This window comes from Phyllostomus hastatus, unplaced genomic scaffold, assembly GCF_019186645.2.
Source record: "Phyllostomus hastatus isolate PE091 unplaced genomic scaffold, TTU_PhHast_1.1 phas_contig_210, whole genome shotgun sequence".
Taxonomy (NCBI): domain Eukaryota; kingdom Metazoa; phylum Chordata; class Mammalia; order Chiroptera; family Phyllostomidae; genus Phyllostomus; species Phyllostomus hastatus.
Genome location: NW_025333737.1, coordinates 16708026 through 16996383, shown reverse-complemented (window position 1 = coordinate 16996383; position 288358 = coordinate 16708026). Strand labels below are relative to the sequence as shown.

Sequence of the window (288358 nt, the reverse complement as noted above, 5' to 3'; positions counted from 1 at the left end):
GGAACAAATAATAGCATAACAGACATGACATAGATTGACACATTTACCATAAGGGTCTCAAGCTCTTTACTTGAGAGCAGTAATCTGAATGTGAGGGAGGGGGTTCGGGGATGGGTGGGAGTGGGGAGAGGGGTCAATTGTATGGTGATAGATAGTAACTAAATTTTGGCAGCGACCACTTTGTAATGTATACAGATGTTGAATTGTGATGTACACCTGAAACCTTCATAATAACAAAAACAATGTGGAAGGACTTCATTCATGGGAAACTTTCTCACTCACGAGATGGGAAGTGAGAGGGTGCCTGTCTGACTCAAGGACTCTGACTAGGGAGGAGGACACAGGGCAAGGTTGGTTTTGAACACGGCACAGGGCTGTGCTCGGTGCTCGAATGACGACCAGGGTGAGGCCTGGTGAAACTGCCATTCCTTGCAGAGGGATATTACAGCCTCAGATAGAGGTAAATCAGTCATAGTTTCCATGAAGTTTGCTTCCCAGGGCTGGCTGGGAGAAAGTGCAAGAGCAAGAGGATTCTCCGGGCCAGTCCTTGGTCTGGGGTTAAGTGCCATGGGGTTCAACATAGCACAGGCCCTTCTGCCAGACTCAGGGTCACTGTGTTGACCTTAGGCGATTCTCAATGAGGATCACAGAGGCATCATGGCCCAGCTACAGCACATGACCTTGAGTTTTCCTGCCGCATCCCACAGTGAAAGACAGTCCTCTACAATGTTGACTCTGGGCTGGGAATGAGGCTGGCATGGTCAGTTGGCTGTGGGTGTTGTGTTGTGTTCCTGGTGTGGCTGGAAGGGAGGTAAGGCCCCAGGGATGTTGAACAGTAACAGCATTCTCTAGGAGGCAGATTGACGAAAGGGCTGGTAGTTCCTGGAGTTTGTGTATTTTGGTTTTTGGAACAGGATGTTGGCACATTTGTTCGGTTGTCTGAAGATAGGCTTTATTTTGAAATAAAAACACACCGAGAACTATGTTTTCTCTGAGGCCATCTGGTAGTGTGTCCGAAACCTGACTTGGACAGAAGGGTCTGGTGTCGGTCCAGAGTTCCTGGGGGTTATGATGATGTGTGCAGGCCCCAGTCGAGGTCCTAGGACGCGGAAGCGGAGTCCGGGAACTGTGGCTCTGCCTGGAGCGGAGCACTGACCGACAAATTGGACGTGCTGGCATTCCCTGGGAAAGCCCGCCGGCTGGGGAGGGCCAGGCACGGAAAGGATCTGGAAGACTCCCCGCTTCGCACTGCCCTTTAGAGGCCATCTGGTTCAGCGTTCTCATGTTACTGCTGTACATACTAAGGCCCAGAAAAGCCGAGTGACCTTGTCTACTTCAATTAGTGGTTAAAGCAAGAATGGGACTCCCTTTCAAGCAAGGTCTGGCCTGGAATGATCACGGTCAGGGCTAAAAACAGGCAGTGAAGTGTCTCTCATGTGAGCACCACATTTACATGCATGCCGAGAGTGTGGTGTTCAATGTTATCTTGGCATGCAGTGATGGTGCTGGTAAAACTGTCCTGCATCCTCTGCCCCAGCTGTTGAGTCATAGCATTTACTCATCAGGTAGGGCAAGCCCAAAACCTCAGTGGCCCCTGATTCCCCAAGCTGCGTCTAGTCCATCACCAAGTCCTGTTAACACCACCTTCTGTCCACTTCTCCTTTTCCTCCTTAACCACTCTGGTCTGAGCTACCCTCTGCTCTTGCCTGGACTTCTGAGACAGGTCTCTCATGGTGTGCCCATATTTTTCTGACTCCAATCGACTTTGCTCACAGCAGCTAGTGATCTTACCCCTCCCTACTTGTGTATTAAGCAGGGGACTATTTTTTAGAGCAGTTTTAGGTTTACGAAAAAATGAGCACATAGTACTGAGTTCCCTTATACCCCCTCTCTACTTTATTCCTGGCGTCCCCTATTTCGAACATGTTGCATCCTGTGGTACATTTGTTACAACTGTTGAACCGATGTTGATACATTACTACTACTGAAGCACGTGCTCATACCGGTGTTCTCTGCTGGCGCTGTCGTCCAGTTCTATGGGTTTCCACAAATGCACACTGCCGTGTGTCCACCATTGCGGCGTCATGCAGAACGGCTCCACCGCCCCGGAAAAGCCCCTGGGCTCCACCTATTCGTCCCTTGCCGACGGTCTTTCCCAAATGCAGATCTCACCCTGTCACCCCCCTCACTCAGCCTCACCTTGCTCCACTCTCTTTCTAGTTCTGTCTTCAACCATATAGCTCTTTTTGTTTCATTTCCTCAAACCACACTCCAATCTGCCTCAGTGTTTTGCTCATGCTGTTTCTTCTGCCTGAAATGCTCCTTCCTACCTCCCAGCCCCACCTGCAGGTCTTATCATGGTTTGTGATTACGTTATGTGTGTGATTACTGAATTTACCTCCTCCTTGACTGTGAGCTCCCTGCTGGCGAAGCTGTGCTGATGAATCCACAGTACCTGGTGCACCGTAGGTGTGTGGTAAGTATTTGTTGAATAATAATAATGAATAACTTAGTAGCTGAACAGAAAGTTTCCCCTGACAGTGTGGAGCTTGGGACGAGCAGCGAAGGTCGGCAATGACTTCAAGGGATGCAAGGGAAAGCTGACAGGAAACAAGCGTGAAGGTTTACCCAATGGGCCGAGAACACCCCTGAAAATGCGTATAGGCCTCAGACCATCAGGTTGTGTCCAAAGAGAGACCTGGATGGGTAGTTAGAGTGGTAGAGACTTTGTATTTTCTAGGGCAGAACTGTTCTGGTGATGACAATGGACAGGGTGTGGCCATAGGAGGACACCAAAGTGAACCAGAAGGGAAGATGATGAATCTGAAAGGTCACGAAACTGAGAAGCTGGGCCATCCAGTGGGTAGTCCACGGCGTCAGCGAAATCCCCACAGGATGAAGCATTTAATAAATGTGAGGGTATAAATAGGTTGGTGGAAGACAGGAGAAAAGGCGACTAGTTTAATGGCGTGGACCTCAGTGGGGCAGGAGTTTTTCATGCTAGAATAAAGGAGACACTGCTTAGAAGAGAGCAAAAGAATGTCGCTAGTGCCTCTCTGTATGTGGGGCAGGGAGGAATAAATAGCTTCTACTTAAAAGGACTGCAGGGGAAGTGGTAACCTCAGGGGAAAGCCAGGTTTCAGTTCAGTACACGGTGGTGGGAGATTAGCTCCGTCTCTGGTTGCATGTAACAGAAATCAGCTCTAGCTCTCTGTGGCCAGCAGGGAGTGGAGGGTTGGGGGAGTATTCAAGGGTAGCTCCGGCACACTAGACAAGATAGCAGCCGCAAGCCCATCCTTGTGGGAGAGGAGAGGTGCTATGACGGTCTTTGTGAGCTGCGAAGATACTCCAGAAGGTGTCTACTACAGACAGCTCTATAAAGAAGTTGAGGAAGTAGGGGAATTTGTTCACCAACAGATGGGTTCGTTCCATGGGACACAGAGAGAAATGTCTATGGGATAAAGCAAAACAGAAGCACAAAGGAGTATGGGAATTGGAGTGGTTTGTGGGTTCTAAATGGTGATGTCAGGAAGGTGGTGCCTAGAATGGTACCCATAGGAAGACCTAACAGCACACAGTGGCAGCTGTCCCATCTGTCCCGCACCTGATCTCCTGTTCAATTCCAGGTATCTTTCTGCTCCCACTGAATCTGAATTGCCACCTTCCCGCCTCATCCTCTCCCTTTGCCCCAGAACGTACCTTAGAGCCTCACTGTGTCAACAAACCTTCGGCCGCCTCCCATGGAAGCTGCATCCTGGGTTCTGAAACTAGCACCCAGTGTGTGGGGCTGATGCCAGCCCCGCCTGCATCCCGAGCCCCGTCAAACTTCTTTATCTTCTAACTGACCACGTTATATCGTAGGTATTTTCATATGTCCTCGCCTCTTCCGAGATTCTGCAGAGCAGGGATCAGTGTGTGTTGTTTGTTTTTATTCCTCCCCTCTAATGCTTAACACATTGCCTGTGCTCGGATTTGTTGGGTGAATGACCAAATGGATGACTGATGGAATAAATGGACTTCTCAGTTCCCTGTTCCTGCAGCCTAGAGATGTTGGACTCAGAGACATGGCCCCTCTGACAAGACTTTTTCATTCTTTCCTCCCTTTTCTATGATTATCAATTTCCTGGCCTTTATTCCATGCTTGCCAGACACGGACCATCTGCCAGGCTAGACATATGCAGCTCACAAAACACCCTGTCCTGATTTTCCCTGGATTGCCTTCCCACACCTTTCCAGAATGTGGGCCTGTCACAGACTGTCTTCTCCATTCCCTGAAATGACGTTCCTTCAGCACGGGTTGAGTCCCCACTTGGTTTCGGGCCAGGATCACCTGGCCCGTATTCCCCAGGCTGATCCTTCTCCCACCCTCTCCATCTCTCCCATGCTAGCAGAGGGGAAGCCTGGGCTAAGTGTACAGGATGGCAGAGCATTCCCACGGCCACAACAGCCACTGGATTTAGGGCATGTGATTACTTCTGGAAGAGCGGGGACGTGGGGGGGGACCATGGGCAGCTATGGGTGCTTCAAGTATAGGTGATACCTGGTTTCAGAAGATGAGTACCCCAACACTCATTATTCTTTAGACCTTCTCATGATTCTGAAGTGTTTCTGTTTAAAAATTTAGAATTAGAGGCATTCTGCTTGTACCTTAGTGCAATGCCTGCAGGTGGACCTGGGGACGGAGACAGCACTGATGGACTCTGCAGGCTGGGGACATTCCACCAACATGGTCAGCAGAGGGAGGACAGCAGGGCCTCGGAGGAGGAGGGGGGTTTCTGGGCTCAGGGCCATGTCTTAGACCACAGGGCTGGAGGTCCGTCTGACTGACCATGAAAGCCCATGAATCTATTGTGTTTACTGGTGAAAAGCCTCAACATAGGCAATTTCTAGCTTATAAATTTATTTCTTGGCCTGTTGTCTGGAACTGGGAACGTGTTTTCCATAGAAGCAATATTACAAGTGGTGACTCTGCCCAAAGGTCAGCCCTCAAAAGATTAGAGAACCCTAATGTATCTAAAATATTATACTACTAATACTAAAGACCCTGACCACTCTCTATAACAATATTTCTGTGGGAAAGTGCATTTAGAGTTTTAATGCCAGTAACACATATTCCTCAGCCCTGTGAGTCCCCTGGACTCTTGACCTTACTCCCACAGCAGCCGATTCTTATCAGTGACTCCGTCCATACGTGGGGGAGGGCAGAACAGCTGCTTTCTATTGCCACAGGACTCAAGGTGGAGTTCCAAGCAATTCATCTCCACTGAGATGACCCCAACCCCTACCTGTACCCTGGCCGTGATCTAAGTTGAGCCTCCCAAGCACAATACAGAGCCTCTTACTTGTAGGTGTTTTCCACGCCCTATCACAAATCAACACTTAAATTCTGTCACATTAGGGACCTCATTTGCATGTTTCTGGGACATCAGGGAAGACCTTGTTTTGTAAGAGAAATGGTGCAGGAGACTTTGGGACTAATACAATCCTGAGACACTGGGAAGGGAGCTAAGCCTGGGACAGTCTTTGAATAGGAGATAGCATGATCAAGAAGGGAATTCACCCTGATTTGGGTCAGAAAAAGATGAAAAATGTGCCTCAGGTTAGGACACTGGTGGCTGTAGCAGGGACATGCATTCCTGTGTGTGATACAGAGGAATGCGCTCAAGTATTCTCACTTGTAGAACTGAAAACCGAAAGAGTCACACGGCATTTTTCACTTAGGCCCCACAGGGCCTAAGCGTGAAACTATCATTTCTCCATAGGCAAAATGTCTTGCTCGTTGACTATAAACATTGTAATTGTAGGAAACCTTCTCATTATGCCCAGAGTCCCAGCCACAGTGATGGAGGGCAATGACATGTGGTGATCCTAATGACACGGAGAAGTGGTGAGGATTCACATTTTGACCTTAGGAGGGCTGCAGAAGCCACTGAAGGAGGGTGGGAATCTCCGAGACACCCAGCACTTGGGCAACTTTGGACCGTTGAGGCTCAGAGCCCTAGTACCACACAAAGCTTATTTGGGCAATAGCACTCTAATTGGGAAATTACCTTCCCCCACGGTGTGTAGACTCGATGGGAGCATAAACTAAACGGCCTCGTTCTCCCATTGTCAAGAATCTAGGCGAACAGATTTTCCTGGGATGTGAATCTTTCTTTTTTTAAAGATTTTATTTATTTATTTTTAGAGAGGGAAGAGAAGGAGAGAGAGAGAGAGAGAGAGAGAGAGAGAGAGAGAGAGAAACATCAATGTGTGGTTGCTGGGAGTTGTGGCCTGCAACCTAGGCATGAGCCCTGACTGGGAATTGAACCCGTGATGCCTGGTTCGCAGCCCGAGCTCAATCCACTGAGCTACGCCAGCCAGGGCAGGATGTAAACCTTAAACGATGTAACCTAAACCCCAAAAACCTGGTTGGCACCCACTGTCCCAGCAGCTGTGCCCTCAGACTGTCAAGGACTTCCTCCCACCTGAACCTCTACGGATGTCCCGGTTCCTGTCCTTCTCTAGGAAGATTCCCCACCTTTCCCATTAGTTCCATCAGCTACCTGTTATTCCTGTTATCCTTCTAAAACGTTTTTCTACTCAAACTTTCCAGAGTGTGCTTCTGTGGTGTACACTTGAGAACTCTAAAGTAACTCAAAGCATAAGTCAGCTGAGGGCATGGTGGTGGCACGTCACCCCCACATGCAGAAATGACAATTCATATCACTGAGATGCAGTGGGCTCTCCTCCACCTGAGAAAGCAATGGTGGGTGGGTGGAGGGAAGGTTAATATAAACATCACCCTGGGAGCAGGTTACCAGTTCCTAGCCCTGCACTGTTATTTACCATGATGACATAATAAATATGATGGTTGTATTCCATTGTTACCACAGTTTTGCCTCATTTATTTACAGGAATAAATATATTTATTTATATTAATAGAAAGGTTTTTAGTGCAATAGGCAAATTGCAATACCATTCCTCCTGTCATCATTTGAAAGGATGGAATTAAGATTCATTATTAGACTAAAAATAACGACTGAGACAAATGTGTCTGCTTAATTAAACAAAAACAGTTGGGCAAATAAAGTGAGGTATGTTTCAACTCAACCAGTTGACATTTTCTATCATGTCCACGATTGGCAGGCTGGGTGGCGGTGCTGTTCTGAGAAAGTGCTGGCTCTCTTACCCATCGGTGCCTGGTCCAACGAGGTCCCCGTCACCACCCCAGACGGCCTGCGGGCCCTCAGCCCTTGGAGCAGCCTGGTCTCTGGCTCACGAGTGGATGCTGCACACCCCAGTGGAGCACAGGCCTGTGTTTCAGGCAGCTTTCTCCGGTCTCGCTGGTCACTCTCCCACCTGACAGGAAGCCACTGCATTTAAATAAATTCACAACAAAAACACTGTGATCCAAATTTAGAAGAATAGCTAACAGACAATTCACAATAGATGAAATACAAATGGCTAAAAATATGAAAATATATGGTTTTATTAGTACTATAAAAATGTTAACATTAACTTAAGTGAATATTCTATACTGCTGAGACTGTAGAGAGAAATGTAGATCTGACCAAATTTTCTGGAAAATAATTTGACCTTATATATCAAGAGTCTTAAAACACTAAGGCTCTCTGAACCAATACCTTTATTTTCAGGAACAGCTTCTAAGGAGATAATCAGAAATGTGAACACAGTTTTATATACAAAAGATATTTGTCATAGTATAATTTATAATAAAAAACAACTTAAATACTCAAAAGTAGTGAAAGTGTTAACATGATTTATGGTACATCCATACAAAATTTATGGCTCTATATCCAGCCATTAAAAAGAATTTGTTTTGCCCTGGCTGGTGTGGCTCAGTGGATTGAGCACCGGCCTACAAACTGAAGGGTCGCCAGTTCGATTCCCAGTCAGGGCACATGCCTGGGTTGCGGGTTGGGTTCCCCGTTGGGGGAATATGAGAGGCAACTAACTGATGTCTCTCTTCCTCTCTTTCTCCCTCCCTTCCCCTCTCTCAGGAAATAAATAAAATCTTAAAACAATAAATGAATAAAAATAAAAATAATTTGTTTCATAGAGATACTTGAGACAGGATGGTAGGTGTAAAAGACAGAATACCAAAGAGATTACACTCAAAATCTATATATTTAAAATAAGATTAAAAAACCAATTAAAATTATGAGAATACAGCCCTGGCTTGCGTAGCTCAGTGGATTGAGCACGGGCTGTGAACCAGGCATAGCAGGTTCGACTCCCAGTCAGGGCACATGCCTAAGTTGCAGGCCATGACCCCCAGCAACTGCACATTGATGTTTCTCTCTCTCGCTCTCTCTTTCTCTCTCCCTTCCCTCTCTAAAAATAAATAAATAAAATCTTTTTAAAAATTATGAGAATACAAACCATTTTTTGTTTTATTCTTTATATATTTTTTTATTTTCCCTATTTTTGAAGCCCAACAAGTGTTTTTTTTAATTGACTCTGAACTTCTAGCCAGTAGTGCTTTTATTGTTTTCCTACAACTTTATGCCATAATGAATTTTATGGTGGCAAAGAATTGCAATGTGGATAATAACTGGCAAAAACATTTATCATATTAGACAATTACATATTAAATAACTTTGATGTTTAATATTTACTCTCAGTAGAGTTTACTTTAAAACTGAAATAATCATTTCACAGTTTATCTGAGCTGGTTTGATACTTTCAGCAGACCCCCTCCTCCACGGCAGCCCACATGCTCTGTCCAAGGCTCCTGCCCTCCGCTAATTTTGCCTCCAGTCATATCTCGAGGCTTCATCTTTGCCTCGCTCACTTGGCCTTGCCAAGCTTCTATACAGGTTCTTCAACTCAAGCCTGATTCTTGATCTCTCCTAACCTTCTTGTCTTGCTGTTTTAACAGTTCCCTGCTTCTCCAGCCAGATCTTTTTGAGACACGGTTGAGACTTCAAGCCAGACCAAGCACAGAGATCTCCCGAAGCTCTCTGAGTTTCCTTGTCCTAGGGTTCCAGGGTCCCCATACAAGCCAGTAAGGCATACATTACTTTATTGGCCCTCTTTCGTTTCCCTCCTTTAGCTAGCTCTCGCTGAAGTTTCCTCAACCAGTTAAATTGCTTGGGCCGATCCCCATCCTGTCCATCTGGCACCCTCTGGTGGCCATGAATGGATGTGTCTTGGCTAGCAGTGTGTTTCAGGCCCTACACCCCAGGCCTGTTACCGCCCTCCAGTGACGTTAATAGGAGCTGCTATCACAATGTACCGATACTATCACATCTTTTTTTGTTTGAAATTGATTTTTTTTTTTGAGAGAGAGAGACAAACATCGATCGATCTGTTGTTCCACTTATTCGAACCTGCAACCTTGGTGTACCGGTGCTCTAACCGGCAGAGCTTCCCCACCAGGGCTACTACCAGATGTTGGCAAACCCTACTTCTGCCTGGTTCTTTGCAATTCACCTCCTGTAATTTGCTGATGGAGAGATTCACCAAAGGCCCTGTCTCCGCCCCCCCTTTTTTTTTAAATAAATGTATTTGTATCAATATATGCTAAGATCTATATTCTCAAAGGAAAAGCCTTTTCTGGTTTTGCTTTTGGCAAGGAAGTAATAATAAGTACGAACTTAATGGAGTGCCAGATGCTGAGCTAAATGCTTTACATACATTATCACATACAATCTTCACAGCACTGGGAGGTAGGCACCTATTTTTAATCTCCATTTTACAGGGGAGAAAACAGACTTAAACTCAAGGTTAAGCTTAAAGGTCAAGATCTCTCTGCTAGTTGATAGCTAAATTTAGATTCAAAACCGGCCCACCTGCCTTGGGACCCACGCTTCCTAATCACTAAGTCATATAGTCTCTGTAGAAAACTGGGATTCCCAGAGGCCATGTTTTCTATTCCTTTTAGCAGAAGAAGGAATAAAAATATATAGAGAGAAGCAGAGCCGAAACATAGAACTAGAGTTCTAAGATGGCTTGAGTCCTTGGTTCCCGTTGTTCCTGAGGCGCAGAGCATCCTTGTTCTTTCCCAGATGGGGCTGTTTCATCAGATACTTAAATCCTTCCAGTACACTCCCCCTTTCAGGTCAGTGTGACGTGGCTTCCCGCCACTTGCAGTACAAGAGTCCTACTATGACAGGAAATGAGTAGGGCACATTTGAAGATATCTAGGTGTTAACACACAGAGCAGCATTAGACAGAATAGTCATGAATTCTGTGGTCCATACTAGGTTATTCTGGTTGAAAGAAACAGACTGAGTCCAGTTACTAAAGTTACTTATCACTCAGAGACAAATCAAAGGGAGGGTTTATAGAAAAAAAAAACAAAACGCGCACTAAAGCCTGAATAAGCTGACCTGCAAGGCCTCAGGAAGAGGTGGAAGTGCAGCAGTAGGACTAGGGAGCGGTCACTGCCTCGTCTCCCCCAGAGCTTTTTGACCTTCAGGGAGTCAGCACCTGTCCCAGGACCAGCCTTCCCAGCTCACTCATCTCACGCCTGGCTGCAGAAGCAGCCACTCTCACCCCTGCACCGCTATGGCCTTCCAGTTCCCACACATACCAAAACTGTAGCTTCCCTTTGTGTTTCTCATTGCGGGTTCCCAAGAGAGAAGATTTGACGACTTCTGCTTTTCTTTTTAAACCAAAATACACGAGACATAGGTCACTGGGTATAGTTTATGGTCACTCCTTTGGACCAGCTGTAAATTAGTTGTGGTCATGGTCATGTGACCTGCTGAAAACTCGGTAAGGTCAGTGGGTAGGGATTTTACTAGAAAGGGGGTAAGCAGGTCAGTAATAATCGGTATCTCTAATCGAGCCCACTTAAACGTAATTTGAACCCTTGCCAATAACAAAAATTAAACACATTGCAAACCTGAGCAACACATTCTCCAAAGACCCTCTCTAATTGTCTCAGGTTGGCAAGAGTTCACCTTCTGGTGCCTGTAGGCTTGTGTGCTATGCTCTGCCTCAAAGTGCTGCACCTTCGTCACGCTTCCAGTCCTGCCCGCACCTGCCCTGAACACTGTGCAGTGAGCCAGACCACTCCGCTCACTTGGGAGTCTATTAATTTCTTCTCTCCTTAACCACACTAAAGACTTTGCTTAGTAAAGCATTTTGAAGATTTAGAAAGTGACTGCTCAGTCTGCTTAGGATTTATATCCCAAACAGATGTGCCAAGAAGTCATAGGAATCAAACTGCTGTTCTGTGAGTAGAATAATATATTAACATGCCGTTTAGTAGTTTCGATTACACAGCTGTACAAATTGGAGTGGAGTCTTCATAGCTAAAGTTGCTTTTATCAAAAGCACATCACTTTGTCAGGGTAGAGGTTTTAACATAGCAAGTATCTTGAGGGGTATACATCTTTGTAAATATAATACTTCTCATTACTTGAGAGAAAATCATCCAGGTAACTGAGATATTGTAGTACTTAACTCACCTTGAGGAGTCCTCTGCCCTTGATCATAATAACTGAACCAGGTCATTTCATGTTGAAAATAAGGAGCTCCTAAATAACAGGACCATTAAACTTTTAGTCTCTGTGAGCCTCAGATTTTTCAACTGTTACATCGAATATTAATACCCATCTTATTAAGTGTTGTTGTAAGGAGCAGATGAGAGCTTTAGGAAAGGCTTAGCAATCTGCCAAACGTGGTAAGGGCTCAATAAGTGTTAGTTACTATAATTATCATCACATTATGTTTCTCACCTCACTATTTTTCAAGGTATGTTTCAGACAGTTTCTCGTTTTATCCTTCCAACTTGTGGGTAGGTATGGTGACATGTACATCCTGATTTTACAACACAACAAACAGAGGCAGAGCGGTTAGATAACTGATCTGGGAGAAGTGACTTTTCCAAGGCAACATACACAATCTTTCCCATCTCTGACTCCCAACTGAGTGTTCTTTCTGCACAGAACTCAAGTTCTGAGACAGGGGCTTTAGTGAAAGGAGAAACTTGACATTATACTAAAGGAAGAATCCTCCACATCTTTCATCCAAGAATTGTTATTCAGCTGGAAATGCTTGTGTGGACATCCATTTTTTGGCAGCATGGAAAGCTATGTAACCTAAAGAGGCAATTAGCTATGAGACAGTTAAATCCCGATTTGAATCAAAACTAATATGCATTTTAAAGTTTTGCTGTGGTTTCATGAGAGAGATCAAAAAGAAAAAAAGAAAGCTCAGATAAAAATAGGGAGCAATAAGCAAACATAAAAGCCAGAGCTGGCCAGGGCATATGTCAGTACCAGTCCAGGACAAGCTGGAGACACGCACCACAAGGTGTGGGAATTACACTTGAGATTCATGCTTTGAGCCTGGTTCTGAAAAAAAGAAGAAGAAAAAGAAGGAGGAGGAGAAGAAGAAGAGAAAAGGAAAGAAAGCTTCAGAGATCCTGGATAGGTTAGTTGCGTCCCATGCCTCCCCTCAGAACCAAATGCAAATACTCTCTGGAGGAAAGCAACTCCCAGTGTGGGTCCTTGGGATTTCCATAAATTAAATTCAATAAAATATCAGCTCACAGTTTTTAAAAAAGATTTTATTTAAAAAAGATTTTATTTATTTATTCCCAGACAGGGGAGAAGAGAAGGAGAAAGCAAGGGAGAGAAACATCAGTGTGTGGTTGCCTCTCCCACGCCCCCCACTAGGTACCAGGCCCATAACCCAGGCATGTGCCCTGACTGGGAACCGTACAGGTACCCATTTGGTTTTCAGGCCCGCGCTGAATCCACTGAACCACACCAGCCAGGGCTCAGCTCACAGTTTTAAAAAATCACCAACACATGAGCCACCACGAGTTAGGATCAACAGAAACAGCAAACAATAAATTTATAAGAACTAAAGAACTGGAATTTGAATTGTCATTTATAGATTATTAAATAACCTATTATGAACCTTATAAAGAAATCAAATATGGAATGAAGTAGGTTAAAAAAATTATTAAAATAACCAAAATGAGTAATAAAAGAACCAAAGAGAACTTCTTGACCCAATATATATAGATTTTGAAACTAACAACTCAATGAATGTGTTAAAAACAGAATAAAAACAGCCTAAAACAGGATTAGTGTTCTGGAAGTTATATGTGAGGAAATTACCCACAATATAGTACAGAGTGTGCAGGAAATGAAAAATATGAAAGAGGGGTTAAAAGACATGGAGGGTAGAACAATGTTTAAGGTTTAACATCTAATCAGAATAAGAGAATAGGAGATAGGCAATACTGAAAAAGATAATAGCCAAGAATTTTATTGAACTGATTAAAGATAAACCCACAGAGAGAGAGAGCACAGCGTGTGTCAACCACGATAAACAGACATATTGAGATGAAATGGCACAACACTGGAAGCGGAGGCCCTAAACACCCCAGAGAAAAGAGAAAGCACCTGTAAGAACCAACAGTAAGCGACCACAAGACTTTTAATAAAAGAAAGTATAACCATGGCCAGTTAGCTCAGCTGCTTAAAGCATCACCCCCAACTGAAGGTTGTGGGTTCAGTTCCTGGTCAGGACACACACAAGAATCAGCCGATGAATGCATGAATAAAGTGGAACAACGAATGGATGTTTCTCTCTCTCTCTCTCTCAGTCAAAAAGGAAGTACCATAATAATAATTTATTAATGCTCACAACAACCCTATGTAGTAGTTACTATGATTATTTCTGTTTTAAGGTAACTCTGGCTGAGCGGGAAAGCCCAAGGTCCTACAGATACACAGCAACGAGCATGGGAGCTCAAAAACATAAAATGAGTAGAAAAAGCAGGTCATGGAACACCGTGTCAGCCACATGCAAAACAACACAAGAATCCTAGAACACAACCTGAGGGTAAAGCTTGGAAACACAACATGGTAAAATAAGCAGGTAGCAGAAAACCATATACAGGAAGATCATTTGTACAAAGTTAACAAACAAAACACAGTAAAGCTTTGCTTAGAAATACATACCCTCATGATTAAATTGTTTTTGTTTATTTTAACTGTATTTTCGCATTATGATTAAATTATTTTTAAAAGCAAGAAAGTAATTACTACAGGCTGAATGTTTGTGTCCCCCTGAATTCACATGTGGAAACATAATGTGCAGCGTGATGGTGCTAGAAACTGGGGGCCGTGGGCCCTCACGAATGGGATTAGCACCTTCATAAAATAAGCCCAAGAGAGCTCCCTCGACCCTGTGGCCAGGTGAGGTTGCTGAGAATAGACAGCCACGTCTGGGGAGCGGGTTCTCGCCAGACACGGAGCTGACCATGCGGGCACCCGGAGTTTAGACCTCCAGACTCCATTACTCTGAGATAAACCATCCAGTCTGCGGTACTTTGTTACAGCAGCTGGAGCAGACTAAGACAGGAAAAAATAAAGTTCAGGGTACTCTTTTTACCTTTATATTTACACAGGTCTTTTCTGCTCTTTTGTACGCATTAAAAGTTACATAATTAAAAAAGAAAAGAAAAGAAATTGCCAAAGGGCTAATCTTTAACTGGATTTTTATAATGTGTATTTAAAAGCCACTGGTTAATCCTTCTGTCTGAAGGGTGAGGGATATAATCCGCCTCTAGAGTTTAACTGCCATTTTTTTTGTAGTGAATCTCGAAAAGGCTTCCTACATAATTAGTGAAAGACAATGATAGAAATCATTCTTGTCTTGGGATTTTAAATTCCGGGTCCTGTATGTTCTTCCAAATGAAACAGTCTATTCACACAGCTCTAATAAGAGGTGTGTTATTTACATCATTTGTATGGGTATTTTTAACCTTCTGTTCCAGATGGTAAAGAAAAATTTCTACATAGGAAAAATAGGTCTATAGGATAACCATATTAGAAAAACACTAATTTCACTTTGTGTTTGATGTCAGATAATGAAGTTGGTAACAAAGGAAAAACCAACTGGTGTCTTTGGGGTGGGTAGTAGGAATATAAAATAAATTCGACATTGAGCTTCAAGTGGCTTCAGGGGTCCGCTCAGGAGTCAGCAAAACGGCAGGAGACATCAAGACCAAAATCAAGAGCTTCAGGGCCACCCCTTTTTAACAGCGGCTTCCCCAGCCAGAACCAGACCAGGAACTGCAGGCAGAATGACCCGGACTTCCCCACTGTGAGAGGGCAATGACCGCCGAAGGGGGCGACGTCTCCGGGTGGGAATGGTACCGGCAGGTGTACAAGTCCCTCTGCCCCACATCCTGGGTGTCGGCCGGGGATGACCGCCAGGCGGAAGGCACATTTCCTGGGAAGATCTGAACTGGCTGCACCCCACCTGTCCTCTGCCCTGCATCTTTCCCCCAGGGAGGGGAAGGGTACCTGGGCACATCCCACCCCAGGGTCCTGAATCATGGCTTAACTAATAATAAAAGCTTGCTGGAAAGGTTGAAGACTGTGTATAGGAAAAAGAGAAAATGATAGGTCACAAAGCTGGGTTGGGAACAGTACCCAGACCAGTAAGTAAGAGGGGCTTTGGAGTATTTTTTGTTTTGCTTTTAACTTCTATTTTATCAAAATTTGACCACCTCCTCTGTGCTAAACAAGAGAGTGAATGATTATATAAAATAGCCTGAAGCCCCTGTATGTACTAAAATTTATCTGCATGATCCCTTAATTATCTGTATAATTTAAAAAACTTTTCTTAGGTAATGAAAATAATATAATAAAAACATGTATGTACCTCAAAAACAAATAAATACATCACTCTCTCATATCAAAAATTTTATAAACCAGTTAGCTCAATTTTAAAGTAAATAAATACACCTGAGTTTCTGTTACAGCAAGGGAGATTTACTCAATAAACTCTGTGCAGATATATTCGTACTGGACTAAATTTACGTATTAATCAAGTTCTAATTGCTTTTTTTTAGCCAATTTTATGCAAATATACTTACTGCTATTTAAACATTTTTCAGAAAGTTTGGAAAGTGTCCAATCCAAAATTAACAGTTAGAAAGCAAAATCAAAATTGTCTGATATTTTCATGCTATAGCTTATGAGCCAGAACACTTTGAAATGATATTGTCTTATGTTTCCATCCTCATAATAAACTCAAAATTACTAGAACAACTAGAATGAATAAACTTTAAATGACTTCTCCTGGTCTCTGTTTTTGCTGCATACCTTAATAGTTTGTAATCATCATTAAAACATCTTTGAGTTAGACAGTTACCTGACACCAACATTGAGTTTTACCTGTTTTGTGTGTGTGTGTGTATGTGTGTGTGTGTTTAACGTAATGACTGAGGTCTATACTAACTTCCCACAATCAAAGTCCATCAACTTGATGTTCCCTCAAGAATTTCACCAAAAAATCTCAACATCTCATACTCTTTTAGTATGGTAGAGTGTTTACTAGACATAACACATGCAACTTACCCTTCATGAAAGATAAAGATTAATTTGTTTTCATAAGGGTAAACCAGCTTAGTGGTTTATTAGGTGTAATGCATTATGAATTGGAAGACATGATTTAAAAGATTTCTATATAATTTTTCATTCTTTTTATTAGTTATATTATCTAAAATTAATACTATAATTTCCTGGAAAAGTAAAAAGGATTTTCCTGTAGATAATTAAGATTAGCTCTCAAAATGCATCCTCACTGAATCTGTATTTACTAATATGCTGGGTCTCACACTCTCCTAGTGTTTGTGTTTTGTTTTGTTTTTTAGTTTTTCAAAGTGATATTCATTAGTTTAAATACATTTGTGAAAGTAGAGTAGACTTTGGCATTTGTAAAGCATTTGTCCAGAAGCCTTTATTATTCCCCAAATTTAAAACAAACAAACACTAGTAACAACAACAAAAATAAAACTTTATAGCATAAAACTTGGTCCATGGAGAGAAAAATCAAGTCGTAAAGAGAGAAGAACACAAGAGAGCCAGAATCTGAACCATTCCCCTGTACTCAACACTATTCGCTCCTTGAAACCTGGCTGCCTCTCAGCCTGAGATAACCCTTTACCCACCTAATAAATTCTCTCTTTTGCTTCCAGCTACTTCAAGTTGGTTTGGTTACCTTTATCAAGGGCCCTAATGCACATATGTACACTGAACTATCTGGTTATATATAATTTATCCCACTGCATGGACCCAGTGACTTTCAGCTAATCTTTTTGATATCTAACTGATGTCATGGAGTTAAGAATCCTTTTGTTAAAGGAAGGTACCTGAACCAATTGGTTTCAATCTGACTTTTGCAAACAAGATTTCAGGGCTCAATGAGCATACCGAGTAGAAGCACCCTTTGTGGAAGGCTGCCCCTTCTTATTTGAGTAATCCACAGATTACACTGTGCAACTAGACATAAGTGATAATGAAAAGAGTAAAAGGATTTCAGTATACCAGTTCTCTGTGATATAGGTCATATCTCTTTCTTTGAAGCCTAATACTAAAATCAGATGCTTAGCTTTATGACTTCCTTCTCTCAAACAAGAAGAAAAACATACATAAGTCAGTTAGCATTACAAGGATTATTAGTTTTGCTGAAAACATAATGCCTTTGGAGCTTTGAATGAAAGTACTAATTTAAACCATTCCTAGAATGAATAAATATTCAAAAAGACTGCTATTATAAGCTTTGCTTGCTGTAGGCTAACAAGTATTTATGACACTATCATGTATGTTCTCTTTGGAATTTTTCTTTCAGATGAAAAGTGATTCTTTCACCTGGATACCTTTTAGAAATCAAATTTAGATACAAAGCAGTGACAATTTAGATCATGCCCTATGTATAATAAATAAATTCATATAACTCCTTTCCATTAAGAACAGCTCAGCCAAGTGGGCATGCTTTAAATTAGCCTGATATACAAGAGTCTAGTCAAGTTGTAAAGCTATGGATTATAGTCTCACCATCTAACTCTGTGTTTTGTAAGAGTCCCTTAAAGGGTGTACACTTTATAATGAACATTTTAGCAACATCAGGATTGTGTCTCAAAATACTCCGTAAGCTCCTCAGAGTTGTTTGGTCGAGTGTAGAGCTGGATTACTAACAGCAATGGGAGAATTGGGCCAGAAGAGGAGAGATGAAACAACGTGGAAAGAATGTGGTACCAGACTTGGTAAATGGACGGAGGCCAAGGGTAAGGAAAAACATGGAAAGGAAATGAGAGCAAGAATGAACCAAAATTTTGTTTTCATGAAAAATAATACAATAATTAATAAATAATAATGCAAGAAGAAACTGTGTTTCATGTACAGCTATAAACCTTTTGCCCCACCATGTATGTATGTATACATGTATGTGTGTATACATGATCATGTATGATTTAATGGACACTTAAGTTTCTTCCATATCTTGGCTATTGTGAATAATGTTTCAATGAAAGTGGGAGTGCAGATATCTATCTGAGAACTGATATATCCTTTGGATATAATACCCAGAAGTGTGACTGCTGGATCAGACAGGAACCTCTATACTGCTTTCTATGATGGCTGTACCAATTTACATCCCCACCAACAGTGTATAAGGGTATCCCTTCTCCATAGCCTCAGAAGCTTTTTAGTTTGATGTAGTCCCACTTGTTTATTTGCTTCTTTGCCTGTGCTTTTGGTGCCTTATCAAGAAAATCTTGTAAATAAGTCCACCAGATTTATTATAAAGGGACAACTGGGGCAATCATTCTCTCTGTCTCTGTGTCTCTGCCCCTCTCTCTTCACCTGTGCTCTCTAATTTACTCCACGCTCTCCAGCTGCATCGCAGCCACCATATCTAGGCTGACAGGTTACAGAGTAGAGTGTCCATTAGTGTCCTTATGATGACATCAGCAGATGGGGATGGCAAAATTAAGGCATGTCAGAGAAATCAGGAGTAGTATAAACTCTAGACTGAGGGAGAAAGCAGACGTTTTCCTGGTTCTGCCTTCAGAGGCTACTCCCTAGAGCAGATTCTACATCATGAGGTCCTGGGTGCCCAGCTGTGCTCTGTGGGACAATGAAATTTCGTCATCCTGCCAAACCTCTTAGCTCCACCTTCTTCATAGCTACCCTGTGTTTCTTAAGACTCACCTGCCTCCCTCACTGCCCAAACCTCTTATTCTTCTTATCCTCAGGGCCCCCATCCCTCTTGCTCAGCCTTCACAATCCAACTCAACGGACATGTTCTCAAACTTTCTACAGTCCTTTCTACCTTACTACCATCACCATTCTTGCAGCTGCACTCTCCTCCTCCTTGAATTTCTGGAACATACCATTTACCCCTCTTTCACAGCATCGATCACCATAAAACTTGTGACATGCTTTAAGCCCATGCTTTATCTCCTTTGATAGTTTGGTGACCATCGGCACTCTTTGGGCGGGGTTCATGTTGGTTTAAATTTGTGTCCCCTATGTCACCTAGCGCAGTGCCTTTGACATTGCAGTTACTGAATAACATTTATCAAATCAACCATTTGGCCTTGCTCCACTACAACTGCCATTCCCTGAAGGTTGGGACCCTGTATGTGCTCACTGCAACCCCCTTGCCTCTTGGAAATCTCCCTCTGGCCCTTTCCTCCCTTTCTCTGTTCTTTCCCTCCACAAGAATTCTCTCATGGTTGCTTCCTGCCCCGTCTCCTAGTTAAACCCAGACATTGCTCCTTTAGAGATGTGCCTTTTTGTCAGCTGCTGATCCTTTCCACCTCCTGCTCTTCCTGGTGTTTACATTCTTAGCTCTGCTGATACAGACAGCCCTGGAGGCTCACTCTGATCAGATTTCACCTGTTCAAAATGATAGGCAGGAAGGCCTCCAAGTACAACTTGCTCCCAGTTTTTCTTGGAACGGAGCCCAACATTATAACATAGTGAAAAGGGGAGACAACAGTAGCACCTACTTGATAATTGTGGTGTGTTAGCCTTTTCATGTAAGTAGTTTTTTCTTGTGGGAAACAAGACCTAACTTGTTCTAAGTATAAATCCATATAATAAGCCAGGTCCTAGTGTAACATTTACCCACTTGCTGACTTCAAAATACTAAACTTGAAAGAAGAAAATATACCTTTGAGGATTTAATACTATCAGTTTGAATTTTTCTAGCTAATTCCTAACACACACGCACACACACACACACACACACAGCTTTTTAGAGAAATTTTTCTACCATGACTTGTAATTAGAGGGGAGGCTGCTACAATTTACCAGTGAGACTCTTGGGCTTAGAGAAGTTTGCTTATTGGTTCCATGGCCTACAGCAAAAAATTGACTCAGGCTTGATCCCTTTGTATAGTAAATGAACTTTCTTTGAACTCTCATCTCCCACTTTCTTATACATGACACCTTTCTTTGAAATTTCATTGTTCAGTTCCTTATACATGACAACTATATTTCCATTTTTCCCCTTCCTAGGAAGAAAATATCATTAGACAATGTGATACATGGTAAGCAATTATAATGAAAGTCAACATAACTACAGCAGTCAGTACTAGTTGCTTCCCCCAAATATGTTCTCCTTGTTAGCAGAACTCTTACATCACTGGGAAGATCAGTGTAAGCTAAAAGACCAGCTCCCCTTAAAAACCCTATGGCCTCACGACTAAATTCTGGACAAGTAGATAAAAGCAGAAATGTTATGAGGGACTTGGGGATAGACTCCTTAGAAGTAAACACAATCAGCTGGGAGTTAAAATCCTTTTGCCCTTCCTTCTTTTTCGCTGTCCGGAATATGCAGGAGATGAATGGAATTCTAATAGCTCTCTTGGACGATCACTAGCTATACCCTAGTATGGCTGTTCTATAAAATAGAAGGAAATTGGGTATCTAATAACTGAAGCTGCCAAATCAGCCCTAAATATCTCTTTCTAAACTGATTTCACATGAAAGAGAAATAAACTGCCTTACTTAAGCCATTGTTATTTTGAATTTTCATTTATGTACAGCTGAATCTAATCATAACTAACAAAATAAAGAAAACTGGTAACACATTTTTTGAGTCCTAAATGGACAGCTTAGGATTGACTTAAATATCTTTCTTCTTCTCTGACACATGACTGCTGGCCAACCTATTTTAATTTACCAATAATATCCTTTACCTTTGAGGGTGTATGATCGTGAAAGTCATGAGGAAAGCTCTGGGATGCTGGTAAAGTTTGTTTCTTGATCAGGTGTGTTTAGTGTGTGAAAATGCATCGAGCTGGCCTTGATATATGCATACATCTCTGTATGTATTTTATATTGTACATCACTAAAAATGTTTAAAAATATATCCATTGTAAATGTGTCTTTCTTAGTGGAATTACTAGCTGGTTTAGTTAGGATTAGAGATTTTAAAAGGTTAAGTCCTCAAAGAAGTGTGAAGATGAAATGAAATAATAAACATAAAGTATTCATTTTTAACCTATTGAGTCATGCATCCAATGAATATTTTTTGAGAACCTATTATGCACCAGACACCCAGGGTCAGCTATTACTATTAGCCTATGTAATTGTTTGCCTATTTGTGATCCTCCTACCGATTATAAGCTCCATGGGGAAGGGGACTCTATCTATTTTGTTCATGTTGTAATCACAGTTGTTTAACACAGTGCCAGCCAAATAGTGGCTCTTCACGGAATAACTGAGTGAATATATTATAAGTTAAATAATATCTTGTGCACCACTAGGAGAATGCATTTCAGTTTCAAACAGCTGACTTAGAAGTGATTTTTTGGAATTCACTTGTAAATTAAGGGCAATCTAGGGCTTTTCAGCATCTATATTAAATCAAGAATTACAAATAAAATTTCAGACAATGCTTTTTTAATAAAAAACATATCTTGTTTTATTTTAAATAAATATATTTTATTGATTATATTATTATAGTTGTCCTACTTTTTGCCATTTGCCCCCCTCCACCCTATACCCCCATTCCCTCCAGCAATCCCCCCCTTAGTTCATATCCATGGGTCATACATATGAGTTCTTTGGCTTTTCCATTTCCTATACTATTCTTAACCTCCCCCTGTTTATTTTGTACCAACCAATTATGCTTCTTATTCCCTGTCCTGTCCCCCATTCTCCTCCTTCCCCCTCCCCACTGATAGCCCTCCGTGTGGTCTCCATTTCTATGTTTCCATTCCTATTCTAGTTGCCTGGTGAATACATGGCTCTGCCCCTGACAAAGTAACAGGTGCGTTGACATGGGGAGTCAAAGCAGCTCTACTTAACACGCAGAAACACAGGGAGGCTGCCAAATTGAGGAGACAAAGATATACGGCTCAAATGAAAGAACAGACCAAAACTCCAGAAACAGAACTAAAGTGACACAGAGACAGCCAACCTGTCAGATGCAGAGCTCAAAACACTGGTGATCAGGATGCTCAGAGAAATAATTGAGGACAGACTCAAAATAAAGAAAGAAGTGAAGGCTAATCAAAGTGAAACAAAGAAAACTATACAGGAAACCAACAGTGAAGGGAAGGAAGTCAGGCAATTCTCTTAACACTTCAGAAATTATGTAGTCCAAGACACAGAAGGGTGAAAATCATAATGCAATTATCACAAGAAACCATCAAAAGCCCTTAACTACACTAGTTAAAAAGAGTGGAACAAATTAACTTCTTGATATCATAATGAAAATGCAAACACTATGACTAACACATACCATATCAAAATAGAACATTTCATTGCAAGGCAAGGAAGAAAAGATGTCTGTGTTTTAAGCAATCAAGGAACAAATTGAAAATGCAAGCAAGTGGAAAACGACCGTCCATAGAAAGTCCCTGTTAAAACACAGAAAATGTATGACTATAAATTTTCTATGTAATTTAGAATGTACTCCTTGGTGGTTTTAAAAAAATTGTCTATATTTCAAAAGGAGAGAAACATCAGTTTGACATCTGTAGGAGACCTATTTTGGGGGTACATACCCAGTCCCCAATACTTTCTGTGAAAACTGCCTCCTTGACAAAAGAGCAAGCCTACACAGCCATTTTTGTCAAGTAACACTCCAGCCACAGCTTACTGGACAATTGCAGAACTCTTGACCTAAGCTGAACGATTCAGAATCTTTCTCCTGAAAACCTCAGTCAGTAGGCACTGAATCTATAGGTAGTGATGAGCTCCAGAACTGGAGGGTTGACTAAACTTGGCACCAAAGATTTCCAAAGTTTCACAAAAGCCAAAATTATGAGGGAGCAGAAGCTATAAGTAAGCAAAGAAGCCTGTTTGAAAAAAAAATGGGATATTTATGCAAAAAAAAAGTTCAGAAGAAAGATATCATGAGTAGAATGCAGGATAGGGGAACAAGCTCTGTTCCTGAGTTTTAAGTTCTCATGATGTCTGACTGACTTTGTTTCTTGCTTTTTTCCCCCTCATAGATATATGAGTTTTTTATTGGCCTCCTACCCTGCAAGGGGTTCCCTGTTTTCGTGCCTTAACACCTCAGGACTTTGGTGTCACTGACCTCAGACACCACATTGTTGTCCACAATCCTGTGGGTGGTGGTCTTTTGGATGGAGTTGCTGTTGTTCAGGTATCACCAAGATCAAAGTCCTCCCCTTCTTCCAGCAGATGGAGGTAGGCAGTGATCTCCACCTCCTGCTTAACCTCGATGTCCAGCAGGGCTTCATACTATCGGGCCTGGTACTGCCCCTCTGTCCATGTCTGGGCCAGCTCTGACTCCAGGTGCAACAGAATCCTGTTGAGCTGTTTCATCTGCATGGCATAGCGTGTCTCTACCTCCCTCAGGCTGTTCTTCAGATTTCAGACTGGCCTTCAGATTTCTCATCATGTCCAAGTTAATCTCCACGGACTGAACCATGCATCTCACCTCTGTCAATGTCATCTCAATAACTCCTATCTCAGTGGTCTGTGAGGTGACCGATGTGGTGTTCTCCTTAGTCTGATGGGACCAGTACTTGCCCAGATCCTTTTGGTTCTTCCAAGCCAGCTCATCATAATGAGAGTGGATGCCCTGAGGTCCTGAGATTTGGGGGCATCCAACTCCACAGTAAACCCAGAGCTGGCAATCTGACTTTGTAGACCCTTTACTTTCTCCTTGTGGTTCTTTTCATGAAGACCAGCTCCTCCTTGAGAGCCTCAATCTCTGTGTCCAGCTGCAGTCGAGTGACACTGGTATCATCAATGACCTTTTGGAGCCCATTGATGTCATTCTCCACAGACAGCAGCATGGCCAGCTCCCTCTCCTACTTAACTCTGAAGTCATCAGCAGCAATCTGGGGCATTGTCAATCTGCAGATTGATGGAGGCATTGTCCACAGAACTTGCAAGGATCTGAGCCCTCAGGTCCTCAGTGGTCTTAATGTAATGACCCCAGTCTCTGACCTAGGGTCCCTTCTCTAGGTGTTCCTGAATATTGCTCTCCAGTCTCCAATTATCAGCCTCCAGGGTCCTCACTCTCTCCAGGCAAGAGGCCAGGCTGTCACTCAGGCGTTGCCTAGTCTCCTTCTCATTCTGGATGCCCATTATGCCCACCAGACCTCCATCAATCCCCACAGCCAAGTCCCAGAACCCTAGTCATGCACACACTGGTGGAGTGGGACACAGAGATTGGGGCACCAAACCCCCAGGACCTGCATTGATGCTGCTGTGCTGCTGGCCAGCCAGCCCAGGGGCTGGTGACAGCACAGAGCCCAGGGGCTGGTAGCTGGTGGAGGAGCTGGTGAGGATGCTAAAGCTCACGTTGCTTGCGGAGGAAGGTGAGAGGCCAAGAGCCAGGTTCCAGATGCTCTTACCTTATTTTTTAGCGTTTATTATTTTAAATTATAATTATATTTTATCGATTATGTTATTACAATTGTCCTGATTTCCCCCCTTTGCCCTCACTCCACCCAGCATCCCCCACTCCTTCAGGCAATCCCCCCACTGTTGTTTGTGTCCGTGGGTCATACATACAAGTCCTTTGGCTACTCCATTTCCTGTATTGTACTTTACATCTCCATGGCTATGCCTTTACTTTTTTAATCATTAAAATAATTCACTAACACCCCTGTCCCTGTCCAGTGTTCCCAACCCTACTTTTTAAAAATATTTCTTCAGCAGTTACCATTTGTCAGACACTTTTTTTGGCACCAAAGATATAGTAGTAAGTAAAGAGAAAAAGGTCATTAAGTTATTGGTGTCAAGTGGGATAATTGTAATGAACATATGACAGATCATTATAACACAGGGTGGTAAATGCAATAGTAAATGCAATAACAAAGATAAATATAAGCTATTACATTAGAAGAATACCTTACTTGGCTTAGGGTGAGCCTCGCCCAACATTTTATTTGAAACAGTTTGAGTGCAGTTTTGTATATCTTGCAACCAAAAAAAAAAAAAGAAGAACCCCAGCTTGAACATGTTATTTAAATATATTTATATTGTTCCCCTTGTCTTCCACCCTCAAGGAGTTAAGAATGACAATACCCTACCAAGGTTAGAATTTACGCTCCGCCACTCACTAGCATATGACATAGCACATATTACAGAACCTCTACGTGCATCAGTTTTCTCTTCTACCCCATGGGGTTGCTGTGAAGACTCAGTGGGTAGTTCACATGTAAAACTTTATAAGTATGCCTGATATTTGATAAGAGCTGAACAGTTGTTAGTTGCCATTATTGTTGCAGTGGCTGTTACGTTAACCTTGTGTTTGTTGTAATCTGAGGAAGTGGCAGCTGGGAAAGACTAGGTGGCAGTACTTGCTTGTATGTGATTGATGGTGAAGGTCTAGTCCTTAGCTTTGCTAAACTAAATTGTCAGTGCACACAGAGACTGGCTCACGTTAGCTCGGTACATAGTCAGAAAGTTCTGCTGAAGGGACTGGCTCCACTGACTCAACTCTGTTATCAGAGAACCAAGCTGGCCACTCTCCATTACCAGTCTCTTTAGAAACAGAGTAAAAGACCTTTTCCTCAGTGATGACCTCAAATCAGCCCTGCTCCCTGAGGTATTTGTAGGCCACCTGCACTGGATTTGGGGTGCCCAACTCTTCTTCAGTCTCACTTTAACAGCAGATTTCTCAGATCTGCCTTTCCTGCTGATGGGTGATCTCATTCATCAAAAGAACTTTTGAGGCTTTCCTAATTCTATTTCTCAGAGGGAAACCTCATCTTCAGCTTTAGGGGTGCATTGCAGTCACCCCAATATGAAAGATCATGTCAACCATTTAAACATAACTTATTCTATTTAAAATTATCATGTGCTTTTGATCCTAATAAAATCAACCAGTATTCCTCAATATGAGCTGAGTCTAAAATTGTCTTTCTCCCATCTTCTTGGAACCCTTGCTATTTAGAAATCTCCAGGGGGGCAACTGCATAAAACTTTGACTTGTCTATATGAGAGACAGAACTTGGCACTTAAGTATGCTTTCACAGTTATAACTCGACAGAACAGATGTTTGTGTGTTTCATGGGCATCATAAATATTAAGAATGGTGTTATATGGTTTGGAAAGCACTTCCCATCAATTGTTAATGCTCACTATGTGGGTAAGAGAGGGTGATTCCTTGGGGGGAAATCAAGATATATTTTTATATTACTGTATTTCAGTTTCAGGGCTGGGACTGGGGAGAATTAGTCTCTGATTTCTTGACTATCATATGAAAACTCTAATTAATATAATGCTTGAGTGTCCCTTGTTCCTGATAGCTTCATAGTGAGATATGTAACGTGTAACTACAACAGGAGATATGATGGAAGGAAAAGGCAGAGGTACATTCAAAGGCCAGTTTCACCTCTGCTTGGCTCAGTGACCATGGACTTACTTAGCCTTTATGAATTTAGTTATTTACCCTATAAAATAGAGGCTAATAACACATATAACAAAGAGCTGTTATAATTTAATAAGAAATAGGTATAGCCCTGGCTGGGGTGGCTCAGTGGATTGAGTGCTGGCCTTTTAACCAAAGGGTCACCAGGTTGATTCTCAGTCAGTGCACATGCCTGGGTTGTGGACCATATTCCCCAGTAGGGGGCATGCGAGAGGCAACCACACATTGATATTTCTCTTCCTCTTCCTCCCTTCCCCTCTCTCTAAAAATAAATAAATAAAATCTTAAAAAAAAAGAAATAGGTGTAAAAATCCTAGGTCAGTACCTGTTATTTTTGCTTTGTATCAAATTAGAGATGGTGAGTGCTTGGTGTGAGCTACACACACACACACACACACACACACACACACACAGCCAATGCATGACTAAATTCTTTGAGTTTTTGGCAACTTAAGATTGCTTGGGGTTTCTGCCCATGATATACAAGACTTTGCCCAGTGAGATTGCAGATTCTTCATCAATGTCCCACATGCAGGCCTGGTGCTGGTTGATCTTTCCTAGCTGCCCATGGCATTCATTCATCCATATTGAAGGCACCCTAGGTGTCTTCACGAAGACAATATGGTCTCTGACCTGAGCAAGCTCATAGTTTAGTAGAGGACAAAGATGCAAAAACAATTACAGTATGGTCTCTAGCAGAGCCCTGTAGAAGACCAGAGGGAACACACAGTTCTGTTTATTTGAGGGACACAGCTGTATTAAGAAATAATAAATCCAGGTACCTGTCCCAGATACCAATACAAAACCAGAAATGTGCTAGTTCACTAAGATTTCTATACAAAACTCACTTCCTAGTGAAGATAATTTTGTTTTTCTTCTACCAAAGAGGACAATGCTTTCACATGGAAATTTAAAAAAACAAAGAATCAGAAACCTCCTCTCTAGAGCTGACCTATGTCTGTTGATCAGTTTTGCCATGAACAGCTGCAGATGAAGTCAACTGAAATTCTGAAATCAAATCATGCATAGAGCCAAGCTGTTTTTTTCTGGAATGAATTTCAAACTGTTGAACAAAGCCTAAATTTTATATTCTTTGGTATGTCTCCCAAGTAGTCTGATTCAGTAAATTGCAAAAGAAAATAGAAATGAGAACAAGAATTACAGAAAAATGAGATTTCTTTTTTCCAGAACACTGACTCTATTTCAGCCAATGGGAGTGGTTGAACCCCCTTTTCTAATATAATAAAAATATTGGTTTCTCCCTAACCCCACCTAAAATTTTGAATAAATATTTTAAGTATATTGTTTCGGGGAAGCACCAAATTATTATTCTGTCTGCAACACTTTCACATCTCAGTATTTCCCTGGGAGAGAAGTGGATGAAAAAGGCATCAGGGAAGAGGAGACTTCACCCTCAGGGATGAAGTTTGTCTGGGAGGAGAAAAAAGGAGAAAAAGTAATGCTTCCTCTTCCCCCAGATTCATCACAACAAAGTCTGTGATTCCTTGCATATGACTTTTTTCTCTCTGGAATGGTCTCTCCTACATCTGCCCATTTCACCACCATGCTGGTGAAACATAACCATTTAGTATGTAACCATTTCTTAGAAACTTTCTCAAATTGGCAAACCCACTGAGATAATTACCAAGATATTTCTTGACACACGTGATATAAGGTTATTAGTTAGGATTCCTATGAGGTATTGGATGTTTATTAGGCTCAGGCATGTGTGGCTTTAGAATATCTGCATAGAGTGGACCAATGCAAATGAAGAGGAGAATAGGACCACTGGCACAGGAGTTTACATATTCATGCTTTTAGGTGCTTGGAATCCAGGATCCTTCTCCCTTTAATCCTGAAGTGGGGAAAGTGCCTTCAGGTAGTAGTGGCTCTAAGTCCTTTGCTCCATGAAAAATAGCCAAGGACAGTTGAGCAGGGCTTATGGTCTGAGTGGGGTTCCCAAGCACCAGGCTCTGTCTCCCCCCAAGCTCAGCTAAAAAGTGATGATAAAAGCAAAGCCTAAAATTTGACTGGATTATCTGGCTCCAAGATTAGGGCTGGAAGGGCAGCTTTCTCCCAGATGGAAATGCTTGTAGAGACCATTGTTCCTTTGCTGAGCCCTCCCCTCTATCAGAGCCAGCAGGCAAGCTCCATATCTGAGACTCCATCAACCTGGCTCACACTGTTCACCCTGCCCTGGTGATTTCCTGAGATCCTGACCTACTCCACTTGTGGGCCCACCCAAGCCCTTTCAGTGGCTTTTCCATACAAGAAGCTTCTCTTGGTTCATGCTTTGCAGTTTTCTAAAACCTCTGAAACAAACAGCATCTGGCCTCTGTATACCCTGTAGCTCTTGCTAAGTGGCTCCAGGCCTAGCATTGGCATCAGCCATCCTCAATTCACAGATTGGCCTCTCCTGGCCATCTCCAAGCCCAGCACAAATAACAGCCATTGGCAGATTGCTCTGTAGCTTTGGGCAGGGAACAGGCAGTGGCTGACTTTGGCCTGTACCTTCTGGGAGGCCCTGAGAGCCAGTGCACCCAGTGGACAGCTTCAGACCATACTGGATTACACCCAGCCACCTCCACAAGTGATATATTCAAGCAGAAGACTTGACAGGCACCAAAGCCCCACTGAAATGAGTCCTGCTCCATGGGGTCAGCCCCAGCACAGCAGCTCCTCCACTGTAATCATAGCTGGTCCTCACAGCTGAATGGCCCAGGCAGTCAATCCCCCTGAGTGATAAGCCAACAGCAATAAAGTCTCAACTACAGCAGGAAGGTGCCCATTGCTCAAGTGACTGCAGAGGCTATGCCACTGGGACCTCTGGGACACCTGCTACATAACGACATCTACCAAGACTGGAAGATGTTGCAGCTACCTAATACATAAAAACACTAAGAGGCAGCCAGAATGAGCAGACAAGAAACAAGTCCCAAATGAAAAAATAGGACAAATCTCCAGAAACAGAACTAAATGAAATGAAGGCAAGCAAACTACCAGATACAGAGGTCAAAAGAGTTGTTATAAGGATGCTCAAGGAACTGAGTGAGAACTTCAAGAGCATAAAAAAGGACATGGAAAGCATAAAAAGGAACCAGTCAGAAATGAAGAATACACTAATTGAAATGAAGAATACATTACAGGAAATCAGCAGTGGAGTTGATGAAGCAGGTGATAAAAACAGTGATTTGGAAAATAAGGAATCTGAAAACACATAATCAGAAAAGCAAAAAGAAAAAAGAATTTAAAAAACTGAGGATAGTATAAGGAGTTTCTTGGATAACTTCACATGTACCAACATTTGTACCATGGAGATGCTGGAAAGAAAAAAAGAGAGCAAAGAATTGAAAACCTATTTGAAAAAATAATGACGGAAACTTTCTCTAACATGGTGAAGGAAATTGACATACAAGTCCAGGAAGTACAAAGGGTCCAAAACAAGATGAATCCAAAGAGGCCCACACCAAGACACATCATAGTTAAAATGCAAAAGTTAAAGACAAAGAGAAAATTTTAAAGGCAAAGAGAGGAGAGCAGTTAGTGTCCTGCAAGTGAACTCCCATAAGACTGTCAGCTGATTTCTGAACAGAAAATTTGCAGGCCAGAGGGACTGGCATGAAATATTCAAAGTGATGAAAAGCAAGGACCTACAACCATAATTACTCTACACAGCAAAGCTGTTATGTAGAATCAAAGGATAAATAAAGAGTTTCCCAGACAAGAAAAAGCTGAAGGAGCCCTGGCTGGCGTGGCTCAGTGGATTGGGCACAGGCTGCGAACCAGAGCATCACAGGTTCGATTCCCAGTTAAGGCACATGCCTGGGTTGCAGGCCATGGCCCTCAGCAACTGCACGTTGATGTTTCTCTCCCTCCCTTCCCTCTCTAAAAATAAATAAATAAAATCTTTAAAAAAAAGCTGAAGGAGTTCATCACCATCAAACCAGTATTACAAGAAATATTAAAGGGTCTTAAAGAAGAAGGAGAAGGAAAAGAAGAAGAAAAAGAGATAAAAATATGAGTAATAAAATGGCATGTTGGTGGGAATAGAAAACAGTATAGCTGTTATGGAAAATGGTATGGAGGTTTCTAAAAAAACTGAAAATAGAATTACCTTATGATCTAGTAATTCCACTCACTCCTGAGTATATAACCAAAAGAATTCAAAGCAGGGCCTCAAATACATATCTGTATAGCCATGTTTATAGCAGTATTATTCACAATAGCTATATGTAAAGCAATCCAAGTGTCCATCAATGGATGAATTAATAAGCAAAATGTGCCATATTCATACAATATATTATTCAGCCTTAAAAAGGAAGAAAATTCTGATATATGCTACAACATGGATGAACCTTGAGGACATTACACTAAGTAAATATGCCAGTCACAAAAAGACAAGTTTTGTATGATTCTGCTTATATGAGGTACTTAGAGTAGTGAAATCATAGAGAGAGAAAATAGTATAGTGGTTGTCAGCAGTTGAGGGGAGGAAGGAATGGGGAATTATTATTTAAGGGGTTTAGAGTTACAGTTTTGCATGAAAAAGCTCTGGGGATAGATGGTGGTGATGGCCGCACAACAATACCAATGTACTTCATGCCTCTGTACTATGTACCGGGTATGTATCTTACCATTATGGAAAAAATGAAAAAAATAGTAGAAATCAATGTTTTGTGTTCATGATATGTAACACAAATAATATCCATGTGGTCTAAAATTGCAGTTACTTTGGATTTATGTAATTGATGAGGATTAGTATCTTGTGTGTGAGGGTACTTAATGAATATTTGTTAACAAATGTTTCATTTCTCATGGGGATGTTCTCCAGGAGCAGTGATCAGAGAGATGTCATGATAATCTGCATGTAACATTTCTAAAATTAAGCAAAGATGTTTGGGAAAACATAAAATATCTATTTGGGTTTTTGAAAACAATATTTATAAATTGTACCTGTTCTCAATTTAATAGTTGCTTTCTTGTTTTGAGCATTTTGGATTGCAACTACATGATAGAAATTTAAAATTTAGTAAAATTGGTTTTCATATTTCATATAGCCATTTTTCCTTTTTCTTAAAATGAAGGCACACCTGTCCTTTGAAACAAACTATCCCCAAGAGGTAATATACTCCTTATTGATTCAACAATGTACTCTCCAGTTGGACTCTGTATTAAATAGATCAATGTAATAAATACCGGAATTTTTTTAAAGTAGCTTATATAATTTGTTTTTCATATATGCTGTATAGATTCTTTAATGAAGTTTTTTAGTTTAAAACTCTGCTTTTAAAAATACACAGACATGTATGGAATAAAAGCCAAAGTTTTAATTTATTCTATATTATGTGCCACAAGCAATACTAATAAATTGTGACACAGTTTCTTCTCAAAGCATTTAAAACTTCATACATATTTATGCATAAAAACATATGAAAGAGCACCTATTAATGTACTAGCAGCAACTTTCTCTGGGCAGTAGTGAAACTACAGGCAATTTTTTACTTTCTTTTTCCCTGTTCATACTTTCTGGTTTTTTCTCAAGTAAACATATTAAAATGTAGAAATAACTATTGGGAAAAAGTAAGCTGCTACGTGAAAAATGATCTTTGGGATATTAAACCTGACATTTGGGAGTCTGAGTTTCCACTTAGCACATTTTATCACCACTAACGGATTAGAACTACAGCTCGCCTTACCATCTCTTGAATGGAAATGAAAGAAACCTTCTTCCCACAGTCATTGTCAGAACAGTGGAGAGCATATATCTAAAGCACCTCTCATTGTGCCTGGCACACTGTGTGTGCTTAATAAACTACAGCTGATGTTATTATCAGTATATGCTAAGACCATAAAAATAAACTCCCCAGGCACCCTTTAATCCTTCTTTAACACTGTTCTCAAATCAACAGGAGACAAACACTTGGGTCCTTTAGAAAAGCAATCAGAGAATTAAGTTGCTTACTTTATTCTTAGTTTTCAAATTTTCAATTAATGAAATATTTCAAACATACAGAAAATAAGAGAAACCCATCCTCTATCTTACTCTTTTTAAAAGTGAAATATTATAGATAAAACTAAAGTCCTAGATTCTTGATTCTCCTTTCCTTTCTCCCCAGAGATAATTGATTCCTTAAAGCGGACTTCCAAAAGCACTTTTGTGCTTTTCTACTCATACCCATACTATCCATACGCATATCTATATTTTATGTTCATAAATAATATATACAATTGTTTATGTGTGGGGAAACATGAAGCCTAATCAGAAATTCCTTCCACTTGAGATGCTTTTCTTCCCCATTTCTCCATCTTAAATAATAAGTCTACATATATTTTTAAATACAACTTCGCTTTAACAGTATGAAATTACTCCAATTATAAGCCTTGCATTCCATATTACTGCATGTTTAGCTTTAAACCAGATACAATTGTAGAAAGATAAGCCAAACTTCCTAAAGGCTCCATGCAGAATAGTTTATAATCCGCATTCTAATTATTACTTTTAAAACAAGAACTTAGAAAAGTAATTATATCTTAGTAAGTCTGTTCATTTATTAAACTGGGTTTTACTCTAAAATATTTATGTTCTTATGTAAATGGAACAGATCTAATTAAGCAAGTCAACAAGGAAAAGCACAGACAGAAATAAAATATTTTTCTTTATTTAAATTTAAAGTGCTAAACCATTGTTGGAAAAGAATTACTAATTCTCTAAATTGTTAATGCCAACCCTATCCCCTCAAATGTTGTTTTTCAACCTGAAAATATAATTTATGGAGACATGGTGCTGCAAAGTACTAAATGTTATAAGCACATACACAGATAGAGGATTACAAACAAATTGATGTCAACTCGAATGGTGAACTCATGCCATTTCCTACTGCTCACCCTTCTCTTCCTAAATAACCACAAAACATCCACTTTAAGAGCCATTCTAGCCCTGCCTGATGTGGCTCAGTGGATTGAGCACTGGCCTGCAAACCAAAGGGCTGCTGGTTTGAGTCCTAGCCAGGGCATATGCCTGCATTATGGGCCAGGTCCCCAGTTGGGGGTGTGATAGGGAACCACATATTGATGTTTGTCTCCCTATTTCCCCCTCCCTTTTCCTCTCTCTAAAAATAAATAAATAAAGCTTTTTTAAAAAATACTTCTTCTTCTATCATTTCCTTTTAAAGAGCCATTCTAGGATTTTGACTGCACCAGCTACCAAGTTCTCTTCTAGGATGGGCAGAATTAAGCCCTTAATTCATTTTGAAAACTAGCAAGCCTTCAGTCTTCTAGCACTTCTGTTGTCTAACTAAAATGTCTAACTAACATTAAACTAAAATGATGGCAACAACTGAGTTATCTCATCTGTAAGATTTTTTCATTCTTAGCTATAATCCCTCTGGGCGAACAGCTTTAAACTCAGTGAGGTTTTATTACACTATTCTCTAAGTATCATCACCCCTATCAAGGTCTTTGCTTGCCTCTTAACCATCTTGTTTCCTTTTCTAGTCATAATATCTCTATCAATACTTCTTGATAGCAGCAAAATAGAATTTGAGTAGATCCCTTATCCTTTGCTTTTTTCCCCCTTAACATTATGCTACCCATGCCAGTGAGTCTAGTCACTGCCATTGGTATTAAAAAAGCAAGGGGAGACAAACAAAAGAGCTGAGGTTACCTCCTTCTAGCTCTTCTTTCTGGCGAGCAATTAACATTCAGCTTCCTTCTCTCCACACTTCTCTCCTCAATCATTCCCTTAGAGTTGTGTAAGGGTTAAATAAGGGAACAGATGTAAGAGCCTTGGAACAGTGCTTAGCACTTGCACAGTACTCAACAGATTTTAGATATTGTTAATATTTACTCTGAAAGATAAATAAGTTTTCCAATAAATGGTTCTGGGACAACTGAATATCAATATGCAAAAGAATGAAGTTGAAACCCTTTCCTCACACTACACACAAAAATCAAATCAGATGTATTGTAGACCTGAATGTAAGTGCTAAAACTATAAAACTCTTAAGAGAAAATATAGAAAGAAATCTTTGTGATTTGGGGGTAAGCAAATCCTTCAAAGATACAACACCAACAGCACAATTGACAACATTAAAAAATAGGTAAGTTGACCTTTGCAAAAATTAAAAACATTTGTGCTTCAAAGGACATCATCAAGAAAAAGAAAAGACACCCACAGAATAGGAGAAAATATTTGCAAATCATATATCTGATAATGGAGTGATATCTAAAATATGCATATATTTATAAACTCCTACAACTCAGTTAATAAAAAGACCAATAACCCAATTAGAAATGGACAAAGGATATGAATAGACATTTCTCCAAAGATATATAAATGACTGAGTGCAAATGAAACTATGCTCAACATTATGTAGGCATACTCGTAATGCAGAGATGCTCAACATTAGTCATTAGGGAACTGCAAATCAAAACCACAATGAGCTACCACTTCACAACCATGAGGATGTGTTAAGAAAACAGGTAATGACAAGTGTTGATAAGGATGTGAAGAAATCGAAACCCTTTTATGCTACTGGTGGAGATGTAAAATGCTGTATCCACTTTAAAACAGTCTGGCAATTTGTCAAAAGATTAAACATAGCATTACTATATGACCTAGCAAGTCTGCCCAAGAGAGATAAAAATATATACCACAAAAAATCTTGGATATGTATGTTTATAATAGCATTGTTTATAATACCCAAAAAGTAGAAACAACTGCAATGTCTATTAATGAATGAGTGAATAAAATGTGTATAGCCATACAATGTAATATTATTCAATAATTTAAAAAGAATAAAGACTTGATACATGTTACAATATGGATGAATCTTAAAAACATTGTGTTAAAGTAAAGAAATGACTCAAAAGACCTCCTGATTGCCTTTACATGAGATGTGCAGAGTAGGTAATCCTGCAGAGATGGCAAGTAGACGAGTGGCTGCCTAGAGCTGCTGGGGAGCTGGGCTAGAGGGAGAGCGCTTCCTGGGTTGAGGGATAAGAGGTTCTTCTGGGGGCGATAAAAATGTCCTAAAACTGATGGTGAGGATGGTTGCACACATCTATGAATATCCTTAAAAACCACTGAATTGTATCCTTTAAGTGGGTGAAATGTATTATATGTGAACTACATCTCAATGAAGCTGTAGATAGATGATAGATAGATAGATAGATAGATAGACAGATAGATAGATTGACCCAGCAATTTAGAAAATTCCCAATGTTTAGGAAAGTTAGATCTCAGCCCCCTGTTTACAACGTAAGAAATAAAGTGAGTAATAACGGTCTATGCATGTGAGTAGGAAAAACTCTTCCTCATGTGTGTTCCTTTACTACTCACACAGAACACTGCACTTCTGATACTTCTGGTCACCAAAGGTGTAGGTGTTTTCTCCCAAAAAGCAGTTCTCTATGATATCAGCTGGGTGTCCCATAATTCAAATCACTTCTGACACTGTCTGCCTGGAGTTAGCATCAGAGCTCACAAGTTAAGTGCTCAGTCCGACAAGACTGTACCACAGGCCCCCACTCCAGATGCCAGTCACAAGTCCCTGGTTGTCACCTGTACTTCTGACAGGATAGCTATAAAATCATTCAGGTTCCCATGGTCCTCTTCTGGGGTTCAGTAATTTGCTAGAATGGCTCACGGAACTCAGGGAAAATTTAACATTTATCAGCTTATTATATAATAAAAGACATAATAAAGGATACAGGTGAACAGCCAGATGAAGGGATACATAAGAAGAAGTCTAGGAGGGGCCTGAGCACAGAAGGTCTGTCCCTGTGGCATTGGGGTACATCACCCTCCTGGTACTGATGTGCATTCACCAACCTGTAAGCTCTCCAAATCCCACACTCTTGTCATTCTTACAGAGGCTTTATCACGTAGGCATGATCAGTTAATAACTTCATATCCAGCTCCTCTCCCCTCTCTGGAGAATGGGAGTTGGGACTAAAAATTCCAAGCATCTAACCATGGGTACTCCCTATGCAGGAGCCACCCCGGAGCCCGCCAGGAAATCCCAAGGAATTTCAGAGTGCTGTGTCAGAAACTCAGATCAAAGACCAAATATTAGAACAAATGATGCTCCTGGGGCTCTTGTCACTTAGGAAATCACAAGGGTTTAGGAGCTCTGAGGTCAAAGACTAGATACGAAACAAATTCTCCTAGTGCCTCTATTTAAAAGGGATTTAGGAGCTCTGCGTCAGGAACAGGGGGACAAAAACCAGTACAAGTATTTCTTATCATTTCACAGATGATACCCAACCCTCTCTCTTCCCTAAGAACTTCTCTCTGCTTTCTCATATAGAAGTCTTATCATGAGTTTGTCTTTTCTGGGAAATACAGGAGTAATTTCATTGTTTCATCTCCTGGTGTCTGTCTGTCTGTCTGTCATGCACAAGCACACCTTGTGTTATTGTGTTTTGCTTTATTGTGTGTCACACTGTGTTTTTACAGATTGAAGACAAGACCCAGCAAGAAGATTACTACTCGCTTGTTTGTGATACTCACTTTATTGCTGTGGTCTGGGAACGAACCTGCACTGTCTCTGTGGCATCCCTGAATATAGGGGCCCCTTCATCTTATGATTTATTTAGAAAACCAAGGCCCTAAGAGGATGGATCCAAACAATAAACTTGTTAAACCCATATCCTCAAAGCCATCATATTTAGTAGGCAGGATTTACTCTAATATAAGGTAAAGTCTTGACTTAAGGCTCAGACCACACTGCAGATAATTTAGATACGATAATATTGTGTTCAAAAGAAGTTCAAACTATAATGTATGATCTCAACTTTTTCAAAAATGTAAACTCTGAGCCACAGAGGGCAGAATTCATATTTTATTCATCTTTGCCCTACAGCCACCTCTGGCACACAGCAGATGTTCTCCGAACATCTAAATGAAGGAAGGAATGATTAAAGAAATAAAATTACTTTTAGTGGGCTTATGTTCTTGGCACTGATTCAGATATGTCCAATTTTTTTAGTCTGGTAAAATCTTTTTGAATGCTGCCCAATATCTTTATTTCCATCATATTATATCTAATTCTAATATGTATCTTTTACATGATGCATCTCTTATGGGTAATTTATTTGGATAATTCAGTTATTTTTCCTGAAAAAAAAAACACTGTGAAGTCAATGGTGCATCTTCAATCATTGACATCTCAGAGTTGAGGAAATCAACTTGCCAGTAATAACTTGCTATCCACATTCGGTGTCATCAGAAAATTTGAAAGCTGTACATGTAAGTCATTTTAAATTGTTAAACAAGTAATGGAAAGACAGAACAATCTAACAGGGATAAATATAAAATCCTACATTGGGGTCCAAAAATTCAGCTGCATAGGTTCAAGGTGAGGAATATGTGGCTCAAGAGCATTACAAGGGCAACAGATTTAGAAGTTTCAATTAACTGCAAACTTGATAAAAATCAATCATGTAACATAAGTAGGCAAAAAGCAATCCATGTGACTAGAGTTTCCAGCTCAAGTTAGCCCTTTCTCCATTTCTTTCTGTCCTCTAACAAAGCACTGGGCTACTTCTGCCCATAACACTTGAAAAATAAGCCATGCCCACAAGCCTGCAATCAGAATGAAGAGCATACTGAAACCTTTATCATACAAAAAACAGTCAAAGGAATTTGAGTTGCTTGTACCTCTAATGACTGAAAGGATAGCATGTCTCCCCATAGTTGAGTGTCTTGTGGAAAATCGTTTTGGAATTGAATTAGAATTGACGAGTAGATGTTATCAGAGATAAGTTAAACCACACTGCTCCTCAAGAATGGATTGAGCTACCTCTCAAACTAGCTACTCATCTCTGGAGGTGCTTACACAAAAATTAGATGGCATCCTGTAAGGCACTGTAGCCAGCCTCCTAGATGGCCCCCAAATCCATAGCTCCTGGTATCTGTGCCTTTGTGTCATCCTCTCCTTGATGGAGGGATGGACCTAATGACTAATAATGAATAGAATTAGGCAGTATGCTGGTGTATGACTTAGAACAAGGTCATAAAAAGGTGGGCAAGGTGGCACCATTCTCTTTTTCTTGTATCACTTGCTCTGAGAGAAGTCAGCTGTCAAGTATTGAGCATCTCTGTGGAGAAGCCCACATGATGAACTGAAGGTTTCTTGTCAATAGCCACATGACTGAACTTGAAGTGAGTTATCTAGACTCAGTCAAACCTTAAGTTGACTGCATCCCCAGCCAACAGTTTGACTGCAGCCTCATGAGAGATCCTGAATTGGGACCACCCAGTTGAGCCTCTCCAGGGTTCCTGAACCTCTGAAACTGTGTGAGATAATAATTGTTTTAAGTTGCTAAATTTTGGGGTAATTCGTTATGCAGCCACAGGCAATAAATACAGACATGTTATAGATGGTTCAGGTATCTTGTTGAACTCTTTGTCATTTATGGTCCCTTTGGCTTTGGGAATCTATGATCAGGTATGAGATGATGTATTTGCCCACAAGATTATTTCCCTATGGGAACTTTATTTTAAAAGATTCCTTCCAAGCCCTGGCTGGCATAGCTCAGTGGATTGAGCGCGGGCTGGGAACCAAATTTCCCAGGTTCGATTCCCAGCTACGGTACATTCCTGGGTTGCAGGCCATAACCCCCAGCAACCGCACATTGATGTTTCTCTCTCTCTCTCTCTCTATCCCTCCCTTCCCTCCCTAAAAATAAAATCTTTAAAAAAAAAGATTCCTTCCTTCCTTCCTTCCTTCCTTCCTTCCTTCCTTCCTTCCTTCCTTCCTTCCTTCCTCTCTCTCTCTCTTTTTAAAAAGATTTTATTTATTCATTTTTAGAGGGGAAGGGAGAGAGCCCCCCACTGGGATCCCACCTACAACCCAGGCACATGCCCAACCAGAATCAAACCAGTGCCCCCCACCCCTGGCAGGCTGATGACACTCAATCCACTGATCCAAGGAGTTAAAGAAATATTCATCCAGAACAGTAGGAGGGGTGGATACAGGCAGTAGGGGCGGAGAGGACACCCAGCAAAGCAGTGGCTAGAGGGCTGGGGTGGGTGGCAGCAGCTGGCAGACTGGGCAGTGCCACATTTGTGTGTGGATAAACTGGGAGGAACAACTGGGGAGCAAGACAGACCAGGCAACCCAGGGTTCCAAAGTGCAGAAATAAAGTCTCAAAACCTCGGACTAAAAACACCTGTGTGGCCTGTGGCAGCAGGAGAAACTCCCAGCCTCTCAGGAGCGTTCATTGGAGAGACTCACAGGGTCTTAGAACATATACAAAACCACCCACCAGGAATTAGCACCAGAAGGGCCCAACTTGCTTGTGGGTAGTGGAGGAAGTGACTGAAAGCCAGCCAAGAGCTGAGCAAGAGGGACTGTTCCCTCTTGGACCCTCCCCCACACACAGCACCACAAGCAGCTAAGTGGGTTGCCTCACTCTGGTGAATACCTAAGACTCTGCCCTTTACTACAGGTCTGCTGAGATTAAAAAAAAAAAAAAGGCCCAAATGAAAGAACAGATCAAAGCTCCAGAAAAAACACAACTAAGCAATGAGGAGATAGCCAGCCTATCAGATGCACAGTTCAAAACACTGGTGATCAGGATGCTCACAGAATTGGTTGAATTTGGTCACAAATTAGATCAAAAAATGAAGGCCACACTAAGTGAAATAAAGGAAAAATGTACAGGGACCCAACAGTGAGGGGGAGGAAACCAGGACTCAAACCAATGGTTTTAGAGCAGAAGGAAGTAATAAACATTCAATCAGAACAGAGTGAAGAAACAAGAATTCAAAAATATAAGGAGAGGCTTAAGAACTTCCAGGACAAATTTAAATGTTCCAACATTCAAAGCATAGGGGTGCCAGAAGGAGAAGAGGAAGAGCAAAAAATTGAAAACTTATTTTGAAAAAATAATGAAGGACAACTTCCCCAATCTGGCAAAGGAAATAGACTTCTAGGAAGTCCAGAGAGTTCAGATAGTCCCAAAGAAGTTGGAACCAAGGAGGAACACACCAAGGCACGTCATAATTACATTAGCCAAGATAAAAATGAAGGAGAGAATCCTAGAAGCAGCAAGAGATAAGGGGACAGTCACCTACAAAGGAGTTCCCATCAGACTGTCAGCTGATTTCTCAAAAGAGAACTTACAGGCAGGAAGGGGATGGAAAGAAGTATTCAAAGTCATGAAAGGCAAGGACCTACATCCAAGATTACTCTGTCCAGCAAAGCTTTCATTTAGAATGGAAGGGCAGATAAAATTCTACCCAGATAAGGTCAAGTTAAGGAGTTCATCATCACCAAGCCCTTTTTATATGGAATGTTAAAGGGACTTATCTAAGAAAAAGAAGAAAATAAAAAAATATGAACAGTAAGATGACAACAAACTCACCACTATCAACAACCAAACCTAAAAAACAAAAACTAACTAAGCAAACAACTAGAACAGGAACAGAATCACAGAAAGGGAGATCACATGGAGGGTTATCAGCTGGGAGGTGGAGGGAAAAAGGAGGAAAAGGTACATAGAATAAGAAGCACAAAGGGTGGGTACAAAAGAGACAAGGGGAGGTTAAGAATAGTGTAGGAAATGGAGAAGCCAAAGAACTTATATGCATGACCCATGAACATAAGTAAGGGGGGAGCAGAATGTAGGTTGGAGGGGGGTATAGGGCAGAAGGGAATAAAGGGGGGGAATGGGACAACTGTAATAGCATAATCAATAAAATATATTTTTAAAAAACAATCTATTGTGGTAGGTTTTACTATTATTACCCTTTAATGGAGGAGTAACTGACCCTGACTTTGTTTATCCATCCAATTCTCCTCCCATTTCTGCGAAGCAGGTCTCTGTTCTTAGAATCCTTCTTATAGGGACACTCATCAACCAAAGCAAGTCTACAGTTTCTTAACTCTTGTTTCCACCATTGCATCCCCACCAACCTGGGCCTGACTGGCTCACCTAGGTTTGCTTAGGTGTAGGCTTTGTCCCACCTAGCACCTGTGCTCTCACTTCTGATTTGCCAGATCTTAAGAGTCATTATCCACTCCTGACCATGTTCTAGGCCTAGGAAGCTTCCCACTCATCCAGTATTCCAGCCCATCCTTCCTCTCCCTCCTTGCTGCCCTGGTCAGTTAGTCCTAGCATATGGCCTCGGACAGGCACAAAGGTATCAGTAAATTTTGAAGCCTTTTTTGGCCGGTTCAGAGTCATGTCTTATTTTGAACTCTTTCAGGTGGGGTACCCATTAAAGCTCATTCTGTCCTGGAAACCTAGATTTTCATGATTTCTACTCTACACCTTGTTGTGTACATTAGACCTTTCTTTCATTTGTCATTTTAAGTGATTATCTAAGGTCTCCTCTCTGACAGTGTAACATTGAAATGATCTTTGGAGATTCATTTTAACCATTCATTTATAAAATTTTACATATGCTCTTTGTGACCTGGCACTAAGGATTGCCCCTAAGACTTTAAATACAACTTTAATAAAGTAGTGGGTTTTTCTTTTGTTTTGTTTTTTTTGTTGTTGTTGTTTTTAGAGTACAGAAATGGGGCAGAATAGAGTCTGAAGAAATAGTTACTGTTTTAAACATGTTCATCATGATCTACTTGAAAGTAACTAATTCATGAATCTACCTGGGCAACATCTGTAGCATTCATGATTTCATACCTGACATTCTTCTGCTGTACTCCAGTATGAGGAAGGCAACAGAATCTGAACAACCAGCAAGTAAACCAGATAAATGTCTACCTGTTTTCCTAAAGACCCGCGAACAAACTTCGGTACAAACCAGTGCCAACAGTTACATTAAAAGTAAATGAAAAAGAGTTATTTTGGATGAGTTTAGCACCTATAGAATACTCAAGCAAAATGTGACCAACACTTCCCTGGCTGGTGTGGCTGGGTTGGTTGGAGCACCATCCCATAACCGAAAGGCTATGGAATTCCTTGTTCTGATACCTGCTTCCTGGTAACACTTTAGGGAGCTCACTGATGCATCTCAGCATCCGCTTTAGCATTTAATTCTTGCTCACACCACTTTCCCAAATTCTGAGGAAGATAAAGAAAGAAAATATTGTACTTCATAAACACAATAACAATGTGGGAAATAAATGCTTACTTTTAAAATTAGTTTTTAATTAATTTAGTCAACATAAAAGAAATACAGCCTCGTTAAACAAGATTTTTTTACATTAAAAAAATCTTTTTTGATTCCTGGTCAGGGGCATATACCTGGGCTGCGGGTTCAGTTCCAAACTGGGCATGTCTGATCCCCAGTCTGGGTGCGTATGGGAGGCAACCAATCAATGCTTCTCTCTTGCATAGATGTTTCTCTCTCTTCCTTCCTCTCTCTCTAAAAGCAATGAAAAAATATCCTCTGGTGAGGATTTAAAAGAATTGTGACTAGTTCTGTCAGTCAAATAGATGATCAAAGACATCTTTTTTCCTTTTGATTCTGGTTGTTCAGATTCTGTTGCCTTCCTCATCAGTACAATTCACTGGGTCTATAGATAAAATCTGCAGAAACCTCAGCAACCAACGGGCAACTCCACAGCCTTTTAATTATATTGCTCTCTACCTTATTTTAGCACCTTATATTTCTCTACCACTTTACACCATGACATTCCTACACTGAATTCATTATGTAAAACAAACTGTGGTGAAGGAAAGTAGTTGTCAAACTTAGAAAGATCTGGGCATTTACACACCTGAATCTTCCCAGTGGGCAGTTCAAAGGCAAAACATCTTGTCACAGAGTGGGAGAGATAAACTGAAATTATGACTATTCAGTGTCTATATTACTTTGGAGACCAAAGTGTGTTTGATCCTCTCTGATAACTGCTTCCTGGTAACACTTTAGGGAGCTCATTGATGCATCTCAGGATCTACTTTAGCATTTAGTTCTTGCTCATACCACTTTCCCAGACAATCATGAGGAACATAAAGAAAGAAAATATTGTACTTAATAAACACAATGACAATGTGGGAAACTTACTTTTAAAAATAGTTTTGAATTCATTTGGTCAACATAAAAAAATACGCCCTCATTATATATGGTTTTGAAAATGTCACAAAAATTAAAAATCATTTTATAGCCCCAATCCAAAAGATAACCATTAATAATACTTCAGTGGATTTCCTTTGGGGCTTTTAGTCATGCACATTTAAAAAAAAAAAAAACAGCTTGTGCCCTGGCTGGTGTGGGTCAGTGGATTGAGCACTGGCCTGCAAACTGAAAGGTTGCAGGTTCCACTCCCAGTCAGGGCACGTGCCTGGGTTGCAGCCCAGTGCCCAGCTGGAGGCTGTGCGAGAGGCAATGGATTGATGTATCTCTCACACATCAGTGTTTCCCTCCTCTCTTTCTCCTCCCTTTCCCTCTCTCTAACTAAATAAATAAAACCCTTAAAATAAATTTAAAAAAAGATTACTGTGATCATCCTATATATATAGGATATATATACACTTTTGTGTCCTATTTTCACTTCCAATTATAACTCAAGCAAAAATGCATACTTTGAAAGTTGATGTGAATACAGGGTTTAGTAAAAATATGTGTTTCATTTAAATTGGAAGTCAAGATTATATTACTTTGAACATCATAAAACATATTTCTTTATCATTTTACCACTCCCTTTTGCATTATTTAAGTTGAACACTATATTTTTCCAGATTTTGGAGAGTTTTATCTTTTTGGACAGTAAATATGATTGCTAGCAGTTATTATATTTTATGGCAAATTAAAAATGTTGTTTTAAATCTGTTAGCTTGCACTAGGCCTGACATTTATATCATGGAATATTTTATTCAATTCATTAACATATTACCAAAGATCTGTATTACCTTTGAAATAAAATAATTCTATTCTTACTATGATGGCCTTCTGCAAATCAATGATTTAAAAACTCCAAAGCACAAATATTTATCAAACTCTTCAATGTTACAACAGTTTTCCTCCCATTCACCCATCCTGCAGTCCTGATATGACACCATAAGGAGTAGTAATCCCGAATTCAAGTTTTTCTTTTTAAAAACCAACAAAGGCTTGCTACACCAGAATCAGCGACAGGAGGAGAAATGTCTCCAGTCTACTACACTCCCCTCCAAGCCAGGCTTTAATTTGTTGAGAAGGGGGGTAGGGGGGAAGCCTATAAAAATCTTGGCAAAATACAGAGCTGCTAATTTAATCAATTTTAGTAGTTAAGGCAGTGATTTCAAGTGCTAACACAATCTGTTGAAAACTAATTTCCAAGGTAGGGGAGATTCAGTTATTTCTACTTTTTCTTCCCAGTTTTCCAGTCTAAGGGAATGAGCAGAGCCATCATGGAACCACTCACTGAGAGACCGCCCCACCACCACCACCACCACCACACACCAAAATTTAGGAAGCTTAGGCTCTAACTCAAACCCTAAAGTAGCAGAGAAATATACTCTCCTTTCACCTGGGGAGCGATTTTGAGATGGCAGTGAAGTAGACCTCAACTGATGTGGAAACGTACACCTGCCCGAAAGTGCCCAAAGAACTAAAATTGTGTGGAACCACAAGGAAGAGCTGAGCACCTTTTCCGCAGGAGGAGAGGAGCGGGGATGGGGAGGGGAGAAGGGATGCTCTCCCTCTCATCTGTGACTGAAATCTTCCAGTTCTCATTGCCTCTAGTCATTAAATTTATTTTATATGATAGTGGCACCATATTTTGATATATTAACAGGTATGTTTCTAATTCCTGGTAGTTCCTTTATGCCCTATTTAAAAAATAATACAATGAAGCATCGATTACCTTGGGGAAGAACTGTTACAGCAGAAAAGGCTTTTTGAGTAGAACAAGCGCAAAACCTGAAGCTTTCTGAGCATAGACAGTTGGGGAGATCTGTCGGTATCACCCCTGGGACAAAATATAGTTTACCTGGACTGGAAGATCAAGAGAGAAAATCAGAGGAGAGAGTTCAGGGTCCTCCTCTGATTCATACCACCTGGTATGAGGAATCCAGGGGTAGAGGAACCTGTGTGCAGCCCAATAGAGCCCAGGGAGGTTTCAAGATACCATAGGCCTCCTTACCCATCACGACAGGGTACAGAAGAAATATCTGTGTCTTGGAAGGTGGGACAGGGGCAGCCTCAAAGCATCGCCTGGGCCTCAGTGTGGTGCAGGTAGAAGCAAAATGCTTTCTACACACCTAAGAGTAACACAGACTTGGGGCAGGGCTTAGACACTCCAACTAGTTCTTTGTAGTCTAGGAATGGTGAGGGAGCATGAAAGTAGGGGAAGTGTGTTTAGAGAGCCTCTGCCATCAGGAGGAGAGACAACAGAACAGCCACCTGGGCCAAAGACAGACAGGATGTGGAATATTTCAGCAGATGCCAGCATGAGCGGATGAACAAGGACAAGACACTACCCATCCCCACCCTGATGCTGTGCCACTAAGTCCCCATGTCTCAAAGGAATAGAGCAGTGGGAACCCTAAACTGACTAAAATTTAGTATCTGTCACTTGGCGGAATGACAAAGCGGGGGGAAGTTGTAGAAAAATGAAGAAAGGCACATTTCTTACAAAACTGATTTGTATTTATTGAGATCTGTGCCAGTTACATGTATCCTATAGAATTTCCAATAAATGCATACCATAGACCGAATCCTTTTTAAAAATGTCCTATGTATTAGACTTTGAATTAGAGTTGGACGTCACGTAGACATATGAAGAAAAGAACAACTTTGTCAAGTTCTGAGCAATATCATTTTCAGATTGGAGTCGCAGTTTTACCATATTTCTTTGGGAGTGGGGGTAACAATTCTCCTTAGTTTGTTCAGAAATAGACGGACTGATCCATCAAGAGTGAAAATGGCTGAGGGCGGTGCTGCACTGCCTGCTTACACTGAGCGCTCAGTTGGTGCACTGTCATCATTTCTTCTCAGTTCCGGGGGCGAATTAACCCCAAAGGTCACTACCATGGCCCACCTTTCATCAACTCCTATGTCCCTTCTATGCCTTGGTGTCCTGGGAAGGGTTGTCAGAAGTCACAGATTAGACAAACTGTGGGGGAGCTCCCCCAGGGGAGCATTTACTTCAGTTCTTGCTCCCAAGCAGGTCTGCAGCTAAATCATTCAAGAAGAATGACTGTCTGTCTATTCCATGTTTAAAGATCCCCAAGGAAGGCCATCTCTAATAACCTGTTTCAATATATAATCTGTATTTTGAGAAGGCTCTTACGTTTAGAAAACCCTAACCTAAACCCATCTCCTTTTGTTCTCTTTTATAGCAAATTGTGATAAAAATACATCATATAGTTCTGTTGTAAAATAATGTTTGGGGCTTAAATGTTGGATTTTAGCTTAAAGATAGCATTTATTCTGCTACACATGTCTGACCCTTTTAGAAAGAGTTTCTGGCTTACACGAGGAGTTTATAAATTGCTTCTCAGAGGCGGGCTGCTGACTGCTGAGTGGTGACCCTATGCTGAATGAGAAATAGTGGGGGTAGCTGGACTCCTCTGCAAAGAGCTCTTTCTGTCACAAGCTGTCTGTATGGAGGTACTTTTACAGGACCAGAGAGATGTCTTCAGTTATGTCAGCTGAGAGGAAGGAAGGCACAAGAAGCTGAACCTGAGGCAGGACATCCCCTTGCTCAGCCCACCCCCCAGGCGGGGGCACCTGGTGGGTAGTGACTGGGATGGGACAAGCCAGAGGAGAGGTTTTGGTGGCAAAATATCTTCAAGTCGTGAAGTCCCTACATGAACCTTGGATAGGACATTACTCTAAGACAAAGATTTAAGATGAGCTACAAAGCAGTATTCCATTCAAGCCTAGAAAGAAAACCAGGACAAGATTGCTAAGTGATAAATAAAGGTTAAAGGTTAGTGGATAATGGAGCGAAGTGTACTGAGGTGCTTTTGGGTTTTGCTTTTCCCACTGTTACGAATTACATGAGTGATAGTGACATGCATTAGCTTTGTAAAAAATCAAGTGTTAGAATTATAGCTAAAGTTTTCTTTTTCCACTTCTCTCCCCATCCTATTAGTCTCCCTAAAGTAGGTTCATTCCTGTTTTGGGGAGAAGACTTTCTGCTTTTCTGGCCGGTGCAGCCCCTCCATCCTGGTGTAAGGCCAGATGATGAAGCAAATGGTGGGGCGAGTCAGCATTTCCTTTATTCTTAGACACTTATGGGTTCAAAAGAGAATCATCAAGTTTCTCAGGCCCACGAAATCATGACGCAATTAAAAGAAAGAACCTATGATTTTGGCATATAGACTTTCATTTTTTAATGGACACTATCATTGCCACAACTTTTTCTATATCTTTACAAAATATTTTTTTGTTTCTTTGGGCATTTTCAAGAGAAGTTGAGAAAAGGCATATCAAGACCAACTGATCTGCCACCATTAACCTGGAAGGTTTTCATTCCATTTCCTGTGCCATTAATCTTCTCTGGAATACTGCAGCAATTTCAAAGTGGTTTCCCTATTTCCCCATCTCCTCATCTTTTGTCTCTCAACTCCCTTCCCTCCAAGTCATCCAAATATAGTGGTAAAATACCATTGTTATTTCGTTAGTCTTCACTGTGTTCACATTGCCTACAGCATAAACTCCCAACTCCTTTGGTGGGCGTTCCACAGTCTGATCTCAGTGTGTGAATCCACACTTCACTACTCTCTACTCGAACTTCACAACTCTTGTGCTTGAACATCCTATGGACTCTGCTTATTTCAATATCATCCCCAGCCCTATCTGAATTTTCCCCTTCATTTACCTGAATTCTCTCTGTCCTTTAGAGCACTGTGCTAGCTCTGTGTTACACATAAATGAATTTGCTACACAAAAATTCTCTGCTCGTTTGGAGTTGTAATTTGACTATACATTTCAATAACCACAGAAATGTTCAAATTCTTGGGTTTAATAATCCCACTATTGAGGATTTATTCTCTAATAAACAAATAGAAGAAAGGTTAAGTCAATTGTGGTGCATACACTTAATCAAATAAAATATAGCTATTGAAAATTATAATTAAAAGCACTATATAACTTATGGAAATGCTGATGTATTTGTCATAAAAAGGAGAGAATAAAATTGTGATTAAATATGAAACCTTGGAAAGGAAACTAGCCAAAGAATCTGTGAGGGGTGGGATAGTGAGAAGGTAAGTGGTTCTTTTGCTTTTATTTTAATTCCATCGTTGCCATCTTAATGCCGTTATTACAATATACAGTTGTTCTGAAGAATAATCAGAAGTTCAGATTCAAAGTATCTGAGCCAACCTATGAGCTGAATCTTTCTTTTATTAAGATTCCTTAAAATGATAGCAAAGGAATTTTAAAAGGCATTAAAAACACAACAATAAGGACATTGAAGTGGGAAGAGCTCTATAAGGTAGGATTAAGTTCACTCTGAATAACAGGAAATCTAAAATAATAGTGTCTTAAACAAGATAGAATTTTTTGTTTTCCCTTATGTTTCAGGAGTCCAGAGGTGCCAGCAGCATCGGGGATCTCAGACCCCTCATTTTTTACTCAGCCTTGTTTCTATTCCCAAGAGCATGTTATGGTCCATGGTGGCCGCTGGAGTTATAAACTATTTGTTTTGTGGCCAGAAAAGGAACTGGGAACAGGTCCTGTGGAGGGCATGAATTATCCTGCATGGCAAAATCCCCCGTATCATCTTCAAGAAAGTGGAGAATATTAGCTTTGCAGGCTCAGAGGATTCAGAGGAAGTTTTAGCGCATAGACCCAGAGGATTTTCAATTCATTGGTCCAGAAGTCCTCATCACAAATCTCAGGGCCACACCTCCCCAGTCAGGGCCAGGCCTTGGTGCAGCAGACCTGACACAGGGAATCCAGTGTCCACCAGAACTCTGCTACTCTTGTAATTAAGTCCCACTCCTGCTCCTCGAATGTTCTGTCCTCCAGCTACAGGTAGTGAGTCTCCTCACGCGCTGCCAAGGAGGGCCTCTGGTTTCACACTGCACCTTACGCAGGTGAGGTAGCTCTCTCTGACCCTCAGCCTTTCATTGTCTTTCTCTAACGCATTAGTGGCCAGAAGAAACAGCCATCCAATCCCAAAGTCATTACATAATTATGTCCCTTGAAACTTTCAAAGTACTCTCCAGCGCTTCACCTTCCCCAGCCTTCTGGGGTCCTGGCCCTGACTGGTGGAGTTTTGACAATTACCCACAACCACTTGCCAAGGGTCAACACTCACGCAAGTGACCAGGTCTTTTCTGGAAGCCAGATGTTGGGTGAAACAGTTCCAAAGTCCCACTTTAGAGTCTTCTTCTCAGGATATCTCCCAGTCCCAACTGTCATAAATTGCGTTCCTTGGGAAAGACTCTCAGATTTTCTGTAGGCAGGTGGTTTGAGAGTGCCATGGGGATAGGGTGCCCAGATAGAATACCAAATGCCCAGTTGAGTTTGAAATTCAAATAAACAACAAATAATGCAATATTTGGGACACGCTTATATTAAAAATTAGTCTCATTTATCTGAAATTCAAATTTAACTGGGTGTTCTGTGTCTATATTTGCTAAGTCTGGCAATTCTATCTAGGGAACAGCACCTTTGAGAGGTGAGGAGAGCAGGCCTGTGAAGGGGAAGAAGTGAACTATGAAGCAGTTGCGAGAGAGGCTTCAGTGGACTCTGCAGGCAGGTCTGGAAATCGGAGATCCGCTTGAGGGCTCTCTGCCTTGTGGAAGTGGGGCCAGACTTGACTTCCCCACACCAACCAGCCACTGCATGCAGGCTGCTCCATGGCCGGGCATGATCTTGGGTGAGGCAGCTCTCTTTGGCTGAAGGTAATCACACCCCTAGCTGATTGGGGAATGAGCACCTTAGTCCCAAAGGTGGGGATCTGGTTTAACCATTGCATCACTGCACCTGCTGAATCAGAATAGGTGTTTTAACAAGATCTCCAGGTGACGTTTATGCACATTACAGTTTGAAAAGCATTGGTGTTAAGTTCTCAAACTTCTATGTGTATTAGAATTACACAGTGGGCTTGTTAAACCACAGCTTGCAGGGCCCACACCTGGAGTTTCTGATTCTGTATGTTTAGAGTGGAACCTAGGAATTTGCATTTTTAACAAGTTCCCAGTGATACTGGGCTGCGGCTGGCTTCTGGTTTAAAGATGACACTTGAAGAACCACTGGTTTAAAAAACAGAGACATCTAATATCTTATATACCTAGAGACAGGTGGATATTAAAGCTGGTTCAGCTCCTCTAAAATATCACCAAGGATAGAGGCTTTCTTTCTGTTTTGCCATCATTAGCATATTGGCCCTTTTTTCATGCCGATCACTTTCCGGCTTCAAGTTGGCTGCTGTGCCTCTTGACAACCACGGTCAAGACAGGATGAAAGGAAATGGGGGTATCCAGCTGTGACCTGTTTCTTTTATGAGGAAACAAAGTAGTGTTTTTTTAGAGTTTCTCACTCATGCAGACTTCTTTTTAAAATTTTCATAAATCTCTATTGTTTTAATTACTTCAATGATACTTGCAATATATCTGCGGAGGAGTGAATTGATATAGTGGGCAAGACTATTCCAAGTCTTCACTAGGAATATTACAAAAAAACAGCAAAGATAAAAATATCCTTCACAACTGTCATTCATTCCTAGGAAATGATATAAATCCAGTCCTAAGCAGATATTTGTCAATTTCAGTAAAGGTGTCAAAATCTGATTAATCTCATTAGTGCTATTTATTTGGAAAGAAACAAAAAACATATTTCTATGACTTTTTTTTTAAACTTTAAAAAAATAGAAACAGACTCACGGATACAGGGCACTAACTGATGGTTGCCACGGGGGAGGAGGGTTTGGGGGCTGGGTAAAAAGGTGAAGACAGAACTTCACATTGGTAATAAGAAAACTGTCATGGGAATGTAAAATATAGCATAGGGAATATAGTCAATAATATTTTAATAATTACATACGGTGCCAAGTGGGTGCTTGAAATATCAAAGGGACCACCTTATAAAGTATATGATTGTCTAACTACCATGCTGTACACCTGAAACTAATATAAAATAATACTGAATATAAACTGTAATTTAAAAATAAATTTTTAAAGTATAAATATGAAGAAAATATTAATTCTGAAATATTCAGTAACAAAAACAAAAAAGAGAGCAGTTTTAGGTTCACAGGAAAAATGGGAGACAGGTGCAGAGACTTCCCATATGCTCCCTGCCCCCACATGTGCACAGCCTTCCCCATTACCAACGTCACCCACCAGCCTGGCACACTTGCTACAACTGATGAACCTGCATTGATACATAATCACCCAAAGTCTACAGTTTACCTTAGGGTTCACTGCTGGGGTTGCACATTCAGTGGGTGTGGACAAGTGTATAGTAACATGTATCCATCATTGTAATATCCATAGAGTATTTTCACTGCCCTAAAAATCCTCTGGACTCTGCTTCAATGCCTTTTTAAAAAATGTATCTGTTCAGCATTCCCCCCCTCCCCAGTTCTTGTCTTTTCTTTTTTCTTTGAGAGAACCACCTTTGCAGACTTCTTTTTATATCCCATTTTCCAGGTGGTACATGACCAACCTACTTGAGAAGGAGGCTGGGAAGATGAGTCTAGTCTTCTAAACTTTGTCCTAGAAAGTGGTAAATGAGAGAATGGTTGCAAGAATGGTTCCAAGTTAACCATAAACATTTTATCTTGAGCAATGGAGGCAATCAAAACCAGAAACTTAAAAGGATGTGAGGAGTGAGAGTGGGAAACTGAATTTTCATAATAAGATCTTCTACACAATTTGATTTGTTACCATGTTTATTTTTTACTTTTAAGTTTAAAACCTGTAACTCCACTCCTTTTCTTATACCCCACTTCAGCAAAGCTTGTTGGGTTAATTCCAAAGGATTTCTATAATCCATCTCATCGCCTCCACCACCACCATCACAGCCACCTCCATCCTTGCCCTGCTGGGATTCATGCTCCACACAGCAGTTCATGCTCCTTTACAAACACCTCTCCTGTGTACAGCTTGATGACTTTAGCTAGCAACATGCTGTTTCATATATTTGAAAATTTCCAAGAGAGTAGATATTAAAAGTTCTCACCATAAGGAAAAAAACTGTAACTGTGAGTTGATGGATATTAACTGAACTTACTGTGGTAATCATTTTGCATTATATATGTATATAAAATCATTATGTTATTCATGTTAAACATATACAAATTTAAATGTCAATTATATCTCAATATAAATAAAAATAAAATAAAAATGCTAATCCAATAGAAAAATGGATTAAGAATATGTAAACAGCCAAGATATACATGAAAAGATGCTCAGCTGATCCCCTAATTAAAGAAATGTAATATCAAAAAGAAGAAATATGTATCTCTCTCCCTCCTGTGCTCAAAATGCTTCAACTGCTTCCCATATCACGTAAAGTAAAACTCAAAATCTTTGTAGTGGAGTACAAGCTCCTACATGATATTCTGACGTCATCTTGTCTCTCTTGTTCACTAAGCTACAGTCACACTGGACACTTTAATATTTCTTAAATGCATAATGCATGTTCTGACCTCAGAGTCTTGCAATTTGCTCTACCCTCTCCTCTGCCTAGAGCATCCTCCCTCCCTCCAGGTATCCACCTACATTGCTTGATCCGCTTGATCCCTCACTTCCTGCCTGTCTTTATTCAGATGACACCTTCTGAATGCATGTGGAGACAAGTGTCCAAGAAGAAATAAGCAGTTTAATCTTAGCTTGTCGACTGAGGCATAGTATACAAAGTTACTCATTCATACAACATATTATTGGGCTTATATTATGCAATTGATTGCCATTGTGCTGGATGTTACAAATATGAAAAAGGCACAATCTTTGCCAGTAGGAGCTTGTGATTATATTAATTATATATAGGGCAAGTTCTTTTATAGTCAAGCACTTTCTGTTTCAGGCAGCAGCAACTAACTCACACTGGCTTAAGCAATACAGGGGATTTATTAGCTCATGCAACTGGGAAGAATGAAGTAGACTGAGGGACTCACACAAAATTGTTGGCTACACCTACACACACACACACACACACACACACACACACACACACCAAGGCATCTCTTAATACCATGTTAGCTTTTGACCCAGATAAAAGAGAGAATGTCTTTTTTTTCGCTTCTATAAATGTTGATCCCTGGAAAAGAGTGGTCTGCTTTGATCACATGTCCTGATCCCCACAAATCTTTGAAGCCAAAGCAATAATAGACTGTTATAATGCTGGGTACATGTTACCCCATGCCCAGTATAGTGGGGTACTGCGATTGACATCTACACCAGGACTAAATCGCTGGAGTGGAAAGAGAAAGAGGTGGAGGTAGATCCCATTACTAGAGACAGTGGAAAGGGATGCTGTGCAGACAAAACAAATGTTCATTACAAGGGCCAGGGAATTGACTTAAAACACTTAGGAGTTTACAGCAGGAAGAGGGAGCTAGGAGTTTACAGCAGGAAGAGGAAGACAGGATTTTAGGAGGTACAGGTGGTAAGAAGGTTTAGGTGAAGGAAGGGTTAGGCAAAAGACATTGCAAGAAAGCAAGGCCTGGTTTGGAGTGTGTTTCCGTTTGGTGGGTTCCGGGGTTCATATGCGAACTGTAGGGAATTAGTATAGTGGAGTTGAACTCTGTCTAAATAGAGCTCGACTCGGGAGTCTCATGAGTTGGGACCTGCCAGGAATCTGTTTATATGAGAGACTGAACAGACTCCCAGGAAACAATTACACAAACTCTGCCTAATAACCATATAGTGGGGGGCCGTTAGAGGGAGAATTTGAGTTCTTAAATGTTTATTTTAACTAGATTCTGTCCATTGAAAAACAAAGATATGTAATCTAACAGTTCAAAAAGGTATTCAATGAAAAATGCTTCTCCCTCCCCTCCCAGTCCCCTAGTGAGGGAGGGAGGGATTCTAAGTTCATCCCGGTGGCCACTGTTCACACATTTCCCAGCCCAGCCAATGGGCCCATACTTAGATGCCATGTAGAGAGAGGGGGTTCAAAGTCAAAAGTGGAACTTCTATGTTCACTAAATCTCTTAAAATAATCTGAGGAGGCAAGAGGGCCATATGGACAGCTTGGGTACCATTGCATCAGAGTAAGCTCAAAGGGTAAGAATGTATTCTGCCTACCTGGGTAGGGACCACACAGGGCTGTGAAACTAGAAGGGCTCTGGAAACAGGTGAAGCTTTGAGATATCAAAGCTTCCAGCTCACCAGTGACTCAAATAGTGCAGGTGCAGATCCAGGCCCAAGGCTCTGGTGACAGCACCAACGACTTTTAAGCAGGGAAAGAAACACTATAAGGCAGAAACACAGAAGTCAGCTCGGGGGGCATAGCATCTGTGGAATTCCCCATCCTCAATGGTGCATGGTGACATCAGAAGGTGTCCCCACAGTGTGGTTGGTGGTTTCAAGGCAGACCTTTGGAGCTGGCCTTCCAGGGCTTTATCCTGGCATTGCCACTTACTAGTTCCTACTGTACTTACTGCACAAGAGATTGTGAGGATGTGCTCAGGTAACATAGGTGAACAGTGTGAACCAGTGTGTCTGGCTCCTAGTAATCTTGAGTGTTATTTTTTCCTTTAAAAAATTGAGGTATTATTGACATGTAATACTAGTTTCAAGTATAGAACATAATGGCTTGATATTTGTATACCTTGAGAAATGATCAACCTTTAGTGCCATTATTCTTCTTAAGGGACCTATCAGGATGTGGTCACCTTAGCAGACAACCCAAGTGAAAAACAACAGAGCCAAAGAAAAAGGACAGGAGCCCCAGAAATATTAGGGGTCTTTGCAGCAATGGAGATAGGAGAATGCGGTTTGTTTTGGTGAAGGTGAGTCTGTTGTTTTTATCCTAGGTCTCTGAGTCCTCGGGAGACGTGAGTTACTCAGGCCAGACAGGGAGTGAGGCTAGACTTCACAGTGGATTTTGAAGTCTTAGCTGAGAAGCTTGATTTCATTAAGAGGTTATAAAGAACAACTGAAAGAACAATATTAAAATTAATCCAGAGATTTATACGAAATAGTCAGAGAAGGGGAAGCTCTGAGAGAGAGACCAATTAAAAGATTATTTCCATGGACTGCTGGGGGAGAAGACACAAGGAGCTGAAGTAGGTTGGTAGCACTGAGAATGGAAATGAAGGGACAGATGTGAGAGAAACGCTTGGCGACAGAACTATCCCAGGATATATAAAGCATCTGCTTGCCCAAGTTTTCAGTGTGTTCCAGTCCAAATCCTCAAGTTTTAGAAGCTGTGAAAACCAGCACCTTGCCATATGCAATTCAACAATCTATTGGGTTTTTTTCTATTGTTAGCATGCATTGTTTTAAATAATTAAGTATTTTTACCAGAGTGAGTTTTTAATCATTTTATTGGACACCACCTTAAATAATGATTCTGTAGCACAGATATCTTAAATGATTTTCTCTTCCTAGGTCATTTTACATTTGTGAATTTTAAACTATTACATTTTACCATCTGCTGATCCACATTATATGTCATATAAATTATTAATGAAGTTTATAGTAACTTAACTATTTTGTGCTGTTGCTAACAGATAAGTGCCCATTTCTAACATCAATGGTTTATTTCTTTTCATATTGATTTAAAATATTTATTCTCCATTTTAAAAGAAGAAAAATAAATGAAAAAATCAAGAGAAAAATAAACATGTCAAATAAATTTATTAACAAATTATAACCAGATCACCAGGATTTAAGAAAATATATTGACATTAATGACTTTGTTTATTGTTATTACTTGCCACTATCTTCCCAGAAGTAGAATTTTGATATTAAATTCAGAACTAAGCATTAGAAACATTTAAAAATGATAGTAAGTCATAGATAAAGAGAACAGACTGATGAATCTGGGGGGACAAGATTCTGTCTGCCCCCCAGAAGGGAGGGGGTTTGGGGGACTGGGTGAAAAGGTAAAGGAATTAAGCAGTACAGATTGGTAGTTACAAAATAGTCACAGGGCTGTGAAGTATAGCATATACTTTATGTACAGCATAAAGTACAGGGAATATAGTCAATAATACTGTAATAACTATGCATGGTGCCAGGTGGGTGCTGGAAATGTTGAGCGGCACACTTGGTGAAGTATACGATTGTCTAACCACTACGTTGTCACCTGAAACCAAGACAAAATCAGACTGAATGGGGAGTATATCATATCACAGTAACTAGGTTATTCTTCATGCTCATTTCTACCCCCAGCCCTAAATACTGTGCCAGATACTGACACCACTTAGACACTAGTACAATGAAAGATTACTAGAAATCATGGAGATAAAAGTGGTTGATCATATTCTCTTCAATAGTTTAAATCAAGGTAAATCATCTGTATGAACTTGAATTACTACAACCTAGTATAGTCATAAACTACAGTCACTTTTTGTTTTCTCAAAAGCAAAAATACAGCATATTTCTAAAAAGCATCATATACAAATATCAACTAAAAGGGTAATGTAATAACATATCATTATACTCTAATAAGGGTAGAAAGAAAGTGCAGTTAATATATGCAAATAGCATTAGTGATTAATATGAAATTAAACAACATTTTCTTGTCAGCATGATATCAGGTAAAATAAACTGATGGAATAAAGATATCACTGCATAAGTTTCTACAGTGGAATGAATTTCAATATGTAATATAAAGTCAGTGGAATTAAACTGAAAGGCAAATATTTGAATTAGATGCCAAAAAGAAGCTTCCGCAGAGATGTAAAGTACAGCATTGGGAATATAGTCAATAATATTGTAATAACTATGCATGGTGTCAAATGAGTACTAGACTTACTGGGGTGATCACTCCATAAGGTATATAAATGTCTAATCACACTATATTGTACATTTGAAACTAATATTGTACATCAACTATGATTAGAAAATAAATTAATATTTTAAAAGATTCTTCTCTAAAAATAAGTAAAAATTTTAAAAATAAAAATAAAAAGCTTCTGATGGCCCTGGCTGGTGTGGCTTAGTGGGCTGAGCACCGACCTGAGGACCAAAAGGTTGCAGGTTCAATTCCCAGTCAGGGCATATGCCTAGGTTGTGGGCCAGGTCCTCAGTTGGGGGCATGTGAGGGGCAACCAATTGACGTTTCTCTCTCACATCTATGTTTCTCTCCCTCTCTTCCTCCCTCCCTTCCCCTCTCTCTAAAAATAAATAAGATCCTTTTTTAAAAAGAAGCTTCTGATGAAAAATCACTACAGGAATAGATTACTGAGCATGTTATAGACTCTCACTGGATGGACAATTACCTATCTAAGATAACTTAATTATGGTTCTGCCTCAAGGTATGAGGCTGACTTGATGACTTCTATAGTGGGATTTTATCTTTCTATTTTAAAAACCTGCATAATTTAAATTTATTATGAGGCATATAATGGAATGCATCCATGTAAAGATCAGATTGTTGATTTACAGATGTGAAATCTATAACCTGCTGGCTGGCGTAGCTCAGTGGATTGAGCTCGGGCTGTGAACCAAAGTGTCGCAGGTTTGATTCCCAGTCAGGGCACATGCCTGGGTTGCAGGCCATGACCCTCAGTAACCGCACATTGATGTTTCTCTCTCTCTCTGTCTCTATCTCCCTCCCTTCCCTCTCTAAAAATAAATAAATAAAATCTTTTAAAAAATCTATAACCTGGATTTTGTAGAATCCAGATTCTATACAGTTTTTATAGAACATTTCTCTATAAAGTGCCTGATATTAAAAGAATACATTTGAGAGTTCTTATCAGTCTAGTACTTCCTTCACTTACAGGTATACTACATTTTATTAACATAGTATACAAATTACTTAGCTTGGTCTTTTACACCCAAATATGAAATTATTCATCTACAAAACTATCCTCTCTGATAAGGCTATGGGGGCACATGGGGTAAAATCAGAATTCTCTGTTACTCATCCACTTACACGATTGCTGGATGCAGGCAAGTGCACAGTCATTTCCAAGTCAGTTTCAAACAAAAAACACTCATTAATTATCACATTAAAAATAGCAAGGAGTCAACCAGGTAAGTTAAAAAGTTGTCTTATGGCCATTAATTTATAGGCATTAAAATGCTAGCACAAATGGGTCTGTTGAAGAATCATAGAAATGATTTATACACAGGTCACAGAGAGAATGTACCAAAAATCATTCAAAATCATTCAACTAAGAAATAGCATTGTGGTATATTTCTTCCCAGTCATAATAAGTGGTTTTACATAATATGTATTTATATTGATAGCATATAAATATGTATTTTTATATTCATAATTTGTTCTTAACTGTCACACTGAACATTTTCTTCTCCTGTTTATTTTGATGTAATTTCAGAATTACAGGAAAGCTGCAAAAATAGTATAAAGAACTCCCGTCTACCCTTCACTCCAATTCCCTAAATGTGAACATTTGACTACACTTGCTTTATTCTTCCCTTTCCCTTTCTCTCTCATTCTCTCTCTCTGAACCTTCTGAGAGTAACCTAGAGATATGAAGCCCCTTTACACGTCAATAGTTCATTGTGTATTTCCTAAAAACAAGGAATTTTCTTGCAATGGCCACAGTACAATGATCAAATCAGGAAATTAATATTGATACAATACTATATCTAATCTTGCTCATATTTTTCCAATTTTCTGAACAATGTCTTTTATAACAAATGAAAATCCTGGGTCATGCTTTGCTTTTGGTTATGTCTTTTTAATTTTCAGTCTTTTTTAGTGTTCCATGACATTGACATTTTTGAATAATAAAGATCAGTTATTTTGTAGAATGTCCCTTGATTTAGAGTTGCCGATGTTTCCTTGTGATTAGATTCAAGTTATGCTTTCTTGGCAAAGATACCATATAAGCAATGCTATTATATTCTTAATGTGTCTTGTTAGAAGGCATATGATATTAATTTGTCTGATTATTGGTATTGACCATGAACAGTTTTGCATCCTATGTTTTCATTCACAATATAAAATTTTTCATGCCTTTCAAAATTCATGGAAACATCATTTCAGTGTGTATACAATGTTTTATTAATGGATGTCATACTTTGTTAACTGATCATATTTCTGTATCGTGTCACTGGACTGGTAAGAACTTCTAGAATTATATAGCAACAAAGTTGGTAGATGTCTCCTTTTAATGGAAATATTTTTAGTGTTTTGCCATTAGGTATTTTAAGAAACATCTGCTTGTCCAATTCATTATTCATTCATTCATGACCATATACCTGTAATTGCCTGCTCCTCACTCCAATACATACATAGTGCAATACGTGTGTCCAAGCTGTATTTCTTTATGATGCTTTGTTCTCTTGTCCTCTGGAAATTGTCTCTTGTTTGTTTAGAACTTGCCATTCAAAAACTGCCCCCTCAGCTGCACTTCAGAACAAATACATTTCATCAGCAATTGCGAGTTCTACCCTCTCCACTCTGAGCTCTGTCTAGCTGCTGACCTTGGCAGAGAAAGCAGTGAGAGAAGAGGGCTTGGTAGCTGTGGCAGGCAACAATGGTTAGAAGCTGATGGGAGGAACTCACAACCTGATGTTAAAAGTTCAGCAGTTTCAGGCTTGTGCAGGGCAAAAGGACAAAGCTCTTTTATCTTCTTTTGGAAAGCTCTAAGAGTTTCTGTCATACAAGATAGTTTTTGACACCCTTAGACTTACATAAATGATAGCTCCACAGGGGTGTCTCTGAGAGCAGGGTTTGCTGGAAGACATCAAGCTGCTGTTGCACTCTAATAACTGTTACTAACTACAAACTATGGAAGTGTATGAAAGATTGATTTATATATGCCCAGCCAGTTTACTGGACCAGTTTACTGAATAGTTTCAACTCAGGGGGTATAGACGTGAAACTTTTTTTCTTTCATGGGCTCAACTGTGCTATATTAATCTCTTCTTTCCCTTTAACATCTTGGGCAAATTCTGTAACTTCCTGATCCCTTTTGAATGTTAAAAGTCTAGCCCTAAAAAAATTACTGTTAATCCCTCAAACCTAAATGTTAAATTTAGAAACATGCAGTATTTGGGATATACTCACACTAAAAAATTATTTATTGTTTATCTGAAATTCCAATTTAATTGGGTATTCTGTATTTTTATTTGCTAAATCTGGTAACCCTGATTTTAACTTCATTTCTTCCTTATTCACCTCAATTCCCAGAGCAGGCCTGACCCAAAGCTGGAAGGATGTGAAGTAGGGAAGAAGTGTGGTCTACTTTATTACTCCTTCTTCCTCACCTTTCTCGTCCTGCTTCCCTGCTGTTGGTGGTGGCAATAAAGGGTGGAAAAGGAAGACATCTGTCTCCAGTTGGGTATGGAAGTAGGTTGTCATGATTTCTCTAGTAAATGCTAACTGGTCAAGGATGCTGTATCAGTACGAGTCCTCTAAAAAGTAGATACAACAGAGTTAGGAGCACCAGAGGTTTACCGAGGAGTAATACTTGTAAAAGATAAAGGATAGAGTAGGGGAAACAGAATCTGGCAGGGAGAACCTCGGCCTGTAATGCGGATCTGATGAAGTCTCAGCCAACCAAGAGAGCTTTGGCGCAAAGACTGCACATTCGAGGAGTCTGGCAGAAGTGACCAGGTCTTAAGTGTCCCTTCTGTGCTCTGTCAATTGCTAGGGGATACCCAGGAAAAACATAGGCCCCATCTAAGTTTATTTGTAAAAACAAATGCTGCGGCTGATCCTGAAGATGCTGCAGCTGAAAGATGTCATCTAACTGCACTCCCTGCAGCTGAAAAGCAGTTCTTACTTAAAGAAGATCTGGACAGCTCACCACCATGAACACCACAGGTATATTCTGCGTGGCAGGTATCCAACTGCCCACTCCCTCCTGAGGCTACCGTGTGGGTTCTTTGGAGAGCCTGGTTGGGGCTCATCACAACTCAGGTCCTGGTCTTGAGAGATCTGGTTCCAGCTTCACTACTGTCACCTCTGTTTCCATCTCCCTCAGCCTCTTGCTGTTGGGGTGCCTTCAGCTAGGGGTTAGCTTTCTTGGACAGGCAGCTGCTTTCTGCAGCTCCCCAAACCTCAAGAAATGCTTACATTCTTGTCCTGATACAGAGAAATGCAGGCTGCTCCATTGATCCCTGTTTCTGTCTCTCCATTTTTCTTCTATTTACTCTTTCCTTGCTCAGATAGGTACGGGTGATAGATCAGGTGTGCTGTATAAGCAGATGTATGGACATCTGGGATACCAAAATGCTAGGCACCCCATCTTGCAGGCACCCCCACTCAAAATACAATTTACAGGTGATTGTCTAAGAATGTCTGTTTTACTGGGCTTCCTGTGGGGAAGGGAGGGACTTACCCTTTTGCCTGAACACTCCCTATGTGGCCTATGGCTCTGTTGTCCTGTGGTGGTCAAGAGACCACAGATGTGCTTTCTTGAGTAACAAAGAGAAGAGTTTGAGAACACACTTCAGGACTGTATATAACCTACACATAAACTTACATGGAAATCATTCTTTGTGCATATTGTAGCAGGAAAAAAAAAGAATTGAAAACCACTGTTGCAGAGATAGGATATATAAATAGACCAGAGATACTGATAAGATTCAGGATCTTATATAAGTGCCCTCTTAAGCCTTTTGGGAACAAATAGATAAACAAGTGTAGTTAATCAGAATAGTAGACATTTGTGATTTGCCTCTCCAGCATTTATTATTCCTTTTCCAAGTCACAGCTAGGGTTACTCATACAGCTACATAGGTTATGCAAAACCTGAAGGGCGGGGACCAATCAGTCACACTGCAGATTGTGTGAATCGTGATCCTTGGAGTTGGGCAAGCTTCCACCTGCACAACACTCACAGTAGTCCTGGCCACAGTCCAAGTTTCCTTTTGTGATTCAGTGCTTATCCTGTCATAGTCAACATGACCTGATAGGACACTACCTGTGGCCTGGAGTTAGAGCAAAGGATGAGTCCTAACACATCCATTCCCCTGGCCCCTTGGTAAGTGCGGGGGCATGGGAGGTGGGCACAGGAGCTAAACTTAAACTAGTCCAATCAGAGTGGATCTCAGGACTCTTAATGAGAATGTATATCCCTATAACATAATTTTCCAAACAAAAACTCTGACTTTTTTTCACAATAACAGTACCTAATGAAGAGAGTAACTATCAATTACTGTCCAGATGAAGCACTTACGTTTCTTTCCCAAGCAATGATAATGGTATCTTCATTAACATAGTGACTTCCTTGTTTAGTCTCTGCTGTGCCTAGCTGACACTGAGATTGGGTTACAAAGAGTCTGGTAAATATGGTCTTAGGAAAAACGTTTTTTCTGACCAAAATGAAGACTGAACTGGCATTGCCACAATCTCTAAGCAACCAGTCAAGACTAGAACAAATAGGCCATAATGGATCAGAGATTCTAGATTCCCATCACTTCAGGTGACCAAACCCAGGTTTGATAACCCAGGTAAGTTGAGGGGACTCAAACATCCACTGGGAACATGGAACATGGGCCATTATGCTGCCAAGGTGATGTCTTCAATGCAGTCTTTTCTATAGTAAAGATAGTCAAACATATGCACACAAACAGAAGCATGATAATCTAAAAATTAAATAGATTGTGCTATCAGTCTCCTTCAAAATTGTTTGGAAGCACAAGAATATGAACTGCTTTCCTTTTCAGGTTATCATTCAACTGAATTGTGACGCCAGTATGACAAGATTATGAACCAGGTTCTTGGGTGGTTTTCTTCACAATTTTGTTGAGATAGCCTACTTCTTTGTGTATTGTTATTTTTATATGTTACTAATTTTACATTTTATGAAGGCTCCTCCCATATATTTTCCCCATGTAGCTATCTAAAAAGCACATACACAACAGAGTAACTAATTTTTCTTGTCATTTATGTGTTTTGCTTTACCAATTTATTTACAGATTTATGGTTCATTGATTTTCACAGTTTGAAAATTAATGGTAAATCAATACTTTGTATAAATTTATTATGATTTCACTGTAAGTTATTTTGCAATACATTGTTTGACTGATGTGATATAAAACTCTATTGTATATAAATGAAAACATTAAGCAAGTTGAGGTCATAAAATCAGCTAGCAACCTAATATAGCAGCTTACAAGTGAGAAACTATATAGCATTTTTATGTATCATGTGGGAAAACTATGCAGCATGGGAGTTTTGAGTATTAATTCTACAGTTGTACTAAATCTAACATGTCAGTCTTTATCTACAATCTGGCCAGATTTAAAGTGCTAAGTTGCTGCTGTACTGAATGCTGAATTATCTAAGACAGTAGTGTTCCAGAAAACCCATCTTTAGACCACTTATCATCTATACATGAAACATGTGTATTTCCCATGTACCAACAATATTTATTAAAACATCTATGTGTAAAATTAACTCAAAATAAATCATAGACCTAATTGTAAGAGTTAAAACTGTAAAGTTGAATGAAGAAAACTGATACAGACTTAGTATTTGTGTCTCTTCAAAATTCATGTGTTAAATTCCAACACCTACAACGATGGTGTTTGGAGGTGAAAACTCTGGGAAGTGATTAGGTCATGAAGATGGAACCCTCATCAATGGGATCAGTACCCTCATAAAAGAGCTCAGAGAGCTCCCTTGGCCCTTCTGCCATATGAGGACATGGTGAGAGAAAGCAGTCTATGAACCAGGAAACAGATCCTCACCAGATACTAAATCTGCCAACACCTTGATCTTGGACTTTCTAGTCTCCATCATAAATTTCTGTTGTTTATTAGCCACTCATAGATATCTATTGCTGTTTATGGTATTTTGTTATGGCAGTCCAAACAGATAAAATAAAAAATATAGGAGTAAATCTCTGTGCTCTTGCGTTAAGCAAAGTCTTCTTAGATATGGCACCAAAATACAAGTGACAAAAAAAAATAAACTGGGATTTATCAAAATTATAAACTTTTGTGCTTCAAAGAACATCATCAAGAAAGTGAACTAAAAAACTGGAGAAGATAATTGTAAATAATATATATATATACAATGAGCTTATACCTAACATATATATATGTATATATATATATTTAAAACCCTTAACACTCAATTTTAAAAAGAGAAATAACCCAATTAAAAAAATAGGTCAAAGATCTGAATAGACATTTGTCTAAAGAAGATATACAAATGGCCAATAAACACATGAAAATCTTCTCAACATTACTGACCATCAGGAAAATACAAATCAAAACTACAATTAAATCCATCTCACATTCACTAGGATGGCTATAATTAAATAGAACAATCCTCAACAAAATATTGGCAATCCAGCTCTGGCTGGTGTGGTTCGGTGGATAGAGCACTAGACTGTGAACCAGTGGGACGCAGATTTGATTCCCAGTCAGGGCATATGCCTGGGTTGCAGGCCCGTTCCCCAGCATGGTGTGTGCAAGAAGCAACCACAGGTTGATGTTTCTCTCCCTCTCTTTACCCTTCCCTTCTCCTCTTTGTAAAAATAAATAAATAAAATCTTTAAAAATATATATTGGAAATCAGATACAGCAATACACTGAAAAGATCATACACCATGATTAAGTGAGATTTATCCCAGGGATGCAAGGATGGTAAAATATTCACAAATTGATAAACATAACACACCCCATTAAAAAGTAAAGAACAAAAACCACATGATCATATCAATAGATGCTGGAAAAGCATGTGATAAAAATCCAGTGCCAATTTATGATAAAAACACTCAGCAAAGTGGGAATAGAAGGAGCATTCCTCAACATCATCAAGGCCATATACAAGAAACCTACTGCCAATATCATACTCACTGGGCAAAAACTAAAAGCTTTACCCTTGAGATCAGGAACAAGACAAGGTTCTCACCATTCTTATTCAATATAGCACTGGAAGTTCTAGTTACAATGATCAGACAAGAAAAATAAATAAAAGGTATCCAAATTGGGAAGCAGGAAGTAGAACTGTCATTATTTGCAGATGACATAATAGTGTACATAGAAAACCCTATAGTCTCCACCAAAAAAACTACTTGCTCTAATAAGTAAATTTGGCAAAGTAGTGGGATAGAAAGTCAATATTCAGAAATTGATGGCATTTTAGTACACCAACAGTGAATTATCAGAAAGAGAAACTAGGAAAAAATTTCATGTACTATAGCAACAAGAAAAATAAAGTACCTAGCAATAAACCTAACCAAGGAGGTAAAAGACCTATACTCAGAAAACTATAGAACACTGAGGAAAGAAATTGAGGAAGATACAAATAAATGGAAACACATACCCTGTTCATGGACTGGAAGAATTAACATCATTAAAATGTCCATACTACCCAGGCAATTTATAGAGTCAACACAACCCCTATTAAAATACCAATGGCATATTTCACTGATCTAGAACACAAACTCCAAAAATTGATATGGAACCAAAAAAAGACCCCAAATAGCCACAGAAATCTCGAGAAAGAAAAATAAAGTTGGAGGGATCCCAATACTCAATATAAAACTGTACTACAAGGCCACTGTAATCAAAATAGTCAGCTACTGGCATAAGAACAGACACATAGATCAATGGAACAGCATACAGAGCCCAGAAATAAACCCATGTTTCTAAGGTCAATTAATGTTTGACAAAGGGTGCATGAGAATACAGACAATGGAGTAAAAATAGTCTCTTCAATAAATGGTGTTGAGAGAATTGGACTGATACATGCAAAAAAAGGAAATTAGACCACAAATTTATACCACACACCAGAATAAACTCAAAATAGATAAAAGACTTAAATATGTCAAGATACCATAAAAGTCCTAGCAGAAAACATAGGCAGTAAAATTTCAGATACCCCATGTAGCAATATTTTTTGCCAATATATCTCCTAGGACAAGAAAAACAAAGGAAAAAAATAAACAAATGGGACTACATCAAATTAAAAAGCTCCCGTACAGCTAAAGAAACCATCAGAAAAATGAAAAGGGAACTGATTGTATGGGAGAAGATATTTGCCAATGATACATCAGATAAGGGTTTAATCTCCAAAATATATAAAGAACTCATATGACTCAACATCAGGAAGACAATCCAATTGAAAATGGGCAAAGGACCTGAACAGACACTTCTCCAAGGAGGACATACAGATGGCCAATAGAAGTGTGAAAAGATGCTAAACATCACTAGCCATTAGACAGATGCAAATTAAAATCACAACGAGGTATCACCTCATTTTTGTCTGAATGGCTATCATTAATAAATCAACAAACAAGTATTGGCGAGGATATCGAGAAAAGGGAACCCTAGTACACTGTTGGTGGGAATGCAGACTTGTGCAGCCACTGTAGAAAGCAGTGTGGAATCTCCTTAAAAAATTAAAAATGGAGCTGTCTTTTGACTCAATGATTCCACTGCTTGGAATATACCTGAAGAATCCTGAAATATCAGTTCAAAAGAACTTATGCACCCCTATGTTCACAGCAGCACTAGTTACAATAGCCAAGTGCTAGAAACAGCATAAGTGACCATTAGTAGATGACTGGATCAAAAAACTGTGGAATACACAATGGAATACTATGCAGGAGAAAGAAGGAAGGAACTCCTACCTTTTGTGGCAACAGCATGGATGGAGCTGGAGAATATTATGCTAAGTGAAATAAGCCAGTTGGTGAAAGACAAATATCATATGATCTCACTTATAAAAGGAATTTAATGAACAAAATAAACTAATGAGTAAAATAGAACCAGAGACATGGAAACATGGAACAGACTGACAGTGGCCATAGAAGGTGGGGGGAAGATATTGATGGAAAGAAGGGGAAGGGCCTAGACAAAGAACACGTATGAATAACCCATGGACATGGACAACAGTGTGGGGATTGACTGTGGAGTAGGAGTTTGGCTGGGCAGAGGAAGCAAAGGAAAAAAAATTGGGACAACTGTAATAGAATAACAATGAAAAAAATCCTAAAATAAAAAGAAATTCAACCATTAAGTATATTTGGTTATTCAATCACTAATAAACTGAAATGGAGTTCTTTTTTCACTAAATATTCTATGAGAAGCTAAAAAAAAGAAGAGATAATACTGAGTTGAAGATGATGTAGGGAAATTGGAACACTCATACATTGCTGGTGGGAATGTGAAATGGCACAACTGCTTTGGCAAACAGTCTGACAGTTCCTTAAAATGTAAAACATATAGTTACCATATGACCCAGAAATTTCACTTCTAGGTATATTTCTAAGAAAAATGAAAACATGTTCATAGAACACCATGTAAATAAATGTTCACGGCAGCATTATTCATAATAGCCAAAAAACAAAAAAGTCAAATGCCACTCAACCTATGACTAAATAAATAAAATGTGGTATATTCATAAAGGGAATATGAGCCCTGACTAGTGTGTCTCAGTGGATTGAGTACCAGCCTGTGAAACAAAAATCTGCTGATTAGAATCATGGTCAGGGCACATGCCTGGGTTGTGGGCCAGGTCCCCTGTCAGGGCCATGCAAGAAGCAACTGATTGATGCATCACTTGCATGACAATGTTTCTCTCCCTCTCTTTCTCCTTCCCTTCCCCTTTCTCTAAAAATTAAATAAAAAAAAGATTAAAAAATAAAGTAAGTTATTATAAAAAATAAAACAAATAAACAGAATATGAACAATAAAAAGGAATGGAGGAAGGAATACAACCTTGGGCAGCCACTGTGGAAAGCAGTATGAAGTTACCTCAAAAAAAAAAAAAATGGAACTGCCTTAAGACCCAGAGATTCCACTTCTGGGAATATATCCAAAGAAACTTATTTGAAAGAATATATGCACCCCTGTGTTCATTACAGCATTATTTATAATAGCCAAGATTTGAAAGCAGCCCAAATGCCCATCAGTAGATGAATGGATTTAAAAAAAGTTGTGATATGGACTACTATGAGACAAAAAAAAGAGAAGGAAATCTTACCTTTTGCAACAGCATGGATGGACCTAGATAGTATTATGCTCAGTGAAAAAAAGCCAGTCAGAGAAAGAAAAGTGCCATATGATTTCACTTACATGTGGAAACTAATGAACAAAATAAACTAATAAACAAAATAGACACAGACACAAATGTAGAGAATAGAGTGACAACTGTCACAAGGGAAGGGGATCTGGGGGCCTGGGTGAAAAAGGTAAAAGAATTAAGCAAAAAAAGAAAACCCTCATAGAGACATACAACAGTATGGTGATTACCAGAGGGAAAGGGGAGCTAGAAGAGAGTAAGGGGGTAGGGTATAAATAATAAAGGAAAAATACTTGACTTGGAGTGGTGAACACAAGATATAATATATAGATGATGTATTATAGAATCGTATACCTGAAACCTATATAATCTTATTAACCATTATCACCCCAATAAATTCAGTAATTAAAGAAAAGGAGTGAAGGAGGCTCTGGTCAAGACATTGGTATAGGTCAATTTGGAACCTCCCACAGTCACTTCAAAATTACAAGTACAGAATAACCATCATTCAGGACCACCAGAAATCTAATTGGAGTCCTATAATAAGGATAAATAGAAGAAGCCACAAAGAGATAGATGGGAATGACAGAACTGGCTGGTCCCACATCCACATGTGGCAGTTAAAAATTGAAAGGGACAGCTCAGTTGCAGAGGTCTTCCCTGAGGGGTGAGGGGTCCAGGCCCCACACGAGATCCCCCAAGCCTAGGGTTCCAGTGCCAGGGAAGATGCCCCCATAACCTCTGGCAGAGAGTCCCAAACAAGATGAAGCCAAGCTATATCATAATTAAAATGCCAAAGGTTAAAGACAAAGAGAGAATGTTAAAAGCAGCAAAAGAGAAGCAGTTAGTTACCTAAAAGGGAGCTCCCATAAGACTGTCAGCTGATTTCTCAACAGAAACTTTGCAGGCCATAAGGGACTGGCACAAAATATTCAAAGTGATGAAAAGCAAAGACCTACAAAAAGGATCACTCTACCCAGCAAGACTATCATTTAGAATTGAAGAACAGATAAAGAGTTTTCCAGACAAGAAAAAGCTAAAGGAGTTTACTATCACCAAAACCAACATTATAAGAAATGTTAAAGGATCTTCTAGAAAAAGAAGGAGAAGGAGGAGGGGAAGAAGAAGAAGATGATGATCATCAAGAGTATGAATAATAAAATAGCAATAAATACATATCAATCAACAATTACTTAAAATGCAAATGGATTGAAATCTCCAGTCAGAAGACATATGGGTGGCTGAATGGACAACAAAACAAGACCCTTATACATGTTGTCTACAAGACACTCCAGACAGAAAGGCACACACAGACTAAAAGTAAAGTGATGGAAAAGATATTGCATGAAAATGGAAAAAAATAAGGAAGCCAGGTAGCAATACTTATAACAGACAAAATAGACTTCAAAACAAAGGCTATAAAAAGAGACAAAGAAGGACCTAGCAATTTGACTTCTGGGTATTTACCTGAAGAAACCCAAAACACTAAATCAAAAAGACATATACATCCATATGTTCATTGCAGCATTACTTAAAATAGCCAAAATATGGAAGCAACCTAAGTGTCCATCAAGAGATAAATGCATAGCCCCAGCTGGTGTGGCTTAGTGGATTGAGTGCTGGACTGTAAACCAAAAGGCCACTGGTTTGATTCCCAGCCAGGGTACATGCCTTTGTTACAGGCCAGGTTCCCAGTTTAGGGGATAGGGTGAGAGGCAACCAATCTCACATCTCTCTAAAAATAAATAAAGTCTTTTAAAAAATAGATAAATGGATAGAGAAGAAGTGGTGCATATATACAATAGAATATGACTCAGTCAAAAAAAGAAAAAGATGAAATCTTGCCACCTGTAACAACACAGATGGACCCTGAAGGTACTGTGCTGAGTGAAATAAATCAGACAGAGAAAGACAAATAGCATATGATTTCACTTATATGCAGAAGCTAAAAAAACAAAGTAATGAACAAGCAGAGAAAGAGACTCAAAGATACAAAGAACATTTTGAGAGTTGCCAGATGGGAGGGAGGTTGGGGATGAAAAAGGTGAAGAAATTAAAAAGTATAAATTGGTAGTTATGGAATAGCCATGGGAATGTCAAGTACAGCATAGGGAATATAGTCAATAATATTATAATAAATATTTACAGTGTCAGATGAATACTATATTTATCAGAGTGATCACTTTGAAAGTTACATAAATATCTAATCACTAGGTTGTACACCTGGAACTAATATAATACTGTATGTCAACTACTTAAAAAATAAAAAAATAATTAAAAAAAGGAATAGCTGATACATGCTACAATACAGATGAACATTGAAAACATTGTAAAGGAAATAAGCCAGTTACAAAAGATCACATATTTTATGATGCCATTTACACAAAACGTCCAGAATAGGCAAGTCCATAGAGACAGAAAGATGAGTGACTGCCTAAGGCTGGGGAATGGGCAAAATTGGAGTCACTGTCAATAGGTATGAGGGTTTTTTCATGGGGGTGATAAAATGTTCTAAAATTGATTGTGATAATGGTTGTACAACTCTGTAAACATACTAAAACTCATTAAATTATACACTTTAAATGAGTGAATTATATGGTATGTGACTTACACTTTAATAATACTGTTACATTAAAAAACCTGTTATGTGCCTGGCAATGTTCTAGGTGCTGCAAATACAATAGTTGACATATGTCTTCCATTTAGCCTTCCACATTTCACCCTCCACTCTTCACACTGCACTCTGTCCCTAGCAGCTGACCTAACAGACTACATCAAAAGGGTTCTCATGCTTTGGTTGGGTTTGGCCAACAAGGAGCTCAAGGAGGAGATCGGAGTGTGTTAAGAGTGTTTGTTCTTTTGGTTTCCTCACTGAAAGGGTACATTGGGCCTGCTGTGTCTCTCCATTGAAGGTCCTTCCACTTACCTTCCAAGGCAGCCAACTTCACATACTGTCTCTTTTAGGTTCTACTAACTACTATAACTATTCCTCTAGTCATTTTGGGTCTAAAGATGGTAACATCACAGCTGCTACCAGGCCCAGGATACTTCAGTAGTCTTCGTGGTTTCCCTATACTTCCATCTTTGTAAATAATCTTTTAATAAATAAACAACCATTTTGTGAATAAATTTTCCTAGAATTATTTTTAGTGTACCATCTGTTTTCTATTGGGATCCATACTAAATCAGAAAAAAACTGTGCTACACTTTAGAGCTTTCATTCCAATGATCAAAGAAAAAAATAAATTCATAAATATATTCCAGGCAGAGAGAACAGAAAATGCAATGGTGCTGTTTTAGGCTGATATTTGGCATGTTTCTGTGCAGAACCAGCGTGACCAACATGGAATGACTCAGTGGGAAGTTGTAAGAAATGAAGCAGAGTGGTGGGCAGGGCCAGATCATATAGATTTGTATGCATACTATTAAATTTTTGCTTGTCTGATATTCTTAACTAAATATAGACAAAACACACATACACAACACAACTTTTAGTATTTGTAATGTAATATGTTATTTGCATCCTTGATTTAAAAACCTCATGCTTTGTATTATAGGACTGTCAAGTACTTTCAAGGACAGAAAAAAGGTTTAATTTTTTATTCATAAAAGACAAATTCAGATAGTCAAATGAACAGCCATGTCTTGAACTGAACATGTCATTATATATATGTCATTAACAAAGACAAATCAGAAAATGAGATTCATGACATATTCTTTCCCACAACCTAGCCCCTTAAAGGAGAGATCTTTTTCATTCAATGGCACAAAATTCACAAAATAAATATTCTGTTTTTCCTACATCTTATAAATAAATTATATCATGCCATGGGTAAAGATTTTAAATAAAAAATTGCTAAGATGAGAGCCGAAATTCTCTGGCATAAATTCACTGACAAGGGACTACAGTACAATCTTTTTAACAATCTTAATATCCAACTTATTTACTCTAAAGAAAAGGGCATGTAGAGTCAAAATAACTTCAGGCCTTATGTTTTCCATCTGTAAAGGTACAGTACTGATTTTGACTTCTTAAAAGTGTAACTCCTAGCAACAAATGTATATGCACTTGCAATTTCTGACTGATTAGAGCGCCCTCATGTGTGCCTTTGTGGTAATGTTTTAGATATCTGAAAGTATTCGTCTCAGCAGAACTACAATTAGTTTTGTCTTTCTTTTCCCATTTATAAGTTTCAAGTATCACTTAGTAAACTCTAAAGAGTATGACGTCTCACTAACCAACTTTTCATGTGCCAAAGTTCATTCTAAACCAATGAAGTTATGATTGTTCTGGTTTAAATTTTAATGAATTCAAGGGTTTTTCCCTTAAAGCAACAAAGACAAGTTTTTCATTGTATTATTTTATTATCATGCTTGAAAGAAAATGTATAGCCAATTAAGACATTAACTATATGTGATAGCATGTAAGTACCTTTTTAGGGGTGGATAACAACTCAAGGGGCCAATTCTAACTCAGTTTTTCCAAACAAAAGTTTTCTTGTCTACAAGCCAAAGATTTTCTCCTACTGAGAAAGACTATGCTGGAAGGAGTCAAAGATAATCTCATTTTTTTAAACTACATTTTTAATTTTTGTAATAAAAAACCTCAAATCCAATCATATCTGAAATTGCATTTATCCAATGAATATTTATTGAGGGCCCACACTCTGAGTCAAGAATGAGATGCCAAACTGAAGGAAATCAAAGACACTAAAGTAAAGCAAAAAAGTACTGTTTCCTTCCCCTTCTATAAAATTATTTAGTAATAACTGCCTCACCCAAGAGAGTTGCCATAAAGATCTAATAGCATGGCATACGTAACCACATTTTCTAAAGAGAGAAATGTTGTTAAAATGTATACGAGAGAAACCCTGGTGATTCCAAGGACATGTTTTAGGGGTTCCTTTGTATATGGAAAATCCTTGAATCTGAGGCTCTGCTTTAATTTTTTTTAACTAAAAATTTTCTTTAAATTTTCATGACAGAAGAGAAAGTAGGAAGAATTGCATCTCCTAAGAAAAGAAGTCTGAAGCTATTCTTCCTTGACTCTTACCCTCTTTTTCTTAGCAAAGCAGGACACTGATTGGTTGGTGATACCAGTTAAGCCAAGAGGTCAGACTGGATATACCAGACTAACCACAATGCAGCAATGAAGCCACCCTGACAGAAGCCAGAGTTTTCACTTTCCAAAAATCCCTGAAATCAAACACCATTCTAGGCCCTGTAGAAAACTGAATATACTGTTTTGGTGTCCTACCACCACAGGTCTTCTCTATGCCCCAGTTTAAGTTCCCATGCTTTTTTTCATGTAGCCAATTGTTCAATTGTTTCCAACCTTTTAAAGTTTGGTGATGTCCTTTCTCTAATTTTTAAACTTATTGTGTAAATTATTTAACATTTCAAAAGTAGAAAAAATGTTTAATAAATTCCCATCTACCCATCCATCCAGCTTTAACTATTATCAGCATAATGGGGAACTGCAAGCAGTTTGACTTGGTTAAAACATATCATTAGAGTGGGTAGTGATTAGAGAATCAAACAGGGTTTCTGAAATAAAAGATATAATATTTGAAAGTATAAAATCAGTGGAAAAAATAAACAGCTGAATAGCTCAGCTGAATAATTCTTGAACTAAAAGACAGTCCCAAAGATGTTACCTAGAATATAACATGGAGACAAAGAAATGGAAAAAATTAAAATAAGATTATGGGTCACAGATGATAAAATGCAAAGTCCAATGTGAATCTGGTGTTCCAAAAGGAGGAAATGGAGAAAACAGAGAAGTCATATTTGAAAAATTATGACTGAGAATTTTCCAGAATTGATGAAACTGAAATTCTTAGTTTGAAGAAATGAAATGAATCTCAATCTAAATAAATAAAAATAAACCCACATCAAGACACATCATAGTGAAACTACAGAAAACCAAAGACAAGAAAAAAATTCTAAAAAGAGCTAGAGAGAAATATAGCATACCTATAAAAAACAAATGAAAATGACAGGACATTCTTATTTTGACAAATGGAAAGATGCTCAACATCACTAATCATCAGAGAAACACAAATTAAAATCACAACAAGATACTATCTCACACCAGAAAGGCTATCACGAATAAATCAACAAACAACAAGTGCTGGCGAGGATGTGGAGAAGGGGGCCCTTTTGCACTGTTGGTGGGAACACAGCTGGTGCAGCCATTATGGAAAACAGTATGGATTCAGCTCAAAAACTAAAAATGGATCTGTCTTTTGACCCAGCAATACCACTTCTGGGAATATATCTGAAGGAACCCCAAACACTAATTTCAAAGAACATAAGCACCCCTATGTTCACTGCAGCATTATTTATAATCACTAAGACATGGAAGTACCCCAAGTGTCCATCAGCAGATGAGTGGATAAAACAACTATGGGACATTTACACAGTGGAATACTACTGGCCATAAAAAAGAAGAAAATTTTACCCTTTGCAACGGTATGGATGGTCCTGGAGAACATTATGCTAAGTGAAATAAGCCAGTCAGAGAAAGACAAACAACATATGATTTCACTCATGTGTGGAATCGAATGAACAAACTGAACTAACAAGAAAAACAGGGACAGACTCACAGGCAGAGAGCGGGATGACAGCTAGTTGGGGTGGAGGAGAGCAGGTAGAGGGATTGAGCAAAAAGGAAAAAGGACTCATGGATATGGACAATAGTATGGTGATTGCTGGGGGGAGGGGTATAAGCAGATGAAAAGGTAACATATTTAAAAACTATAATAAAGATTAAATTTACAAAAAAAGAATATGGCAGGACATTTCTCAATGGCAACAGTGGGAGCCAGAAAATAGTAGAATAATATCTTTAAAGTCTGAAAGGAAAATAATTGGCAACCTAGAATTACATCCTAGCAAAACTACCTCAAGAAAGATCTTGAAATAATGAGATTCTCCAAGAGACTATGGGAATCACAGGAGGAACCAGCAGTGGCACGGGGCCTGTGCACTTCAGGTCTGACAGCTGGGAGGAAACTGGAGGAAAGATGCCCCCTGATTCTTTGTTTGACTGCTGAGGCTTGATTTGACTCTAAATGGTTGAAAACAGATACACAGCTTGCATTCTCAAGAGATGGGCTCTGTGGTCTGTGGAATGAAATGGTTAAAGGTGGAGAAATTGTATATTATGGGACAAAACTTACCCAGAATCAAGAGCTTCCTCCTAGAAAAAGTGACGGTGTTGATACTCAAAGTGAAACAAAGAAAGATCTGAACTAGAAAAATAAAGGCTGAAGAAACTCCTGTACCACACAGAGCCAAATCAATCCTAGAGAGCTGGGTACAGGACAAGCAATCAGTCATGCGCTGCATGACAATGTTTTGGTCAATGAAAGAATGCATATACAACAGTGATCCCATAAGATTATAATGGAGCGGAAAAATTCCTATTGCCTGATGATGTAGTTGTAGTCACGTTGTAGTACAGTCCATTATTCATTTATTTGTTGTGATGCTGGCATAAACAAACCTATTGTGCTGCCAGTCATATAAGAGTATAGCGTGTACATGATACTTGATCATCATAATTGACTATGTTACTATATAGTATCTACCATATAATACATTTTATTATTGTTTTAGAGTGTGCTCTTCCTACTTACTTAAGTTTGCGATAAAAAATGTCTTTTATATTTTATTATAATAGCTATAATGGGAAATAAACTCACCAAATTGTATTTTAAAAAGGAAATGAGCTAAAAACAACATAGATGTAAGTGGAGCTTAAATAAACCTTTGCTCAGTAAGATGAATGTTTTCACAGGGGAAGGAAAGAGTTTAGTAGTAAAAATAATGTAAAGACTTACATTATTTTAAAAAGCATTTTTTATTTACTGTGGATGGTCAAACATCATTTTAAAATAGATAGTAAATCTGTTGGACAGTAAAAAGTAATGACATCTTGTTTCCATTTTCCTATTCCTTCTAGTTTATCTCTTTATTGTAAATCATTTTCCATTGTGGGAGGATATCAAATTTACATCAAACTGAAAGGAAAAAAAAACATGTGGTTATGCTCATAAATTCATGTTTCTACGCACTGCTACCACTTACAGCCATTTTATGAAAAACATTTCAAATTGATCTATTCTTTCTGGATCTAAACAAATTAAGAGTCACTTTTTTGAACAAACAGCTCTTTCTGAAAACCTATTTACAACAAGAAATAAAAATTGATATAATTATTATACAAATATTTTAAATGAATTTTAATACTCTCATGAGAATATATCTAGAATTGGCAAGCATTTGAGAAGTGGTAATAAGTTTAATTTGTAAACATAAATAATAACTAATATATAGAGTACTACCATGTTCAGACTATTCTAAATGCTATACATGAGGCTGTGTATATGAATCCTTATTCTTGTGTATGTCTCTCACAATAATGTAAATAAATAAAAATTCCTCACAACAACTCCATTAAGATGAAACAACTGAGACAGAGCTAGGTTAAACAATTTTTAAAAGCTGAATCCAGGAAGTTGGGCATCAAAGCACATGTTTTTAATAATTACTATATGTACATATTAAGAGCTCTGAGGAGAACACAGAACAAGCCAATAGATCCTTCCTATCTTGTGCTGAACTTGCCCTCTATAAAATACCAAATGCTTCCTTTGGACAGTTCTGCTATAAGAAAGGAGTTCACTGCCCTGGGTGGTTGGAGGGTCATTCTATAACCAAAAGGTTGTGGGTTTGATTACTGGTTAGGGCACATACTTAGGTTGTGGGTTTAATGCCTGGCCTGGCTGTGCATGATCCCCATTCTGGGCACGTATGGGAGGCAACCAATCAATGTTTCTCTCTCTCTCCCTCTCTCTAAAAGCAATGAAGAAAATGTCCTTGGGTGAGGATAAGAAAAAAAATTTAGGAAGGAGGTAACTAGTTTCTGGATTTTTTTTTAAATGTCTGTTTTTGAAACCTCTTTCTTCTATGACAAAACTCTAGATTTAATGAATCCAAACAAATTTTCAGTCTAGAGCTCATTAATATCAAATGTAAATACACTGTAAAAGATGCAACGGGGATTGAGACTGGAGGTTGAGACCAGGAAGGTACCAACAACCCTGGAAGCCCAAGGCCAGTAGCCAGGACCAGCAGCTGCCCTTGGGCACCCTCTCATGTGTGGCTGCCTCGTCAGTCACCCTTCCCCCTCCTGAACAGGGATCTGAGAATGTGCCAAGAGACTCTTCACCCTTGGCCAGCTGGGTCTGTATACAGGGCCAATGTGCTATTAATAAGGAGGAATATCTTCTATTTTTTTCTTACTCCCTCCACAACCCACTGTAGGGGAAGAAGAAGTTGTTTCAAAACAAAGCCGAGGCACCACAAGTAATTGTGAAGTTGCCAAAAAAAAAAAAAAGGTTAATAAATCCCCATCTTTATTTTCTAGAGGATTAACCACTGAAACACATGATAGGAATAAATTTTTATTTAAGTAATACATCTACATGGATTTTTAGTAAAAAAGCAAAGGAAAACATACTTTTAAGATTATGAAGATATTCAACTTCATACAACCTTAGAAGAATTCCCAAAGACATTTTTATTTGGGTGGAGAGGTAAAAATTGCCTCCCAATATGCTAGCTCTAAAATCTGATTATTTTATGACATTTTTCCTAAAAGCATTCATTTAAAACATGTCCACCTTGTGCCAACTTCAACTGATAGATAGTGAATACCTGGAATTCTGCGTTAAGAAGGACTCTGAAGCTGAGTGTAAGCTGAAAAAGAATGACTGCTATTAATTGTCAGTATCTGTCTTAGGTGAGGGCAGTGAGAAAGGCAGCGTAAGTGCTATGCATTTACATCCCCTGAATTACTAGGTATAATTTCTGTTTTTAAAAAATCATGGTTTATACCCAGAGTTTAAAGTAAAACTTAGAATATACATGTCAAACCAATAAAGACCATTTTAATAAAAATAATATCCTCTCACTATTCCCCCAAATGAAAAACCAACACTACAAATTACTCTTCAAATGTTTAAAGAATGAACAACTGAGGATCAGTCACATCACGTAATGGTAAAAGAAGGAAAAATAAAAAATGTATTCAAAGAAAGCAAGCTGGGGCCCAGATTTAAAGAAAGCAAGAGCCCTGGCTGGTGTGGCTCAGCAGATTGAGTGCTGGCCTGTGAACTAAAGGGTTACTGGTTCGATTCCCAGTCAGGGCACATGACTGGGTTGTGGGCCAGGTCCCCAGTAGGGGTGTGCAAAAGGCAACCACACATTGATGTTTCTTTTTCTCCCACTCTTTCTCCCTCCCTTCCCCTCTCTCTAAAAATAAATAAAATCTTTTTTAAAAATTAAAGAAAGAAAGATAATAACTGGACACAAGGAAAGGAAAAAAACATTGTATAAGGGAAGGGCAACAGTTACAAAGGAAAAGAGAAAGTAAAGTTTTCTTGTCTAGGGTAAAGAGTATTAAGAAAAAATATCCAAAATTTGAAAATAAGCAAAAGAGATTACTGGGGTCCTTTCAATGGGATGCAGGATGTAATTTAGCAGACCCTCTAGGATTGACCTGATTAAGTAGGGGAGTGCATCTTCATTTGACTTTCTTTTTTAGTTTTTTAAATATATTTTATTGATTATGCTATTACAGTTGTCCCATTTTCCTCCCTTTATTCCCTCCACCCTACACACCCCCTCCCACCTGCATTCCCACCCACCTTTAGTTCATGTCCATGGGTCATACATATGAGTTCTTTGGCTTCTATATTTCCTATACTATTCTTACCCTCCCCCTGTCTATTTTCTACCTACCATTTATGCTACTTATTCTCCGTACATTTTCCCCCTCTCTCCCCCTCCCACTCCTCCGCTGATAACCCTCCATGTGATCTACATTTCTGTGATTCTGTTCCTGTTCTAGTTGTTTGCTTAGTTTGTTTTTGTTTTTGTTTTTAGGTTTGGTTGTTAATAGCTGTGAGTTTGTTGTAATTTTACTGTTCATACTTTTTGTCTTCTTTTCCTTAATAAGTCCCTTTAACATTTTCATATAAAAAGGGCTTGGTGATGATGAACTCCTTGAACTTGACCTTATCTGGGAAGCACTTTATCTGCCCTTCCATTCTAAATGAAAGCTTTGCTGGACAGAGTAATCTTGGATGTAGGTCCTTGCCTTTCATGACTTTGAATACTTCTTTCCAGCCCCGTCTTGCCTGTAAGATTTCTTTTGAGAAATCAGCTGACAGTCTGATGGGAACTCCTTTGTAAGTAACTGTCTCCTTTTCTCTTGCTGCTTTTAAGATTCTCTCCTTTTCTTTCATCTTGGCTAATGTAATTACGATGTGCCTTGGTGTGTTCCTCCTTGAGTCCAACTTCTTTGGGACTCTCTGAGCTTCCTGGACTTCCTGGAAGTCTATTTCCTTTGCCAGATTGGGGAAGTTCTCCTTCATTATTTTTTTAAAATAAGTTTTCAATTTCTTGCTCTTCCTTTTCTCTTTCTTGCACCCCTATGATTCGGATGTTGGAATATTTAAAGTTGTACTGGAGGTTCCTAATTTTCTCCTCATTTTTTTGAATTCTTGTTTCTTCATTCTGTTCTGATTGAATGTTTATTTCTTCCTTCTGCTCCACACCATTGATGTGAGGCCTGGTTTCCTTTCTGTCACAACTGGTTTCCCATACATTTTCCTTTATTTCACTTCTCACAGCCTTTACTTTTTTCTCTATTTTGCGATGATACTCAACCATTTCTATAAACCTCCTGATTACCAGCATTTTGAACTGTGCATCTGATAGGTTGGCTATCTCTTTGTCGCTAAGTTGTATTTTTTCTGGAGCTTTGATCTGTTCTTTCAGATCAAAGGCCTTTGGGCCTTTTTTTTTTTTTTTTTTTGTCTTGGCAACACCTGTTACGTAGTAAGGAGTGGAGCCTTAGGTGTTCACCAGGGTGGGGCAATCACATGGCTGCATTATGACGTTGTGTGTGAGGGGGAGGTCCAAGAGGGAACAGTGCCACTTGCTCTGCTCTCTGCTGGTTTTCAGTCACTTCCCCTAATCAAGCTGGGCCCTTTTGGGGCTGGTTCCTGGGTGGGTGGGTTTGTGTACATTCTAGGACCCTGTGGGTCTCTCCAACAATCTCTCCTATGAGGCTGGGAGTTCCTCCTGCTGCCGCAGCCCCCATAGGTGTTTTCAGTCAGAGGCTTTGAGGCTTTATTTCCCTGCACTGGAACCCTGGGTTGCATGGTTTGTCTTGCTCCCCAGTTGTTCCTCCTGGCTTATCTGTACTCGAATGTGGGGTTACCTAGTCCACCAGCCACTGCCTTGCCCGTCTCAGTCTTCCACCCAGATGCCCGTCTCTGCCCCTCCTACTGGTCTGTTTGAATGTATCTTCTTTAATTCCTTGGTTGTCCAACTTCCATACAGTTCGGTTTTCTGGCAGTGCTGGTTGGTTTTTGTTTTTAAATTTGTTGTCCTCCTTTTGGTTATGTGAGGAGGCACAGTGTGTCTACCTACACCTCCATCTTGGCCAGAAGTCTGACTTTCTCTTGACTAGACTATTCTACAACTTTCTGGGGGCAGTGGTTAACCTGTAGACAACTGATAACAAAGTAATTGCGTTCCCTGTCATAGAGCAATGGAAATGATTCCTATCCTTAGCACTACAGATACAAATGTCTTGGTAGAGATTTAATTGTTTTGCATCTGGTAAAAAAAAAAAACAACCCCAAATATTATGCCTCTTGCCTTGCAGGAATTTCCACTGACAATTTTATTTCAGCATTCCTTTGACTATATAAATTTTTTGTTTCTTGACTTCTTCTGTAAACCAGTCTTAATATCTTATATGTTCTATTATTTAATGAGTTAAATAAAATATCTGAAATATTTATATTTGAATAAGTGTGTTTTTAACTTATATCTTTTTAATGTTTATGGCTCCAACATCTAGTACAATTCTTGATATTTAGTAAGTACTCAGTAAATGCTTTTTAAAATTAATTAATTAAAATATCCATTTCCAACATTTTAGATGTCAGTGGAAGGAAAATTTATCAGATAAACTTGTCACTGTCAAATCTTGTCATTAACTCAGGACTTTTTACTGCTTCAAATGTTACTCAGTCAAGTTATATGAATGGAATGTAGTTCTAAGTGTACTAATGAACTTTCAATATATACTAATATATCTTCAATGTGTTATGAAATTGTTAAAATGAGAATTTAAACATTATATTACAGTGCATAAATGTACTAAATTCACAAATGTGCCATATTACATTAATTATTTTTAATTATTAATGTACTAAAAATTATGAATGTACTAAATCATACTGATGCCCCATTGTGACTGTAGCTGGATTATGTGAGATTGAGTCTCTTTTATGTTTCCTAAATTCTCACACATTTTAAACTTTAAAAGAAAAATATCCATGTCATAGTTGACATGATAGAATACATACAAATAAGTCTCACTGGAAAATTCACTTCATCCCAGATATTGGCCCTCAGCCTTTGTTACAGACCAAATGTTTATGTCCCCCACACAAAACTCATATTGAAACCTAACCCACAATGTGACAGTGTTAGGAGGTAGAGGTAGGTGATTAGGTCACGAGAGCAAGGCCTTTCTAAAAATATTACAAAGAGCTCCCTCCAGCCATCCACCATGTGTGAGGACAGAGCAAAAAGATCACATTTGAGTAAAAAACAAAATAAAACAAAACCACATTTGTCTCTGAACCAGGAAGCAGGTACTCATCAGACACCAAATCTGCTGGCGCCTTGATCTTGGACTTTCCAGGCTCCCAAACTGTGAGAAATAAATTTGTTCTTTATAAGCTATCCAGTCTATAATATTGAAGCCAAAAAGGGCTAGGGCTGCCTTACTGACCCAGGAACCTATTTTGTTGGACAGATAAACATTAGCCAAAACTTACATTCTTGGAAACTTATGAATACAAAACAAACAAGCCACTATCTTAATCCACAGTGAGAAGCAGATCTGAGAGGGGAAACGCTTTCCTAACTAAGGGAAATGGTTTGGCAACAGAACTAATTGATTTAAGCACAGTCTCAAAGTGGGTAATTGAGGTAAAACAGTGGATACAATTTACTGATACAGGAGAAAATGAAATGGAAACAATGTCATGGTTCAGGCGCCTCAAAAATCACCACCAGCGAACTAACCTGGGCAAAATTGTTGTGAATAGTTTTACACAGAGCAGTAACCAATAAAAAGACAAAGCCTTATTCTTTCCACCAGATATTCAACTCATCAAGTGTGTTTGTATGCAAATTTATCCTCTCTAGTGAGGAAAGACTGAACCCCTTGACAAGTTAACTCAGCGCACATGGAATAGAATATTTCATTTAGAGAACTGTGGCAAGACTATCAAGAGGTATTTACTTGACATGAATGTCTATTAAATTAAAAGGATTACGTTGGGGAGAGTCAGAATGGAAAGGCTATTGGTGGTTGGGGAGGGTAGGGGAGATTCGTGGAATACATTTATTATCCTTTAAAATACAGTCTGGGCAGGAAACAAGAGGCAGTTATTTTGTTTCTTTTGCTTAAGCTTTTTCTTAATAAACTTTTTGTTTTAGAACAGATGTTAACAGAATTATAGTGAAGAGAGTACAGTTCCCTACACCCCGCACAAGGTTTTTAAAAATCTCACTTCAACGTCCACCCCTACCTACACTCTCCCCCACGTCTCTCTGCTTCTGTTCCCCCCAGGTTTTGGCAGGGCCGAGTTCACTCAACCCAACTTTGCGATTTCAAGGGAAAACCAGCTCATTTAAACCTTCGCCACCACCAGCCACAACTAGGTCAGAAGTCAGGCTCCCGAAACCCGAAGGCGGAAACCCCAACGCTCTCGCCCCGCCCAGAGACGCGAGGAAACCTTCGCCAACGTGGCTCCTCTAAGTCTGGTCCCCTGAGGCGAGCGCGAAGCGGGGTCAGCAGCCTGGGCAGACTCAGGAGGGAAGGGCCCTGGGGCTCTGACAGAAGCGAAGGGCGGGACTAGGACAGTCCCTACGTCAGGCCCCTCCTCCGAAGGCAGCTTCTGGAAGCCAAAACCTTTTTAACCTCTAGACGCCCACAAGGAATATGGCGGGTTACCCACATACATGCACTACGTGTCGGTAGTTTTGTTTAATGCAGACGCCTGGGCTGGGGGGTATCCTCTCAGGCGCAGCCCAGCGCCCACCACAGCCAACACCCTAAAGCGCCTGGCTTCCGCTGGGGAACCTGGTCGCAGCGTGTCCCTTGGCGTGTGGCGCCGGGGCGGGCACGCGCACGTGAGGACGTCAGGGGAGCGAGCGCGCCGCCGCCACCGACGCTGCCGCCTCCGAGCTGTGCCGGGTTAGCCGTCAGTGGGGCTTGAAGGTGATGGCCCTGACAGAGGTCCGTGAGTCTACGTCGCTCGCTCGTTCTGCAATTGGGGCCGGCGACTGTGTCCCCTCATCGTCATGAGAGGTCAGGCCTGAGGGAAGCGGGCGGAGGCCCCAGCGAATGGGCTCTGGGGGGAATAACTGAGACTCTCGAAGCTCGAACGTGGGTGGAAAATTCTGTCCTGGGGATTCCGGAAGAGTTGTTTGCGTTTTTCTTCCTTTTCTTCTATTTCTTGCTGTTGCATGTTGGAAGGTGGGAGGGTTCAATTTTTTTTTCATGGAAAAGACCCTGAAACTGTCACGTCCAACGTGTCTTCAGAGGTTTGAGGGAATAAATAGCACTCTTGGCATCGGTGAAGCTTTTAGTGAAAGGAACTAAAAGCCAAACCTCCATACAGTAACTGAAAAAAACAAAATTCAAACCTAGGAATGAAACAGAATGACCTGCCATTAACCCTAGTTTCCTCCTACAGAAAAGCCAGGCTGGCATCCTCGAAGGCTGCCCCACTGGTCATTTAGGGATCCTTTCCTGCCAGTGTCCTCTTTCGTGACCGCCCCCTCCAACCCCACACGCACACCGATGATGGCATTTTTAATGGGCAGACTGTGTATCCTTATTAAGCCTAGGGTTACCTAGCAATTACATGGTGACTCCACAAGTCTCCCTAATTTAAAGGTATTTGGGTAATATTTGGGGTGGGAGAGGTAATACTAGAAGCCTTTTTATTAGCTTTGGGAAAGATGTTTCAGCATAAAACAAATGTGTAGGTCACCTATGTGAAAAGTTTATTCGTTCTCCATGATGATACTTAGTATGACTTCATTTTTTTTCTTCCTAGCCTTTCCAAGCCTTTAAAAATTATGATTCTTATGAAATGTAGTATCTACATTGGAGATGAAACTGCTCCCAGTGGGCACAGTACATGTACTGAAGTATTAAAATATGAATGAGTACTCGTGCTCAGATATTCACATATACTGGGCACCCATACTCTGTTCTGCTGATTCCTTCTCATTAGAGAACTGGATGCATCAGTTCAACTTCTCTTGTACCAGATGTTCCCTAAAGTATAGTTTGTGTAAGGCATACAAGCCTTGGCAGTAAGGGAGGAGTCTAGTAATAAATGATAGATAACCTGAAAATAATTCATCTGCTGTGGTTATCAGCCACTCCTTTAGTGAATTGTTCACTTAGAACATTTTCTGCTCTGATTTTTAGAAGACAGAGACCTGAAGCAAAGAAATCTGGATCACAGAAAAAATATTCAAGGGTCATGCAAGCCAACTGTAGCCAATTGCACAGTCATCCAGGAGCTGCAGGCAGTGAGGATGCCTCAGCCTCTCAATGTGTCCACACAAGATTGACCGAAGGTTCTTGTCTTCATTCTGGAGATGTGCATATCCAAATAAATTCCATACCTAAAGAATGTGCTGAAAATCCAAGCTCCAGAAATACAAGGTCAGGTGTCCATAGCTGTACCCATGGATGTGTACATAGTCGCTTACGGAACCACTCCCATAATGAAGCAAGGCAGCCTGATACTTCCATGGAATCTGGAGATCATGGTAGTAACTCCTTCTCAGAATTCCAGTATCTTTTCAAGTGGCTGCAAAAAAGTCTTCCATATATTTTGATCCTAAGTGTCAAACTTGTAACGCAGCATATAACAGGTAGGGTATAATAAAATATTGAATTGTTTCATTGATAAATTCACTAAATTTTATTTCTTTTTGGTAATCTACTTTAACCTATGTATTTTAGTTTCTTATTTTCTGCTAGCTTTTAAAATTGTAAATGTTTCCTTTAAGTTCATGTCATTGAACTTAAGTTCATGTTGGCTCATTTATTTTTTTTTCTTATAATTAACTGGAACTTATTATCTAACAGGAATTTCTCTCGGAATTGGACTGCTTACAACTTTTATGTATGCAAACAAAAGCATTGTAAATCAGGTTTTTCTAAGAGTAAGTACAATAAACAATTAAAACAGTTACTAAATGTTTCTCTCTGTAGATTATATACTAATTTTTGAGAGAAATAGGAATTAAAATAGTTTGACAAATTTAAATATATGGTAACATCTATATTAAGTTTTGTTATCTAAATGACATGGTATAAATGATTTGAATCGTTTTCACCTTAATAATCTTTGTAAGTCATGTTCCTGATAAAGAAAAACTGGACAGGATTAAAAAGTTTAGAATGCTCTATTTGATCTGATCTGTCAAGTGCCATCATATTTTATGAGATAGTTTAACCACAATAAGTAATATAATTGTCATTAAAAACTTAGCTATTGCATTGTCGGATTTAAAGTAAACAAAATGTACATTGAATAAATGGGTATTGAACTATTTACATCTCTCTTAAAGAAAATTAAACCCAAGAAGTTTTCCCCTAATATAAATTATAAAAGAGTGGTATTCATATAAATTACTAGGATTAGTTTATAAAATTTCACCTTCAAGCAACTTTAAAGGGCATTACCTGTGTAAAGGGTCATGAATTTTGACCTGGAAATTTGTAGTTAGAATCTACCAAACCATTAAAAAGTTAACTCAGGGTTTAAAACTAGTAAAAGTTTTAATTAAATTAGTAATTAGAAGTTAATTTTAGGCCTGGCTGGTATGGCTCAGTGGATTGAGCACCAGCCTGCAGACCGAAAGGTCCACCCGTTAATTCCCAGTCAGGACACATGCCTGGGTTGCAGGCCAGATCCCCAGTTGGGGATGTGGGAGAAGCAACTGATCAATGTATCTCTTACCCATCAATGTTTCCCTCTCTCCCTTCCCTTCTTTCTAAAAATAAATAAAACCTTTTTTAAAAATGTAAAAACTTAATGTTAAAAAACAAATTACCTTATTAAATTATTGTTGATGTCTGAGCATCTAAAAATTATGAACACTGATTACTTAAATGCATTTTTAAACATTTTATTTTGTCAGGGAGACAAAAATAGGGAGCTGCAGAGGTAAAGTTTACATTTGGGTGGGTCCTTTATGTCAGCTTGTAGATTTGGCTTCTTTGAAACATAGGAAATGTTTTTTATACAATGAAATAACTTTTATTTTTAAAATGTGGTTAAATATGGGTTCTGTTTTGTTCACTAAAGGTATATAAAAGAGTGTGATGATGTACATTTTAACATATTCTATACTTTTAATAAGTTTAATCTAGTAAAACATTCTAAGTTAATACATTAATCATTAAAGTAAAAATAGTTTAATGATACTTAAAATTATGGCATAATCCAAAGTAACAAATTATAAAATTATTTATTTTTCAGGAAAGGTGCTCAAAGATTCAATGTGCTTGGTTACTGGTATTCTTAGCAGGATCTTCTGTTCTTTTATATTACACCTTTCATTCTCAGTCACTTTATCACAGGTAATTAGAGGTCCAAGTACACAATCACATTTTTTATGTAATAATATTCCTTAGCATTTTGCATATATTTTACTTGCACATACTTATTGTTAGAGTTCAATTTTTACCTGTCTGTCTCCTTCCAAGATTGAAAGCTCTAAGTGACTTACTCAGATTTGTATACCCAGTGCCTTGGCTCCTGACAGGTGCTCAATACATATTTGATTTTTGATACTTAAATTTTTATTTCTACAATCATTATTAAGTACCATTTACTTAATACTGGTGGTGGTATTTTTTGTTTTTTATTTTTGACAAAAATATTTAAGTTGTACAATATGATGTTTTGATATATGTATACATTGTGTGATAAGAACACTTGATCTTTGTTTCTAGAAGGAGATGACTTGCTAAAGGACAGTAGTTGTTAAGTTTTCATGTTAGATGGAAGTGTTTTGAATTTTTGGCTTTAATCAGATAATTAGAAGTCCTGGTTTTCAGTAGTGTTGGAGAGATATGGCCAATCTTGGATATGATTTGTAGATGGAGCCAGTATCACTCAGATTGGATTGGGAGGGTAGGCAGAGGGGTAAATCAAGGATGACTCCTGGAATTTTAGTCTTAAGCAACTGGACAGATGGTGGTACCATTTACTAGGCTTGGAAAGACTGGGAAAGTAGGTGGTTTTGAGGGGAGAAATCCATCATTTTGTTTTGAACATACTAAATTTGAGATGCCATGTAAAACTCTTAAGAAAGCGATTATAGATATATGTCATGAGCTCAGAGTAGAGGTTGGGGTTATAAATTTTGGTGTGATAAGCCTATGATTGATATTTTTAAAACCAAGACTAACCAAGGAAAGTAGTCAGAGGAGAGGACCCAAGACTGGCCATGCCCACATATACAACAAAGGAAACTAAGAAGGAACCATCATCAGTCACAAAGGGGAAAAAGCAGGGAGTATAGTGTTAGAAATCTAGGAAAAAAATAATTCAGGGAAGGAAATGGACAAAGAGACATAACCTTTGAATTTAGCAAGAGGGAGGGAGTTGGTGATCTTGACAAAAGAAATTCAGTGGAAAGGGGAATGGAATCCTGATTCGAGTTGGTTGAGAGAATGGCAGATATCTAATTTCAGTGAATTTTCTTAGGTTACAGGATAGCAAGGTACCAACCATGAACAGTTAGGAAGACTGTTTTTTATACTATGGAGGAAAGATTTGAAATTCAAACATTTTAAAAATCTCTTTAAAATAAGCAAATGATCTTCTGTTTACATGAACTCTAACACTTGCCAAATTCATATTTTTTACACATCAAAGTAAAATATTCAGTAGCAAATTAAAAACCAATATATGAATACTTTACCTTTGTATGTTGCTCTGTTAAGTTTTGATGTTTTTCTCTGGGTAGCTTAATTTTTTTAAATCCTACTTTGGACCATTCAAGCTTCTGGGAAGTACTTTGGATTGTTGGAATTACAGACTTCATTCTGAAATTCCTCTGCATGGGCTTAAAATGCCTTATTTTATTGGTGCCTTCTTTCATCACGCCTTTTAAATCCAAGGTAAGAAACTAACATGTTTTGTTGGTACAAGATCAGCAAGCCACATTAATGCTATTTAGTCTCAACCTAATTTTATTATCTCAGAATAGCAACAATTTGCTCAAAGACTTAGACCAAAATATTAATCTATTAAAAAATCAGAATTATATTTGCTTCAGAATCATCTAAAAATCAGTTCCGACCTCATATATGGAAAATACTTAGATTTGTACTTTTATTCTCCTCCAGGGCATTATCTGACTATAATATAACTGACTATATGCTGTTATTCGATGTTTTTCCCATTTTCAATAAAAACTTTAATACAAATTTTTGTAATTAGCAAAAACACACATAAGTTTCACTTGTAATATACATAAAACATTTTCACTATGTCATTCTTTGGAATTCTTTGAAAACAAATCAGTGAGTGACCATAATATGTGAGAAGCAGGTTGAGGTTGTTGGTCATAACCATTAGCATTATGAAGACTAATTCATAGTTATTTGTGTGATTGTGTCATATACTCATGATGTTCTCAATCCAATATGAAGCATTTGTGTAATGTATGTAATTAGCATGGGTAACTATTTGTTTTCTTTTTCCTTCCTTTTTAGGGTTACTGGTATATGCTTTTAGAAGAACTGTGTCAGTATTACCGAACTTTTGTTCCCATACCAGTTTGGTTTCGTTACCTCATAAGCTATGGGGAGTTTGGTAATAGAACTAGAAGGAGTCTTGGGATATTGCTAGCTTTACTCTACCTCATACTAAAAGTAGGTAACGTTATTAATTTTGTCATTGTATGATTCATATAGTGATTACAGATTTTATTTACTATTGCTTTCTTCTTTAACTGGCTTAAAGTTTATCATCCTATCACTAGTTTGACATAAGTTTTAGATCTAGTTAAGGATGGAGGAATGGAACTATATATCTTTATCTTAACCCAGTGGTCCTCAGATTTTATTGGGGCAGTGAACTTCCACATAGCATGGATTATCTACACTGTGGAGAAGTGGGGAGAATAGAAATATCCATCTCCAGCAGTAGCATCTGTCATACACATAATTCTGACACTAGTGGAGTATCATATCCTGTTTCTTCTATGCCTTCTCCCCTCAGCTTAATCACTTTTATGAAACTATAAAATCTAAATGTTAAAAACATATGGACCAGGTAAAATTGCCTTGTCTTTGACATAGTTAACTTTTTGTCTTAATTGTACCTGTAGGTATTCAAATGTACTTTTTTTGGGGGGGGGGGTTGAGTTGGCTGAAACCTGTAAATTGAGTAAAAATTCCATAATTGGATTTTAAATATACTTAGATTGAAATTAGTTGTGATATGTGATGAACATTATTATCAGTATTTGATATTATGGCACCTTAGCTTTAATTTCTGGGTTTAGCAGATAGAGCTTTTTGAATCAATAAATAACCTCTTATTTCCTCTTTCAGCTTTTGGACTTTTTTGGACATCTAAGAAGTTTCAGACGGGTTTTGCGAATATTTTTTACACGACCAGTAAGTACTTTTTAATCATTTAAGAGAAACACTTGTAACCTTTCTTCATTATAAGTAACTTTTAATTGAGCAATTTTGCAAATGTGGATTTCCTATTTTTAAAAAACTTTTCTAATACTTTGGTACTTAGGGCTATGAGAATGATTTAGGAGTATCTGTGATCAATTTCTTGACTTGTACATTAACCTGATTAACCTGAAAGTGGGTATAATGCTTATGTATTTGAATGTGCTTCTTGCCCCTTCTAATCACTTGACATTCTTAAGGTCTTAGAAACATTCCCTTAAGTATCTTATCATGAACTTTGTAGCTGTTTCTTTTTTAATCTACACATACTAGCTTTGTGTATTTCCATTAACTCCTTATTCAGCTTCTATGAAAACACTTTCTCTGTTATTTATTGTGTATGAAAAAAGCTTATTACCAAAAATCATGTCCCTTGCAATTTTCTTACTGGAAAAATCTCCCCACTGATACTCAACTCTGTATGCACAAGTAAGTTCACAGCATGGAATTTAACAATAAATTGAGACTTCAATGTTAGTTATAAATGTGATTATTATGTGATCCTACTGATGTTACAAATTGCAGACAAAAGGGTGTCATAGGCTCATTTGCTATTTATAGTCTTTGTGGTCACCAGATTTCAGAGTTTGATCCTCAGTTTTGCAGTGCATTAGGTACTTAAACAATTACATGGCCAGGATTCAGGGCATCTGACTAAAAGAATGCCAACATAATAATGTATGTTGAAAAAACAAAAAAAGAGGATTGTATCTCCCAACTAGACTACACTAACTGGTCAAGGTACCCTGTCCCTAAGATAATAGTAATATAATACATTTTGCTGCATACTATTCAGACTTCATCCTTTAGACAAGATACAGTATAATAAAGAGTTCAGCTTTGGTTAGGTTTATTCATTATGTGAGTCTCAACTATTTAACTCTAATTAATCTAGTAAGGTTTGTATGACAATAGTTTGACTCTTTGTCTCTGTGAAACAGAATATCACAATCATCAACTCTCTTTGATTTACTCGAGTCTCTTAGGAACATATACATGGACATATGTATATTATGTTCCTTAACTTTGCCAGGGAAATGGCAATCACCATTAAGAAAGGAATCTGCAAAATGCCAAAGTGCTAATTTGAAAGCTTGTCAGGCTAAGTATCTGCAGTGTACTCCGCTAAATGACACTGAAGGGAAATTGGCACCAAGGTCATCCACCAGTAACCTGAAGAAGTCTTAATATTTTTATCCATTGTCTTAGTTTGACTTTGTTAACCCTTGATATTTAGTATAAGAAGTTTAGATCATAGCTTCAGATTGAGTCAAATCATGCTTTGCTGTCACTACCATGACTGACTGAACTTCGATGTTCTTACTCCCCTTTTAGCTTCCTCTTCCCCATAATTTCTACAAAAACTGATCTTTTATAATATTTTGATATAGCTAGTTAATAACTAAGTTCTACTGAATTTGGTGAGGAAGTTACTAATATCTTAAAGAGATCAGAAAATTTTTTAGGACCTCAGAAGAAAAGGAAAGTCAAAGAATTGCATTATTGTTCAGCCAGTTAATTTTGACAGTAACTCTACCCAATTTACATTTTGCAATTTTTTTTCAAATTTCTTTATTTTTTAAAAGATTTTGTTTGTTTATTTTTAGGGAGGGAAGAGGGGGAGAAAGAGAGAGAAACATCAGTGTGTGGTTGCTTCTCATACGGCCCCCACTGGGGACCTGGCCAGCAACCCAGGCATGTGCCCTGACTGGGAATCGAACCTGCGATGCTTTGGTTCACAGCCTGCGCTCAATCCACTGAGCTATGCCAGCCAGGGTGCAATTCGTTTTTAAATAAAATTCTACCATTCTTTCCTAGTACTAAATGCTCTGACTTTGTGTTAATAATTAAAACTATTTTTAACAGGAACGCGTATAAAGGACACATGGATAAAAATAGGAGTGGGTGGAAATGGGAGGGAGGAGGGGAGGGCTAGTGGGTGGGTTGGGATGGGAGTAAAAGATAGAAAATTGTACTGTAACAACAATTAAAATAAAATTTAAAAATAATTAAAATTATTTTTAGACTTAATAGTAAGGACACTGTTTACTCATCCCCAACTCTTCTTCACATTGAACCCATCTGGAGTTTACAAAAATTAGATTCCTGTTGTCACATCCCCATATATCTGGACCCACTGAATCAGTCTCCAGCAGGGAGCACAGAAATCTGTTTTTTAACTTTTTTTATTGATTGATTTTAGAGCAAAGAAGGGAGAGAAATATTGATTTGTTGTTTCTACTTATTTATGCACTCATTGGTTGTTTATTATATGTGCCCTGACTGGGGATCAAACTTGCAATCTTGGTGTATTGGGACAATGCTCTAACCAACAGAGGTACCTGGCCAGGGCCAGAAATCTGTTTTTAAAGCTCTCTCTCCACATGAGTTAGATTCAGCCAGCCAAGCTCTGGACTGACTTTTTTTGATCTATTACCATAGATAAGTGGGCTCGATTTGGCAATGCAGGGTCACCTAAATATATTATTGTAGATTTTATCATACTTGTATTTCAGACTGCTTAGGCTCTTAAGCCAGTTGAACCCATGTTAAATTTGAAGCCCTGTCATTATTAGGAATCTAGTGAATCTAAAAACCTTTCAAGATCCTGTTATGTGTTTAATGAATTTACCTTAATGCAGCCCATCAATATGTGGGTTCTGCATATGTAGTTCAGCTTTGAAATGTTTGTGCTGTTTGGGAGAGTTTTCAAGTGCCTAGTTCCAAGTAGATTTGAGAAACACAGCATCATCTACATACTGGAAGAACAAGAAAAGAATTTGTAGATGAACAGAACTTCTTATCTTCATAGAGTTACGGAGTGGCTGCCAGCAAGAGACAGTGTTCAGATGTGGATGATATTTGTTCAATATGTCAAGCTGAATTTCAAAAGCCAATTCTTCTCATCTGTCAGGTAATTATATTCCTAAGCAATCTAAATACACCACTTCTGTGACTTGTAAAAGTCACACTTATGTTAGTTATAAGGGGGAGGGGAACTACAACATTTAGCAGAAAGTAGCATTCAAGACACATACTGGTAATTTATTTGTGGTTAGGGGTTTGGTAGGTTAGTTAAATCTAGTCCCTTATGTTCTGATGATTTTTACACAGAGGAGTGTATGAAGGGAAAAAGTAATTCATATGGCAGATTGGTTACCCTATGATTAAAAAACATGCTATTTTTAATAACTGGACACTAGTCTCTTAGAATAATACCAGTATTTCTTTTTGGATTGTGTAAGGCCCTTTCCTATGCTTTATGGCAAGTACTCTCGGAGACTTTATTAAGCCACTAAATCATTATGTTTGATCTTCAAAGTTATCACCTAGGGATAGCTTGTATTTGATTAAAAGTGGTTAAATGGATAGTACCATCAAAAGAACACTAGTGACCCTTACTCCGGAATGTCATACTTACTGTTTTCTAATTTGTAAAATGAAGGGATTAGTGCTCTACAAAATCCCTTTTCCCTCTAAAAGAGTATGATTGTCTACAATGTGGTGAATTTAAAATAAAAATGTCATCAAGTTTAAAATGTAGTTCTTAATTCCCTTGCAGCATATATTTTGTGAAGAGTGCATTACCTTATGGTTTAACAGAGAGAAGACATGTCCGCTGTGCAGAACTGTGATTTCAGACCATATACACAAATGGAAAGATGGAGCTACTTCATCACACCTTCAAATATATTAAGTTGTATAAACTTTTAAAGCCACAAAACACTGAAGTGTTGTAGTCCAGTTCATCAAAAGATTGAAAGAACTCCATGTTTTAAAAAATATATATGTTCAACCTAATGCAGATGCAACATTATTCTATACTAATTATTTGACAGAATGCAGTGTTAAATTGTTTTCTTGTTACCAAAAAAGCAATTGGATAACTAGAGCTAGTTCTTAGAGGAACTCAGGTATTCTTTCCTAACACTGTTTTCAGAATAAAGAATATTTTCCTCAATATTTTAAGAAACACATTATCTGAAAGTAGAATTTTCTTTAGGGTTGACTTTATAATTCCTATTCTAAAAGTTCTTAAAATTTTCATAAAAGTTGTATTTTTAAATGAAAGTTCTAAATGCTATATTTTACATGTAACAATCAGATTTTCTAAGTAAAGATTGACTGAGGGTGATATATTTTAATACTGCATTGTTCTCTGTAGTATGATTAGCAGTCGGTGAAAATTGATGATTTAATTTATTGTTTGTGGACCTCTTATATACAATCTTGCCATCAGTTCGTGACCTTGCTTGTTGTGTAGTGCCACGGACTATCTTGAAGTAATTATTAAAATTAATTCACATGGAGCCCTAGCTTGTGTGGCTCACTTGGTTGGAGCATCGTCCTGTAAACCAAAAGGCTATTGGCTTGATTCCCAGTCAGGGCATGTGCCTGGGTTGCAGGTTGAGTCCCTGGTGGGGGTGTGTACAAGAGGCATCTGATCAGTGTTTCTCTGTCACATCGATTTTTCTTTCCCTCTCTCCATCCCTTTCCCTCTCTTTATAATCAATAAGCATGTCCTTTGGTGAGGCTAAAAAAATTAATAAATAAAATAATTCACATGGATTACCAATAGTTGGCTTCATGGTAATTTGAATAGTTTTGTAAACATGACCAACTCAAATTTTCGAAAAAGAATTCCTCCTATAACTAGTGTTCTCCAGAAGAGTTCTGGAATCTAATGCTTGAATCCCCATTACTTGGGAGATTAAAGCTTGCACTCAGAGGCAACCAAATGCTTGGATTGTGTGATTTGTTTGCCTCTTAAGTATCTGCATAGTGTGGTAGAAAAAGGAATTAGGCACTCTACCCTTGAAACCTCTAAGAGGGACCAATATCTGTAACAGAAGTCTGAAGTGGTGGTTATATCTAAGTTTAAAGTACAAAGCCTCTGCCCATTTTCTCGATCACCATCTATCAGTTTGAATTACAAGTAAGATATAGTGGGAAGAAGTTAGGTAGAGGTAGAAAACCAATTTGCAGTGTTGGTAATGATAAAGGCTAAACCAGCATATAGATTAATAAGAATCGTGACCAACCAGCCATAGGTTAAGTCACGTTCATGCTTGTATGGCTACCCTAATTTGCAAAAGAACTTTAGAAAGCCTGTAAGTTTTTACCTCAGGTATATACTGCCAGCATATAAGTACACCTGTTTCTATACATTCAGCGATGATATATTTAACTATTATCTCCTTTGAGAACATTGCAAATATTGAAACCAGCTTATTTGGCCTTATATCACCTTCCTAAAAGTTATTTAGGCATAAGGCAAGGGATGGGTGAGAAAGACAATTTGGGATTACAATTTGGGAGTGAAGATAAATAAGCTGACTTGTTAAAAGCATAGGAATAGCACTTTACTGCAGGGGTTACTTCCACCCTACTATTGTATAATACCTACTTACCCTATGGCTATATTCATGGCTTTGTTTCCCAATATAATTTAATAAAGGAGATGCCCAGTGGACAGTGTTTGTTTGTTTTTTTAACAAGAAAGCATTTCACACGTGAATTTAAAAGGAGGAAAAATGTAATAGGAGTGTTATGCCATCCACTAGCAGCACTGAAACAACAGAAGCATTTCTCTACTTCTATTCCTTCACCTCAAAGAACGGGAACAGGAATTCAAAGAGTCATGTGTTCTGTGAAATCACATCACACCTTTTTAAAGATTGCTTCATCACCATTAAGAGTTGCTATTATATGTTTTATAAAAAAAAGTCAAGTCAGTTTGAGAACCTCTATAGAGAAATAATCTTGGCAAGTGTGATAGAATTGCCTCATAAATAAAACATGATTTATACAAAACTTTACCCATCTTACCCTATATATATTGAGACATTAGTTAAAAATAGATTTGTGCACTACATTATTTTGTGTATACACATCAAATAATCAAATGTAGTTGACAAGTGTGGCTGAACAAACTTGATTATTAGCATAAGAAAGTCTTTTAGTGTTTTTATGTGAAGGTAGCTTTCACACAACTTTTCACATGAGCTTTTTTTAAAAGCAACTAATTCAACTTGGAAATCACAGATGTGTCATATCTAATATATAAAACCAGTACTAAAACTTGATATATATTTAAGTAGCTGCAATTTCTCAGCAGAAACACTTTTACAACTGTCACTCCTCACCTGTATAGTAGAGTTGATCCTTGAATAATGTGAGGATTAGGGACACCATCATCTCCCCCACCTCCATCGAAACCCACATATAACTTGATTCTACAGTGGCCCTTCATATCCACTGATATGGAGGGCCAAACATATTTACTGAAAAAAGTTCTGTGTGTAAGTGGATATGTGCAGTTCAAACCCATGTTGTTCAAGGGTCAACAGTAGTTTATTAAAGGTGAGAACCTGAACATATCTGGCATGTTAATGAAAAAAATTATTGAAACTATTTGTGTACCTGTTATTTCTTCCTATCTTAGGATAATAATAAAAAAATCACTTCTATATTATGTTCATTCAAATTTGCATTTAATTTCTATTTACATTCATTCAATCTGAAATCAAATAATACAGTAAACTAAATACAAGATGAAAAGCAGAAAAGGTGTTACCCTCATAGCACTCCTAATAAGGCAGCTGAAGAATTTATTTACTCTGATAGATGCAAAGCCAACTTGGGATAAGAAAAAATAATAGTTTAAAGAGCAAACACAGATGAACCCATCTTTCAGGTGTTATTTCAAATAATCCACTGAGATATAATACTTGTGCTGTAGTGGTAATTTAAGAATCACACAAGAAAAGTTCTATATCAATCAGCAACAGACCACAGGTCATAGTGTGACAATTACTTTTATGACTGTCCAGCTTGCTAGTGTTTACTCCTATGAAAAAAAGGTAGATGTTTGGACATTGATGTTATTATTTGAGAAATTAACCATTTTCAAAGTCTCAAAATCCATTCTTCATAAATTCAACATTTCTCATGGGAATAATCTTAGATCTAGCCCTTGTAAGCTAGGAACCATATGACTGAGTTACCAAAAGAGTTAGGTCCTATGTTAAATATAAAATCCAAGGCTCAGTATATTAACACTACTGAAGATGCATCTTGTTTATAATCATTTATTACTTAAAGAATGTTGAATTTATGGAGCATCATACATGCATTCTCCCTCACCCCACCCTCATTATCTTCTATCTCGAAAAATAGTATGGAAAAATCCTTCTTGAAGGATTCAAATTAGTTAAGACCATAAAGGGGAAAGAATATAATTTTCTAAAAAATCTGGTTCAAGTTCAATAATTAATACTTTACATTGTTAATCACAGCTGGTTTATAAATCCCAGTTTATTCTGTAATGCTACAAACCTTAAAAAATCAAAATTAGTAAACTTCAGTTCTCAGTGATTATATTTTAATTAAAAAACAGCATGTATATAAAATTAAAAAATATCCTGCAATAGCTGATTTTAAAGAAAATAATCAAGTGATGAAAGAAAAGCACTTAATCTCTTTTATACACTTACCTGGAAGAATCATAAAGAACCCTCTTAGAAACTCAAGACTAGTAATATTGACATCATATATTTTAAACTATGCTTGGATTTTTACAAATAAATATAGGGCAAGCCATTTTGCATAGGTGTGTGCTTTCTGTCTGTGACACTACCGTGGCACTTGACATGTTTTCACAGTCACAGCAGGGATATCCATTTATGAAACACAATTTCTCAAACCTGCCACAGCATAGGAAATTAACTTCCCTTAATGTTAACTTGGAAAGCTGTATTTGTGTGGATGGTAGATGTGCAATTAATGTTTTTTATGCAGAGAAGTTGCAGTATTTGCCACTATTGCTAGCAGTACTAATTATGAAAATGATTTAACTATGGGGTGTTCATAGCCAGCCAATCACAGTGCAAATGTTAGTAGCAAATAAGACTAAGAAGGAATATTTTGGTGTAAAAATTTTGCTGGAATTTGGTCAGGCAGTCAACACCACAATTAGTAAATACATTTGAAAACAAGTATCAGAGTATCACAAGCCATTTACAGTCTGAAATAGAGCCTATAAAAAAATCTGTACTTTAAATATAATTTCTGCCCTTATCATTATGGTAGCTACTAATTTATTAGCTACAGTTATAAAGTTCTCAGTAGGCTGCTACAATAATGGGGAAATGGGGAATTAGGAGTGATTAAAAAAAAAAGCTTTCTGTCCAAAGTTGAACTGTTATCAATTCTTTCATTTATTGCCACAATTGAAAGGATATTTCCAATCATTTTTCATGGATCTGTTTTTACTTAATGTCATAGGATTTCATCTCATCTCACTTGAATTGCCATTAAAATAAGCAAAGCTCTGCTCTTTTCTGACTGATTTCAACATGCATAAAGAATTTTATGGCTTGGATCCTATGGCTCAAAAAGGTTTGGAGAACACAGCAAGCAGCATCTATTTAAAAAAAAAATCATAGGGTTGCAAAATATTACAAATTGACTTTGCACACTCAGACTAAAGACATTATAAAAGACAGAAAGAGGCGATAAGACTTAACTGCAACTGCATGATCATCTATTATACCAGTATGCACTGAAATATATTTTTATAAAGCTCTGCAGATATTAAACCCTTTCACCAGCTAAAGTCATGGAAATGCTCTCTTTAAGGCAGGAAGTATTTAAGAAAGGTAAAGTTACCTTTATTTTTATTCTGTGTACCGGTAAATCATTGAAGATTTTGTTACAATTTCAAAAACATAATGTCTGTTAACATGTTTCCTTAATTAAGCCACTAAGTTTTCTTATTCACTGTGGAAGACATTCATCAAAAGGCCATCAAATATTTTTACAATCAAAAAATGTAGCCCCAGTATAGGAGAAAAGAACCTTTTCCCTTTTAAAACTGTTGAGGAAAAAATGTAAGGAAGGTAGACAGTAAAAAGTAAAACTTCAAACCTTACCAATCTGTTGTAAAGAGATTAGACATAGAGAGTGGACTATGGCAACACCCTCTTCCCCTGGATCTCCCTATTTCCCTCACTTTGCCGCCCTCAGTATGCATTTTATCCTGACTCTCTTCCGTCCTTCTTCAGCCACAGGCTGAACACATTTGGCGTCTTGAACCAAATACTGGTATAGGAACAGGTGGCGATATTTTTCCAGTGCAATGCAGGCCCAGGACAAGGATGAAATGTAGGACATACAACTTATGCCCATCCCAAGGCTTCCAGTTAAGCTTAGCACATAGCAGTACTGCAAATAGAAATGATTAAATAGATTTTTTCCTAATATTACAGACAGGTTGCAGCTGGGTTACTGAAAATAAACCCCAGGTCCACCCCAATCCCTCAAACGAGCCACAGCTGTGGTTAACAATGATCATTTGCATTTTTATTATTTCATCAAGAGAAGAAACAGAAGTTGTCTGGCTTTCTTCACACCAACCAATAATTTCGCATTTTAAAGTTTGGGCTGTTTTCCATGATGAGCTGAATCAAAAATCTATTTGAAAAATATATATTTATATAAAAAAAAGATTCAGGTTGTCTGCACGTAAAACATCAATTGATAAGTTTCTTTTGTCTTTGATTCCATGTTGCTGGAAAAAGTTTGACCAAGCTTGCATGCTAATTTGTCCTTGGTTGCAAGTATTACAGGCAATTTCATATTTTGCCTAATAAAAGGATAACCCTTCTTCGACACAATCAGAACTCAACAGTGATTCAAAAGCAACATCCTACCCTTAATACTGTCAGTTTCACGCCATCAACATGAATATCCTTGATAAGGTTGAGAAGATGTCACTAGGAATCAATTAATTGATGTGCCTAAGAGTTCTGCAATACTATTTTGCTTAAGTTTTTTTTTTTTTGCACCATTGATTGATTTTTTAAAATCCAGGTTTATTTTCCCTCCGTCCAAAGTGTTCTATGTAATGACACTGAGTCTTCGGGACTGTCATGTCCAGCCTTGGTGTTTCACCCTGCAGCATACTCATAAATCCTTTCCCCACCTTTTTTGCCTTAAATTCATTAAAAGCATTGCTCTGTCATAGATTCATACGCAGGTGCTCTGGTCGTTTGGAGATCATGGGAAAAGCTTGTTTTTTGTATGGCCCGGAGTTCGGCTGTCGTATTGGAAGTGGGGCTGACGCTTCCCCACTCATCGTCACATCCATCTGCTCTATTCCACTTGTTTCCATTGGGTATTCCACAGGCGTCTGAGGATTTGCTGTGCTGGCTGAAGCACCTCTTCCCCAGAAATCCCCAGGAGAAAATTTGACTGGGCTTTAAGACAATGAAGAGCTATCATTCATTTGTCTGAAGGATTATCTCAACAAAAAAAAAGTATTCCTTTACATTTAGAGGGAATGGGATAATACGACGTTTATTTTCATTTAATTTTATTTTTGTGTGGATTAGTAACAAGGCAAAAGTTAAGCCATCTCTCCCCTAGATGCTAGTTTACCAAATGGTCTCTATCTTTATACTTGCCCCAGTAAAACTTTCAATGACAATTAATTTTTTAAAAAATTCACTCCCCTACTTAAAACAGGTTCCCATTGCATTTAAAATAAAATACTTCTCCAAAGCTTTGCCATTCTATTACTCACTCGCACTTCAGGAACACAGACCTCCCTCTTACTTCCAAGAAAAGGCCTAATTTTTTCCTCCCTTAAGACTTCTGCACAAGCTATTCTACCTGTAACCTCCTTGTATTTCTACTTTTTGTATGGCTAGTTCTTTCTCTTCATTCTTAGATGTTACTTTACCAGGGAGGCCTTTCTCTGACCACCATGAACATGAGCCCCTTGTTAATAAATACTCTTTGCTCTCTACCACCATACTCTTTATTTTTTTTCATACAGCACTTGGCACTACTTGCAATTACATATTTTTTGTATTTCCTTTTTTGTTTGTGATTCTCTCTAAATCATAAGCTTCATCAGGACCAGGGCAGTACCTGGGCTAATCATGTGCCCCAGCATGCAGCACAGCCCCTGGTACACAGTGAGTGTTGACTGGAAGGGGACAAAGGACAGCTGTCACTGCAGCCGCTTACTTTTAGGAGGAAAGGTCAACTATATAGCATATTATCAGAGATTAGTACAGACTAGTCACTTACAGTATGAGAAGGTACAGATGCTGGGCTTATGTCAACCCAAGAGAATATGATGCCAGATCTTTCATTTATGTAACTTGGCATAAATTTCTTAAGACATGGTCTTCTAGGTTTTTGTTTTAAAGGTGAAAATAAAGTCTGAATACCTGACAGGTGTTCGTGGGCTGCCAATAAATCTTCGAGGTGATCGGATTTTTGGTTCAAAGGAAAACTTTTCTTTCACGCTTTCAAGTACAGATGGAGCCACATAGGTAAAACCCTGAAAGACAGTAACAGTGGACTGCAGAAGGTCATTTGTCATACATACCAAGCAAATGTGTTAGTTCAGTCTAACACAGTCGTGCACACCCAAAACCACTACTCCGTATACTCTCCCATCTCCTCAATCCCATTTCACACTTTCTAACTTCTTCCCAGCCATTTCTTGAGGCACAGACTTCAAGAAAGCAGAATTCTATTGAGCCCCATATGCCAGCAAACAAAATTCCACTCGACTGAAAGGAGTAGAACGAAACAGGTAAATGTAGGCTCCATGTTCAGGTATTAAATACTAAGATAAATGCAAAGAAAATTCTAGTGTTTCTAGCCATGTCACATCCCTATAAGCACCTAAGAGTATCAACCCCCAAACAGTTTCTCATTATTAGGCCAAAGTAAAAATAGAATTCTCTAACTTGGCACTTGTGATTTTTCTGGTTTTACCCCAGTGATTGGATAGACTTAGATTTGGTAATCTTGATGAATTAAAAGACTGTTTTCACAGCCAGCCATTGTGAAAACCCTCAACTGTAATAGGAGATATGCAGTGTTATTAGCTTTAGTTCTTTTTTGGACCTTGCTATTAGGTTACAAGCTGTCATTTCTCTTGCTGTCAATGTTCATTTCTTTAACTATCAGTCTTCCACCTATCTTCCCTTCTGTGTATTAGTCTAGTCATCTTTGAGTAGGCATTATGAGTTATGATAAAAGGACTAAATGACATTCTAGATGAAGGCCTAAAGCACAGGTGGCAAACACAATGCCTGTGGGCTGAATCTGGCTCTCTACCTTGCTTCTACCCGGTGGCAGCACCAAGCTCCTTGCCCGTAGTTAAGGAGTAGTTACATTTACACAGTCGGCCTAAAATTACATTCGGCCCTTTAAAGGCAACCACAAGGCTGATGTGGCCCCTGGTGAAAATGAGTGACACCCCTATAAAGCATGAGGTGCAATTCTGTAGAGCATATGCTTTATGATGGCCACATGTGGACTTCAGAGGACATTTCCCACATGTTCTAGTGGGCTAAAGCTGTAACTACCAAGAGGAATAGGCTGTGCTTTAATCATCTTTGAATTTCCTTTAAAACTATGATAGGAACTTAAATATTTATTGAAGTTTCCACAACTCCAATATTTAGGTAAGTGGGTATAACTATTTTTATTACTTTTTTGAAGAGAGCTCCTTTATGTACAGAATTCTGGCTATAACCTAATAAATTAATTATTCTTTAGTTAGCCAATTTAATTAAAAACTCAAAAATACTTTAATTGACAATGAAAGTTTAGCTTTGTAACTTTTGCTACCACAACTTTGGATTTCTTTTTAGCTAAGTAAAATGTTTCTAGACTTTTTGGGCAGGGAAAAGCATCAAACTAGTTGAAATTCTGCAACGCCCAACTGAGGAAAAGGTCACCATGTTAGATCAAAGGTATAAATTCCATATCATAATAGAAAATAAAGCAAAGCCACAATTAAAATGAATCATGCCTACTTCCCTAACTAAACAGAAGAGATTTTACTAAGGGGAATACAAGGACTCTGTATCATGAAAACATAAATTTAACAACATGCATTTGTCCTTCATCTCTTACCTCATGAAAAATACCGTAAAGTTGTAGTTTGCATATATCCTCTCTTCTCACCTCACTACATAATGATATGTTCACAGAATTATTTCTATTCAAAGTCGTTTACACAAAACCATACTGCAGGGGTGTCAAACTCATTTTCACTGGGGGCCACATCAGCCTCCTGGTTGCCTTCAAAGGGCCAAAATAACTTGAGGACTGTATAAATGTAACTGCTCCTTAACTGTTAAGGAGCTGAAATTACATTCGGCCCTTTAAAGGCACCTGCAAGGCTATTGTGGCCACCGGTGAAAATGAGTTTGACACCCCTGCCATACTCTATTACAGTAATTTAAGAGTAATTTTAAACATACACAGTTTTGCACCCCATGCTAACTTTAGAATTTACTCTCCACCCAAATATATATTACTTTGTGTTACACTGTGAGCAGTACAAAAAAAAAAGGTTGAGAATTAAGTTAGTTGACAAATCCGGTAAACTTGGAGACAAATAGGGAAAAAAAAAACCCAGCTTCCAAATGATTCCTTTGCCCATATTCCATTCTCTGTAAAGGTGGTCCACAAAGAAATGACAAAGCATAATGACGAATGACAAAGGAAACAAATGTTACAAAACGAGGCACATGTTTATGTGATACATAAATATAATAAACATAAGTGTATGTGACACTTAAGCAAAATAATATGCAATGATGGTTATCATATATAAATCTATCACTTTTGTTGATCAAAATCTAAAATCCTCGGTTTTTATCTGAGGAGACAAGGTATAAAATCAATACAGATACTTTACCAATGAAAATTAATTTATTAACTATCACAAATGAACCTATATATTTTGTTGTTAAGTACTCACAACAGGTTAACCCCATCACCACCCCCTGGACGCGCCCCCCCCGTTGCCTCGGGTAAAGACTATGTTAAGAGTATCAAAAATCAGTTTCAGGAAATAGTTACAGTGAACTCTTTTCTTACTGCCATGGCTGTGTAGCTTTTGGTTGAGACGCTGAGCCAAATATCATCTTAAGTCAGTGAGTGGTCCATCCAAAAAAGGAATCACACTCTGAGGAACCATACACTCCTACTGTAATTGCTAAAATAGAATGTTGGATTATAAGGATCAATTTTCTAACATCAATAAGTTAGTATGGTGATAACTTAAAAACATAGCACCTCAGGTTATCTACATGAAACTGCAAAGCAAGAAAATTGAATTTTCTTATTAAAAATGGCTTTTCTGGTTGAAAAGGGCCCATCCTCATACTTCAATTTTCCATGCCTACATGGAAATTCTATCACTTACCAGAAAGACCTGGTTGGCACTTTCACTGAGAGTTGAGTCATCTGGGCTGTCAACAGGTGTCTGACGTGTAAACTTTGAATCAAACTGACTCACATCCTCTTCAGATTGCTTTATAAAAAAATTATTAGAAAATGATGACTAGTCTATATTATACATATCAAATGCACTACATGCATCAGAGAAGACTGTAGATAGAGCTCTTTCACAGGGTTTGACTGTACTAACAGAATAGTCGTAGCAGGCACAGAGTAAAGAATAAACATAGGTGGAAACTATCAAAGGGCAAATTACATGCTCAAATTTTAAAAATATATTAAATAGATTTTAGTACAGTTATCATTGCTATTAAAAATATGAATATTAGCCCTGTCTGATGTAGCTCAGTGGACTGAGTGAGGGCTATGAACCAAAGGGTCGCTGGTTTGATTCCCAGTCAGGGCACATGCCTGGGTTGCAGGCCGGGTCCCCAGGAGGGGGCATGTGAGAGGCAACCACACATTGATGTTTCTTTCCCTCTCTTTCTCCTTCCCTTTCCCTCTCTCTAAAAATAAATAAATAAAAATCTTTTAAAAACTATGAATATTAATCTTTCTCAGTTACAAAGCTTTGGTGTTCCTAGTACACTAGCTAAATCCCTTTATAGAGATAATTTGCTTCAGTAGTTGCTACAGGTTTGTAATAAACCTAAAAACTATTGAAGCAGAGTTTAAAAACAAATCACATTTGAAAGATACTCTAGTTAAAGTTTCTTTCCATAGCTTATTTCATTCCTTTAGATTTCTTGAGGAGCAAAAATAATATGCTACTTTGCATGAGTATATTTTATTGTGAAAGAATATTTCCACCCAAATCGAACCACCAGATCTGTTTCTTTAATCCTTCTCTCTGATACATCACAGTATGCGGTGTGTCAAAAGAACTCAAGAACCAACATGATCAAGTACACAGTGTCCAAAGGTGGACAAAGCTAAACATCAATTTAAAAAAACTGCAATGGACTGAAACTCAAATATGTTAAAAGACATGAGCTCATAATTATATTAAATTAAAAAATTACATGAGCCCTGGCTAGTGTGGCTCAGAGGACTGAGCACCAGCCTGTGAACCAAATGGTTGCTGGTTTAATTCCCAGTCAGGGCACATGCCTGAGTTGCAGATCAGGTCCCTCATTGGGGACATGTGAGAGGCAACCAGTCCATTTATCTCTCACGTATCAATGTTTCTCTCCCTCTCTTTCTCCCTCCCTTGCCATCTCTGTAAAACGAAATAAATAAAATCTTAAAAAAAAAACCTTTAAACCAAAGCATCACAGGTTCGATTCCCAGTCAGGGCACATGCCTGGGTTGCAGGCCACAGCCCCCAGCAACCGCACATTGATGTTTCTCTCTCTCTCTCTCCCGCCCTTCCCTCTCTAAAAATAAATAAATAAAATCTTTTAAAAAATTAAAAAATAATGAATTTATAAAAAAAACTTTTAAAAAATTACATGATTCATTGGTCACTTTTGGAAGATGTTAGGAAACTAATTCATTATTTTGAAAACTGGGGAAAAAAACATATCTTGACCTTCCTTTATGAACTGTACCTCAGGTAACCAAACAACTGATATAAAGAGTATTTTAAAAAAGAGTGTCTTTTTATGGAAGAATTTCAGCTAATAAATAAAGAATGAGTAATAGTATTAGAGTAAGACAACTGTGCAAACCCCTAATGAAATCCTGGAACTAGGCCAGAGTTTCTCAACCTCAGCACTACTGACATTGTGGGCCTGATAATTCTTGCTGTAGGGGCTGTTCTGTGCAGTATAGGATATTTAGCAGCATCTGCAGCTTCTGCCCCTAGGGATCGGTAGCACCCCCTTCCCAAGTTGTGACAATTTATTCCAGATATTGCCATACTGACCCTAGCTGAGAATCACTGAAGTACACAATGACTAATGATCACTAACATTGTAAAATGAAATACAAATACACACTATGTCTCCTGATGAAAATATATAACATCAAAAGTTTAATCTCAATCAGATCAAGCATCTAAATCTAACCACCAGTTTTTAGAAATGCAGGGAACAGATGAACATGGTCAATGACAACCATGGTGTTAAAATCAGCAAAATCAAAATGTGAGGAGCCCTACAGGACAAATGGTCTTTTTTTTTTTTTTTCAATAAGTCCTCAGGAGAGGAATTAAAAGGGGACAGCTATAGACAGAAAAAGACCTAAGAGCCACAGTAACAAAACTGTACAGGCCTTGACTGAATCTTATTGAAACAAACCAACAGGAATAAAAAAAAAAAAAAAAAAAGGAAACAACTAAGGAAACTGTCAGCTTTTTAATGGGAATGATAGCATGATGGTTACATTTATGTTTAAACAAGATGATCTGACCATTTTTGAAGTTAGGTAGTTGCTACATGAGGGTTAATTATCCTCCTTACAATTATATAGGTTCAAATTTTAAAGCATGTCACTTTGTACTTCAAGAACCCAAATCATCATCATCATTGTCTTCCACTTCTCTTACATCTTCATCCCAAGAAACAGAAAAAGAAACTGCATTTTCTCAAATTCTGAGGTGGCACAGAGACAAGAACTAAGACACAAATTCATTCACTCATAAACCTGTTGTTACGGTGTGAGCTGTGCTCCCCCAACATCTGTATGCTGGAGTTCTAATGTCCAGTAACTCAGAACGGGACCTCATTTGGAATAAGAGTCACTGTAGATGTAATTACTTAAGAAGAAGACACACTAGAGTAAGGAGGATTCTAATTTGATATGACTGGTGTCCTTATAAAAAGGGGAAATTTGGACACAGACCTGCACACAAGGAAAATGCCACGTGAACATGAAGACAGAGATTGGGTGGTGAACCTATATGCCAAGGAAAGCCAAAGACTGCCAGCTAACTGCCAGAAGTTAGGGGGAAGGCATGGAACAGAACTCAGCCTTCAGAAGGAACCAACCCTGTCAGTACCTCAATCTCAGATCTCTAGCCTCCAGAACAGTGACAACTAATTTCCGTGGTTTAAGCAGCGAGCTTGTGATACTTTGTTGCTGCAATCCTGAAAAAATATATATGCTATATTTTGAAGGAAAAAATTCCCAGAAAAATAAAACTTATAATAGGGCTGAATTAAGCAAAACAAAGCAAAAAACAAACAAAATAAAAGCCCCAAGTACTTAAAATATTTAATTGTCTTAGGCAATCAACTTAAAAATAGTTAACAGTCATCAATTGCTACTGGCAGGAGTTCTTTTTTAATTGACTGACTGATTTTGGAGAGAAAACAGAAGGGGAAAAGCGAGAAAAAAACATTGATTTGTTGTTCCACTTATTTATTCATGTACTGGTTGATTATTTTATGAGGGGGGACCCCCCAAAAAAACAGAATTTATTTATAAAAAATTGTGTATTTATTCTTACATGTTTAAACTTGAGTCACCTTCAAAGTACCCTCCATTTGATGCAATCAATACACCTAATGAGATGTTTTTTCCATTGCTCAAAATAGTTTTTGAACTTGTCAATTTTGATGACTTTTAGTGCTTCTACTGTTTTTTGTTTTACCTCTTTCACATTGGCAAAATGTTTTCTTTAAGGACATTTTTCATCCAGAGAAACAAAACAAAGTCACTCAGGGCAAGACTGAGTGAACAGGGAGGGTGGGATACAGCGGTCATGCTGTTTTTTGGTCAAAAAATGCTAAACACTCAGTGCAGCATGGGCAACTGCGCTTGTCAATCACCCATCATGAAATGGGCAAATGAGTTGAAAGAGTCTTCAAAAAAATTCACTGAAGCCGAACACAGACTCTCACAACACCAGCTGATACATTGATACAGATGGGTTCCTAGAATACTCATCTAGCAAGAGAAGCCTGTACTACAAGGGGCCTACCCTTCAGAAGGTAATTATGGTTTTTCTGGGTGACCCCCACCATATGTGCCCTGACTGGGGATTGAACCTGCAACCCTGGCATAACAGGATGATGCTCTAATCAACTGAGCTACCCGGCCAGGGCAGTTTTTGAAAAAGACTACAAAATGAAGATTTTGAAGAGAAGAGACAATAGACCAAAGTTTATCAAACTGTTAATAAATGTTTCTGACTGCTCTGAGATTTTCTTACTCAAAAAAAGTATCAGGTCCCTCAAATCATATGCTTTCTTGTATACATACCAACAGAGGTTTAAAGGGGGGCTCCACCTTCCGAGCCAGCAATTCTTCCCAATTAATATGTCTGAAGAATGGATGAGCCTAGAAAAAAAAAAAGAGCAGGAAGAACAGTCAAGGGGAATAGACTTCACAGGACTGACAACTGCCTGCCTTAAGTTACCAATCACAAAATAAGCTATACTTATAAGCCACTACACACAACCTTCACAAACACATAAAATTAGCATTATCTTCCCCTCAAACCACCAAGCTTGCCAATCCCTACTTGAACTTCTCCAGCATCCCCAGGACCAGCTCCGAGACGAGAAGCAGCATTTCTTTTCAGCAGCTTTAGGAAGAAGGAAAAACCACTGATAAACTTTACTTAGCTAAATTGATTTTTAATAGAATTTTTAAATAGAATTTGCTTGTCTATTTTGCCTTGGGAAAATATGACATACTAATTATTAGTAAACATTATTTGGAAATAAAAAGAAATAAAATCTTTAAACAAATTTGTAGTTTTCCTACAAAAACTGTGGGCTTTTTCATTCAGTATCCATGCATGAATTTTTATTCAAAATGTATGTTGAATTCTATTTAAATTCTAGTAGTTGAGGCTTTTGGTTTCAATACCTATTTAAAAACCTACCTTTTTAAGCAGATCTCTGGCTTCTTGTGTGAGGTAGGGAGGCAAATTGAGTTTACATTTGAGGATTTTGTCAATCGTTTTCTTTCTATTCTCCCCAGTGAACGGGGGCTAAGAATGGAAGAGAGTAAGAAAACTTAGATATAAAAAATCAAATTTTACATATCAGAATTATCCATTTCCTGAATTAGTCAGTGATGCAGAGAGATCAGAAGTGTGTGCTATGATATGGTGACTGCAAAAGACCTGCAGTTTTCACACAATAAGACAGAGGAAATAGCAATGTGCTAGAAGGAACTGAGTTTCCACCATAAACTTTGTGTGCTAATCAGTGACCTATGTGATTTTATGCTTCATTTTCTCCATTTATAAAATAAGGGCAGTGTCTATTTTACATCTATTTCAAAGGACTGCCATGACATAGATAATCTAAATGAAAGTGTTTTTAAAAGTACAGGGGCCCATACTACTTACTAAAAAAGCATTTGTAATGCTACATTTTAAAAAATAACTCCATTGGTAATATTTTCAAGAAGCACAGGAAAGGTCTCTTGCTACAAGGACTTAGCAACTACTCAGCACAGACCATACGTAATACATGTAGCTTTTAACTGTGCACCTACTGCTCCAGTCAGCATGTCATACATTAATGCTCCCAAACTCCACCAATCCACAGCACGATTGTGGCCACTCCGCATCAAGATTTCAGGGGCCCTACAACGAGAAAAACAATATGCCTAAAAAATTCACCCATTTGCATATCATCCGAGTAAGGATTTTAAAAACAAAATATGAAGCCAAATAATGCTACAGAAAATTCAGCACACTATTACTTAAACCAGGTTAAAAGATAGCTATTGCCCCCAAACCAGTTATATTTCTTTCAACATGCAGCTCACATGTATTCTATTGTTCCACAAAATGTGTGTGTGACTGTTCCATCATGAATAGATTCTTTGCATAGTCCAAAGTCTGTTAGTTTCACATGACCTACAATGAAAGATTATAGCATGGTTATTCTGAGAATTCTAAGTATATGCAGTGTTTGAACATATCATACAAAATAATAATCTACCCTTCCACTTAACTCTTTTCTGCTTTACTTTTTTTTGAAGATGTCAAAAACTAGCAAGGTGCCAACCATAAAATGGGATGTTAACTCTTTAAGGCTAGGGCAGAGTCATCGTTTGCCAATGATATTATCTATCTAGAAAAGGGAAAATAAAGATAAAGGAGTGAAACAGTTTGTCTAAGGCTCCAGCCTTTCCTATACCAAGAATCCTCTAGCATCCTGAGAAAGTAATTCCTGGAAAAACTTGATGAAGTCTGGTTTAAATACACAGACCCTAATGAAGATATTCTGCATCTTTTAAACAAAGGTGTGATACCATACTTCAAATATAGAGTTTTTATCATAGTGAACTGTGAGTTGACAGTTCTTCAGATGGTCTCAGAAAGTCACAATGACAAGTTAGCTCATTCAACCAATATGCTACCAGTTCATAAAAAGAAATAAAATTGCTACATAGCATGGGACCATCATCACAGATTCAGAAAGTGATAAACTTACCACCTTACACAAAGAACATTTCAGTTCAAGTTCAGCTTTACTCAGCTGTCATTAGATATCCAGTGGTTCAACAACCCCAAGGATCCTACTATTCCAGGCTTATTTCAGAAAAAAGGGAAAGGCAATGGCCTATTGATTCAAGTGTGAATATGTACTTTACTCTGACACAGAAGAAATATGACCTCTATTTTCACAGAACAACATGACACACCCAAGCTTATGAATCAAAGAAGTTAACTAGTCACTTCCCTATTCTATCTTTTGCCTTATAATTCTGAATCAGTATCCATGTTTGGGGGATGGGTGCAGAACTGCGAGGGAGGGAAATATATATATTCCCATGACGTGCTTGGTTAAATATAGTATTTCTCCTTTAAAAAAAATGAAAGGAAAGAGGAGAAAATAGAGCAGTTTGAAACATTTATACATATAGGCATTGTTGTCCATATACCGCTTTCTGCCCAAGAATTTAAAACTGTTAACTACCTTGTACATCATTTTGTAAACATCTAAGTATCAGCAGCTGCTACTACACCCCCAGATGCCCTGATGAGCTTGCTTCCAGCCCCCCTGGTACCCTGGTTTAGCTGGTTGCTCCTTTGAAACATGAGTGAACTGCCAAGTCTACCCAACCCAGATTACTCTCACATAAACTGAACTGTCTATACCCGGATGTAATTAAAATTAAAGCCCACTTTGCTGGACCTATAGCTGTATAGAATATTAATGACTGATTTTCACGTTTGTTGTCACAAACATACAGCAAGAATAAATTCATGTCTACTAAACATTTTATTTCCAAAGCCACATCAATTATTTTGGTTCAGTTCTATGTCTGTCCTTTTTTATAGCGTTAATAAAAATGATCACAAAAAGTATTGCTTCCAATAATTATGTATTTTCATCATTAAAGAAACCCCAATATGTAAAGTTAAGATTCACTTTCCAATTTAAGGAATAAACCAAAATTTGTGTTTGGACTGGCTTTGGCTCACCACATTTTACATAAGGATTTCTAAAAAGTGATAAGCTATAAAGAGCAAGAATTAAATTTAAAAAGGTACTTGTGTGGCCAGTTATCCTCAACTCCCTTTAACCGTAAATAAATACCATAAATACCACAAATCAAACATAAATACCTAAATATTTAAATCTCAGCAAGTATCATGATGCCACAAAATCTGATGGAGAAATGTATATAATAATAGACACATGAATATGGGACTTTGAAAATGACCATGACCTGTGTGAGAGGATTTTAAGATGATTATTTACTATAGAATTGTTTACAGTATATCTCCACCTTGGTGATTAAGCATGATATTCTCCGGCTTCAGGTCTCTGTAGATGATCCCCTTTTGATGTAAATGCCCCAAAGCCATGGAGATTTCTGCCAAGTAAAAGCTGGAAACAAAAGTGATTTAATAAAATTAAAAAGAGTAATCTACTCAAAGCAGTTTATGTATGGAGCAAAATACCTTGGAAGAAATAGACATGCACCAAAGACCAAATTAGTGGCGGGGGTAATATTGAGGGAAGAGATGGCATAGGATGCTGCCAAAAGGCATGGAGACATGTTTCACTCATTTAGTGAAACTATAAATGTTTTATTTCATCATCAGAACATAATGCTAAAATTGCAAAGAAGTCTAGAATATGCCAAACTGTTATTGGTCATGTTTTGTTCTGTCTGTGTAGGAACTAGGCCAATAGTCATTCAGATCAAAGCAAATTTTTCCCACCCATCCCCAATTATAAAATCCCATAGGAAATAAGAATTTTTTTATTTTCAATGAGCAAATCTTAGTTTCAGAGGATATCTCATAATCTGACCCTTAGAAGCCCACTCATCCCTTACTTATACAGCTGCATATTTATACACAGTACATGCCCACAGTATCTGCCCTCCCTCTTGCCAGATAGCCCACAACTATAAACTGTGTGACACTCAAATTTATCTACCTCAAAAGAATAAAGGGCTGAGCCAACCCTGTCTGGATTCGAAAAGCACAAGGCACTGCAATACTGGCTGCATAACAATGGTGCAATCCTGCAGATTACTCCAGGATGGAGAGGGTGTGTCCTAGAGGACTGAGGCAGTTTCACAGCCAGCACGACCACAAACAGCCTCCAACATGGCTCAGAGAGCCTCCTCCAAAAAAAGGCACTTCATCCCTAAGGCTCTTAAATGCAGCTTCTGTGTTAGAAAAGGCCTGAAATTAAACAATGGAATGCAGTTTGGTAATTAAGGTAGAAAAAAACATTTAAGTGTTTTCTATTCAATTAATGTGTAGGATAAACTGATTTATTGTTACCCAATACTGTCATCTCACAAAAGGATGTGTATATTTTTAATCTGAAGCAGATGCCATCTTAAGAAATAGCGTGACGGTAGATCCCATCCTAGCCATAGAATCAATCCACAGATGGTATGTGCAGGCTTATCACCTCCCTAAGACTGCAACTTGGGAACTGGAAAGTCTAAAAAAACGAGATGATTGCTGATACTTTCCATTGTTCCACACATAAAGTTTCACTGGAAAATCACACTCACCCACAACCAAGGCAGGCAGCTCACCAATTCAAGGAAAGAAAGCCCCAGTGAGAATGGTTCTGTTAGGAACTGGCGTGAAGAGCGTTCCAACCAAGGCCTGGAGGCAAAGGAATGATGTGACCTCCAATAGCTGCCCAGCTGCAAAGCTGCTTCTCCCCCTTTAAGTCCTGAGTGACTACTGACTGGCTCCAGAACAATTTATTGAATCATTTGGCTGCCCACAGTGGGAATAAGGCTTTGCTTGTAATTATATAAATCATTACCTGAATCCATGCAACCACAAAAATTTCACTTACCAGGCTGTGTCTTCCATAAATATTCCCTCTCTTTCTAACTGCATAAATAATTCTCCTCCTGTAAATAAACAGAAAAGACATTAAAAAATAAAACAATCTTTATCTCCAACTCATTTCTAATGAGAGGGTCTGTGCTTTCCTTTTAACCATAATTAAAAGACATCAGCTCCTTAAAAAAACAGATCCTAAAAATTATAGGTTTAAAACAGAGTCCTCAGGATTCTATTTTTAGCAGCGTTCCCACTCTTATGTGAAATATGTAAATTTTGGAATTCTAGGTTTTATATCTATAAACTTAAAAATATTTATTCCAGACCCAAGTTAAAAAAGAAATCTTGATTAAAGCTTCTCTAACACTTCACCAGTTAGTAGAAGAATGTTAGTATATAATTTAAACCACCCTTGCAAATTAGCAAATGCCCAGCCTCATAACTCTTAGACTACAATAGGCTGGCAGTAGCCTTGTAAAAAGCACGACACAATTTGAGTATCAAAATCAATGATAACAAAGGGTTACACCCCACTGAATAATCTTAGAATCCATGAGTCCACAGTGGTATAAACCAATGAATAGACAAATCTTAGATAAGTATATTTTTTAAATGGGAGAGATGGGAAAGTTCTTCATTACAGCTCAATGCCAAATAATAAATGAAGGAGGCATGATGGAATAAGAAAAATCACTTGACAACCATTACAGTTAACTGTTTTAGGCAAGAATCAATGGATGCTAAAACCATATGTGAAAAGCTTGATGACAGATGAGATATTTAAGAAATCTCAAAATATCTCCTCATGCTACTTATTAATTACAAAGGGGAAACCTCACCAGGGTAAAAATGGGCAGACAGGACTTTATACAAAGATATACGTATCAGGTCCCTCCTGATGTGATACACAAAGAAGGAAACGTCACCTGGATGGTCCTCCCAAAAATGTATAACCTGAGGAAAACTAATCCTGAGGAAATATCGGATAAGCACAAATTGATGCATTCTACAAAACAACTTGCCTGTACTCAAAACTAATCCTGAGGAAAAACTAATCCTGAGGAAATATCGGATAAGCACAAATTGATGCATTCTACAAAACAACTTGCCTGTACTCATCGAAAATGTCAAAGTCATGAGAGACAAAGAAAGACCGAGGAACTCTTCCAGATTAAAGAAAACTAAGGAGATTACTATATCAATGTTAATTTCCTATATTTAATAATTTTAGTATAGTTATGTAAGATACTATGATTGATTTTAGAAAATATACACTAAAGTATTCAGGGGTAAAGAGAAATCATGTTGACAACACTCTCTTAAATAGTTCACAAAAAATTACGTATATATGTACCCATGGGTGTATATACATATATATACACACGTACATATATATGTATACAGAGAGAGAAAAAGGAAGATGGGTGAAACAAAACAATTGTGGTAAATGATAACACTTAGGGAACCTAGGTGTAGGGTTGTGGGAATTATCTGTACTATTCTTGCAACTTTTTGTGGAAATCTGAAATTATGTCAAAATTAAGTTATAAGAAAAAATGGCAAATGTCATGAAAAAGTTAACTAAATTCTTCAGCTTTCTGTTCTGTGTTTCACACTATCAGGAAATCTCTGTTTTTCAGAAAACTCAAGTGTGTTTGCTTGGATCTAGAAATGACAGGAGCACTAGTTCCCAGGAGGTGGTAAACCCTGGAAAATATGGATGATCTTGATTGTAAACTGCTTAATCTATCGATAAGCCTCCATGAAACCAAAATACTTCTGTTCTAAGATGCATTTCTAAAAAGACTCAATATCTTAAGCAACGCTGTCAGTGAGTTTTCCACTTCAGTTTAGAAAGAAATACTTTAGTGGTTCATTTGAATTACAGTATCTTACCCAAGTGCAGTCAATTTGATGGCTCTATCAAGTAGGTGTCTGTTATTTTACTAAAAAACTGATTACAAAGGAAATAAGATAAAATTTTACAGATGAGAGAAAAAAACCTTAACTTTTAAAGTTTCCTTCATATTTGTCTAGAAAAAGAAACATCTGGTCACACCTGAATTCTTTAGTCAATGTAGTTGTCAGTTTTAAGAACTATTTGATCACATTGGGGAAAAGCACTTTTCCATTGGAAACTAATGTTTTGACCCAGTTTCTGGAGCAATGCAAATAATTACACCAAACTGTGTGTACTGACCGCTGAGATACTCAAGGATGAGGTAGAGTTTTCCACCAGTCTGAAAGGCATAAATTAAATCCACAATGAAGGGATGCTTTACTTCCTCCAGAATATTCCGTTCTGCTTTTGTATGAGCTGTATCTTTAGCATTTCTTACTATCATTGCCTAAAGGAAAAGAGATGATCTATAAGAACAAAATAGTAGACATTTGATTCTACAGTAACTGGAAAATCTAATTTGTGCTTTTCTTGCCAATATTAAGCTATTAATCATAGTTACCACTAAAAATGAGATAGGGATCAAAGGAAAGCACTTAAATCTTATATATATCTTATATATAAAAAATCCAGAGTTTGGATTTTTTGCAGTGAACATGTACAATGAATGAAAACCTAAAGGTACTTTTTAAAAAATGTAAACAGATTAAGTTTATTCATATATTCATTAATTGTTGAATGTCTACTATGCTCTGGGCTCTGTAACATGAAAGCAGAACTAACGGAAGGAATCTGTAGCCCATAGGAGCCTCAAGTCTCAGGGAACAGATATAAGTTAATGGAGGAAGACGTAAGGTGCTATAGGTGAACAGGGCAACTACATTTGACCAGTAAGAGGTCTTCCTTAGAGCGGTGGTACCTAAGCTGTATCATGAAAAGTTACTAGGACAAAATGTGGAGGACATAAAAAAAGCATTCCCAGTCCAAAAGAGGCTTGACAGGATAAGACATGTCTAGTGACTCTATAAGTAGTTTAGTATGGTTAGAAGTGGTTATAGATTAGGCAGAAGATGTAGTGGAGGCCAGGAAACAGAAGGCCAAGCATCTAAGCAAAGGTGTTTGCATCCTATCTTAGAGGCAGAGGAGCAATGCTGAGGTAAAAGAAATGAGTAACTGGGCTTTCAGAAAGACAGTTCTAGTAATAATGTGGAATTCTAGGAAAAAAATGTAATGAGACCAGTTAGCAAGCCAGGATAGTGAACTAAGGAAGAAGTCAGACCTGTAACTAAGAAAATGAAGGCTGAAAAAAATAGAAAGGATAAAAGCATATCATTAGCATTTGCTGACTAACTAGATGTGAGAAGAAATGATAGCATGGTTCCTGTTTAAGTAATAGCATAGACAATGGTGTCATTTAATAACAGGTAACGGACATGAAGAAAAAAGTTTGGGGAAAAAAATGATGCATTGTTTTGGACATGGTAAATAAGTTCTTGGACTAATTTCTGGTGCATCTCCAGCAACATGAAAAAGCATACACACAAGGTTATTAGTTGCAATAGGATCTGTAAAAGTGAAACATTAGAAACTTCCTAAATGCCCATGCATAAATATTGGCTGAAAACCTATGGACTAGCTACACAATGTGTAAAAAAAAGCTACACAAAGAATGAAAAACATCTCTACAAAAGCAAAGTGCAAAAGAGCATATATTGCATGACAGTATACACAGTAGGGTACCTTTTTGTTTAAGAAAGGGGAATTAAGAATATGTATATATGTCTCTGCTTATATCTGCAATTATAAAACACAACTAAGATAAACCAAAGCTAATGACAATAGAAAGGTAGGAAAGAGAATTGAGACACACCTTCTGAGTAACACCTCAATGGTTTTCTCATTCATTTTTTTTCTGGCCTAAATTAAATATTACTATGATTATAAAATGGAGATTTTGAATTCTGAACCATGTTAATATTTTATACATTCCAAAAATAAAGTTAAATCAATACAGATGGCAGAGGGAAAAAATACTGAACACAACAGAAATACATATATTTATATATTTTTATTGATTGATTTTAGAAAGAAGGGAGAGAAAAAAAACAAAACATTGATTTGTTTCACTTATTTATGCATTCATTAGTTGATTCTTGTATGTGCCCTAGCCCAGGATCAAATCTGCAACCTTGATGTGTTGGGACAATGCTCTACCCAACTGAGCTATATGGCCAGGGCTCAGAAATACGTATATTTAATTGAATGTTACAGTGAAGTTTACCACAGTAGACTAAAGATATTTAAATAAGCCCTGGCTAGTGTGGCTCAGTGGATTGAGCACAGGCTGCAAACCAGGGAGTCACTGGTTTGATTCTCAGTCAGCGCATGCGCCTGGGTTGCGGGCCGGGTCCCCAGTGGGGAGAGCATGTGGGGGGCAACCACACACTGATGTTTCTCTCCCTCTCTTTCTCCTTCCCTTCCCCTCTCTCTAACAATAAATTTTTAAAAAGTCTTAAAAAAAGATATTTAAATAAGTTTACACTATACACTCAGTGACATATACATAAGCAGAGCATCACAAAAACTGTAAAGAAATCTTTTTTCTTTTTTTTTCAATTACAGTTTATATTCCTTATTGTTTTTGTATTAGTTTCAGGTATACAGCATAGTGGATAGACAATCATACACTCTACAAAGGGTTCCCCCTGATATTCTTGTACCTACCTGGCACCACACAGTTATTACAATATTATTTACTGTATTTCCTATGTTATACTTAAGAAACCTTAAACAACACTTAGTGGGTTTGTAGCTGCCAGTAGTACTGATATTCTTAAACTATTATGCATATATTGTACAACTGAGCAAATGAGTAAATTTACTGACATTATCAGGTATCTTACTATATAAAGCAGATGTAAATATGGACTGAGGGAAGAAGAACCTTATGAAATTGGACTGGAATTAGGGTTATCAAAATGAAGCCATGATTTTAAACAAAGACAACCAATGTCATACCAATAAATTTAATATAAAAATAAGATAGATAGATAGATAAATTCTGAACAGTAAAAACAAACATTATGGCTAGAAAGGATATTACTGAGACAATGGGGAAGTGTGAGTATAGACAATGTATTTGAAAATTTGAGAACACTACTGTATATCAATGTTAAATTTCCCAAGTATAACAATTATACTGTGGTTACATATGAAAATGCCCTCAGCCCTAGCCAGTGTAACTCCATTGGTTGGAATGTTGTCCTATAAACAGAAAGGTTGTGGGTTCAATTCCCTGTCAGGGCACATGCCTGAGCTGCAGGTCCAGCCACCAGTCAGAGCATGTGCAGTCCCCAGTCAGAGCGTGTGGGAGAGGTAACTAACGAATGTTTCTCTCACATTGAGGTTTCTCTTCCTCTCTATCTCCCTCCCTTCTAGTCTCTATAAAAAGATTCACTAAGCATGTCCCAGATGAGGATATTAAAAAACAAGAAGAAAAGAAAATGCCCTTATTCTGGAGAGATAGGTACAAAAATACATACATAGATTAAAAAAAAATAAGAGTGAAGTGCTACTATATCTGCAATAAAAATAAAATAAAATAAAAAATTGTAGGCCCTGGCTGGCTAGCTCAGTTGGTTATAGTATCATCATCCTGAATTGCCAAGGATATGATTAGATACCTGGTTGGGGCACATACAAGAAACAACCAATGAGTGCATAAACAAGTGGAACAACAAATCAATGTTTCTCTCTCTCTCTCTCTCTCTCTCAAATCAATTAAAAATCTTGAGGAAATGACAAGAGGGAGGGGCAGACAAAGAAAACATGGCAAACTTAACAACAGTGATTGTGACAGTAGTCTTGCAACTCTTTGGAAAGCTTTAAAAATTTCACAGATACATTATTTTTTAACTGTTCAGGAGGTTTGAAAGAGGCTAATTTTTTAAATAAATAATTCTGAGAAAGTCTGAGAGGTAAGGATTAACAGGTAAGATAAAAGATTAGTAAAGTAGAATCACAGAAGTCAAGGAAGCAGTGTTTCAAAATGCTGCAAATAGTCTCAATGCAACAGAGAGGTAAGTTAAGGATGAATTATATAAAGATCATTAAATTCAGCACTTAGGAGACCTAGGGGACAGTTTCACTGCAATAGAAATCATTAAGTTAAAATATAGTGAGGGGAAAAAAGAATAAAACATGACTTCTCAAGAAATTCGGCTATGAAAGACAAAGGAGAAAGTCAAGGGAGATCTTGAATGAAGGAAGGATGTGTTTGGCTAAATATGCCAAAGACATGAATATATATAAATAAGAAAGAAGTGGCAGAGAAAAGCCCCTGAAGAAGCAGAAAGGGATGGGATCCAAAACATAAAGAGAGGGTTTAGCTTTAGAAAGAAGGAGAAACATGTCTCCGAATAAGACTGGATAGAAAGAAGTAGAGATAGATGAAAATGCAGATTAATGTGGTACTGAGGGTGGAGTTCAGCACAGAAAGTCAAAGGGAGTCACATCTGACAGCCTCAAGCAGAAAGAAAAGCAGTCTGCTAAAAGAAATAGAGGGAGGGATAGTAAAGGCTCTAACAGTTGTGGAGAACAGAAGCAGTTGTCTAGGGATACGCAGAAAAATGTTTGGTGAGTTCTGAGGGTCCAAATGAACTGGGGACTATGCATTTGACCCAGCAGCAACCTTGAAGTTTGTCTGACTTCTGACGGTAATGCTCAGTAGCTGAGATACAAGAATAAAAGAGCACTGACAACTAAATAGATTAAGATTAAGACTTTCCTAAATATAAGGTCAACAGAGCTAGCAAATGACTAAAGTGGTAGATCATGTTGATTAGGCTAGATTCAGAATAACGTGAATTATCCAATGTCACCCCCAATAAATTCAATAAAAATTTAAAAAAAATTTTAAATAGCTTATACATTAAAAAAGGAACAAGTATACAATAAAATAAGAAAGAGGCTAAGAACTTGAGAAAAAAAGAAGAAAGGTCAAAAGACTAAAGGGCTTATGGCCAAAGATCAGGCATTATGGGAATAAAGAAGTAAAAAAGTTGTTTTTCTATTTTAGCTCAATATTTCAGAGGTAGAGGATATGACCATGGGGGATGGTGAAGTGGAATAGAGGTGAAAACTAACAGAATTGAGATCATTAAGGAATTAAAAGGCTAGGCTATTGATTACTTTTAATATAAGGACAGTGAAGACACTCAGCATGACAAGACCTGGGAGTGTGAGAAAAAGACTTATAAAAGGTGAGAGCGTGCTATATGCTTACACCTCAAAGTAGTGTGGGATCTTGACCACAGGGTAGAAAAGTAATTTTAAGAATAAGGAAGGCCCTGGCCGGTAGCTCAGTTGCTTAGAGAGCCATCCTGATATGCCAAGGTTGCAGGTTCGATCTCTGGTCAGGGCACATACAAGAAGCAACCAATGAGTACATAAATAAGTGGAACAACAAATCAATGTTTCTCTCTCTCCTTTCCTCTCTCTCTAAACTCAATTTTTTAAAAAACTATTTTAAAGAATAAGCTAATCAGTACTTCCCTTGAATTACACAGTAAGCAGAGTAAGAGGCAGAGACTGTATTTGTTTCAAAGGCTAAATCCTAGTATCTAGCATAATGCCTGGTACATTGCAGGTTCTCAACTGGTTCAATAAAAGAAAGAATGGAAGAAGTAAGACCTATCGGGACTTCTGGCAAGATGGAGGCATAGGTGGACACACCGTACCTCCACACATAACCAAGATTAGAACAACAACAATTTAGAGGCAGAATAACACCCAGAACTGACAGAGAATTTATCTGAATGGAAGTTGGACGGCCAAGAAGTTGAAGTAGACCGGTATATCCAGACCGGTAGGAGGGGCAGAGACGAGCAGCCAGGTGCAGGTCGAGGAGTGCGGAGATCGGGGAGAGCTGGGCGCCTGGGGCAACCAGGAGCACATAAGGTATCTGGGGCGCGCAAGATCGCAGCGGGTGGACCCTGAGTACGCAAGCAGCAACTGATGGACCCAGTGAGGCTGCGACTGTGAAGCAGGGCAGAGCGCGCAACCCAGGATCCCAGGGAAGGGACTGGGATCCCAGGAGAACAGAGCTACCGCCATTGTTCCCTCCCGCCCCTGCCCCCACATACAACGTCACAGTCTAGTGACTGGGGTGCCCAGCCCCAGTGAACACCTAAGGGCTCTGCCCCTCACCGTAAAAGGAGCAATCACACCAAAAGAGAGAGAAAGAGAGAGAGAGAGAGAGAGAGAGAGAGAGAGAGAGACATGTCTCAAACAGAAAAACAGATCAATGCCCCAGGGCTCATCCTTTTGAGCGACCAAGAGATTGCCAATCTATCAGATGCACAGTTCAAAACACTGGTGATCAGGAAGCTCACAGAATTGGTTGATTTTGGGCACAAATTACATGAAAAAATGCAGATTACCGTAAAAGAGATGAAAGAAGATGCACGGAGAACCAATAGTGATGGGAAGGAAACTGGGACTCAAAACAACAGAGTGGACCAGAAGGAAGAAAAAAAAACCAAACAGGAAAGAATGAAGAAATAAGAATTCAAAAAAACGAGGAGAAGCTTAGGAACCTCCAGGACATCTTTAAATGTTCCAACATCCGAATTACAGGGATACCAGAAGGGGAAGAAGAAAAGCAACAGATTGAGCACGTATTTGAACAATAATAAAGGAGAACTTCCCCACTCTGGCAAAGGAAATAGACTTCCAGGAAATCCAGGAAGCTCAGAGAGCCCCAAAGAAGTTGGACCCAAGAAGAAACACACCAAGGCACATCATAATTACATTAGCCAAGGTAAAAATGAAGGAGAGAATCCTAGAAGCAGAAAGAGATAAGGGGACAGTAACCTACAAAGGAGTTCCCATCAGACTGTCAGCTGATTTCTCAAAAGAGACCTTACAGGCAAGAAGGGGCTGGAAAGAAATATTCCAAGTCATGAAAGACAAGGACCTATATCCCAGATTACTCTATCCAGCAAAGCTTTCATTTAGAATGGAAGGGCAGATAAAGTGCTTCTCAGATAAGGTCAAATTAAAGGAGTTCATCATCACCAAGCCCTTATTTTATGAAATGTTAAAGGGACTGATCTAAGAAAAGAAGATAAAGAAAAAACATGTATAGTAAAAGGACAGCAAACTCACAATTATTAACAACCACACCTAAAGCAAAACCAAAAGAAACTAAGCAAACAACTAGAACAGGAAGAGAACCACAGAAATGGAGATCACATGGCGGGTTAACAACAGGGGAGTGGGAGGAGGAGAGAGGGGGAAAAGGTACAGAGAATAAGTAGCATAGATTGTAGGTTGAAAATAGATAGGGGGAGGGTAAGAATAGTATGGGAAATCTAGAAGCTAAAGAACTTATAAGTATGACACATGGACATGACTAAAGGGGGGGATATGGGTGGGAGAGGGTGTACAGGGTGGAGGGGAGTGAAGGGGGAAAAATGGGACAACTGTAATAGCATAATCAATAAAATATATTTTAAAAAAAAGAAGTAAGACCTATCTGTGAGCCACGAGCCTTTGGTCAAAGGTTCTAAAATTTATAGCATAGGCCAAACTAATGCCATAGGCAAAAACAGTTTGTTTCCAGAGTGCTTTTTTTTTTTTTTTTGGCAACAGTAGGGTAGAGGGATACTTGTTAGAAACAATCTTTTCCTCAACACTCCACCATGAGCAAATACCCAAATGGGACCATACCTATAAGGGCTATAAGTTGTTTGTCCAGATACAAATAACTCATTTAAGAAAAGGGACCCCTGGTTCTACTCTGCTTTATCCTTCAAGGCTTTTAGAACGCAGTATATTCTCACCACCTACTCAGGTCATAGGGTTAGTCCTCTCCACTTCCAGGATAAAAAAATCAGAAGAAATAAACTCAGAGAAATAAACTCTGTATAGAGTTATCTAACCTAGGGATTTAGGAATTAAAACGCTGGGCAGCAACCTCTTCGCTTTCATTATTTTTCCAGTGAGCCTTTTCAGGGACATCAAAAGAAGAATGGGATTGCATCTGGTTCTCTAGCCAGGCTTAGGGGAAGAAAAACCATGAAAGTGGGAAGAAGCGATGGCTAAGTAAAAGGAGAGACAAGTAAGTTAGGTCTTAGAGGCCTGGGTCCAAAAAATGAGGCCTGAGATGTAGCAGTAATTAAGTCTATGGATTTCCTAACACACCACACCTACCCACCTACAGTGGGAAAAAAACAACACCCACTTCATTACAGATAGCTGTGTCAGAAATGTATCTCACTCAAAATATAATTACTGAATATGACTAATTATGGTCAGCCCTGATTATCAGGCATGAATAAGCAACATATCAAAAGGAACAGATTACTCTAAGAATACTGACCAGTACTTCTTTTAATATTTCTAAAATAAGCATTATTATATGGTCTCCAATTCTACACCTGGTATGGTTTACAGATTAAAAATCATTAATCTCAAATGATTCCAATGGGAAAACCAGATAGCAGATTAATCCTGACCTGCTAATGCAGAAGTTGATGTTCTGGTACCTAAATTGCTTCTTTAAACAATCACCAATAATGTGTGGCCATAGTATGTTCCACAGATTTTAAAGTAAAATGCTATTTACAATGCTTAAGTGAAAATAGAAAAGAAGCTAAAAACCAAAGTATTAAATACCCTACAAATTTTTTAAAAACTCATTTTTATGACTTTTCAATAGTTTTCTACTAATACTTGCTTTAAGACAGGGTGGTCTTTCCAGAAATTAAGACCAAACACATAGAATCCATCTTCAGTAAAATGAGGAAACATGGGTAGTTTCATACCTCAAAAAGGTGAAGACAGAAGGGGGCCAGAGCAATAGTACATGACTTAACAGAGTGGGGTATGATCAACCTAAATGCGTGACAAGAATAACTCAAAAGAAATCGATTCCATACAGAGAATCCTAGCAGGGCTCAAAAACTAGAGGCAAAAATAAAAAGAAAGGAAGGGAGATAAAATAAGAGTCACCAGGGACTGCAGCAAGCAGAAGGTAGAGAACTAAAAACAGGGAGATTTCTTTGGAGATTATCTGAAAGTCCGTATAAGGAACTGTAGACTTCTACAAAGAAGTCTACATACACAGAACTTTTGATCAGCTTTTCAGAATTCCACAATTAAATATGATCAGTGAAGGACACCAGACATCTGAAGAAGGCCTGGCCTTTGACATGGAAGAGAAAGGCTAAATCAAAGTCAAACAAAACAGAAACTTAGAAAAGTGACATAGCCCTGGTTGGTGTGGCTCAGTAGACTGAGTGCTGGCCTGCAAACCAAAGGATTGCTCATTCAAGTCCTGGTCAGGGCATATGCCTGGATTGCAGGTCAGGTCCTCAGCTGGGGGCGTGCAAGAGGCAACCAGTCCATGTTTCTCTCCCTCTCTTTCTCTCTCCCTCCCCTCTCTCTAAAAATAAATAAATAAAATGTTTTTTTAAAAAGTGGCACAATAAAGTTCTATGCCCTGGCCAGGTAGCTCAGTTGGTTAAAGCATTGTCCCAATATGCCAAAGTTGTGGGTTCAATACCCCATCAGGGCACATACAAGAATCAACCAATGAATGCATAAGGAACAATAAATTGATGGTTTTTTCCCCCTCTCTCCCCCTTCCTCTCTGTATCTAAAACCCAAATCAATCAATCAATTTCTAGAAAAGTCTCAGAGTAAATGCAGAGACAAGAACTGAACAATTGTAAGAGACATGAAAATCAGATGATCAGTCTAGGAGATTCAATATCCAACTAACTTCAATTTCAAGACAGGAAAACAGTAGAGGGGTAAGGTATCAAACAGATCATAATACAATTTCCTAGAGTTGAAGAACTAAAACTTTTAAGACTGAAAAAGTAAAAATAAACAAAATAAGAATCAAAGCAAAACATATCACTGTAAAAATTTAGAACATCAGAAATAAAAAAGAAAATCTTAAATATCTTCAAAGAAAAATAGATCTATAAAAGAGTGGGAGTTAGAATGGTAAGGAATTTCTCAACAGAAACATTCAAAACCAGACAAAAATGGAGCAAAATCCTGAGTGAAAATTACTTTCAACTTAAAAATTGCACCCAATCAAATAAAGATGAGGGCATAAGAAGATTTTCAAATATGCAATATTTCCCGCCCCACAAATTTACCGTCATGCACCCTTTCTCAGGAAGCCACTAGTAGGTGATCATCAAAACAAGAAAACAAGAGCATAAACTAGGAAAAAGGAAGATATGGGACCCAGAAAAGAAAGGATCCAACGCTGAAGGAGTCAAGAGAATTCTAAGGACTGTGGTAAAGGGAAAGTCCAGTATGCCTAGAGAGCTATCAGCACAGAGGTTCCTGTGGAATGTCTCTGGGAAAGTAAAGGGAGCTGACAGATCAGCTGAGGAGTAAGACCACAGAACACTGGCCTGAAAAGTGTTTTACGGAGCTGTTGGAAAGTATGGGAAGACAATCATAGATTCAATAAAACTGAAGCAAAATGAGAGGACAGGGTAAAGAGAGGAAGGTGTAAAGAGTCAAATAAAAGTCAATACATAATTCTAAAACTGCTGAGTTAAGTGACAGCAAAATATACTTATTACTTAGAAATATGGAGACCAGATCAAAGAGCTAAAAGAGTTACCTCAGAGAAGACTGAAAGAGCTCTGCTTTGTACCCTCCCCAAGCAGAAAGAAAATAGGAGTAGTAACAATGAAACACATCTCACATTCTAAGAGGACTTATAATTGTGTTAAAATATTTTTGACTGAGAATTTTAGGCCAAAATGTAGATTTTATAGCAATTAATAATATAGGTTGAGGGGAAAAAGAGGAGGGAAGGAATCACCTTTTTAAGCACCTTCATGGCAAATATTTTCCCAGTATTTGCTCCTGTTACTTTTCGTACTTGGAAAACCTGTATAAAAATAAAAGTGTTTGTATGTTATTAAAGTCTAAACTATGCTAGTCACATTCCTTTAATTCCTATTGATAAGAAACAAATGATACAGTAGTTTACGTTCTCATAAAAACTAGTGCCAAGAAGGGCTGTGTGCAAAAATGAGGGGCTACCAGAGCAGACCGTATTAAAGAGTTAGCAGTGAAATCTGCCACACAACACAGGACTTTCCCGTTTGGTGTGCTGGCATTTGGCAGCAAAGTTGGGCAATGACCATGTAGTGATGAGCACTGCATGTTTTTACATAAAACTGAAGTTTGCTTAGAAAAAGCTATAATCAGGATTCCCAGAAGCCTAACACCAAACTTAAAAATTATAAAATATTTCACAAATTTCTTCTGAGGATACCATTGTTCTTACATCACATAAAACTATTTAATAAAGTTGACAGGAATTATCCTTTAAAATAAATAGTCCTTTAAATAGCTAGCTATAACATTTTCATGCAACAGCTAAAATATGTGAGACTCAAAGTGCATGTGTTACACATTCAAGATGGTTAGAACATATTAAATGTGTCGTTAAGCCTAAGAATATACCACAAATGTCATGCTTGGTGAAAATTAACGCTACACAAAACATAGTTACCCAACTTTGATAGAAAATGGCTAGATATAAACTGTCTTGGGCAAAACACTCAAAGGTCTTAAATTAGAAAGCCTTGGGAAAAACTATGAAACTGAGAAATTCTATTCATTTTTCTTCTCTCCTCTTATATTCATCAACTTCCCTAAATGTTGCTCTAGATACTTTTAAGTCAAAGAAAACCACTTCAGATTCATAAACAACAGTTATATATTAATGTACCAGGCCTCTTGAAAGTAAGGAGTGATTGGTTTGTTTTTTTAAAGAGGATACCTATAGAAAGTATTAAAATCAAGGAAAGAAACGAATCCTCTAATAACAGACTTTATCTGGAACAGTTGCTATTTATTACAAATACTGTAATAATTTATAACAAATAATATAACATTCATAACAAATACTGAGTATCAATTATGTGTATGGTGGTAGAAAGAGGAAACTGCTGTACATTCCTCAAATAATACAGGGTTAGTGATTCTACCCTTTGCTGATAGCTAGCAAATACAAACTGAAGAGGACTACTGAAACCAGGGTGCAAAATAGGAATCGACCAGAGACAGACAACAGCTCTCATTTCAAAAATACTTCCTACCTTTCCATAGCCCCCTTTACCAAGTACCCGAAGTAGCTCAAAACATTCTGGTCTGATTTTTTCTGGCCCTCTGTTCACACTAGTTTCTGAGATTTCAAATTTCTCACAATGTTCCATGCCACTAGAGAGAAAAGCAAAATCAAAAGTAAATTTGCAAAAAGTTAAATTACTTTCAGCATATTGTTAGAAAGAGAAATGTAATCTAATTTAGTAAAAAGAAAAAAGTACATGATAGCAAATGTAGTATCTGGGTTCTAAGTAAACATAAAAATTCAATAACATGGTAGGTCAAGATTTGGGTGGCTTGACAAACTGCCTACTTATTTGTTTGTTTACATAATGTGCTGGCCAGTATTAATTTTCATATGCATCAAGCACCCCCCAAGCTAAGAAAAATTAGAAAAAGTTGACAAAGGAAAAAAAACTTCTAGTTATTCAAATTTAGTTCATTCAAAATGTCTATAAGATCAGGTATTATCCAACCTCAGCAGAAAACCTGGAAGCACTCAAAAACCTGGAAGTACTCTAAAAGTACTCAATTAGTTCACGTTTATGCTAAATTCCTGCTTATAAAAACATATCCACACACCTTTCCATATGGGCTATGAATGTGATTTAAAGACTCCAAAAGGGTGGCAATTTTGTCAGTCACTTAAATGCTTTCTATATGAGTGATTTCAGCCTCCTCTCAACCCAAAGGTTAGAGTACAAAGCAGATTAATCACCATACTCCCCTAATGGTGCATGCCTAAAAATACTTTAGACTGCAGAAATCTTGGTTTGAATGGTATGTTATAAGCAAAACAAGAACCATTTGACTCCTAGGGGTATTTCTAATAATCCTACTTTTCAGTAAGAAAAGTTGGTTCTCTACTAAACTAATGAAAATTCCTAACCCAGTCAGACTCATATTTCATATACTCTGAATCTGAATGAAGATCTTTTTCTCAAAATTCACACATGATTTCAAAACCCTGGGTAGCTTACTCTATTGATGCCAAAATCAATAAACTAATTCTCTATATATGACTAAATATTTAAGGACAGTTCACTGGAATCACATGGTGGCTATGAACTAGAGTTGATAAACCTACTGGTAAGACAGAGAGCACAACGAAGTATTTTCATATAAACTTACAGTTCATATGGTCCAACTCCCCCATGGTCCATGCTTTCATTTAACTGACCCTGAAAAATATGTTAAAGTTTTAAAGATAAATAATCTCATAAACATAAAATAAAAATGTTTAATGCTTCACCCCATTACTGAAGGAGGATAAATGAAATAAACCATACTAAAAATTCTCTATACTTTCAATGGCAAATGTAGTTAGTGATGTATACAAAAAATACTATACAAAAAAAATTCACTTATAATTTTATATGACCACTAAGTTAGACATACTACTCATCAATGATCTACAAATAAAACCAGGTGACTTTTTCCTTCAAAAATTACATATATTTTGTGTATAATGACAAGGAAGGTACTACATTCTGAGTTACTAAATCCAATGTTTTATACAAAGTGCTATTCTGATATACAAGACTAAGATAAACCTTATATAATTACAACCTAACTAAGCCTAAGTTAATCACAACCAGCCCAAGATACTATAATGTACAATGTAGCTGATCAAAAAAAAATAATTAAGCAACATTCTCAAATTGTTAGGAGTCATGCTGGCCAAACGTTTATTCTGGCCATAGTATAAGCAAATGCAAAATTTAATTAATCTCTGTACACCAGCAATGAATGATTCAAAAATAAAATTAAGATAGCTCCATTCACAACAGCATCGATAAGAATCAAATACTTAGAAAAAATTAACAAAAGAAGTGTAAGACTTGTACGCTTGATAACTATAAAATATTACTGAAAGAAATTAAAGAAGACCTAAATAAATCAAAAGACATCCCATGTTCATGGATCAGATGACTTTATTAAGAATGGTAATACTACCCAAGTTGGTCTACTGATATAACTCAATCATGTCAAATTTCCAGGTTCCTTTCTTGCAGAAATTGACAGGCTGATCCTATAATTCATACAAAAAACGCAAGAGACCCAAAACAGCCAAAACAATCCTGAAAAAGGAGAACAAAGTTGGAAGACTGACACTTCCTGGTTGAAAAATGTACTACAAAGCCGCAGCAATCAAGACAGTGTGATACTGGCATAATACAGATATACAGATCAACTACATAGAACTGAGAGCCAGAAATAAACCCTTACATTTACAGTCAACTGATTTTTGACAAAGATGCCAAGAAAATTCAATGGGAAAAAAAATCTTGCAATAATTGGTGCTGTGACAACTGAATATTCACACACACACAAAATACTTGTGACTCTACCTCACACAATACACAAAAATTAATTCAAAATAAATCTATAAAGAGCTAAAGAGCTCTTTATAATAAAGAGCTAAAACTATAAAATTCTTAGAGGAAACAGGAGGGAGTATATTTTCATGATCGTTGGGTAGACAATGATTTTTTAAGACATATAACCAATGACATGAACTATTAAGGAAAAAAATCAATAAGCTTTATTTTTCAAAATTTGAAACTCTTGTACTTTAAAAGATACCATCTAGCAAAGTGAAAAGAAAACCCACAAAATAAGAATCTATAAAGAATATACATGACAGTGACCAGAGGGGAGAAGGGAGGGAATTTCAGGGGAAAAGGTGAAGGGTTTACAGGAACAAGCATAAAGAACACAAGGACAAAAACTAGGGGGGATGGAAATGGAGAGGGCTAGGGGGTGTTGGCTAGGATGGGAGTAAAAGACAGAAAACTGTACTTGAATAACAATTAAATAAAAAAATAGGCCTATAACTAGTAAGAAGATTTTATTACCTCCTTTTGTAAGGAGGTAATAAAAAAAACCTCCTGACCAAAAAAAAAAAAAAAAAAGAGTATATGAAGAACCAGATAATCCTATTTTTAAAAACTGGAGTATATGAAGAGTATATGAAGAACCAGATAATCCTATTTTTAAAAACTGGGTTAGGACCTGAATAGGTATTTCTCCAAAGAAGATATACAAATGGCCCCAATAACCACATAAAAAGTTGTTCAATATCACTAGCTATTACAAAAATGCCAACCAAAAACTACACTATGATACAAATTCATATCCACTAGGATAGCTTTAATTAAAAAGACAGAAAAATACCAAGTATGGCAAAAGTGTACATAAATTGGAACCCTCATACACTGCTGGTGGGTATGTAAAATCATATAACCACTTTGGAAAAACAGTTAGGCAGCCCCACTTGGTGTGGCTCAGTGGCCTGAGTGCTGGCCTGCAAACTAAAAGGTTGCTGGTTCAATTCCCAGTCAGAGCACATGCCTGGGTTGCAGGCCAGGTCCCCAGTTGGGGGTGTACGAGAACCAACTAATTGATGCTCAGTCACTCTCTTCCCCTCTCTCTAAAAATAAATTTAAAAAATGCAGTCTTTTCAAAAATTAGAGTTACCATGTGACCCAGCAAATCTATCTCCCCAAATCTACCCTAAGTCATTTCTCTACTCAAGAGAAATGAAAATATATATTCTGTGAAGACTTGGGTACAAATGTTCACAGCAGATTTATCACAATGGCAAAAAAAAGAGGAAACAACTTAAGTGAACATCAATTGGTAAACTAACAAATATGATGTAGTTGATCCATACAACAAAATACCATTTGGCCATAAAAGGAATGATGTGCTGATACATGCTACTACATAGACAATCCTCAAAAACATCATGTTCAGTGAAAAAGCTAGACACAAAAGGCCACATACTGTATGATTACATATATGTGGAATGTACAGAAAAGGCAAATGTATAGAAATGGAAAACAGACTAGTGGTTACTAGGGCTAAAGGTGACCACAAGGAATGGACCCAAAGTTTCTTTTTAATGCTCTAAAACTAAACTAAATTCGGTGATGGTTGTACATTTATATTAATATTAGAATTATAGCTTTAAAATGAGCATTCTTGAATATAGTCTGATTATGAACTTTCAAAATTTATACAAAAGGATATTGCTTAATTGAAAATAGGCTCTATAAAATTAAAAGCTTTTAATGAAAATTTTAAGATAAATCAAAAAATCTTCAAGGGAACACATCTCTCTTCAAAGGTACCAACACACAGTCAAGATACACAAAGAAAACTGACAGTAGTCTTATACAATGAATGCTGAAATACCCCAAACAAGTTTTTAGACATAGGTTGTTCACAGTACGAACAAGTCAAGATAACATCTAACACTAAAGATGTGTGTTTCACGATTAGACTGAAACATATGGATGGGACAGTATCAAGAAAAAAATATTCTTGCAATTTCAAGTTGATTCAGTTTCTTGTGGGGGTGGGGGTTGAGGTGGTTATGGATAAAAGGTTTTTTTTTGTTCATTTTGTTTTTGGTGCTTCATATAATCACCTACAATGGTGTCACTTTAAAGACAAAAGACTAACTTCTCTCAGCTATAATAAAATTAATTATTATATAATTTTTTTCTTTAATGTTAGTTTTACTTAATTCTAAATTAAAGACCACAGACTAGTTAACACTGAACCGTGACTTTGAAGCCACCTATAAATACATGCCCCATGGCTATGTTTCATTTCCGGAGCTGGCCAGGCCTGTGTTACCACCTGCATCTGTGTTTAGAACTTCCTCCCGTTACTTTCTGGAGCAAAAGCATTTCAGGCACAATTCTTTCATTATTTAAGTTTCTTTTAGAACAGTTTTATACCAGAAGCATAAAACATTATATAATAAATACTGACAACTCTCTTTCACAGCAATCTCTTTATTCAGATTTTCTTTTCTGCTGCTTTAAGCCGTATGACTCAACCAGTGCTTTTTATGAGTGACACTATGATTGACCAAGTAGAATCATGCTCACCTAAGGGTCACAAGATACACAATTTCAAACTAGCCCACCAGGCCCTGATTGGTGTGGCTCAGCGCAGTAGACATCTTTACCCAAGCCAAAAGGTCACCAGTTAAATTCCAGGTCAGAATGTGTCTCACATCTACGTTTCTTTCCCTCTTATTCTCTCGCCCTTTCCCTCGCTCTAAAAGTAAACAAATTAAAAAAAAAACACAAGAAAATATCTAGACCACAAATATCTATTTGCAGAGTTTTCGATTAAAATTGCATAAAGTTCAAGTAAATATGCCTCAAGTCCCAATGAAAGCAAGCAGTTTATAAAAATTTAAGTAGTTACAGAATCAGTAAAATATTTTTAATCCAGACATTCATTAAATCATTTATCCATTTGCTTTGCTATTCACAGACATTTCCTTATAAAGTAAGATTCAGTAATTCAGATGAATTGGAAAAAAGGGGTAAATTTGCCCAAAATCTTGGGCTATTTAAAAATGTCTTATAGTAAATCCCAGAAGAAAACATAGGCAGGAAAATCTCAGACATTTCTTGTAACAATATTTTTCTGATGTTTCTCTTCAGGCAAGGGAAACAAAAGAAAACAATAAATAAATGGGACAGCATCAAACTAAAAAGTTCTTGCACAGCAAAGGAAACCATCATTCGATCATTTGAAAAGACAAGCCGCCAAATGGGAGAACATATTTGCCAATGATTCATCTGAGGAGTTAATTTCCAAAACTTATAAAGAACTTATACAACTCAACGCTAAGGAAATAAACAGTCCAATTAAAAAATGGGCAAAGGACCTGAATAGACACATCTCTAAAGAGGACATACAAATGGCCAATAAACATAAAATCATGCTCAACATCACTCATCATCAGAGAGATGCAAACTAAAACCATAATTACATATGACTTCATGCCTGTCAGAATGGCTATCATCAATAAATCAGCAAACAGCCCTGAATGGTATGGCTCAGCATATTAAGCACTGTCCTGCAAACTGAAAGGTTGCTGGTTCAATTCCCTGTCAGGGCACATGCCTGGGTTGCAGGCCAGGTCCCCAGTTGGGGAGACAACCAACTGATATTTCCCTTGCACATCAATGTTTCTCTCCCTCTCCTACTCCCTCCCTTCCCCTCTCTCTGAAAATAAATAAATAAAATCTTTTTTAAAAAATCAACAAACAAGTATTGGCAACTATGTGGAGAAAAGGGAAACCTTGCGCACTGTTGGTGTGAATGCAGATTAGTACAACCACTGTGGACAACAGTACAAAGTTTCCCCCAAAACTAAAAATGGAACGGGCTCATGACCCAGCACTTCCACGCGGATAAAAAAGTAGTGGTGTACTGACACAATGGAATACTCCTCAATTGTAAAAAAGAAGAATATCTTACCTTTTGTGACAGCATGGATGAATTTGGAGAATATAAAGTTAAGTGAAATAAACCAGTCAGAGAAAGACAAGTATCATGTGGTTTCACTTATATGTGTAATCTAAAAAACAAAATTAAGTAACAAAACAGATACAGAGAACAGACTGACAGTTGCCAGAGGGGAGGTGGGGTTGGGGATCTAGGTGAAAAAGGTGAAGGGATTATGCAAACAAACAAAACAAAAATGCAGACAGAGACAACAGTATGGTGACTGGCAGAGGGAAAGGTGGGTGGGCAAAGGTGGAAGGCACAGGGGAAAGAGACTTGACTTTGGGTGGTGAGTGCACAGTGCAGTGTGCAGATGTGTTGTAAGAGCTATACATTTGACACCTATATGGTTTTATTAACCAATGTCACCTCAATAAATCCAGTTAAAGAAATAAAAAATAAAATGTTTCATGATATGTATCTACTACAAAGCAAGATAAGCATTGATAATGAGCTTTTTTCTGTAATTTTTCATAATCATTAATATTTCAATGTATACTATCAATGTATATAGCACTTTGTTTTTCAAGGCACTAAAAAATTTTAAACTTTTTGCTCAATAAAAACCTGATATCCCAATCTGAAACTCATTCAGTAAGCTCTGTGACTAATTCAAATTTTTATTTAATAGAGTAAAAATTGAGAATTTTAAATATTCCATTGTAATTTTCTATTACTCTTTTAATTTTGTGTCTCCACAGAAAGCAGAGGTTTCCAACATTTTCATAATCAAATGAAAATATCTAGGGGAAAACTCCCTTAGTTTCAACTCACTGTCCCTAAATTATACCATCACCAGAAAAATAAAAATAAAAAAATAAAAAGACCTACCCTCCCCGGACCAAAAAAAAAAATCTCTTATCCATTGGTTTTATAATAGTCTTCTGAGGTATTCTATCAGGGTCTTTTTTTAGTTAGGTAGCAAACATTCAACTTTATCCATAAACATATTAAATTATTGTCCACATCCTTTACTCACTAAAGAATTAACAGTGCTATATAAATACATATATTTACTAATACAGATTCACTCAGTGTAACATACCTAAAAAATGTATTTCTAAATAGCACTGATCATTTAATTTAAAAAAAGATACTACAGCCCTAAAAATATGACCTCTAGTCACATTTTTATTGCATTTATTATTAAATCTCTAGGCGGAGATGAGGATAAACTTGAATGATTGATTCCTTGGCAATGTGTAACAGTGACAAGCTATATTTCCATGAATTAGCTAAGTGCTTAATATGCCAAGATATTTTAAGAGTGCTTTATACACTTTATCTCACGCAGTCCTCATTTACAGAGAAGTAAAAGCATGTCACATATTAAGCAATTTATTCTAGGTCACATAGTCATTGGGCATGGCTGGAAAGATTTGAATTCACTTTTGACACACCACAAGGAAACACATTATGAACAAGACTAGTAAATGCAATGAAGAAACTGTGCAAGGGGATGGAGGGATTGAGCAAAAAGGAAAAAGGACTCATGGACATGGACAATAGTGTAGTGACTACTGGGGGGCAGAGGGTACAAGGAAACTAAATGGTAATGGAAAAAATACAATAAAAGATAAAAAAATTAAAAGAAGCTGTGCAGTGAAGTTTGCTGATCTGAGTCAGAAGACATTACCACTAGTTATCTATGTGGTCTTGGACAATCATCTCTCTGGCCTATGCCTCAGTTTTCTACTATAAAATGAAGAAATGAGGCTACTTTGATATGCACCTATGTTTAAAAGTTTGTGTACTAAAGGTTATATATTCATAAATCGCCAGAATATAATTATATTATAAATTTTTTTTCGAGAAAGTGAGAAAGAGAGAGGAAATGAGGAAGGAAGAGGGGAGGGGGACAGGGAGATTTGTTTTCCACTTATTTATGCATTTATTGGTTGATTTTTTTAATTGAGTAACTCCTTTTATTTTTATTTTTGACTTTAGAGAGAAGGAAAGGGAAAGAGAAAGAGGGGGAGAGAAACATCACTGAGAAGCACAGATTGGCTGCCTTCTATACGTACCTCAACCAGGGACTAAATCTGAACCCAGGCATGTGCCCTGACCAGGAATTAAACCCAAGACCTTTCGGATTGCAGGACAACGCCCAACTGAGCCACACTGGTCCAGGGCCATTAGCTGATTCTTTTATATGTACTGACCAGGGATCGAACCTGCAACTTTGTGACAAATCGGGACAATGCTCTAACCAATAAGCTACCCGGTCAGGGCTAGTATTATAAATTCACAAGAGCCTGATTTTCTAAAAATATCTAAGCTTCTCTCATTTTTCAGAAAATTTAAATTTTAGAGGAACCTCAATGTCACTGAATCTCCTTGGGTGGCCAACCCAATCCTGCACCAACTCTTTTTGCTTTTCCACCTTGAGGCACCTATTAAAATAACACATTCAAAAGAAACATTTTCAACTCCAAGATAATTGCTAAGTAAGATATATGACTGTCCAGAAAAAGTCCAGCCATCATTAACATAATGAGAACCATTTGTGCAGCACTGATGTAACCTGGCAGCCAAGGAGAATGGACTGGAATGTGCATGCATGAACGATGATGACTTCAAGGTACTAGTCAGTGGGGATGGTGGACAATGTGGAGTGATCATGTGTACTGTGTGGCTGTCACATTCAAATAACTGAGCAAGGCAATGGGGGTATAAGGGAACTAAATGGTAATGGGGAAAAAATACAATGAAGATTAAATAGAAAAACAAATGCTGTTGGGCCTGGAAAAAACTCAGGTTCACCCCTCAAAAAGGAAAATAGATTCACATTATCATTTTAAAGGTTTTATTATATTCCATCATATGGGTATATCATAATGTATTTGACCAATCACGTATTGATGAACATTTGTTTCCATTTTTTCATTACTAAAAATACTTCTGCAACAAGCATCTTTTTAATGTTTACATGATGACTTCCATAGGATAATTTTTTTGAAAAAAAAATAGCTAGTGGTTCAAAAAGTATACACATTTAAAATATTACTGTATATTGTCAATGTGCTCTCTAGAAATGTACCAATTTTTACTCCCACTATAAGGATTTAATAATGAAAAATACACCACACTCCCAAATTTGACCATTTGGAGGGTAATTCCTCTACCCTTATGTCCTTTCTATTTGGTCTAATATTTTAAAGTAAAGAGGTAAGAAAACTAGGGACAAGATAGATAGTAGCCAAAATAGTATCTTTATATTTCAGCGCCTCACACCATAGCATAGACTACAAAGTGGAGTGTGGGGTTATTATCAATTATTTCCTCATGACTTCTCACCAGTCATAACCTAGCTTAACTGCCCCCACCTAAGTGCCATTATTACCAGTGGAAAATCCAGACTTAGGTAAGACCCTCTCAAAAAGACAGCGAGTAGAGCAATGAATCTGCATCAAAGTTTGCGTTAAGCTTGAATGTTCCTCCTCAGGAACTATTTGGATGATTCAGAAGGCCGCAGCTATGGGCAACTAGTGATTGGCAGCTTCATCCCAAAAACGTGCCTGCTCATGCATCAAGGCTGGTGCAGTTTTTTGGCAAACCATCAAATCGCCCAGGTGACTCAGTTCCCTTATAGCCAAAATTTGGCGCCCTGTGACTTCTGGCTTTTCCCAAAACTAAAATCACCTTTGAAAGGGAAGAGTTTTCAGACCTTCAGTGAGATTCAGGAAAATATGACAGGGCAGCTGTTGGCAATTAGAACTGTGTGAGGTCCCAAGGTGCCTACTGTGAAGGGGTCTGAGGTGTCATTGTCCTATGTACAATATTTCTTGTGTCTTCTTCAATAAATGTCTCTATTTTTCACATTATACGGCTGGATATCTTCTGGACAGACCTCGTATTTTGCTAAAACTCTTCCTCAAAATTCTCTTTTATTACCTTTGCTCTTTCTCCAACATTCCTCTCCCCAAAGTAGTGGCCATATTTCTGTCTTTCCTATTTCTACCAATTTCTCCAGTCTCCTCTTCCACACCTCTCACAACCTTACTGACTTATACCCAACAAAACAAATGTCCAGGAGTAGGCCAACCAATGAGGTTCTAGTTCATAACAGGTATCTTAATACAGTATTTTACTGCCAATTCCTTTAACTTCCTCTGATAAACCAATAGTCTGGAAATTCTATCATTTCAACTAATGAAGATTTTATAAAGCACCCTTCCTATCAAGTTTTCTTCCCTGCCCTGCTCCAAAGCCACTACCATATGGAGTCAATGTAACTGACAAGAGCAAGCTATATGTAACAAAAGTTATCCCATTTTGTTTCAAGTTGTATCCAGATGTATCACATGTTCCATTAAGAGGCTAACTGGAATTATGTATCAAAACATATTTAAAGTACGCATCTCAATATCCACCTTCCAAATGGTAATGTTGACTTAGACTCACTTGATCATGAAAAGAACAGTACTATTTTAACCCGCTGAGTTTCTTAAAGTTTTCAAAGTTCTTTATATACAGCATCTCAATCTTTTGTCAACAAGCAGGGCACAACTTGCTAAGGAGAAAAACCAGGTGAGAGAAAAGGAAACCCCTTAAGCAGTGAGAGCAAACAGCAGACATCAGTCATTACCCCACATACTCTTCTAGAGAACGGAGTTTAGAATCTAAATCATCATGAGGATTTGCCCAGAGTCAGTGATTCAGTATGATTACACCATTTTTAAACTGAAAGTAAAATTTGTGATTTTTCAATAAATTTATCTTAAAAAATATTCCATAAAGAATGACAAACTATTAAGACAGCAAAGGTAAAACCAAGCTATGCATTAGGAAAAACAATTCTAAATTTAACACCCTAGATTACAGCAAGGAGAGCCCTCACACCACCATTCACAAGTCTCAGTTCAAGCAACTTATTTTTGGCAAGCCAAATCACAGCTGTCAACGCTGGGTTTTTTCCCACCCCAAAATTACATAAAATATTTTGAAAAAAAATGTAGACATCTTCAACTGGGGGAAAAGTAAGTTACAAATGCCGTGTGTCGTTATAAATGCTTTTTTTTAAAAAAAAAAAGAAGTCACACGGAAGGGGGTTTAAAAAAAGCAAACAAACAAACCCTGGAAGATGCAGCAGAGCCCCCTTGCTCCCGAAATAAAACTCCTGGTGGCTGTAACAGCAGCGGCAGCGCTACTCCCGACAGAAGTTTTCAGCTGTCACTTCTAACAGCTGAGCGCTTCCTAGGAGAGAAGCGACAGGCCGAGAAGAGAGGTGGTTGTGGGAGGTCTGAAGATTTAATACTTGAAATCTTACACTCCAGGGGAAACCCTTCCGCACTTCACCTGCACTTACGGGACACCCAACAAACGCAGTCCCCCTTCCCCCAACACACGTTACACCACTCGCGCCCGTCACACTCAAGTCCAACAGCTGGAGGAATCGATCACGCTCCCTTTCTCCCCCCCACAAACTGCTCCGGGCTGCGCAGATATGGGGCTAGGGACGCAACCTGCACCTGCGAGCCCCGCAGCGGCCTCACACCTAGGGCCAGGTCCGGTCCGGTCCGCCCCGCCCGCTCCCCTGTCTCCGGCTGCGCGGCGCTTTTGCTTCTAGAGACTACTCGGGCCCCCTGGGTCTCCGCGCTCTCGAACGCGCCGGGCTTCCAGGGCCCGCGCCGCCGCCCCGGCCCTGTCACCTCCGGTCCCCCGGGACCCCGGGCCTCACCCCCTCCTCCAGCTCATCCTCAGAGCCCGCGTCCTCTGGCTGGTCCAGGTCTATGTCAAACACTCCTGCCATGTCCTCAGCTTCCCTGTCTCGGAAGTCCGGCGCTGGGTAAAAGCCGTCCCGCCTCCGTCGTCGCCTCATGGGCCCGGACCCGCCGCAGCCACCGCCGCCGCTGCCGCCATCACTGGCTGCTTGGGCTTAGTGCGTCTGCGCTTAGGCCTTAGACTGGCTCCTCAAGTTCAGCGCTAGAGCATGCGTACAGGGTTCTGTGAAGCCAAACTGTGGGCAGTGAACATGCGTAGAACTAACGCCAGGAGTCAGGTATTGGCAGAGACCTACGCAGAACCCCATCCGAAGCCGCTCGAGGAAGCTAGATCATGCGCATTGTCAACTAAAGCGTTTGATAGAGAGTGAGCATGCGTACTGTGTCTGAAGTTGATAAATTGAAATTGAACATGCGTAATTAACCTTTCGAATAGGGAAAAAACACTTTACAACAAAACTCTTCGTTGGTGGAACGTGTTCATTTGTTTCCCTTAGCTTTTTGGAATGTTTAAAGTGAGCATGAGCATAATGGCTCTCTGAAGTTTGAACAGGACAGAAACGCCGGCCCTGGGGCTGTCAGTGAGTGGGGTTAATTGAAAACTCTACGGGTTGGTGGGGAAACGGCGAGTATTGACTTTGCTGTTTACTAGGTAAGCGGCCTTGCGAAAGCCACATAACCTTTCAGAGCCTCAGTTTCCTTAGCTATAAAATGAGAATAATGATAACTAGTTTGCAGGGTAGTTCGAAAAGTGTAAGTACAGAGTATGCCTCACAAGTCCCTGCTCTTTCCAGTGCTGCACAGACCTGGTATGAGGTATTTACCAAAAAAAATTGTCCCTTTTCATTGTTAAAAAATAGTGAAGTTTTGCTGTAATATTTCATCCTTTCCAGGCTTGGTCTTCCTTGCCGTCCTACCTGAGCTAAACACAAAGTCTTTTTTATGTTACTGTAGCTACTAGGCCAGAAAGGTTATTGGTGGAGAGAGAAAGTCGTTATTTAGAAGAGAGAAAATTAATGTTAACTAAATGTATGATTGTTGAGCTAACTTCTGCGTTCTATGTGTCTCTGTGGTGGGAAGTGTATGCTATTAATTCCTTCGACCAGCATTCATTTTGTTTCGTTTTGTTTTAAATGTATGCACAGGAAAGTAGCAAATACAAATCGGACTTTGGAAACAAGCTGTGTATGAATGGATTTGGGTACAGTAAATCCCAAATCCCAAAACCATTAGAGAAAAAGAACAATTTCTTTAAGTGATTGGCTACTTAGACAACATAGCTATTTCATTTATAACACCATATACATAGGTGGCGTTTTAAAATTATGTCTTTTTATTTATGTATATTAACACATGTGGCATTTTATTTTTTCTTTATTGGTAATGTAGTGGTTCTCAATGCCTTTATTTTTCTATTACAGGTTGCTCACTTTTTTGAGGAGATAGGCCTAGTTTTTGTCTCAGCATGTCAATAGTAACAGTGCAACTTGGTCAGTGTGGCAATCAGATTGGTTTTGAAGTGTTTGATGCTTTATTTAGTGATTCACACTGTACCCAGGGGCTTTGCTCTAAAAGAGAGAATGAGGCATATCAATCATCCTGCAAAGAAAGATTCTTCAATGAAGAGGAAAATGGAGGTATGTGTGGTCCACAGTTCTCTCCTTTACTTGACATAACCAACTGCTTGCTTCAAGACCAGGCCATCCACATGGTGTTCATCTGAACTCTATCACTTTCCATCCTACTAAGGAATGACTTTGCTCTCCATCCTTTGCTTTTACATGAGCAACTTTTGCCTCTATGGTGGCATCTTTCTTCTCAGCACAAGAACATGCTCAGATCTTGCCAATCTAAAAGCAAACAAACATGCCCTGATTGGTGTGGCTCAGTTGGTTGAGCATTATCCCATAAAACAAAGGGTTGCTGGTTCATTCCCCAGTTAGGGCACATGCCTGGGTTGTAGGTTTGGTTCCCATTTGGGGTGTGTACAGGAAGCAACCAATTGATGTTTCTCTCTCACATCGATGTTTCCCTCTCTCTAAAAAAAATAAATAAATAAAATCTTTAAAAATATTTCTTAAAAAAACAAACAGAATTTATCTCTTGATTATAGCTTTTTTTTTATTACCTCTTTGCCTTCTCATCTAAGAGTCTCAAAGGATGACACTCTAACCAGCTATAATCTTGCTTCTGCCCTATACCACTGAAGCTGCTCTAAGAAGAGTTCCTAGTAATATCCTGGTTACCAAATCTATTGACTTTTTTCTTTTAAAAAAATTGTTTATTTTTAGAGAGGGGTAGGGAGGGAAAAAGAGAGGGAGATAAACTTCAATGTGAGGTTGCATCTGGCATGCCCCCCACCCAGAACCTGGCCTGCAATCTAGACATATGCCCTGACTGGAAATCGAGCTGGTGATCATTTCGTTCACAGGCCAGAGTTCAATCCACTGAACCACGCCAGCCAGGGCCATTGACTCTTTTCTTAATTCACTTAACTTCTCTATTGGGTTTGATAATATTAATTATAAAATTCCCTCCTTGAAACTCCTTCACCTTAGTGTCTGAACCTTTCTTCTCCAGTGGTTGCATCTCAGGTTCCCCTGTCCTTACTCGTATAGTTCTCTCTGGACAATTTCAGTTATTCTCATAATGTGTTACATCTTTTATGAATGACTCTCAAATCTCTAGCCTAGCCTCAGTTCCAGGCTGCAGACTGATTAGTGGACCTCTCCACTTGCAATTCCCACGTGTACCTCAAACTCAACATCTCCATACCTAGGTGCATTCATTATCTTTCCTTTAAAAGTTGGGCTGTTACTGCCCACATACCATCAAACATCAAGATCTGCTTAACTTTCCCTGGCTGGTGTGGCTCAGTGGATTGAGCGCTGGCCTGCAAACCAAAGGTTGCCAGTTTGATTCCCAGTCAGGGCACATGTCTGGGCTGCAGTCCAGGTCCCCAGTAGGGAGCGCTCTAGAGGCGATCACACATTGATGTTTCTATCCCTTTCTCCCTCCCTTAATTTATCTCCTGTATGTGTTTCTCGAAACTCTTCTGTACTTTTCATCTTCACTGTCATTTCTATAGTTGTGGCTCTTGCCCTCTCTCACCGGGACTGTTTCGAGACATTATTTCTGAGTTTTCCTGCCTAGACTGTTGTGTTAATCACATCTATCCTCCACACTGCTGTATTTAAAAAGACATCTGACTGTTTCTCCCCTGTTTGAACATTTTCAGTGGTTTCACATTGCCTAAAAGATACATTTCACGCTTTTATAGCATTGCATACAAGAACTTCCAAGAGCTGATCCCTGCCTGCTTTCCACCTCCATCTATCACTTCTTCTACCCCCTCTTTCTACATCTGCTTCAACAATCCTAAACTGCCTGTCGTGCTCATGGTATTTTGTACCTTGGAATATACTACTCCGTCAGTGTGGATTTGCCGTGGGTCATCACATGATGCAGTGGTCATGTGTTTCATCTCTCCAGCTAGTCCTTCTAGGGCTGGACTGATGTTGTCTTCAACTCTGTGTTCCCAGCACAGTACATGGCACATTGTAAGCATTTAACAGATGTTTGTAGACCTGACCCAGTGATCATTCTAGCTCACAGTGATTCAGCCTGCTTAGCAGAATGTTAGACATTATGAACCCTCCGCACGTACCTGCTGTTGCCCACCTCAATTTCTAACCAGTATGACAAATCTTTCTGTCCTCAAACTTTGGATTTGGGGCGGGGGCAGAGGACTTAAGAAGTTCGTGTTCTGTGTTAACCCAAATAAGACATATGAAATACTGTTTTGATTTTTCCCCCTTTCTAGTTCCAATTGCCCGGGCTGTACTTGTTGACATGGAACCTAAAGTTATTAATCAAACACTATCAAAGGCTACCCAGTCCAGCCGATGGAAATATGGCCAGCGTTCATGCTTCTGCCAAAGACAAGGTTCTGGAAACAACTGGGCATATGGGTAAGAATAATTCATCATGACTTTTCAGTTTAGATACAGCTACACAGTCAATTAGTAGACAGTGTAGTTACAACTGCAGAGTTGATATAGCGAGCTTGTAACCATGGAACTGGTGTTTTGAAATTTAGGGTGTCGCTTCACCCAGAAGAAACTCCTGTTCTGTCTCACATATGTCTGTGCTTCGGGTCCAGGTAATGGTGAAACCACGGATCCCTTGCAGCAGGGTTTTCCACTTCTTCACTGTCGTTCTGCCAACTCACTTATCATCAGTATAATACATGTATGTGGCAGGTATTCCAGCTAATAGGCAATACAATGAGGCAGCAATATTTCCTGGCTTCTTTGGAAAATTCCAGTGCCTGGAGCTCAATTAAAAAATTCTGATTTGATTGGCATGGGATGAAGCCTGGATGCTGTGATTTTTCAAAGCTTCCCTGGGTGATTATAATGTGCAGAAAAGTTCAGGAACCATTGCCTTGGGAGTACTGTTATGAGTATCGAATGTTATGGTGTACCACAAACTTACAGGACTGTCTGGTAATTGGAGTCTCCAGCTATAGGACTGGCCTATAACAGAATTTTCTGTACATAGCAAATTCACTCTTTTAGCAGTCCTACTCCACCTGTTAACTATGTTAAATGTGTGTATTTTATTTTGTTAAGGATCATATTTATTTATTTATTTATTAAAGATTTTATTTATTTATTTTTAGAGAGGGAAGGGGGAGAGAGAGAGAGAGAGATATCAATGTGCGGGGTTGCTGGGGGTTGTGGCCTGCAACCCAGGCACATGCCCTGACTGGGAATCAAACCTGCAACACTTTGGTTCATAGCCCACACTCAATCCACTGAGCTATGCCAGTCAGGGGATATTTGTTTATTTTTAAGAGAGAGGGGATGGGAGGGAGAAAGAGAGGGAGAGAAACATTGATGTGAGAAAGAAACATCGATCAGTTGCAGTTCTTACATGCCCCAACCAAGGACTGAGCCTGCAACCCAGGCATGTGCCCTAATTGGGAATTGAACCTGTGACTCCTCTGTTTGTGGGATGACACCCAACAAACTGAGCCACACCGGTCAGGGCTAACTTTTGTATTTTAAATTTTATGCCTTTCATGAGAAGTAGTTCACTTTCATAGATTTAAAAAGCCTTCTCTATCCTATATCTCTCTCTCTGTATTGCATATCTCTGGTTAAATTTTAAGGTGTTTATATTTGTTTCTTTGCATTGTGTAGTTACTCTGTTCATGGACCCAGACATGAAGAACCTGTAATGAACCTAATCCAGAAGGAAGTAGAGAAATGTGACTCTTTGGGTGGTTTTTTCTTCATAATGAGTATGGCTGGAGGCACAGGATCTGGACTAGGAACCTTCATTACACAGAATTTACAAGATCAGTATTCCAGCTCTTTGAAAATGAATCACATTATATGGCCTTATGGAACTGGTGAGGTATGAACATATTAATTGAAATGTTTATATTTTGCATTCTTTGCAGTTGAAATGGATGTAGGTAAAAGATTGATCTGACCCTTTCTTTGGAAATGTTAAGTTACTGCATCAGGAGTTATTATGCAATATGATACTTGCGTGAACAATTCATTTAACTTTGCTCAAACTTTTCCAAACAAATGAGGAGTCCTTGTTTTTAAAAATTGCAAAGAAGACAATTGTACATTTTCTCTCTGGAACCCATTCCTGGGTTAATCCCTCTGGCTACAAGCAGCAGGGACCTTGAGAAATTATAAAATGGAGGTGAGGTAAGTCAGTTTGGAAATGATGTAGGCAGAAAGTGTGATAGTAATGCTCGTGGCTTATTGAACCCTTACTATATACAGGGCACTGTTCTAAGTGCTATACATGCATTCTCTCATCAACCTTTACAACTCTAGGAGATGGGTATAATTATTATTCCCATTGTTCAGATGAGGTAGCTGAAGCATAGAAAGATTAAATAACTTATCCAAGATCATATAGCCAGAAAGTGATGGAGCTGGGATTTGATCCCAGGCAGGATGCCCTTAGAAACCACCCTCTAACCACTGTTCTCTCCTGCTTTTCTTATTTCTGACCTTCTTCCCTCCAGGTCATTGTTCAGAACTACAACTCCATTTTGACTCTTTCTCACTTGTACCGATCTTCAGACGCCCTCCTTGTTCATGAGAATGATGCTGTTCACAAGATCTGTGCAAAATTGATGAATATCAAGCAGATCTCCTTTAACAATATAAATCAAGTCATCGCCCATCAGCTGGGAAGTGTGTTCCAGCCTACTTATTCTGAGGAAGGCTCATTTCACTACAGAAGAAATCCATTAGGTATTGTCCTCCTGTATGTTATTAATAGGAAAGTCTTATGCTCTGAAAGCCTCAAAGTGATTCTTCCTTGGCTTCTCTCCTCTGCTTGAGATATACTAGGTCTCCCTCATCTCAAAAGCCTTCCTAAATAGCTGCTTAGCTCTCTGCACTGTCTTACTGAAAAGTTTTGGGAAGTTACTAAATTTCTGAAGAGTGGTGGATACCTACCTTCTCTGTTCTTTAGGATTTGTTCTGTCTCTCTCTTTTTTCTTTTTAACACAAACTTTAAGATATAGCCCTGGCTGGTGTGGCTCAGTGGATTGAGTGCTGGCCTGTGAACCAAAGGGTCACTGGTTCAATTCCCAGGCAGGGCACATGCCTGGATTACAGGCCAGGTCCCCAGTAGGGGGCGTACAAGAGGCAACCACACATAGATTTCTTCCTCTCTTTCTCCCTCCCTTCCCCTCTCTCTAAAGATAAATAAATAAAATCTTAAAAAGAAACTTTAAGATATAATTTACATACCAGACAATTCACCCATTTAAAGTGTACAACTCAATATTTTTTAGCATATTCACAGCCGTCATTTTCATCACTCTGTAAAGAAACCCAGCTTATCTGGCAAATAGTACCTTATCAGTTCAAACTGTCTAGAAGCAAAGGACATCACAATCTATACCCCACATCCAGGCCTAATCTCTTTCCCAACTAGTTACCTGTTCCAGTTTTCTTAGTTGACTCCACCATCGTCCCTTCCTCTTCCTTCTCCTTCTTCTTCAAATTTAGCATGTTCTGAATAGATTCATCATTTTTCCCTGTCTTCTTCTCTCCTGCCACCTCTCCCTCACTTCCTGTCACCCGATTTCTCCCACCGTCCTCATATCTCATCAGTATGCCCAACCTGTGGGTTCGATCTCTGTCGTCTGTCTGCATTCTTCCCCTACGCCCCTGCCTCTCTAACATTGGTTCAGAGTGTCAACACCTCTCAACTAATACCGCATACAAACACAAGGCACACCAGCCCCTTTCTATTCTCATTTTATTTTATTTTTGGAATAAAAACAGAAACTTACATCCATGAGGACATTCCTGTGTTAAGGTGGCCCTAATGCTGCTTTCCTTCTGGGGGCCTGCCTCTCCCCGCTGCAGTCCCTGTTGGACACTGAGCCGGAATGAGCCTCCCTAGTGCACAGATTTAACCCTTGCTCTCTCTCACGCTCAGTCTATGGCTCACGCATTACTTGCCAGTTTTGTCAGAATGCCTTAGTCTGACCTCTGCATTATGCCCTGAACCCCAATTTTCTAGCTTCATTACCTGTTGCCTCCTCTGCATGGATCCCCGCCTGCTTTTTATCCCACCTGCACTGTTTGTCTTCAGTCTGGTACGTTCCTGCCCTGGTCCCTTTGCTCACTGCTCCTTCTCCGTAGAAATTGCTACCTCCTTCCCTTCTTCACCTCTACTGAAACCTTACTCATCCTTCAGGCTCCAATTCAAGAGGTGAGTTTTCTGCAAAGCTTTTCTACTGAGGCCTTTGCCTAAAGTAACTCTCTTCTCTGTGATCTCCGGTGGTATTCTTTACTTCTTTTATGTCATGTAATGTTTTCTGCCTTTATTATTTCTTTGTGTGTTTGCTTATCTTTAAAAGTTACACACACATTCATTCAAGGAGTACGAAAGGATATGCAGTCAAAAATATACCTCCCTCCCACCCCCAACTCCTCCCCAAGTGTAACCAGTACCATTTATCCCCGTAGAGAGGAATCCTGTCCTGTGTATGTTTTGTTAATGTCCCACATTCCACAGTACTTCCCATATTGCAGATCTGCTCATTCAATCAATATCTATTGATTTCTTGTTACATGTCAGGCACTGTGATAAACATTAGGGATCCAGTGGGGAGCCAGTGCATACATTGTTTTCACTATGAAAGAGAGACATTAACAAATATAACACACGACTGTATAACTAAAAATGAGTTAAATGCTCTGAAGGAAAAAGGTGCAGTTCTAACACAATGTGTCATGAAAGAACCAGACTTAGACTGAAGGGGCAGACAAGGCTGCCTGGAGGAGATACCACTTGAGCCAAGAGCTGGATGAGAACTTGTAGTTCACTAAGCAAAGGGAGGGAGAAGGAAATAGCACAAAGGGAGGGAATGGCATGTGCAAAGGCCCTGTGGCAGAAGGAAGCATGGCCCATCAAGACCAGAGAGAAATCCAGTGCTGCTGGGGCACAGCAAGTGATGGAGGAGATGATTGGAATGAGCCTAGAGTGGTAAGCAGGGGTGGACCTTGTAGGTTCTGGTAAGTCATGTGAAGGCCTTCCTCATTAACCTGAGAACAGGGGAAAGCCATGGAAAAATTTTAACCAGGTTGGCGACATAATCATTTACTTTTGAAAAGGTCCACTGGACTGTGGGTGGAGAGCCCATGGGAGGTTGAGACTGCAGGCTGGGGTGGTCATTGCCCGGAGATGCCGCGCGGTGGCTCGATCACACCGACCCGCACTGAGAAAGTAAAGGCCATCTGTTAGAGGGGTGCTCCCTTGACCCCCACGAGTAGGTCTACAGACTTTACATTTGCCCTTCGCCTTGTGTCGCAGTGGGGGCAGGTCCTGCTCCTGTCAAAAGCCAACTTCTCACTTCGGTTCTGAGACCCATTCCCTCCCCTTCTCAGGGACTTAATTCCTTACTCATCTCTCATCTTCCCACATCATTAACTTGTACCTCTTCCCTGGGTTACTCCCCTTATGACAACTTTCTGGCTCCTCTCACACTGAGAAAACCCTCCCCTGACATGACCACCGATAGCTGATGACCCCATTTCTCAGTCATTCTTTAAAACCACCATCCTCAAAGGTCTGTCTCTCCTTGCTGTCCTCATTTCCTCAACACGTAGTCACTCTTCAGCCCACTCTGATCTAGTTTCTCCCCCACCACTTCCCTGAAATTGTTTTTTATATGTCACAAACGTGCCCACACTGCCAAATTCAGTGGCTACCTCACTGTTCTCGTTTCCATCAACCCTCAGTGGACACCGACATGCCTGACCCTTGTTTTCCAAGTGTCCTCTTTGTGTTTTGTGACAGCCCCTCCTAACTTTTCTCCTATCTCCATGACTACTCCTTCTGTTCCCCCTTTCCCTCCTTTTTCCAAGCTCTAAATGCTGGGCTTGGACCCTCGCCCCAGCCCCATGGCTTTAAACGCCATGTGTGTTCTCCAACCTGCCAGTTTGTCTGCAAGTCTGACCAATTCCCAAAGCTCCAGAGCTCTGTACCCAGCAGCCTTCCTGACCTCTGCATATACGCATTTCACGGACATTCCAAACATACCGTGTGTAACACAGGTCTCTTAGCTTTCCGCCAGGAGCGTGTCTCCTCAATCCTTCAATTGCTCAATTTTTAAAAAATATATATCTCTTGCTGATTTTAATTGAGGGGGGAGGGAGAGAGAAAGACATCGATTTGTTGTTCCACATATTTATGCATTCATTGGTTGATTCTTGTATGTGCCCTAACTGGGGATCGAACCCATAGCCCTGGTGTGTCAGGCACCCTAACTGACTGAGATACCCAGCTGTGACTCAATAGCTCAATATTTAAAACTTAGGTCCACTAAGACCTCAATACCCACGTTGTTCTGCTCAGGTGTTTGAGGAAACATCATCTCAACAAAGCCACTGGAGATCGTGAATTCCGAGGGGTCCCAATCTGCCATGTGGGTGACTTTCATTAGCTGTGCTGTCACAGGCACAGGCAGTGTGAGGCATGGGGCTGGTCCAGATTGGATTTCCCACCAGAAAGATCTGATGAAGAGACAGGGGCACAGAGCTGCACAGGGAAGGAAGTGAAGAAAGGGGAAGACTGATGGGTTGAGGAGGCAGGCGTTCAAGGATTAGTCTGTCCTAGTCTGCTCGGGCTACTGTGACAAAAATACCACAGGCCGAGTGGCATTTAAACAACATGCGTTTGTTTCTCACAGTTCTGATTATTATTTCATTAGACAAAATAAATTACAGATCTAGGACAATTTCTAAAGAACTATTTAGTGAATACAGAATGACAATAAAAAGCATATTAACTTTCATGCTTACTTTGTTTTCCTGGGGTTTAGCTAAATATTTTGTTCATATTTCCAGTTACTTGGCTTCTAAACTCTCATTTCCTTTTTGGCAGAGTGTTATTTCTCACTCATGCTAAAATTGGTGCCAAAATCCAACAAATACATGGTCTTTAATAGATTGTCTCTGAAATTTTATTTACGTTTTAAAATGTAAGCAGTTCTGGTCTTGGAGGAGAAAACATCCAAAGGCCATCAAATCATGGTTGTGTGTAGGCCAACGGGAACTCCGTGGACTCAAGTTAGCAAAGATTTTTTTTCTTTACAGGAGACTTAATGGAGAATTTAGTTCCCCATCCTGAATTCAAGATGCTGGGAGTCCGTGACGTTCCTCGCATGTCTGAGAACTCACTGGCATACAGCACGTTTACTTGGGCTGGCCTCCTCAAGCGTTTGAGACAGATGCTCATTTCTAATGCGAAAATGGAAGAAGGTAAATGGTATTTTACAAATATGTAGCCCACAAGCTAGGAAAAATGCCTGTACTGGAGTATAAACTGGTTTGGGCCAGCTGAAATAATGGCCCCTTCTTCTGGCCAGGGAGGTGCCTGCAGAAACTCACCAGGACACCCCAGGAGGGCTTCTTAATCACTTTGCAGTGTCTTCCCCAAGACAATTTCAGATGAGTGGGACATTTATTTTTACTTACATTTTATTTTTGTCAAACTAATATATGGACAGTTTTTTAAAATCAAGTAGTCAAAACTCATTTAAGTGTACTCTTAAGTCCATTTTAATTACAGATTTATATTGTAAAATATTCACAGATTTTATGTTTACATATATTGCATTATATGTATATCTTAATTTTTTTTAAAAGACAAGTAATTGTCCCACATGAATTTCTTTTCTTTTTCTTTTTTTTTCAAGATTTTTATTTATTGCCCTGGCTGGCATAGCTCAGTGGATTGAGCTCGGGCTGCAAACCAAAGTGTCGCAGGTTCGATTCCCAGTCAGGGTACATGCCTAGGTTGCAGGCCATGGTCCCCAGCAACCGCACATTGATGTTTTTCTCTCTCTCTCTCTCTCTTTCTCCCTCCCTTCCCTCTCTAAAAATAAATAAATAAAACCTTTAAAAATATATTTTTTTATTTATTCATTTATATATAAGATTTTATAAATAAAATCTTAAAAAAAAGATTTTTATTTATTCATTTATATATAAGATTTTATAAATAAAATCTTAAAAAAAAGATTTTTATTTATTCATTTATTTTTAGAGAGGGAAGGGAGGGAGAAAGAGAGAGAGAGAGAGAGAGAGAGAGAGAGAGAAACATCCATGTGCGGTTGCTGGGGGCCATGGCCTGCGATCCAGGCATGTACCCTGACTGGGAATCGAACCTGTGACACTTTGGCCACATGAATTTCTAACGAGGGAAAGAGCAGACCCTTGTGCTAGACTCTCCCCCACCCAGCTGATGCCCTGCTTTCAGTGTTTTTAGCTGCTTCTTCTGGAATTTGCTTCCAAAATCTCATGCTTATATGGTTACTTGTTTTATTTTCCAGGTTTAGATTTATCAACTGCCTTTCTGATGTGAAAATTGGGGATGGAACCTTCTTACACCCCTACACACACACACACACACTTTTGGGTTAGATCCGTTTTCAGTGTTTGAATTACTTTTGCTGTGTAGCTATCATTCACCATTGAGCTATGTACTATACGATATATATACACAGATTACATTTTATTTCATATAAGAGTTTATTTTTTTCCTTCTAGAGTTAATAATTACATTTATTTGGTTGACAGTCTATGTACCTATCACTAATATATCCCTAAACTTTTTCATAAAAATGAATCCCATCTCCATGTGTTCAAACCCTCATGAAACCCAATACTTTCATTATCTGCTTGGCGCCGTTGCAGAGGGAGACCTTCCTCCTCCCGTCCAGCCGCACTGCTTGCTTTCCCGGCTCAAAGGGCAACCACTGGCATCTCTGCCCCATTCTGTCCTCTCTCCCATTTCCTGGGCTTCATACCTTCCCGTTTCTATTGATAGACCACACCCTCCGGGAGTGTCTTAACAAAGTTCAGAGAAGGTGAAAATTTTAAGGCTGCCGATATCATTATTCTGCCCTCACAGGATGGCCAAGTATGGGGTTCAAGCGGGGGGGGGGTCATTTTTCCTCAGTATTTTGAAGGCATTGTTCCCTTACCTTACAGCTTCCAGGGTTACTTCGATCTGATTCCTACCCCTATTTCGTTTTCTCTTGAATCTGTTAGGATTTTCTCTGTCTTTAGCACTCCAGAATTCCTTAGTGTGGACCTTTGTTTTATCTCAGTAGGATGAAAGCAGTTGTTGTTGTTGTTTTTTAATCTATTTTGTTTCCTGCTATATCTTCAGAGCCTGAAAAGCAGCCCAGCACAGGCCAGAGCCTCAGTGGCTTAGCCTTTCCTGACCACCGACCTTCCAGGATGAAGGGGTGCACTCTCCCTGCCCTGGGAGTGGGCGGGTCTGGGGCTCTCACGGCTTCTCATACAGATGTTTAATCCTCCTCTTTCTTCCTCCGCCTGGCCTGCTTCTAGGACCTCCACTGTGGGCAGAAGTTGCAGCTTTCCCTGGTTGCTAAATTAGTAGCCACTGGTTCTTTTGCTTTCCAGCTTCCCAAACTTTGTTGCCATTATCTCCTGTGCCACTTCCTTTTTCTTGCTTATGCCTTTTAAAAATCCCTGTATTGTCTTGTTAGTGAGATTTGGGGAGAAAGTGGGGGTAAACTGGTGTGTGTTCAGTCTGCCATGTTTAACTGGAAATCACTACTATGTATTATTATTTTTTAATTTCATTTATTTTATTTTTTAGAGAGGGAAAGACACAGAGAAAGATCAGTGTGTGGTTGCTTCTCATGCCCTCCCATCTGCAACCCAGGCATATGCCCTAACTGGGAATCGAACAAGCGACACTTTGGTTCACAGGCAGGCACTGAACCACTGAGCCACACCAGCCAGGGCTTATGTATTATTTTTGTAGTATATGTTTTACCACAAATCACAATAACTTAAGTTTTAATACTATGAAAGTGGATTTCTTCTACATTTACTTGCAATACCTTATGTATTTTATTGTTAAAATTTTTATTGATTTTGAAAAGAGGAAGGGAGACAGAGAGAGAAACATTGATTTGTTGTTCTACTTATTTGTGCATTCATTGGTTGATTTTTATATATGCGCCCTCACTGGGGATCAAACCCACAACGTTGGCGTATTGGGATAATGCTCTAACCAACTGAGCTACCAGGCCAGGGCTTGTGATACCTTTTGGACTTTATTTTTTATTTTTTATTTTTTTTAAGATTTTATTTATTTATTTATTTTTAGGGAGGGAGAGAGAGAGAGAGAGAGAGAGAGAGAGAGAGAGGGAGGGAGAGAAACATCAATGTGCGGTTGCTGGGGGTTATGGCCTGCAACCCAGGAATGTACCCTAGCTGGGAATCGAACCTGGGACACTTTGGTTCCCAACCCGCGCTCAATCCACTGAGCTACACCAGCCAGGGCTCCTTTTTGACTTTAGATTATAGTGCCCGAGGTTTGGAGATAAGTGTATAGTTCACATCTTAATTTATAGCTCACATCCTGAATTTTTTTGGCCATGGTACATACCTGTTTTTCTAGTAATACCTGTTAACACCTCAAGGAACACAGTGTTCCTAGGGATGGTGTAAGATGTGCTGCTGCTCTGGGCTCCTAGGTAAATAAACCATGATTTGCTTAGTCATTTTCCTTTGAGGTACTTGAGGGTTTAAACATTTTTTTCACAGTTACAGATAAGAGCTTCGAACATAAAAAGTGTTTATATGTAATATATGGATACATAAGAATAAATATATATGTGCTACTAACCGGGTTGAAGAATAGAGTTTTAAAATGCTTCATGTGTTACCAGACTGTTCTGTATGAAGGTTGATCACACTAACTGATACTGTAATCAGCAGTACAGGTGTGTTCACATGTCCTAGTAACAGGAGGAACGAATGGCCCAAGAGGGAGCCAGGCACAACATCGTTTCTGCACCATCCGTTTGGTTATTAAGGTCAACCCTGTCCCATGTGGGAGGAGACCACACAAGAGCCTGAATTCCAGGGGGCAAGGATGCTTGGGGTGCATCTGAGAGGCCTGCTACCACTCTCTGCCCTCCCATCTGCAGAATACATCGAACCCCTCCCAAGGCCCCCGGAAGCTCTGTCCGATTAGCATAGCAGCCTGAAGCCCAGGATCTTGCTATCCAAAAACAGGTCCAGGTGTGAATTTATACTCCTCAGGTGAGATTTCTTCACTATAGCTCTTAGGATACAGCTCCTGCTCCCTGATCCCAACAGACAGTGGGAGACCAGGCATAGGACAACTGGTAGACACTCCGTTTCAAAAACGGGCACATGGAAGGCACACAGGAGTCACTGGGCTGGGACAATTCATCAGGCACTTGCTGGCAGTGTCTTGATTAAAATGTAAGGCCTGGGAAAAACTTCCCATGGCTTTTGGCTTGGCCCTCTGAACCAGCTAAATTACACTTTCACTTGTTTATTTATTTTTGTTTTATTTAAAACATTTTATTTTCATTTTCTTTTAATGTATAAAGATTTTATTTATTTTTAGAGAGAGGGGAAGTTGGGGAGAGAGAGAGAAACACCAGTGCTTGAGAGTTGATTGGTTGCCTCTCATGACTGACTAGGAATCGACTGGGCGACCTTTTGGTTCTCAGGCCGGCATTCAGTCCGCTGAGCCACACCAGCCAGGGCAAAAACATTTTATTTCTAAACTTTATTTCATTAGTTGATTTATTTTTGCTAGTTTGAATTAATTTATGCATGTGGGAACTAGAAAGAGGTCTGAGGGTATCTATAAATGGACTTTTCAGAAAATAAAACTGGCATCACATTATATGTGTTTTTTTTTGTTGTTCTACAACTTTTTTCAACATAACAATATTTTGTGGTCTCCTTTCAAATTTAGTACAGTTGGCCCTGACTGGTGTGGCTCAATGGGTTGGGCCTTGTCCTGCAAACAGAATGGTCGCTGGTTCTATTCCCAGTCAGGACACGGGCCTGGGTTATGGGCCAGGTTCCCAGTTTGGGGCGTGTGAAAGGCAACCAATCAGTGTTTCTCCCCCTCTATGTCCCCCTCCCTTCCCCTCTGTCTAAAAATACATAAATTAAATATATACTTTAACTGGCTTCATATCCTTTTTCTTTTTGAAACTTTTTGATGAAGTCTCACCTTTATTTCAGAGTAATGTCAGGTGATGACTTACCTAACTGCAGCTTTGACAGCACGCAATGCACTTCGCAATGATTTCACTGACGTGGAACCCGCATGCCCTACGCTCCACCTGCATGAGTGCACTGCCCAGCGATGTTTCCGCAGGTTGACGGAGCTGTGTGAGCACTGTCACAATCCAGTGCTAGAACAGTCCCACCACTCCAGAAAAGTTTCCGTGTCCATTGGCATACAATCACTCCTTTGACTCCTAGCCCCAGACAACCCCTGATGTGCCTTTTGTCCTTATAGATATTGCCCATGTTGGACATTTCATACGAATGGAATCACACAATATATAGTCTTTGGCGTTTGACTTCTTTCACTGAGCCTAATGTTTCTGAGGTTCATCCATGCTGTAGTACATGCCAGTCTCTGTGGGGACACAAGTTTCAGTCTCTTGCAGATATGCCTTAGAGTGGCACTGCTGAGTCGAAGGACAAGCACCCCCATTCAACTTCTTACAAATTGGCTAAATTCTTTTCCAAAGTGGTTGCGCCATTTTGCATTCCCACAAGTGGTTTAAGGTGGTTTTGGTTTTTCCACGTCCTTCCCAACATCCGTCTTTTGGATTAGAGCCGTTCTAACAGGTGTGCATTGTGTCTCCTTGTGGTTCACTTTGAGTTTTCCTGATGACAATGATGCTGGGTATCATTTCATGTGCTTATCAGCCGTCTGTTCATCTCCTTTGGTGAAATTTCTATTCCAGCACCTTTCTAATTTTTAAATTGGCTTGTTTGTCTTACTGAGTTCAGCATGCCAGAATTTTTTATTTGTTGTATTTCTATTTTTGCTGAAAATCAGTGTTACTGCGCACTCAATTTTACCCCTGTCCTATTGTATAATTTGAGTATTTTCATCATATTTCCACATGGCTAGTAAATTTGCAATCCTATTTTGGTTTTGTGTGTCTATATCTCTTAACACTTTGTATGTGTTTTGCTTATTCGTAACCATATGTAGAGTGAAGTTCGGCTTTTTTCAGTGTATAGTTCTATGAATTCTGACAAACTTACAGTGTGTGACCGTTACCACAACTGAGACAGAGTATTTTCGTCATCTCCAGACATTCCCTCATACCCGTTAGCAGACGATCTCTTCCCTCTACCTCTAGTCCCTGGCAACTGCTGATCTCAATTTTGTTCCTGTGGTTTTGCCTTTTCTAGAATGTCCTGTGCAGGGAATTATGCACTGTGTGGTCTTTTGAGTCTAGCTTGTTTCACTTAGCATAGTGCTTCTGAGATTTATCCATGTCGTTACGGGTATTGGAGTTAGCTCCTCTTTATTGCTGACTGAATTCCATCTTATGCACCTACCACCAACCTTTAATAGTTGGTGAGGAATGTTTCATGCCTTTCTCAGTAGAGTTTGGATCACTTTAGGTTAACCAATACAAATTTTTAAACTTTTAGCAGAAAAAAAGAACTTTTAGTAACTGAATAAAATTTTATGTAAAATACATACATTGTAATACATTTTTCCCTTGTTGTTCAAAGCCATTTATAAAATCTCGTTTTTGTTTGCTTTTGGTAGGTATTGATTGGCAGGTACAGCCTCCTTTATCAAGACCTCCTCCTCTTGGTAAAAGGTCCCTCAGCGAGCAGCTCCGCTTTAACACTTCCATCGCTAACCTGGTCGTCCTGCGTGGGAAAGATGTGCACAGTGCAGATGTGGGTAAGCAGCAGTAAAGATGAAAATTAAGATGTGCTTTTTGCATGTAAAGATGTCATACATGGTAAAAAAAAAAAGAGTCCCTGAATTTATTCTTAGAGAAAGGAAAATAGTAACTATGTTTTAGTAACAAAATGTAGCCATTGTATCAATTACTATGTGACTGAACACCAAAATAGAAGTGGTTAAAATAAGATACTAGTTTAATTCTTTCTTCCCGATATCTGGGTGTTCTGTTATCGTGACAATTCGGCTTCCTCCTTGTAGCCTAAGATGTCTGTTAGGGCTTCAGCCATCCAATCAGATATGAATGAGCAAAAAAGGACACACTGCCCCCTCCCGGGGCTGCACAGTGCACTCGTGTTTATATCTGCTTGACTGAGTCATGTGCAAAACCCAGCTGCAAGGGTCACCATGAGCACAGTTAACATTTGGGGGTTCCGTTATTAAAGAAGGGAGAACAGGTATTGTGGGACAGCTCGTGGTTCCTGTGCTAAGCATTTTGTTAAAATTTTCAGGAAGTTACTCTGGCCAGGGAGCTCAGTTGATTAGAGTGTCATCCTGATATGCCAAGGTTGCGGGCTTCATCTCTGGTCAGGGCACATGCAAGAATCAACCATTGAGCCCTGGCCGGTGAAGCTCAGTGGCTGGGTGTCATCCTCTCAACCGAAAGGTCACTGGTTTGATTCCGGGTCAGGGCACATGCCTGAGTTGCAGGCCAGCCCCCCAGTTGGGGGCGTGTGAGAGGCAGCCAATTAATATTTTCTTCTTTTTCTCTTCCTTCCCCTCTAAAAGTAAATAAATAAAACCTTTTGTAAATAAAAAATAATAAATATGAGTGATATTTGTTGAAGTGGAAAAATGAATCGCGACACAGGTGACTGGAAAACATGGGCTCCAGAAGAGCGTATGCACAAACTGCACACACGAGGGTCAGCGAACGTTCCTCATCATCTCCGGGTGGTGGCACTTCGGCTGTTCCGTTGACTTAAACATTTTCTTCATTGTACTTTTCTGAATGGTGTGAGTTATTTATTTTTATGATGTGTATAAATCATGTATCCAAAAGCAATATAAAACTAGCTTTATTTTTTATTTCTTAAAATTTATTTTTCAATATTAAGCTAGTTTCAAAAGGCAAAAGAAAAGATTTTTGGTGAAATGGATAAGCACATATTCCTTTATCAATGTGTTTTCAAAAATAATTATTTACCATGTGAACAATGGCTTATGTTGTCTTACTCTAGGGGGATTTAAAGATCCAGCTCTCTATACTTCCTGGTTGGGACCAGATAATGCTTTCAATGTGTGGAAAACCCAGCGAGCCTTTAGCAAGTATGAGAAGTCTGCAGCACTGGTCAGTAACAGCCAATTCCTAGTAAAACCACTTGATATGATTGTGAGCAAAGCATGGAATATGTTTGCTTCAAAGTAAGTAAATGATAAATCTACAAACCTTCCTAACCTTAGGCAGATAACATAATGCTAAAGCCCTGGCCAACTGGCTCAGTTGGTTGGAGTGTCATCCTGATGCACCAAGGTTGTGGGTTCAATCCCCAGTCAGGGGACATACAAGAAATAACCAGTGAATGCATAAACAAGCGGAACAACAAATCAATATTTCTCTCCATCTCTTTCTCTCTGTCTCTCTCCTTTCCTCTCTCTCTAAAAATCAATAAATAAATTTTAACAACACAAGGCAGGATCTGGAGTGTCTTAGTCCACTGAGGCTGCTTTTTCAAAAATAGGCCAGGTAGCCTATAAAGAATCAATTATTTATGTCTTACAGTTCTGGAGGCTGGGAAGTCCAAGATTAAGGTGCTGGCAGATTGGATGTCTGGTGAAAATGCACTTTCTGGTTCACAGATGGTGTCTGTTCTCTGTATCCTCAAGTGGCAGAATAGGCGAAGGAGCTTCCCTGGGCTCTTTGACGAGGGCACTGATCCCATTCATTTGGCCTCCACCCCTGTGACTTCATCGCCTCCCCAAGGCCTTACTTCCCAATACCATCACTTTGGGGAACACAAACATTCGGTCTGCAGCCTGGAGTAGGCATGGCTGCCACTTCGCAGGTGTGAAACTCGAGGCATATCCCTTCAGGCTTCGTGTCCTCGTCTGTACAGCGGGTCCGAACTGAGCGGCCCGGGGTGAGGATTAAGTGCGGTGCCTGACTAGCCAGTGGTCAGTCATTGTTGGATATTGTTATTACTGTTGTTGACTAAATTAGTTTCTAAATGAAAGTAGAAACTTCATTGTGAGACAAAGACAATAAGGAAGTTTTCTAAAGTCAGATCCTTGGAAGAATGGAAGAAATCCTGATCTTGCTCAGTTAGAAACATTGCTAGTGCCGCCCCACTCGATACTGAGAAATGTCCACCTGGCACTAAGAAATGTGCTATCGGGTTTCCTGACCTCTGCCACACTCACGGAATGTGGAAGTAAAGTTCCTCAAGTGATTGGACAAAGCCTTGCATTTGATTAGCCAGGATTCCCAAGCCCTGCCTTCCTGCATGTGGTCTTTCCAGAACCCCCACTCCTCAGGACGGGGAACTCTGTCCTTCCCCGCCTCCTTGTCTTCCCCCTCTCAGTAACTGGTAGCAGCTGCTGCTCCATCCGTTTAACTCATGTCTGCCCTGGCAACTCTCTTTAACATGTTTTCTCCAGCCTCAACATTTTGGGGAGTAGGGATATTAAGGGGAACCTGGCATAACTGCAAATTAAGAGTTGTCTGAAAAATGCTTGGGAGCCTTCACTGCGTTCCTAGAACTGCGTTAATGTCTTTCTACTGTTTCAAGCCTTAGATGAAAGTTCCCAGGCACTTTTCAGAGTTTGTGCTGAACCTGGTCATCTCCTGTGGAGTGTTGGACATGCGCTGGGTGGGCAGCCAAACCTGAACCTGCCTCTCTCCCTGTGTGCTTCCTGTCATCACTCTCTTGGACACTAAAAAAGGCAGGGAGCCTGCATCAACTTGGAAAGTTCGCTGATCTTTGGAACACACATTGAAGCAAATATAAAACTTTGAAGAGATTCTGCTGTCTTTAAATGTTCATGAGCTAGGAACTGTTGTTTGGTTTTAAGAGTTATTTATGTGTCTGGGATTTTTCATTTTACATTTTCTGTTTCTTTTACCAGGGCCTACATTCATCAGTACACAAAATTTGGAATTGAAGAAGAGGACTTTTTGGACAGTTTCACATTGTTAGAACAGGTTGTTGTCAGCTACTGCAACCTGTGACCTTGAACAGATGGCTCAAGGGAAAAAGTACCTTACGTCACTTTTGGACTAAAATATTTTCAGTACTGTTTTCCCTGTAAATTTTCAAATTTTGATCTTTTAAAAGCAGCCAGGTCAGATGTTGATTTCTTTTGCATACTGTGCCCACAGACAGGACAAAAACCTTTTAGATGGAAGACAGCATGTTTTCAATGAAAACATCTACTTGTTATTTTCATTTTTAGGAAAAAAAAATTGGTGCTTCTATAAAGAACTTTGGAAATACTTTGCTGAAATGCTGGAACTCTGGAACTGTGCAAAAAAGGGAACATTCTGTTTATTCTCTATATAGCTCTTTCCTCTTTTTTCCAAAAAGAATTCATGAAAGAGGAGCTAAACTTTCACAGCACAATTTTAAGCTAAGAAATTGCAATTCTGTATTTAAATGTATTTATCGTTGAAGTGAATGCTTTGAACCACAAGAGGGAGCTGTCGTTAAATGCTACAGGGTGAATGTGTATTTTGAATATTTTTATTCTATAACAGGTAACATTTTCTACTTCAGGCAGCTATTTAAAAATAAATGTCAGGATTTTGTTACTAAATCTACATCATGTGTAAGTATACAAAAGTAAATAAGTAAATGTTTCTTTTGTTTGCATTTCTTAAACTTTTTATATATCAGAAAGTTGGGTCAGTTTTTCTTTTAGATCTTAGAATGCCAAGGCAGAAACTGATTTTATTTGACTAGTGCTTTAAAATTACTTATAGTTATTTAGAAGATGGCTATATGCTTTTCAGTAAAAGGGGTAAGAACTTTCAAAAAATTTCACTAAGTTGAGAAAATCATCACCAAGGAAATACTGTGTCGGATGAAATTGGCACATCCAGATGTGAGTTTCACTCAGAAGGACAAAAACACAATTGGAAATTGGCAGCAGAGTGAGGGTAATGGTGTATTTCAATAAAACACATCACATGCAATGTATTAACAAATGTAAAATGGGAAACAAATAGGAACATTTGCCCTTTCTGCCAAATCTACCAGTGGTGAATTATTTTTATTTGGAAAAATGACAGTTCACAGCTTCACTGTTCTTCCTTTTCTTTCCATATGGAAATGATTACCTTTTTGCTGTTTTTGTTATCAACTGTTGCTATGATTTAAAATACTGAACCATATCTTATTTCTAAGGAATGTAAAAAGTGGTCTGTTCAGCCGCTAACAGGCACACCCCACTGCTGCATTTTGTTAACCCAAGTATACTTGAAAATAATTAGATCATAATTTTTACAAAATAAAGTTAAAAGTAATTGTTTAGCATTGAAGAGATCCAAAAACCAAAACAATTTCCCAAACTAGGCCAGCATTAATAAAGACCTGTAACTGAATGATCTTGCCACGGGTGAAGCTGGTTCTAAGGAAACTTGCTAAAAGTTGAGCTCAGAGAGAGTCAAAAGTTGAAATCATTTTGTATTTAAGAAAGGTACCCTGAGGTACCGTGGGGACAAGTATATTTCTAATGTGGCAACTTATGGAACCAATGACAGGTAAACATTAAAATAAACCCTAGTTAGAGCTCTGGATCCACTCGCTTAAGTGAGTTGATCCTTTTCATGGTCCACAGCTGCAGTATTTGATACATGTGGGTACCTAAATATTTGCAAAGTTGTTTTAAACATTTACATGGAAATATTTTTCCTTGTCTATTGGAATAATAATTTTTTTTTTTACTATTAGAGCTGGGATTTTGACTTAACAATTAACACAAAGAAGCTGGTCCCAAACTTCAAGCTAAGGGGTGGCCTTGGAAATGTACTTTGTGTGCACAAAACGGCCCATCAGCCAGGACGTCAGAACCAGAGCTTCCTGGGCATCCCGACCCGGGAGGTTTGAATATGTAGTTTCTTTGTTGGGGACCGGAGCACTGTTTCCCCCAGACACCGCCCCCCAGAGGCAGGATGTCCCCCTCCAGGCAGTGAGTACGGAGGCACACGGGGAAGGACCCTGCACTGGGAACTCTCAGTTTGTCCGAAACGTCTCCTCGCTGACTCTGCAGGGTCGACTCCTCCGTGCACATACCAGAGATTCTTCTGCCGACCACCATGTTTATCACACTTGAATTCCTGTCCATTTAAAAACATGCTCCGTATGTTCCTCTCCCATTATTCTCTCCCCATGAACCCCAGGTTTGGCAGTCAACCCTTTCCTGTTCTTCCACCTACCTACCTACCAAACACAGCTTTACCCCACTACCTCGCCATTTTGGGCAGCTAATCAGTTATCTAAGAGATATTTGCTTATCTTATCAATCACATTGTTTCCTAAGGGTTTTAGGAATGTGAGCTAAAAAAATCTGACTTTACATTTTTAACTAACTAATTGCCTTCTCCTGTATTCAGACGTTGCAGTGCCAGCCTTATAGATAGATGGAATTCCATTTCCACCAGCTGGGACGCTTGCATAAGAAGTTAAGATAAACAATGTGAATATTTCAAGTTTCCGGGGAACACAGTGTGGGGGTCAGTGTTGGCAAAGATGTGGCATTCAAGGGAAAGAAGGGGAAGGATAGAAAAGCCCAATCATTTGGACTCCAGGGAGCCAGTGCAGCAGGAAGAACCAAAAAGGAGTGTCAGGGGAACTGGTGGTGCCCCCAAAGGACCAATAATAGCTTTGCAGCATTTCAGGGGAAAAAAAAGGCTCTATGGTTTTTGAATTATGGACTTCCCTGATGATGAAAAACCTAAAAGCTTACAAGAATAGTTCAAGAAGAAACAATAAGCCCTGGCCGGGTAGCTCTGTTGGTTAGAGTGTCATCCTGATACGCCAAGGTTGCAGGTTCAATCCCTGGTCAGGGCACATACAAGGATCAACCACTGAATGCATAAATAAGTGGAACAACAAATCGATGTTTCTCTTTCTCTCCCTAGAATCAATAAATAATTTTAAAAAGAAACAGTAAGCTAAATTACATGTCACTTAGCAAATAATTCCATTTATCTCTTTTGCTCTTGATGCAGCAATGAGGTAGACACTTTTTCTGGCTCTCTTGTCCTATTTAAATTTAATTATTTACATGGTGAGTACATAAAAATTCAAAGATTATATACCCATGCTGTGCAGAGAGGTAGCCATTAGCCAATTGGGCTAGTGCTAAGTTAAAATATACATGGGGTTTTGAAGACAATATGAATAAAATAATGTAAAATCTTAATATTTTAAATTAATTGTTGAAATTGAATTACTCAAATTGGTACACCTGTTTCTTTTTAGATTTTAAAATGTAGCTTCTAAAATTTTTCAAATTAGGTATATGTCTTGCATTGTATTTCTATCGAGCAGAGCTACCCAACATTTCAGGAGCAGAGTCCTGGGAATTACAGAAACAAGCTGAGCATGCTTGTCCTCGCTGGGGGAGAGAGATCACAGACACGTGACAGCAAGAACCATGACACACACAAAAGACAGGAGCTTCCTTTTTGAAAAAATAGGCCTTTGCTTGAGCTCGGCTCCTGTGAACAGTATGAAAGAGGCAGGATGTGAGTTTAATTCCACAAACATCCTTTGAACACCTGCAAGGAAAAACACTGCTAGGACGGGAGATTTTAAAAATGAATCAGACCTGGCCCCTGCTCTCCAGTTCACCATTTCATATGTTCTTTCCTGCAGAGCATATGCCTGGCTCATGGCAGAGACTCCCTATTCCCCGCACGGATTAAGGTCAACGTCCAAACACCAGCGGAAGAGATATAAAGCTGAAACACTAAAGGCTCACCGTGAAGCCCATTAAAGCTCCCATGTTGGCGACAGATCTCACAGCCATTAGCTGAAACTAAGGGCCTGGAAATAGAACTATACTTCTAATTATTTTGTCTCTGAAGCCATCTTCTATCATTAAAAGCCCTTTAAGACAATATAAATTCAAACAATATGCTAAGAGAATGAAGAATTGCCTTTGTTTTGAAATTATTACCTATAATCTAAACTCCTTGCTCTGGGACTCCACGCCTTCCAAAGGGTGGCCGCTCCCTGTGTCCCGCGTTCCCGGCACCACGTGAGCTGCAGTGGCCGAGGCAGACGGAAGTGGCCGATGAATGCTGCCTGGAGAAACAATGGCTCTGTCTACGTGCTGCTGTTTCATTTTGTGCAGTAAGGACAGGGATGGAGCCATCTCTCACTGACCTGAAGATCCAGGTGGCACATGCCCCAGTGACCCAGCCTACCTGCTGTGCCCCCGTGCCCCACGCCCCCGCTGCCAGGCCCCTGAGACCAAGAAGAGGGAGCTCGGAGCATTTCTGAGCAGGACTGACAGGATACACCGGATGTCAGAGCAAATTCCTTGCGGGGAGTGTCTTTCTCAGGGGATTTACTCTTTTATATTGTGCATTTCTTTTGCTTGTATTCTTTTTTTTTTTAAACAAAGCCTTTAAAGATAAAATAACTCAAATGATTTGTAAAAGGATGTTAACACCTGGAGACAGTCTGAAGAACAGAGGAAGTCAAATGAATCAAAGGCAGTAACAAGGGGCGGAAGTAGTAAGCAGCATTGTTCGACGAACTACCACCAAAATAGTGCAGGAAGTACAGGATGCTTCAGGTTTGCTGGGGGTGGGGGGGCGGGGGGGAATTAAAGGCTAACTTGGTGATCCCTATCGCCTCACTGTATTCTTCTAGTATTCTTCTAATGGACACTGCCTACTCTAGGGAGGACTGTTACATGTACAACACACACGCACGCGTGCAGTCTGGGAGCAGCCTGAAAAGCAGTGTGTCAAGTCAGACAGCTTCTGCATATGGAAGAACGTTTTATTTCCTCCTTGCAGAGACAGGGATATACTTTATATTCCGATTCTTTACATCTGAAGGAAATGCAGGAATTCTGAAAATTTCTTTGATAACTCTGCTTTTCTAAAAGCACCCTTTTCAGCTTCCCATTTCCCCCAAAACTGTGCAAAGCACCCCCCACACAGGCTCTCATCAGACCGGCGTGGTTCCGTCCGACAGCGAGGAAGAGCGACTGCCCGGCTCACCCAGGCTTCGCCAACTGTGTGTCCGCCCGCCTGGGAGTGGAATACTCAAGTTCTGCATCTCTTTTCCACCAAAGGATTACTGCACAAGTAAATCTTTTCCTGAACCCCGGTTCTCCTGGTGAGTGGTGTAATTGTGGTCACATGTCATTTATTCTGAAGTCCCATCCAGCCAACTTCAAGAAGGATAACTCATTTCCTGAAGCATGTAAACAGCCCCAGCACCAAAGCAGCCAAATGGGAAGCCACTTTGACCACATGCTCTAGAAGGTGCAATAAAACTCTGATCCTGCCTTTTGGCTTGGCAAAGGCCGTTGGGACGGTGCCCTCGTGCTTACTCGGGACTACTTACGACATCGGGTTTTAGGTGGCTGCCCCTGCTGCCTAGGCTAGCACTACTGGAATCTTGGACTCTAGCAGAAATATACAGGAAATCACATTGCCAAACTTTTCTCCTTATAAAGACAGACAATCTATCCAGGAATTGCCATCCTCCCCGCTCTCGGAGGGAGGAGCCCCAGGGTTAAGGAAGCAGGATGCACCAGGGGAGAGGAAATTTAAAGCGATTTCCTCTGGCGCCAAGATGCAGTCACAGTGCCACCTCCTCCAGAACAGAGCTGCACAACAAGGCTTAGATGATCCCTCACGGGAAAGGGAGAGGATGTGTGACTCTGGAGAATTCTCGAGACAAGTCCAGTTCTTCTCTAACAGGGAGAAGTCACAGAGTGGTCTAACGGAAAGCTCACTCGCTAGGAGCCTTGGAGTCAGGAAACCCGAGATGCAGGCCCACAGTCCGCCCCACCCTTCTGCTGCTCAGTATCTTCCCCTGGAATGTTCCAAACACAATCGTGTCTCTCTCCCTCAAACCTGCTGCTGCTCCTCCTACGTTCCTGGCGCAGTGAGCGACAGGCCTTGCTGTCTTCCCAGGGTTCTCTCGTTCCTTCTTCACCTCCACTCCACCTGCTTTACTCTAGCTTTGCGGACGACCCTGGACCCTATTTGGGCGGCACCTCCGGCCTGCCTTTGCATCCCCTCTGCTGCTTCACCCGAACTACTGCAATATTCGTTCAGCAAACACTCGCTGCGAGCCCCCCAAGTGCCAGGCCCTGCACACACAAGTGGGAAAACAGCAAAAACAAGAAAACAGACGGCAGGGTTATGAGTTATGCAGAATAACAGAGGGCACTGACACACTGGCCTTGTGCCCTCTACCCACCCGTCACAGGGCTCCCCCGTGTGCTTTCCTGAGTCTCGCATGCCATAGGGCTTTCGCTAATTAGAAGACCTTCCCTCTCCCCACCTCCACCTGGCAATTCAAAGGCCACATCCTCATGAAACCTACTCAGCAATTCTCTTCCTCTTCTCCATTCTTTCCTTAGGGCAGGGGTCCCCATACTCCAGGTTGCTGACTGGTACTGGTCGGGCCTGTTAGGAACTCGGCCGCCCAGCAGAGGAGATTGAATGTGATGAGCTGGAATCATTCCGAAACCATCCTCCACCCTCAGGTCCACGGACAAATTGTCTTTCCAGAAACTGGTTCCTGGTGCCAAAAAGATTGGGGAACGGATGCTACGGTAAGGCAGTCCCACTACATAGTTATCTGCATATATGCATAACACCCCCAAGAAGACTGTGCCTGGAGGGACAGCCTTTCACACAATGTCTTAAACCAGTAGATGAAAAAAAAAATTTCCCCTGGTGTGGCTAATGCCTCTACTGGACCTAGCTATTCCATAAGGTTATTATGAAGCTCAAATAAAATTCAGGATGTGAAAGTGCCTCCCTGACCAGCTTGGCTCACTGGGTTGGGCACCAGCCTGCAAACAAAAGATACAGGTCACTGGTTTGATTCCCGGTCAGGGCGCCAGCCTGGGTTGCGAGCCAGGTCCCCAGTTGGGCAATTGCGAGGCAACGGATCAACGTTTCTCTCCCTTTCTTTCTCCCTCCTTTCCCCTCTCTGTGAACATACATAAACTCTTTTTAAAAGAAAGATGTGAAAGTGCTTTGAAAAAGGAAAAAAAGCCTGTACAAATAGAAACTGCTTTGTAACCATAATTGTAGCAAACACCACTCCGGGAACTGCCCACACAGGAGCTGGCCTTCCCCACCCCTGGAACAGAGAAGCACAAAGGCTGCTCATCTGTTTAAACAGCAAAGCTTTTTAGACGGCGGCCTTGATTTTTTTGTCGTCTCCCTTTCTCCCTTCCCTACTTGTGATCACAAGCTAAAACAAGTGCGCAGGAGCCTGGACTTCCCCGCAGAGTGGAGTGGCTAAGAGCCAGAATGCCTGGGTGTGGATTCGAACTCTGCTACTTCCTTACTTCCTCCAGCAAATCGCTGAATCCTCCTGCTTTATTTTCCTCATAGGGTTGTCCATAAGGATTTAATGATTAAATACAATGCACACGGAACAGCACTGAAAACAGTGCCTGGTACAAACTGAGCAAACAGTGGTCAAGTTCGCAGTCCACTCTGCTTCCTGGTACAGGGCAGAAAGGTTCCTGGGAGCTAATCTTGGTTGCTGGTGGTGTGCACAGACACTGTGGAAGGGGCTTGGGGATGGGAAGTGGCTGGTGAAATGGGCGGGACGGAGCAGAGGTGTCTGAAGAGCCTCCAGGATGGCCAGACAACGGGAGGCTTGGTACAGAAAGTTTGACGGTTCTAAGAGGTTTCGTTCAGACACTGTTCAAGTGAAAGTGACTCTCAAGGGGCTGGGAGCTGCACTAAAAAAATGAAACAGAGAAAGGCCTCCTCTCAGTATTTTGGGCTTCCATCATTTTAACCAGTGAAGAGGCTGAGAACGCGGTTCCTAGTGACATGGTGCACGGGGCTTGGCACTATTGCCCACAGCCGTGAGCCCTAGGGCCTCTGTGTTTCCCACACAACCCGGCAAGGAGCCAACAGACAACAGTGATCTGGCTGGTCATCACTCCCCCCTCCCGCCCCCCCCTCCCCCCGCTTCAGGGGGAGACAGGACCATCCCTCTCTCCCGGGGCGCCTCACTCCATGAAAACCCTCTCCCCATAGGAAACAAACTGGGACACAATGAAGCAGTACTGCCAGTCAAAAGCAGCCTGAAGGTAAAAGCTGCTCATGCAGTTCCCCAAAGGGACAGATGGAGACACAGGGAAATGCCATATTTGGCATTAGCTGGGGGAGAGCAAAGTGGCCTGTAGAGGCCTCTTCGAACAAGGCTTTTCCTTCAAGAGCCGGCTAGGATGGCCAGCTGTGGTAGGTGGCTCAGGGGTCTCTCTTAGTCAGATGCCCAGAATAGGCTGGAGTCTCCCCGTCAAGAACTGTGGTCTCCAATGCAGATAAAGACTGCATTGTAGACACAGCGCTGGAGTGTGTCCAGACCCTCCCTCCACGTCCTTTGAGTCATTTGGGAATGGTTAACACACGGGTGGAACACCTGGGCTGATTACCCCGGAGGGGATTTCCAAACGCTCGTATTGTAAAATCATCTCTTCCCTTCCCAGAGCAGTCCCTTCCCACTGCTCTGCGGTGCGCCCTCACGGTCCCACATTCCTGGACTTCGGTTCCAGGCTTTCTACCGCAGCGCGGTAACTGCTGCTGACACAAAGAAACAAGGAGCCAAGCAACTTTGTGCTTTTTAAAGTTTGTTTTGAATTAAGAGGAACAGATGTCCAATGTTTCAAAAGGCCGCACATTTGTGGATTTGGCTGACGACAAACCCTCTGAACTGCATCTCATTTCTGTTCCCATAGAGTCAGCCAGCCACTTACAACTGACTCACTCTCTCTGGGCCATGATCTGGGCCCGTATCCCAACTACAGAATTAGAATCTCAGATCTCCAATGAATCCAGGGTGTTTGGGTGGCGAGTGAGGGCCATCTGAATCAAACTCTTTTCATTTAACTTAGTAGTATCAACACCCACACAGTGACTGCAAGGCCAGTAGGTCAAAGAATGAGCAAACAGCTGGCACCTGCCTATCCTAGCACCAGGCGATTCTAAAGGCCATGAGTAAGCAGCTGCTCAGCACAAGTTTTTGTTACAATCTCTCTTATGACTACTGGTCAGATATGCAAATACATGTAGGTTATTTGCTGCAATTCAAGGCCTCACCCTAAGGCAAAAAGCATTACCTTAGGTGAACTCTCGGCCTTGCTGGGAAGGGAGGGACAGGAACCCAAGCCCTTGACTACCAGACACGAATGACTCAACTGTTTCTAGACTCTTCAAGTACATTATGTGCTTTCTTGTCTTTGACAATAAAGGGACAAAACACTTCGGATGCCACTTTGGTGTAGCATTTCGTGTACCACGTTTTGTGAAAGACTGAGAAGCTCTGACCAACGCGAGTCAGAGATGGGATGTTCCTCGGCTTTCAGAAATGGCAATTGAACCCTTGAATAGTTGGTTTTAACTTTTTGTGAGCATAATTATTAATGAATAAAAGAAACCTTTTTTTTCCCTAACAGAAATGAGATTTTGAGGCCTACTGAGGAAGATCTTGCATGCCACTACATTAAATAAAAACTTTAAAATTGATTCACACCCATCAAATCTTAGTAGATGATCTAGATGGAGATTCTAACAGGGAACTAAAAACTGGTAGTCCCTCTTCCACCTTCCAAACTTTTTAGTATGAACTGTCTTTACACTAAAATAAGCTGCCAACATTTTAAGGTGGGAAGGTTAGAAAAGTTATTTTCAATTATTTCACAGTAAATTTGTATACTGTTGCTTTGTAACCTTAACTAGGCTAGTTAGGGGCTTATTTGTATTTGCTCCAAAACAAGGACATATATACCAAGAACATTTAAGAACATTTTTGGAATAAATGTTCCAATTTTGTATAATTTTTTGCATGTGGATCAAATACCATCCTTAATAAACTAAAAGTTGGGAACATGTAAACATTTATGGCAGTATTTTATATTTTATCTGATCTAATCCTTCAGACAACCTGGCTATCTATATATGTGTATGTTTTTATAGCCGAGATCTAGGCTCAGTAATTTTCTCAAGGTCACTTATGTGAGAGGCGGGACTCTGAACCATCGCCACAGACCACCACCGCACGTGGGGGCAAGTGGGTTTCAAAATCTATGGAAAGGCAACGTGATGCTAAAACGCTGGGCACCTCTGTGAGCTCTTTACCTTTACACACGGGTCAGTCAGAACACAATTCATCCCAGGGTACAAGAGGGCAATCGGGATGTGGCTTAGTGCATTATTTGAACTCAGTCAGTGCTGAGGGACTGGTGAAAGCAGACAGGTCTCATGCTGCCCAGCTAAAGCTACACAGACAGCGCAGAGCACACTGGGAACATGGGCTGAGCCTGTTTGTCCAGGAGCACTTGCTCCCACAGACACAGGACCAACCAGTGCATTACAGAGACTTCACTCCAGCACTGTTTTCCAGATTCTTAGAGAATGGGAATAGTGGCCATTATAAATGAAAGTAAAAATCTCTTCTTCCTCCAAGTCCCATGCTCCAGATGATACACAGACAGGGGACACGGAAACCAACACAATGATTCCAAACCGCGCAGTTTTAAGGGAGCTGCTCTGCGGCACCTAAGTGTGTGAACTGCTGATTTTTTGCACTGTATTGTCTTGTACTCCTAGACAGTCACTGAGTTGAGAAGTGATAAAACACTGCAGATATTTAAGGACAAAATGAGGCTTAAACAAAAGAGAGATGGAATCAAAATTCCCAGGCCCTTTTTTTTATTTGCAGTAATATCAAACCATCCATTTACAAAGTTTCTGGTCTCCCATCAGCTGGAATGAACTAGGGATGTCTCTGGGATGGACTGCGTAGTTGTCTGCGCCCACTCTGGTGGACACAAGAAAGGAACACGCCTGGCACTGGAACACGGGGTAGTGGCCTCCTACTCCAGCTGGAGTCCAGCAGGACGAAAGGAGGAGAGATGCTCTTCGTTTGTTTTCAAAGCCAATTCATTTGAAAGAGTGAACAAACTGTCATCATTAAGCCTAATGTATTAATCACTTAGACCTTCAGACTAAGACACATTTTTTTCTTTTTTCTAATACCCTACCCTGAAATAAATTTACCAAAAAAATCCCCAAGATTTAGTACAAATAGAACAATTCATACTTGCTTTCCTCTTTCCTTTCTTTAGACAAACACCAAATAAAATGCAGGTGAAAGAGATGAAATACAACTAGGTTAGAAGCTGGCTTAGAACGTTACATGACCCCTACAGAATCTAAAACAATTATGCTTTTAATGTGAATCTATTTAAATAAAGCATTTGGGTACTGCTTTTTAAATAAGGTAACAAACAGTCATACTGCTAGAAAGTCCCTGGGTGGAAAAAATAGATTAAGAACAACCTTTTCAAAACCCACAAGGCTGGTTGCTTATACTTTATTTGTCTGTGGTCATGGCAAGCATCCCAATTTTCCGTAAGATCCTCCTGCCTATGCTGCAATATCACGACATAAAAGATTCGAAGCGCCACTGGACAGAGGACAGGGTTTCTGCAGAAACCATAAACCATACACCATGATGCTGGGTCATGTGAGGATGGGAACATTCGGAATGGATGGTCAGATGAGAGATACCAGAATGTCGGACAGCCCATCGACTGCTGTTGCCATGAGAGTCAACAGTCAACATCAGTCTGATAAGCTACCCGACAAGGTGGTACGGCCATGGAGATGTCAAGACGGTGGGCACAACAAGCAGACACTCAGGCGGGTTTGACAAAACCGACCGGGCACTTCCGGCCTGTTAGATGTACACCCACTCTACCTTCAATGCAATGTCAGTACCAAACTTCCCTGAAGGGAAAAAAGCGAAATTGTTTATTTCCCTCCCAAGCAAAAAACAAAATGACCAAGTTAACTAGAAACATCACAAAGGAAAAAAGCACAGAACAAAACTGAAAAGGGCAAGAAAAGTAGGTTACATATAAATTTCTCTTAAAACCAGAGGACACGCTGAGCTAAAATTAACACGTGAGAAAAGTGTGGGTTTTTAAAAACACGAGTTCTCTCTCCAGTGTTTACTTGTATGCTACCATATCTCCTGTTCCCACAAACCAAGAAACCCCTCACCACGCCAATTCATAGGGTGCCATTCACTTCAGCAGCGTGCAGCCGGCTGCCCGACTCCAGCCTAACCAAAATGCCTCCTGGTGTCCCTTTCCGTCCAAGTAAGTGAAAGCTTAAGAAATTAGGATTGTAGGTGGGTTTGGCAAGGCTGCCATTCAGTTGGTAGAAGCTAAAAGAAGTGAAAAATCAAAACGCTCAAGAAAACGAACACAATTTTGGAATGATCAAAGAGGTCTTTATAAAGTTTTGTTTTATGACTTCATTCTAAATGTACAGAATAAAAAATAGTGTCAGCTCATTTGAGAGACACCAACCAGATTTTCCTTATACTGTCTCAAAATTTAAAGATCAATTTCCCAAGAGGGTGTGCAATGCATCATAAAATGGCCTTTTTTTTTGCAGGTAGGAGAGGAAGGGCCGGGCAGGATGGCATATTAAATTTTACCATGATAGACATGCAAGACTGTTATCCCATCTAATAATTATATACATTTTGATGACTTAGAAAAACAAAGCAGTCATTTGTGACAAGCCTAAAAGCTTGACATATTTAACATACTTAGGAACTTTTTTTGTGGTGTCCGGAATTCTTTAATTGTATGATGTGGGCCTTTTCAAAGTCACAAATAAAAGGCCAGTTTCTGTTGCGTTTGCTGCTGAACATCACACTCCACCCTAATAAAATACAATCTGAATTGAATTGAGGGTGGATACCTTACCTTAACACACAAAGGAAAAGTATGTCAGTGCAAGATATGGATTAAACTGCTTTCAGGAAAAAGAAAATTAAACTGATACAGGATGGAAAAGGGAATTTTCTTTCCTGGTCTGGAGTCCTCCCAATTAAGGCAGGACCCATCCATTCAAATTTCTGCTGTGAAAAAACTTCCTGCTTATTTAGTTTTCTCCTCTGAGTCCAACCGCTGCTGGATTCTTTTGGCATAGCTTTGTGCCATGGAGTTAACGATAGACAGGATGAAGTAACAAACCATCACCACGACCAACTTCTCAAACACCCAGGACAGCCAGTTTTCTCCCTGCAGGAACACACACAGAATGATCGAGAAACGCTGCATCATTTCAGTAGTGTTAAGGGGATCATCTACAATGTTTTAAGGAAAACAATGTGAACTCGGGAGCTATAACCTAGAAAAGTTTAAACAATTAAAGATGAAAAGTCCTGTTCTGTAGCTACCCTGAAATCTACCTTCAGACCCTTTTACATCTGGTTATTAAAATTCTCCTTTGTTGGCTATAAAGTCAATGTCGACTCATAGAGTTTAGAATGGGGGAACTGTGAGGTCATCTCGTCTTTTACTTCGTAAGAACAAAGCCTTTGATTAATTCTACTATGTGAAGTCACCACATAGACACTTGTACAGGATGGTGTCAAGATAGTTATATATTCTTGTTCCAGTATGGGGAGCAACTTTTGAAACATAAATGTTTATCTATTCCTGAAATCAAGTTTGGTCAACGGAGGGCAGCAAAAGGCCACCCCGGAGCACAGGGCCACAGAGAGCACACACAAACAACGCGGCTGCGCTGCCCCGAGTGTCCCATTTCAGCTCCCTGCTTACTCATCCCCTTCCAGCCAGCTCCCTTTGTCACAGGACTGTTTACAGAAAAGGCAGGCTCCATGTAAGCTAAAGTTTTTATGTTCAGCTGTATTAAGAGCCTTGGCTTATTAAAAATGATTGTTTTCTTATCTCTAAAAAGAAAAATAGTGCAAAAATGAAGGGAGATGTTCGAGTGACCACGTTAAGTCCAATACTGTGTTATGCTATAAATCTCAACATTTTAATCCATTCAGGAAGTAGACTTGCTAATAAAGCATTTAAGATCAAGGCAGTAACTCCCTCTGCAAAACTGGTCTATTATTTTCCATTAACCCTACCCTTGCTTTGGGGAGAAGATGTACAAAACACAAGTTACATTTTCTGATTCAAAGACAGATTTCCCGGTCGGGGAAACAGAGCCACAACTTCTGTTCGGGAAGACTGACTGGCACAGAAGAAACCTCTGTCTATTTGTCTAAAAATGCTGCGAGTGCCGAGAATATAAGTTCAGCCTAAAACTGGGGGGTGGCGGGGAGGGGAGAAAACAAAGGTAAGTCTCACCTGCGGTGTGCCCATCTCGCCTCTGTGGTGAAGCTTCTGCCGCTGGGCCTCCAGGTACTCCTGGAACGGCTTCTGCAGAGACGGACCTATGCCGGGGACAGCACTGGGAGCAGGGACAACAACCCAAGGAAAAAGGCACATTTGGGAAGAGAAGAAGGAAACATGTTAAAAGAAAAATCCACTTACCGCCTGGATTCAAAAAGCAGGGATTGGTAGAAAGAGAAAAAAACAAAACTATCAGTTAAGCTGGCAAAATCCTGTTAACTCTTTCTAGTGGATAAAAATCCATCCTTTAACGACCCCTTAAAGGAGAATCATCTCTCCCACCAACGTGTGTGGGAGAGAGTAGGAGCCCAGCTCCCTGCTCCCAGCACGGTCGGTCCGCAGTGGAGCGAGCTCCGCAGAGGCTGCACACTGGGGTGGTACAAAGAGTAAAATGAATGACTTCTGAGAAGTCCCACATTTATCACCAGCAGTTCCTGTAAGAACTGGTTTGAACCGATTAATAAGGAAATGACTTATGCTTGTGTCATCCCTAGTTGAAAAAGAAACTGCCCGCCCTCTCTCTGACTTGTCCCTTCTTCTCAGAGGGGGTGGAACTTTTTCAGTCTAAGTCCTTATTAGGACAATCTGTGCGTCATCCCTTTCCAAAAAGAATGCATTAGCGAATTTGGAAGGCACCTCCCACCAGTCAGAAGTCAGTGATTAACAAAGGGACAAAGAAGGAACTCTGAACCTGGAATCACTTCGGGGTTTCTGGCAGGCGGTGTGCACAGAAACGACAGCACGTTGCCACACAGCGTGTTCTCAGAAGTCGGGATAGGGATCTCTGATAAGCCCGGGTACCCGGAGCTCCCTCTCACCCAGAAGCAGGGGAGGCAGTGCTGCTAAACCGGTTTGGCAACTGGAGCTACCGGACTCCGGGTTTAGAAATGCTCGCAGGCGTTTTAAAATGGTAACTTGGAGCAACTTAGAAAATCAAACACCTCTATTTTCTGTGCCCTTTAGTACCCCTTTATTTTCCCATCTGTCGTAATAGGGCTAAAAAGTAAATAAGCCCAATCTCTTTTCTGGGGCCAGCAAAAGGCAGGTCAACATGTGCCTAATGCTCTCCCTTTTAAGTAACTAGATTAACCTCACCTCATTTCTAGAACAATTAGTTGCTGCTTTCTGTAATCAAAAGCAGAGGGGTTGAGGGAGAGGACTTTTTGCTATTATATTTACCAGAAGCTAACAAATATAAAACTCCTGGCAGACACTTTTCTTTAGTTATTTTAATTGCCGACCACCAAACACTTAATGAAGTTCTTATTTTGTGTCCAGCACTAACCGGCACTACGGCAGGTATACAGTCCAAGCCCACAAGAGACTTAAAATCATTGTGAGAATTCAACACACACGTGTGTAAGCACACACACACGAACTGATTTGGGAACAAAAGAGTTTACAAATCCACACTAAATTTGCTGGTACAGAGATATGCTGCAAAAGAACTGGAAGGAGAGAGAGCAGTGTGGGGTGAAGCTGACCTTGAATGAAAACTGAAGGATATGTGAAAAGCCCTGAATAGTCGTGTGCAGTAGAGGCTGTGGCTGCACCGATTGGACGGGGAGCCCCGAGTGACAGACAGGCAGATGGAGAAGGGCGACGTCTCCCGACCCACAGCCTCAGTCTCTGTTAAGCCGCCGAGCCCAGAGCAAACCCAGAGCGGTGTCTGAGCTGTGCTGCGGTCACCAGCCTGATTCGGACGAGAAATGGGTGAAGCGACAGCAGCACCACAAACTTTCTCTTCTCAAGGGATTTTCCTCGTGCAGTTCTGTATGTAATGCAAAAGGGAATGCAAATATCTCATCCCTTTACACTCGCAACAAATCACATTAATATAAAAAAAAACCAATTCTACCGAAATACACGAAACAGTGACACTGAAGACAGCAGATTTATAAGGACTTTCCTTCAGAAATTGACTCATTCACACTTAATACCTATGCCATTATTTTTTTTAAAGATGAAAAAAATCCCTATTTAGACAGGCTGCACTGATTGTATGCTAATTTAAACCGCTAGGCTGTTCGAGAAATGACTTGAAAAGCCCCTTTCTGAACGTCCGCCAGGACCTGGGTCCCATCACACGAGTCCCGTCCGGCTCCAGACCTCTGCCTCCCGAAGGGAGCAGAACAGAAGCCGGGCTGACAGTTCCCCTCGAGCCCTTCTTGGGCTCTGGGGTCAAGCGATTGTTTAAAGAGAAAATTAAGAACCAATATCCAAAGGCTAGGAGGGTTTTAACTTTTTGTTTTTGTTGTTGAGGGGAATGAGGGAGGGACCGGCAACAATCATTGTAGACTCCCTTCAAAGTAACTGGAAAAGATAAATGATTTGCCATCGGAAGTCCACTTCAGCTGACAGAGAATATATGCCATTATATATTTACATGATATGCAACTTTCAAAGAATTCTCCTGGGCTAATGCTGAGATCAATTTTTCAAGGTGTTATGGTGTTATATGCTTTGGGGGGGTTTAAGTGTTATATAAGTAGTTATCACATCATCTTAATCTGTTTTATATATTCATAAATTTCAGTTTTTCCTTTTCTTTTTGCTAGCTCTACAAACAATAGCTTAGGCCAGATGCCTCAGCTTAGACAAAGCAGACTTCCAGTTTTCTGAATTAACACTAAAACTACGTTAGTCATGGACTAGATGAAAATTGGAACTACGGCTGCCACTATCAACATGCGTTTAAGGGAAACTACAGCACCAGCCCTCAGCCTCGCCTTCCAGTTACTGTCAAACAGCAGACAAGCATCCATTCTGATACTTAAGATTAATTATATATATATATGTATATAAAATATATATAGGCTGGAGGAATAACCTGCATCACAGTTCAGTGGGGTTTTTTTTATAGTTGGCTTAGGAAATAGCTTAAATGCTATTATCTAAAGCCATTAAATTGAGTAGTACCCTGTGCACCTGGCTAGGAACTGGCATCTCAACCCAGAGTGAGCTGAGAGTTCCTAGTGGGTGAAGTCCTCCAGGTGCTACTAAGTGCTGATTAAATTCCAAAGTGTTACAGTTTTGTGATATAGAAGAATATATAAAATAGGAGGATCACAAACACACAGAACTATTTTTCAGTCAACTGTTAGACCTAAATATGTTTAAGCTAGCCTTCTAAATAGCCACTTTCTCTAGGGAAGAAAGCTGAAAATGAAAAAAAGAAAAGAAACACAGAAATTTATCTCATGTGCTTTTTCTTGCTTGTAGACCTTCAACTTGGTGGGTAGAAAAAGCTTTTATCTTTTTTGTGTGTGGACAGTAATATCTTGATATTTATTTTCTCGGCACACACATTTTTCAGGTGATATAACTCATTAAAAACCAAATTTCTAACAAACTATTCTAATGGCAACTTCTGAACATTTGTTACCCATTGTAATAAAGGGGAAAAAAAAACTCAAAAAATGCAAACGAGAGAGCAGGGTAAAAAGGGAAAAAAGCCACAAAAGTTCAAACCCACCCAGAGCTCAAGAGCGCTGTCGTGGGACCACGTTCTGCCGAGCTGACAGACCCGAGTGTGTGTGACAGCCGACACGAGGCAAACTCCCCGGCAAAATTCCCTCAGGGGCCCTGAGCAGTAGGCAAACAAAATCTATTCTTTTTTTCATAGTTTTTAACACATATGTGGCTCTGCTTCTGGAAATCAGTTATCTGGTAAGAAAACTGTCTTGAATTCTGCCCGTATCAGCCCGTTAAAGGTGTGCATTATTCTCTGTGCGCACAAAAGCCAGAAAACCTTCCAGAAGAGGCATCGTGATTGGCAGAGGCAGCATGGACTGTGGGGGGTGTGATCACACCGTGTTTTCACAGGGCTTACATTTTCATGTGTTGGTTAGTCCGGAGCGCACTCCCACTCCAAAAATGCACTGGTCATTATTGCTCCTGTTTTCAAAGGACTCCTCTCAAACTGTGCGACTCTGAAACTGGCTCACCAGACATGAGACATATACCATGTGATCCACCTTCCATCACAGAGATAGTCATCAAACTAGGCCTTGCTATTAGAAGGCCTGAAATTTTCCTGTTCATGATTCTGTTTGGATTTTTCCAGCCAGGTGTGTTGTTTTTTGTTACTATGTGCCAACATACAGCTGTGGCACAGTGCTTAATAACAGAAATAACATGAACTTTAAAAAAATGGATTTCTTATTGTTTAGCTGTATTTACACAGGGCCTATATGAAAGTTAAGCAGTTCAAATGCCTAAGGGAATTAAAATTTTTATTTAATATAGGCTTTCTTCCTCTCTTAACCACTGTTTTGAGGATCTTAGCATCAATGTGGTCATGTAAGTTATACTGGCTTTCCAGAAAACAGTGACATGGGTTCTTAGTAAGGTCATGGAGTAACGAACCTTTATCTTTCTTAGCGGAAAGTAGGGGCACGTGGTTTCTCACCTTTGTTTCACTATTTGTGAAATACTTTCAGGCTGATTTATTTAACATACCTCTGATGATTAATTATATCGTCACATAGGGTGTGATTAGTTAAATCTTTGAAAACTTACAAATATGAGGAAATGTTTTTAGAATAAGATTCAAGCCAGGAGTAGTATAAAAAGGGAAAAGAAGGATTTAATCAATTCTACAGCTGCTGTAATTCAGAAAGCATAATAGAGATCTTCTGAAGTAAACCTTCTGAAGTAAACTACCGGTGGCTTTTATTTACTTATTTTTTAGAGAGAGGGGAAAGGAGAAAGAGGGAGAGAAACACAATTGTACAAGAGATAGACTGATCAGTTGCCTCTTTGCACTTCCCCAGCAAGGGACCTGGCAGGCACCCCAGGCATGTACCTGACTGGGAATTGAACTAGCAACCTTTTGATTTGCTGGCCAGTGCTCAGCCCACTGAGCCACACAAGCCAGAGCACTACCAATGATTTTTAAAAATTCTTATTGATTTTAGAGAGAAAGAGGTAGAAGGAGAAACATTGACTTGTTCCACTCATGCATTCATTGGTTCATTCTTTTGTTTTTAAATTTATTTTTATTGGATTTTTCCCATTACTATTTATCTCCCCTATACCCTCCCCTCCACCTCTGCAATCACCACACTGCACTGGCTGATTCTTGTATGTGTCCTAAACCGGAGATCGAACCCACAACATTGGAGACCAGAACGATGCTCTAACCAACTGAGCTAACAGGCCACAGCCACGACCAGTAGTTTTGATAGTGGCTTTTAAGGAGCCTAGACCAATGGTCTAAAAACATATGTACTTTTTAAAATCCTCACCCGAGACCATGGCTATTAATTCTAGAGAGAAGGGAAAGGACAGAAAGGGAGGAGGAGAGAAACATCAATGCTCAAGAGATACATCAATCAACTGCCTCTCGCACACGCCACAACTGAAGACTAAACCTGCAACCCAGGCTTGTGTCCAGGCAGAAATGAACCATGACCTTTCAATTTAGGGGATGATGCTCCAACCAACTGAGCCGCACTAGCCAGGGCTAAAAACATTTTTGATGTACGTATCTAATACTTATGCAAACAATAAAATGCACAAAGACAAAATTAAAAGGATAAAATAAAGATAAACATTTTTTAAATTATTACTTAAAAGTTTTTAATTGAATGTATTGGTTTTAATTGAATTTATTGGGGTGACATTGGTTAATAAAATTATATAGGTTTCAGGTGTAGAATCCTGTAATACATCATCTGTATATTGTACTGTGTGTTCACCACCCCAAGCCAAGCCTCCATTCATCACCATTTATCCCCCCTCTACCTCTTCGAAAAATTACTTTAAAGTATTGCTACCTATGATGGCTTTCATGCGGTCATGAGTGACTACTATTTCAAGGCACATTATACACTTGTCCTGTGTTAAGATTGATAATTTCTAAATATTTTGGCTAATTCCTATATATATATATACACACTAGGAAAAGGTGAAATACCATGCTGTAACTTTTTCTGTTGTTTCTTGTGAGTGCATTATTTGTATTATCTTCCTTCTACCATTTCTTTATGGAAAACTCTTTAATCCATTTGTCTGTTCGAGAGGATTAATTTAGGTAAAACTAGGAATTATAAGTCATTAATCTGATTAATGAGGAGAGAAAAAACTCAGTAAAATGCAACATGCTCACGGTCAGCGTCCTCTGGGCTGCGGAGCCCACCCTCTCCCCCTAGCCCGTCTGCAATCCACGGCGGGTGACCTTCCGGCACGGGGGCGGAAGGAATGGCCATCAGACTGATGGTAAACTATATTCTCCACGTATGTACAGCCAAATAAATTTTATATATGGTGCTACATGATAATATTACACGTCACAAAAATACACAAGAAGAAAATAACAAAGACTAAAGTAAATATAAGTAAAGTCCTATAATTTTAGTTCCACTCCGATAGAGAAGACCAGTGGTTTAGACCGTGAAGCTAAACTGCATGGAGTACAAATATACTTTGTTCACAAAAGGTAAAAAATATCTATCTTAAGGTTTATTTAGCAGACCAACTCGTTGCAGGGTTGCTAGGTAATATATCAGGGGAAGAATATGTATATTTCTACAGAGATGTGGGCTGGCTATCCCCTTTTTGCTCATCCTTCTAATAGGCCTTTAAGAATTTGGAAGCCAAACCTCAAGGGTCTCAAACCCTGTGTCCACAGTTAAAGCTTATGTTTCAAATGAACATCAGGATCTTTAGAATTTTCTTGATTGGGTGGGGATTACTGCGTGTAAATCAATACACTGAATTTATCCTGACTCCAGAGAAATCTTTTATCAATTGAGACCTGGCCCCAGAGCATAGGAGCAGAGCCCTACATAGAAGACGGTCTTTTCTAGACTGACTCTTCTGCTTCCGAGACTGAACTGTACTATAGGGCACTACTCACGGTACTAGCAGGAGAGGCTTTCAGGGATGAAATAAAAGCTTCTCCGTACCACACTCCCACTACATCATTTGCACAAAAGAGGCAATGGCAGTGTGACAGAATGCAGTAACAAGATGGACCAGAACTTTTCTTTCTTGGTAAGTCTTATAAATAATTCTTTGTTTTCAGAGATGTCATATTTTAGTCAATCATTATAGAGTTACAATTTCCTCCCCACCCCCAAGGCAGTGATCTAAACAGGCTCAACGGTTAGTATTTTAATGAGTTGTCATTTCCTGTCTGATAAAGATTCTCACACTATTTAACCACCAGTTTCCCTGGGGCCCAACCAGTACTCAAGTCCTACTCATGGTGACTCAAACTGGATCTCAGACTCCTGGCCTGATTCAACACTGATAGGTCACCCTCCAAATGAAACTCTTTCTTCCTAAGGTAGAATGCTCAGGAGAGGAGGGAGGGGAGAGTTTTATCAGGCAACCATTCTTGAGAGGCTGAAGGCCATCATGCGGTGGCCTTCAGAGATTAGAGAAAGAAAAGAGATAGAAAAAGAAACAAACTGGTATCTAATTAACTGAAGAATATGACAAGGAAATGAACTGGTGCTAACTGCAAATCAGCTTATGTTTAACCTTAGTAATAATGAGATTCGGTAGTCCTCTGTGACTTGAATGAAAGGGTTATAAATTTTCCCATTTAACTGAATAGAGAATATGAATCTTTGAAGCTGATATTTTAAGAAAAAAATATTCTACTTGCATTTGGATCTGAAGTGTGGTAGCCCACCAAAACCAAGTCCCTTTACATCTCAGGATCTTGGAAGACTACCACAATAAGTAAATTCAGAATAAAAATTATGCAACACATAAACAATCAGGCTTTCTCATTTACACCAGTTTGGGTTGACGGTCTTTGGCACCATTTAAAATACGTTGTGATTCAACCTCAGGACTTAGAATTAAAACGTCTTGCATTGCATTCACATCTGTGCCCCTTTCAGATTATTAAAGCGTCTTTTGTACTCAAATTAGTCCATTGTGTGCTAAGTCGTATTATGAACACATGACACCTCCCATTTCTTAGTGGCTGTGTAGAAGGAAGACCACTGCTTTACCTAGAAACATGAGGTATATTGTTACTGCCTCAAAACATATTTCTTTTACAGGCACCTTTCAAAAAGAAAAAAAAAGAATGTGCAATTGTCCTTGCTTTTGAACATTTGAAATTGTTTTCTGTAAGAGTCAGAATGAAGGTAAGACCTCCTTCTAATTAGCAGCTATTCTTTGAAATATGCTATCATTAAAGGGAAGCTTTTGAAAACAAAACCTCATTTCAGAATTTAGACTTGAGCAGTAAGAGACAAGCAGGCATTTATGCTAATGACGAGGCCACCACTAAAGGAGTGGTCTATAAGAACCAAGTAAAAGTGATTGGCTGCCAAAACAAAATCTGTTAAAAATCCAACTGATTTCAGCTCTTGAAAATGACAGACTGGAGAAGATTTATGGGTGGCAAATCAGTCTGCGGCTAGTTTGAAGACCCAGTGAATTACAGGAATAAAATCAGCAACAGGGACTCACAGACCTAAAGGTCAAGAATAAAGAATAGTTTGCCGAATTTTAAATTTAAGGTAACGTGGCATGGGAGCTTACTGACTTTTAGCTCATTCAAAGTGGTATGATGATGAGTGGATAAAAAAAGTGAGAGTATTATCCTGGCTGGCATAGTTCAGTGTATTGAGCACAGGCTGCGAACCAAAGTGTCACAAGTTCGATTCCCAGTCAGGGTACATGCCTGGGTTGCAGGCCATGACCCCCAGCAACCACACATTGATGTTTCTCTCTCTGTCTCTATCTCCCTCCCTTCCCTCTCTAAAAAGACATAAATAAAATCTTAAAAAAAAAAGTGAGAGTACTGATTGGAATTCAATGTCATCTAAGAACAGTCCAATTATTCCAACCATTACTTAGGCAGAAAATCACTAAATGAAGTAGATCAGAAAAAAAGTCATGATTTCTGCCATCAAAGAACTTACCATATTTTGCCATGTATAATGTGTTCCCATGTATAATAAGTATCCACATTTTTGGCCTAAACTTTCAGGGAAAAAAACTTTTAATTTTTTAATTCAGTTTTTTTGTTTGTTTATATTTAGAAACAAAACCAATTACCATATTCAAGTATTGGTTTGCATATGGATATTGTTACTGCTTCTAGAATTATACTTTTAACACATAAGCATAAATAAAAGAATTAAAAACTTTTATACAGATACAGAATTAGTATTGCCCATGTTTAATGCTCACCCTTAGTATTCCCTCAAAAATCTGGGCAAAAGTGCACATTATACACGACAGTAATCTAATAGGGTGATAAAAGAAAAAGATACATGTAAACCCACAGTACAAAAACCAGTAGGTTTTTCAAAGTAACACCCGTAGTTAACTACTTTCAGCTGCGCCAGGTGCACACACTTGTGAATGAGAGGAGAGTGGACAGAAAGAGTTCATGCTGACTCCCTATTACAAGATTCGCAAAGCAGCCATTTGAAACTGACACTGTTGTCCAGATTTTTAGCTCCAATCAGATTACTTCACTGCCTTCCATAGTGCTCCCCAATGGCCCTCTTCTCTACCTCTGGAACAGTGCATGCTCACGAAGTGCTGATTTCCAACCCACATCCTTCCTTTTATTCATTTCTATTTCCCATCTCTAGCTTCCTAGTTGCCCCTCAGCCTAAAATACAAAGAGGTCTCTCCTAACAATGAATGAATGAATTCATGGAGCCAACAAATATTTACTGAACACTTAAAATGTGAATGACCTTGGCCTGCCTTTTCCTTTACTCGACAATTCTATGCAATCCAATACAACTGAGTTTTAGTTTTCATCATTCTACAGAGATGCTCTAATTATGGTTAATAGTAACCTCCTAATGTTAGGTTGGCCAAAAAGTTCGTTTGTTTTTTTTCTTTAAGATGGCTTTAGTAGCGGTTGTCTTTAACTTAATTTGAAACAATTCTGTTAGATTGTATTGTGACAGCTGTCATGTCAAGGTGCCTAAAAAAACTTATCAAAATTGGTGAATTTTTATGTAGCCATTTTAATATTGATGATGAAAGAAAATATACAACATTTTCAGCATATTATGCTTTACTTTTTCTTTTCTTTATTTTTAGAGAGAGGGGAAAGGAGGGGGAGAGAGAGAAGGAGAAAAACATCGATGTGAGAGAGAAACATCAATTGGTTGTCTCTCACAGGCTGCCAGCTGGGGACCTCGTCCGCAGCCCAGGCATGTGCCCTGACCAGGAACTGAACCGGCAACCTCTCAGTTTGCAGGCCAGCACTCAAGCTACTGAGCCACACCAGCCAGGGCACTTTACCATTTCAAGAAAGGTAAAAACTCAACTGCAATGCGAAAAAAAAATCTGTGCAGTATATGGAGAAGGTGCTGTGACTGATCAAATGTATCAAAAGTGGTTTGTGGAGTTTTGTGCTGGTGATTTCTCACAGGACAATGCTCCATGACAGGGTAGTTGATAGGGACCAAATCAAGACATTAATTGAGAACAATCAACATTATACCACATTGGGAGATGGCTGACACACTTAAAATGCCCAAATCAATAAAGTTATTGGTGAAAATGAAAAATGTAAAGACAAACAAACAAATAAGAAAACGAAAAATGTGTCTTTTATTTTATAGAAAAAGCTAAACAGACTTTTTGGCCAACCCAATACAATGTTAACTTCTTACATTAACAGTGTAACTCCAGATTTCCTCTTTGACCTTTAGTTATGTTGCCTCCCAATATCAGTAACAAAAATATAGAAGAGTTAAGACTCAAAAAAGAAGATAAACTACATGAAGAAGACATGAAAAGGAAAGAGTTTTCAACAAAATAAAACAAAATTCAACTGAGTAAAATTTAAAGATCTTATTGGCTTTATTTTACAATTCATGGGTCAGACAGCATCCCATCTAAGCAAAGAGAAAGCAGCTCTGGCCCTGGCCGCATGGCTCATTTAACTGGAGCATTGTCCCATACACCAAAAGGTTGTGGGTTCAATTCCCAGTCAAGGGACATACCTAGATTTCAGGTTCAATCCCTGTTGGGAGCACATACAAGAGGCAACTGAACAATGTTTCCCTCTCACATCGATGCCTCTGTCTCTGTCTCCCCCTTCCTTTCTCTCTAAAATCAATAATCATATCCTTGAATAGGGATTTTTTTTAAAGGAGCTCTGAAAAGCTGTATAAAATGAAGTAAGTCCTTTAAAGGCAGGACAGAACAAGGAAGTTACTAGGCAAAAAGTGGATAGTTTCAGACAAAGTCTCCTTCCTTTGAGGGATGGTAGAAGTCCATCAGGCAGGTTATCTTTCTACTGCTGACCAGGTGATTACAGATTGACAGGTTTAAGATTCCACTCCTGGGAGAGGTTGAAACTGTAATTAAGTTAGGTATTAAGTCTCAGTTTGGTATCATGGGCTTAGCACAAGTGACTCCATTTAGGCCTGTTGTCTCTCTTTGTTAACATTTTGGGGGCTTTTTTTATAAAAAAAACTATTTTATTTATTTTTGAGGGAGAAGGGAAGGAGAAAGAGAGGGAGAGAAACATCAATGTGTGGTTGCCTCTTGTGCGTGCTCCCCACCAGGGACCTGGCCCACAACCCAGGCATGTGCCTTGACTGGGAATCGAACCAGTGACCCTTTGGCTTGGCATTCAATCCACTGAGTCACACCAGCCAGGGCTGCTGTCTCTTTGAACACTACCTAAATTACAGAAGATTATGATAAAATCAGTGTGTATCACTGAATCTCAGCAGCTGGGGTCTTAAAACCTATGAAACCTTTTTCAGTTAATACAAATATTTGTGTTCCACACTCCCATAATTTTTCCTGATTATTTTACAATAATCAAAGTCAAAGGCAATGAAGTACAAGCACCATTTCATATTTTAAAATGAAAGGATAGATTTTCTTTCTGTAGAAGAAAAAGTCCGGGCCAAAACAACTCATTCTGACCACTTGTTACAGAATAATGAACAAGAAGCAGTATTAAGATTCAAACATTAATTACTCACTGGTTAAAATGATCTCTGTTGCCACAGGCAAGTCTGACTCTGAGGTCAAACATTAAGTTAACTCAGAAATAGGAGACAGCAAAGAAGAGCGTGGAACATTCTGTGTCTGGTAAAAAGTCCCTGCTCTAGCCAGCCCCATCCCCCAAGTTCAGTGATTGAGTTATGGAAACTTTCTTGTGTGGTAAAACTGGAGACTCTGTCTTCTAATAAGACCCTGGCAACCTGACAATGAGCCAATGTTCTGCATATGGTTTGTTATGGGTCATACACTTAATGTTATTTTTTGGAAACTCTCATCTTTCTTTGGTGAAAATACTGGACATATCATGACTTTAAAGCTAGACGTGGTTCTCTTTAAGAAACATGCCCAGGTCTTTTTCATTGGAGAAAGTCTAAGATTAAATAAAAATCAGTTTAAATCTTAAATAATAATAAAAAAAGACAGCAATAAACAGAATGCCTTTGAAGCTCTAAAGCTCCATGGTTCTTGTCCCCTGACTTATTTCAACTTTGGACACTCAAGAGTGAGAATTCCATTACACACCTAATCTGTTTTCAGAACCTTCCTTCTGTCCTCCTAACAAACATACCATAAACCAAAATGCTCTTTCTCAAGGCTATTATTTGTATTCTAACCTCTTTCAGGATATCTGATTCATTGCATCTGTTCAGATTTCTATTTATCACAAACAAACCCTTTGATTTAGAGAGAGGTAATAGGGATCCCTTTCCCTGAACCTAATGACATTGGCGATTACTGTCCAGAACTCTCTCAGAAGTAAATCTACTACTTACTATTTCCAAAGAGAATCACTTACTTTTAAAATTACAGTTAAATTTGTAATTTCAAATGCAAAGAAGAAACTGCAAAACTGTTATTCTCCAGAGCATCTGAGATGTTGCTCCCCAGCCTATGCTGTCAGTTTGGCTCAAATACAGTCAGATTGCCCTGTCTGGTGTGGCTCAGTGGCTTGAGTGCCATCCTGTGGACCAAGGGGTTGCCGGTTCGATTCCCAGTCAGGGCACATGCCTGGGTTATAGGCCAGGTCGCCAGTGGAGGGCATGCACAAGAGGCAATCACACATTGATGTTTCTCTCCCTTTCTTCCTCCCTTCCCCTCTCTCTAAAAATAAATAAATAAAATCTGTAAATTCTTTTTAAAAATACAATACAATTACAGTCAATTTTGAAGTTAGGGCTTATATTCTCTCTGGGACCTTAGGACTATTGTACTAAAAACACACTGTACTAAAACTACCAGAGGTCATATTCAGTGGGGTCACTCTGTAGTCACATTAAGACTAGCAGCCCATTGGGGACAGGATACTTCCTTCAGTCATCAGAGCAGCACTCAAACCTGCATAAACTAATACTAAACCTCACCATTACAGATGTAACTGGTCAACACTAACTCTTTGCCTGCCACCCGCGGGGAGGGGTAGCCTGGCCTGGCAGGCCACCAGTAGTGGGATTTTGCTCAGTTTTGGCACTAGACAAAACTAAGGTAACTTATAAGACTAAGGGTTATCTTGCTTCTATGCCCCATCGCTCTGTTATTTATCTTATCCCTCTTCTGTGTTGTCCCTTTCATCAAACCCTTCAGCTCCTTACTGTGTGCTCAGCTATCTTACACTAAGAAATGCTTGTATTTATTCAAAATAGCAAAAAAAAAAAAAAAAGAACATATTCAAAATGTCTATCAGTGGGAGAGTAGATGAATAATTACCCAATAGAATATACAGCAGTCAAAATAAATAATTTTCAGCAACACACAACATAAGCAATATAAGTGAAAAGTCCCCAAAAATTACATATAGTATGAACCCCCTTTTATGAATTAAGAAAAAAAAAAAACTAAGATAAAAAAAATCAGCCCTAGCTGGCTTAGCTCAGTGGATTGAACGCGGGCTGCGAACCAAAGAGTTGCAGGTTCAATTCCCAATCAGGACACATGCCTGGGTTACAGGCCAGGTCCCCAGTGGGGGCCACGTGAGAGGCAACCACACATTGATGTTTCTCTCTCTCTCTTTCTCCCTCCCTTCCCCTCTAAAAATAAATAAATAAAATCTTTTAAAAAATCATGAGTTTTTTTGACCAATCACAGCCCATTTCTTAATCAATAAAAGGGGGATAAATACCCATCATACATGACCGAAATGAAAAGTGAACAGTAACATTATTTATATGCACACAGAGAATGCTCAGTATGTTAAAAAAATAGTATCCTCAAGAATTATTTATATCATCTTTAATGAAAAACTGTCCTGATTCAAGGCATTTTATGGATCAGAGAAGGCACAGGAATGGGTCCTTTCTTTAAGGAGAAGTAGGCCTTCCCTCAATCCTCCCTGAGAACACACAAAATAGTCACCTAGGAGTTCACGTTCTGTCCAGTCAGTGAAATTTTTGAAAATGAGTCTTTGAGGACACAGGTAACATAAAACTTGAGAAGAAAGGCATTTAAAAAACCCGCATGCCTTGGAATGTTAAATCACTTATATAAATATGTTCAATTACACTATATGACATTTTTTTGAAGATTTTATTTATTCATTTTTAGAGAGGGAAGAGAGAGAGAGAGAGAGAGAGAGACAGAGAGAGAGAGAGGGAGAAACATCAATGTGCGGTTACTGGGGGCCATGACCTGCAACCCAGGCATGTGCCCTGACTGGGAATTGAACCTGCGACACTTTGGTTCGCAGTCTGCACTCAATCCACTGACCTACGCCAGCCAGGGCTTATATGACATTTTAATAGAGGAGAGTTCACATTCTGACTGGAAGTTGGAAAGGGCATCGGAAGCCTGGAAAACTGGAAAAGGAGACGCTGCTCAATTCGTGTTGTTTGAAAGAACAGTGAACACGAAAGGGAACAACTGTGGTGGAGTTCATATTTAAACCTGGGTCTGTTTTGTTCAAAGCCCGTGTGCTCTTCATCTTCTATCTACAGCTGTCCTCACTGTTGAGAATCACTTTTCATTCTCCCACGCCTTAGCATCTCATAATTTTATTTTAAATTTGAACTGTTGCTGACTTTTTCCCTAGTCTTTTGATTTTTCCTCTCTGCCGTGGCCATTCATCAGTCCCTTAATTGTAGGCACAAAGTTTTAAATATCCTTCAACAGGCTGTATTCCAAGCTTTACTAGTTTAATTTGATAACGTGATTTACCATTTAGAGTTTTAACAGTGTAAAGAGGGAAAACTAATAATCAAAGGTGAATGCTTCTATGGCAAGCTACAGGCAGCATTTTGAGTTCAGCTCAACAAGGGTTTAGGGAATCAATCTATCCTCTTTCCCTTTTCTGAAATAAACTGCTAAGCTACTTATTGTGATATAAAATAACTTCAGGTTTAATAAAAATTCTCTGGTGTTTAACTTAATTATCAGTTTAGGTTTAGTGAGTCTCTTTATTTATTATCATTTGAACACACTAGTTACTCTATTTAATATACTGTCTATAAAAGAAGTTGATGAGGTAATCCCTGTAGACCACAGGTGGCAAACACAAGGCCCCCGGCAGAATCCAGCCCTCCACCTCGTTTCTACCTAGAGGCAACGCAGAGCTCCTTGCCCCTAGTTAAGGAGTAGTTACATTTACACAGTCCTAAAATTACATTCGACCCTTTGAAGACACCTGCAAGACTGATGTGGCCCCCCCGTGTAGATGAGTTTGACACCCCTGCTGTAGACAGTACTGGGGAAGTGGAAGGTATCAGGGCACGCCAACATCTGCCTCCTGAAAACAATTTTTCAATTAGTAATAATCGTGCCTCGGATAAACCTCATTGGCTACGATATTGCCACTGCTCAAAGCTGAAAACAATTTTTAAAATACAACACCACCCATCTAGTTAAATAAAAATAAAAATTCAGAAGGTCATGAGTATCTTAGAATAACTCGTAGCATTATCTTTAAGAAGAAAGGATCACTGGAGTTTTGCTAGAGGAGATGGTAAAGGGAAGGAAATTCTGACTGTGAAAACCATAAGAAATTCTAACTTTAAAAATGGTGGTTTAAGCTTAAAGCACTTTCATTTCTATTTACTATAGATAATATAACTTCTTAGAAACTCCAAAGGCCAGAGAAACCGAAAAATCTGGGCTATACCTATCATTTGCTAATTTTTATTGGCCGTATCTTTAAATTTAGACACAATGTGTTCCTTTATTCACCAGGTATTTATCTACCACCTGCTTTGTGTCAATCGAGATGCCAACTGCTGTGTATGTAAAAGTGAATAAAAAGAGGCATGGCCTCTGACATTAGGAAGCTCATAGGTTAGTGGTAGAAGGACAATAGTCATATGCTCTCAAACATAAATGTAACAATACAACTGTCAGTACATGTAGTACATGATCCTGTGAACAGAGGTCCCTAAGAAGGAAGGTATTTGACTTCGTCAGAGAAGGTGCTTTGTGAGTGTAATAGCTGAAATCTAAAGGACATTAGCTAGACCAGGGGTTTTTAGTGGGGATATACTTGTCATGGGACATTTGGCAATGTCTGGGGACATTTTTGATTGTCCCAATAGGGACATACCACTGGCACCCAGTGAGTAAAGAATAAGGACGCAACTACCTATCTTAAAATGCACAGGAAAGGGCCCTACAACAAAAAAGTCTCTGGCTTAAAATGTTAATAGTGCCAAGGCTGAGAAATCCTGAACTAGGCAAAGGGAAAAACACAAGTCAAGACGGTGGTGGGAGACTCTAGCAGAGAAAACAACGGGGGCTAGATCACTCAAGGCTTTCTAGACATGTTAAGGAGTTTTGGCATTACTTAAGAATTAAGGGGAAAGAGTAAAGGGTTTCAAGAAGAGGAGCTGAGGGGTGAGGACAGTGGTGGCAACTTGTTCTGGGTAAGATTTTTCAAGAGTTACTAACTGCAGTATGATGAACAGATCGGAAGGGAATGAAACTAAGTGTGGGTGGAAGACACAGGTGGCTAACTAGTCTAACTTTTTAGAAACTCCACAACCTGGGGAAACAAAAGGTGGTGGCGGCGAGGATGTAAAAATGGCCAAGAAACCTCCTCCTATGAATGTGCCATACAGGAAAAGGAGGAAGGGAGGGTGGAGGGTGCTGAGTGCAGTCACTCCTACACCGTGGGTTTATGGGGTTGAGAGCGACGGGTACCAGTTATGCCCTTCAGAATTCTCTCCAAGTGGGACAGCAATCTCTAAGAAGTGCCCCCTTTGTATTTAAAACTAAGGGAGAACAAGAGTATTCCTTCTTTCTTTTGAAATGCAACATATGTTTACTTACTATTTTATTTGTAAGGATTCAACCAACAAAAACTGGAGCAATTAAATTTTAATGTACAAGCTATAACCCACATTTATAATCAGAAGTTTAGGAAGTGATAAAACCAATGACTGGCTCCACTGAGTATATTCTCAAGAATGTGTTTTTCCTCAATTATTACATTAAAAACTAAATAGAAAATATTAAATATTACTTTATTACAAAACATATGCAGAAAAGAGAAAATATTATATAATGTATGGTTTAAAGAATAATTAAATACTCATGAACTCACCTCTTAGTGGCAATTTTTTAAAATAGCAAAAATTTTCATAAATGTTTTGTTTCATAAATGGATTTTAATATATAAATTTATATTAAAACTACATAAAGGACACTCAAGGTAACACTTTTCCACCACTGTTAGTAATATCATTAAATGAAAGAAAACCTCTCTCCTGTAAACAGAGTAACGATTCATATGTTTAAAAGTTTCATTTAATATCTGACAGTATTCACATTCCAGGTGAAAGTTAATTTGATCAAACAAAATGAGTCCTTCTTTTTTTATTGTTTTATCAAAGTCAACTCCACAAATTTGTAACATTATCATTGAAAACACAGGTTAAAACTGGTCTTACCTCTAGACACATAAAAATAAAAGCTTTGCATAGAAGCCTTTTGAAATGACCTGATTTTTCTCTAGTGACTGACATATTTTGGCAATATTATATTATCATGTCTTATATAATGAAGTGTTAATATCTTATGCAGATTTGTAGTTAAATGTAACCGTGTATCTGGCTAAAAGACACAGCACTGTACTGAAGCATTACAAGACAGCACTAAAGCATTACAAGACATCTTTATATGAACAGAATTTCTTATTTCTTTGGAGGAGCAATAGTCTCAAACTCCAAAGTTTCTGATAAATCAAGAATTGTATGGCTTGATACATGTCTGGTTTAAAATGAAACAAGGATAATCTCAGCTTCATCCTTTCCAGCTGCAGTTCAAGAAAGTCTTCTTCAATTTAACTAATAACAGGGCAAAAGATATTTCCTCAAGAAACGAAGAGCTATCATGATTCTATCCCAATTAAGTCCTTTATACATTTCCTCCCACCCAAACAGTGATATGAATATTAGTCCTTAAAGAATTACTCACCCAATGAAAGCCACCATCTGTTCCACTATGTGTTTGCTGAATGTTATTATAACAAAGATTTTCTGCAAAGAAAACACCAGTTTTAATAGGAAAATAATTATTTAATATTAATGAAATATTAACTATTTCTCATCAAAAAGAGAATACAAATCCACACTTCTGATAAATCTAAAAAGGTGAGATGCTGCCTCTAACTGCAGTTCAAAAAAATTCTTTATAAAATAACAAGAAACATGATTTGCTACCTACTTTGTATTTTAAAAATGTTTTTCCTTAAGCACGGCTCTAGTCTTATTAGGATACATGACCAAGTCTGACGGGAAAATATGAGTCATGAAACCAAGACTGAGTGGACATTCCACATGTATCTCAGAATGGTGAACACAGCTGAAGTCACGGATTCCCATAGAGCCCCCACCACTGAAATTAAAGCTGATCGGACTGATGACAGGAGTCTAGGCTAAACCTAACCCAGAGCATCTTGAAAAGACTGTACATCCTTAATGGGAAGTTCTTGTTGAAGGAAGAAGTACCATGAACGTTCCATTCTGAGATCCTGAATGAGCTTAGATGTTCAGGGTTAGGGTACAAACACAGGCATCAACAGAATACTGAGGATCTTCATCAGACCTAAGTCGTTTTCAATTTGGTGTTAGTGAGATAGGCTCATTAATTAAAGATGTTGCTACCTTGCCTTACCCACAAGATGCTTTAAGGGCCAATAGCTAATAAATATTCTCAACTCAATTCGATAAATATTACAAAAAGTATTTACTATGGATAATAAAAGGCATTATTAAGAGTTTTCAGGGATAATACAAAAATGAGAATACTTCTTCAATGGCCTGAAGGTATTTACAAGTTTTTCTACACACAGTAGAAAAATGGCAAGTCCTGTGTGTGTGAGTGTGTGTACATATACAACTGTGTATGCCATTAGTGGTGAAAGCAATGTGATGTAGAAGTTAAGAGAAAGGAAAGGTTACATAAGTACAATTAATCAGACTAAAGAAGGTAATATTAAAGTTTAACTTTAAAGTCACCGAAAGATGAAGGCATAGGTAACCACAGCTCGCCTCCTTGCACAATCACATCAAAATTACAACTAAACTAGAGCAACCATAACTTAGAACCATCAGAAATCAAGTTGAAGGGAAGTCAGAAAACTACAGAATTAAGGAAACTACATCCATCTAGACTGGTAGGAAGGGCAGAGATGTGGAACGGGCTGGTCCCTCGCCCACATGTGCTGGATGAAAATTTGGGAGGGCTATCTTGGGAGAAGTCCCAGCCCTATACCAGCCCCCCCCGCCCCCCCACCCCCCCGACCAGGGTTTCAGTGCCAGGAAGGTAAGTCCCCATGACTTCTGGCTGCAAAAACCAGCACGTATTGAGTGGGTAAAAAAAACTTGGAGTCCCAAGCAGTTCCTCTTCAAGAACCAACATACAGACTTACTCAGAATCACGCCTTGAAATGTCTGGCACCAGGGCAAGAGCTGGAGGACGCAGCCTTCTCCCAGACAGAAAAGCAGGCTTTTCTGAACCCTCCCTGCACACAGCCATAGAGCTGGCAAGCTGGTGCCATATCTGAGACTCTGTCAACCTGGCTAATACTGTTTGCCCAGCCCTGGAGATCCCCTGAGGCTCTGTCCCATTCAACTTACCTGCCCACCCAAACCATTAACGGTGACTTTTCCATTTGAATGGGTGGTCTTGGTTCATGCTTCACAACTTCCTAAATCCTCTCAAACAAGCAACAGCTCGCTTCAGTGAGCTCCCGGCCCCTGTACCTCTTGCCAAGGGGCCCCAGGCCTGGCACTAGCAGCAGCCAGCCTAGGTCCACAGCTTGGCTTCATCTGGGAATCTCCAAGCCCAGCACAAGTAGCAGCCATATGCACATTGCTTTATAGCTCAGGCAGGGTGGCCCTGGGCAAAACACGGGGATGGGAGGGGAGGATGATGAACTTGGCCTGTACCACCCAGGAAACCCCAGGGCCAGTGCACCCAGCGGACAGCTACAGACCATGTTGGAGCACCACCACCCTGTCCCTGCACAGAGGATCCTCCATGGAGGGTGAAAGTTTGTGGTCAGTGGCACAGCCAGTCCACAGCTGACAGGCCTGGGTAAGTCCCTCCCATTGATCTGCCAACAGCAATCAAGGCCCAACTATAAGAGGACGGTGTACTCAGCCACATGAAGGGCACACCTCGAGTACCCAGCTTAGGTGATAGCGGACGATGTGCCACTGAACCTTACAGGATATCTACTACATCAGGCCACGCTACCAAGACAGGGAGTCATAGAAGCTCTACCTAATACATAGAGACAAACACAGGGAAGCTGCCCAAATGAGAAGACAAGGAAACATGGCCCAAATGAAAGAACAGATCAAAACTCCAGAAAAAGAACTAAACCAAATGGAGAAAATTGATATCAGAGGGAGAGTTCAAAATACTGGTTACAAAAGATGCTCAAGGAACTTAGTGAGGACTTCCACAAAATAAAAAAGACCCAGTCAGCCATGGCTGGTGTGGTTCAGTGGACTGCATACAGGCCTACAAACCAAAGGGTCACAGGTTCAATTCCCAGTCAGGACACATGCCTGGGTTGCAGGCCAGGTCCCCACTGGGGGATGCACGAGAGACAACCACACACTGATGTTTCTCTCCCTCTCTTTCTCCCTTTTCCTCTCTCTAAAATTTTTAAGGAAAAGCACATTAAAATACTTAAAACAAACAAACAAGCAAACAAACAAAAAAAGACCCAGTCAGAAACGAAGCACACACTAATTGAAATAAGGAACAATTTACAGAGACACTATAGTAAAGTGAATGAAGTCGAGAATCAAATCAGTGACTTGGAACATAAGGAAGTAAAAAACAACCAGTTAGAAAAACAAGAAGAAAAAAGAATTCAAAACAAGGATAGTGAAAGCAGCCTCTGGGACAAATTCAAGAGGTCTGAGTGGGGATTCTACCAAGAAAAAGGCAGAGACTATGGACCAGCCCACTTCGCCGTGTGCAAAGAGGAAAAGTGGGGAAGGCGAGAGCAGGAAGAGAAAAAGATATGGGTGTAGGGAACTAATGGGGGCAGTGTGAACAAAGGACCTATCTGTAAAAGAGTGTCCTTCAATGGTAAGAAGATTCGCAGACAGATTCATTTATTAAATGTTCACGGAGTGCCTACTAGGCAGTAGAATAATTCAGTGAGTCAAGAGACAACAAGAGTCTCTGTCCTCATGGAGTTTATATTCCTGTATATGTGTGTCTGGTGGTGGGTGGGAAGGGAGAGAGGCAATAAACAAATACACATGATAAGTAATTGTATGGCACATGAAGTACTACCCATAAGCACACTGACTTCTCACCTTCTTCATCATCGTTTCTAAGTGTCCTTCTACAGGCAGAGGACTTCATCTTGTGGGAGGGGAAATCCTGATTTAACATTATTAGGTGGGCTGATCTGACATTTTTATGGGAGGTTTAACAAATAACAAAATATAAAAATAAAAACAAAAATAACAATATTTATCCAGGAAAATTGTCCAGTGTAAGGTGAGGAATAAAAAGAGAACCAGAAGAGACAGGTTTACTCTTAGATTACAGAAAAATCTGTGTGTGGTGTCTCCTTTGTTTTCAGAAACAGTTACAATGTTTATATTACTCACTAATACTGCTTACCCAAGGAATGAGAAATGTTTGTAGCCCTGAGCTCCAGCTGGATGTACATCAAGTGACATGCCTTGAGAAAGCACGTCTCTCTGATACAACGGAACAAAGAGAGCAAACATATCCCACGTTCTCAGTCTAGTGAAGGAACTCAGATTCTTCCCTTTCAGAAACATAGATGGATTTTAACTGTTTTTTTTTTCTTCTACATAGGAACAGGGAATGAGCTTTAAAGTTTAAGTTTGAATCCTGGGCCTTAGGCACATATTTTATCTTTTCTAACAACTCAGTTCCCTCATCTGTGAAATAGGGAAAATAACCACTTCATAGGACTGATCTGAGAAAACCAATGCCAACTGCCTGGCACAGGCCCTGATAAATAGCAGGCATCAAATAATCCAGTTTTCTTAACCATATAAATAATGTATAATTAAGAAGACAATTCAAAACACTGGAAAAAACACTGAACTTGAGGCCAAAAGACTAGGGTTCAAATTCCAGTTGCTACTCACACTTAAGTACCTATTACTTATTAACCTCTGGAGGTTTAATATTTGCAAAATGGGAGTAATACTTTCTCTATCCCAGGATTACAATGAAATCAGATGACATAACATTAGGTGCTTTAAAGTGTGAAGTACTACACATATATAAAAAAGCATTATTGCAACTCTAAAAAACCTGAGAATATTTAAAAAATATACTATTTCTTAAAATATTTTTATTTATTTTTAGAGAGAGGGGAAAGGAGGGAGAAAGAAAAGGAGAGAAACATCAATGTGTGGTTGTCTCTCACACCACCCCTACTAGCGGGGACCTGGCCCACAACCCTGGCATGTGCCCTGACTGGGAATCAATCCGGTGACCCTTTGGTTCGCAGGCCAGTGCTCAATTCACTGAGCCACACCGTCAGCGAAAAAATATACTATTGTTCATTATTCTGCAATGAAAGGTTTGTTAAGTTGCATACTCTATCACTAGGGTACTTTTGGCATAATAAATTTTGCTATAATTTATCGAAGAGTACTACCTACAGCAGGATGCATAAGTTTCTGGATTCCGACAGAAGTTGCTGTTATAAAGGGAATTAAAGAAATCTGTTGTTACTTTCAAAGACCTCCCAAAAGCTAAATGATAGCTTCTTTCTTTCTCCAGCAAGAACTAAAAAGATTACAGAGAATATTACCTTCAGATACATTGTAAAATGATATATTACTCACCACAATATTTTATTATTTGAAAAATCCTGATATGGTATTTAAATATTTACCAAAGAAACTAGCATTCCAATATTAAATAACTCATGCTCATTGCAAAATATACTTAGTGGGAGAAAAATATATTCCTTGAAGGAGGAAAAGCATATCCCTGAAATGCTGAGTGATTGTCATGAAGGAGAGTGTAGGACACGTTCAATAAACTCATCTCACACATCATAGGCTAGTGTTAGAAACTGGGCAGATAGAAGCAGCTGAAAATTTTGTTTCATTCTTCTCTTCTAAGAACCAGAGGCAGAAAAATGTTAAGAAGAAATCTGGGAGTTAGGCCTGTTTTTAGTTATTAAGGGACCATACCAGGGCATAGACATTACTCACTGTTCTTGCCTTTCCTTTGGTGAATGCTTCTTTGCTGCAAACCTCATTGATTAAGAAATTCTTTCCAGGTTAATTTTATTTTATTCTGGTGACATGTGCCCTTAGAAGGAGATAATTCATATCATAGTCCTAGAAGCACATATCCATTTCCCCTCATTTAAGTTTTTTTTTTTTAGTCTCTTTTCTTTCCTTTAGTCATATAGTATATATCAAAGATTTTTGTTAAAAATGGCTTTGAAGACTAGCATATTTTCACTTCTCTAACCACAACCCACAACTTTTTGCCTCTTCAGAGACCCCTTTCTTCCCCATTCTCTCCTACACTAGCATCTGTCTGGTTTTCTGTAAAGGACACTGGTATCTTGAGAGGAAGTGCTCTATACTCAGTGTGTGAAAGAAAAGCTGAAATAGTGAAAGGCAATATTCTCTCAGCTCATGGTCAGTAAAGGTGCATTTTTTGGGACTACATATGTGAAAATAATGTATGTTTGGTGAAAGTCCTGGATGAAGAGTTTTATAAGGCAAAAAGTGAAATAAAGAAAGAAAGAGACAAAGAATGAAGGTAGAAAAGAAGGAAAGGAAACAAGGACAAAAATAATAAGGGAGCACAATTTTCTAAGGGAACACAATTTTCCAATAGGGACAGGGAAAACCTGCCAAAAACCCACTAACTTCTAAATGACATGGTTAAAAACCTAGGCAAGCTACCAACCAAAAGAGGCAGAACCGAAATTTTAACAATTCAGCTTGCAATGGGCAAGGGAAACATATTTCAGTGCCTTTTAATGGATCATTATCATTATGCAGGAGATAAGACAATTTACTTACCTGAATATGCATTTTAATTATTGCTTTTCCAATCAAGGTTGCACCAAAGAAAGTCCAAAAAGGTACAAGAAAGTGTCCACATGTTATTCCAGCCAGGTCAAATAGAGGATTTGGAATCTGCAAAAATAAATAAATAATGGAACTTCCACATATAATCCAAAGAACAGTTTAATTTTACACCCTGTAAGTAAATTCTTACTCAAACTACAAAGAGAGGTATGGTTCCTTGATCATACTAGGCTGTTCAGAAGTTTAGACAAGTATTCTTATGTGTCTACAAATTTGGTCTCATATTCATCTCAGGCTGTTGTTCAATCTACTCAAAGCAAACCAACTGTCCTTTTGCTTGCATTACTTATGGCTAATGCAACACAATATATTTTTTCTATCCAATTCACATTAGAATTGGATAAAGCTAATGGATCCAAGGAATGTAATACTATTCAGTGGACACTTGGCTATTTGGTAGCTATTTTCTTTTTTTAAAGATTTTATTTATTCATTTTTAGAGAGAGGAGAAGAGAAGGAGAAAGGGAGAGAAATATCAACATGTGGTTGCCTCTCACATGCCCCATATTGAGAACCTGGCCCACAACCCAGGCATGTGCCTTGACTGGGAATTGAACTATGAACCCTTTGGTTCATAGCCCACGCTCAATCCACTGAGCTACACCAATCAAGGTTTGGTAGCTATTTTCTAAGGTGAGGTATAAATGAGAAAAAGTCTTAAAATTATTTCAGAAGTTATTAGGGTTTGAAAATCTTTAGCCTGAAATAGAATATTATCTATATAGATCAAACATTCTTATAAATTCATAAATACATTTATGGGTGGGTATGTTTTCACTTTTCAACATAAAAAATAATTCAGTATTTGTATTTTATTTTATGAGAGCCCAAGGCTGTGGGGCTGTATGATACATTTTAGAAGGAAAATAAAGTGTGGAAATACAAGAGAACTGATTCAGATGTTTTGAATATTTAGTCCCAGACAAAGAGTGATTCACAACAAATACCTTTTCCAAACATTTCCATATTTCAAAACTGCTCAAAGACAATGTCATATAAAAATGCAAAGAAACCACAAACTGTTTTTGAGTGCTTCATCCATTTCCCCCATCGAAGTACTCTGTCCTTGTGGCTGTTTGACCAAGCCATTTATCAGTCAATTAATTTATATAATTTCATTTTGGAACTTTCAAAGAAAAGCCTAGTTATTTAAAAATTATTTGTCACATAGACCTTTTTAAAAACGGCCATACTAAAGTAGAACTCAAGTATTCTTCTATTAGTAACACTTGGATTCAACAACTCAGTTTTTTTTCCCATCTAAATTCAAAGGCTTTATAAAATTTCATCTGTCTTACAACCAGGTAATAACAGCATCATTTTCCAGCCTTACAACTGTCTTACAACTCTGCAAATTACAATTTTTATCAGGCTCCACCTCACACAAGAGTGTGAACACCCAATCATCATGCTTATGAACTACAAAAGGACCCACACATATAATCTTAATCTTCACACAGGCCTTGGTAATGCACGTCTTATCGCTCCATTTTGAAAATTAAAAACCTGCTCAAAGTAAGCGGACTGAGGTGACATAGCTTGTTCGAGTCAACACTGGCTTAAGAACCTAAGCCTGACTCCAAAGCCAATTCTTTCCACTGCAGCACACTACAACATGCCTGTAACTGCTCGAATAGTTAAGATCAACATTGTGATAAAGGCACATGTATATTTTAGAATATTTCTAGGATGCTGATATCAGGTAAGAAGTTTTGGCACCCAATGATCTCCTTTTTGGCCATTTGCTTTTTGCTAAAGGGTGGGAAGGGGGTATTCAAAGATGTATTAATGTTCTAGTATGTAATGGAGAAAATAGCTGTGTTAGTAGAAAAGAATTTTGTGAATTTTACTTATAATGGCAGCTTTTGTCATATGAACTAGGTACACCTAGTTATTCTGGCCAAATCCACCAGTGAACTACCCACAATTGTGTACAGGCAACCAAAGAAAACTTCGATCAAAATGCTCCATTTCAAATGTAATTGTTTCCATTATATTAGAAAATGACCAGGATAAACACTAACTCATCAAAGAATATCAATTTCACACATCTGCAATTTGAGACATTAACTAAAAATTTTTTTCAACTACAGTTTATATTCATTTTTATTTTGTATTAGCTTCACGTGTACACTAGAGTGAAAACATTAAGTTTTTGACATACAGGCTTCTTAGTTCGCTCTAACCCACAGGTGGTGAACACAAGGCCCGTGGAGCGAATTCAGCCCTCCACCTTGTTTTATCCGGCCCAGCACCTCATTTCTCCCCAGAGGCAGTGCTGAGCTTCTTGTCCCTAGTTAAGGAATAGTTACATTTACACAGTCCTAAAATTACATTCAGCCCTTTGAAGGCAACCACGAGGCTGATGTGGCCCCCAGTGAAAATGAGTTTGACACGCCTGCAAGATGCCCTTCACTTTGCCACTGATGTTCCAATTATCTAACTAGGTGTTCATGTCACTTAAGATAGGTTTTATACAAATTCTTCTTTGTAACTAATGCTTGAAACTTTGGAAGAAGACGACTACTTATCTATAACTCTGGAAAGAATGAAGTCATTGTTATTTGATTAAATGCACTTCATTATAAATTCTTCATGGGAAGGATGGATTTTTTCTCTTTTGTTCTTATTGAATCAAGCCATTTAAGACTCAAGTCATCATGGCATGATGAAATACTTAAAAGTTTAACAAATGAAATATGAACTTGTCCAACAGAAAACACTCATTTGATGAGTAAGATGAATGAATAATAAAATTACATATCCATTAAAATTGATAGCATTGTTGTTCATTCAGGCATGTACCTTTAAAAACTAAAATTAGATCAAAATATAAATCTACCATTTATTGGAATTTCTCACTTTTAATACAATTTACTTACTGAAGCACAGGCCAAAATTCCAAAAAATCCAACCTTCTGTACTAGGTTCTGAACTGCCAGCTTAGCCCGGGAGGCAAAGTCCTATATAAAAGAAGGATATCAAAACATTAATGAAAAGTATAAGAAAGAAGGAAAGATGACTGTTTATAGAGTTTATAATATTAAATGTCTCACAATCTAAAAGCATTGATTCATTTAACAAGTAAGATGAATTATTTTTAAAAATTATGGGTTGGCCTGGAAAACATGCAAATAAAATCTCTGACAGAACATTAATTATATTCTTAATGATAAACTTGTACCAGATTTCAAGAATAAGCCCAGACGCTGCTAGGGTCCTTGATTTTTTAGGATCCCCTCTGGATTATCTAGGGATGAACAAAATGCTATAAGCTAACCACAAACCAACTCATTCTTTTGGAAATACTGGCCTACCACATCTTCCCTTCTACAACTTGCCAGACTCATTCCCTGATTAATACCAGGGTAAACAATCACAGGATTTTTCAAGACGGCCGAGGAAGACACCTGTGCTGATCACTAGTCAGAAGACTGAAAAAACATTTATGTGGTAATAGCTAAGCATTCATTATACTCAAAAGCAAAATAACATCTTATATTTGCACAGCTTGTGCTAGTTTATATAAAGTGTTTTCATAAATATTTTACTTAAGACTTTAAATAATGCTAGGGTATAGATAGAGCAGATTCTTCAGAGTCTGAAATCAGTCCTCTTTTTATTTCCCTGTTGTCACTTCTGATGCTGAAACATGCATTTGGCTGGCTAGCTTATTTCCACAATTCTCCTCTTTCAGCATGTCAATGCTACAATTATATATATATGTATCTATTTTTCTTAAAAGTACCAATCTGAAATTTGACAATTCTTTTATTTTGAAATGGCATATACTTCAATCAAAATGAAAAATACTAGCTACTGTGTAAATATCTTTTTAAAAAGTGTTCACGCCCTGGCTGGCGTAGCTCAGTGGATTGAGCGCAGGCTGCGATCCAAAGTGTCGCAGGTTCGATTCCCAGTCAGGGCACATGCCTGGGTTGCAGGCCATGACCCCCAGCAACCGCATTGATATTTCTCTCTCTTTCTAGCTCCCTCCCTTCCCTCTCTAAAAATAAATAAATAAAATCTTAAAAAAAAAAAAGTGTTCACATCATAGAATCTCTTTCTCTCTCTTTAGTTCAGTACTCTAACAGCCAACAATCCTATAGAAAGGTCAGGATATTAAAAAAAAAAAAAAAAGAAAAAGAAAAAAAAAAGAGAAGGTTCCTTCATAGAATAAGAACAGGATTTAAAGCACTTCTCTAAGCCACAATGGAAGTTGTGTATTCCTACTTAAAACAAACAAAACCTTTAACAAATAATAGATGGAATAACCCTACAAGTTACCACAACATTACAAGTATTAAAAATAATAATACCTTCCTCCTACCTACTTGTTGAGGGTGGTGAAAAAGTCAAAGGAATTAAACCAATAAGGTTTTTAAAATATATTTTAAAAGATATTAATAGTCAATGCAAACACTTTGAAGTTTAAGTATATAGGCTCTCAAAGTGAATTATTAACTAAATTCTACAATGTAATTTTGTAGTTTTACAATTTATTTCCAAAGAGAGAATTTTTCTTTTGGGAATTAGCCTTATTTTTTCAGTAAGTCCTTGTATCAGGTTTAATATCGTTGAACAGCTAAACTACTGCAGTACAGGCCACTTTCCATTTCATCCATATTTCTAGCTGATGATTTAATGTTTCCCCTTAAGTTAACAACTATGCATTAAGGGTGAAATAAGGGTGATTTTATTGATTTAAAAACTGTTTAAGAACATACAATAAAATTCAGTTTTCCAAAGTAACATAAAAACAAATTACACTCCTATTTATTTTGAATAATTTACACAATCCAAATTACTAAATTTGTAATTTATTTGAAGCACTAAATAAAAACTGATGAGCCATAATGAAAAGATGTTCTGAGATTTTAAAATGTTAAACAATATATTTAGATTATGAACCAGTTTTAAAATTTTTATTAATATAGCCTAACAGTTAAAGATATAAATTCAGGAAAATGTCTTCTTTTTAAAAAAATTGTTGTTCAAGTACAGTTGTGTCCACTACTCCCCTGCCTCACCCTTCCCCACCTCCCACCCTCAAAAAATGCCCTCTTAATATCTTCAGAGCAAATCCACTCTAATAAGAAATAACACAGCACTCAACTTCTAAAAAAATTAAAAATAAGAAAAAAGCTACACAAATTTTATTTTAAAGACAACATTCTTTTTATAAATGTATTTTCCAAGTCAGACATATGTGGAAGCATTTTTCTATCACAGGATTTATGTACTCCTCAATATATAAAATTATAGAAAATTAGATTGTTACAGAAAGTAGTATAAACAAAATCAACAGTATTTAGAATGTTTGGTGTTCTGGGTTTTTTTTTAATATTTCAACTACAGTTGACATACAATATTATAGGTATTCTGTTCCTCTTTATCTTAATTTCATTTCAAGGCTTTAGAATCTTACATTTATTTAAACCAGGTGACTATGTTAGTGACATCATTTTAAACTGATGGTATTTTTCTACTAGAGATAGACATATATACAAACTTAAATTGGAAAATAGGTATAATTATACCAATGGGTTTATACAAAAAATTTAAATTAAACATTATGCAGGTCACCTAATATTCAAAATAATAAAAATGTTTTTAAACCTATAAAAGGTCAAGGAATCGTGTTTTTAAAAACACCCTGAAAGTAAGGAGACATTTTATCCCTTTGGGGCAGAATCTCTTTACTCAACAGAAATCAGACAAGAACAAAGGAAAATAGACTCCTTGTTCTTTCAGATGCCTGGGTGCCCATCGTTAATTATTCTTAACCGGTCTTCAAGAATTTGTATTTGAGGGAAAAGCATTACTCTATCCAAATAAGTAAAGTAAGAAACCTTTCTTAACCTTACTTTTTAAATTATGTTTTAGCTGGCATATATTATAAGGAAAACAAGTTAAGTGCCTTTTAATGGGGAGTTTTTACTTTTTAAGAAGTCTGAAAGTAATGTACTGAAAATGGATTTCATAAATCTTATTATGTGTTTAACACGCACGCACACAGTGACCATGCTACTTTCGGTTCCTGTAATTCATTTTCCAGGTCTTTCACAATATTCTTAGAATTGAAACTACATTTATACATTCAACCACCCATGAACATTTGTTTAAATTAAACTAATATAAAGTTTGTACAATTGTTTCATTACAAGACACCAAAAGTAGCAGAATATGCAGCTCAAGGGAGTAATTTCTTGATGTTTTTTCCTTGTCAGTGTAATTAAACTCAAGGAATCACTATGTTTGTATTACACCAAATCTAAAATAATTTGCCATAGTAAAAGAACTCATGTTTAGATTTCATACACACAATCATATTCTGTCTTTATTTTAAACTTATTTCACTTTAAAGTCATCTAGTCAAAACTTACTGATATGGCTTTAGAAGCTTTAATAAAGCTTTTAATAAAGCAGCTTTTAATAAAGCTTTCAATAAAGAATCTTTATTAATACAATTTTATTGAAACATTCTTCTTTTATTGTGTAAAATATTTTTCATGTAGTGGTACTTTCTGTGCTTGTTGCTCTGTAGTTTTAAAACTGTAAACAAGATGGTACTTTTTCATTATTTGAATAATTTGACAGCTCTTTCTTATGTTGATTTTAAAGTAGCATTCTGGGCATTTAAATATTTATATTTCCACCTGCTCTGAAATAGAGAGAACTGTCCTATGGGTATACTATTTGACAATAAATCCAAATAAGCACACACATACACCCCTAAAATCAGCAAAAACTCCTATTTTAGTAAAGTTTAAAAAACCATTTCAAACAAAGTTTGCTGTTCTTTTTAGGCCATCAAATAAAATAAATAAGCCAAGAAAAAGTATGCACCAATAATAAACAACAATATTTTAAAGAGAAAGTTTAACAAATTAGTATGTTAGGTACTCAATATTCAAATAAAATATAAAAGAAAAATAGTATTTCATTTTAAATGTTTTGGTGTATTTGTGGGAACAAAGTAGTAAGTTGAATCTGATTACTTCCTCAGTCGTTACTCTTCATTTAAAAAAAAAATCTGTGCAACTAAAACCAAATTCCTTTTAATAGTTTCATTTCTCTGGATTCACATTTCACAACATTTACCTATTTCACAATTTAAATGCCTGAAAGTTTCATTCTCCAGCTCTACCTAAATAAATAGCATGCATTTATAATTAGTTATCACATACCACTTTCCACTTTTTAAAAATAAATAAAAATACAAGTAAATAAAATGATCTTTCTTGCTTCCACTAATAGTGATCATGTGTATAACCAATCATGTTTCTGAAACTAAGAATGAGAGACACAGGCATATTTCCCAATGACTACAAGAAGGCAGATGAAGAAAACCTAAGTGATATCCTTATCACTGAGATTTCAAGGAATAGTAATAACAATAATAATAATAATAATAATAGTAATAAACCACACAAAGCCTTTAAGTATGAATATTCTATACTATTTTTGCTTTGCATTTCTTTTTCCTAAGAAATACTATATGTTATGATTAAAGGAGAAGAGAAACTGTATTGCTAATTATAATTGGCTTGTAAAATAACAATCTTTGAATCTAAAGATGTCGACTTGGAGCTAAATATATGAAATAACATTTATCTTCAAATGGCCACAGTAATCTGTTTCATTTTCCTAAGTGACCACATGAAATTTCAAGATCTCTTTAAGGGTGACAGAAAATCCCTGTCCATGTTAAATGAATGCAATGTCACTGGAGATAAATATGTTGTTGGTTACTAGCTCATGTTAGCTGGAGTTGACCCATTACTATCAATGTAGTGGTAACTGCTCAGCAATTGCATAAATTTTCTGTCTTCTTAACCCATTATATGTGAAAACTGCTGAAGTGCTCTTCTTGGGGTTGGTATTAAGAGTTACTTCACAACCAATATTAAAAACCACAGAGCAACTGTTGCAACAATAATTCCTTGTGTAAAGGGAAATTTATGTTAAAATATATTATATTTGTGAAGTTTTCTACCATCTAAAATAATTTGTTAGTGTGTCCTAGTCAATTATGTTACATCAAGCAAGTAAAACTCTATTAACCAGAAATGGAGGTAAATAGTAAGAATGACTTAATGTAATAAGCTGTTTTAGCATTGTGAACAATCACTCTGAAATATTAACTTGTTATTAAGATCCCAATAACCATGTAGTGATTTTTGATGATGAAATCATATTCCACACAGTAAATAACACAATTACAGGGTACAATTGCTTCTCATCTTCACGGAAAGTGCAACGAAACATAACTCATAAACTTTAAATATTTCTCATCTTAGACTAAAATATGTCTTAATTACAATTTTCTACCCATTATCAGCACTGTTGATGAGTTATTTTCATATAAAAAATATAGTCTTGGCTGGTGTGGCTCAGTGGACTGTCAGCCTGTGAACCAAAGGGTCGCTGGTTCAATTCCCAGTCTAGGGCACATGCCTGGGTTGCAGGCCAGGTCCCCAGGAGGTGGTGCATGAGAGGCAACCCACACATTGAATTTCCTTCCATCTCTTCCTCCTACCCTTCCCCTCTGTCTAAAAATAATTAAATAAAATCTTTTTAAAAACAGAGAACATTAATTCATTCGATTCAAAGTGAACAAAATACTTTTACTGTTGACTTCCTCAACGATATCATTTACTTAACTGCTGTTTTAATCTTGTATATTTGAATGCTCTCCTTTAAATTAAGCATGTTTTCAAAAGAGCCACGAACACCAATTCTGTTTTTGAATTATAATGGAATCAAACACACTGATGAGATGATCATTAGGAAATAAGCTCTAGGATAATAACAAGAAAAAGTAGGGACATTAACTTGATAAGATAAAAGTGCTTGTTAAAATTTTAAAATTTACTACCAATAGGATGCTGGATTACAAAATGCACAAACATTTACCAGAATGTAGTAATCAGGACAGGGTTGTGCAACTTTGGAAATGAAATGTGTGGGTTTTTTAAATAATATCACTTTCTTTAAAAACTATTTTATGTATTATTTTTAGAGAGAGGGGAAGGGAGGGAGAGAGGGAGAGAAACACTAATCAACTGCCTCGTGCACACCCCCACCTGGGCACCTGGCCTGCAACCCAGACATGTGCCTGACTGGGAATCAAACTGGTGACCTTTGGGTTTGCAGGCTGATACTCAATCTGTTGAGCCACACCAGCCAGGGCAAAAGAAATGTTTTAATATCCAATTTGTGGCTTTTATATTATTAAACCAGAGATAATCACTGGAATTTAAATAAATTAAAAAGTAGAGCCAATTCTATAATAGTGTAAGTAGTATACATCACATAAACACATTTCCAAAAAGCAAGGCAAAGGGATTTTATTCTGAAAAGTAACTGGGAGATTTAGAAGTTTTAAAGAGATATTACAGAGCTCTGAATCAAGATGATGGCATAGGAGGATTAAGAACTCACTTCTTCCCAGGAACAAACGGAATCCACTGCTGCATATTGAACAATTACCCCTGAAAGAAACCTGGAAACTAGCTGAGTGACCCCTAGTATGATGTCCTGGATGTTGGTGGGTACCACCCAGGGGACATACCCTTGATAACGTGGTTCTGGCGGCCAGTGGGGCTTGTGTTCATGGGGTCAAGGATGGCAACAGACAGACAAACAGGTCTTAGCTGGCTTTCTCCCCAGAGCTCAGTGCAAAGAGAACAAATAGAAATGCCCGTATTCCTGTTTTCCCCTGAAACGGGTATATTTGTATTTTTTTAATTTGCTGCCTGAGGGTCCATCTTCCAATCAGACTACCTAGGTGCTGAGTAAGCTATTCCCCTTTGAGACACTGACAGGTCTCACACACCCTCAACTATTGGGAGACACTAAGAACAAAGACAGCAGACTACAGACAATCACAAAGATTGAGAGACAACCAAGAACTAGGGTAGGGTTGAAGGCTAAGAGGTTTGTCTCCTAAAGGGAGTGGCCTTCTGAAGTCTACTCCCTTTAGTGTGGGAGAGATGGCTGTTTCACCTAATGTAAGAAAACCAACATAGAGAGTACGTCACAGAAATTGAAGAAACAAAGGAATATGTTCCAAAGGGGGAAAGAAAACACACCAAGATACAGCCTCAGAAAAAGAGGCTTTATATGAAATAACATTTATCTTCAAATGGCCACAGTAATCTGTTTCATTTTCCTAAGTGACCACATGAAATTTCAAGATCTCTTTAAAGGTGACAGAAAATCCCTGTCCAAAGATTTACTTTAGAGTTCAAAACAATGGTCATAAATGTGTTCACTGAGGTCAAGAGAACAAAGCATGAATAACGTAAGAATTTCAACAGCAACAGAAAATGTAAGGAAGTCCCACACAGGAGTCACAGAGGTGAAGTCTGCAACAACAGACCTGGAAAACTCAACACAGGGGTTCAGCATTAGATGAGATAAAGCAGAATAAAGAATCAGCAAACATGAAGACAGGTTAGTAAAAATTCTCCCATTAGAGGAGCAAAAAGAAAAAAGAATGAAAATGAGTGAAGACAGCTTAAGAGGCTTATGGGACAACAACAAAGGAACGCATATTTACATTACAGGAATGCCAGAAAAAAAGGAGAGTGGGGAAGAAAAGTCATTTGCAGAAATAATGGCCAAGAAGAGACATCTAAATTCAGGAATCCCAGAATTCCAAAAATGATGAATCTAAAGAGACTCACAGCAGGCCACATTACAATTAAGTTGTTAAAAGTTAAAGACGAGAGAATCTTACAGGCAGCTAGAGAAAAACAGTACGTTATGATGCTAAATACAAGGGGTCATGCATGAGCTGACAGGTGAATTTTTCAACAGAATTATTGAAGGCCAGGAGGGAGGGGCAGAAATATATTCAAAGTACTGAAAGAAAATAACTGCCAACCAAAAATACTCTAGCAAAGTTGTGCTTCTGAACCAAAGGAGGAACAGTTTCCCGGAGGAGTAAAATCTGAAGGCGTTTAGCCCCACTAGATCAGCCTTAAGAGAAATGTTTAAGCTGAAACAAAAGGGCACTAACTAGTAATAGGAAAACATGTGACAGTACAAACCTCATTGCTAAAGATAAATACATAGTTAAATTCTGAATAAGCTAATGTTGTGAAGGTGGTAGGCTAATCATTTATAAAGCTAGTATGAAGTGTAAAAGACAAAAGACTTAAAAATAATTATAATTACAATAATTTGTTAATGGGTACACAAGATAAAAAGATATATACTGTGAGATCAAAAATCATAAAAATGTAGAGCTTTAGAATGTATCTGAAAATAAATTGCTATAAATTTAAAAGAGACGGTTATAAAGATAAGATATATGGAATGTTGGGGAAAAAACTCCAAAGAAATAGTGGCAAGGAAATGGTGGTGGGGAAGTGAAATGGGCAAAGGTGGTCAAAAGGCACAAACTTCCAGTTAAAGACAAACAAGAGTTGGCAGTGTAACGTACAGTATATTGACAACAGTTAACAATACTGTATTGTATATTTGAAAGTTGCTAAGAAAGTAGATCTTAAGAGTTCTCACAGTAAAACAAAATTATAACTGTGTGGTGATGGACATTAATAAAACTTATCATGGTAATCATTTTGCAATATATATGTTTATCAAATCATTATGCTACATATCTAAAACTGATAAAATGTTATATGTCAATTGCATCTCAATTTTAAAAATTAGTCGCTAAAACTCAAGGAACTAATGGAACTGGTTCACAGATGTGGCAAAAATCAAGAGTTTAAATAACAAATATGAGATATGTGTGTACTCTAAAGTGTAATGAGCAGCTGTCTTGTCTTCTTCATACCCCAGCCAGTACATTAACTTTTTAGAGAGTTAAAGATAATGATTGTAAAAGAGTACTGGGTTCTCTGGAGTGCCCATAAGACTGTTAGCTGATTTCTCAAAAGAAACCTTACGGCAAGAAGGGGCTGGAAATAAGTTTTCAATGTCATGGAAGGCAGGGACCTAGATCCAAGATTACTCTACCCAGCAAAAGCTATCATTTAGAATGGAAGGGCAGATAAAGTACTTTCCATGTAAGGTAAAGCTAAAGGAGTTCATTATCACCAAGCCATGATTATATGAAATGTTAAAGGGACTTATCTAAGAACAAGAAGATCAAAACTATGAACATTAAAATGGCAACAAATTTACAACTATTAGCAACTGAATGTGAAAAAACAAACCAGGCAAACAACCAGAACAGGAAGAGAATTGTAGATATGGAGATCACTTGGAGGGTTATCAGCTGGGAGGAGGAAGACTGAGAATGGGGGAAAATGTACAGGGAATAAGAAGCATAAACGGTAGGAACAAAACAAGGGGATGTTAAGAATAGTATAGGAAATATGAAGCCAAAGAACTTATATGCACGACCCATGGACATGAACTTAGTGGGGGATTACTGGAGGGAATGAAGGTACTGGGTGGAAGGGGCAAAGAGGGAAAAATTGGGACAACTGGAATAGTATGATCAGTAACATATACTAAAAAAAGTAAATGTTGGAGAAGATGTGGAGAAAAAGGAGCCCTTGTGCACCACTGACTGAAATGTAAATGGATGCAGCCAGTGTGACAAACAATATGGAAGTGCCTCAAAAAATTAACAGATCTACCATATGATCCCACAATTCTTTTGGGCATTTATCCAAAGAATATGAAAACACTCAACTGAAAAGATATATGTACCCCTATGTTTACTGGAACACTCCTTAAAAAGGCAAAGATATGAAAACAACGGAAGTGTCCAATGATGGGTAAAGAATAAAGAAGATGCGTCCGTACACACATGGGACGCTCCTCAGCCACAAAGAGATGAAATACTGCCACTGTGACAACGGGGGCGGATCCTGAGGTAGGAATACGTTATGTGAAACAACGCAGAAGAAAAAGGACAAAAACTGTGATTTCACTCATGTGGAATATAAAATGAAAAAGTAACAAGTGAACAAACAAAACAAACAAAAACAAATTCATAGATATAGACAACAGACTGGTTACAGGAGGGGAAAGGAATAGGGGAGGGCAAAACGGGTCAAGTGGTTTAAATACATGGTGATGGACGAAACCTAGACCTTTGCTGGTGAGCATGCTATAGTGTATAGTGGTATCAAATTACAGTGTTGTACACTTGAAAGTTACATAATGTTATTAACCAATGTTGCCTCAAAAGAACATAAAATAAAGACCATCATCTTCCCTTCAAAAAAGGGAAAAGGTTATATATAAAAATATAATATAAAATCAGATCTTACATCAATCAAAATCAGTAAGGCATACTTAAAAATAAGCACAAGTGCAGAAGGTCTTGTATAGTCCCTAAAACACCAGAAACATTTGTTTTGGCAGCTAACTAAATTTAGTAAGTACTTAAAAAAAAAAGACCCACCTAGAAATCTAGAAAAAAACTTCAGATTTTGTTCCTCTTAATATTCCTATGTTTCTATTACTTAGTGCAGTTTTATTAGCCTGTATATGTGAAAGTTTAATAGGTTACAAATACCATGTTTGTTAATATATAGAATAAAAATATGATCTCAATCTATGTGAAAGAATACTGTTTCATGAAACAGTTCTTTTCAGTTACACATCATGGACTCTGCATTAAGTATAATCAATATATTCTGTATTATGGGGTACAGTAAAAAAAAAACAAAAAACAAACAATGATACCAACCTCCTCCACATCAAACCTTTCAAGAATTATATGATAATGGTCAGTAAGATTTTCCACATCACAGTATACATAAGGAACATAGAATCTGTAAATAACACACATTTCAGACAGTTGTGCTCAAAGTATGAGGCTATCAGCTATATCTGGGTCAAAATCAGGATTAAATGGATGTCTGATACGTGTGTTGTATATACTGATGTATTTGTTATCCAATTTACTCTGGGGGGAGGGCCGTAAAAATATTCTTTTAACTGAGGCACAACAAATACACAGTAAGGTATACAAATCTAAAATATACATCATGATGACATTTTATAATGAACACACCCATGTAACTACCACCAAGACCCAGATATAGAACATTACCAGAACTCCAGAAACCCCACTGGTGGCACTCCTAGTAATTACTCCTTCCCCCAAAATAAACACTATCATTGACGTGCATTACCACAGATGTAGCTTGCCTATTTTTGAACTTTACATAAATGGAACTAAATGTAGGTCCTCTTTTATGTCTAGCTTCTGTAGCTCTGCATTCTGTCCATGTGATTCATCTATGCTTACTGCATGTAGCAATTATGAATTTCTTGCTGTTGCTGTATAGTACTCCATTATATGAATATACCACAATTTATCTATTCAACTGAACAGTCTCATCCTGGTCTTTTGGCACACCTTTCTGCTGGGCATAAATTTTCACATGGACTTGCTATATCATAGGGTATCTGTATGTTTAACTTTAGTAGATAGTGCAAACATTTTTCAAAAGTGATTGTAACTCAGATTACTCTTAATATTACTTCCATGTTGCAAAGTAATAATAATTTTCAAATGAAAAAAAATCTAATGGAATTTCCTTTGCTACTGATGGTTTTCATGAGTTTGTGGTAATTAGCAGCTTTGATAACTCAAACATATAAAGATTAAGAAAATTCAAGCATGCAAACAAGAGGAAAAGTTTTAAGTATTTTAAATGCTAAGTTATAAAAAAGAACACTTATATGATTTTTGTTCACAGAATTTTAGAAGACACAATTAGAATCTTTTCCAAAACCCAGAATTCTTATTTAAAAGCTATTAAATTCAACCAAATAAATCTGGTAACTACTGTATGTAAGGTAATAAAAATACAAAGATGAGGTCACAGTGGCCCAATCATTCATTCAACAAAGGACTATCAAGTGTTTATTACATGCCAAGTACTATCGAAGGAGCAGGGGAGACAACACGGAATCAAACTGGTAACAGCCTGGACCTGCATGCAGAGGAGAAAAACTACAGAATGGGGGGGCAGGGAAGATATACTTTTAAAATAGGATGGTCAGAGGAGGCCTGACAGAAAAGGGGACATTTGATTAAATTCTAAAGGAGACCAGGGAATAAGCCAGGCTAAGAATCCAGTGAAAGAGAGTTCCAGCAAGTTTTTTCCTTCGAGAGATAAATACATAATCTGGTGTGCGTGTGTGTGTGCACGTGCGCGGGGGCTTGGGGGGGGGGTTATGACTGGCAAAGAGAAGGGGAAAGAGATGATGAATAACTCAGGAAACCTACAACGCAAGGGAGAGCATGAAAAACAAAGAAAGATGAGAAGTGCTTCCAGAAACAACACAAACACCAATTCTAACAGAGTTCTTGTGACATCAAAATGATGGAGCACAGATTACGCTGCCTTCAAGCCTCTCTGAGCCAGTTTCTTCATTTTTCCTACAAGACTGTGATAATCTTATCAGTACAATAAATAAGAGACAAAACTGATTATGGGACAATAGCATTTAGAGTGAAGTTACATTACTTACTGTTAAAAGATGAAAAGGCTGAGAGCCAATAAAATAACATATCTTGTCAGAATTCTTAGGCATTATGATGAGCTCAGTTCTAGTGTAATCCCACAAATCAGGGGATAAGAGGTTTTTTGTTTAAACAATTTTTTAAATCTTCACCTGATTTGAAAGACAGAGGGAGAGAGATCGATCGGTTGCCTCCCATACACGCCCCAACCAGCACTGAGCCTGCAATCTCCGTATGTCCCCTGACCCAGAATCAAACCCTCAACCTTTTGGTGTACAGAACGATACTCCAATCAACTGAGCTCCTCGGTCAGGGCTTGTTTTTCATATCAAAAAGAGAAAAGCAACATGCTAATATCGAGCAATGAAGTGAGCTATAAAGCAGGAAGGAAGGAAGGATGGATATGCATTAAGAATTGAAAATTTATCAAATCTGCCTTGCAGTGCCACCAATTAGTTTACTTAAACCCTCCCTCACAAGTGGGTAGGATGGATGAGATTACCACTCCCATATGCCAGTTCTTTATTTAAACATTTTATTTTTCAATTACAGTTGACATTCAATATTATTTTGTATTAGTTTCAGGTGCATAGCATAGGGGTCAGATAATCACATACTTTCCAAAGTGTTCCTGAATTGTGAAGTTTTAGTTATTTATATCAGTAATGGTAATCTTACTATTAATCTTAAAACTTATAAATAATCTTTAAATATAAAATATCTCTTGGGCCCTGGCTGGTTTGGCTCAGTGGATTGAGTGCTGGCCAAGCGAGAACCAGGGTGGGTCACTGGTTTGGTTCCCAGTCAGGGCACATGCCTGGGTTGCAGGCCAGGTCCCTGGTGGGAGCATGCGAGAGGCAATCACACATTAATGTTTCTCTCCCTCTTTCTCCCTTCCTTCCTGCTCTCTAAAAATAAATGAATAAAATCTTAAAAAAAAAAATCTCTTGGGTATTCTAGAAGGAAAGAAGATACAGAAGAAGTAAGGTTTCAGGAGGTTTTCTCAGGTCTGACCACCAGTATGTATTAACATTTTCAGATAAAAAAAAAATAGAGAAGTATTTCTGGAAGTTCAGATCAGCATACGTTGCTTTCTTCCTCCTTTTCATAGTTAGGTCAAATTAAAGCCATAGTGCAGTTGGTTGGAGTGTTGACCCAATATGTCAAGGTTGCGGGTTTGATTCCCAGTCAGGGCACATACAAGAACCAACTGATGAAGGCATAAATAACTGGAACAGCAAATCTCTCTCTAAAAATCAATAAAAAAATAAAATTAAAGTCCAAATTACCACCATTAAAGTTGGCAAGTATTTGCTGCTTCCTTTTCCTCTGTGTCTCTCTCCCTTTTAAAAAGAAACCCAGTGGTAATTCCTAGGCAGGCAGGCACCCACTCCCACCAGTGCCAGCCTAGCCTCTACTTGGAGAGCAGAATGGACTCAGTAGCCCACAAAGAACAACAGTGCTCTAGGCACTCAGGGAAAATGTCTGAGTATGCAAGATTTATTTGAAATGACACATACAAGTAATGAAATTTTCTTTTCTTCTCTTTCTTTTTCCTTTCTGAAGCCAATTATCTCATGTGATATCCTCATGTCTCACCAGAAAGGGTATTTAGCAAATCCCAGCTGATGCTGGAGGGAGGGGGAATCACCTCATTTTTAGCACACTGATTGTATTTTGGTTACAAGTAAGTCATGAATAATATTTATTTTCAGATGCAGACTGGAATCTAAAAAAACAAAAAGCACATGACAACTTGCTACATTGGTAAAACAATAATACTATTCTGTGAGTGAATAAAAAAAGGTAAAAATGGTTTAGATGAACTATGTCCAAAGCTATGAAAACTAAGTCAGTATGGAATTTATAAAACTGTCAGGGACAGGAAGCGTAAGAGACTGAAAACAAAGGGCAGAGACGAATGGGATCTTCTCCATTAGGAGAAATGTAAATACTGGGCCTCTTTCCCAGGAGAAGACCAATTCCACTTAATAAATTTATAAATAGCCCTCGAAAAAGGAGCAGAGATTTAAGTTCCAAATCTACAGTTGAAATTATAAGTGCCAAATTTATGCCAATAAATTGAAAAATCATGTAAACTTAAGTGCCTAAGAAGAAAATGGCAGGTAAATTTCAATGTGGACAAGAGTAGATAACATAGTTAGGGAAAATCTATTTAAATATAAAATGGTGACTTATAAAAGTTTTAAGACACAAAGAAAAAGGAAATGTAAGTAGTTTCCCAAGTAAGCAGTTTATTGAAGTAAACAATTTATTAAGAAATACTAACAAAATGCATTGCCCAACAGGACTGCAGTTGTAGAAGTCTGAAAAACATGAGTGCAGTAACGTCGCTGCCCTGGGAAAATCCCGTGCAGTTTTGATAACTTCATGGTACGAAAGATATAAAGGTCTCTGAAAAAAATATTAAAGCCCTGGCTGGTGTAGCTCAGTGGATTGAGCATGGGTCTGTGAACCTAAGGGTCACCAGTTCGACTCCCAGTCAGGACACATGCCTGGGTTGTGGGCCAGGTCCCTAGTATGGGGTGCATGAGAGGCAACCACACATTGATGTTTCAATCCCTCTTTTTCTCCTTCCCTTCTTCTCTCTCTGAAAATAAATAAATAAAATCTTTAAAAAATACATTAAAGCATTCAAAGTGTTTGGAATGCATTCAAAGCTGTTGGAAATAAAAACTAAATGGTTACCTTTTCCAGAAAGGCTGAAAAGGCAACCAACTTAAATCTATAAAGTTATAAAAAGAGGAACAGGGAAGTGCTAAAAAATGTTACAAGACTAGAATGAGAGGCAAATTTAAACAAATGGAAGCATTGCTTTAAATAATAGGTCATGATTTTCTGAAGTCATTACCTCAAGAAGAAGTAAAAGTACAAATTTTTACACGTTTTGATAAATTAACTGATGTAGATTCATATTAGGGAAAGGGGCAAGAAGTCTAGAGTGCATGCCTACCTTGAGGGGAGCACTGGATTAACTATCATGCCCACTTCCTGATACATCTGCATAGTGCATTAGTTTAAAAGCATGACAGCGTATGCTTTTACATTGTAAGGACCAAGACAGAAAAATGGGAGGAACACTCTACCAAGAAAAATTTCTTTAAATATTCAACAAGAGAGAACTACAGATCTATTATGAAAAACCACACATTGTGGCTAATTAGAAACAAAAACACCTTTTGTGATATGAAATGAGTGTAATGGTAATCCTGCCATCCATTTCTTGCATTAAACTCTGATCTTGGGCTAGGACCCCTGGGAGCACTCAGCAGTTTTAACAAAATGTGGGGTTGTTTTTAATGTGTTAACTGATTTGCAAACTCATGCGCAAAATCACAGCATACACAGTCTGTTGGTCCAAGTTTCAATGAAAGGGGCCTTTCTAAAGGCATTTTACAAAAGGTTTGAAACATAAACCTGAAAAAAATCTTTAAATTAGTTTAACAAAGGTAACTTAATCCTTAACGCCCGCTTACTTTTTCCCATATCTGTAAGCAGGTGTGCAAACGAAAAGAGCAGACGTAAACCAAAACTATGCTCTACTCCAATGCCAAGCAAACTAACAAGAGAAACAAACTTTATTTACTGTGCTTTGTGAAAGACCAGGCTATATTGCCCTCTTTTTTTTTCATTTAAAAATCATTTCGATTAGAATTGCTTCTTAATCAAAATATTTTTTCTATTTTAATTTGATCATTGACAGTGAGCACTGCTAGCATATAAACAATTTTAAGCTTCCACTACTCTGTATTCTTTTCTGTGAGGAATAACTAGCTCAAATTTTTTACTGTGTTCTTTCCTCTAAATTAATTTTGTTACAAAAAAAATAAGAGTAAAAATGATTTTGAGGAGGTTGGATTTAAAAGTATTCATTAAATTTATTTTTAAAATAAAAGTCTGCTGAGATGACATGGTTAAACAGAGAAATGCACATGGAAAAACAAATGGATTCAGTAATGCAGAACGAGCAGACAATCTCCTAGATGCCATTTATTCAGTAGCTTGCATCAGGTTATAACTCTCTTGTTCAGTTAGTTAAACTATTATAAGAATGGGTTAAAGAAATAGAGAGGAGTCAGAAAACAAAGAAAGATGAAAAGTCTGAAAGTAAGGTGGTGAGAAGAGTTTAAAGTCAAGTTGCCTGAGAAAGCAAATAAAATGAGGCGTTAAGAATTCCCCCATAAATCATGCTAAGTATGTTTAGAGATTACAACTGTGTGCTGTGTACAACTGAGCTGGCTCTGACTCCTGGTGACCCTATGAGTAAGTGATGTCCACGTCGTCCTCAACTCAACGGCCCTGTTCGGCCCTGTTCAGCCCTGCAGACTCATGCCCACGGCTTCTTTCAGGGACTACAGCTACAGAACTGCTTCAAGTGCTCCCTTTTCTTACGGAACCAAATGTAAGTAGGTGACCTTTATGTACCAAAGCTAACTCTGCTAGTTATTCAATATCCTGCAACAAAATCCTTGAAAAGAGACCAATTAAAATTGCTTAATCTTGATGGTACTTTGTGGTAAAATCATGAGCCAGCTCTGAAAGAAGAAAAAGCCTGCCTTTTCAAAAACTAAATGTTGGGTGTGGTTGGTTGACTCTGAAAAGAGAAACTACAACAAGCCTTGGTAGCTCTGACATGGCCTTTAAATGATAAAGAAATGTGTTTAACATGTGTCTCTGATGTTCATTATGGTAAAGGTTATCAGTTTAACCCTTTGCATACAAGCAAAAGATCATGAGAGCAGGAAGCTTTTCTGTGGAACTCCTGACGCAACACAAACCATAGCAGTTAAGGCCAAGCTTAATGCAAACCCTCTAGAGTCCACGTTGACAAATTCTTTAACAAGCCCTGTGGTTACAGGGAAGCTGGTTTCACTCTGACTCACTCCTACTCAAATAGTTTACTGGAAATGAAGGGGAGGGGGAATTTTCAGAGAAGTCATGTGATGGCCAGACAAACCACAGCCAGTAAAGGTTCAACAGAGTCAAAAACAGGTCCCAGAAACAACGGACACCCAGAGTGTTCAAATGGCACTAAATTACATGTAAATGAGTCCTGTTGGGTTTCATATCATCCACACCGTGAACTCTTTCATAAATCTCAGTATGTAAAGGAACAGATACTTCACAAGGGAAAAAACCAGCAGGCACTGACATGGTGTGGGTAGCTAAAAACACTTCATAGGAAAATGTGCTTAACAGAGAATAGCATCAAAGAAACGTTAAAGCACTTGAGTGTATAAATAATCATTATTAAATGCTTTCCCATAGTCTCTAAGCTCAAATGATCAAACACATATTCTACCATCAAAAGAATGTCAAAAGAACCTTTAATTATCCCCTTGTACTAGGAGGATGTTCACCGGGTAATGCATGAAAAGAAAATGCACTAGCCATAGAATGAGAGCTACCATTAATTACAATAGGCAAGCTTTCTTCAGTGTTATCTGTTTTCACTAATAAAATAATGTACATAACTTGAAATTTCTAAACAGGATAAAAATTCTATTAAGCTAAAAAAATTGTACAGCCTTAAATATATTTAATACAAACTAGTAAGCTAAAATATATTAATATTTCAACTTAATTTGGGGATTTAACTTAAATCATGTAAGTGGCAAGTTTTAATTAATTTAAATACCATAGCCCTAAACAGAAGCTAAAAAAATGCTCCCTTAATATATATTAAATCCAGGAACTATAAAATAGCCTTTGAGGCAATATTTAACCTAACAGACTCATGAATTATATTCAAGAGAAAATCAAGTTGGTCAATATAAATATGGAGGAAAAAAATTGCATTCTTTCACAAGATGAAGTTTTAAGGAATTTCAGTTTCTTATTTCTGACTTAATTCTCAATTTCCGATATCAATAGGAACAATATTAATCAAAACAGCATGGTACTAGCATAAAAATAGACATATCGATAAGTGAAAGAGAATTTAGAGCCCAGAAATAAATCCACACCTTTACGGTCAATTAATATTCGAAAAAGGAGGCAAGAACATATAATGGGGTAAAGATAGTAATTCAATAAATGGTGATGGGAAAATTGGACAGATTCATGCCAAAAAAAAAAGAAAAGAAACTAGACCACCTTCTTTCAACCATACACAAGAACAGACTCAAAAGAGATTAAAGATTTAAATGTTAGACTCAAAACCATAGATATCCCAGAAGAAAATATAGGTGGTAAAATCTCAGACATCTCACAGCAACATTTTTTCTGATATACAGTATCTCCTGGGGCAAGGAAAACAAAATAAAAAAAATAAACAAATGGGACTACAGCAAACTAAAACGTTTTTGCACAGCAAAATGAAATCAGCAAAATGAAAAGACACCCTGCTGAATGGGAGAACATTTGTCAATGACACACCTGATAAGGGGTTAAGTATCTAAAATCTATAAAGAACTTACAAAAACTCAATACCACCCACCCCAAACGATCCAGTTAAAAAACTGGCAAAAGACCTAAATATACACTTCTCCAAATAGGACATACAATGGTGAGAGAGAAATGGAGACAACTATACTTGAACAACAATAAAGTGTGTGTGTGTGTATGGTGCTCAATAAATGCTTTTTTAAAATGGAGATTGAAACAAAAACAAAAAACAAAGAGGACATACAGATAACCAACAGACTTATGAAAAGATGTTCAGTGTCACCAATCATCACAGAAATGCAAATTAAAAACACAACGAGGTATCATCTCACACCTGTCAGAATGGCTCTCATCAATAAATCAACAAACAAGTGCTGGTGAGGATGTGGAGAAAAGGAAACTCTTGTGCACTGTTGGTGGGAAAGCAGACTGGTGCAGCCGCTGCGGAAAGCAGTATGGAGTTAACTTTAAAAATTAAAAATGGAACTGCCTTATGACACAGAGATTCCACTTCTAGGAATACATTCAAAGAAACCCAAAACACTAATTTGAAAGAACATAAGCATCCTTATGTTCATTGCAGTGTCATTTACAATTGCCAAAATTTGGGAGCAGCCCAAGTGTCCATCAATAGATCAGCTGATATAAAATCTGTGGAAATGTAATGTGAAATACATTTACACAATGGAATACTACTTGGCCGCGAAAACCAAGGAAATCTTACCTTTTGTAACAGCATGGATGGACTTGGAGAGTATTAGGCTAAGTGAAATAAGCTAGTCAGAGAAAGACAAGTACCATATGATTTCGCTCAGATGTGGAATCTAATGAACAAAACAAACTAACAAACAAAAGAGAAACAGCCCCATAGACACAGAGACGAGTATGATGATTACTGGAGGGAGAAGTAGGGTGAAGGAGGTATAGAGGGTAAAGGAGGATAAATGGTGATGGAAGGAGACGACCTGGGTTGGTGAACACAGTATAATACATACAGATGATGACTTATAGAACTGTACACATGAAACCTATAATTTTATTAACCACTGTTACCTCAATAAATTTAACTAAAAAATGAGAAAACTATAAAATAACCTTTGAGGAAGTACTTAACCTAGTAGACTCATGAATTATACTCAAGAAAAGACAAGCTAGTCAATATAAATATAGAGGAAAGAACTTGCATTCTTTTAAAAAATGAAGTTTTTAAAACTTCAATTTCATACTTGACTTAATTCTCAATTTCCTATATTGACAGGAATAATAAGAAGCAGTTTCACGTAGTCCTCAACCTAACATTTTGTAAAAAAGAATCCAAGTAGCTAGGTCATTTGGACATTTAGGAAAGCACACTTATTCAAACCATATTCTTCCAAGCAAATATGTACAACATTCCTATTCTATTGTGTAAGCTTTAAACACAGAAAACCCACAATTAGCCTCATGATCCCATTCCCCATCACTTCAATAATCCTGGCTGCCCTCATCTTTTAGGATACATCAAGCAAATAAGTTCCTTTATTTTTCAAACTTTTATTCCTAATGTTTTAAATTTTTCCTTTTTCTTTGGTTATGCAGCTTAAAGAATAAACTAGTTACCAGAAGAATCTTCATTTGCTTCTAAAGTATAGAATTTTACAAATGTTGTTTTACTTAATGTGAATTAAAAATTAAGTCATTCAATACAATGTCTCAGATATTATCTTTAACCCTTGCTCTCAGATGACTATTCTGAGATACAAAATTGTTCCATCTTTTTCTCTTACTTGATATTTCTTAGTTTATTCAAAGTATCTACCTCACGAGTAGTATGTGCAAGAGCAGGCAGGCATTGTTGAAAATGCTCACATTTTTTGTGGCCTTCCCTTAAGGAGCTTCCAGACTCCTGGGAGAGATAAGAAAAGTCCATAAATACTTTTAAAAGGTAGAAAATGGTAAGTTCGTAAGGAAGATAAAGCAAGAGACAATTTCCAGGAGTTGGGAGGATTTTTGAGCAGCAAAGTTCTATGATCAGAGATGTTCTTCAGAAAAAAATTTTTAAAAATTTTATTTCCTTTGTGTGGGAATAATAGATTGGAAAAAAAGAACTAGTAAAGAGGGGCTCTATTAGGAAGTCACTGGAAATGTTCAGGGAACTCATGATAAAGGTCTGAATCAGTAGTGGGAAGGGAAAGGAGAGGGCAGATACGAAGACCCTGTGAAGATAGAATCAAAAGGCCTTGAAGAATGACTCAGATAAGGGAGGCAAAGAGGGAGTCAGATGACCCAACTTTTACAAATGATGTTAGAATTGTTCAAGGTCATAGGAAGCTACATTCATTCATGTCCACCTCCCACAGACATCTACTGAAAACATGATAGAAAGCCAAGTGCAAAAGGAAGTCAGTTTGGTGGAAAAATACTGCCTAATCTCAATACTGGACCCATGAAAATAAATTAGGTACCATAGGAATCAGAATTCAAGTAAATGTGTTAATGCTCTTTTCCCCTCATCAAAATACCTATAATATCAAATCCAAACATCAGTCAAAACTGGAATTTAAGCTAATACTTAGCTTTAAAATTGTTACCTAGTAACCACTTCCTAGTAAAAGCATACACACCCTTTAACCCAGTTGGAGAGCACAAGGTAAAGCAATGAGAGCCAAGTACTTTTTTCACCCTTCCTGCTGATAAACTTATTCTACCAAAAGGGAGAAAAAACACATTTTTCTACCCAAGTCTCAGGCCAATTTTAAAATTTCAATACCCACTCAAAATTATTCATTTTGCATAATTTATTATTTAGCTACTGTTGACCCAACTTTTCTGTAAAATCCAACTTAATGGATTTTACAGAACATGTGTATCTATGAGGAAATTCCAACACCAAAGTCAGATGAACTTTTGGATTGTTGTGAAAACTTATTACTGAAAGAACTTTTTAATCACAATCAGTAAGACATAACTAAAAAGATATCAGTAAGTTTAGCTTCCAAATAAGTAAAAACCTAATACCATTTAAAATACTATTAAAAACTATTTACAAAATATAATATACAATTTATAACAATAAAATGTTAGTAAATACTAACATTAAAATCACCAGGAAAAAAATTAATTACCTGAAAAACATAAAGTAAAATTCTTACATTTTATGATGGTAAAATATTGTAATAGATTAAAGATTTAACAGTAAAAGAATAAAGCCATAGCTTCCGGCCAAGATGGAGGTGTAGGTAGATACATTTTGCTTCCTCACACAACCAAAAGGATAACAACCAATTCAAAAACAAAAAACAACCAGAACTGCCAGAATATAGAACCATATGGAAGTCCGACAACCAAGGAGTTAAAGAAACATTCATCCAGACGGGTAGGAGGGGTGGAGACAGGAAGGCGGAGCTGCAAGGACGTGTGACTGGACGGTGGATGGCGAAGCAGGCAGACCAGGTGGCATACCAGGCGGTCCCACATTCGTGTGGAAATAAGCTGGGAGGGACAACTGGGGAGCAAAACAGACCACACAACCCAGGGTTCCAGCACAGGGAAATAAAAGCCTCACAACGTGTGATTGAAAAAACCTGTGGGGTTTGCAGTGGTGGGAGAAACTCCCAGCCTCACAGGAGAGTTCATTGGAGAGACCCACAGGATCCTAGAACGTACACAAGCCCACCCACCTGGGAATCAGCACCAGAAGGGCCCAATTTGCTTGTGGGTAGCAGGGGAAGTGACTGAAAGTGAGGCAAGAGCCAAGTAAGCAGCATTGTTCCCTCTTGGACCGCTCCCCCACATACAGCACAGCAACGTGGGTTGACCTGCCCTGGCGAACACCTAAGGCTCCACCCCTTACAATGTAATGGGTGCGCCAAGACAAAGACATACGGCTCAAATGAAAGAACAGATCAAAACTCCAGAAAAAGAACTAAGAGATGAGGAGACGGCCAACCTATCAGATGCAGAGTTCAAAACACTGGTAATCAGGATGCTCACAGAATGATGGAGTATGGTCACAAAAGAAGAAGAAGTGAAGGCTATGCAAAGTGAAATAAAGAAAAATATACAGAGAAACAAGAGCGAAGGAAAGGAAACCAGGACTGAAATCAAAGGTTTGGAACAGAAGGAAGAAATAAATATTCAACCAGAACAGAATGAAGAAATAAGAATTCAAAAAAATGAGGAGAGGCTTAGGAATCTGTGGGACAACTTTAAATGCTCCAATATCTGAATCATAGGGGTGCCAGGAGGAGAAAAGGAAGAGCAAGAAACTGAAAACTTATTTGAACATAATGAAGGAGAACTTCCCTAATCTGGTGAATGAAATAGACATGCGAGTACAGGAACCTCAGAGAGTCCCAAAGAAATTGGACCCAAAGGAAGCACACACCAAGGCACATCATAATTACATTACTCAAGATTAAAGAAAAGGAGAGAATCTTTAAAGCAGCAAGAAAAAAGGAGACAGTTACCTACAAAGGAGTTCACATAAGACTACCAGCTGATTTCTCAAAAGAAAGCTCACAGACAAGAAGGGGCTGGAAAGAAGTATTCAAGGTCATGAAAAGCAAAGACCTACTACCCAGATTACTCTATCCAGCAAAGGCATCATTTAGAATGGAAGGGCAGATAAAGTGCTTCCCAGATAAGGTCAAGTTAAAGGGACTTATCATCACCAAGACATTATTACATGAAATGTTAAAGGGACTCATTTAAGATAAAGAAGAACATCAAAACTATGAACAGTAAAATGACAACAAACTCACAACTGTCAACAACTAAACCTAAAAACAAAACAAAACAAAAACAAACTAAGCAAACAACTAGAACAAGAACAGAATCACAGAAATGGAGATCACATGGAGGGTTATCAGTGCAGAGAGGATGGGGGGAGAATAAGGGTAAAAGGTTCAGGGAATAAGAAACATAATTGGTAGGCACAAAATAGACAGGGAGGTTAAGAATACTATGGGAAATGGAGAAGCCAAAGAACTTAAGTGTATGACCCATGGACATAAACTAAGGGGTGGGGGTTACTAAAGGGGAGTGGTGCAGGGTGGAGGGGGATAAAGAGAAGAAAAACAATGGGACAACTGTCATAGCATAATCAATAAAATATACTTAAAAAAAGAATAAAGTCATAAAAATACTAAAAGAAAGTACTACTGAATATTTACTATATAAGTATAAGGGTTCAGAAAGATAATCTTAGGGACTACTCCAAAAGAAAAAGTCTAAGATATTGATATAAAGAAAAAAAATGTAAACTTCTTTATTCAAAAAGTAAAACAAAACACAATAAACACTATGGAAAAAATATTGCCAGCATATGACAAAAGGGATCTCCTTAAAAGTGTCAATCCATAAGAAAAATAAAAACTATGTTAAATATAAAAATTGGTAAATGAATCAGTGTTAAAGTTTTTCCTTTTTGTTTATCTGTGTTTTCAACATTTTATACAACAAACATACTTAATAATCAGAAAGTTGTTATAAAAAGCAATGATGTAGAAAATATCTGACGACACTGGAAAAATGTTCACAGAATGATTTTATATTCAAAACAAGTCACAAAACAGTAAATAGAATATGACTCACTGATAAATATTTATAGAGAAAAAGACCGAAGGATGTAGGGATTATTTTTAAGTATATATATATTTATCAGTCATTTACAATGAGCTGTGTCACTTCATAGTAAGAGCACAGTCATAAAAACCAGTATCAAATGTCTATTATATGTGAAAAAAGAAGTTGACCCTAATATGTATTATGTGATCCTAGTTCTTTTTTAAAAAAGTTATACATGCAAAGAAAGCTTAGAATTAGAGAATTATTATCCTACTTTGGTGAGTAGATGTGTAGGTTTTCTCTTTTTACTTTTAATATTTCTGGAATGTTTCAATCTTATTACTATATGCACTTATGTAATTAAAAATATGCAAATCTGGGAAATATAACAGAAGCAAAGATCCTAAGACAAATTTGTTACTGAAAACAAAAAAAGTTCTTAAGATAGTTTAATTTAAAAAGAAAATTACAAAAAAATCCTCTTAAATTGTTACAAATTTATTTGCATCGTGAAAACCGGAAAATCAAACCAATAATGTATCACAACAGTGTATCAAAACAGCTGAGGTACAACAGATTGTGTTTGGGTACAGTAATAGTAGATAGTGTTAGCAAGAGCAAACAAAACCAAAGTTTATTTTGCCAAGCCACAGCAAAGAACTCTAATTTGAACAGGAATTAAAACATTAGTAGTCTCTGATATAATTTATAATGTGGAAAACTGGACAACAGTCCCCTCCCCAACTGTTCTTCCTCTACCCCATCCAACTGAAAAATAAATAAATTAGCCTCTTTGCCAAACCTGGCAAAACATATGTAGGGATAAACACACACATACTGTAATCTGTAATAAGCCACAAAATTGATGGACACTTGTAAAAATGCATAAAAGGCAATTAAAAAAAGAAAAATCAGATCAAATCTAGGAGAAAGGAAATATTTAAATTAGTTCTTCATTTTTTACTGCATTTAGCTGGGTGAAAATAGTGCTATAATTTGGTATGGTGAGCAGAGCACTAATCCAGAAGTCAGAAAATTGATTGGGGGTTGAATGCCGGCTCTCAGATGCAATAGGTATGTGTTCGTGAGTGTGTTTCCTATTCACATCAGGAAAAATGACTTCTATGTCACGGCTGTACTATAAAGTGACTCATACACAGGTTTTTCTATTGATTAGAAAGAAATTAAAGGGGAAAACCACAAAATTATCAGGAACAAGTTACTATTTTATCATATTATTTTAGTTATTTTCTAGTTTGCATAATCAGTTGATAATACATATAATTGCAATTTTGGAAAAAGATTTTAAGATTTTTAAAAAATATCTATCTATCTATCTATCTATTTATTTTAGGGAGAAGGGAAGGGTGGGGGAGAAGAAAGGGAGAGAAACATTGATGCTCAAGAAAACCATCGATGCAGAGATACACTGATTGGTTGTCTCTTCACGCCCCCAACCAGGGACTTGACCCACAACCCAGGCATGTGCCCTGACAGGGAACTGGTTAGCCAGCCAGTGCTCAATCCACTGAGCCACACCAAAAAGAACTGAATAAAGATTTTAAATGAAATATTCATAAAGAATATATAATTTATGATTAAATAACATGAAATGGAATGTGCATGCTTTGCTTACTTAATTTTTCAATGTAAGCAAATATGAAATTAGAGAATAAGAAATATATAGTTTAACCTCAAATAGTAATTTTAATTATTGACTTTATAGGATGAAAACAGCCAAATCTCATAACCTTCAGAAGTTTTATGTGCAGTGTTGTTTCCAAAACTCAGAAGAGAGTAGAATTAGAAAAGATTCAGCCAAAAAGTTAACTGAAGTTATCAGGGTTATAATAGACGAACAAAAAAAATTATTAGCCCAATGGTAGAGATCAAGGATCTTCAAGATTCTAAAATCCTCAAGAGCTCAAATTATATGTATAAAATGAAGTATAATTTACTTCATCCAATTCTAGAAGATCTTAGTTTTTGGAAGTTGAGGTTTTGGATGTTAACAAGTTTATAGAATATATTGTTTATACTCCCAGACTCAAAAACCTACAAATAATGAAGTGAATCACCCAGCAGATGCTGTATCCAATACAGGGAGTACTATGCATGGATCCATGAAAGACACCACCTAGAGAGACAAGTCACTCATTCTTTTTGAAATAGCAATATTATTTGTATACAATTAAAATTAATACAAAGTTCCTTTTTAACATTGAGTCAACGTGGATCTCAGAAAACTTTTAGCCATCAATTCTAAGACAAAGCTTACCTCTGGAATTTGTCAGTGTGAGTATATTCTCTTGCTACAGGAAAGATAAGTTTTTGTATATTTTACATGCTTATCACTTCACCTTTTTAAGGAAATGTCTAACTTCTTTTCAAGAGTTCCTCAAATTACATGATTTTAAGATCATTTACACTCTCAGTCCTTTCCTTCGAAGAAGCTCTAGTTGGTCAATGTTCTAGCCTATTAAAAACGATATTATGGAAAGTTTCCCATTTCAAGATGACAGAATAAGACCTTTGCCTATGGTAGATTAAAGATGGTTGCAAATTCTTGCTTAGTCCTCCCACTGAGAGGTGAAGTTTAATTCCCCTCTCTGAATCTGGGCCAGCTTTACTGATCTCTTTGGCCAACACAATATGGCAAAGAACTGGGATTTCCGAGGTTATGTTACAAGAAAACATGCAGCTTCCACTTGGTTCTTTCAGAACACATGTTCTTGGAACTCTGGTGCCACAGTATGAGAAAGCCCAAGAAGCCCCGTGCATAGTAACGTGAGGTCCAAAACTAACAGTCCAGACAAACTCCAAGCCAAAAGCCAGAATCAACTTGTCAGTCATGGGAGTAAACTACCCTGGGCGTAGATCCTCCAATTTACAGCCAAGCCATTTGTCCAAAAGGCATTATGTGTGTAATATAAATGAACTTTGCTGTTTTAAACCACTAAATATTGGGTTGTTTTTAGTCAAAGATAGATATCTGTAATGCCCTCCAATCCCCTATCTTAATAATCCCACAATAGAAACATGAACTCTCTCTTTGATGAAACTAGCATTAATAAGTGAAGACAGGGCCAGTTGGAGGAAGAGATTATACATGAGAGCCAGCAGTGGAAGACATGGAAGAGAAGCAAAGTGATTTGCACAAATCTGGAACTGCAGAAGACACTGGGTTAGGCCTGAAAACAGGAGGCTGTACAAAAAGTGGACTCCCAGGTCCCACTCCTGTTTAGCGGAGCCAGATATCTTCCTCCCTTATCCCCAGAGAAGATATCAAGCATGTAGTCTCTAGACCAGGGGAGTCCAACCTTTTGGCATCTGTGCGCCACACTGGGAAAAAGAGTTGTCTTGGGCCACACATTAAATACATTGCAACACGTAATCCCCCCAAAACTCATAATATTTTAAGTAAATTTACAATTTTGTTTTGGGCCGAATTCACAGCCATCCTGGGCTGTATGTGGCCCATGGGCCGCGAGTTAGACACCCCTGCCTCTGGACAAAGTGAGCCAGAGGTTCTGGGCTTGGGACACATTTGTGCAGGTGTCCACAGAATGACCACAAAGCAGGTTAAATGAAAACTGACATGGTAAATGGAGAACTCTAACTTCCCTTCCACAGCCTCACTTCAGAATGTCAGCTGCAAGATTCATATTCTCCAGGCAATAAATTTAGTATCCATCACTACAGAAATGGAACCATCCCAAAGGAAAGATCTATAGGAACTGACGTATGGAGGTTCCAATAGATAAGGAAGCCTGCCACTCCGACACCTTGCCTCCACACATACAGCTTCCACTCAGCTTTGTGTGCCTTATTCATGAATCACCAGGCATTGAGGAAAGCTTCTAACCAGAAGTGGAACAGGCAAAAAAACAAACAAAAAAACAAACAAAAACAAAAAAAAACTCCAATGCCTGGAATAATAGAAAACTTGAAGTAATGAAATACCTTCAAAAAAGAGAAGATAAACCATTTCTTGGAAATATAATGCCAACTAATTTTCGGGGGAAAAAATGACAGTGGAAAAACATTTTAATATTAGAGTTAGAAGATAAAGCTGCAGAAATCACATACAAAGGGAAAAAAAAAGACAAATATTAGGAGCAATATGATAAAAAAAATTAAAATGTTGGGTGTTGGAGGCCCAACATCAAAATAGTAAGAATTCCAAAAACCTGAGACTAGAGTCTAAAGAATATAAATTGACACAGGGGGAAAAAAATATAAGAACTAATGGACTCTAGACTGACAAATGTCCCGAGTGCCTAGCAGAACTAAAAATAACAAAACAAACAAACAAACAAACACAACCCATCCCTCAGACAATGAATCTGAAAGCTTCTAGAGGAAAAAGAGCCCACAAAGAGGGCTCGGCAGGACACTCGCCCCGTCAATATCAACACCAGAAGCCTGAAGGTGGTGGAGCAATGCCTTCCGAATTCTAAGTTAGAAAAACCATTTTCAATTTAGATCCTACATTCAGTTAACTGATTAAGCATGAATGAAGAAGACACCATTTTCAGAATGTTCCATCTACTCATCCTTCCTCAGGAAGCTACTGCTGAATGTGTTCAACACAACTGAGAGAGTAAGTCATGAAGGAGTGAGACGGGGGCCCAGACAGCCAGGAGGTAACCAAGGTAACCAAGGAGGTAACCTAGTCCAGGCCGGAGCAGGAGCATGGAGGACTTCAGAATGGTGGTGCCAAGGAAAAAAGGACGTAACTGATACTAGGTATTTCATAGTTGTTACCAAGTGGAAGGTGATGTCGAGAGGTGCTTTACAGAGATGGTAGAAGGGAAGGAGGAGACTGAGGAAACTATGCAAATGAAAAAGTTAATTCCAAACCAAAAAGCCTTAAAAATGGAAACTAATAATAGCTTTTTGGTTGGTTTAACAGAGAATAGTACTTATACCTTTGTTTGGCACCCAAGCCATAGCATAAAAATTTTAAGCTACAGGCCATCTTAGACTTTTTCTAGTTCAAGTAGCTGACTGTATATAGGTGCAAAAAAGTTTTTAAGATGTTAAATGAGGCCCTGGTTGACATAGCTCAGTGGATTGAGCGTGGGCTGCGAACCAAAGCATCACAGGTTCGATTCCCAGCCAGGGTACATGCCTGGGTTGCAGGCCATAACCCCCAGCAACCGCACATTGATGTTTCTCTCTCTCTCTATCTCCCTCCCTTCTCTCTCTAAATATAAATAAACAAAATATTAAAAAAAACACCCCAGCAACTTAAAAAAAAAGATGTTAAATGACATACATTAATTAGTGCCACAAATGACAGAGGTGTCCTTTGTCAGAAGAGGGGATACTCAGCCATCCAAGTCTGCGGATGGACACGGTTTCAGTGATGCTGGCATTCTGAGCTCTGGTTCCAGCTCTACCCCTAAGCACGTAAAATTAGGGAGGGAGCAACGTCCAGATCCGCAGTTTTCTGTAACATTTGAAGAAAGGTACATTTTCCACACTACCTCAGAGCAAACTCAGGGTCAAATCTGATGCTGGAATTTAAAAGGCATTAAAAACAATTAAAAGTTGTTAATGTTGGAAATAATGGTTGGCCTTAGTATGAGCACTAGGACGTGAGGGAGGCAGATGGTGCTGCCGATGGAGCAGGCACGGCTGACACGAGGACAGACAGCCACACGGGCAGACGTCTGTCTGTGGCTCGTTGGTTCATTTGCTTTATATTCAGAAGTTACACAGTTATATTTGAAAATTTGTTTTCAATTGAAAACTATATTTATTCTTGGTTAACTTCCAAGCTTTTAATAAAACTTTTTAAATAAGCTCATCTATCGCCTTGGCTGGTGTGGCTCAGTGGACTGAGCGCCGGCCTGTGAACCGCGAGGTTGTGGTGTGATTCCGTCAGGGCATAGGCCTGGGTCGCGGGCCAGGTCCCCGCTGGGGGGCATTTGGGAGGCAACTGATAGAGGTTTCTCTCCCTCTCTCTGAAAATAGATAAATTATTAAAAAAACAAACAAACAAACAAAAAACTTCATCTGTCATTAAAATGGGCTTCTAGACCCTACCCCACCATAGTAACAGTTTTTTGGGTCTCAGACTGCACTGAGAAGAAAAATATGAACTCATTCCTCAAAAAAATGTATGCACACTTACACGGGCATATATATTTACAAACACAACAAGGACATAATTTTTTAAACAACTTCATAGATTAATGAGCAAATCTGGAGACTCAGTTAATATTCCTAGGAATTTTCCTGCAGACACCAAAACACATATTTTGTAACATTAAAATACAGGCTGATACAGAGTTTCTACTCAAATGTAAAAAACCCTTTTCCTCTCACTGATAAAGGATAACTCTTAATTGTTCTTGCTTAACTAGGAGTTTCCAAATAACTTCATCTAAACACAGTAAACTGCGTTGACGTTATTTTCAAAACATTTGTGTGGAAGTCCTACTTGGACTCACAGCCCTTTTGTCCCCTGCTCCATGTAACAGCAGGTCCTCGAATAACACTGTTTCCAGTGTGAATTGAACATCGTTTCATTATGAATTGCTTTGCTTAAAGTTGCAGAACCTACTGACAATGTTAAATGAGGAGTTACTGTACTTATAAACACATAATGAACAAAGAATGTTTCAGCTCCTTAATCTCACTGGCAACATGAATTTACCATGGTTTTCTGGCAAGGTATTTTAGCTGAGTCTGAGTTGTCTCATTTGAATCTCTCTATTTCTCTATTCTAAGATCAAGATTATCATTGTTTTCATGTTTCAGCTTTTCTGACTATTCTATCCCAAACTATGTATCATTTTGTTTTTACACTAGCAGTTTCCTCCTCAGAGTAACAATGAACAATGTCACCTTAATCATAAGCTCTTTAGAGATAATTATTCTATCTACTTCCCCCCACTGTTCTTACTTGTGCAGTCTCTGCATGTTCCAGCATCTCTTCAAATTCTTGATACTCTTCATCATCTGGTTCAGCACCCGAGAGTCGAGCTGCTCTGGCCATAAAATATGGAGGCAGTTCTCCGATTGCTGTACCGACACCCTATGTGAAAAACCAACATACTCATATGAGATTCTGTTGTCAACATAGTGACACTAAACACATCAAATCTATATTTTTCTATATCATCAAAAACATGTTAATATGTATGTATTAGGGCTCTGGCTTCCATGGATTAGTGGATTGGGTGCCGGCCGGTGAACCAAAAGGTTGCCTGTTCGATTTCTAGTCAGGGCACATGCCTGGGTTGTGAGCTGGGTCCCCAGTTGGAGGCATGAGAAAGGCAACTGATGATGTTTCTCTCCCTCTCTCTCCCTCCCTTCCCCTATCTCTAAAAATAAATAAATAAAATCTTAAATTAAAAAAAAAAGATGTATTAGGGAGAACAGCATATAGTATAGTACATAATCAGGAGTATGTGAGTTTGAATCTTGGCCCTAATACTGACCTATGCAGCTAGGCAAGATAAAATACATAAAACTGTCAGACAATTTGTAGTGTATTGTAGACACTAAATTAAATGTTAGTTCTTTAGCATTTCTACTGATATTCTACTATTTTTGTCATTTCCCTCCACCCCCTTTTCAAATATTCAAGTGGTTTGGTAATGAGCATTCACTAGCATGGCTATTAGACAAATATTTTCTAGGAAATCTCCCGGTATTGAGGATGTTGCTTTAATCCCAGAACTTTTTTTTTGTGCAGAGTTAAAAGTTTTAACAAATTGTGGTCAGGAAGCCCCTTGAAAACTCAGCATTAGGATGGGTAAATTTTGACCACAGGAAAAATGTTTATATTTCCTCAGGACATTGACTCATGTTTTTAGTCTCTTTTTGGATTCTTGTTTTTGAAGAGAGTTTTTTTTCCCAACCAACTTAGGATGTAAGGGTTGAAAACAAAGGTGAAAGAATCAGGAACCTGGTTTAAACTTACATGGCTCAAATACAGCTCAGGCAATAGTGCAAGAGTCATATAGTCTCGGAAAATTCTCAAGTTTGAGCCGTCCTTCTCTGCCCTGAGTCCCAGTGAATGAAAAAGGCAACTGCTAGCTCTGGAAGCAACTTCAGGCTCTTCTGGTTGCTCTGTCCTATGGGTGTCCTACGAATGCCGTGAAAAGGATCCCCAAGGAATGGTATCAAATCCAAACATTCTGTGTTCGCAGTGTCCCATTCCAGTGTGTGGAATCACTGATCCAAGTGAAACTGCGTTACCCCCACGTGAAACCAGAGTTCTGAGACAAGAATAAGGCCATAGCTAGCTAAACACAAAGAGAAGGGAGGGACAAGAGACCTGTACTGAGACAGACACAGGAATAAAGTACAAATCATACTTTGCTAAACAAGAAAACTTGATGCCAGTCAACTCTGGAGGAGGTTAGAAAACCAACTTACTATTGTGAAACTGGTACATCAAGAGAAAGATCAAATATTTATCCTGTCTTACCTATATGAAAGATACCTCAAGGTAATCTAATTACTAAAAAGGATAAGTTTCTCTTTATAAAAGTATTTCAGTCAATAACTAAAGAAATAATGATATAATAATTGGCATACCCTCATTTTATAATCCCTAATAATGAACTTATATAATAATGCTGCTAATATCACATACAAAAAAAGACAACCAGACACTATTGTACCTTCTGATAGAAATATATAAGACTCTGAAGTACATTCTTATCAAAAAGAAATTTTTTTCGAGCCTCTCAATCTATCAACTCACCAAAAATAGAGGGAACATAGAAACATATTTAAACTACACCAACTGGAATACAATCAGTAAGAGTACAACCCAGGCTGTGGGAAATTGTACTCAACAAGCAACCCAGTTTCAATAACAAATTTGAAAAGAAAAATGAAGAAATAAATACAACCAAAACAAATTTGAACACTAACTGGTTAACTGATTTGAAGAGACTATTCCTAATTTCTCTTAGGCGTGGTAATGTTTTCAAAAGTCCCACAGTTGATATTTACAGATGAACTGTGATGCAATCGAATATATACTGAGAGCAGAGTGGTCCAGTTAAAACAGTGCTAACCAGGAGTTAATATTAGCTGAAGTTGGCGAACAATATATTGAATTAACTATGTAATTCTTTGTGCTTAAATTTTTCCATAACAGAAAGGAGGAAGAAAAGTTAATTGCAACATTTTATTTAAAACATGAACTTCTCTTAAACCCTAAATTTTAAGTCAAGTCAAATGTTCAAGAGTTCTAGAAGCAACCATGTGATTCACACTCATGACAAGTTTCCTTAAAGTTAAAGGGAAGTAATAATGCACTGAAATCAAGAGCTACATAATGCCTTAGATTCAATTGACGCATTATTATATTTTAATTCTGCTCATGTTTTCCCATGTTAGCAAGGCACAAGAATGGTGATCACAAGTCAGTATTCTACTTTTTAAGCAAATATGTAAAAAGGAAATAGAGTCATCCTAGCAGGTCCCCCAAAACACACTGTATTCCAGACACAGAAGTTTATTTAGCCAGTTATCTCAAATTAGATACTGAAGTACTATAATTTCATGGTTCTTACAAAACAACTTTATAATTCTTACACAATCAAAACAAAATAACAAAACACAACCGCGGAACACTAAAAACTGTCAGCCTACGTTTAATTAAGGGGAAGAAATGACTGGCTTCCTCACTGCAAAAGAAAGACAAGTGGTATTTAGTCAAGGAATAACTCAGAAAGTTCTTCTAAAAACCATCTACTACTCTGAAGTCCCTGCTTCTTGACTGGAGTTTTCAATATGCACAAAATATGCAATGCCAAGAGAGAAACTTCCTGGACTCTTCATTTTATTCAAAGATTTTTGGGAGAATTTTAAAAAGTTTTGTCAAGTGGATTCACAAGCAAATCAGCAGCATCTTGCTTTTCTATGTAGGGAATCATAATTTTAATGGTAAAAATCTGGAGATAGAATTTTTTATACATAAATAATGACTACTGAGAAATTTCGGTAGTTTTGTATTTTCAGTATGTTAATAATCTTTAAAAACAAAATTACTTTTCAATTAAATGTTCCAACTACAAACATGAATCAGAGGTTGAAGGCGTAAGTTTGGAGGATAAGTGTAAAACCACTGAGAAATTCAGGGTTCTTACAGCAATGTTTAAATAACAATCACACCAATTCTAATAAAATCATCAGACTTTTATAGAATTGTTTTACAGATAAAAAGGAAAATTTGCTTCTAGTTTTCTAAATATTTATTTATTTACTTGAGGGGAAAGGAGGGTGAAAGAGAGGGAGAGAAACACTGACCAGTTGCCTCTTGCATGCCCCCAACTAGGAACCAAAGCTGCAACCAAGGCTGTGCCCTGCCCAGGGACAGAACCAGTGACCTTTGGCTTTGTGGGAAAATGCTCAACCAACTAAGCCACACTGGTCAAGACTCCTGGAGGTCAACTTTAAAACAGCCTTGGAAGGAATGAAGTTCTGATACATGCTACAACAAGGATGAAACTTGGAAACATACACTAAGTAAAATAAGCCAGAAACAGAAAGACAGATGTCCGAGTTCATTTCCATGCATATCTGGCTGGAGTAGGCAAATTCACAGACAGAGAGTACAGCAGAGGCTACCAGGGGCTGGAGAGAGGAGGGAATGAGGAGTTATTGATTAAAGGGCACAGAGTTTCTGTCTGGGATGACAAGAAAGTTCTGGAAATCAATACTGGCAATGGTTATGCAACATCATGAATTAATTAATGCCAGGATGTTGCTGTGCACTTAAAAATGGTTAAAATGGTAAACTTCATGTCATGTATACTTTAGTACAATTTAAAAAAACAAAACCATTAACTTAACAAACAAAAACACTTTTAAGGTGATGCTCTCTGAAAATCATCACACAGTGCTCTTCTCCCCCGCCCTGCTGTTACTCCCCCTACCCCACTGTACTCCTTGTTTTCCTGAGACTTTAACTGAATCACAGATAGGAAACATTTGTGTTATGTTATAGTAGATTTCTCCTTCATAGCACTTACCAAATTTTGTTTAAATATTTACACATATCTAATTTTCCATAATACTTACATCTTCATTTTCCCATGACAATTACTCCCTGACTACCAGGTACAGCTCCGCGAGGGCAGAGACGAGCACTGCTCCCTCGGACTCCCCAGCACTTGGGTGTGTGTAACTATCACTGGGATTCTGAATGAAAAGAAAACGTATGAAGCCTTGCTATGGTGATACAGCCCAACTGTGGAGGATCAAAAAGATGCAAACTGAAAAAAGGTAACCTCCTGATAAGTAACATAAAATAATTCACTTCAATGTGCTCCAAATACCCGTGTGAACAAGTTAAAACTGAGGTTGACCCTGGCTTTTATCTTGTAATTAGAAGTCCTACACATTTTAATGATTTCACTGACTCAATATACTTATAATGATAGTAAAGGCTGTAAAGACATTTTAATTTACAAAGTACAAATTAAATAAAAACTTTAAACAACTTATGGGTTTTTAATCAAGCAAGACATTCCCCAGAAAAAAAACCACACATATGTAATCAAAATTATTAATGATAAACTATAAGAAACAAGCCAACACATTCTACATCAGGTCTTTCAATCTCAGGGAGTACTGACTTTTTATGAGTGTGTCCCATACATTTGACCCTTTTTAAATACACAGTTCAGGGGCACTAAATGCACTCACAAGGCTGTGCAGCCAGCATCACTATTTCCAGGATTTCCCATCACCCAGATGGAAACTCTGCATCCACCACACACCAACTTCTCATTTCCCCCACACACGGCAACCTCTCACGTGTTTTTTGTCTCTATGAATTTGACTCTTCTGGAGAGTTCGCGCAAGTGGAATCATACAATATTTGTGTTTCTATGTCTGGCTTATTTTGCCTAACAAGGTTTTCACAAAGTTTATTGTATTGTTGCATGTATCAGCACTTCATTCCTTTTATGACTGAATAATATCACATTACATATGTATAAATATACTGTATTTCATTTATCCATCTATCTGCTTCTACCTTTCTGATAATATGAATAATGCTGCTGAACGTGTGGCATACATATCTGTACTTACATTTGAGTCACAATTTTCAGTTCTTTTGGATATTTATGTAAGACTGAAATTAGAGAAGGGTCATAAGGTAATTCTATGTTTAAATTTTTGAGAAGTACCAAATTCTCACAGCAGCTGAATTACTTTACATTCCCACCAGCAATCTACAAGGGTTGCAATTTCTCCACATCCTCACCAATGCTTGTTATTTTCCTAAAACAAAACAAAACAAAACAAAACAAAACAACCCAGCCATCCTAATGTGTGTGAAGGGGTATTTCCTTATAGTTTTGACTTGCATTTTCCCAATGATTAATGATGTTGAGAATCTTTCCATGAGCTTATTGGCCATTTATATGAATTAATCTTTGGAAAAATATCCATTCAAGTCCTTTGCTCATTTTTAATGTGGTTTTATTGTTGAGTTATACGAGTTCTTCAAACATTCTCGTTATTAAACCCTCAACAGATATATGATTTGTAACACTTTCTCTCATTCTGTGGGTTGTCTTTTCATTCTCTTGATAGTGCCTTTGATGCACAAGGTTTTAATATTAGTAAAGTTCAATTAATCAATTTTTTTATTAAAAAATTTTATTTACTTTTAGAGAGAGAAGGGAGGGAGAAAGAGAGGGAGAGAAACATCGGTGTGTGAGAGGTACATGGATTGGCAGCCTCTTGCATGCCCCCAACTGGGCACCTGGTCCGCAACCCAGGCATGTGCCCTGACTGGGAATCAAACCAGCAACCTTTCAGTTTACAGGCTGGCTGGAGCTCAATTCACTGAGCCACACCAGCCAGAGCTCACTTTTTTTCTTTTGTTGCCTAACCTTTTGATGTTACATTTGAGAAACAGTTGCCAAATTCAACATCATTAGACTTTTCTCTATATTATATTTTCTTCTAAAAGTTTTATAGTTTTAGCTTTTAAGTTTATATACATGATGCATTTTTAGTTAATTTTTGTATATGGTGTAAGGTAACAGTCCAGCCTCATTCTTTTGCATGTGGATATTCTATTTTCCTAGCATCCTTTGTTGAAAGGACTGGCCTTATAAATTTTGATAGCAATGGGAACAAATTTAAACATAACTTGATATGTGCTACATATTTTACATGATAGGATAGTTATCAAAAAAAAAAAAAGGAGAGATATAAAGAGCAAACATTCAGCCAATTAGTATTTATTGACAGCCTTGTACTATGTGCAAAGTCTAATACTGAGTGCTGTGGGTGTAACAAGTACAATGTACAGCCTATATTTTTTTTAGGAGCTTAAGACACTGCCCGGCTGACTGATTTAAGGCATGTGTGAACCCAGGTCAAACGTGTACGACGGAAGTTTGGAGAAGGCAGCCACCACTGCCAGTGGGGATGGAATTTTTTCTTTATCGGCATTGGTGTTAATCCAGCTACATAAGTCAATTTTGAAAGGGCAAAAGAAAAACAGAAAACCAGAGTGTATATACATAGCCCCCTTCTAGCATGTTCCAAGTATCTTGTTATTTTAATAAAATTTTTCATCAAAAGACTAATATGGTCAAATTTTAAAAACAAAGGCAACTAGTACAATGAATCTGTTTCCAGTGTTTATAAAAGAGTAACAGGAAACATGACAATTTTTCCTGCCTTTCATATTCAACAAGTTCAATGTATGGCATTTCCCTTGTAATTCTTTTAAAACACAACATAGCTGCTACCACTTAGATGTCTTTGAAAACTATGCTTCTTCTGTGGGCAGAGTATTCATATTCATCTTCATTTTAGTTAAGATTTTTAAGCAATCTGTTCCACATTTTTTATTTTATAAGAAACGCTAAGGGAAAAAGTTACAGGTAATGTTTAACTTAATAAACGCAAATTATGAATTAAAAAATAATTCAAATCCTAATAGGAAGTCTTGAGCAAATGAACTACTCCTCAACGACAAGTACCTGAATGAATTTAAGTGTATAGAAGAAAAAAAAGAGAGAAAGTTTTATATGGGTTAAAATGCATTTGCCATCGAACACATAGTCCAAAAACCTCCCAACATGTACTTAAGCAAATCATTAAAAGGTAACTGGTACAACTAAAAGGAAGATCACAACATACAACCACATAGTCCACTACAGTAAAGCCTGGTTTACAAAGAAATGTCCCACCTTACTTTAGTAGTATAACAACTCAAAAAGAAAAAGAGTCCTCTAAGAATAAACACTGAGTATTTAAATTTAGCAGAGAGACATTACGGTGACCAATCTGAGACTGATACATAAGCATCTGCTATGTGTTTATCAGGACATAAACACCAGTGAAATTCTGCAAAGCAGTCCAGTCACAGCACCCACACCCCCTTCCCCAGCTGCTGTCCACTTGCCTTCAATTGCATCATGATACCTATGGCTTCACGCCCTCCTTCTGAATGCCATTAAGGAACAAAGACCACTTGAAAAGGTTTTTAATGCTTTTAAAAAAATACAGTCAGCTGACTTAAAAATATATTTTTTAAATTTATTGATTTTACATGTATGAAGGAAACAGTGAGAAACATCAATTTGTTCTTCCACTTATTTATGCATTCATCGGTTAATTTTTGCATGTGCCGTGACCAGGGATCAAACCCACACTCTTCTAAAAGCTTTGTTTTACCATATTTGTCGTGTATAATGTGCACCAATGTTTTTGGCCCAAACTTTCAGGGAAAAAAACCTTTCCATTTTAATTTTTAAATTCAATTATTTATTTATTTGTATTTAGATACCTGAAGGAATTTTGTTTTTGAACATACGGATATCGTTATTGCTTAGTAGAGTTACACTTTTAACATACAAGCACAAATAAAAGAGTTAAAAGCATTTATATAGATCGGGAATTATTCCTACTATAACACACACCCTTATTTTTCCCTCAAAACTTTGGGCAAAAAATGCACATTTTACACAGCAAAATACGGCATGTGGAAGCAGGCCACTGACTTGGTACAACAAAGTATACAGACAGGTTCACTGCAGACAAATATGAGAATGGACATCTTACCCACATGCAGGCCTCGATCCTAACTTTTGAGATGATGCTCCACAAAGAAATGGATCCTTCGATGCCCTCTTCATCTGGACAAATAATCTGATCAGGATAGGGTGGTTCGGGGAAATTAACTGAATTGCATTCATAAGCGGCTAGTGTAACTGACGCTATGTGTGGACCCTACAAAACAAATAAGAGAAACCTGATTAGAAATACTAATGAAAAGGGAATCGTTAATACACATGCCATTTTAATGGTACCTTAGTTGCTATATATTAATAGAAAAAACCTAGCTTTTAAAGAACAAGAATCTATTTAACTAAATTATTTCAAGATATAGATGGTAATTCGAAAAACTCCTTCTCAGTATGTCCTCCTGACTGGTTTGCTTTAAAAAAAAGTCCCTCAGACTTATTGATAATTTAAATATGATAAGAGTCACTATTTTACGCCTCGATTACACGAGTTTTGACAAATATCCACCTGTGTAACAGCAACAAGTCATTTCCATCACTGCAGAAAGTTCCCTTGTGTCCTCTGTACTCAGTCCCCAGCCCTCAACACCAGCCCCTGGGAACTGGGACTGCTGGCTTCATTCTGATGTGATTTATCCATATTTCTCATTTGTAAGAATGTTGTATCTCCTTTGATAACAATTCCCTGTGCTGCTATTCTTTTAGGCATAATTTCAGAATATCACTTTTTGTCCTTAAAAACTGTTGGTGAAATAACTACCTCACTTATCTTTCTCACTGACATCAAACAAACAAGCAAACAAACAAATCCCCTGGAACCAGTATCAGTGAGTTTTCCTTTTATAGTAATTTTTTCTATGAAAGCCCTTGTGCTACTTTGTACCTTAATTTTGAAATATTATAAATCGGTAATAATCATATAGATTAAAATGGGTTAATAATACAATAAAGGCTTAACCTCAAGGGTTTCCAAATACACATTTATGCCAAAGTGAGGTTTCTGCAATAAGATTCAACTAGGGAGTTTGTTAAAAATATAAATTCCTGGGACTCCAAAGCACAGATTGATTCAACAGGTAAGTATAGGAGCCTGTATGTTATACACGAGCTCCTTCGGAGTTTCAAATAGGTTAGGTTCTAACAGGCTAAGCCCAGGAATCACGGAGAATATAGTAAACTAAGGGTCAGGAAATAAGCAACCCCGGACAAGCCACTTAACTCTCTGGGCCTCAGTTTACTCTCCTGCAAGGCAAAAGAATTAAACTCATTTTATGGCCTATCCAGCTACAAAATTAAAAAACTCCAAATATAATCAAATATGTAAATAAAAATCCAATGTCAGTTTCCAAAGTTCTCCTGAGGTGCAAGATCTAAAGTTGGACATTCTGAACATGTTGCTTTAACACACACAGTATAAGTATTTGTTTTAAAGCACACTGCAGACAAAGTTTATAGAGTAGTGGTCATAAGCATAACTCCCAGGGCCAGACATTCTGGTTTCAGTGGTAGCCTCTGCCACTAACCTGAATCTTGCTTTGCTCATGTATAAAATAGGAGTAATAAAATACCTTCAGGATTTACATTCTCAAGATGTTGTAAGGTTTAAATTAGTAAATTCATATAAGGCATTCATCTTAGAACAGTGCTTGGCATACAGTAAGCCCTCAAAAAGTACCAGCCATCAGTTGTTATGAAGAAAGATACTATATTTGTAGAATTAGATATGCACAGACACACATATATACACATGCACATGCAATAAGTGGTCTAAAGAATTTGTGGTTCAAAGACAGTACATAAGATACAGTGATAAATATAAGACACTACAGAGCTCCTACCACTATCAAGATAAAAGGCAATATAAAACAAGATTATTTGTCGCATGTTAACATGAAAAAAGATATTCACAAATCTAAGCTACATTTTCCCTAAATACAATGGGTATTTTTGATCAAATAAAACCAAAAAATGAAGTTCTATGCTTAGCACTGAATTCAATTTAGTTATTAGGTTCTTCTGAACCAAAAAAATCTATATGAATTTTTAGTTGGTTCCTCTTTTTCTTGAGTTTTATTTCATAACAATCCATAAGTGGTATACGTTTAAGTTTTAAAATAATTATAGTATGCTTCTTAGAAGAATGCTTTTGAGAATTCAGGTTAAAAAAAGTTATTAGCCATGAAAACTACAACTGTTTCTTTGAATACTATATGCATAAGAGATTTCATAAATGGGGAAAAAATAATTATTTTGTAACCTTCAAAATAACTCCCAAGTTTAAAGTTTAGGGAATTTAAAATAACTGAATAAACAGTGAAAATTTTTTCACTGTACACGTATAGCTAAGCATCAGATGCAGTTTTTTTTTAAAGTGTAACTTTCACCTTTATTGTCTGAAAACACAAAAGAGAAATGTAATACCAGTAAGTAAAACAAATTAAAAAAATTCAAGAGTCTGCCCACAGCTGCCCCCCGCAGACTGCAGGAACAGCCTGCCCCTCAACTCCACAACAAGGCTGAACTCTCCTGGAAGATAAAACAATGAGGTTTCTGAGACAGATAAAAAGGAATAAACTGCACTTCTATTATAAAAATGTAGATAAAATATGCAACCCATCAGATTAAACACATTATCCAAAAAGACAGAAGACATTCATAGTTAATTTTAAGTGACTCTAAAAAGGGAAATTTTCAGCCATCTGATGAGAATTTTTTCCCTAAAGATAGGACAGTTCATTCATACAACTAAACTGACATACACTTTCCATAACCACACTAATAAGTCATGATTACTCAGCCTTAGAGGCAGATGTGGTGATTCCCAGACAAAATGAACACAAATAACTCAGCTTCTTGTCCTTTGTTCATTCTCAAGAATCTATTCAGCCTGTTCCTTGATATTTCAGTTTAGAGTGTTAACTGATGGGAAACCTCACAAATTCTTTTCAACATTACAGGCTAATGATTCCTAAATATAATTGACTTAACTGAAATAAATATTAGTTTACACACATAAAAAAAACAAAAGCTTAAAAAATCATTTTTATTAAAAGAATTTTAGAAGTTATACATACTGAACTACGCTTTAAGTATATTTTTCTAAAACCTGCAAGTCCTGTTACTACCGATGTACCAAATATGAAAGACTCACATTTTAACCACACTAAATGAAGAAACATGAGATAAAGACAGCTATAGTAAAAACAGAAAAGACTACCTGGACAGAACCACCATAAAACACACAAATCACAGTGTTCCAGCTCTCATGGGGGCATGCAGGTACTGGTACGCATCAGCCAGAGATCCTGGCCTGGGTCAGAGGGCTTTCCGCCTCAGGTACGAAGTAGCTGGTAGAGACTTTTAGTCCTACAGCAAACAACCAGAAAACTGGACAAAACGTATGGAACAATTCTTTTCAGACCCTGCACCACAGGCAGTACAGGACGTGACTGCTGCAAGAAGGGACACAACTAAGGAAACCCTGTGATGACTCTGACTCTCTTGATTTGTATACAGGCTTTGTGTCTACAGCAAAGTCCATGGCCCAAAGAGGAGGAACCCAAGCACAGCACGGTGGTCTTGCTGAGGTGAGGGCAGCTGAGTTTAGGGAGGCTGAATACTTGAAATTTGTGTGGCAGAATACTAGAGAAGAGGGAAATATGAGGGTCCCCTTGAAACTCTGGCATACAAAGCTGCATTGCATGCTAGGGTGAGATTCCAAGAGGCCAAAGTACAGCCAATGGGAAGAGAATTAACAGGTAACTGTAGGCTGAACAATTCCTGGAGTTCATATAGAACTAGGAAACACTTGAGCTTCAATAAGCTAGAGAAGAGACTCCGGGAACACCTTAGAAAGAGCCTCAGCCCTGGCTGGTGTAGCTCAGTGGATTGAGCGCGGGCTGGGAACCAAAGTGTCCCAGGTTCGATTCCCAGCCAGGGTACATTCCTGGGTTGCAGGCCCTAACTCCCAGCAACCGCACATTGATGTTTCTCTCTCTCTCTCTCTCTATCTATCTCCCTCCCTTCCCTCTCTAAAAATAAATAAATAAAATCTTTAAAAAAAAAAAAAAAGAAAGAGCCTCGAATAAAACCTACTCCAGAAAGGCCCAAACAGGATTTTTAAAAACCCTTAAATAGGTCAAGTTGACCCACAGGTAACTTTAACTGCCCACCAAAAAAATGAATGCTCTATAAGGGAAGACAACAAAATGTGTACAATCAACTGTTTAACACCACATGCCCAAGAACCAATAATAAATAACTAGATATGTGAAGCAGGAAAATGTCATCCATAACTGGAATCAGTATTAGTCCAAAGAAACATACCCAGAAATGCCAGATGCAATGCAATCAGTAGACAAGAACTTTAAAACAGTGAATATAAATATGTTCCAGGGATTTTTAAAAAAGATTTATTTATGTATTTATTTATTTTTAGAGAGAGGGGAAAGGAGGGAGAAAGAGAGGGATAGAAACATCAATGTGTGGTTGCCTCTCATGTGCCCACTACTGAGGACCTGGCTACAACCCAGGCATGTGCCCTGACTGGGGATCAAACCAGTGACCCTTTGGATTTGCAGGCCGACACCCAATCCACTGAGCCACACCAGCCAGGGCTGTTCAAAGTTTTGAAATGGCAGTTGGCAACTTCAGCCCCATGGGCCAAATTCGGCCCACCACCAGTTTTATAAATAACGTTTCAGAGAATACAGCTGTGTGCATTCATTTACATGTTGTCTCCGGCGAATTCTGTGTCATGACGGCAAAACTGAGCAGCTATGACAGAGACTCTATGGATTGCAAGGTCTAAAATATTTACTGTTGGCCTTCTACAGAAGTTTACTGATTGTGATTTAATAAATCCAATGAGGAAAGAAACAAAGTATGAAAAATAATGAAACTTCTAGAACTAAAAGTATAGTATCTGAATAGAAAAACTCATCAGATAGATTATCAACAGATTAGATACTGCAGAAAAAATGTTAAAGAACTTGAAGCCAGGGCAATAGAAAGTATTTGAACAGGGAGTGAAGGCTATGAAAGAAATGCACCTCTATACCCCATGAAATAACACCAACTGGTCTATTAGCCACGTGGCTGGAATGCTAGAAAGTTAAGAAAAGGTGTATGTGTTGGGGGAGGGTTGTGTGCCAAAAAGACAAAAAACATGAAGAGTAGCCAAAATATTCTCAAGATTTGATTAGAAACTTTGGTCTACCAGCTCACATAAACTTCAGTCAGGATCAAGAAAAAGAAAATAAAATGTATCAAACTGCTAAAAATCATAATCATATCATAGTCAAACTGTTATAACTCAGTAATAACAAGAAAATCTTAAAAGCAATCAGAAGGGATAAAAAACACTATCTATAGGAAAATACAGATAAAGCTTCTTATCAGACATAATACAAAGCAAAATACAATGGAATAACTTCTCTAAAATGTTTAATGGAAAAAAAAATCTGTCAATGTAGAATCCATGGAAAATATATTTCAAAAATAAAGATGAAATAAAAAGCATTTTCAGATAAACAACAGCCAAAAGAATTTGTTCCAGCAGGTCTGCACTATAATAAATGTTAAAGGAAATTCTCCAAAGAAAGCGATACCAGATGGAAACTTTAATGTACGCAAAGGAGTGAACAGCACTGGAAATACAGAAGACCTTTTCTCATTTAAAAATCTCTTTAAAAAACAACTAGCTGTTTACAGCAAAAAAGATGATAAATGCAAAATGTGTGACAACAGAACCATAAAGCATGAGAGGGATAAAATGGAGCATGATGCTGTAAGGTGGGTATATTATATGTAGTTAAAAAATGCTCAGTCCAAAAGCAGGTAGGAAAAGAAGAATAAAAAACAAATGGGGCCCGAGCTGGCGTAGCTCAGTGGATTGAGCACGGGCTGTGAACCAAAGTGTCGCAGGGCACATGCCTGGGTTGCAGGCCATAGCCCCCAGCAACTGCACATTGATGTTTCTCTCTCTCTCTCTTTCTTCCTCCCCTCCCTCTCTTAAAATAAATAAATAAAATCTTAAAAAAAATGGGAAAAATATTTTGAAGGTAGACTTAAACCCAACTACATCGCTGACTACATTAATTGTAAGGGCACCAAATGTACAAATAAAAAGCAGAGTGTCAAGCTGGATTAAAAAGGAAGACCCCAGTACATGCTGCATATAAGTCATTTTAAACATCAAGGCCCAAAAGTAACAATAAAGGAATGAAAACAATAAACTATTTTAAGATAATCATAAAAAAGATGGACTGGCTACATTAGTACCAGATAAAGTAGACTTCAGGATAAGGAATTACTAGAGATGAATAAGGACATTTCATAATGATAAAAAGGCTAATTCTCAAGAAAGCAAAATAATTCCAAATGTGTACACACTCTATTAACAGACTGTTAAAATACATCAAACAACTGGCAAAACTGAAAGGAGAAATAAACAAATCTGCAATTATAGTTGGAAATTTAAACACCCTCCTCTTATTAATTAATGGAACAAGTAAACTGACAACCAGTGTGAATAAGAAGACTTGGACAGTATAAAACACTCCATCCAGCAATAGCCAAATACACATTCTTTTCAAGTGTCCACGGAACATTCACCAAGAGACCACATGCTGGGGTATGAGTCTCAGCTCATTTTAAAAGAATGTGTCATGTGGCAAGGTAAACATCAATACAAGGAGTCCTTCTTAAGGAAAATGGCAAATAAAGATCCTCAAAGATCCATTTCTCCAGGTAAGGACAGTGTCCTTCCATCTTTGTGCGGTAATAAAAGGAAGTCAAACAGCTATACACCACCCAGGCTGTTATTCCCCAGCACAGGAAACTGTAACTCCCTAGTTAGCAACCAGGCCACAGGCAACACTCACTAAGGGCACACACAGCTCCTGAGAGTTCCTAATTGCTGTCAGTATAAGTTCCCTCTAGTGATAAGGAGACTGAACTTGATGATAGTGATTAAATGTTACACTCTCATCAGAGTGACAGGCTTTAGGGTCCTCACTGGGGGTGGGGAGTAATTCAGTAGAGTCATTCTAAGTGAAGTCAGCTCAACAAGATGGCTCAGTTATTTGTGACATATCGAACATCTGGTTTTGCTTCAGTTCAAAGCCTCGTGCATCTAGTCTCATGAGCTGTATTACATTATATTTTCCAAAGTTTTCATAATGGATTAATTCTGCCTGGCCAGAGTAGAAGATGCAGTGCTAGGCTGGCAAGAGTACGTCTGGGTGAAAGCAAACCCATAGTTAAACCAGGGGTAAGATTTCTAGTAAGAATAGATAAAAGTATCGGTGGAAAAAGTATTTTAACTTCTAAATATTCTTTTAAGATACATTTTAGGTCACATTTCTACAATGTATATTGTTTCATGAGCACTGTAAAAGAGGACGTTTCAGTGACTGATATAAAAAATTAACAGAGACAATTACATGGGATTCATTTTTACTCTAGCTCCAGGAGTAGTAATATACTACTAGTCCTGTCTAATAAAGAGAACCTTAGCATTACAAGTTATCCTAAAGAGATAAAACAGTCCCTCCTAACACTGCACTACACAACAATGTTCTACTCTGGTAGCTGAGAAGAACCAGGCTGCGCCCTGACAGGGATGGAGTGCCCATGCAAGCCTACAGAAGGAAGACCTGGTGCCACACACGCAGATTAGGGTCTTTGAAAGGAAGGTGTGGGATATTCGTATCTTAATCCCTGAAAAAAAAAATCAGTAAATGAACTAGAATGTGCATTGCTGCCTCATGAAATAAGATGTTTTCTGTCTTTTGGGTTTATTTTAGGGCCCTTTCTTCCAGAGATATTTGTGTTTTTTTAAATTTATTGATTGATTTGTGTTTTTTCCTCATTACCACTTATCCCTCTTATATCCCTTCTTCCTCACAATCACCACACTGCTATCCATGCCTGTGAGTCCTGTTTCCTCCACCCGCCACCTCCTCACCAGGTCCCCAGTGGTCATCCCACTCTCTATCTATGAGCACGTCTCTGTTTTGCTTGTTAGTTTGTTCATTACTTTTCTTAAAAAGTAAAAACCTAAAATGGTCATGTTAGTTAATTATGAGCCTAATTTAGCCAAGTGTCTTTACCAACCAAGAAGAAGAATATGACGCTACATGAAGAGTGCAGTGTGTGTGTGAGTTTTCGTAAGGAAGATGAGCAGACAGACAGACATTCTTCCACCCCAGGCAGCTCCCTCAGAACTGATACAACATTCCTGAAGCCTGGGGTTGTTTGTATAACATCTGTAATGTCAATTCACAGCCTAATCCATCATCCATACACAGAAGTCCAGTGAGATCCCAAAGGCAAAATTTCCAATTAGTTCTGTCTGGAAAGTCTAGAGCAAAGGTAATAAAATCAAGAATCCCGCACTGATTCACTGGGAAAACATTTGTTTGCCACACTCCTTCTCTACAGGAACAAAAGGAGTCAGTGGTTAGTCTGGAATGTGATTCATTAGGAATATCTTGGTGATAAATACATGAAAGATGACAAATGGTTGTGTGTATGACTTGCAAAACCTTTGTTTTCTTTCATTCCGACTGTAGAAATGCTTTTGCAAACAAATTCTACTCCTCAGATTCTTTTAATCATTGCTTTTCTTATTATGGTCAGAAAACTTACCTGAAGTTATGGTGCACAACAAATTCTAGAAAGCTATAAAATAAACCATTGATTCCAAATGGGCACTGAGAAATTTAACTAGTGTTTGTAGTCTTTTTGTGAAACAGATCCCAGGTTTACAAATTACATTTCTGTACCTTCTCTATAGAATGCAATATAGTACATCAAAAAGCAGTCCATGGGGCATCGGTCAGTGCAGTTTGGGTTTTCGGAAGCTGTTAGTAACTTTCTACATGTAATCCGACTTCTGTCTCACATTCCTCATTTGGTGAAAAGTGTAATAATAATAACTATGATAATAATGCCTGCACAACCCAGGTAACAGGGCAAGGATATATGAGATTATATAGTAAAAAGTATTAAAAGTATAAAAAGCACTGCTAACCAAAACAAAAAATGTATAAACCCTATCCATTCATGCTCCAAATTATAAGGACCTGTCTTTGAAGTCATTTTTATTATGTTGAATCAATCCATAAAGACAAATTTCATTTTTCTTCTCTAAACCTAAGCAACTTTTGATCATAAATTTAAGTGTTTAGCAGAAATTAGCCACATACAAAGAGAGCTTTTAAAAAGATTACAAATTGTTTCAAACATATATCTAATAGTACAGATTTCAGCTTTCTTCTTAGCTTTACTTTAAGCACACATTAATAAATAGTAATGTAAGGGCAGGAAGTTATCCAGTCTGTGCATACCCCTTCTGTTTGGTGAAAACCCACCCCCATGTCACGGAGACCTCAGGGTCTTCTTTGATGTGGTGATGTGCAAAAGAGTTAACACATGAGTCATTCCTTGGGGAAAGACAGGGCGAAGAACAGATTATGCACTCATCAAAACAAGGGCAAACAGACCTTTTCTAAGAAGGGCCTGCTGGTCTTCCCGGAAGAGCCTGAGTCACTACATACTTATAGCCAGAATCATTATACCTATATAGAGCAATATCAAGTCACACCAGAATCTCACTTCAGGCAATCTCTTCCCTTTTGTGTCTTACAGAGGTACAGACAGGTGAGCAATGAAGCAATAATCAGAAGTCAAGCAGAAAAAAAAGTAAAGAGGCTGGCTAGCAATTTTTAAAAAGAGTTTATTCCACCCAGTGGCATTAAACAATTAACTGTAATATGTCTCTCACTGAAACTACCACACTCCTTCATTTCAGTCCATATACATGCAGTTTTCAAAAAACATTTAGGCAATAAAATAGCCACTGGGAGTCAAAAAGTATAATAAATGTCTATACTTAAGGAAAAACCAGCTTTATGAAGTACCAGATACATAGAAAGTACTAGATACATACTATAAAGTAAGGACACAGGGCGCTATATACAGAGGTATTCTATAAATATTCAACAGCAATCAAGAGATCAGGGTTTTTAAATGTACAATTTTTACCACATATTTTAGTAGTGAAATAATTCTAAACTTCAAAGCAGAAACTGCCTCTGAATCTTACACATGGACAAATATCTGACAGCTTTCTTTGTATTTATTTTATAACAAAGAGCCAAATATTTTTCTATTAAAATGGTAACATTGAACAAATGGTTCATAAATATCATTTAGATGATAATGCCTTGATGTTATAGCTTCTATTAAAACCTGATCTAGTCTACAATGTAATTAAATAGTTCTAAAAACTTTTCTACACCCCAATGCATGTAGATAGGACAACTCTAATGCTTTAAAATCCCTCCTATTTGATTCCCAAAGGTGATAGAAAAACACATGCCAAAGACGAAAGTTATCTGTAAAATATATTCACCCTCTATTTATAGCTTAGCATTTGGGTGCCTTTTAAAATTATAAAACAACTGCTGACAGTTTTTGTTCTCAGGTTCTTTGTCTAGGAGCTGGGCTGAGTCAAAAGAAATAGAGAGAGGGCTCGTTAAGCCTTTCTCCGGGACACTGCTCCACCTAGTGTCAAAAACTATTCATACATCACATTATTTGGGACTCGTGATTCTTGTGGGACTCTCTTTGTTATTGTTGAATAGAACAAACTTTATAAATCATTAATGGCACATATAGTTTACAAATGACTTTAATTTTTGGCTTGTCTTGTAACTTGATGAATAATAACGTACATGCCTGCAAAGATCATGTCTGAGACACATTTCTCATTATCAAGTACCAAAGTTCCTGTTTTTGTTAACCTGGGTGTTTACAGAATTATGAATCATGTGTTTCCAGTACTGGGAATAATTCTAAGGTAGCTACTAAAATAATCCCATTACTTCTTCCAATTGTTTATAACAATCTACACTTAATCCATAAATTACTTCTCAAAGAATCGCAATCTTTATTAATTATTATATTATTTTCCATGCAAACAGCTATACAATAATAAAAAATAATACAAGAATAAACTTTTGCATACTCACAACTATAAACCTACTTTTGCCCCACCAAGTATACTGTATTCTTACAATAAAGTAAGCTAATAAAAATGTTAAGAAAATTGTAAGGAAGAGAAAGTACATTTACAGTATGTACTGAAAAAAATCCATGTAGAAGTAGATGCACAGTTTAAACCCATGATGTTCAAGGGTCAACTGTATTATGCAAAATAAGAAAAAGCTATACATAGATTAGGTCATTTTTCATCCAGAGTCACAAATACTACTTAGATGTTAGGAACAGACTATTTTGTCAATTAAAGTCCAATTATTCTGCCTCTCCTAACCTCCCACAGGGTTTTTCAAAGATTTTATTTTATATCTATTTATTCAATGCACACTTATTGAACACCTAGTAAGCACCACATACTATTCTAGATGCTTGCAATACAGCATTAAGCAAGGTAGGAAAAGATCCCTGCCTTCAAAGAGCTTGTATTGTAAAAGCGAAGCTCTTATTTCAGTATAGTTTTTCTTATTCAGCATCTACACTGCCACACACTATCCAGTCCCCCAAATTTGAAATCCTTTCTGTTGTTACTGCTTAAATCAGGTAATTACTGCCTTTCATGTGGACTGCTGCCTTCCAACGGCACTCCTTACTTTTAGTCACTTTCCCACCAAATCTCCCCTCTACAATGCTGTCAATTATGGTCCTAAATCACATGTTAATGCTTGTTTGAATAACTTGGTGACACATAAAACCTAAATTCCCTACACCTGACTTTTAAAGCTTCACAATTTGGTACCAACCTATTTTCTGAGATGGGTCTTCTTTCCATTTCCAAGGTACCCTAATTCCATAATTCTGGACCAACTGACTGCCTTTTCTCTCAACAAACCCCTCTGCATGAACTTTTCCTACTTCTTCTTCCTTCAAGAGAATTGCTCCCTATTTTAATAGCCCTGTAACAATTTATGTATATCATTACGATAGTATTTAGCACAATGTCCTGCAGTGTAATTATTTATATAGTGTGTATCTTCAGCCTTATATGTTGCATTCCTTTGGTAATTTACATAGTATTTCAGAGTGTCTTACAGAGTAAATGGTCAAGCTTTTTGAAGTGAACTTAAATTACAAGGGATGATTTTATTTAAAAGTTTTCTTAAAAAAGTTTTATTGAAAAGTTTTTGAGGATATAGCCCTGGCTGGCTGGTATGGCTCAGTGGATTAAGTGCCAGCCTATGAACCAAAGGGTCTCCAGTTTGATTCCCAGTCAGGGCACATGCCTGGGTTGCAGACCAGGTCCCCAGCTGGGGGGCACACAAGAGGCAATCACACACTGATGTTTCTCTCCCTCTCTGTCTTTATCCTTTCCCCTCTCTCTAAAAATAAAATCTTTAAAAAAAAGTTTTTGTGGATGTACAAGACAGCCCATTTGTTCTCAGCCCTACTTTGAAAAAGTCTCATAAAAATGAATGTTATCTAAAAGTAGTATTTCTGATTTTAGGAAGTAGGTAGATGCCAATGTAAACTAACTATAGCAGATAATATTCAAATGAACTTGGGCAAAAATGACTATAAAATTCTAGAACAAAAGAGATGTACTAAAACAGAATATTTAAGTATAACACACATAGCAAAACACATAATGCATACATCTTAATGACGTATTACAGACACAGGTACCCTCTATTCAGATCAAGAAACAGAGGCACACAGTAGAGGGACATATCCCACTGGTTGTCAACTATACAGCTACTGGCATGAAAGAAGTTTCCATCAGTTTTCCAATTTCTACAAAAATACTTACTCAAGTTTTGACTGACACTGCACTGGTTCTGTAGATAAAACTGGGAAGACCTAACAAACACCATCACAATATTGTGCCTTATAATTCACTAACATGATATATCCCTTCTTTCATCTGATCTTTTTGCTTCCTGTAATATTTTAAAACTTTATGTAGAGGCCAAGCACACTTTTATTAGACTTATTCCTAGATTTTTTGCTTTTTTAAAAAGGATACTATTATAATGGTACCCTGAATTTCATTCATTCTCTGTATGTTTTTTAGTATACAGAAATACAACTGTTATGTGTATGTGGAGATTATATCCAATGATCGTATTACACTCCCCTATCAGTTCCCCAAGTTTGTGGAAGTTATCCCTTTCTCTTTGTAGTTCTGCCAGGTTTTGCTTTTTATAAGTTGTTGAGTATATATTATTAAATAAACACAAACTTAGAACTGTTGTATCTTTCTGATGATTTGAATCTTTTATTATTAAGAATGGATACATTAGCCCTGGCTGGTGTGGTTAAGTGGATTGAGGGCCGGCCTGCAAACCAAGGGGTCACCGATTCGATTCCCAGTCCGGGCACATGCCTGGGTCACAGGCCAGTCCCCAGTAAGGGGCGTGTGAGAGGCAACTACACATTGATGTTTCTCTCCTTTCTCTCCCTCCCTTTCCCTCTCTCTAAAAATAAAATCTTTAAAAAGATAAAAAATGAAAATTATAATATAAATCTTGGTTTATTAAAGTCTTACATAAATTAATCTTTTATAATTAACCTTTTCCAGGACAATGCAGACCTCACAATAAGTGCAGTTACTCCACATCCAATTTGTACATCATGTTTTAACTCTCTATACATTTTAAATAACTGTTTTTAATGTCAATTTTAATTTAAATTTACCCATATATTTATCCCTTTTGTACTCTTTATTATTTCTTTGTTTTGATCAATTTATCTTATCTCCTCAGATATGATTATTTTTTATTGTATGCTGGACTTATATATGAAAAAAATATAGTTAATGTGACACCTAGGATTTTATTTTCCTCCAGACTTAGACTTAAGCGTGAGCTCCAGTCTTCATATATAGTTCACCTTTACGTTTAAAGTGTGGCCCCTCAAGGTTTTAATCCAAACCTTATGGGTTTATCGGAGTATAACCTTGGCCAGTCTCACCTCTGTGGGTTTCCTCTTTAAGATAAATATTGACCTTGTAATTCTTGCTCTTTTTTTAAAATCTCTGATTCCTTTAAACAAATTTTTAATTTGTATCAACCTTTTTATGATACTTCCACTTGAGAGCTGATCCAAATCGCATAATCTATCATCACTGGAAATGGAAATGAACAGTGATTTTCAACTATGCTATGACATACTGCTACATTAAAATCAACTCTGGGGGCCCTGGCTGGCGTGGTTCAGTGGATTGAACATGAGCTGTGAACCAAAGGGTCGCTGGTTTGATTCCCAATCAGGGCACATTCTGGGTTTCAGGCCATGTCCCCAGCTGGGGACATGTGAGAGGCAACCACACATTGGTGCTTCTCTCCCTCTCTTTCTTCCTCACTTCCCCTCTGTCTAAAAATAAATAAATACAATCCTTAAAAAAAGACACATTCTATTAAAAAATCAAATCAACCACAGAAAATGTTGCTTATAATTTCTTAAGAATAATAGCTAAAGCATGTAAATTAAAAATGGTCTCTTTTTAAAAATAAAATCAGGTTAAGAATAATGATAATCATAATAGCTGCTATCATTTATTGAACATCTTATATACACTAGCCACTGAGCTGAAAAGTGTACACACTTGTTATTCCAATTAATCCTCAAAACAGGTAATCCTCAATACCATTATGATAGGTATTATTATTATTATCCCATTTCAAGTTGAATAAACTGAGGCTTAAAAATTAATAAATTTACCAAACAGCACAATAAGTAATATTTGGCAGGGCATCCAGACCCAGCTGTTTGACTCTGAACATGCCCTATTACCTGCCATGATAAGAATGAAAGACTTTAGTCCCAAACAAAATCACCTTCAATAACTTGTATATTCTTGAATATTAAAGAAAAAGATGAAATTATGCCATTGTATCTGAAACTGAGCATGCTACTGGAGTATGCCCTATATGTAAATAAATGTCAGAATGGAAAGGCTGACTGCTGTTAAAGTAATTAATGAATGTGGAAAACTATCAAGAAAATTATTTTCACTCACATTCATTAACTGGCATTATGTAGGCATAAATACATATAAATAGCAGAATCTCTCTCTAATTTAAGTAGAGTTATTTGAGGGTTTCATCTTCGGAACAGAAACTCCTAGTACACTACATTGGTTGTATCAGCAATGCCACCTAGTGGCAGCCAAGTACAGAGAACTTAGGAAAAAAGTTCTAGAAGAGTGGTTGGTTCTTAACCTTTTATGGGTTACAGTCTTTGGAGAATCTAATACTATAGTTCCTTTTTGCCAGAAAGATGCATATTTAAAAAGACATGGAGTCAAAGCAGCTCTACCTAATACACAGAAACAAAGGGAGGCTGCAAAGGTGGGGAGATAAGCTATGTGGCCCAAATGAAAGAACAGAACAAAACCCCAGAAAATGAACTAAGGGACACAGAGATAGCCAACCTGTCAGATGCAGAGTTCAAAACACTGGTAATAAGGATGCTCAAAGAAACAGAGTAGGGCAAAAACATAAGGGAAGAAATGAAGATTACACTAAGTGAAATAAAGAAAAACCCATAGGGAACCAACAGTGAAGGGTAAGAAGCCAGAATTCAAATCATAAATTTGTAACATAGGAATAAATAAACATTCAACCAGAACAGAATGAAGAAACAAGAATTCAAAAACAAACAAACAAACAAACAAACAAAAAATGAGGAGAGTATAAGAAGACTCTGGGACATCTCCAAAAGTGCCAACACCTGAATCATAATAGGGGTGCCAGAAGAAGAGGAAAAGCAAGAAATTGAAAACTTATTTGAAAAAGTAATATAAGAAAACTTCCCTAATTTGTTGGAGGAAATAGACATACAAGTCCAGGAAGCACCAAGTGTCCCAAGCAAGTTGGACCAAAAGAGGACCACACTAACACACATAATTAAAATGCCAAAGGTTAAAGATAGAGAATCTTAAAAGTAGCAAGAGAAAAGCAGACAGTTACCTACAAAAGAGTTCCCATAAGACTATCAGCTGATTTCTCAAAAGAAACTTTGTAGGCAAGAAGGGACTGACAAGAAGTATTCAAAGTGATAAAAAACAAGGACCTACAACCCAGATCACTCTATCCAGCAAAGCTGTCATTTAGAATGGAAGGACAGATAAAGTGCTTCCCAGACAAGGTAAAGTTAAAGGAGTTCATCATCACCAAGCCATTATTAAATGAAATGTTAAAGGGACTTATTTAAGAAAAAGAAGATTGAAACTATGAACCTTAAAATGACAACAAATTCACAACTATCAACAACTGAATCTAAAAAAACAACAACAAAGCAAACAACTAGAACAGGAACAGAATCACACATAGACAAAGATCATTTGGAGGGTTATCAGTGGGGAGGGAGAAGGGGGATAATGGGGGAAAGGTACAGGGCATAAGAAGCATAATTGGTAGGTACAAAATAGACAGGGATATGTTAAAAATAGTATAGGAAATGGAGAGGCCAAAGAACTTACAATGTATGACCCATGGACATGAACTAAGGGGGGTTACTGGTGGAGGGAAGAGGGGTACTGGGTGGACTGGGGCAAAGAGGGAAAAACTGGGACAACTGTAATAGCATAATCAATAAAATATACTTAAAATTAAATAAAATTAAAATTAAATAAAAAGAATTCCTTCTGAACTTAAAACTTGCACTCTGATCAAGGGCAGAAATAACTGGTTTATTCATGGAGGCCAAGACTTGATTTTTTACTCAAATCAATTTTGTAATGAATGCTTATTTGTATGTTTATAATTCTTTCCTGGACATGTGGATCAATGAAATCAAACTAATAATGTTTTCACATCAAGACATTTTGTAAATGTTATTTTATAAAGGTTTCTCGGGGATATAAAAATAAAACTGCCATGCTTCAAATATCTTTATTCTAACTTATTGTACAATTTATAAGTTTTAACAGAATCCCTTTTAAGGTACAGCAGAATCTGCTGTCTGGGTTGCTTTTTAGATACTTTAAAATTAACCCAATGCTACAAATGAGTTCCTGAATCTGGGTTTCCCAAGAAAACCCAGAGAGCAGGTCTAGAAAAGAACCGAAAGGTAACCTGTAATTACTTCTTTTCCTCAGTCTTAACCTGTAGTGCAGCATTATACTTCTAATGATGTAGTTATTAAAGAAACACTCACATGGGTTACTTCCCTAGGGTTTACATCTCTACTTGCAATAAAATCAGCAAGCAATCATGAACAAAATTCTAAAATCCCAGGTATTAAACACCCATTCTCAAACTATTCTTCAGACCATTAACTCAGCAGCCTTCAAAACAATAATGCCTTAATACTTATACCTGCTTCAGAAATGACTTCATTGAAGCATAGAGATTGGAAGTGTCTGCTAGTATTTAACAGTTTTCAACACTTAGTACTGCTGTGACAACTTTTCACTTGTTTTTCCCCAATCAAGATCAAGCTGTTTTCAAATGTGGTATCACTGTCAATGTACAGGACAGGAATGCAGTGAAACAAGAGAGGCATCCAGGGCACAAAGTTAATGAGGCACCCACTCAGCAACCTCACACTTCCACGACCCGGAAGTGCTTATTTAAATTCTGTGCCCCAGATGCCTCACTCCTCACCCTCTGGTCCTACCTCTGCTATATTTGTCCATGTTCAAAGGAAAACCTATCTTTACCTCTCTAATTTCAACTAAGTGAAAACATATTTTTAGGAGGGGTACATTTTATATTTTGGTTTACACGGGTTTAGGAAAGCATTTTGCTCTATATACATAATACTTGATCAACTAACTACATTAGTAAAAATGCCAAAGTGACTACTGGGGTATACACAGTGTTTGAGGATGTGAGGGAAGACACTGTTTCTCATTTGCTAAGAGAAAGTAAACTGTCCAAATTAATTCTAAGCTGTACACGGAATTTTGTGCATTTAAGTAACTTCAATTATTAAAACAATTGCATAAGAGAATCATTACTCCAAAATCTGGAAAGAAAAAATATTTCCTGGCTGAATTAATTTAAGGAAAAAAATCTCATTTGCTTAAGAATGACACTGCCCCCACCTTCTCTTTTTAAATCCTCACCCAAAAGGAAAACGAAAACAGGATTCTAAATCAAATTCAAAGCACTGATTTGAGGGTTAGAATGCTTATAAAACACAAAGGTAATTAAATACCAATCTTACAACCTTAACGTCTGAAGTAAAAAAAACAATCAAAATATAATCTCTCTTAATATTGCTTAAAAGTTATTCTTACCAGATAAAGCAAAAACGTATGCAGTCCTGTTCCAAGCCCAACAGAAGACAAAATTCCTAAGCCTATCCAGTAGGCATACAAAAGAAACTGTTTCTCTATACGTTGCACATACTGAAAAACAAAAGGGATGAGATGAAAAACCAAAACCAGATTTGTTTAAACAGAAATGTGGTAGTTATCAACTACAATCAAAGTAAGACAAACCAATTAAGTAAGTTTCCAATAAAAACGTACTAATATTAAAACCCTTTGAAGGGGACTAATTCCTTTAATGTGCAATAGCAGAGATGGCAAAAAAATTCATTAATTGAAATAAAGCTCTTGTTTCTAGACCCTAAAAATCCTACTACTGCAATGATATTTATAGGAAAAATGCTAGTTACTCATAAATAATTATAAAAATAAAATTTTTCAAGATATTTAAAAGTCACAAAAACTTTAAGACACAGTGGTAAGAGGGGAGCAGTTATTTCTGTAATATTTGTGAATAGAATACATTTTTATTTATCTGAGTAAAAAATGAGGATAAAATTTTTAGTGTATTTAAGATCAAGATGCTTTTCAAACAGGAGCAAATTTACATCCATTGGGATATGACCTTATGGAGGAATGCCAGACTGAAGTCTGGGTTCTCACGCTGGCAGGTAAATTCATCAAGCCAAGTTCCCTACAGGTTCTTAATAGCGCACTCAGATTTCTTTAAAATATTTTTAAAAATGTATTTAAAACTATAAAAAATGTCCGAGATTAGAGATAAACTGCTTTAAAATATGAAATGATACATTTTAGAACTATATCCTATTAGAATACACTAATGTTTTGCTATTTTAACAAAAGTTATTAACAAAATGTCTCATTTTCCCTTCACTTATGTTGTACTTACAGATGATAGGCAAATGAACTACCCTTTTTATATACATAAAGCCTAACCTTCACTCTAGGATGAGTGCATCTGTCTGGATGGATCACAGAGAGGTGTTCAAGAAGGTTCGAAGACTTTGGTAGCAAGTAGAGGATTCATGATGCTTTGACTACATACTGTCGGGAAAATTACACTTGAATCCTTGAAGCTGAAAAGGGATGATCTATACCAAACAGAAATGCTGAGCAGCCATGAACTGCCACAAGAATATTTTAAATATTTGGCCTTAAAAGTACATTAAGAAACCAATTATGAGATAAATTTAAAAAGTGAAACCAAGCCTAAAAATGTGAGAGTAGAAATTCTACGTAGTCCTCCACAGTCCCATTCGAAACTGGGATATGGGAAGGTACGAGGACAGAAACAAAGTGACCGAACCTCTTACCTGTTGATGTGCTCCTTCAACACAATACGCAGCTATAAGCACAGCAAGCAGCAGTAAACAAGACACCACAGTGTTCTGACGATGCCATAATCTTAAAAACATATTTAAAAAAATAAATGAAATATCTCAGTTCATTTTCAGGATTCATCATTCTCAAAAACAATTTCCTGTTGAAGCAGTTAGGTTACTTGGCTCAGCTACAGAACCCATTCCTTCTGGGATGAGCTCTGTGTCCTTGAACTCTATGGTTCCTTGGGGTGTGGAAGGGGGTCAAAGGAAGATACATGGGTACAGAGCCCAATTTCTTTCCCTCATCCGAAGACTGGTCCTGTCCACACCAAACTTCTAGGTAGAAGCGTTCTAATATAACGGAAAGAGTGATGGCTTTCAAGTCAGAAGACTTGGGTCAGGATCCCAAGTCCCTTACATATTGTACTTTGAGTAAGACACTTAAACAATATGATCGTTTCCTGTTTTCTTGTTTTTAAAATCATGATAATCATATACGTGTTTTACCTTCTCTGTGGAGTTGCTTTAAGGATCAAATGAACTAAAAAATGTTACCAAATGTTTTATAAATTGTAAGTACAATAAAATTCCAACATCTTACAGATAATACCTTGGAAAGGCAAGCCAAAAATGATAAGGCATGTATAGTTCAACTTGCTCTTTATGGTATCTGAAATAGGGCTTACAAGTACTTAATTAAAGTTGAACACATTTCCTTGGCAGAGTCTCTTCTCATTGGCTGAAACTACCAGCACCAGTGCCCTGTACCCTGACCCTTGCTCTACTAAAGAATCAGTGTATCCAATGTACACAGGTCTTTCTCCTTAAAGTAAAGCCAGGAAAAAAAAATCTCATTTTCAGTATTCTGCTTTGCATAAAAGATTCAACATGAGACAGGGGCCAACTGCAAGTAGCCCAGTGAGCCAATAGCATTATGTTCCCTTAACCTGTTTTTCTTCAAACTATATGTAAGGAAAATAAGTATGTCCCCATCACATTCTAAATTTAACCAATTTGATAAAGTAGGTGGCAGGGAGTAGGGGCTTGTTGTTAGTAAACAAGACTTATATAAAAGATAATGGAAGACTCTTTACTTTGAGGTCCATTCCTTCAAGATTGCTAGGATTTCCAGAGAAAAATACTGCAAGGTAATGAGTGGCTGTTTCCACAGGACAATATTCTGCCTTTCTTCCCGATCCCTCTTCTTCTTTTCATTCACTGAAGAGAGGTCTGAAAAACATTAGTGCAGAAGTTAAAACAAAATGCTCACTGTTTCCAATCACTTTCGAAATTCATCCACATTCCCATCCCACATCTGAAGGACTGTGTATAAACCTCAACAATGTGGCTCCCATTGTGACGATGGGCGAGGCGCTTCTGTTTTGTTCTTCATGCAATTATTGTATTGTTAGGACACAAGTTTATCTTATGTACATTACTGGAATACTAAATTATCCCACCCCTATGAAGTGCAATTTAGCATCGTACTGTGGAGCAAAGTAGGTTAGAGCTCAAAATGTGAAGGCAAACTACTTGGTTCCAAATCCTGGTCTCAGCACTCCCTAGTCATGTGAACTTGGGCGAATTGGTTAACCTCTCTGGTCCTCAGTGCTCTCTTCTTTGAAACCAAGATTAAAAGAGTACTTACATTATAGGGTCATTATAAAGATTAAATGAATCAATATATGTAAAGCTCTCAGAAGTACTGTCATCATCTATCAAAATTGCAAATGCATAGAGTAGCCCCATCTTATATGTGGTTCCACTTTCAGTACCCATGGTCAACCCTGGTCTGATTCCAGAAAGAAACAATTCATATGTTTGGGGTTTTGGGGGTTTTTTGGAGATAGAGGAAATATTTATTTGATTGGGCTGAGGCAAGAGGACAAGAGAGTAAGATCTCTCAGAACCATCCCCCCAAAAGAAAAAGTAGGGCATTTTTGTGTAGCTAGGGAGCAGGGTTTTTTCTGGGTTTTGTTTGTTTGTTTGTAATTCATATGTTTAAACTGTGCGCTGTTCTGAGTAATACAATGAAGTCTGGCACTGACCATGCTGTCTCTGCTCCCTGTCACCAGTCACTTCAGAGCTATCTCTGTTATCAGATGGACTACTGTGGTTATCACTGTGCTTGTGTTCAAGTAATTCTTATTTTACTTGACATTAGCCCCAAAGCACAAGACTAGTGATGCTAAGGATTTGTATGCCAAAGGGAAGCCATAAAGTATATGAATGTGTGGAAAAAAACAGTACATATAGGGTTTGGTACTATCCATGGTTTCAGGCATCCTCAGGGGACCTTGGAAGGTAACCCCCATAGATAAGGGGGGACTACTGTACCCTGTAGCCCAATAATTCCATTTCTAAGAATGATTAGGTATAAGGAGAAATGACTTTTGTACGAGCTTATTCAATGAAGCATTATTTGTCCTAGCCAAAGACTATATAAACAACTGAAATGCTACCAGCAGAGGACAGGGGAGTGATTGAAGTATGGTATGCTTATACCATGGAGCACTAAGCAGCCTTAATAAACAGTAAGTTCCTATGTACAGTTGCAGCACAACCTATAAGAAATATTTAGTAAAAAAATAAAACCCATGGTAAAGAAGGGTATGTCATACAAACATTAATTGTAAATTTCAGGGGGTGGAATAGTAGGGGAAGCATGTATAAACGTTACATGCTTGTTGAAAGGACAAAAAACCATGTAAAAGCTACTAAGGGGAAGAGACTATGACATATACAATGCCCATCTCTGAGTCTGAATTCTGAAACTCTTAGTGAAACAATGTAAAATTGATCTGCAATCAAAGTAATCCAGAAATCAGGTAAGTGCTGCAAAATGTGTCCTGCAAGGCCATGCAGTGATCAAAACAAACACATGGAAACTATTTCAGGTAGCTTACACTTCTTTTATAGAAGAAACTTTCTGATATAATTATGTTACCATCCTGGAGTATAAGTGTGATGTGTTTGAGACACCAAACAGTTTAGAAGCTAAAAAGAAAACCTTTTATTGTCCTTTAACACACAAAGGAAAGTTTCTTATTAAGTCATCTATATAAATAGTAATTTTCAGGGTAAATTGTAATTTTCAGGGTAAATGTATGATAAGAGTGAAATATGCTGCAATTTACCCCACAAATTTCAAATTTGGTTAAAATATAAATTTGTCTCAAGATTTTGAAATAAGTCCACAATAATCAAATTCTGACTTTTTTGATAGCTGTATAATTTAGGGTTAGTGTACACAGTACATTTATAATCTATCTCTAAAGTTATAAAATAGCATGATAAAATTGGGCACCAAATAAAAACTGTTTTTAAAAGATTTTTTAGAAGATTTTATTTACTTATTTTTAGAGAGAGGGAAAATGAAGGAGAAAGAAAAGGAGAGAAGCAATCAGTTGCCTCTCTCACACACCCAAATGGGTGCTGACCTGCAACCCAGGCATGTGCCCTGACTAGGAATGGAACTGGCCACCTTTCAGTCTGCAGGTTGGCGCTCAATCCACTGAGCCACACCAGCCAGGGCCAAATAAATACTCTTCATATTATAAGATTAACAAATAATAATCTTTTACCTAGAATACTAAATGTAATAGTAGCCAGGCTACTTCTGTTACCAGCATGAAAAAAATCACCTTATAGGCCCTGACCCATAATTTAATTTACAAAGAAGAGCAACAAAATATCATTAATCTTATATAAGATATATAAGAATCTTTTATTATTATATAGAGTATTATTTTACTATCAAAATAACAAATAGATATATTTCTATTTTATTCCAATGAAGAGGATAGCATCTAAACCCATCGATCCTCTCCCTCCAAGCCACCATACTTTACCTGTGAATTTTCCATTATATTGTTCCTTGTTCATTGCTACACGTCTCTGGTCACAATTTTTTCCATTCTCTGCCATTTCATAGATCAATAACTCTTGAGGAGCTAATAAGGCAAAATAAAATCCAGTGATACATTACATAATTCTGCTTTGCACCTGTGACTAAATAAACCTGAATAGAGACACAATGTGGCAGTAATACCAAGCATGCAATTAGAACACGGTGTTTACTTTATTCGTAGTTGCAGTAGTTGAGGTTAAATGAGACCCTAAGGGTGGGGCCCTAATCCAATAGAACCGGTGTCCTTAGAAGACAGATGAGACACCAGACACCTGTCTCTCTGCAGGCACCCAGAGGAAAGGCCATGTGAGGACACAGGCAAGCAGCTGTCTACAAGTCAGAAAGAGAGGCCTCATCAGAAACCAACCATCAGCTCCTCAATTTTAGATTTCCAGACTCCAGAGCTGTGAGAAAATAAATTTCTGTTGTTTAAGTCAACCAGTCCATGGTAGCCCTAGAAGACTAATACAATGCTGTTAGTATGCACAAGGGGAACCAGATCACAGGATAGTAATATTTTTCTTGGTAGTAATAATAAACTGGTATTCTGGTTTGTGAATTTGGTTAGAATAGTTCCATCCCCTGGAGTCCATTCAGATATATATTTACTACTTCAAATTTATAAGCTAAAAAGCAGGTAATCAGACACTAAAATGCGGCATCTATACCACGATCCAGGTGCCCTGAGTGGACTTCACTGTGTGAGCCAGACTGTCTTCTACCCAGGGAATAAATACCCTGAGTACTTTGCAGCATGGGTATTCAAACTGCAAAAGTGACTACGCAATCCAGCATTAATGTACCTTGCTAATCTTACTCATTATCATTTGCAACATCACAAAAGGAGCTATTTTATAGGGGAACAGAAAAACCTGGCTCTTCAAAGGGGCCAATATGTCTTCACTGGTTTGAGGCCACATCAGGGCAAGTGGCCTTTGGACTGGGTATTTCACCCATCTGCATCCACGCCCTGGGACTGACTGCATTCCACCCTATTCTAATTCTGTTCTCCTCAACCAAAAGTTGCTTAAGTTCTTGGAGCTAAAAGAATCCTTCCAGCATCACGTATTTATTGGCTGTACAACTTCAGTAACCAATTTTAGCTTTTGCATTTGCATTCATTTGTAAAATATCCCCATTTCTATGTTCACATCATCCCTAAATCTATGTGTGTGTGTTGAGAGTGTGTGGGTACTCTCAGTAATTTAGTTTCTCTGCTTCAAGAGAAATGATATAGAACTGTCCTACATAGCAACAGGCACAGAGCAGGCACTTAATGTCAGTTTCCCCATGCCTGTTTCATGGATGTCTTGATTTTCCAAAATCATCATAGTAAATTCTGCCCTGAGACACTGGTTTTCCGTATTTCTGCACTACACGTAGGACTGCATGACTGGTTTCCACAGAAGCAGCTGCAGATTCAGAAAAATCTTAGTTTGTTATGTTGGACAGCAAAATGAATTATTTTATCATCAATCCAAACATTCTGAAAAGTACTAAAAGGACAATTTGTTAAAAATTATTATGGAGTAAATGGGCTCTAGCCTATCTATGAAGCTAGGGTAAGATGAAGTAATAATTTTTAAGGAGAGCCACTTTTCGCAGCTGAATGAGCGGCATTAATTTTGGAAACCTGTGATGAAACAGTATCCGTCAGACTCCTGTACGTGGGAATAAATCCAAAGTATTCCTAGCCTGTTTAAAGGCCTGAAATCTCAAACTGGAGTCTAGCATATCTTCCTGATATTCAATGGAGCTTTGTGGTGAAAGTGTTGTAATACAATTTTAACAGCATGTATCGAGAATTAAGTTATTGAAATAAATTCTACATGTCTGTGGATGAGAAGGTAGAAATAGGAAAGCATAACTCAAACAGCAAATATAATTTTCATTGTGAAGCTATATCTAGATATAAGAAATGTTTTAAAAGGCTGTAACTTGAAGATTTTAAACACAGCTGAAGCATTCAAAATAAAAGGCTGATATTAAGACATGTGGATTTTTTGTTTGTTTCTGGCAGAAGTCCTTAGAAAATACTGCTAAAATCAGCTCACAAAGGTTCTTTGTAAGCTGTACATCCAGTGCTAAGACTATAATACTCCATTCATTTTGGACATTAGCTACACTTGTAATGCAAAAACAATGTGAAACTAAATTATTGTGAATTCTTCAAAGCAACACAAAAATGTTTAAAGATAAAAAGAAAATAGCAACCCTCTGAGTAACACAAGAGTTACTGGAGAATTTAATAAGATGAAAAAGAAAAGCAAGATCAGTGAAACCACTGTTTGTAATTTTCTTAGCCCACTCTGTTCCAAAATAAAATGGATACACTCCCTCTTAAGAAAATAATCTGTCCAAATGATTCCACTTTCTCACAAAAAAATTAACTTGGCTTTCTCAATAAAACACGTTTTTTTCCACACAAAACATGAAAGGCAGCCAACTTGAATATTTATTATACCTTTTTTGCTTTCAGAAGTGTGTGCCCTTAACTGGATTATTCAGTACATTCAGTCACAGACTACTGCAAAGGAGCTGTAGATTTTCCTAAAACTACTAAGATTAAAAAATTACAATTTGTTCTTGGAAATTTAATAATCTAAGTGAGGAGTAATGCATCTTGACTAGTGAGGCTTTGCTACAGCGTCCCGTCTGCGCAGGGTTATAAAGCCGAAGATCTCTCAAGCACCACGTGCAGCGTCAGAGAGACTGTGGGGTCCTCGGACTCTGAGAGCCACACAGCACCTGACACACAGTTACAGCAGCTTAGGAATGTGTTCCTGGAAAATTCATTATTTGAATGAGAATATATGAAAAAAATCCTTTGAATCTTTTTGAGCTAAGTTTTAGGGAACTCAACAAATTAAAACTCCAAGTTAGGATATAATTTAAAAGCATTCAAAATCTCAATAAATGTCCCAGTAATGGCTTAGTAGGCTCTGAGGGTATGTTATTTCTAGCCTAAACTGTTCCTCACATTAGTGAGGTATAAACTACATTCAATTCATCACAGTATTCTGAGTGTTGGAAACTGCTACTGCTCCAGATCTAATTTTTTAAAATTTTATTTTAATTGTTGTTACAGTACAATTTTCTATCCTTTACTCTCATTCCAACCCACCCACCCAGCCCTCCCCTCCAGATCTAATTTTTAATGAGATAAAAATTTAACTAAAAATCCAAATTTTAAAAAGATATAACCTGAAGACATTTTTAGGGATTCTACAGTTTTGATAGTCTGATAGGTTTGGGGAAAGCTTTCTCATCTTTCACTTTCCATATGTAAAATAGCATTTTATGTTCCTTTATGTAAAAACACAATTCTATTTTCAGGGGGAAAATGAGTAACTCGTAAAAATACAGCTTGAAAAATCCCATTTCTCTTTTTCTTTCAACATACTCCTAAATGTTCATTCAGAAAGATGGGGGAGGAATAAGAGTAAGGCCAAGAATTGAGATAGGAAAAAGAATAACCGTATAGAGTTGGGAGACTTAGCTCACTACGAGACCTTGGGGACATCACTTCACGTCCCTGAATCTCTCCTTCCTCATCCAATCATCAAGTCCATGGAGTAAATGATCGCCATAATTTTCCTTCTATTCTAACAGTCTAAGAATTCTACCCAGCTCAAGTCCAGGGTTTTGGATTTATGTAATAACTACTTCTGTGTGGTTACTCACAATTCACATATAGATTAGCTAACACCATGCTAACCACCCTTGCACGAAGCAGTTATTTTTACCCTCGCCTTCTACAAATGAGAAACTGGGGGCTCGAGTGGCCCCAAACAGCACTTCAGCAGCATGTGAATAGCACAGTTAGAGTTTCAATCTAAGCCCAAATTCAGTATTTCTTCTACTACACAGAACAGTCTGATGATAATCTTTTCAATTTTCACCAAGGAATTCTGGAGTCACAGAAAAAAAATAATAATCAAAAAGCAGTTCCAAATATTTAGCTTTTTCTAATATTTACAAATGTTCTTCATTTCTAAAATTAAGAGAACATTCATTTCAATTGACTTTCACTATTTAAACTGTCATGAAAATCAGATGACTGCACCTTTGCTTTTTTTGGTCATTTCTTTGTGGGTTATTGCTGTTTGTGCATTTTGACAAAATTTAAAATTCAAATTGCTTAACAGACCTCCTTACTTTGTAGCCCCTAAAAACTTGGTAATATAAACTGGTCCATACAAGTCATTAATAAGAAAGTAAGTTAAATCACTGAATATTTTCAAATGGCAAAAGTACATGCTTCAGATTATTTATAACAAAATGAAGGATTTGATACAGATAATTCTAAAATTTATGATCTATGAAACAATTTATTATCCACTGTGTGGAAAAATACTAGAACCTGCTACATGTCCTCCATCTATTAAAATAGTAGTAATGTCCTCACTCCACCCATTAAGATGGATACTGGAGATGACTGTTGGTATTTTGGTCATTCAACATTTACTGAAACCAGAATTACCTGTAGCACTTTTTAGAGGGTGAATTGTCATTCTTTGCCCACTTTCAAGGATATTTTGTGTTTCACTTTCTTTTAAATATTAAAGAGCTTCCCAACGATAATCACCAATGACCTTCATTTCTATCTTAAGAAAATTAGAGCCTACTGAGCAGGTAAATTATGGTGTGATTATTTGTACCAAAATGAATTCTTAGCATCCAAATGGCTTCATGATAGGATTCTATAAAATAGTGCATTTGGAAAAATGTAAATTAAATTTTAGTAACACTTATTACATGAAGTCTGGTATATGTACTAGGAACTTTGAAGGACCCTTACTCTCCAGGAAAATTAGATCCTGGATTGGACATACTCTTTGAGACATGACTGGTCTCGCAAAGGAGAGAGGGCGTCTCCATGATCCCTTTCTGTCCCTCCAAAATTTAAGCAAACTGTACAACAGACCCAGAGAGACTAGATGGCCCAAGAGCTAGGATGGTTGTGAGGCATGGTGGGAACAGAGGGGAACCTGAGCAGCAGGAAGGAAATGAATAGGAACAGCTAGCAACCGGGAGGGACAAGGCTACCGAGACAAGATCCCTATAACAACGCCCCTGTAGGAAGACTGACTTTGAAAGTAGGAGGCTGAATGTGTAGCCTACTCTCTGGACTGAAACCCATGATATATGGGCTAACACCTATATACAGAATATGCCACCTCAAAATATGCCACTTTAGCACATTTCTTACTTTGAAATTAAGAAACTTAAAACAGCAGGCATACAAAGACACTCTGACTCTCCTTTTTCCTCCTAAAAGCAAGAGATAAAACTCCCACATGCAAGGTAACCTCCCTATACCAGGAGGAAGACATTCTTATAACCAGAGATGGGGAATTTGGGGACAATGAATCTATACAAACGAACCTTGTTAAACTAACCCTTATCTTCCTCATTATTTCTTCATCATTTCTACACCTAGCTCAAACCTCTTTGTATTGTTAATTGTTCACAAATTTATTGTTTGTCTTAAAGGTATAAAAGCTTCCTGCTCTGATCACTTCATCGGGTCTTCCTTCTCTTGTGAGAACATCCATGTACATGTAGTTTTTCCTCCCCTACAACCACAGGGCCACTGAGGTAGTTCCAAGCCTTTATAGCTCTAAGTAGAAATAGAAGCAAACCCTCTTTATAAATTATTTAAACTCTTTATAAACCCTCTTTATTCAGTGGGAGGTCCACTGGACTCCCACTGAATAAGGTCAATCCATAAATGTATAAAGGTACCAGAAAGCACACCATTATGAGTAGAGTACCCCACCCCCACCCACAATTCCATATAGATTCAGGACAAGAATAACACATATTACAAAATCATATGCAGAATAAATCTTTTATAGAATAGCTATGTCTAAAATGTTTACAGAACAAAGGATGTAATAGGAATATAAGTACACAATAAGAACTATTACAACTACATTTGAAAGAAAGAAAAGCAAAAGGAACTTCTAGAAATAAAAAATACAACTGTTGAAAAATTAAAAGCTAATGATGAATTAAACAGCACAGCAGACACACTGAAGTGAATTGGATAAGCTATCCAGGGGATTTATTAAGAGCACAGCAGAGAGAGATAAGATGGAAAATACAAGCAAATAAGAGAGAAAAAAGATATAACGAAAAGGTATGCACTTGTTTAACTGGAATCCCAGGAGAATAGAAAGAACAGAAGAAATGCAAACTCAAAAAGATAAAGGCCTAAAATTTCCAGAATTGGAAAGATGAACGCCAAATTTTTCCATAAATGAGTACATCGTTCTAGTAAGTACAATGCACTCCAAACAGAAGAAATAAAAATAAATCTGATCCAGAAACACCACAATCAAACTACAGAACACTTAAAGCAAAGAGATCTTGATCTTGAAAGCAGTCAAAGAGGAGAAACGGATTTCTGAAAATGAAGGGACAATTAGAACAGAAGCAGGTTTCTCAATAGCTACAATAAAAGCCAAAAAACCAAAGTAATAATATCATTAGAACTTGAGGTAAAATAGCCAGTTTAGAATTCTGTGCCCAACAAATAAAGACATTAATAGTAAGCAACGAATGGGAATTTACCAAGTCTAAATGCTAGAAAAAATATTTCTAAAGAATATCCTATAAATAGAAGCAATGATCTCCCCAAATTGGCTGAGATATAAGACATGTAGAAAAATAAAATAATAAAGGCAAATAAAAAACAACTGCATAAAATAAGAATGTTGAGTGTCTAATTGTGACAAGAGCTTTAAAAAGAAGTGAAATTTGGACAATCGTACATAAGTCAGGAAGAGAAAGATTAGAGCTACAGTGTTCTGAAGTCGCGGAGCATCCAAACAGACCAAGTATGTGAACAATCAAAATAAACATAAAAGATCAATGCCCTGGCTGGCACAGCTCAGTGGATTGAGCGCGGGCTGGGAACCAAAGTGTCCCAGGTTCAATTCCCAGCCAGGGTACATTCCTGGGTTGCAGGCCATGACCCCCAGCAACTGCACATGGATGTTTCTCTCTCTCTCTCTCTCTCTCTCTCTCTATCTCCCTCCCTTCCCTCTCTAAAAATAAAATAAATAAAATATTAAAAAAAAACATAAAAGATCAAACACACCACTTTAAAAACAGATTGCAAATTGTATTTTTTAAAATTCCACACTTTCTTATAAAAACATATAAAGGCTGAAAATAAAACAACAGACAAAAGTCTTTCTCTAATAATGAAATAATGGACATCATAGAAACAATGATGAAAGGCTGAACTCACCAGGAACATACAACAATTCTGGGGGGCAAAAGGGGAACATCTGTAACAGTGTCAACAATAAAAAAATTCTAAATTTAAATGCACCTAAAAGAATATAGCATCAAAACTTATAACACAAAAATTGGTAAATATGCACAGAGAAATGGAGAAATCCAACATTATATTGTGGGATTTTAAAACAACTGTTAATTACTGATATTTCAAGCAAACAAAAACAAAACATTCAGCAAAGGTAGACAATTTTAATGATTCAATTAAGAAATAAAATGTAGGGAAGTACATGTATAAGATTCAGCACCTCATGATCAGAGAATACAGATTTTTTTCACAAGTCACTTCCTATGAAGCAAGGAAACAAGTCTCAAATTCCAAAGAATGGGCACCACAGACCACATTCTCTGATAACCCAGAAATTAAGTAACAGATACGAAACTTGTACATATTTAGAATGATTAGCACAGAGTTCTAAATCACATGTCAAAATAGGAGAAAACTGAAAAATGCTGAGAACTACTTAAACTATTAAGTGAATTTTTAGCAAGGTCACAGGATATCAAAGGTCAAAACCAATACTCTTTCCATAAACAAATAAATGTTAAATTTTAAAGTTTCATTTACAGTACTACCTGAAAACATTAAATACTTAGAAGTTTAACAAAATACATAAAAGACCTATTCTAAAAATACTCATAGATCAATGGAACAGAATACAGTGTATAGAAACAGACCCACACACATAGGGTCAATTAATTTTTGACAAAGGTACGAGACAAGTCAATGGTAAAAGGAAAGTCTTTTCAACAAATGGCACTAGAACAAATGAATATTCTCATGAAGAAATGAGCATTGACCCTTATTGTGTGCAACTACTGACTGAAATGGACCATAGATCTAAATGTAAAAACATAGTTATTAAAACTACAAAGCATCTAGAAAAACAAAGGAGAAAAATCTTTGCAGTCTTGAGGTAGACAAATATTTCTTAGGATTTAAAAGCATAAACCATAAAAGAAAAAAATTGATAAACTATTAATTTTAAAAATTTTTGCTCTTTGAAACAAAACGTTAAAAAAAGATTTTAAAAGGTAAGCCAAAGAATGAGAGAAAATATTTACAATTCATGTATCTAAGTTCTTATATCCATTCTCCCTCCCTCCCTCCCTCTCTCTCCATACATACATACATATATTTGAATTTTTTCTGTTCACTGCTGTCTCTAGCATCTCAAACTATGCCTGGCACACAGTATGTACTAAGTAAGCACTTGTTAAATGAAAAATTCATGTTCACTGCTGTGTAACATTTCATTATGTAACTCTACCCCAATTTATTTATCTGGTCTCCTGACAATGATGTTTGAATTGTTTATAGCTTTTGCTATTAAGACCAGTGTTGCTAAAAATATCACTGTCCATAGATATTTCACATGTGCAATAGATTCTATTGGCTATATATACCTAGGTATAGAATTGCTAGCAAGAGTATGCCAATATTCAGCTTTACAAGTTGTTTCCCAGGCTTTGCTATTGTTATTCTTCCCAATTTTTGCAGAGGAATGCATGTAAAGAATGCTGTGGTGGATTACAAATTCTTCTCATTGTATGCATACCCCTTTGCAATATGGTTTTACCTCCTAGAGTTTGTTATTCTAATCCTTGACTCTGCACTTGGCTATGTGACTTGCTTTGGCAAGGGGACATCAGCAAGTGTGACATAGGGGCTTTGCTATGTAAAATTTCTATGACACAGAAACGGGAGAAAGGGTGATAACTCCATGATTACATTAAGAGTTTATTAATGGAACTTACATGCCAATGACATCTTGGGTGGTGGAAAGACCACATGGATATCTGCTATGCCTTTTACCTGCCAGACTGTTTTATAGCTAAAAGCAGTGAGTACATGGAAGAAAGGAATGTGTGTTTAATCTATAGGAAAGGGAACCACCAAGTGCCCAGAGGCTCTGGCGACAGAGCTGGTTAAGAGACATAACCAAGGGCATCTTGTCCAGAGGCACAGCCGAGTTCTCCTGCACACGGGGGCTCGGCGGGGCCAGGGTCGTGGGTAGCACAGTCATAGATGGTGGATTACCTTCAGCTGAAGTCAGCTCTGTATGCCCAGGCTTGCAAAGCACTTGCACATTGGGACCTGTCATCTCTTACTGCTCTTTGGAACCCTCCGCCCACGTGAAAAAAGCCCAGGCTAACCTACTGAGGCAGAGGGAACCACGTGGAATAAAGACAGGACATCCCAGCAGAGACCTGCCCAGCTGAACAGCCAAGCAAGCTATCCCAGACCAGAACTGTCCAACCTAATTCAAAGAATCATGAGAAATATTAAATGAATTTTTAAATCACAAAATTCTGGAGCTAAGTTGTTACACAGCAAAATACTTGTATATCATCAGATAGTGATAATTGCTACAGTGAAAAAGAAAGAAATTTGGTACAAGTTTTAGTAAGGTGGATAAAAGCAGCTTTCTTTGAGAATGTGACATTGGGGAAGAGTGCTGTAGAGAAAGAGGAAAAGTACAAAGACGCTGAGATGGGGGTCCACTGGCATGTCTCACCGACAGTTATTAAAGTCACTGATAAATTCTACTATTTAAATTTCTAAAAGTTAAGAGTTTTGATCCCAGCCAGGGTACATTCCTGGGTTGCAGGCCAGAACCCCCAGCAACCGCACATTGATGTCTGTCTCTGTCTCTCTGTCTCTCTCTCTGTCTCTCTCTCTCTCTCTCTCTCTGCCCCTTCCTCCCTTCCCTCTCTAAAAATAAATAAATTAATTAAAAAAAATTAAAAAAAAAAAAGAGTTTTGCAAATACAAAGATCCTAGCGATATCTGTGATTATTTAGTATAAAGAAAATTCCTCTACCCACAGAAGCAGTGCTAAAATCTCCTAAAAATTAGATCTTAAAAAATTAAAAGGGGCAGGAGAACCTTGTACACTCCCCTGATTACATGGTTTCTGCAATGTGGAGATTTCCAAGTTTCTGGAAGGAAACAGACTCAACAATGAGGGAAGAAGTGGCCAGTCAGATCGACCAATTCCACTTTACTGGACTTCATTCTGTCTTCTTCTAGACCACAGAGCAGCTTCTGACAGAGCTAAACATTTCTTAAAAGAATTCTGAGTGGGTCACATGCTTTAGAAGATACACACACACACACACACACACACACACAAAAAAAGGTGAAAAATCTTGTCCGTCTCTGTGCCTCATCTGTCTAGTACTCCCCATGCCGGATGCAACCACTTTCTACTGGTGGTGTGCGTCTGCTCATTCTTTCTTCAAACACTCATCTGTCAGTCCCTTTGCCAGCTCTCATTTACCTGACTTGGCCCATTGCCAGTTTTCTCCAAGTGACTTATCTGGTTCCATAGTTTAAAATGCTGGTGTGAACTTGTATTTCTGGTCTCTAGATTCCTGAGCTCTAGATTTGTATTCCCAATACTACCACTCGGATGATTCCCAAGCATCTCAAATTTAACACGTCCTCTTTAACCCATCCTCATCTCTCTTCTTGTAACAAACCCAGTCCTCCCTAAACCCTCCCTCTCCCAGTACTTGACACTAGCATCCACCCAAGTACGAGATCCAGCAGCATAGCCATCCTTGACTCCTCACATTTCCTGACACCTCACATCTAATCCAGGTCCCAGTACTATTCCAAATATATTTAGTATCCACCCACTCACGGCTCTCCACTTTTTGCTGCCATCTGGATCAGGCCATCTTCGACTCTCACTTGGACTACTGGAAGGGACCCCTTCTCTCCATTCCTATTCTTGTCCCCTTCAATTCATCCTTCACATACAAGCAAGAGTGAACTTCATATAAATCATATTTCTCCCTACTTGAAATTGTAGAATGACTTCTTACTGCATTCAGATCAAATCCAAACTTATTTACATAGCCTGCAGAGCTCCACATAACCCGGACCATACATATGTTTCCTATCTAACCTCATACCACAGTGTTACAGGTGTGCTGTGCTAGAGTCTCCAACAGGCAGGTATCCACATTAATTCTCCCTCAGACCCTTTGTTGTTTACTTTGTAACATGTGTTACACAGTGTTTATGTTCTTCTCTATCAGGTTTCTGACTAAAATATGTTTATCTTTGTTTCCCACTGTTTTCCCCAGAACCTGAGCTATAGGTATTTTGTTCAGTGACTGGATGAGCAGATGTCAATGCAAAATAATCTTTCCACGCAAAGAAAGTAAGTGCTAGAAGACATCCCTAAACAGCAAATCCCCAAAGTTTAATTCCCAAATTCTATGTTATGGCTCACTACACAGATAATCTTGTAGGGAAAGGGAAAAATTCTTCCTTTCTCTGGTTCTTTTTGGCTGGTTGAATAATAAAATCAGTATGAGATAGATTGACAAGAGAAAATAAAATTTAATTTCGTGCCAATGGGAAGCCCATCTACATCAGAGAGTCAGAGTCCCCACATACACAAGAGATTCAGAGACAGAAAGGGAAAATGAGGTGCAAAAGACATCCTGAGTTTAGAATGAAGGCACCTTTGGGCTTGAGAGTCACTGCAAGACTTAGAGCAGATAGTAATCAGTAGTTTGCCCTGCCATATAGATAGGTCAAAAGAGGTTATTTCTGATAATCTCTTATGGTAGGCAAGGCCTCTAATTCAAATTCTTCTAGGTAGTTGGGGGAGGGGAGGCAGAAGTTTCTCTATCCTGCAGGGTCTCAAAATAATCTGCATGCCACGAAAGCACACCTTGGGGAGACTATTCTGAACCCTTACAGTATGAACTGTTAACAATAATCCAAAAGGGTTAAGAAAAATGACCTATAAGAATGCCTCATTTTGTTAAGAATCCCACGAGTAAAAATTTACAAAATAAAACTGTGTATATAAATACATCTATTTACTGAGATTTCATTAATAAGCAAACAATAATCAAGTAAGCAGCATAATAAAGATGTGCTTGCAAAAGAGGGGAAAGAGCTCTTTGCAACTGCTTAGCAGGCCACAGGAAGATGAAGATGACAGTCATGGCTGTCAGGCACTATTCTAAATGCTTTCTGTGAATCTGCTCATTTAACCCTAACAATAAAGGTACTGACTACACTGTCAAGGAGGAAATCGATACAGCAAGAGGTGAAGTAACGAGCCCAAGGGTTTCACAGAAGTAGGGCTGGAATTTGAACCAAGGCAATTTAGCTTCATAGCCTTGACTCTTATCACCACCTACCCAGTCCATTCAGAAAAATTTGTAAAGACCAAGGTTATTATTACTAATGAACCTCAAGAAAAAGAGAAACATCAAAATATTTACTAAAAAAAATATGTATTTCTGGAATACTACTAGCAAACTCTATAGCAATTATAGTTACACCAACTGGGATAGGATTACTCAATAGGTTACTCGTGCTTAATTTAAAAATGCCTTAAGAATCAAGTGGCATCTTTTACGTGACACAGAAAAGTATCACCTATTCAAATTTCCAAAACCTTCAAGAAGGATATTTTAAAATGAGCTTTGTGTAAGGCTTTACATAATACATAATATCAGTTCACTCTACACAAAGGTGCTTTCCAGGCAAAACAAAAAGTTTCCTGAAGCAATTAACTCCTTAAAGGTTTACCCCGCAAATATTTACAAGTCTTTGTGAAAGTACAGCATTAACTAACACAATAACAAACAAGTTATCACTTCCATTCATCTAGTTTGTTTTGAAGGTTAGTCAGGATTCTCTAATCTGGAGTTTTTTTCCATACCCAAGACAGAGAGAGCCAGAGAAAGAGACCAAAAAAGAGGGTGTGGGCAAAAGAGCAGTGATAATAAGTACCTGGCACTACAATCTCCAAGGACGGGGAGAGAATAAACAGGTTTTGTAAAATCAATGGAAGCAAAAAGAGTTCCCAAGAAATCAAAGCATTGACTCTTCTACATTGTCTATTTATCCAGAATGAAATAATTACAGAAATGACTCCACAGATTAAGAGATAATTAACATAAGAGAATGATGGGATTATAAACAGCTTGGAGAAATTTTTTAGCAGGAGCGAAGTAATTAATGCGGTTTCATCATACTTATTAGCAACAACATTCACTCAGTGAGACGCTTTACAAAGATCCTATGTCTTTTCCACTTGCCAGAAAGAAGACACCTCGATACCTGATAGTAACAAAGCATGAACTTGGAATAACTGTTCTGAAGAACAGAACTCATTTTCTTTCCGTAGAACATTCCACTGCAGATCTTGCCAAGCACGGTGTTTTTGTTTTCACAGAATTTACAAGACTCAATCAGCTAAAAGGAGGAAAGATGTATAGACACATACAGATTTCTTTATACATAAGATAAATCATTTTAATGCAAACCAGCAAATATAACCAAACCATATAAAGATGACTGGAGACAACTTAGCAGAACAGAAAGAACATCTGGGATCTCTTTTCCAGTTCAGGTTCTGGCATTAACTAAGCCATATGGCCTCAAGCAAGCCAATTACTGATTGTTTGTGGGCCTCAAATTTTTCCCATTAAATGAGAAGAATTTAAATATATGTTAAGAGAGGTTGCTTCTACTTCTAAATACTGCATTCAGTAGGTTTCAGTGAAATGATAAAATATCTTACTTAACATGAGTAAGGCTACTTCTAACCTTTACTTAACTATATGCAAGCACCGAAAGCTTCAGCTTCCTCTGCACTTGTAAATTCTTAAGTGATAATACATAATGACCAAAAAAGATCAGCCTTAAAACTCTCAAACGCAAAGCTATAATCATTTTCCAGTCATCTACTTACTAATCAAGGTGACTAAGTCAATGGTATTACACGACCAAACTATTCCTGGCTAGCTTTTCAAAAATAGGGCAAAGATCATCTCAGTAAAGCATATAATATTTTCAGATAGATAGCACACTTGATATAAAACATCAAACTTTGAAATGACACAAAGCAATAGTATGCTGCACTGATACATGTCCAGAGTTCAGAGTAAAATGACAACATCACCATATTTTCATTCATACAGAGACACCACATTTACTATCTCAATCGCTGGGACAAACCTGTGAAATAAAGTGAGCAGTCCTTTTATCAATACAATCCAGACCAGATCATAAAGTTAGGCAACCTATAACCCTTCACTCAACAAATGCTGGGGCCCAGACTTCAATCCAGGTTTTCTGATTGAAAGTCTTTAGCAATCCTAAAAAGTGGTTATTCAAGCCAAGGCAGGAAGAAGGTGAAAAGTGACAAAATTTGGATAATCAGTTCCTGGATAACTGAAATTGAACAAAAAGAATATAACATCAGGTTTGGCAGTTATAGTCCAATAAGTAAATTTACCAGATATTGAAACTAATCATAACCTTTAATTTATATAATTCTTCATCTCAAAAATCTTGTCACCACATTTCAGGCAAGTGTGAAATTTTTTTCTAAATAAAAAATAAGAAAAATATGTAAATTAAACAACAAACTGATGAAACTAGCTATAAGTGAACTATTAAAAGGCACTTACTTAAGTATTTCAGAAACTTGGTTATTCTGGAATGAGCATCACAGAAACGAAAGTATATTAATCAAATAGGATATATCCTCAGAGTAAAAGAAAATCTTCAATGTTTAAAAATAATATAGGCAAACAAGTAAAAGATGAAAGATTTCTAGTGTGGAGTCATTTCACAACTACACAAACTGACTACATTTGTCTGGATACCAAGCACCCATCTTCCAAAGGTCAAAAAAAAAAAAAGAAAAACCCAACCTAGAATGCACAAAATGTTGCCTAGTAAATAATAGTTTCTCTACCATCATTTATGCTAATATACAACCAAAATCAGAACTAATGATACAACTAATAGGCAGCAGTTGGAACACTCAATTCTCTATCATGACAACACTGGAAATACTTGTACAAGCTTCCCCAAAAGATCAGTGCAATATGTCTGCAAAATTTCTGACAAGCCCCAAAGGAGAAATGAAAGACATTAAAGTTAGGAAAAGGATCTTTGTTGCCAAAATAGGTATGAACAGTGCCAGAGCCTATACATTATGAGATTTTCTAATGAATTTACAGGAAAACAAAAGATAATGTAAAACCTACTGGAGGTCCTAAGGAATCTTAGCAGTGTGACACAAGACCACAAATGGCTTCTCGGAATTTGCGATTAAGCCGACCTTCACGTTGGACGGCAAATACCTCCACTGTGATGAAGTACAGGGATAAGAGTGGCAAGGGATTTGGAAAAGGTAGAGAACTCTACTTTTCATGAAAGTAGTGGGAGATGTGTGAAGGTCCTCTGCAAGCCATCCCCAGAGCGAAGGCCCCACTCCCTTTGCCACCAACGCTTCAGAAGGAACTTACATATCTGAATTTTGTTCAGAAGTGCGTCTATTTAGCGTCGGGCGCTAGTGTTTGGGGAAGTCAAGAATCCAAACTGACAGATCCTGAGAAACAGCTAGGTCATCAGCAGGGAAGATCTCCACTTACTCTCAGGTCCTACACACCTGAGAGGGAAGAGAAGATATAGCTTCTCTACAGAAGCTCAGAACAGGTTCCAAATCAGTGGCTCTCAGATCAAAACGTCGGGAGTCTAAAGTATGGGTTCAGCGAACCGGAGGCCAGCCAGGAAGAGGTGTCCCAAATAACCTGGCTACCGCCAGACTGAGACTTCCAGAGTCCGCAGCACCCGAAAACACTGCTTGAAGTCGAAATCACGGTGCCCCAGATCTGCACGGTCTAAGTGGGAGAGCTCAAGAAGAGGCCAAGCTCTGAGGACAGTGTCAGGCTTCCTTCCCCAATTCCCCGCGCTCGTTTACCTATCCGCTCCGACTCCGGCTTCTCCGGATCTCAGGATCCTGGAAGCAGCACCTGACCGACTCTCACACCCGCCGCGGGGCTCCGGCCAACCGGAACTGGTACGTCACTTCCGGTCCATGTTCCCCCGGGAGCATGCCTCCTGAAGAGAAACGTTCCCACCTCCTTTCGGCAACCTCGGCTGACGGTCGCGGTATTTCGATTTGGGACCTGTGGGCGGGGCGAGAGGAAGAATGACTGTTCTCTTAGCAGTTCTCGATCCGGAACTTGTCAAGGAACTACGGAAACGGTAGTCCGCGCGCTGGAAGCGTGTTCGCTACTCAGAACCGAAGAACCTAAAGACGCCGGTGAGTTGAGGGGACGTGCTGTAGGTAAGTCGGCCTTGTGTCTCTCACAGGGCGAGAGATAAAGATGTCGTTCTTTCTCTCTCCAGTTGGGTTGTTTCTTCCCACCTCTTTCTGCAAACCCCCGCATTCCCACCCCTTCATCTTCGTAAATTGTTTTCCGCCCAGTGGTCGCCGGAGTCCTGTGTTTGTTCTACCAGCCGTCCTTTGGAAGGGACCAAGATGCTGGGGAGTGGAAGGACCCAGAATTTTCAGTTCCCAGACAAAGCCTCCATTCAGGCAGCATCGATGTGCTCGCCCCGATCGTGAGAAAATACCAAGCAGGCCTCACCTCTGCTGAGTATTTATTGAATACCCGCAGCGTGTCAAATACTAGAAAAGTATTTGATTCTTTACTGCAGTACCCCAGGCAGTGTACTAGATGCTGAGATATGACCCATAGTGGTTATGTTTAAGTGCCACAGCAGCTCTGAAGAATAAATAGTTAATACTGGGGTACAGTGAAAGATTCCAGAGACAGCCATTTGAACTTTGCCTTCACCGGTGAAGAGGATGTTTTTTGTGTGTGTTTGTGTCTTTAAGTGTGTTTGTGTGTGTGTTATTGTGTTTATGTTTAAATAAAAAATAATTGCAAGGAAAGATTGCTGCATCAAAGGACCTAGTAATTTGTTGTGTCTGGAGAGTACAGGATGTAGCAGGAGTATAGGCTGGAAGGATAAAGAAGATTATAACCAAACTGTGTGGTGCTGAAAATTCGTGCAAAAGGATTTATGTTTTATTCTTTAGGCGTTTATCTAATAATTTTTGAGCAGGGAAATTAGAGAATCAAATTCGTGTTACAGAAGTATAATTATAATGGCAGATGGACTAGAATGAACCAGGGCATGAGTGAAGCAAATGTGGAAAGATGAGAGGTAGTGAAGTTAATTTTGGAGATATTTAGAGCTCTGCTAGGAGAGACAAGGAGATGGTTTAAGACAGATACATTCAACAAGTTTTGGTGACTGGGTGGTAGGACTAAATGGGAAAGTCCAGAGTTACTCAGAAGTCAAGAATACAGGAAAAAGAAAATTTGGAAGGGAAGGGAAGATACTAAGTTCAGTTTAGGGCCCCGTTTGGAGTATTTCATGGACATCTAAGGGGTGAAATCTAGCAGAAGCTGGAAAGTCGAGTTTGGAGCCCAAGAGAGACTTTAGGAATCCTCAGACATGATGATTTGGGAATAAGTGAGACTGTTCATCTGACTAACTGTTTATGGTCTGTCTCCTTCGACTGGAATGTTAGTTCCCTGAAGAGTAGGACTTTGTTTTGCTCCGGGCTCCAGCTCCAGAGTCCAGAACAGTGCCTGGTGCACAACAGGCCCTCGATAACCACTGATTGAACGGAAAGAGTATATAAGCCAGCACTGTCCGATGGAACTTTCTGTGGTCAGGGAAATGTTCCGTATTTTTATCTGATAGAGTGGGTCCTCACCATTTTTAAGTTGTGGAGTTACTGAGCACTTGAAATGTGACTAAGTGCAACTGAAGAACTTTTTATTTAGTTTTAATTAATTTAAATTTAAATAACTACATTTGGCTAATGGCTACTATATTGGAAAATGTAGGTATAGACCGAAAAGAGAGCCAAATACAGCACATACCTCAGGGCAAAACAGCGGAGACCCAGGGGAGGAATCTGGAGAAAAGCTCTCAGAAAGGTAGGGTGGTAATGGGGTGAAAATGGGGTTAAAGAATTCAAGGGAGGAAAGTTCAAAGAAAAGTTATGAGTGATGCAGAAAACTCAAGATGAGGCTTAGAAGGCAACTATATGACAGCAAGTGTCTGATTCCTTAGCAATTTCAATTGAGTGGGGAAGGGAGGCAGGAAGTTGAGGAAATTTAGAGGTCAGTGGAAGAGGAAAAGTGAGGCATTGGTTTAAGGTCCAAGAGGAAAGGTTTTTTAGGTTGGAAAATGCCAAGGGGCAGTAGCCAATGTAATCAGCTTAGTGGACGAGCATGGCTCAGGGCTCAGGGCTCAGGACCTAACGGGATCAAGAGCATGGGTGAAAGGGGGGAAGTCTGGCAGAAGAATTAGAAGGCACCACGGAGGGTTTTAGAGGACAGGCTTGTTCTGTGAAGCCCTCATTGTCCAGGATTATCTGTAAGACTAGTTATTTCTACCTTGGTTTCAAGAACTGGGTTTGTTGATATTTTTATAGTAGATATCCAGAAAAGGAAACAGGCTGAAACACCCTGTAGTGGAGTTAGATGCTAATCTGATCGGGCTGATACAAGATTAGAACAAAGATGTTAGTATTAATTTTAACACAACTGGTCAGTGTGATACCATTGTAAAACATTATTAATCTTAACCTTGCTTTTACATGACTTTGCAATCCTATTGTGTTTTGCTGCAACTTTAGTCTTCCTCTTCTGAACTCCAGCTTGAGTTTTGTTTGTACAGCCTCCCTCCCTCCCTCCAAGGAACAACTTTCTGCCTCCAATCCCACAGATGTGCTTGCATCTGAAACTGTCACATTGACCCCTGGCCAGGTAGCATCATCCCATATGCCTGGTCAGGGCACAAAGAATCAACCAATGAATGCATAAAAAATGAAACAACAAATCAGTGTTCTGCCTCTCCCTTCCCTTCTCTGAAAAATGAATAAATTTAGGTCCCTTTTAGGTCCTCTCTCCCCTACTACTTTGTATTGTTGTTTCTCTATCCTGAGCATCTACTTACCTACTACCTTTCTTCTAGCTCTATTCATTGACATTTAAGTATGCTCAACCTTTAAATATGCTCATCTTTCCTTTTCTCCATACCCCCTTCTATTGCTTTTCCCCCCTGCTCTTTCACTTTTTTTTCTATTTCTTGATGCCACTTCAGACTAGTCTCTGCCCCCCACAACTCCACATTAGTTCCTCACCATTGTCCTGGTCTTCCTGCTTTCTGTATCTGTAAAGCTGAGCATTTAAGAAGGTAGCTCCAGAAAGGATTACCACTAGAGAAAGGGATGAGTGAACTACTATAAAATGCAGAGGATTTTTTGGTAGGTATTTCAGAAAGTGTCTGAATAGTAAAGGATTCTAAGGACTCCCAGGAAGTGAAATAGTTACAGGTTTTATAATATTAAGTAGCAATTTTGGGGAACTTAGTATTGTTCTGGGAAGGGCAAGGTTTGAATTTGAGATTGCAAGTGCTGGGATATTGGGTTCCCCACAGTTTTTAATACTGTACCTATGATTTAGATACAGCCTTTGAAAACCAGGATATAATACAGCAGTATGTGTTAAATTATACTTTTATGATTTTGAGATACATTTATAAACAATTCTTCCTTTTTCTTCAGATATTGAGTGTAATCCATTTTAACAAACACTGAAGGTCTGTTGACCCAGCTTACCTCATTTTTAATTCTCCCAGTCCTTTGAGGTCTGGAGACAGCCTTGACTTAATATGAAGATCTATTTGCAAAGGCATTGTTTTCCTTGTTTCTGAACTAGAGATGAGTTAAAAGGCACTAGAGCAGTGGTTCTTAACACTATCAAACCCAACATGTACTTTTAAAAGAGTCATCTGTAATGAGTGAAAAAGGGTGCACTTTAGCATGTAGTTTGGCAGTTCCTCAAAAAGTTACAAAGTTGCTATATGACCCAGCAATTTGACTCTTAGATATAAACCTAAGAGATATGAAAACATATATCCACAGAAAAACTTGTACTCATAGCCAAAAGGTGGGGAAAACCCAAATGTCCATCGACTGATGGATAGATTGTGGTATACTCATACCACAGAATATTACTCATCAATAAAAAGGAATGAAGTAGTGATGCATGCTACAAAATGAACGAACCTTGAAAACATTACACTACATGATAGAAGGCTGAAATAAAAGGCCACATATTGTATGGTTTGATTTACATGAATGCCCAGAATAGGCAAATTAATAAAGTAGAGTAGTGGTTGCCAGAGGCTGTACTCGTGAGTACAGTGGTTTCTCCAGAGCAGTGACAATGTTCTGGAATTAAATAGTGGTGGTGGTGGTTGCACAGTCTTGTGGGCATATTAAAACCACTGAACTGTACATGTTAAAGTGTGGCTTTTATAATATGTGAATTATATCATGAAGTTTAACATCCCCTTCCCCTGTACTACTATGTTCATACTAAAGTATTTGATAATACTGTGTAACCTACCATATAACTTTAAGAAAGCATTAATGCATCCTAATTTTAACATAAATGAGAATAAAAAGAAACTTTATAATGATATAAGGTGTGTATTTCCAGGACTTGTACCACAGTGTCATATAAACCCAACAGCCTTCAATGTAGACTACATTTTATTGGTGACTCAAATACCATGAACAGCTTTGCTGGGGAAGCAAGAATTCCTAAAGGATGATCTTCCTTTATTTTATATACTTCTGGTAAATTTAGTGTATATTAAAACTATCCAAAAAATACTTTTGTGTTCATACGTAAAATGCAATTAGAGTCTAGTCTCACACATTAGTAGTTTTGCACCTATAGTAATGCCCAGTGGGTCAAATCTTCACTTGTAAGGCTGTTCTCATTCCATGCTCAGGTCTAATGTCAGCAAGACACCTCTCACTCCACGTCCATTCTACAGACAAGCAGGAACTTCTCCAAGGAGCTGCTCCCATTCCCTAGAGAACCGTTGCATTATGAGGACAGAATTAAATACACACTATATTCCAGAAAAGGGGGTGGAGGAGTTATTCTTTTATTTAGACCCTTTGGGCATCCTGGTGAAACAGAGTATGTCCTTGTTCCACAAAAGCAAGAGACTGAGGAACAGAGCTTTGCTATGTCCAAGAACAAGAGATATTCCTCTCATTGAGATTCAAAATGACCTAAACTGTTTCATCTGTCTTCTTGAATTTTTTCTAGTGCACTGAAAAAGTGGCACACCCATAAGATCCAAAATATATTTTGCTTTTTTTCTGGATGACCTCAGTTTTTTTGTTTTGTTTTGTTTTGTAATTGATCCTAGGGAGGAGGGAAGGGAGGAAGGAAAGAATCATCAGCACTAGGGAAAGTGGTCGGTTGCCTCTTTCTTTCCCCCCACCTGGGGACCCAACCTGTAACCCAAGCTTGTGTCCTGACTGGGAATCGAACTGGCCACCTTTTGCTTTGCAGGATGACACCCAACAGAGCTACACTGGCCAGGGCCTATTTTACATATTGTTGAGGTGTTTTACCTGATAAGCCTATAACTTTTCACTGCTACATAGTGATAACCGTTTTCCTTTCCTTTAGGATGCTCTCCAAATCCTTGGTTATGGAATATCTGGCTCATCCTGGTACACTCAGCTTGGCTGCTGGAATAGCATGTGGCATGTGCCTGGGCTGGGGCCTCCGAGTACACTTTGGGACGGTCCCCAAAAGCTCAGTGAATGAGACAGACACAGAGACCAGAACTGAAGCAAGCATCTTAGGAGAGAGTGGGGAATACAAAATGATTCTTGTGGTTCGAAATGACTTAAAGATGGGAAAAGGGAAAGTGGCTGCTCAGTGCTCTCACGCTGCCGTTTCTGCCTACAAGAAAATTCAAAGGAGAAACCCTGAATTGCTCAGACAGTGGGAATACTGTGGCCAGCCCAAAGTGGTGGTCAAAGCCCCTGATGAAGAAACTCTGATCGCCTTGTTGACCCACGCGAAGATGCTGGGACTGACTGTAAGTTTAATCCAAGATGCTGGACGTACTCAGATTGCACCGGGCTCTCAAACTGTCCTAGGAATTGGGCCAGGACCAGCAGACCTAATTGACAAAGTCACTGGTCACCTAAAACTTTACTAGGTGGAATTTTGTATGATGATTGTCCCCCCACAAGTGTCTGAAACTGTCAAATTCTAACAATAAAAGCTGAATTTCTGTCCCCAATTTAAGTATTCTTGAGGTGAAAATCTGTTCGTGTTCTTCTGTCATGTACTTGGCACAGTTACACAGTTATCTTGGGCTAAAAAACAAAAAACAAAAGGTTGGGTTAAATTGTCCTGGTGGTGTAAGTCCTGAAACAAGAATATTTAAAAAAGAAAACAGGTCATGACAAAATTGGGTTGCAAGAGGGGAACAACGTCTCCTATGCATGGTTAGGTCCCTCTGCATGTTAATAGCTCTTCTTCCCCAAGACTGTGTTGCTGTCACCCTTGGAGAGGACCAGCGCTTCGAGGGTGGTCCCACCGCAGTTTGTTTGCACTACCGTAACGTTTTGGGTGGTGCAGAGGCTACTTTATTAATAGATGGTATAGCTACCCACAAAATGTTCTGAATCTAACCCATTGGGTTTTTAAATTTATGTCTCAAAGTTGAGGTTTAATAGCATTGACATAACTCACCTGTGCAGTGTTTCATGTTCATTTCCCTCACAGTGGCCAAAGGTTCTTAGCAGTGGTTCTACATCATAGCCTAAAAAACTTGCTTTACTTTCCCTTCCCTAACACGAAGGCACTGAAACTTGTGAAGTGACTTGTATGGACCTTGAAGGTGGTAATGGGCACATGTAGGAATTTATGGCCATTGTGAAGTGGTATGTCATCCCAACATCCTAGTTTCCCTACAACTTCAGGAACTTAGGTAATTCAGTTAATTAGGGCACCTTTATTTGCCTTTTGATCTTTGTACATTTAGCATGACATAATTCCAATAAAAACCCACACATATTTACCAGCTGCC

General features: G+C 38.4%; 5 protein-coding genes and 2 pseudogenes across 13 annotated transcripts; 3 read left to right on the top strand and 4 right to left on the bottom strand.

Moving 5' to 3' along the window:
* Window positions 1–76583: 76583 nt before the first annotated feature.
* RPS6KB1 (ribosomal protein S6 kinase B1) lies at window positions 76584–140210 on the bottom strand. 5 transcript variants are annotated; one of them, XM_045837358.1, is made up of 15 exons: window positions 139995–140210; window positions 129125–129174; window positions 127987–128107; window positions 126699–126767; window positions 116141–116288; window positions 113951–114008; window positions 112404–112504; window positions 110430–110520; window positions 110154–110244; window positions 109534–109641; window positions 109168–109230; window positions 108906–108983; window positions 104725–104832; window positions 101720–101832; window positions 76584–76608 (listed from the first exon to the last, which is right to left on the bottom strand). In XM_045837358.1, the coding sequence occupies exons 1-15, from the start codon at window positions 140133–140135 to the stop codon at window positions 76599–76601; spliced, it is 1350 nt and encodes a 449-aa protein (XP_045693314.1). In that variant the 5' UTR covers window positions 140136–140210; the 3' UTR covers window positions 76584–76598. The 5 variants fall into 5 exon arrangements, with proteins under 5 accessions (XP_045693314.1, XP_045693310.1, XP_045693313.1 ...); XM_045837354.1 differs by lacking the exon at window positions 76584–76608 and adding an exon at window positions 96957–100738; XM_045837357.1 differs by lacking the exon at window positions 76584–76608 and adding an exon at window positions 96957–99704.
* RNFT1 (ring finger protein, transmembrane 1) lies at window positions 83672–94789 on the top strand. 2 transcript variants are annotated; one of them, XM_045837360.1, is made up of 9 exons: window positions 83672–83984; window positions 85191–85642; window positions 85860–85936; window positions 87259–87359; window positions 88754–88907; window positions 89505–89663; window positions 90348–90413; window positions 93292–93393; window positions 94042–94789. In XM_045837360.1, the coding sequence occupies exons 2-9, from the start codon at window positions 85246–85248 to the stop codon at window positions 94174–94176; spliced, it is 1191 nt and encodes a 396-aa protein (XP_045693316.1). In that variant the 5' UTR covers window positions 83672–83984; window positions 85191–85245; the 3' UTR covers window positions 94177–94789. The 2 variants fall into 2 exon arrangements, with proteins under 2 accessions (XP_045693316.1, XP_045693315.1); XM_045837359.1 differs by having other exon boundaries at window positions 83674–84056.
* A 234-nt stretch (window positions 140211–140444) lies between the features above and the next one.
* Window positions 140445–161213, top strand: TUBD1 (tubulin delta 1). Of its 3 annotated transcripts, none has more exons than XM_045836814.1 (9): window positions 140445–140618; window positions 141459–141674; window positions 143861–144008; window positions 145245–145461; window positions 146096–146327; window positions 150693–150857; window positions 157213–157353; window positions 158598–158781; window positions 160483–161213. In XM_045836814.1, exons 2-9 carry the CDS (start codon window positions 141503–141505, stop codon window positions 160583–160585), a joined length of 1362 nt encoding a protein of 453 aa, XP_045692770.1. In that variant the 5' UTR covers window positions 140445–140618; window positions 141459–141502; the 3' UTR covers window positions 160586–161213. The 3 variants fall into 3 exon arrangements, with proteins under 3 accessions (XP_045692770.1, XP_045692771.1, XP_045692769.1); XM_045836815.1 differs by having other exon boundaries at window positions 140445–140689; window positions 158598–158707; XM_045836813.1 differs by having other exon boundaries at window positions 140445–140689.
* A 10051-nt stretch (window positions 161214–171264) lies between these two features.
* Window positions 171265–281460, bottom strand: VMP1 (vacuole membrane protein 1). Its single transcript, XM_045836529.1, has 12 exons — window positions 281334–281460; window positions 265208–265309; window positions 262451–262586; window positions 261348–261438; window positions 260041–260151; window positions 241828–241995; window positions 233672–233803; window positions 202211–202291; window positions 199260–199376; window positions 193168–193229; window positions 174766–174868; window positions 171265–173682 (listed from the first exon to the last, which is right to left on the bottom strand). The coding sequence occupies exons 2-12, from the start codon at window positions 265281–265283 to the stop codon at window positions 173539–173541; spliced, it is 1221 nt and encodes a 406-aa protein (XP_045692485.1). The 5' UTR covers window positions 265284–265309; window positions 281334–281460; the 3' UTR covers window positions 171265–173538.
* LOC123817831 lies at window positions 190345–190571 on the bottom strand (annotated as a pseudogene).
* On the bottom strand, window positions 200665–200759 carry LOC123817807 (annotated as a pseudogene).
* Window positions 281461–281549: 89 nt separating the features above from the next.
* PTRH2 (peptidyl-tRNA hydrolase 2) lies at window positions 281550–287566 on the top strand. Of its 2 annotated transcripts, none has more exons than XM_045836531.1 (2): window positions 281550–281678; window positions 286942–287566. In XM_045836531.1, exon 2 carries the CDS (start codon window positions 286943–286945, stop codon window positions 287480–287482), a length of 540 nt encoding a protein of 179 aa, XP_045692487.1. In that variant the 5' UTR covers window positions 281550–281678; window position 286942; the 3' UTR covers window positions 287483–287566. The 2 variants fall into 2 exon arrangements, with proteins under 2 accessions (XP_045692487.1, XP_045692486.1); XM_045836530.1 differs by having other exon boundaries at window positions 281552–281702.
* Window positions 287567–288358: the final 792 nt, after the last annotated feature.

What these genes read in the sequence shown, in the direction of transcription:
- RNFT1 (XM_045837360.1), top strand. Translation starts at nt 85,246, where the DNA reads ATGCAAGCCAACTGTAGCCAATTGCACAGTCATCCAGGAGCTGCAGGC. An exon ending in GAATATTTTTTACACGACCA is followed by an intron (nt 90,414 to 93,291) that starts GTAAGTACTTTT and finishes TTATCTTCATAG; the next exon opens with AGTTACGGAGTGGCTGCCAG. An exon ending in CAATTCTTCTCATCTGTCAG is followed by an intron (nt 93,394 to 94,041) that starts GTAATTATATTC and finishes ATTCCCTTGCAG; the next exon opens with CATATATTTTGTGAAGAGTG.
- VMP1 (XM_045836529.1), bottom strand. Translation starts at nt 265,283, where the DNA reads ATGGCAGAGAATGGAAAAAATTGTGACCAGAGACGTGTAGCAATGAAC. An exon ending in AACATGCAGAGACTGCACAA is followed by an intron (nt 202,292 to 233,671) that starts GTAAGAACAGTG and finishes TCTTTTATATAG; the next exon opens with GACTTTGCCTCCCGGGCTAA. An exon ending in GCGAGATGGGCACACCGCAG is followed by an intron (nt 173,683 to 174,765) that starts GTGAGACTTACC and finishes GTGTTCCTGCAG; the next exon opens with GGAGAAAACTGGCTGTCCTG.
- PTRH2 (XM_045836531.1), top strand. Translation starts at nt 286,943, where the DNA reads ATGCTCTCCAAATCCTTGGTTATGGAATATCTGGCTCATCCTGGTACA.
- RPS6KB1 (XM_045837354.1), bottom strand. Translation starts at nt 140,135, where the DNA reads ATGAGGCGACGACGGAGGCGGGACGGCTTTTACCCAGCGCCGGACTTC. An exon ending in AGGATGAGCTGGAGGAGGGG is followed by an intron (nt 129,175 to 139,994) that starts GTGAGGCCCGGG and finishes CATATTTTTCAG; the next exon opens with GGTCAGTTAAATGAAAGCAT. An exon ending in TTTATGGAAGACACAGCCTG is followed by an intron (nt 112,505 to 113,950) that starts GTAAGTGAAATT and finishes TTTTGTTTCCAG; the next exon opens with CTTTTACTTGGCAGAAATCT.
- TUBD1 (XM_045836814.1), top strand. Translation starts at nt 141,503, where the DNA reads ATGTCAATAGTAACAGTGCAACTTGGTCAGTGTGGCAATCAGATTGGT. An exon ending in CAATGAAGAGGAAAATGGAG is followed by an intron (nt 141,675 to 143,860) that starts GTATGTGTGGTC and finishes CCCCCTTTCTAG; the next exon opens with TTCCAATTGCCCGGGCTGTA. An exon ending in CTACAGAAGAAATCCATTAG is followed by an intron (nt 146,328 to 150,692) that starts GTATTGTCCTCC and finishes TTTTCTTTACAG; the next exon opens with GAGACTTAATGGAGAATTTA.